Source organism: Polypterus senegalus, chromosome 3 (genome assembly GCF_016835505.1).
Source record: "Polypterus senegalus isolate Bchr_013 chromosome 3, ASM1683550v1, whole genome shotgun sequence".
Lineage (NCBI taxonomy): Eukaryota > Metazoa > Chordata > Cladistia > Polypteriformes > Polypteridae > Polypterus > Polypterus senegalus.
This window is the reverse complement of record NC_053156.1, coordinates 246490550-246752415: the sequence shown is the minus strand read 5'-3', so window position 1 is coordinate 246752415 and position 261866 is coordinate 246490550. Positions and strand designations below refer to the sequence as shown.

At 37.4% G+C, this 261866-nt stretch overlaps 2 protein-coding genes across 7 annotated transcripts in view; one reads left to right on the top strand and one right to left on the bottom strand.

Annotated features, from left to right (window-relative positions):
- The window catches only part of itgb1bp1 (integrin beta 1 binding protein 1), a 22689-nt gene extending 13670 nt beyond the window's left edge, over positions 1 to 9019 (top strand). For both annotated transcript variants that reach the window (XM_039748878.1, XM_039748879.1), the window contains 4 exons: positions 1 to 22; positions 3366 to 3458; positions 5386 to 5535; positions 8458 to 9019. The exon at positions 1 to 22 is cut by the window's left edge and continues 109 nt beyond it. In XM_039748878.1, coding sequence (XP_039604812.1) covers positions 1 to 22; positions 3366 to 3458; positions 5386 to 5535; positions 8458 to 8529 — 337 coding nt within the window. In that variant the 3' untranslated portion in view covers positions 8530 to 9019. The remainder of the gene's footprint in view (positions 23 to 3365; positions 3459 to 5385; positions 5536 to 8457) is intronic.
- A 9586-nt stretch (positions 9020 to 18605) lies between these two features.
- On the bottom strand, positions 18606 to 215749 carry asap2a (ArfGAP with SH3 domain, ankyrin repeat and PH domain 2a). Of its 5 annotated transcripts, XM_039748872.1 has the most exons (30): positions 215163 to 215749; positions 140375 to 140447; positions 107705 to 107850; positions 103076 to 103150; positions 90997 to 91046; positions 82934 to 83063; positions 78846 to 78931; positions 78677 to 78752; positions 74987 to 75073; positions 74437 to 74445; positions 71804 to 71907; positions 70899 to 70968; positions 69694 to 69781; positions 66293 to 66341; positions 66015 to 66181; positions 63509 to 63642; positions 63183 to 63274; positions 61160 to 61349; positions 57169 to 57254; positions 56744 to 56859; positions 54970 to 55037; positions 54763 to 54870; positions 48866 to 48901; positions 47518 to 47770; positions 43043 to 43201; positions 42032 to 42209; positions 40567 to 40622; positions 35377 to 35477; positions 29363 to 29485; positions 18606 to 20867 (listed from the first exon to the last, which is right to left on the bottom strand). In XM_039748872.1, the coding sequence occupies exons 1-30, from the start codon at positions 215286 to 215288 to the stop codon at positions 20793 to 20795; spliced, it is 3111 nt and encodes a 1036-aa protein (XP_039604806.1). In that variant the 5' UTR covers positions 215289 to 215749; the 3' UTR covers positions 18606 to 20792. The 5 variants fall into 5 exon arrangements, with proteins under 5 accessions (XP_039604806.1, XP_039604808.1, XP_039604810.1 ...); XM_039748874.1 differs by lacking the exon at positions 48866 to 48901 and having other exon boundaries at positions 47518 to 47773; positions 215163 to 215748; XM_039748876.1 differs by lacking the exon at positions 48866 to 48901 and having other exon boundaries at positions 215163 to 215748.
- Between the last annotated feature and the right edge of the window lie 46117 nt (positions 215750 to 261866).

Genomic DNA, 261866 nt, shown 5'->3' with positions numbered 1-261866 from the left:
CAACTACATCGATGTAGCACAGGTAAAGCTCTTATTTTTGGTGGATGATTATTATTTGATCAGCTTTTATATTTTGCTTTTGCATGGAGGTATTTTAACAGCGGCTCTGAGGGGGCAGTTGCATGCCTTAGTGACTTCTTTTCCTACTCCTTCATTTTTAAAGGCATATTCTACGGTTTTTAGTCAAACTTAATTGATCAGCTTTTCTTTCTGCTCAAAGCAGCATGTTGAATCTTACAAGAATTATGGATATGATTGGTATTAGTTTAGTTATACGGGTTGTGGAAATTCAGCCCCTGAACACACACAGACGGACAGACACCAAATGTCCAAAAACACATTTATTTCCACCACACAATTCATCAACAGCCACAACTGCTCACAGTCCCTTCTTTCCTTTCAGCTCTTTTGCTGCCTCTACTCCTCTCCTCATAAGTTCCGTCCTCTTCCTCCCGACTCTGGCTCCCTGACTGGAGTGAGGCGGCCCCTTTTATAATACCCTGGATGTGCTCCAGGTGCTCCATAATGATCTTCCGGCAGCACTTCCTGGTGTGGCCGAAGTGCTGCAGTCCAATGCTCTGTAATCATTGTCTGGGTGCCCCCTCCCCGGTGGTATTCACGGCCTGCAACAGTGTTGAGCTTCTAAGCTCTGATCCCGTGGCCCCAATGCAGACCAGGACGGCTGCCCTCTCGTGGCCGTGGGGTGGTATTGTCCCTCTCCCGGTCCTTCCTCTTTCCGACCGTCCACCACAGGGTATATGTGATGTGGCTGTCCTAGAAATGTCCTCTGTCAAACCACCACTCTAAAAATCTTGGTTCACCTGGGTATGCTTGTAATTACACAGAAGATGATATTCAAATCCTGATCACAAATCATGTCTGTTAATTTTTGTGGCATTATTGTTGGGCACTCATAAGAAGAACTGATGAATGTTCAGTAGTAGGGACACTTGAAGTGCATATACTAGATGCAACATAACAATGATGATACTCCAAGAGAGGTCTTTATTGATGAACAGGCATTACTTCTAGAAAGGTGCAGGTGAGCAGCTGACTTAATGATTGTGATCTGTTCTGGGCTGACAAAGTAAAAGGATAATACAAAGAATGTATGGAAGTGAAAAGTTTAATATTTTACAGGATGTAAACTAACTGTATACTTCAAAACTCCACTACAACCTGGACAAAAAGTATTGTATGGGAATCGATTTGGCCATTTACAAATGCTTAGTTTCTGAAACTTTCTCTTCCAGGGTAAATGGATATATTGTACATTCACAGTTGAGTGTTATAATTTTGTTTCAGAATTGAAGTGTAAATTAGTACCACATAAATGGCAAAAATCATTTCTTAGTTAACATTTAAACTAAAGTGTAACCTTAGTCATCATTTTACACTGACCTCAGGGCCACATTATTTGCCACTTTTCATGTTGTGCATCTTGACGTGAAGTTTAGGAAACTGTTAATTCACTAGCTGTGTCTGTTTCCTAACCTGACATGCCTTGTGCCACTTTTTCCTGATTGTATTGTCAGTTTATATACAGTACATGAGACTGGAATGTGAGTTGTGGCCTTTTGTAGTACTATGGACCTATTGGAATATTAATTCTCACTGGAAATACATTTCGAAAAGTGCCTGTTAGCAAGAGACTCTTCAGATTATGGATACAGCTCAGGATTACTTTCAGTGAGTGGTTCATTTAAACTGTGAATGGGTTTGGAGTTTATGAATAGATTAAAAATAAATCATTGTTTGTCTGTGTGCCTCTGTAGCAGAGATAATGCTTTTTGAAGTGATGGAATCAAAAAACCTACACAGTATTTTATAATGAGATGCTGCATAAAACTGTTTGTGGGGAGTCATGAGGAAGGTACAAAATATGAAAAATCTTACAAAAGCCAATGATTTATTTGATTGTGCCTTTTATAAACTGATTAGTGAACAGATATTTCATGAATTTGAATTTGGAGTATTTGTGGCATATAGCCATAATTTTATCTGAACTGAATTGCAAACTGGAATTGTGAGACATCAATGGATATACATTTATTGTCAAACTTCTCCATATTATATAATGTTGATGTTTTACATTTGAATAACCTTTCAGAATTCCTTTTCATCTGCGAAATTACTTCAGTTAGTTACTTAGGGAAATTTTTTTCTTTCCTTCCATGGAAGGGCCAGACAGTGAAATGACATCCAATGCCCATAATGTGTAGGAGAGTAGGTGACTGAAGCATAGAAAGACATTTTCCTCTTGTAGTCTAATTTCCAAGAGTAACCATTTAGTTTTACTCATCAAGATGACCGCGACATGAGACTGCATATGCTTTGAAGAGCCACTTGTGAACATCTAGGATGACTGACCTGTTATTTTATTAGGATTATAATTGACTAGCAAAATACCCGCGCTTCGCAGCGGTGAAGTAGTGTGTTAAAGAAGTAATGAAAAAGAAAAGGAAACATTTTACTAATAACGTAACATGATTGACATTGTCTTTGTCATGAGTGTTGCTGTCATATATATATATACACACATATATACATCCATATATTTGTTTGAAGGTTGTCACAACTGGAATATAGTCTCAAAGTGGCATTTCCTGAAATTAAGTAAAATATTTATTTATTTATTTTTAAATAAGTGTGCTATGCCTTGTTTTTATAGGTGCTAATTTAAATCTGTTTGTCATTTATTAAATAGAGACTAGATACAGAATCACTCAAACATTTTGATTGTATCTTTTATAAGGATTGCTTTGTTATTGAGGTGGGAAGGGGATGACAATTACATATAAAGTGATATGTTAGACACTTACTGCACCAATAGAGCAAATAAGGAAATTCAGGCTGGAAATTGGCAAAGTTCTCATTTAATTGTGTATGTGCACACGTTGGTTTTCAGCTTGACTGTGTAGTGAATGATATTTCCACTGTTTTCAACTATAAGCTTAATGCATCTAATTTTTGGCCAAATAAAAACCAGACTGAATGCATACATTTTGTACATCTAAAACTGATTTTGGGTAGGTCTCTATATAAAAGTGCATTTAAAAACTTGCCATTATCACATCTGGAAAAGATTTTCATATATGGCTTGACATTCTGTTTCAATTAATGATATTCAAATGAATAGGTCTTGCCAGAATTGTGTAATAGTCTTTCCATGAGTTATTCACATTTAACAATCTACAGATGTTATCGTAAGGCATTATTATATAACTGTTATTTTTATAAGACTGTAATGTTAGTGTTTGAAAGAGATTCCACCTGAAGGTTACTGCTGAAAGACTTGTTTGTGCTTTTCTTCCCAAGATAACTGTTTTCTCTCCTCTGTCTGTCCCTTTGTCTGTCCAATCAAGCAAGATGGAAAGCTGCCATTTATCCCGGCAGATGAAGAGATGATCTTGGGAGTATCTAAATATGGAGTTAAAGTTGCCTCTGTAGATCAATGTGTGAGTTTCTAATATTTGTCTTACATATTAGAATTAAAAGTATAAAACAGTAAGCTTAAAGACCAAACCACTGTTGATTTTGATTGTATATTTTGACTTGCAAACTGTTATATCAACAGTGCGTTCTGACTCTTTACTTACACTGTTTTGCTGCTTATACATGCTATTGCTTTGTTCCCTACCCCACCCTAACCTATCGTCTTTGGGGGAGAAGTGAAAGCTTTAGATTCATCCAAAACTTTGTTCTCCAGTTTTCGATGGGTCTTGTTGTTTTAGGGTCTCCTGATACTGAACTGAAAACATCGATATCTCGATGGTGGGTGTGCGTCTCTCTGTGTGTATCAGTTTCTTGAAGATGGTCTAGAGCTAAAATGGCTGGTCAGAAAAACTTGACACTTAAGACTGTTATGAGATGATGATGTACTGATTTAGTTTTTGAGCCAAATTGTGCTAAAGAAAGAGGCACTCTAGAGGAACCCTCAAATACCGTAATTCTGCAATTAATCATGAATTCTTCTCATCAGTCGCTATCATAATGACCTATTTTATGATCTAAAATATCAGCCTCTGAGTGGTAAATAATTACTGAAATGTTATAGAATAGTTTTGGTAACTTCGTTCCAAGGACACAAAGCGTACTGATGCTCATGTCCGAATTTAAAAAATGTGATTTTGGAACAGAGGGCACAATTACTTGCTCTATTTTAAGACCTTAAAACATTAAGAATTTCTGATTGAGGAGTATTGTGCATACCTGTAGATCAAGGATGCGTTTAATTTCCTTGAAGCACTTAAACGTTTACTTGCTTAAGCAGTTTTCATATATTGAAGCAGAAAGATGGAAGCTGCACTCTTTGAAAACTGTCTTGTATTCCTGTGTAGTTCTAATAACAAAGTACCACATCACTTTGGCAATTTGTCTCCACTGGTGTAGAGGTTAATTTTGTGGTAGTTAATACTAATACAGGGAAGTGTCGTTTTAACATCCACGATATGTTCTGTGAAATTGGGTGTTATGTGCTTAGCGAGTCTATATGAGATGCGCTAGTGATGAAATAGCCAAGATACTGTACACATACAGTACTGGATTTTCGGCCATGATGCCCTTCACTGTAATATGTTTAAAAGAATTTAAGGATAGAGACATGCAGTACACGAGATTGCTGTTGCCTTCAATTCAAAGCATACACTATTATAACGTAAACCTTTTTATTTGTAATGGCTTACGATAGAAAGTACAGTGCATAAGCCATTAACATGGGTGTTTTTTAATGACTATCACTATATATTAGAAGTGCTGTACCCTTGTATGGCTGGCAGTGCAGTCACTTTGTACACGAGAGACATGAGATGGACGTGCTGCATTGCTGTTGCGTTCACTACATCTCGTTTTGTGTGCTACGTCCCATTCTCCAATCAGGACTGGAGACATTATAACATTATGGGACCACCGATGTATTTGCTGTTGGTTCCCCAAATGAATTTTATTCTTCATATTAGTGTGTTGAAACCTAGCAAGTTATAAAATAACTTGTTAAAGCTGTATAGGCAGTGCATGTCATGTATGCTGTGGATCGTAAATTGTACAAGTATTGCCCAAACCAGTTTGAAGAAAAAAAAAAAAATGACAGTTTATACTTTTTTGGAATTCTGGAAATTACTTCCTGTGTGAGCAATTCCCCTTTCCAGTTCATCAGGTTTAACTTTCTCCCCCAAGATCATACTGCTGTAAAATGACCCAAAACAATCTGGATTAATGGTTTTTCATCATATACAAAGACCATTCTTGGAACCCTTTTTAAATCGATAAAAGTTTGTTCAAGGGGAAGGGATCATTTTTAAATATTTGTCAAACTAGCTGTGTGGTATCTAAACTTGTTCTTTGTCATACCCTAAAATATACTGCTGCTCTTTTGTTTCCTACTAGGATGTGATACATCGGCACCCTCTCTATCTCATAGTGCGCATGCTGTCCTATGATGATGGACTGGGAGCTGGGAAAAATCTTTTGGCTTTGAAAACGACCGACTCCAAACAGGAAGAATGCAGCATCTGGATTTACCAATGCAACAGTTCAGTAAGTGATCTGTAGTGAATTTAGTGGATGTACGTGTCCATTTATTGGGCTTTTCAATGACTGTGAGTAGCACTCATAAGACTACAGCTGGGAGGCACCCGTTTCATTTAAACTATACAATCGGCAACAGTATTGGAGTAATTCTCTGATAAGATGAAGATAACATTATGTACATTTTAAAACATTATGGTGAATATGTCTCCTCTTAACCAGAACTTGAGCTGGGTCACAAAGCAGCACAACTTGAGGATGCTGAGAATAGTCGAGAATGTGCTTTGTAAGTGTAACTGAATGAGCAAGAGAAAGATCTGAGATGTAAAACAAGATTTTCTTGCATTTAAGTACATTAAGGTGAACTTTATGAGAAAAAGGCAGAATACATTTTTATATACTTAATTAATCCCTGAGGGGAAAATGTGTTTTCGCATACAATGAACAATTTTACATTGCCCCAGGAGCAATTTTTAGGTTAAGGGCCTTGCTAAAGAGCTCAATGGAGTAGGAACCCTTCTGGCAGTAACGGGATTTCAACCGGCAACCTACCAACCTACCAGGTCCCAGCACAGAGCCACGTTATTGAATCTAGCAAATAAACTTCAGGGAAAACTCAAATACAGCAACCTTTTTAATTTTGAAAGTGGCTTCATATAACAAATCTTCAAGAGAAGGAACTTTTAGAAAGACCACATTATCAAAGAAGGTTACTATCCTGATGAGTTAAGCATTATGCATTAGTGTAATGTTATTTGTAGTTGAACGTTCGAGGTATGTACAGTATATCTAATCTGGCAGGTTAATCCAGACTGGTATCTCGTCCTATTAATTGGTAGTACATGTTCTTCTATACCTGAAATTGTGGACTTCTAATCAGTGCTTCTCCAGCAGGGTTGGATTTGGACCTTTTAAAGTGTCGGACTGTCTAGAGACATCACAACATTCTCTGACCTATCTACCACAATCCACAACCTTAAAAGGCAAGAGAATTTCAAGGGCACATTGGTTACAAAACAGGAACTAACCTTGGGTGGGATGCTAGTCCATTGCACGGCCACCCTGATACTCGAATGATTTTTTTTTTTTTTTTAATTAACTCATTTCTAAATTCTCTGGGGATGTGTCAGGAAAAGCAAAGTATCTGGTGAAACATCTACACAAAGACATGGAATATGCAATCTGTACACTAACAATTACTGCTTTAGGACGCTGTGATCTTTTAAGATGGCCATCACGAAAACGGCACCACTGTGCTGGCCTGGTGAGAACAAACTTCTGCAGTATTAATGACAGCAATAAATATAGGACCGTGGTACTGAAGTGTAGTGGTGAACATTTTTCTTTCATGAAGTTCATGTCCTGCATTGTTTTTCTTCCAATGGCCTGAGGGTTGATCAGTTATTGTAATGGATGTGGTATTGGTGAAAGAGGATGATGGTGTGAGCTTGTCTATGTGCACCTTGGATGGACTGATCTCTCATTCAGGGGTTGTTCCTTCTATACACCTCATGCTGCTAAGTCTACTGTATATCAAAAGGTGTGTTTGGATGAGTTTTCAGGTTCAGCACTATGGAGGAATATTTCGGACAAAATTAAATAAATAAATGCGTAAATAAATAAAAGTACTGTGAAATGTGAGCATAAATAAATAAATGTATCATGAAATGAGAACATAAATAAATAAATATATCATGAAATGAGAGCATAAATAAATAAATGTGTCACGAAATATGTTTTTCGTTGCTTATTTATTTATTTCATTTTGTCCGTAACATTCCTGCAAACCGTCATGAAATACGACTTGAAATAAAACTGTCACTTTCACTCGTCAAAGTTGAGAGGGTGGGCTCTAACACGCCCTCTAGTTACTGATTGGTGAATCCATGGCACAAGAATTAATTAGAAAAATGCTTACTACTGCCGATTAAATGGATTCTGCTGAAGATATTACGTATTTCAGAGAGAGAATTGAAGATTTATCGGAAGAAATTACTGAAGAATTTTCAAACAACTTTGCCACTGATCAGAGCTGTGGAGTTGTTTGAAAAAGTAGCTGCAAATATGCACCTGACTTTATACTCGTAAATCAAGGGTCAAATACTCAGTTCAAAATATTATTTGGCGCTGCTTTGGGCATTCCATGTCAAAGTACCTAAACTAATACAGCCGTTGCAGCTTACCGTATATCAAACTGGCTCATTCGCCTTGTGATCGTCTTCTCCGATACATCATATAATCTGTCGTACTTTTAAACCGCATAACAGAAGGTGTTCTATTGACTCAGCTGGAATGTCAAAGGATGGACGTCCAGAGCAGGGAACTGCGTCACCTGAACTGCAGTGTAGTCGAGTCCGTTCCACCTGTTCTCCAATAATTTCAAAATCAGTTTCATCTATATCGGAGTCTTAAAGGGCCAACATTGTAATTTCTTCCGATTAAATCTTCAGTTCTCTCTCTGAAATACGTAATATCTTCGGCAGAATCCATTTCATCGGCAGTAGTAAGCATTTTTCTAATTAATTCTTGTGCTATCGATTCACCAATCAGTAACTAGAGGGCGTGTTAGAGCCCACCCTCTCAACTTTGATGAGTGAAACTGACAGTTTTATTTCAAGCCGTATTTCATGACGGTTTGCAGTAATGTTACGGACAAAATGAAATAAATAAATAAGCAACAAAAACATATTTCGTGACACATTTATTTATTTATGCTCTCATTTCATGACACATTTATTTATTTATGCTCACATTTTACGGTACTTTTATTTATTTACGTATTTATTTATTTATTTAATTTTGTCCGAAATATTCCTCCATACAGCACAGACAGAATATGAATGAAGTAGAGGCCAACCTGTCAGAGGATAGAGAATTCTTGAATTGTGCCTCAGTGACATTTTTGTGTTTTTTTTTTTTTCCCCCTTGCAGGAACAAGCACAGGCAATTTGCAAGGTGTTGTCAGCTGCTTTTGACTCCGTGCTAACATCTGAAAAGTCTTGATCTCGCTGAAAAAAGTATTCTCTGAATCAGTATGTGCATCACTTGTCAGCAATGTGTAATGGCTGGTCTGGAGTGACAGTGGCCAGCTAAGATCTAGCGACCTCATTTGCACTGTGATTAAACTACATGCATTTTTTATAAGAATTTTCAAAGTAAATGTAACTTATTTAATGTAAAATACCAAATCTAAAGTTGTATTTGCTGTCATGAATTCAGGTAGGGCCTATGCAGTATTAATAGGAGGCATGAAAATAATGTTACATATTTATTATTACTTTTTTGAAGGAATGAGATGGTAACCATTGTTATTAGGCCAGTAGTCCATGGCTTCACTGTGATGATCATTCAGTTCATAGGGATGGGAAACGGGATGAAAATCTTTTTATTTTACATATGAATATAGTGTTTAACTGCCCAAGTCAAGATATTAGAAGATGTTTGCTGCTTATTTTTCAAGGTACAATAAAGATTTTTCAGCTAAAGTACTCTACTCTTAGTCTTCTTTTTTAATTCAATCTCTCTTTCCTGTTATCAGATTTGTAATTGTTTATCAACATGTTTGATTAGGTTTGAATGCAATATGCTCAGTTGTATGCTGATCAGACATTGGGAGCCCCCATCATGACAATGGCTCCTCCTAACATTTTGTCCATTGTCACACAGTTGTCTGAATGTTGCATTACTGAAGTTCATACCTGTCAAACATGGCTTTCTGCTCAGTAAGCTGTAATGAAAGGTAAAACAATACCGGCATGAAATTAGCAATATTTAATGCTTTAATACTTTAATGTTCATAGTGTTCAAGAGTCTTAATCTCCAGATTTTCTGTAGCCAGTTTTTCCACAAAGGCTTATGTTGCATGTTGTGCCTTGCAGGGAAAACAAAAAAAAAACAAACATCTTATCTGATGGGCTGTGTTATGGCCGCTTAGGGAGTGCTGCACACACTGGTGTCACAGGCCTTTCTATCTTTCTGTCTCTCTCGTTTGGGTAGTCCTGAGGGTACCGCCAACCACAGCAGCCACGTGCCCTGAGCTGCCCTCTTTATCCTTGTGGCTTTGCTCACTTTGTTACAACTCCATTTATAAATAAATGGCTGCAATCTTGAGTCGAGTCCACCATGCCGGCCTCGGAGGAGAGCGGTAAAGACCTGCCTAGTCTCAGCTATCCCAGTCACCCACCCAGCGATGGCCTTATTAACAGCTTTTAATTAGCTAATTGGTGAATGAACCATTTGATATCAATGGCTGATTATTAGGTGATTACAAGTAGTTGGGGAAATTTGACAAGGGGGTTCTAATAGGCTGGCTGGGAATGCAGTTTTGGTTTTCTCATTCAAAATTAATGGAAAGTCATTTTTGATACTAAACTCCTTTTCAGGAACTGGCTTAAATCTTCTCTCTCTCTCTCTTATATACAGTTTATCTAAATAAAATCCTAATCCTAAAAGTGCAATGATTTTATGTCACGCTTTAAATCAGACTTATTTTAAAACCTCTCTCTCTGTATGTATGTGTGTGTGTGTGTATATAATACGAGGTGTGGCAGAAAAGTAATGAGACTGGCAACACTGCAAGCGATCTGGCAACGCTGCGCTGTTGTCCTTGATAGAGCACGTGTATCAGTACCCTCCCATAGCTCAGTGCGAGTTTCAACTCCTTCCGTTAACTACGTGATTTTTGTGACTGCTATTAGCGAAGTTGTGTTTTTGGTTGTGCGTCACGCGAAATGGAACAGCGGAATTTGGAGCAACGTTGTGCCGTTAAATTTTGTGTTAAGCTTGGAGAATCTGCAAGTGTGACGTTTGAAAAGTTAAAAGAGGCCTATGGGGAACATTCTTTATCCCGAGCTCAAGTTTTTCAGGAAGGCCTTCAACTTCGAAAACCAATGAAAACACCGAACGTGTGAACACTCTTGTGAGATCAGACCGTCGTTTAACATTAAGAATGTTGAGTGAACAATTCAATTTGAACAGATTTACCGTTCATCAAATTGTGACTGAACATTTGCACATGCGAAAGGTCTGTGCCAAAATGGTGCCGAAAAACCTCACAACTGAGCAGAAGGACAATCGAAAAAACGCATTCCTGTGGTTCCCGAGCCCCCTTATTCACCTGACCTCAGTCTGTGTGACTTTTTCCTTTTTCCTAAACTGAAAAATGTCCTCAAAGGACGTCATTTCGGGACTTTAGAAAACATCCAAAAGAGTGTAACGGACATGCTGAAGACCATACCGGTTGAAGACTTCCAGCACTGCTACCAACAGTGGGAACAACGTCTCCATCGTGTGTAGCTGCCCAAGGGAACTACTTTGAAGGGATAACATTGATGTTTGAAAAAAAGAAAAACTTTGGTAAATAAAAAATCAGTCTCATTACTTTTCTGCCACACCTTGTGTGTGTGTATGTATGTGTGTATATATATATATATATATATATATATATATATATATATATATATATATATATATATATATATATATATATATATATATATATATATATATATATATATATATATATTGGTATCATTCTTTTCAGAATTTATCAAAATTTAATGTGATGTTAGATTTTCAGATTCTTATTCCATTTTTAAATTATAAATTAAAAATATCAAGAAAGTTGTGGATTTTATTTTTGATCAAGTAAACTTTCTTTCACAGGATTAAACTATAAAAAAATATTATCTATTCATAACCCCAATGTTTGTATTTAGGTGATTTAGTTCACTGAAAGTCGAGTTACGATTGCTTACCACTTTAGTTTTCACCTGATTTTTCCTGTTATTTAAATTAGTAATTTAAAAAAAAAAAAAAAAAGAATGGATTGTTTATTTAGTCTTTCGAGCTTAGTGGACTTCAGTTTAACAGGAATACTCCATTTAGTAAGAGAGTAAATATTTTATTCTCATTTCATGATTTTTACTCTGTGAAATAATAATTAATTTTTCTTTAACATAGTTATAGAATTTTGTGATTTTTGACTCCAATAAATAATAATTCTTCCTTTGTACATTACAGATTTCTGGCTGCAACTGGTGGTTGGCCCCCCTAGTTGGATAATAAAGAATGACTGTACTGTGTTATATATATATATATATTTTTTTTTTTACACTAGCTGTCTTTTCTACAGTGGTTGCTGCCCATATTGACATGACGTTTCAAGTCAGGTTGGCTGTTGCAAAGTGAGATGGGAGATATCCTTTATAAGAAAGCAGGATCTATCAACCTTGTTAAGTGCCTGTGAAAGTGGCTTTTTAAATAACTTCTTTAGGTCCAAAAGATGGAGTTCATAAGTTGATTTTATTTTGTTTCTATTGGAATAAAAGGCACCCTACCCAACTCAAACCAGCTTGTGGTCCTCCGTTTTGCATAGGACAGGACCCACAGTCCCGTGGGGTTAGTTTAGGATTGCCAGTTGTTACGGTACGCATGGCTTGGGCTTTGGGATGTTGGAGGAAAGCCCATGGAGACAGAGCATGATGCTGGACCTGTAAGGAAGCAGTGCTAACAACCATGCAGCCCCCAGCATGATGCCAGAAAATATCAATATTGACCTTCACATCGCAACTCTTTGCACAAGTTCATTATTTTCAGTTTCAGATAGTGGAGTGTGGCAGCTTATTTCAATCTTTATATTTTTAATATCTTTTTGCCCACACTTGAGCAGTTCACAAAGGTCACAATATGTTACTATAAAACACACCTGCTGCTGGTGCTGGCCAGTTCTTGGTTGTTGTGAGAAGCTGGTGACCCCTTGGGACACTGGGATCTCGACTTGGAAACACTCCATGACAGATGAGCACCGAGCCTTGGAGTAGGCTGATGTTTCTCAACGTGTCTTTTGTGTCTCCTGTAGAACAAAGCAGACGTCTGACCCACCCTGTCATAGGCGCACAGCTGGACTGCTGCCATTCCCAAGTTGAATCGGCACTGTTGGCTTTGCTCGCCCCTCTCTGCGATTGAAAGCAATCACTGCTCAAGGCCTTCCTGCTCTTAATGTTCCAGTCATACCTATTATTTTGTATTTAATAATTTGACGTATCTCCTCCTTCTTATCACAGTTTAAACTAATGTAGATTTATTTAAGATAATTGCTTTATTGTGGCTTGACCGTGGAATGCCCTTTTATTGCTTTAAAATGTCATTGTCCTGTTTCATGCATTTCATCTTATTTGGAATATATTGTATTTTTTTCTGTGTGTCTGGTATTGATGTTGTTTATAAAAAGATCTATAAAATACAGGCGGACTGATTAGAGTACTTAATCTGCCTTGAGGAGCATCAGAATCAACCTGCGATTACTGACACACACACACACCCGCAGCGGTGTCCTCATCTATTTTTTTGGTCCACTAGAGGGCAGTATTGCACTCCAATATGGCAGCTGCCGCTTTTCATCTCTTTTTTGTCAAATCTCCATGGATTTGCTAAAGAAATTCTATTTGAAGACACAGCCTTATGCTAAGTGGCCTTTGGTTTTCTGTAATCAAGTCAGAAATTCAAATTTACACGCACACACTAGGCTCCCATTTCCTGTGTATGTTCTTTTCCACCTATAAAATGTAAATCATTTAAACACTGACTGTGCATTACTTCCATCAGACAGTAATTATGGAGAGACACAACAAGCCCCGTCGCAGTCCAGGGTGCTGTTTTAAATAAAATCCAGCGAGAGAGCTGAAGTGAATCCATGTTGTGGAGCAGAGAAGCCTCACAAAGTTAAAGCCGACCATTGTTCTTGAAGAGTCTGGCCTGCATGGAAAAACATTTCTGTAAGGAAATAACTTTCACAAACCACTCTTACTAAAAGTCTATCAAACAATAAGGCCAGATTTTACAGCAAGGTGACCGCAAAATTCCCAGAAAAACCACTGAGCTGGTGAACAAGGCCAGGTGGCTTGTGCCGCCTATTACTATTTTTCTTCCTTTTTTAATATGTTTACGTACCTGTATTGCAATAAAAAAATAATTCAGAAAACATGGAAATAATTACAATGCTAAAAACTAATAAAGTAATGAAAAACGTCATATAAAATAAAGCCCTTTCACGCTACAGACACGTCGTCTGCACTTTCCTGTCCACTCTGGTAGCGGGTCCAGCTCTTTCTGAAAGAGCCTCAGCATTGATTTGCAGATTTTCATCCATTTTTCCCCAGGGGTGAAGTGCAGCGTGAAAGACCGGCCATGGACTGGACTTCTCAAGGACATTCACTGTTGTTTGCTTAAGGGAACTGTTAAGTTCTAAAGCCCCAGCTACCAAAAGCCCTCCCATGGCGCCCACCATACTTCATTGCAGTAGTGAGCTGGTGTCTTACGTTTCTGTTTGATTAGACCTTCCTGTGAACTCCCACATCTTGGTGTGCATATGTAGCTGGCTTATGAAGCTGCAGCCTCCGCAGAACGTATTTTACCCACAGAAGTTGTTCTCCTCTCTCATCTCCATTGCCGTGTCAGATGCTCATCAGATTTGAGGTCTTTCTTGAGAGGGTGCAAGTGCAGATTGTTTTGTGTTGTTTGTGTCCTCACAGCTCCTTTGTCTTTATAGTGGACGTTATGTGGCAGCAGCCACTATTGATGGCACAGCCTGATGTCGGCTGGTGTATTACTTCTAAAATCAATTCAGGTGAGCACAAGGTGGACTAAACACAAACAGCCACCAGGCAGGAGTGAGAGCGGGGACCTTTAATAACCGTTAACCACCAGGCCGCTGTGTCAGAGTCCAGAAAACACATTTCAACTGAAACTCCATCCTCGGGGAGCTCCTGTGCCTGCTGGTTTTTCTTCCAACCCATTTCACAATCTGAGTCACTTTACCTGGATTTGATCTCATTCAGTTAGCGGGTCTTTGATCTTCTTTTTCTTAATGCTCTGCTACTCAAATGGGTTTGTCAGCAGTTGTTCAGAGCTCAGGCTTGAAGTGACGAAAGTGCAGCTTCCTTCTCACTCACACTACTGCCATGCAAACACAAGACAAGACAAGACAAGGCATGGCTTCTTCCTTTCATATCATCAGCTTTAAACATGCAGATCTCATCAAACCCCCTTAATCCAAAGCCCTGTGGCATTGACTAACCAATCATGGTGAGCTGCACGCCACTCTGGGTAATATTCTTAAAGGAGTGCTGATGCTTCCCATGACATTGGTTTCTCACATTGAACCTCTTAGGCAGTAAATAAGTAACAGCAGCAATAAATGAAGGTAAGGCCCACAAAAATGCATATAAATATTTTTTTGATTGAATCTTAAGTTTCTAACTTGCTTTATAAAAAATGTGTGTGTGCTGGGCCAGCTCACGGTGTCCTTTGCGCTGTAAGTTGAATTATTGAAAGGGTTGATATTTGTGGGAATGCCTTCGCTTTGGGTGTGCGTTGGGGCTCAAGTTCAAATTCCCATCGTAACACAACTCACGCCAAGTGTTAATGTGGAGGACACAGCACATTTGTGGACTGCAGGTGCAAAGATCTCGCTGCTCCTCAGTCACCTTAGATGTCTCCTCCAGGGACTTGCAGTTCGTGACTCGTGATTACAACATTGTCTCCCAGTTTTCACACCGATTCCATATTGTGCTGTTCATGTAGCATAAGGAAAATCATTTTGGCAGCCCGTCACCATAAGAACGGGAGCACCACATGAAAGTAACCAACAAACACTACAGACCTTGTGGTGACAGTGTGCCCCCTGCCAGTATTCATAGCAATTTAATAAATTCATTAAATTTAACAGAACTCTTCAGCACTGTAATAGGGGAGAGGCAGATCTTCAATTTAAAAACACAGTATTATGGGAAAACCTTTCCTGTTTATGAGGTACGCAATTTTCCCAGAGTAACTATTAATGACATTTTAGCAGAAAAAGCAAGCAATCTGCACATTTTGAGCCATTAAACTTAAGACATTAATGGACATGTGAATGTCTTTTTGTAGGGAGTGTTTGCTACCTGGGATTGTGGTCTTTATTGCAATGTAGGACCCACTTGATCCTGTATAAATAAGTCTTCAGTAGCGGAGAGAAATACGGTACAAACGATCCATTTACAGTCATATGAAAAAGTCTGGGAACCCCTCTTAATTCTTTGGATTTTTGTTTATCATTGACTGAGCTTTCAAAGTAGCAACTTCCTTTTAATATATGCCATGCCTTATAGAAACAGTAGTATTTCAGCAGTGGCATTAAGTTTATTGGATTAAAAGAAAATATGCATCATAACAAAATTAGACAGGGGCATAAATGTGGGCACCCCAACACAGATATTACATCAATACTTGGTTGAGCCTCCTTTTGCAAATATAACAGCCTCTAGATGCCTCCTATAGCCTTTGATGAGTGTCTGGATTCTGGATGGAGGTATTTTTGACCATTCTTCCATACAAAATCACTCCAGTTCAGTTAAATTTGATGGCTGCCAAGCATGGACAGCCTGCTTCAAATCATCCCATAGATTTTCGATGATATTCAAGTCAAGGGACTGTGACGGCCATTCCAGAACATTGTAGTTCTCCCTCTGCATGAATGCCTTTGTAGATTTCGAACTGTGTTTTGGGTCATTGTCTTGTTGGAATATCCAGTCCCTGCATAACTTCAACTTTGTGACTGATGCTTGAACATTATCCTGAAGAATTTGTTGATATTGGGTTGAATTCATCCGACCCTCGACTTTAACAAGGGCCCCAGTCCCTGAACTAGCCAAAGCCCCACAACATGATGGAACCTCCACCAAATTTGACAGTAGATAGCAGGAGTTGTTCTTGGAATGCAGTGTTCTTCTTCCGCCATGCAAAGTGCTTTTTTTGTTATGACCAAATAACTCAATTTTTGTCTCATCAGTCCAAAGCACTTTGTTCCAAAATTAATCTGGCTTGTCTAAATGAGCATTTGCATGCAACAAGCGACTTTGTTTGTGGTGTGAGTGCAGAAAGGGCTTCTTTCTCATCACCCTGCCATACAGATGTTCTTTGTACAAATTGCGCTGAATTGTAGAACGATGTACAGATACACCACCTGCAGCAAGATGTTCTTGCAGGTCTTTGGAGGTGATCTGTTGGTTGTCTGTAACCATTCTCACAATTCTGCCGTTGCCGCTCCTGTGTTTTTTTGCCTTCCAGACCTGGGTGGTTTAACAGCAACTGTGCCTGTATCCTTCCATTTCCTGATTCCATTCCTTACAGTTGAAACTGACAGTTTAAACCTCTGAGATAGTTTTTTGTAGCTTTCCCCTAAACCATGAGACTGAACAATCATTGTTTTTAGATCTTTTGAGAGTTGCTTTGAGGATCCCATGCTGTGACTCTTCAGAGGAGAGTCAACAACTTCAGAGGAGAGGGAAGCACAACTTGCAGTTGACCACCTTAAATACCTTTTCTCATGATTGGACACACCTGTCTATGAAGTTCAAGGCTTATTGAGCTAATCCAACCAATTTGGTGTTGCAAGTAATCAGTATTGAGCAGTTACATGCATTCAAATCAGCAAAATTACAAGGGGCCCAAATTTTGCACAGCCAGTTTTTCACATTTGATTTAATTTCATACAACTAAATACTGCTTCTACTACCAACAATCTTTGTTCGGAAAACACCCCAGTACTCAGATGTTCCTAGGAAATGAAAGACATACCACTGTTATCTTTTTGGTTGAAAGTAGAATAAATTAATATTCAGGCTGTGAGGGGTTCCCACACTTTTTCATATGACTGTAAATACTGAATCTTTAACTTGCTTTAAAATGCAGCTTTCACTTCCACCATACAATGGCGTATCATCATTCATACAAACATATCCAGTTCTTCAGTGGGGAATGACGATTAATGTACGCCCCATTTGGCGCAGTGCAAGACGGCACTCGTCTTGCTGACGGTTTCTGGCTTCTCACCACCATAAATACTCACACAGTTTGCATATTCAGTGAGCTTTTTATGAAACCTGCCAGGTATGGATAATAATTTAAGGACGTTTTCCCCTGTCTGTGCACAGTGCACTGGCTCTAATCACCCATGGCCACTGCCTGAAAGTGAGGCGTCAGATCTGTTTTAATCAACCACAATCCCAGCCTACGAGAACTGTCCTTAGATCAACTAAAATATATGCAGCTCACAAATCACAATTATTTTTCATTTCTGGTTACAGTGGGTAGCGCTGCTGCCTCGCAGTAAGGAGACTTGGGTTCACTTCCCGGGTCCTCCTTGTGTGGAGTGTTCATGTTCTTTCCGTGTCTGCGTGGGTTTCCTCCCACAGTCCAAAGACATGCCGGTTAGATGCATTGGCGATCCTAAATTGTCCCTAGTATGTGGGTGAGTGTCCTGTGGTGGGCTGGCACTCTGCCCGGAATTTGTTCCTGCCTTGCGTCGGCTGGGATTGGCTCCAGCAGACCCCCATAACCCTGTAGTTAGGATATAGCAGGTTGGATAATGGATGGATGGTTACAGTGAGCTATATGATAAGTTAACATTGACAGTTTCTCTTTTTTCCGTGGACGTTTTTCACATCATTTACCATTGGACTGAGCAGGTCACCATTGGGTTCTATTATATCAAATTATTTTCATTTATTCTGTATGACATGATTACATTTTTTTCATAGTCACAGTAAGTGGTAAGTAAAATAGGAAAAAAAAAATATCCTTTTTGGGCAGAGTATTATTTTAAGTCACAAATTTTACAAAGCATAGCACAGCTCAATGGGTATGGAAGTTACTAAGCAAGATGCGCAAGTCTCTTAAGGACAAACGAAAACTTGTAGTCATGAATGAAGTCCAGAAATGTGCCAACAGACTCTTTCCCGCATGAGTGAACATTATTGAGCCTGTTACTTGCACCCTTGCTTACAAAACAATGGAACCGTCACCTGCTTCAAGCACAAGAAAGGGACAGAACCTGCTCTTTGAAATTAATTAAGTTTAATTAAAAAAAGTGAGCTCAGTAAGAGACGGGGCTCATGGCAATGCAAACCTGCGCAGCTGGCACCTTCAGCTTCCATTTGTTTTGTAGCCTTTTTGAACATTGTGACCAAAAGAAGAATGGTTTGTGAATTTGATCAAGGCACTCCAGTGAAAGGCAAGCAAATCACAAAGCAGCCCAATTGGACGATTAGGTACAGTTACGGCTTTATTGTTACAATCCCTGGGAATAAACAGATGAAAGAAGGACAATGTGGCACATCCATTTATTATTACACATGCTCTGCTGTCAAGTCTCCGCTAACAGCAGTCAGGAATAAGTCTCTCAAGGATATACAGTATATACAGTTGCTCTGCAACTAAATCAAACTCATTACATTAAATGGATTTAAACTATATATATAATATATATTGTCTGTGTGTTTGTGTGTGTGTGTGTATGTGAGTGAGTGTGCACCTATGTATTTAAAAATACAAATCTGTTGCATTTATTGTACTGAAAATTTGAACTCATAGAAAAACATAACAAAAAATCTGATTAACATTCACCAAAGGACCTCTTCAAAAATATCTCCAAAAAAATACAAAAAACTTCAAGGAATGTAACTAAGCAGCCCTCAGGGATTTGGACGTCATGTTTTCTCACACGCGGTGGGAGACGGCAGAACATGTAATGTGTCTGGGGTGTTGAGTAAACTGGGAACGGTTTCAGCTCCCGGCTCATGTAGGTCTTTTTAGCATCTGATACAACGGTGATATGTTAGAAAAGTTGTTTGCACCGTTTCAGCTGCAGGTCACTTTCTACCTGATTTTAAATTTACTGCCAGCACAGCAGCAGACTGGAAAGTTGAGAATATTGGCCTGCTGAGCTAAAGGAACGTTCCTATAGCCCGGGCAGACGCACTGACATGGACACTCTTCTCGATCGGGTCTCGTGACATCACATCATGTCTCAGTGCAGCAGATTTCCTTCTTAGCTCTGCTACGTTTCTGCCAAAATAAATAAACAACAATTTCTAAAAAGAGCACAGAATTAGCATTTGTTCAACAACATGGAGTCCTTGGCAGCTATTCTAGTGAAGGAGCAGATTTCTCATCATCACCTTCGTGTTTATTTAGACCACCTGAAAGAGTGACAACATGGCAGCAATTTGGAGTCGCTAAACACAGTTCAGGTTATTACTGTGGAGGAGATTTCGTATAAAGCTGTGGACGTGGCATTTCAAGTAAAATGGGCAGTGACAAGACGCCCGCCAGCACCCGCACTTGGTGGCTGCCAAATAAAAAGTTTTGCTTAGGTATACAGTAAGTCATCTTTGCGAGGGAAATCCTCCCGCACTATGAATTCTCTGCATTTCCTTCATGCCTCCTGGTAAATTCAGAATCGGGAAGATGCAGCCATAAAGCAGACGCACATGCACAACATCCCGTGGCGTGCAAGCGTGCAAAAGCAAAGAGACTGGACTGCGAGGCTTTAGTGTACAAACGTCTTTCGAAGTCTAAAAGCGAATTTCAAAGAAGTGTCAAGTCCAGAACACACACGTACGTATGCTTTAGGTCGTGTCACGCAGAACTGCTGTTCATTTTGACGTCTTGATCCTAAAGCTCCAAGGCCAACCAGGCAGCAAGAACTTCCCAGGATGGACCCAACTGAGAGGGGCTTCCCAGTGCCTTGGAGAAACGGGATTCCTGAAACAATGGCTTTACTGGGTGGAGCTGGGCCGTGCGTGCTCTGCCATATTCATACATAAAACCTAAAATGCATAAAGTTCAGCAAAGTAGAGTGGCTTCGGGTGCAGGTAGACTTCTGTATCCTTACTGTTTGACGTATTCCAGTAAAAGTTCCAGTATAGTTGTTTTTTTTTTTTGCTTAAAACATGCAATAAATATAATGCTTATTATGAATAAATCCCATAGGCACCATCCTTTTTAAATTTAGCTTATACAAGTTCATAGATCATAATATACACAATATGCTACTGCATTAAATTAGCATTTTTGCAGCATTTTTAATAACAATGTTTGGTATTCCAGTTCTGATCTCCAGCCTATAAAAAAATTAAAAACCGCTCACCCACTTTGTTTCTTCCTTAATAACCACAGTTGTTCCACCGTTACGAAAAGTGCATTTATTGCAACAGAAGGCTTGTTTAGGCATGTGCTACAGATTGGAAGTGCATCCTGAAAATTCACGATGAAACGCAGGTAGTCATGTTTGGACAGATGCACTGGTGAAAACCTCTCACTGGAGACCTGCATAGATTACTTCTGCTCCGAGAGCAAAGAGCTCGACTCCACTCCACGCCTCCTGCGCTTGGACGCCGGACACTCCAGTGCAAATGAGAGGAGTACAAGCACGGAAGAGGTGGTCCTCAGTCAACGATGAAGTGGACAAAGGTGACAGGAAAGGCGCCTCTTCTGGTAGGATCTCCTTCAATGTGGCCCAGCTGAAAGAAAACGCAAAGAGCAGCAGAAATGGGTGAATAAATCAATAATCGACGCAGACTTGGGCCCGACTTCACTCTGACTGCATCAAGTTTCACAAGCAGCGAGTCGTCTTACCTCAGGCTCATCTCATTTAATGAACTGGGGTCCCGTGCGTAAAATGTTGCTGAGATTCCATACTAAGACTCAGCTTAACACTAGAATTACCAGAGCCTACGAAAAAACTCGTAATTCTGTCCCACCTTAAATCGCTTCTTAAATCCCTTCACACCTCTCCGCCACCGCCCTTTGTCTTCTAAATGTGCTGATAAAGAGAAGCTTGGAGCAGCCGGCTATTCCATCCCCCCACCAATTTAGAACGTGCACGAACTTCTCTCAGCTCATGCCTTGATTGAGTATCTGGGAGTGAAGTGGAGTTTTAGAGTGGAAATAATAGATCGTTGTTTGGAACACACGCATTTCATGTCTGTTCCGTTTCTACAGTAATCTGTGTCAACACATTGTTAAAACAGAAACGTTTTTTATATTCTAGTAGTAGATGACAAAATGTAGGCATAAACTATATAATGTATGAAGCCTGAAGTCCAAATAGCAAAGAAACATTTTCACAAGAATAACACAATTGCACTTTTATTCAAAATATAACTGCAGAAACAAAAGCCGCCTTAACATGCGACATTGACAGTTTATTGTAACTGCCTCTGTGGTTCAATAGACTCAGCCCCGCTTGGGAATCAAGAGGTCACGAGTTCGATCCTGCGCCCCTCCGTTTTGAGAAGTAAACTGCTCTTAGTCTTACTGTTTTAGAATAAAAGCATACATTTGATTTCAGTCTGTAACTGCCGGTGCAATTTATGATCCTTGTAAAGGTTAGCTTTTTTTTTTATTCACTTTTCATTCTCTCAGTCGCGTTCAGAATCAATCCATACAACCCCATCTGACACGGCTGTTTTCACTAAAGACGCGCTATAGCTCTGCAGTGTACCACGATGCATACTAACGCCCCCCCCCGGTTCTGACACACAAACGCTGGCGAAGCTGCCTTCTTCGTATCTCACCGTCACTTGCTTTTCTTTTTATTCAGTTTTATTGAGTGTTCCTGCCAGTCCCGCATGTTGCTGTATGCTGTTTCTTTTGTACTCCAGGACATGCAGAGGAAAGAATGGTAAAGACCAGTAACTTCGGCGCTATATGCAATCATCAGACACTCCCCATCTGCCCGTGTCGTTCAAACACAGGAACATATATTGGTGTAAAAGTATAACAAAAGTGCACTTTTATTCAAGTGCACTTTTTCCATCGCCTTTTCCTGTAAGAAGCAATGTCTCTCTATGCTGTGGTTTCTATTACACACCTGAAAGAAAGAGACAATATATGTGAAAATATAATCGCACTAATGCAATATTATTTGAAAGCGAACAGCGTCAGATCGGGTGTGAATTTATGCAGGAACTGGAAATTCTCTGATGCGGGACCTTCCCCCAGGGAAGAAAGTACAGTGTCAGGTGCTCATTCAGTGTAATAGAAACCATAGCACAGAGAGGTGTGTACACGGCAACAAGTACACGTGTCGTAAATGTAGGAAGGACGGTCCTTGGGTGTGTGGGAACTGTTAATATTTGAATGTGATGATTTTATATAGCACGGAATGAAAATCTGCACTTCTTAGCATTGCACCATGCAAGATGTCGTATCAATCGCCTACTGTAACTTGCTTTCTTTTTCTTCGGTTATACAGGTAGTTTTGAATAAAAGTGCACTTGTTTTGTTTGCGAAATGAAGTGTCTGCGTGCACTTTTCGTGGCATTACGTGTATTTTTGAGCATGCCCGTTTGAGCAGTATAAAAAGTATTGAAAAGTATAACAAAACAACGGGCAGATGGGGAGTGTCTGATGATTGCATATAGCGCCGAACTTACTGCTCTTTACTATTCTCTCCTCTGCGTGCCCTGGAGTACAAAAGAAACAGAATACAGACGCGCTATAGCTCTGTGCTGTACCACGATGCATACTAACGCCCCCACCGGTTCTGACACACAGGCGCTGGCGAAGCTGCCTTCTTCGTATCTCACCGTCACTTGATTTTTTTTTTATTCAGTTTTATTGAGTGTTCCTGCCAGTCCCGCATGTTGCTGTATGCTGGATATTTTCACATATATTGTCTCTTTCTTTCAGGTGTGTAATAGAAACCACAGCATAGAGAGAAGTGTGTACATTGCTTCTTACAGGAAAAGGCGATGGAAAAAGTGCACTTGAATAAAAGTGCACTTTTGTTATACTTTTACACCAATATATGTTCCTGTGTTTGAACGACACGGGCAGATGGGGAGTGTCTGATGATTGCATATAGCGCCGAAGTTACTGGTCTTTACCATTCTTTCCTCTGCATGTCCTGGAGTACAAAAGAAACAGCATACAGCAACATGCGGGGACTGGCAGGAACACTCAATAAAACTGAATAAAAAGAAAAGCAAGTGACGGTGAGATACGAAGAAGGCAGCTTCGCCAGCGTTTGTGTGTCAGAACCGGGATGGGGGGTTTGGTTGGCGTTAGTATGCATCGTGGTACACTGCAGAGCTATAGCGCGTCTTTAGTGAAAACAGCCGTGTCAGATGGGGTTGTATGGATTGATTCTGAACGCGACTGAGAGAATGAAAAGTGAATTAAAAAAAAAAGCTAACCTTTACAAGGATCATAAATTGCACCGGCTGTTACAGACTGAAATCAAATGTATGCTTTTATTCTAAAACAGTAAGACTAAGAGCAGTTTACTTCTCAAAACGGAGGGGCGCAGGATCAAACTCGTGACCTCTTGATTCCCAAGCAGGGGCTGAGTCTATTGAACCACAGAGGCAGTTACAATAAAGTTCTGTCAATGTCGCATGTTTAGGCGGCTTTTTGTTTCTGCAGTTATATTTTTGAATAAAAGCGCAATTGTGTTATTCTTGTGAAAATGTAGAAACGGAACAGACATGAAATGCGTGCGTTCCAAATAACGATCTATTATTTCCACTCTAAAACTCCACTTCACTCCCAGATACTCAATCAAGCTGAAGTTCGTGCACGTTCTAAATTGGTGGGGATGGAATAGCCGGCTGCTCCAAGCTTCTCGTTATCAGCACATTTAGAAGACAAAGGACGCTGGCGGAGAGGTGTGAAGGGATTTAAGAAGCAGTTTATGGTGGGACGGAATTACGAGTTTTTTCGTAGGCTCTGGTAATTCTAGTGTTAAACCTGACAGGCAAAAAGTGTATGCCACGTGTCACGCAAAGTTCCTTTATTAATCACAAGTTAACCTAAAAAACTATATGATTGTGTGCACACTTACTCCTTGTCACCACCCACCAGTAACAGTACAAGGCTTAAAGATCTTTTTTAAATATTCATCCATATAAATTTAGCCAACGTCCATCTTTACTACAAACCATGGAAGAACACAGAAAATGAACTTGAGTGAATGTGAACCTGACATATTACTGACTGAAGTAAAGAACTGTAAAAATACAGTGGGATGCAGAAGTTTGGGCAACCTTGTTAATAGTCATTATTTTCCTGTATAAATCGTTGGTTGTTACGATAAAAAATGTCAGTTAAATATATCATATAGGAGACACACACAGTGATATTTGAGAAGTGAAATGAAGTTTATTGGATTTACAGAAAGTGTGCAATAATTGTTCAAACAAAATCAGGCAGGTGCATAAATTTGGGCACCACAAAAAAGAAATGAAATCAATATTTAGTAGATCCGCCTTTTGCAGAAATTACAGCCTCTGAACTTCCTGTAGGTTCCAATGAGTCTGGATTGTGGTTGAAGGTATTTTGGACCATTCCTCTTTACAAAACATCTCTAATTCATTCAGGTTTGATGGCTTCCGAGCATAGACAGCTCTCTTTAACTCACACCACAGATTTTCAATTATATTCAGGTCTGGGGACTGAGATGGCCATTCCAGAACGTTGTACTTGTTCCTCTGCATGAATGCCTTAGTGGATTTTGAGCAGTGTTTCGGTCGTTGTCTTGTTGAAAGATTCAGCCCCGGCGCAGCTTCAGCTTTGTCACTGATTCCTGGACATTGGTCTCCAGAATCTGCTGATACTGAGTGGAATCCATGCGTCCCTCAACTTTGACAAGATTCCCAGTCCCTGCACTGGCAACACAGCCCCACAGCATGATGGAACCACCACCATATTTTACTGTAGGTAGCAGGTGTTTTTCTTGTGATGCTGTGTTCTTTTTCCTCCATGCATAACGCCCTTGTTATGCCCAAATAACTCAATTTTAGTTTCATCAGTCCACAGCACCTTATTCCAAAATGAAGCTGGCTTGTCCCAATGTGCTTGAGCATACCTCAAGCGGCTCTGTTTGTGCTGTGTGAGAATAGGCTTCCTCTGCATCACTCTCGCATACAGCATCTCCTTGTGAAAAGTGCGCCGAATGGTTGAACGATGCACAGTGACTCCATCTGCTGCAAGATGATGTTGTAGGTCTTTGGTGCTGGTCTGTGGGTTGACTCTGACTGTTCTCACCATTCGTCGCTTCTGTCTATCTGAAATCTTTCTTGGTCTGCCACTTCGAGCCTTAACTTGAACTGAGCCTGTGGTCTTCCATTTCCTCAATATGTTCCTAACTGTGGAAACAGACAGCTTAAATCTCTGGAACAGCTTTCTGTATCCTTCCCCTAAACCATGATGGTGAACAATCTTAGTCTTCAGGTCATTTGAGAGTTGTTTTGTGACCCCCATGTTGCTACTCTTCAGAGAAAATTAAAGGAGGAGGGAAACTTACAATTTGACCCCTTAAATACTCTTTTTCTCATTATTGGATTCACCTGTGTATGTAGGTCAGGGGTCACTGAGTTTACCAAGCCAATTTGAGTTCCAATAATTAGTTCTAAAAGTTTTGGAATCAATAAAATGACAACGGTGCCCAAATGTATGCACCTGCCTGATTTTGTTTGAACAATTATTGCACACTTTCTGTAAATCCAATAAACTTCATTTCACTTCTCAAATATCACTGTGTGTGTCTCCTATATGATATATTTAACTGACATTTTTTATTGTAACAACCAACGATTTATACAGGAAAATAATGACTATTAACAAGGTTGCCCAAACTTTTGCATCCCACTGTATGCTTTGGTCTCTCTGCAGGAGTCACAAACAAAAGGAAGGAAACAAGAGTGGGAGCAGCTGAGTGGAGACAGCATTTGCAATGTGCCATCGTGCAGTGCCCAGACCACTGGCAGTACACGGTGTGAATTGACACAGGCTGTATACACTGAACTATGAGACATTAAGAACATTTTATTTGAACATAAAAAAGTCAATGTTGTAGTACACACAAGTCTCTTTACATTCGAAGTGCCCTTTGAATTTTCTGAGGGACATGGCCTGGGTCATCCATGCGTTCATCTCAGGTTGCAGAGGTAATCCATGTTTTTGAGCTACGATGTGCAGTACTGTACAAGATAGCGCAATGCCTTTGAGGGACTGTACAGCAGTGTGCCAACCGCAAATCTAAACACTGCTATGTACCATTTAATGTGCAGGAGTGCTTTTTTTTATATCTCCTCTCTTGTGGTGTTTGTAGGTTGGTTAGTGATGTTAGGAACAAGGCTATGAGGTGACACCTACTAATACCTAAATGAAAGATTACACAAGTTGTGCTGTGCATTGATGACATAACTGGCAATGGCAACGTTAGCTTATTTGTAGGATTTAGCAAATGGCAGTCTACCTATAGCAAGGTTTCAGGTATTAGGAAGACTTTTTAGTTCATGGTGATGAATGGCCGTAAGTCGGCGCATGACTGCACAAGTTTGCTAGCAGACTGTGGTAAAATGAGGTCCACAGCTAGTTGGCGTATTTGAAATAAATAATTAATTGCCACACTCGCATCACTGGGTGGGGCATGTTAGCGTGGTGGGAGTGGTTCCTATGCACGATGCAGGAGTGGACGGCCATGCACCCATTGGCACCGGGAGCTGCTGATTTCCGCAGCTGAGCCACACCACTTTTTAAAAGGGAAGCACAAGTGCTAAAGGGGGGAGAATGAAAGCAGATTGGAGGAAAGGAGACAATAGGCTGGCCAGCGAGAGAGATGAAGGAGACTGAAAGAAGCAAGAATACTGAAAAGGGAGACAGGAGAGCCAGAGCCCAGGCAGGAAAATGGAGTCAGGTGGTCAGGACTGGGGGACTCGGGGCAAGAAGAAGCCGGGGCTGGAGATGGGGCGCTCTTACTGTGCGATCACCATGGAATTAGGAGTAGCCAGACAGTAAAGTCTCTAGCAAGGGCCGAGCATGAGTGGCGGGAGACGAGTGTGGCTCGGTGAGGTGTGCCAAGGGTTGCCAGAGGAATGGCAATAGGGATCTGAGCCCAGACTTAAAGATTGACTATACCTGTCGGCGGACGTCTCCTTGGGCTGCACGGTCCGGATAGGGTAAGTGGAGGAGACAACAGTTTTTAAAGGGAAGCATTGGGGCATTTGTGTTTGTAAAAGACGGTCTCTACTCTTTTTTGATTTTAACGTTTTAATATCCATACTGTTCAACGTTTTTGTGGATTATTTATTTATTGAGCATTTTTGAAGCACCGCACTATTTATCTTGGACACTGAATGGATTTGTTGTTTTCAATAAAAGCACTTTTGCACCTACCCCTTGTTTTGTGTTGTGTTCTCATCTGCTGGCTCATCCGGTTATGTTACCGACGGTGGCGGGTTCAAGAGGCTCCCAGACAAGAGTGGGAGCATGGAGCCATCCCGCACCATTACACAGACAAGCTACTTGCGGCTTTGTAACTCTTGTTAGACTTTAGAACGAATTGCATGAACAAAGCAAGATGATATACTGGTTAGTAGAGCAGCCACACAGCTGTAGCTCAAACTCTAGCCAGGCTGCCATCTTCTGAGTATGAGGATGGAGAGTTTTAAACTAAATTAACTGGGAACTCTAAAGTGGTCCACTGTACATATGTGTGCTTTGAAGTGGACTTTCATCCAGCATGGACTCCTGTCTAGCGTCCAATGCTGCCTTGAAAGCTGCAAAGTAACAAGTTCACCAATTCTTTTGAAACCATATGCATGGAAGTGGTCTAAAAATGTAATTACTAACACACCACACCAGCGTTTTCAGTCAAAGTTGGTAAGAATTCAAAGGGCAGCACCTGGACAGTGGTCTATATGACTAGTCTTATGAGATCAACTAACAACAAAATCTGAAAAAATTTAACAGTTGAAAAAAAGAGAACAACGTGAATCGAGTCTAGGTCTCCCAGAAATGTTAATTGCTGGTCTTTTTAAATGACATTTACCATTTTTAAATTGTTTATTCCACCTCACTTCACTATTGTCTTGCTTTATTTCTGAAGACGAATTTTGAAATTATACTTTTGGACAAAAAATTAAGTCTACAAGTCTTTAACATGGAAATGACTTAAATGGGTTCATTTTCTGCTTCTTAAATCCGTTGTGTCCCCTAATACAACATATCTGTTCCTATACATAGATTCAGATAAAGTGTTTATTTTCTATAATCCATGCTGCCCAGTCTGATGTCAGTAACCAACAAATGCTTTTCAATGTGCAGGTTTTAGCTGTCTGCTTCCGCATTATATTCTTCAGAAACGATATGTTAATCAAATGCATGCTGGGATCTTGTGCTACCAACATTAACACTTGCATCACGTATTCCTGCTACAAAGTGCCTCAGCCAGACAAATTAAACCAGCGATCCACACTAACCAACAGAACAATCCATTTCATCACTGAACCCACTTAAACCAATGAGGCGCCACAGCTGGCAGTTCCCAGTGGCACACGGTACATAAGGCAGACCTGGATGAGGCTTCAGACTGTGTGGCTAAAAGGCAATGATAAAGTTGATCTGGCAAAATTCTTTCATCTTAATGGTGTGACACGTACTCGAGGACACCAGTGGAAATGAAGGTGAAGAGCATTTAAGGCTGAAGCCAGAAAGCACTTCTTTAGACTAAGAGTTGTGACACTCTGGAGCAAACTATTGACACATGCAGTTGAAGCAGGAACCCTGATAACCTTCAAAAAGAATCTGAGTGGTATTTTTGGGACAGCTTAGCTGTTAGCTAAACAAACAAACTTGATGGACTGAATGGCCTCCTCTCGTTCGTCAAATTTACGTTCTTATGCTCTACAGTACTCAAGAATTGAAGGAGATGGCTGCTGTTTCATCTCCAACCTAAAACTCACCATGTGACATCGATCAACACACTAAACCCCCTGAGCTCCAATTGTCACCCTTAATACAGTACATGATCATGGGGGGCCTGACGCTTATCCCTGCAGCATTGACTATCTCAGGGCCCACTCGCACACATATCCACATTCACCCTCAGGTTTGGCCAATCAAGAACTGCCAATTATCATGTCTTTGGGATATGGGAGGAAAACCAGGGGGTCAAAAAAGGGGGATGAGGATGATGGCAAAAGAGAATGAAGAACTGGCCTGTACTTACCCACCACTCTTGATCTTCCTCCCCATCCACAATGATCACTTCTCCTTCTGTGAAGGTCAGCTCATCAGGGTTATCAGCCATACAGTTATAAATGGCCTTGACACGTTTTGGCTTCTGTTTATGCTGAAAAAAGAGAGAAACAAGCTTATCTTCATCTAGGTCCGTGCAGACTTCCTGAACTGTGCTCAAAGCCGTTTGGCCGAGTGTGTAGACAACATTATCTGTATTTGAACAGAATGCCATACACTTGTACACGGCATGTGCAAAAGACTCAATCAGAATGGGCTTCACTTTATCACTTTTGGCAGACAGCTTGTACTATCAAGCACCTTCTAGAGATTCCCAGTAAAATCCGGTCTCAGTGCCATTTCATGGGGACAAACAGAGGAGAATTAAGTAAATGAGCACACAACAGGAAATGTGAGGAAGCATTCACAGGAGCAGAATGGCCATCAAAGAGTGTGCACAGTGTTCAGAAAGAAACTGGCACGGCAAACAAAAACTCACTCAACACATCAGGTCTTCTACAAATAGCATTTATAGGAGATGGACAATTAATTTAGTTAACACGATTTTCAACCTTTTCTTTTTTAAATATGCAACTGTGTGCTGGCCAACAAATGCACATGCACACCAACGTCATCAGCTCTCTGATGTTTGCAACCACAGTGTCTTATATACACAGTATTGTTTTATTTATTTTTCAGTCATTTTAAAATGTGAGTTTACCTTGGCTTTGACAGATCTAAATTAACAGAAGTAAGCTTGTGCTTCTGTGCGTTTGTGCCCTGAGATGGCACCTGTAGCTGGGGCCCAGTGCTCAATGTCATCAAGATAGGCTTCTGCTCAGGGTGACAATGAACTGGTTAAGCAGGCTCAGAAAAACAAATGAATAAATGAGTGAATGGATTAAGAAACAAAAACCTTGTGGATTTGGCCAGCTCTACTGAACTCGCGTGGGAGTGGGGATCATGGACAGCATATTATGAAAATCATTTTTGTGAACCATAAACTAAAAGAACAGACCAGGAAACAATAATCTAGACAGGCTTCAAATGGGGTACTACAATAGAGGACAAAATGAAAAATAACCCATGCTATCTTATCTTGACTGTTTGTTTCAGTTCAGTTTATTTTATATGGTGCTCTCCACTGAGTCCACACTCAGAATGCTTACACGGGTCTGCAGCTCTAAGGCAATGACAAAAATAGTTCAACCATGCGGTCCATCATTTATATGATTGAACACACAAACTACCTACCAGACATTCTCTAGCCCTTCCCCAGTATAATGTGTAGGTTATGAGGATCTAGCAGGCAAGAGAGGACATTCTATGTTTAGCCATGTTAGTAAAGAAGTAGCAAAGAAACATCAGTGATCAAACCAGCTGGCTTAGTGCATGGCTACTTGCAGCAAGAGTATTTTGTTTTATTTTATTAAAATTAGTGCTGGGCAGTGATTAAAATTTTTAACCACAATTAATCGCATGATTATCTGCGACAATCACAACAATCACATTGTTATTTGGAAAATTCAATCATGAACTCAAAAGTAGTGCATTGCGCGTATTTGGTTTGCAAGCACTCTAAACAAATAAGTAGCTTTGTAACAGAAGTATTCCCTTTACATAGGGTAGCAGTTAAAATATTTCTTGTAAATCTCAACTGAAACATTAATGTATTTAAATTAAATATAAAACCAAAGCTATTTGCCACTGCTAGGGCATTTTTTATCTAGTTTGTTATAGAAAAACAAGTTACCCTCAGAGTCCACAGCCTCGATCATAACATTATAACAGGCACCTTCAGAGTAACAGCAAGTTAACATTTCTAAATCTGTTTTTTTTATCTGAACAGATACCAGCAGAAATATTTTCTTTTATCAATGAGCAGCATAAACAGTCTATGTTCAGCAGCAGACTGGAGGGAGGCGGCCCCTTTAAATAAGCACCCGGATGTGCTCCAGGTGTGTTCCCGGCAATCTCTTACCGACACGCCCCAGTGTGGCGGAAGTGCTGGCTGTCTCTCCAGAAGCACTCCGGGTGTCCCTATTTTCTCTTCCCCCCAGCACTTCCTGGTGTGACGGAAGTGCTAAGGTCTAGGGTCTTCCAGGTATTGGGGTCCCCCTGGCGGTAACCCCGGGTCCCTACAGGGTCGAGCTTTCCAGCTCTTTTACCCGAGGCCTCCAGGGCGGTCGCAACCTCGAGGTCTGGAGGAGGCACCAGCCCTCCTCCTGTCTTCTCAGGCGTCCCAGCTGGGTGCCACCTCCATCCAGCTGTGACACTATATATATATATATATATATATATATATATATATATATATATATATACTGTATATACATACACACATACAGTATTTGTTCTTATGATTCACTATTCAGAAGAGTTATGACTTAGTAAAAACTATTCCTGAATTTACAGGTGCAAGTTCCAAAAATCCTATACCTTCTACTAGAAATGACAAAATTTGATGATATAGAATTTTTTTTAATTATCCTGTTTGTCTTTCTATACAGCGAGGGGTGTATATATCATTATGAGAAGACAGTTGGGCTCCAGTAATATTCTGTGCCGTCTTCACCAGTCACTGTAGTGCTTTATGATCTTGATCTAATCAGGGGCCACACCACGATGTGATGAAGTCAGTGAGCATGGACTCTACTGTGCCCCCTGCAGAAGTTTGTGAGAACATATGGAGAAATGTGAGGAGTCACAACAATCAGCCATCTTTCTTTAAAGACGTCGTACAGAGAATCTCTGATAGAAGTGTTTTCTAGAAGCCGTAGCTAGTCAAAATACATCCTTTCCACTCTGTATATGAAGACGTAAGCTCTTGTCTGATTTATTATTAGCCTGTCGCCTTGTGAAGTGTGTGGCTGCCCCTCCTTCTATACCTATTTATAGTGGGGTATTTCCTCATGAGGGACTTGTTTATTAAAAGTTCAACAATAGTTTTCTTGAGGAACATCCAATGGCACAAATGTGAACCAAATTTTAACCAAAGATGGAAATGTAAGAGACAAAGTATTTCCCTTAGAATGTGGACTACTGCCATGCAACGTTACAGTGCATACACTAAACTGTATATACCATATAATATATAGAGTTAATTTAGAGAGTATTCAGACGCCTTCACTGAGCAAGCTTCCTTGTGTTTTTTACTGTGTAAAGGCTTCAAAAAGCGCAGATCAGTCAAGTGTTGCAATGATGGTTGTAATTTTTGAAGATTTTTCCATCTCTACACGGGTTCTCTGTAGCTTAGCCAGAGTGAACATTGGGTTCTTGGTCACCTCTCCTACCATAGTCCTTTTTCTACAATTTCTCAGTGTGCTCAGGTGGCCAGCTTTAGGAGGAGTTATGGTCATTTCAAACTTCTTCCATTTAAGTATGGCCAGCAGCCATAACACATGTGCTTCAGAAGCGGTCATCCACCTGAAGCTAATCATGTTCCGGTCTGGCCAGTAATTGGATGGGAAAAGCTTAGGTTTTTGCTGGAAGAGGTGTTGGTGAGACCAACCATGTGGTCTGAATGTGAATCCAAATGCCTCAGTGCAGTGACGGGGACACTGTGCTGTAAAAATGGTGCCATCCCTAGGATGAGATGTAAAAATTAGGTCCTCACTCTCTGTGGTCATAAAAGATCTCTGGGCATCCTTAATAAACAGTAGGGTGTATCCCGCTGTTGTGACAGAAGCCCAGACACAGAAAGATACTGACAGCCAGATGTCCGTTTATTTCTCTTTTGCAAGGCACAGACAGCAATCACCAATGCCCAGTGCTTTTTACTTTCCTTTGTCTTTTCTCTTCTTCTCCACCGCCCTGACTCCTCCACTCGCAAGCTCCTCTGCCTCCCGACTCTGGGTCTCCGGATGGAGTGAGGCTGCTCCTTTTATGTTGCACCTGGATGTGCTCCAGGTTTGCCCTGATGGACTTCCTGCAGCACTTCCTGATGTGACAGAAGTGCTGCATGGGCACCCGGAAGCGCTCCAGGTGCATTTGGTTCCTCTTCCGGCAGCACTTCCACCACACCAGGACTCCGGGATCATCCAGGTGCCCCCTGGCGGTGTCCACAGACCCCAACAGGTTTGAGCTTCCAGGCTCCCAATCCATGGTCCTATTGTAATTGAGGGGGGCTGCCCTCTTGCGCCCCAAGGAAGATATTGCCCCTCTCCCGGTCCTTCCCTTCTCCAGGCGTCCCAGTCGTCTGCCACGTTGTCCAGGCTAAATTGCCCACCACGGTCTAGTCATTCTGGCTCTCTAATCAACCCAGTGTCTCTAATTAGCTATCTTTTCTCTCACCACTTCACCACCTAACAGCTAATGTGTGGTGAGCATACTGGCTTAATAATGGCTGCCACTGCATCATCCAGCTGGATGCTACACATTCAAGGTGGCTGAAGTGGCTCCCCACTCACTGTGTAAAGCGCTTTGAGTAGAGAGAAAAGCGCTATATAAATGTAAAGAATTATTATTATAAGTACCTTGAAGACAACTATGCTCTTCGAAACCTTGACCTACACACACCCCTAACCACGTTACATATCGGTTTCAACACTTCTGTCTGATTGTATCCTCTATTAATTTAAACCAACTTAACTCCTTATTTGGTGTATACAGTTACTGCAAATTTAACCCTTACAGCTTGCTGCTGTCACACTAATATGCCTGCTACAATTACTGTAGGTAAAGAAGTCTTGATAAAAACACAAACTGCACATAATGACCATACCTTGAATGCTGTTTTTTAAGCTTTATGAGAGCGTGTATTCTAACGTTTTTTTTAACCACATACAATGGAACCTCGGGTCACGACCTTAATTCGTTCCAAAACTCTGGTCGCAACCCGATTTGGTCATGACCTGAACTAATTTCCCTCATAGGATTGTATGTAAATAGAATTAATCCATTCCAGTCCGTACGAACTGCATGTAAATATATTTTTTTTAAAAGATTTTTAAGCACAAAAATAGTTAATAATATCATAGAATGCACAGCGTAATAGTAAACTAAATGTAAAAACATTGAATAACACTGAGAAAACCTTGAACAGAGAAAACTAACATTGCAAGAGTTCACGCTACAGCCTTACGAACCGCTCACTGTAAACACTTTTTTTAATGAGTTTTAAGCACAGGGAAAAAAATGAAAATTTGAAAAATCCTTAATTTATACAAAAACTAACCATAAACAACCAAGAAAACTAACCTTGCAGCAAATCGCCATGAGTCTTGCTGGCTTTCTCCCATAGCATCGCCTCACTTATGCTATCCCCTGCAAGTTGCTTCTCGTTCAACCACACTAGCAACAGTTTTTCCACCTCTTCCAGCACTTGAGGCCTCTGCTTGGTTAACACTGTAACTCCTTTTGCAACATCTGCTGCTTTAATGGCCTCTTTCTGCTTTAGAATAGTCGAAATCATAGATTTTGACTTCTTGTACTCGGCAGGAAGATCAGTAATGCTAACGCCACACTCATACTTTTCAATAATTTGTTTCTTTAATTTGATTTCAATTTTCTTCAAACCTTTCTTCTCACCAACACTACCACTCGTCACTTGCTTAGAGGCCATGGTTAATTGCAAAACTAATGCAAAAGCAAATGAACCAGAGTACAAAGAGTTCACAGCGAATGCTCACACATCTGACCGAGAACAATGTACAGGGAGAGACTGAACACGTGCGGAAATCATCAGCGCATACGAACTGGAAGGGAAACTGGCTTGCTCGTCACCCGAGTGTGTGGTCGTGAACAGATGCAAAAGTATGGTGAACTTTTTGGCCGTAACCCAATCTGTACGTGTTCCAAGAAGTTCATGATCCGAGGTTCCACTGTACTAGACTCTTTCACTGCTAATTAAAACTGGTAGAGTAATTTAAGCTTTCTGTCAAAATGCTGAAGACTCAGCACAGTGGGGAAGAAAAGTATATTAAACTATTCAGCTGTGGCACAAGGTGGCAACATTTGGAGACCTTTGGTAAGAACTGCAATGGTGCATTCAAAGTACACACTTACAGCAAAGGACTTTCTTGGCATTGGAGCAGGAGGCTGGATCTGTCCAGTGGAGTTCTGAGAGGATCCCAACTGTGACCCTACTGCTGGTTTAAATTCTTTTTCTGTGCAAAAGAGAAAAATGGAAGAATAACTATGCAGATATTACTGTGATACATAAATACAGGATAAGAAGCAAGTCAAAAAAGAACAAAGATATTTTGAAATGATCGCAAAAGTCAACAAATCCAATGCATAGCTTTGCAATTCTAACTTAACTGAAATAGTTTTTGTTGTGATGACACTGGAATACAGACACATGCATGATGTTTAACTCCTTTCTGGACACAAATTTACTTCATTCTTATTTTAGAACTAGAATAACCAGAAATGTATCCTGTTTTATTTAATACAACATGTTACGCAGCACTACTGAGTACAGAAATTCTTTTACATTTCCCTACTTGACATGTCTTCATTTACACATTGTGGTCTAGTGGCTGCCTCATTGGATATTAATCTACAAGATTGCTGGCTCAGGCTTTCCTGGCAGCACATGTGGTTATACCGGACATTTATCAGTAAATTAATGAGTTGTGATCACTTGTGAACAAATGGCACAATCAATGTCCTAGAAAATGCAAACCTGGCAGTCTTCCATGACAAGACCCCATGCCACTCCCAAGAATCTAACACCCAGTTTAATTTGTGAAAAAAGCTGTAAAATTACTGGGTCAAAGATGTAAAATGTCACAGCAGACGTAGGCAAAATGTGCAAACGGTACTGTGGATGAAATAAACATAAGAGAACCAGAGGATGTCATATGGTTTAACATGAGGGTCTTCACAATTAAGCATGAAAATGTGCAGTATTTAGTATTTTAAAGTTGTCTGGAAACTGGATGAACTCTGCAAAAAGGCAGGCAGTCTGCAATGGAACCAGGAAGGACATAGAGTAGGAAGCATAAAAGAATTCAAACACAGTGAAACTGCAAAGGTATGCTTTAAACAATGAGAAAAAGGGGTCCGTTTTCATTCAGCTGTTCACTCTGTTGATCTTTTACATAATCTCCATTGTCTTCTGCTCTATCAGTTTATTCCAGCCTAAGCCTTTCAAGTGTTACATTATCGAGCAATTAAATGAACAGGTCAGTCTTATAAGTCTTAACAAGCAAGTTCTGTTACATTTGTTTAAAATTTTAAAAATCCAAAATTAATATGAGAATATCACAGGTCCACAGTGACCATCGATAGTGTAGCTGTGGAAAGGGTGAGTAGCACCAAGTTCCCGAGGATGTACATCTCCGAAGACCTCTCCTGGTCTCATAACACCACATCACTGGCCAAGAAAGCTCAAACCTGCCTCTACTTCCTACACAAACTGAAGAGAGCACAAGTTCCTCCCCCCATTATGTGCTCTTTCTACCGGCGCACAATCGAGAGCATCCTCACTAGCTGCATCCCTGTATGGTATGGAGGCTGCACTGCCTCCTGGGTGGAAGTCCCTGCAACACATAGTGGATGCGGCCAGTAAGATCATTGCTGCCCCACTGCCCTCCCTCAGGATCATCTTCCACACCCGCCTCACCCGTAGAGCCATTAGCATTGCTGGGGACTCTTCCCACCCCTTACATTCCCTCTTCAGCCTCCTCCCCTCAGGCAAAAGGTACTGGAGCCTCCAGACCTGCTCCACAAGACTGTCAAACAGCTGCATCCACCAAGCTGTCAGGATGTTGAACTCTGTCCACTATCTTCCACCCTTGCCCCCTGCCCCTGGACCGTAACAAGAGTCACTATCTACCAAGTACCCTACTTCAGCTGGCATTATATAAAGACTCAATATTACATCTCCTGCTAACTATCTGTCTTTTTGTACATCTCATAAGCTACTCTATAATGCACCTTCTCACTTTTTAGTGTAAGTGGCTTTTGCACTACTGATTATTGAACATTGTACTTAGGTTTACTTTACAAGTTCTAATTTTATTTATCTTATATGTTATACTTATATTCTTTGTATACTTTATATTTTATTGTACTACGAAGAAGAGAGAGAAACAGTATTTCGATTCTTCTGTATGTTCTGTACATATAATGAATTGACAATAAAAGGCTACTTGATTTGATTTGAATGAACTCTGTACAAATTTTTTAAGCTTTAAAAAACTTTCTTACTGCTCTGCACATCTAAGTGACCAACATAAAGTAAATAAATCACCCCTCAAGGTAAGGTTGTCAAAATGCTACAAAAGACTTGCCACTTGCAAAGTCCTTACTTTTGAAACTTAAAGGATACGTTTGATCAATATTAGACATATTTCTCCATGCCTTATACCCTCCATTGTAATGCACCATAGCAGGCAACATAATTTATTTTTAATTTATGCAACATACTTAACTGTAGAAAAAAAATTTGTGCAGCAAATTTATATGTACCATGTTTATGAAGAACTAACTTTGACTTGAAAAATACCAAACTCATCTTTAACTTCAAAGATTACATTTCTCACATGATTTGCCATAAGGACTCACATGAATCAGACATCACAAAAATGCATCTGTGGTAGACATTTTAATTATAGTTCTGGTATTAGAATTCTCAAACTAGGTGAACAGAAGATGGCTTTTTATGATATCTGTTTGGGTATTTAACAGTGCTCTCTGCAAATGCTTCACAAAAACCTTACTAGGACAAAGGAAAGGTGCTTTTCACCAGGAATGCCACGTCAGACTATATCTGGAATATTCAAAAATTTATCTCAGCAAATGTGTTGGATGATGCTTTGCTTACACTGCACTTGGATGCACAGAGATCTAACATGGTGTAAAGGCTGAATTACACTTCTGCATCGAGCCTAAGGTGTAGGCAGATGTGGACCTCCCCATAAATGTGACTAAGCCTTGCATCAATGTGAACCTTTCACAGAACCCAAGAGTCTGATTGGCCAATTTGCTAACTGTTGATGTTTTGAAATGTGTTTCCATGTGTCCTCCGCTATTCTGAAGTAAATATGGGGCAGTTCGAGGAAAGACTTGTTGAAGTTAGAAAATATCAACATTTATATGACAACTCAACAAATGTATGAAAACATGGAAAAATGGAAGGGACAAATACGTATGTCTACAGAAGAAAATGTGTAGCAAGAGGAGTGGTGATCCTGGATGGCAAACGCTCCCTGTATCTTAGGTTTTTCTCTCCTGACTGGCACCACATGTGAAGCACAGACAGATGGAGCCAATGAGCACCAATTGGTGTTCAGGCATGTGATAAACTGCTTTCGATGGCAAAGGGTCGATGCAGAATTATAAATCAGGCTATAGTTTTAAAATGCAGGTTATATGTTCTGCAAATATGTTACTTTTTATGGTAATTATTTTACAATTCAAGGAAAAATATTTAACTATTTGCCTGCATTCCCAACTTTCTCAGCTACAGTTGCCACAGCTTCTTATGTTCCAGAAGGCTAACTGTTGTTAATTCACATAAGAAAAAAACAATGAGCTATTTAAAATACAGGATTTTTAAAAGCTTTGCTTTAGGTCATAAGTTATTCAAACATCATTCTTGAAGGAGCCACAACAAGTGACTGCAAGCAGCACTTTGACCGTTCCTGTCACTTACTATACTGTTATGAAACACAGAATGGATTTTGGACAGGAAGCAAAAAACTAGGAGATAATATATGTAGGCAAAAGCCAGCAGTTAGGGGAAAGTGAAGGCTCAAAACTGAGCAATCAAGAAATAAACAGGTACCCAGAAACCAAAGGGTAAGAAGTAAATCAGATGTCAAAGTCAAAACGAAAGTCAAAAGTGCCAGAAAACTTGGGCCCACTTAGAAAATAAGCTAACTAAGCATATCATATCATAATCATCCAAAAAAGAGTGAGTGTAGTAACCACCACCTTATTTTTCATGTCACATCCTATGACTTTAGCAATGTGACAGATGCAGTTATGCAATGCTTCACAGGTTGTTGCATAAAAAAGGAGCAAAATGAAAATAAAATTCAACTTTGCCAAAATGAAAAACAAACCACAAAAACGGAAATCCCAAGTTAAAAAACCATAGCGTACAAAAATACACAATTATGAAAAACACTTACACTGCATGTACAACCACTGCGCCATTTTCCAATTGGACTCATCTGAAATGACTACTATCTCCTTGGAATGTCTGTGTGACATCCGCACCTTTTCTAGGTCAGCTGTGTAGATGGATCGGTGTCTGACAGTGCATTTATGAAGCATTCTGGGAATGCCTACTACAGCCCAGTTCACATGCACACATGGTGTTCGCCACATGACTCCATTTGACACTTGTGTGTTTCCATGCAATGACACGTGGCAATGGCATCCCTACCTGACACTAAGCAACGTAAATGTGCAGACGGTTCTGTGTTGATAAATTGTTCCTCTGTTGTGGTTTTGGAACAGGATTTTTTTTGTTTGGAAAGGTGCTATACTGTATAAATAAAATTTACTATTATTATTACTTTAATTGACTCATTTATTTAAGAATGCACATATATTATTCAGAAATAATCTTTTTTTAAAACCTTAAAAATGATGTGGTGTTTTTAACAATTTATTACATGCCACTTACATGCGGGGAATCAATGACTGAATGATTATTTATTAGCTCCAAAAACATAACATTCTTTGACAAAAATCAGTCTGATTCTCATACAAGCAGTGAGGACACAATATACGAAGGCATTTTTATATTGGTGAACAAGAGTGACTAAGCATTTTAATCTATTATGCACAGCAGGAACAGAAACCTGGACTGAGAACAATTAAACACTACATACAGTACATCCTGTGATGGGATATAAGGAAGTGCAACACCACTGAGGTTCTCCCATTGAAGGGAATTTATTATTCTGTGCAACTAGCAAACAACAAAGGAAACGACTCCACGGCTCTCTTTTGCATTCATAAAACTGCCGCAGTGTGACAAGCCGGTGCTTGGCAAAAAGCTGCCTGCAGTAACATCAGCTAAAGCATTTCACAGAAGACCCAGTGTATGGCAAGGAGCTGTACACCATATACTGTAATACCAGCTTTACACCTTTTTTATATAGTCTTTGACTCGCGTAAATCAAGTTTACAAGTGTATACTGTATATACATTTTCTAATGTGATACCTTTCTTTTTTCTCCTCCAGCAATTGTGACCTAGTTAGAAAAGCGGGGGAAAGTCACTTTAAATTACCTGGTTTAGGAACCGATCCCAGCCCAAGAGGTCCTTTGTTGAATGTTTTCTCATTACTGCAAATACAAATACATGCGCACAGCTGTGAATTCAATTTTATTTACCTTTTGAGATTTGAGTTTAAGAACATAAACATCTTCAAACTAAATACATATACAAATATCAGAAATGTAACTATTAAATAATCAAAACTACATTAATCTAAACATTTCATAATAATCAAAAAATACATATGTATTTGATACCTTTATCCATAGCAACTTACAGATTTCGGTGTATTTCAATTGTTTTCATATTTGTACAACTGGAAGCCCAACAAGGTCATTCAGCAACCAAATGGTGGCAACTTTAGGGTTACAGCCCAAAACCTTAGCCACTAGGCCAAACAGGCTGACTGGTTAAGTGGCTCCAGAAAGCTTGATTTTCAAGACAAGCACATCACTCGTATTAAGACTAATGTTAATATATTTAAAAATGTTTTATTGTGCTGCATTGTACTGCAGTTCCCAGCTTGGGTGCTATCTGTGGGAAGCTTGCAATTTCACGCTAAAAAGAGATAAGACTGAACCTTATATTGGAACCCTTGTATTATTAGGAAAAATGTGGATCACAGAATATTCTCAACAGGTAAAGCGATGGATGCATGATATGTCAAGCTGAGAAGCTACAGGATATTTACATTGATAAAAACTGACATAACATGACCTGAGGAATTATAAACTATCTCAGCAGTATAGAGCATATGGCAGGAACTGGCCCAGACTGGGCACCAATCCATTACAGCACAGTAGAGGATATAGTAGATTTTTTTGCCATCTGAACAAGGTACAAGAATAAAAATACTTTGGAAATCTTGAATGCTTCCTTCAGTCAACCAGCCTAAGGCTGTCAAATTAGCCAAAAATTAATTTTTGGAATGTTCCAATTAAAAATAAGTAAATATTCGAATATATTCAAACATAGGTTAAAGACTCGGAGTGTTATACACGTACATTTGTACATGCTTTTTTTATACTTTACTATTATAGTAACAGCCACACAGCAAAAACAAATACCAGCAACTAAAAAAAATCCTAGCGGTACTCTGGAAAGTTTTGAATGCATATCAGTCAATATTTGCTGCACAGTGAAGTGCTACAAGATCCATACAACATTGTTATAAAAATGTCGAACTGACAGCCCAAAGCCAATTGTAAAGCTCATGCACACACAAAAACACACTCATAAAGGGAGATTTGCCAGCTGAATTCATTCACACGTCTTCAGTATGTGGGAGAAATACCAGAATACCTGGAGTAAAATGAAACAATTTGAACTGAGTGTAGGGTTCAAACCAAGGATACTGAATGTATGAGTAGTCAGAACTAAGCACTGCACCAGCATTAAAAAAATGAGGACTATTTTAAAAGGAATATTATTGGGCTGAGTGGTTACGAACAACACTGGCAGAAACATAAAGTTGTACCTGGCTGGAGATTTTGGTTGGGTGGCTCTGCCAGGTGGATGTGGAGGAAGTGGCGGTGGTGTCGGCTTCACAGGAGGAAGAGGAGGTGGTCCTGGCTGTTTTGACTGAAGATTCATTGCTTCCATAACACTAACTGTTTTTGCCACAGGTGGTGGAGGTGCGGCAGGTGGAGGAGGATCTTTATTAAATTAATAAAAAAAAGAAACAATTGAGACATCAAATCAGTAACATGTGATGGCTTTGCACAGTTTCATTTTAAAACAGATTAAAGTAATTGTATTGATTAACCGCTCCGTTAAAATTGAATCACACCTAGCACATGCTTAAAATATAAAACTACTAAACATAAATTTGTAAATGTGAGCCAACATTATGTATGTAAATATTGTTAAATAGTCTTAGCTGATTTTATTCAAAACCTACTGTGAAGTAAGCAATTGAAAAGACAGATTAATGCCAAATAACAAGAACCATAATAAAATACCTTAGTATAATAGTGAGGTCTATGAATGGTCATTTCATGTCATTTTCTAACCCAATTAATCCAGACCAAGCTCGCTTGGGGGAGGCTGGGGCGTATCACAGCTAGCATAGGGGTAACGGAGGAACAAATCCTGGACAGGCGTCAGGCCATCGCAGGGCAAACACACACTAGGGCAAATTTAGCATTGTCAATTCACATAATCTGCATGTCTGTGAACAGTTGGAGGAAACCCCATCAGGAACAGGGAGAACATTCAAACTCCACATAGGGTGGACTTGAGAGACGAATACTGGTCTCCTTAATGCAAGGCATCAGTGCTACTAATGTGCCACCGATTCACCCACTCTATAAATGATGCTACATAAAATTAAAATGTAATGCTTGATTAACAAATAATTAGTTTTACACAACTGAATTATCTTGGTGAAATGTTCTTGCTGCTTGATCTCAGAGTGCAGCTACTTAAAAGCATGCAGATATCAAGTATGAATTTAAAGAGGCTACCTTTTATTTTTGAGTTCACTCACTTGCTGTTGAAGTCACACGAAGAGGAGGAACAGGTGGTTGAATATTGGGGGGGTCAGATGAGGATCTCTGCCTGCTGTTGTTTTCTATTGCCAAGGATCCAGACTTCCACACATTGGAGCTTGTGGTCTGTACTCCTGGACCTAGAACTGGGAACTGAACTGCAAAAGAGATTGCCAAATATCTGAATGATGTGTAGCACTTGATGTATTGAATATACAGTACGCGCACGCACACACAGACAAATCATTTTTTATTTTTCACACTGGAAAATCCGACCTTACCTATACATTATAAAAAAAAAAAATCATAGTACCTGAGGACACAAACTATAGCTCTAAATGTTTTAAGTCATCAAATCGTTTCAGACAATCAATGAAAAACAGCAAATGAAGACGTAACATGTAATGGTGGATTTGAAAAAAGGCCAAAAAAAAAATCAATACATTAACAAATCATTCCCTCATGACCCTGGATTGGATTAAGTGGGTTTACGGATGAGGTGAGTATTGTGAATGGATCATAATTTTAACTTTGACTTTTTAACACAGTTACACACTTAAACATGGTGTGAACATTTAAGGGTGCTGTTTGCATTATGACGTGTGTCTTCTCTGCAGGACAACGGCAACATTGTAAGTGAACTGAGTTAAAATGCTGGCATCCTGCAGTGATGGCAATGAAACTGTACATACTACAAAAAATTTTTCAATATACCCTCTGTTTGTTTTCTCCTCCTCCATCTGTTATTTTTCACAGTTGAGAATAAGCTACAGTATATGCTACAGTATGCTAAGACTTTACTTTTGGCCTTCCTTTACATTTTAGGTTGGAATAGCGAGGATGGCGGGTTGTCACCATAAGGTACTGGAATACACAAAGTATCTTAGACTGCACCGCTTATCTGTTCCAGTTTCCACCATCGTGTAGGATAACTCTAAACAGATGCCTGTTTCTAAGATGACATCACTGTGGCGGAATTTGACTTATCTCCTTAATAAACTGCAGAAAACACAGGCTACCCGGTATTGAGTAGTAACTGTAGAATGGGCTGTCTGTAAAGGATGTGGAAATATACTGAAACTCTGCTTAATCTCTGGCCCTGTATGTCACTGCCACTTAATTTTGATATTCATTTAAAACTTGGATTTTAGTAAGAAAAAAAAGAACACTAACTGAGAAAAAGAGACTTTTCTGTAGACTGGATGTAAGAAAGTGATGTGCCCAATGCTCTGACATTCCGGTACTTTAACCGCAAGATACCATTTCTCACTTGGCTAGTTGAAGCAACACATCATGAAAACAAATTAACACTGTACAGCTTAAATGAAAATATACACATTTGTGAAGGTTCTGGCACACTACTGTACATGTTTCCTGTGGAATTCATGTGCAAATAATCAAGCAGAAACAGAGTCACTGTTGAAGAGGAGATTGCTAAAAATGGAAACTAGACAAAAAAAGCCATTCCATTCAGCAGTGTGCATTTTAAATGAACACCCCATCGTGTGGCATATTTTGTACACCCACTCATTTTCTCTACTTACTTTATCCAGTGCACGGCTGCAGGAAGCTAAAGCCTGCTCTAACACCATTCAGCAAAACGCAAGAACCAACCCTGAACGGGATGTCTGTTATTCGGTTTTTACTCATAATATCACTCATATATTTCTTAACTTGATGGCTCTAGTTAAAGGTTTTAGATCACAGTTCACAGATCACAGTGAAAATTTGTGTTTGATTTACTACACAAAGGCCTTCATTAAAAATGACAACAGCTGAAGTGTACATATCGTGTGTGTCTTCCATTAATAAATATTTGCATACAGTATTTCTGATATTGTATTTACTGCATTGTATCATTTTCTTTTACTCCCCTAATACAGTTGTGCTTGAAAGTTTGTGAACCCTTTAGAATTTTCTATATTTCTGCATAAATAGAACCAAAAACATCAGCAGATTTTCACTCAAGTCCTAAAAGTAAATAAAGAGATACCAGTTAAACAAATGAGACAAAAATGTTATACTTGGTCATTTATTTATTGAGGAAAATTATCGAATATTACATATTTGTGAGTGGCAAAAGTATGTGAACCTTTGCTTTCAGCATCTGGTGTGACCGCCCTTTGCAGCAATAACTGCAACTAAACGTTTCCGGTAACTTTTGATCATTCCTGCACACCGGCTTTGAGGAATTTTAGCCTATTTCTCTGTACAGAACAGCTTCAGCTCTGGGATGTTGGTGGGTTTTCTCACATGAATTGCTCGCTTCAGGTCCTTCCACAACATTTCGATTGGATTAAGGTCAGGACTTTGACTTGGCCATTCCAAAACATTAACTTTATTCTTCTTTAACCATTCTTTGGTACAACGTCTTGTGTGCTTAGGGTCGTTGTCTTGCTGCATGACCCACCTTCTCTTAAGATTCAGGGACAGATGTCCTGACATTTTCTTTTAGAATTCTCTGATATAATTCAGAATTCATTGTTCCATCAATAAAGGCAAGCCGGCCTGGCCCAGATGCAGCAAAACAGACCCAAACCATGATACTACCACCACCATGTTTCACAGATGGGATAAGGTTCTTATGCTGGATTGCAGTGTTTTCCTTTCTCCAAACATAACGCTTTTCATTTAAACCAAAAGGTTCTATTTTGGTCTCATCCGTCCACAAAACATTATTCCAATAGCCTTCTGGTTTGTCTATGTGATCTTTAGCAAACTGCAGACGAGCAGCAATGTTTTTTTGGAGAGCAGTGGCTTTTTCCTTGCAACCCTGCCATGCACACCATTGTTGTTCAGTGTTCTGATGGTGGACTCATGAACATGAACACTAGCCAATGTGAGAGAGGCCTTCAGTTGCTTAGAAGTTATCCTGGGGTCCTTTGTGACCTTGCTGACTATTACACGCCTTTGCTCTTGGAGTGATCTTTGTTGGTTGACCACTCCTGGAGAGGGTAACAATGGTCTTAAATTTCCTCCATTTGTACACAATCTGTCTGACTGAAGTCCAAACACTTCAGAGATGGTTTTGTAACCTTTTCCAGCCTGATGAGCATCAACAACTCTTTTACTGAGGTCCTCAGAAATCTCCTTTGTTTGTGCCATGATACACTTCCACAAACGTGTTGTGAAGAGCAGACTTTGATAGATCCCTGTTCTTCAAATAACACAGGGTGCCCACTCACAACTGATTGTCATCTCATTGATTGAAAACACCTGACTTTAATTTCACCTTCAAACTAACTGCTAATCCTAGAGGTTCACATACTTTTGCCACACACAAATATGTAATATTCGATTATTTTCCTCAATAAATAAATGACCAAGTGTAATATTTTTGTCTTATTTGTTTAACTGGTTTCTCTTTATCTACTTTTAGGACTTGAGTAAAAATCTGATGATGTTTTAGGTGATATTTATGCAGAAACATAGAAGATTCTAAAGGGTTCACAAACTTTTAAGCACAACTGTATCTCATGTTTGTGAATGACATGTAAGTAACCACCTCACTGCATAGAGAAGACAGAACAGTGAACTTGAACCTGTTTGTAGGAGCGGGCTCTGTGTGTGTGTGTGTGTGTGTGTGTGTGACAGATGAGGACCAAAAAGCACTCAGCCAGGAGTACAATGCATTATAATGCAACAATGAGGAATATGTAATATGGGTGTTTTGGATCTCACAAACAGCACACATGCTCATTATCCTGATGTCTCCTGTTTTAGGTACCATGACAAGATGGGGAAACAAAATGAAAAATGAACAAGACTGCAGCCAACCTTGTACAAATGCTTTCCAGTTGTGGCAACACTGGCTATGTAAGGCTGCACGGTATTAACTATCATCCATATTTTCCCATTATGAGAATATGACTAGATGACTTGATCTGTGGATTATGCAGCATGAGAAATGTGAGATTTTTTTTGATGGACATTTTTATATTGTTTGCTGTGATCCAGCAATGGTCTCTTGTTTTTTTCTCCATTAAAACATGAGATTAAAAAAATATCTTGCCCATCACTACAAACAACATTGGGTAACATCTAAAAAAATATAATTTTTGCACAGAGTATTCCTTTAAGATGACAGGCCTCCCATTGTAACACTGTATCGCACAACGAAAATACACTAATAGAGTATTTTGATGATATAAAAAAGAAACATTAGTAGACTTAGACCAAAATATATATTTATCAGTGATCATTTAAAACACTTATTGGTTTAATATTATGAGCTACAAAGGAAACAGTAGCAGATCATGGAGGACTTTATTCTTGGTCATCCTGACAGGGCACAGTTTAATTTTATAAACATACTGTACTTCTTTGCCCTTCTTTAGTGCCATAGTAGCTGTGCACATATAATACATTAAAGTGGATGTCTAAAATCCTTAGCAACACACGGACTGATCTGTGCATGTCACACCATAAAACAAAGATTGGAACATCTCTTCATCAGGTCTACAAAGCTCCTCACCTTTGGCTATATTTCTTGGTGGCAGTGGAGGGCCACTGGTGGTCACTGGGGCTGCTGGCTGGTTTGAAATTGGGCTGGTGTTTAGAACTGTTCCATACGTCTCATTGTTAATCATGCTTGGAACGTAACTTCTCTGCTTGTCCTTAACAAGGTTTGCTGCGTCTCTTGCCAAAGCAGCTGCTGTGGGCTGAAGAGGAGCACTGGGAGGCTGATAACAGCTGATAGGTCTTTCATCTCTGCGCAGAGGGCTGGGCTGCTAAAAGAAATAAAATGGCTCATGTTAGACTTTGTTATGCATTGACTTCCTAAACTATCAATGGAGGTACAGTATAGTGCAAAATAGGGTTAGTTTGTGGTGTTATTATGATAGTCCAAGCTATCTTACAAATCTGCTTTTTTAAAAATGACACCTTTACATGAAAATACCCACTGCTGGTCTTACATAAAAACTGTCCGCAGTGGTCTCACACAAAAGCTGTGCACATATGTGCATTAATTTTCTAAATCCACTATTTTACAAGAAATTGGAGCCTAACATCACAGAATTAAACACATAGCTTTGTTTAATAAAATTTCACAAACACACAAATTCTAACTCTATATTTTGCATAATTTAGCAGAAACAAATAGCCATGCCACTGTTTAACTTTTTTAAATATAAAATGACAGGTAAGGCTTTGGTACCACTCATACAGCAGGCTGTTGTTTTCAGGTCTCGGTAAAATCATGAATGATACAGTTACCAAATAATATTCCATATTTTCTGCTAGAATACAGAAGAGTTTTAATTTTTAAGGTCATTATTACAGCACAATCCTACAAATATGGTTTTCAAAATCACATATTTAAATTTTCAAACTTTTTTCTGAATTCACTTTTGTCTGAGAAATCATTGTCTCATGGCCTCAGAACCCATGCAGATTTTTTTTTTCTCCAGCCCTCTGGATTTTTTTTTCTGTCCTCCCTGGCCATTGAACCTTACTTTATTCTTTGTTAATTAATTTTGTCTAGTTTTTATATTTTCTTTTTTCTTTCTTCATCCTGTAAAGTACTTTGACCTGCAACATTTATATAGTGTGCTATACAAATAAATGTTGTTATTGTTGTTGTTGCCTATCCCCTCAGCATTGTGAATAATGTAAGAACAAGCTCTGGATGGGATGCAACTTCACTGTCAGACACAGTCATGTTCAGATACACACGCATGAATACCACAAAGACACCAGTTCGATGGGACATGGTGGGAAGTCAGGGTTCCAGGAGAGTGCAATGTGCCAACTCCACATTAGTTGTGACTGGGCAACAAACTCAACCAAAGCCCTTATAACTATGAGGCAACAAAGCTTACCCTTGTGCTATCATCCTGTCCATCCTCTTTATCCATCTAAATTGTAGATAGAAGAGAGGGTCTGTTGGTGAACATTTTATTTGCAGTCATCATACAGTCCTCAAAAAGTGAAATTTTACCAGGTACTTTCCAAAAAAATTGTGTAAAGTACATTATAGAGTACAACAAATAAAAAAACAAACTAAGGGCTTCTGAAAACTATTTTATTTTCTCCTTTTGCAGAAATTTCCTACAATTTTTTGCTTAAATATTTTTTTTATTTGTTCAGATTTAGGTAGCTCAGTGGCACAGAGGTGGGCACTGCTGCCTCACATAGCCTGCTTCCTGGCAGCGGAGTGGTGGCTCTGAGGCTAAGGATCTGCGCTGGTATCCCAATGGTTGCCGGTTCGAATCCTCATCACTGCTAAAAGAGATCCTACTCTGCTGGGCCCTTGAACAAGTCCATACAGGTGCGCTGTACAAAGGCTGACACTCTGCTCCGACCCCAAGGGGTATGCGAAAACTAACAAATTGTATAAGGCGAAATAAAGAACAAAAAAAAATCCCCCAGCTGATCGCCATCTATGTGGAGTTTGCCCAGTATGCTGGGTCTGGTTCCCTGCTTTCTCAGAGACATGTATGCTAGGGTAATTGGCTCTGTATCAGTGTGTGCAGTTCTTCACCTTCATGAACCTTAACTGGATTAAATAGGTTTGAGGATGTTATAATAAACTGATTTGGTAGGATCAGCAGGAACACTGCATTCAACTTATACACCATGTGAAAAAACTTTACTGTAGGATGACTTTTCTTTCAAACTTCTTTGATTAGCTTGAATACTGTATGCTCTCGGCTTTTACAGGTAAGGAAGATATATGTTTCAAGGTAAGGTACTTAAACAGTGGATTCAGCAAGTATTCAAACTTTTTTTACTTTTTACACACTTTGTTATGTTACAGTGTTATGCTAAAATCATATAACGTATATACTTGCGTTTAAGTCAAGGCTTGATTTTACCGTATTCCGGTATCTTATAATGTCAGTCGTATGTCGAATGCGGAAAATTCAAACTATTGGTCTAAGAGATTATGATATGTTAATGCCCACCTGAGTACAAAAGCGTATTAGGGCCAAGGAGAAGAAAAAAATAGTGTATGTCGAGAATAAAGTCGACATGTTGACTTTATTCTCTTAGTTTATTTTGTCAACAATATCATAAACGTCATTTTAAAATCAATGTTTAATTTACTAGATTTTCTCAAACCCCGTCATAAGTAATGTTGCACAATAAATGCTTTGTGTTAAGTGTTCACCGACCCATCTTACTTGGTACATGCTTCTTAAATTGACTTCCTCTCTTCCTCTCCTCGACATTAACTTTTTTTTTCTTCACTGTGTCCATGGGCCTAATATGCTTACATACCAGAGAGAGTAACCACAGAGCACACTGCCTTTTTTTCCTATATATCGTGCCTATGTGACCACATGGTAATACCCAAACTATTCCCGAAGTGACATTTGCACTGTTTTGTGTTTTTTTGTATTTCAGACACTCATACAGCTTTATCGTAAGAGCATCCTTTAGCGTTCGATCAGAAGAAAATATGAAGTTGGATTTAAATTAAAAGTTGTTGAAGTTGCACAAGGAATTGGTAACTGCGCTGCTGCAACAAAATTCAATGTGTCTGAGAAACTGGTGCGAGATTGGAGGAAGCAAGATGATGTTAAAAAAAATAAAAATAAAAAATGAAATGTGTTATTTTTGAATGGGCATATAAGTTGGGGTCTGATTTTATGATCAATTTTTCAGGTTTCAAGACCCGACTTATATGCCAGTATATATGGTACCTTCATTTTTCCCAAGATCAATCAAAAGAATGACAAAGCAAAAACAAGATTTTAGAAATTTTTGCAAATTCATTAAAAATAAAAAACTGCAATATATCACATTGATAAGTAGTCAAACCCCTTACAATGATACATGAAATCTGGTTCATTCGATCGATCATCACCGAGATGTTTCTACAACTTGTTTGGACAATTCAATTGACTGGACATGATTAGGAAAGACACACACCTGTCTACAAAAGATCCGGCAGGGGACAATTTGAATCAGAGCAAAAACCAATCTATGATTTTGAAGGAACTGCCAGCAAAGCTTAGATGCAGGATTGTTTTAAAGCTCAGATATGGAAAAGGCTACAAGAAAATTCCTGTAGCATTGAAGGTCCCCAGGGGCACAGTGGCTTCCATTATTCTTAATTGAAATAAGTTTAGAGTAACCACAATACTTTCTAGAGCTGGGTGTTTGGCAAACCTGAGTAATCGTGTAAAAAGGTCCATGGTAAGAAAAGTGACCAGGAACAAGATTCTCTGATGAAACCAAAATTAGAGTCATGTCTGAAGGAATCAGGCACTTTTGATTTCCTGTGCAATAACATTCCAACAGTGAAGCATGGTGGTAGCATTCAGTGGCAGTGACTGAGAGATTAGTCAAGGATGAGGAAAAGATGAACAGAGCAAAGTACAAGAAACCTGCTCCAGAGTGCTCTGTACCTCAGACTTTGCCAAATTTCCACCTTCTAACAGGATAATAACATTTAGCACAAAGCAAAGAACACAGGAGTCACTTAAGGGCTATTCAAAATGGCCTTGAGTTGCCTGACTATAGCCTGGACTTGAACACAATCAAACATTTCTAGGCAGACGTGAAAATAGCTTTTGACCGACAGTCTCCATTCAAACTGACAGAACTTGAGAGGATCGCTAGAGAAGAATGGCAGAAAATCCCAAAATCTAGATGTGCAAGGCTTGTCACATCATAACCAAGAATACTCCAGGCTGGAATCCCTGGGAAAGGTGCTTCAATTAATTGTGGAGTAAAGGGTCATGGTGATATTTCAGTTATTTATTTATTTATTACTAGCAAAATACCTGCGCTTCGCAGTTGAGAAGAAGTGTGTTAAAGAAGTTATGAAAAAGAAAAGGAAACATTTTAAAAATAACAGTCTTGTTTATACCTGGTGTCTTCTCATTAAAATTGTATCTCGCGAATATCGGATTCGGCGTAGGCATGACAAACGCCAGCGGCAGCGTGTCTATAAACTTAATTTAAACTTACGGTTTACACCGTGCTTTGTTTCCGCAGTAGCTGCACTTATGAATATGCTTGTATGCGTCACTCGCTTCATATTCTTTTGCTGCCTTCTCAATTGTGTAATGCGTTTTTTGTTCAGCGCTCTTTGAAGATCTTCCTTGTTCTCTACGTACTGCGTTCACAGTCAGTTCACGTGAGCCACTCTCTTCTGTGATCTTGTGATGTCCACGGCTTTATTTAATGTTAGCTAAGACCCGGCACTTAAAGTTTCTCTCACACTTTCGCTTAGTTTGTGCCAAACACTAGACCATCTCATCTTTGTTTGCATAAGCACAGTCCTTCACCCGCGAATATTTACCTTATATGGGCAGGCACTCAATTACGTGGGAGGCGTGATGATGCGGGACGCAACTCCGCCTCACACAGCGACCGAGCTGCAGGCTATGGGCGTATATATGGTCGAAAGTAGGTTCCAGTTATGACCGTTACGCGTAGAATTTCAAAATGAAACCTGCCTAACTTTTGTAAGTAAGCTGTTAGGAATGAACCTGCCAAATTTCAGCCTTCCACCTACACGGGAAGTTGGAGAATTAGTGATGAGTCAGTGAGTGAGTGAGTGAGTGAGTGAGTGAGGGCTTTGCCTTTTATAAGTATAGATTATTTTTAACAAACTTTCGAAATATTATAAATTCATTATTTTGCTTTGTTATTTTGGGGCACTGAGAGCTGTTTGATGAGGGAAAAATGAATTTAAATGACAGTAACACAAGGCTGCAAGATCACAAAATGTGTAAAAAGTGAAAGGGTACAAATACTTTCTGAATCCACTGTATTCACTAATCATGCTGCCAACTGTAGAGATGATTGGCACATACAAGTAATAATTTTAATGTACTCTGTACATGTGACTGGAATTAAGCGGCAGAGCTAACTTAAAGATGGCATTGGACAAGAGGTGCATTTAATGCTGAGAAAATCAGGTGGTGTTGTAGAATTGGAGCAAGAAAACAGAAGTCGTCAGTTCTGCGTCATGAAATGCAAGAGTTTTTGTGAGATTATTTGCAGTGCAAATAGACAAATGTTCAACCCCCCTGCTTTGAAAAGGGATGTAAATTCTTATTCTACTTTAAATGAAAAGAGAGAAGGCTCTTTGGTAGAAAAGACAATTAAAATGTTGATAAGAAAAAAAAAACGGGAACAATTTTGGGATAAAAACAGCTCAAAGTAACGCACTCTGTACAAATTAATTTCCACCCAGGCAAAAAGTTGCCCAGTTTGGCATTAAACTAACTATGAAGGCAAAGCGGCCTCATGTGGCCATGATAGATTTAGACATTTTATGCATCATCCTTTTCCTCAAACTCTGTAGTTTAGGAAATATAAATAACAATAGCAACTGCTTCAAGGCCAGCCAAATCCATCTGCAACCTCCATTAACAGCTAAAAAGTATGTATGTAATTACAATAGGAAGCCACGTTGAAAAAAAAGGCCTAATCAGAAAACAAAGGCAAGAAATGTCACCTTATGTTTCAAGAAAATCCAGCCTTTTGGAAGTGGTCCAAGATATAAGGAGGCTTATTTTTAGTCCATCAAATTTTTTAAGCAAGGACTCGACTTGAGTAAATGAAGAACACATTAAAACTCCACAGGCAAGGTAGCTATGGCTAATAACTAAACCTGGGTCCCAGCTCTAGGATGCCACAGAGCTGCCTGCTACACAATCATGGTCAAGTCATGCTAGCAGAACATAATTTTCAAAATGTAATTCAGTTTTCTTCATGTTTTTTAAAGCCTAAAGTAAGTATTTTTCTGGACATGGCAATAATTTACATAAACATTTTATATACTACAGTGTATTTTGAAGGTATTAACAATGTAGAAGATGACATTACATTTATATAGCGCATTTCTCGCTACTCAAAGCACTTTACATAGTGAGTGGGGAGCTACTTCAACCATAATCAATGTGCAGCATCCACCTGGATGCTGTAATGACAGCCATTTTACATCAGTATATTCACCACATATTAGTTATTAAGTGGTGAAGTGATAGAAGAAATAGTTAACTAGTTCGAGACAGGGGTTGATTAGGGGTCCAGAATGACCAGTCTGTGGTAAACAAGTTAGCCTGGAAATCAGGAAACAGCCTACTCTTTACAAAAGATGGCCACTTTTATGAGCACAGACAGTCAGGACCTTGGTTTTATATCTTATCCGAAGGACAGCACCATTTTTACAGCAAAGTGTCCCCATCACTGTACTGGGGCATTGGGAGCCACACACAGACCCCTGCGTAGGAATAATCCACTCATTTGTACCTTCTTAATTTAATATTTAAAATTCCCAGGGAGTCAAAGCCTATACAAGCTTCCCTAGGGATGAGGCAGGAAGCAAACCCAGGAGAAAACAAGTCTGCAATAAAACTAACAACTTGCAGAGCATGTTGTTCACTACCCCACACTCTGTCGTCAGACATTTGGGATGAAACCACTTGCACGTGATATTCTATTTACAACCATACATGGTAAATGAAAACTGTACCTGAAAAAAGTCCAGATTCAGCAGAACCAGACTGTCATGATAAACAAGTCAAGTTTTGATATACTGTATTATCTAATGGCATATTGGGAATGGCATCTACATGTAGTCTTCTCATAAGGTATGTGTTCAGATCTTTGCTGTATTTTTTTTATTTTACTTTTACTTCATTTTTTTCACTTTACACTTCACAAGTAAATGTAATCCAGTTTAAAGTAATACAAGAGCAAACAGAGTGTCAAGTCTGTATTTGACAAATAAAAGCAGAAAGCAAGACTGTACCTTCTCATCCATATCTTCATCACTCTCGTCTAGATCCTCATGTTTCAGCCTCCACTCATATTCCACATGGACATGTGCGTTAAACTTCCCAGATAAAGCCTGTGTCAGCTAAAAATGATTTTTAAAAGTTTTGCTGTATCAAGATTGTTTAACATCATTTTTCCAAATTATACAGTATGAAGTACAATCTCAGAAGTGCACACTTACCAGCTCTTCACACTGAGTGTGCTTTAGACGCTTTGCAATGTCCAGCGGTGTTTCGCCAGCATCATTGGCTAGAAATAAAAAAAGGTTATCTTTTACATTTAAGGAGTTAATCATGTCTAGAATAAAAGAATAGTACAGTATTTGATATAAAAACTAATATCCCCATTTCAGCCTGCCAATCCCCAGCTACCATAGGATGTTTACAGGTGGTAAGTCACCTAAGAGCACATAGTTGCTTCCCTTCCCTCATTCCATTTATAGCAAGTGGTTAAAACTAAATTTTATCATATCAAAACACAAATTAAATCACTTAAGTTGTTTCTTTACAATGTACCATTTTTCCACAGATTAAGATACCCTACTGTACATTCTCCTGTTAGTGAGTACAATACACCATTTCATGAAATATCTTGTTATTTTAAAAATTAGCCAAAAGGAATGGTTAGAGTTTGACACTTTTAATAATCTTGGCATAAACTGGCAAAATGACATCATATGACACATCAGTTTACAAAGATAATGTGTGAAACAAGAGTATTTAATCTGTTACTAAATAAATAACACAGTATTTAAAGAAAAATTGAGCAAAGATATTGAATGGTTATAATTTTCAATAAAGGACCATTCAATGCTTTAGTTTGCTATCCCACAGAGTAACAACCTGACCCTGATTAATTCACATCATGCACAGCTAAGTAGACATTTTTAGATATTGGCTACTGGGATTGGTGGTCAAACCCTAAGAGTTCAGGTGACAAAGACACACTCAGAGGCAGCATCTTAACAATCTGAACAAAAGAAAAATCTGTCCTTCAGCCTTTAAATTCTTACAAGTCATGTATAAATTGGTGACATCAGCTAAATCCTCAGTCAGCCATCACCCTGTGCCCAGTACCACCCAATGACTACAGCAAGGCACATACTATGGTTGAATTCCCTTTAAACATATGACATGGTAAATAAAATTCTAATACAGTACTGTAGATGAGGCAAACAATGCAGAGTAGACTTAAAGCAGGTTCCGAAGGCTAGAAGCACAGTTCCAGAGTTCTGAATGGTGGGTTTTATGTTTAACATACACACTTAAGAATTTAAACAGTGTTTTATGGATTATCTTTGAAACATTATTATTATGCTTGCAATGTTTTTTTTGTGTTTTCTTCTTTAAATAAGAAAAAGACAAAAAAATTAAATCCATGAGTTGTTAGCCTAACACATTTTTTAACTGGTAAGGTACAGTGGAGCCCATGGAAAAAACTTATTTCAAAATTAATGAGAACACGTCACCTCTACAGTGACAGCATTTAACCCAAGAGAAGACAACTGGGACACAAACAGTTTAGCAAAATAAATATCATGACTCTATTTCACCCTGAAAACCGACATAAACCACCTTAAGTAGAATAATATACTAGCAAAGAAACTCTCAAAAGAAAGAGCAATTAGTTAAATACATATCAAGATGGCTGATTCAGTACTACAGTACTGCCTGCCCTTACAGTTTTCCTTGTCTGGGACGCAAAATGAAGAAAATAAGAATGCTGTGATAGACGGAGAGTACATGTTTAAATCATATGTCACCTTTGTGTTTATTATAATCCCCTGCAAATTTGAAAATGATTTGTATCTCTTTTTATTGATCCTTTTTTAAAAATCACACCTACTAATTACAGTAAAATAAGAATGCATTTTATAAACAGTTAGAAGTTACTGTTACTTTTAATGTTCTCCTTTATTGTTTTTTAACTTCTTCTCACAAAGTTAAATGTCTCACCTATTTCAATGGAGGCCTTCCCCCTCAGTAACAGTTTGAGGCATTCAATGTTATCTGTCAGGCAGCAGTAGTGCAGAGCGGTGCTACCCTTTGCAGTCTGCTTATCCAGATTGCCACTAGAAGATGCACAAAAAAGAGCAGATAAACACACACTCTCCTACTATTGTTTCAAAACAAGATATCATTAAATCCCAGCACTCATGTATAAACGTGACCACAGTACTTTAAAGACACAAATTTAAAAAAATGGAAATGTTAAGTCAGTTCTCTAACAGCTTTCTTCCATAGCATTACAAAGAAAGGTGGCTTCTGAACTGTCATCTGATACAACTGAGCCACCATGTCACATGTCAGTGCACAATTGTTACTATACTGCATTTGTCATTTATATGACTAAGATACACATTTGTAACCAGACATCTTACCTATTTTGTACTAGAAAGTCCACTATATGGAGTGAAGTACGGTCCACTAGCCTCACTGCAAGGTGAAGTGCAGTTTCTCCTTGCTCCTATACATGAAAGGACATCATTTTAAAATACCTGAAAATATACTTTATTGTCAAAGAGAACTTATTTTACATAACATTTTTATATAACACAAAAATACAATTGATATTACAATATAAAAGAAAAATAAGATGTAGATATAAAAAAGTGATCTTATTGCTGTAGAAGAATCCAATAGAAATGAAAAATGAGATTAACTAAGATGACTTTTAAAGAAGACAAATATGTAGAAATGACAAATTATTTTTTCCAGAACAGCAAAAGGGGAATACTCACTAAGTTATTGATATTCTATGAACAACATGGGCAAACCATGTCTTTTCTAGAGGGATAGAGGAGTATTGGCAAAGTCATCCCTTTGGCTTATGCATTTTTTTTACATAAAATGTAAAATGAAATTTGCTGATCTATGGAGTTTAAGAATGTTATTTATTTCTTGCCTTGTGATTTATTCTATCACTAACTGCCATTCTCAATCAATATTCTAGGTGTATAAATCTTCTGAATTCCATCATTCTTAACACAGATGTTCTTCTTCTTATTTCAAGGTTAAGAAGGGACAACGGTAATACAGTAGTAAACAATGGAGTGCAAGACTGATTATGGACAGCAGCCCATCACAGAACTCATTCACTTACTCAGGGCCAACTTACAGTTACCATTCCACATAAAACCCAAGCAACCAAAGAGAACCTCATTATTCCTTCATTTATGGTGCTTTCACCAAGAACTACGGTTTTCCTCCCACACACTGAAGATGTGTATGTTTGGACTTAATATTAATTCTAAACCAGCCTGGTATGACTAAGTGTGGGTGTGTTTGTAAGTGAGCTCTGTGATAGATTGGTGCTCTCTCCAGGGCCTTTGCTAAAAGTTGTCAGGACAGGCTTTTGGAACTCTGAACTGGTTAGAAAACAGATGGAAGGCGCTGGCTAGTAGAACCACTGCAGGATTTGTGGAGCCACTTCAGGTAAGACTATTTTATTGTACTACTACTTATCATAATTTCTTGGCTGTCTAAAGCTGTTTTCCTGAATTGTACACAGCAAAAGTTCCATTTTAAAGTAACTTCTAAAAGTACATAAGTACAGTAGAAAGGGTAGACTAGTGATTTTACTGCAGATCCAGAGCTTCCTGGATAGGCTCTAGCACCCGCTGACCCTTATTCAGACTAAGCAGATTTGTGAGTATGATATTATTACTTTTTAGCTTAAAAACAGAATGGTGTTTCATAATAATACCAATGTCTGGAGACAGCTTTTTTGCATTAAATATTGAAAACTATTTTTAATTTGTGGTGCTATAAGCAGCTAGCACACATTTGTTTGGCTAATGGCTTATTTGATAGCAGTAGTCTGTTTCTCTGGAGAAAAGCCTCAGTGACAAACTAATATAAAAACAGGTTATTTTCCTTTATGTTATCTTATCATCAGTGTTGCGGTTTTTATTGAATTTCCTCTTTGTGAAGTTTGTGTAAATAAAGATGCACTTTCCATTGACTGCACAAACACTCTTTCTGTTGGCAGTAACCTCTCCTTAGATCATCTTTTGGAGCCTCTGCTCAACATTGTGTCATCCTTTTTTGTCTATAATAATACTTATTCTTTCCATTCTTTTTGATTCCTGCTAGTCTATGTACTAAGATTAATTAGAGTGTATGCTTTCTTTAGTTAAGAATTCATTTTCTAAAAGAACCTTCTTTAAACAGGATAACACATTCTTATTAAACTGTTTTACATGGATCAAGCCACCCCAGTCTAACAGAAGGAGTGCTATGATTGAAAGGATTTTAGTAAAGCAGCAGTACATGTGAGTCTCTTTTAAAGAGTATCAGAATATTTTCTCTTGTTTTGTTTTTATTCTTTATGACATCAGATATTTCACTGTAGTTTTGTACTGAAAGTATGTTCATATGAAGCAGACTTTGACACTTAATGCCATTCAGAGACATCTATACAAAAGCTACGAATAAAGAGCAATATGTGTAGCCTACAATGTGTATGTCTCTCTTTCCAAGGAAAGTCAACGGAAGAGGAAAAACCAAATAAAAAGTAATAAACTCCCTCTTGTTGATATAGTGGTGCTTGAAAATTTGTGAACCCTTTAGAATTTTCTATATTTCTGCATAAATATCACCTAAAATATCATCAGATTTTCAGTCAAGTCCTAAAAGTAGATAAAGAGAAACCAGTTAAACAAATGAGACAAAAATATTATACTTGGTCATTTATTTATTGAGGAAAATGATCGAAAATTAAATATTTGTGAGTGGCAAAAGTATGTGAACCTCTAGGATTAGCAGTTAGTTTGAAGGTGAAATTCGAGTCAGGTGTTTTCAATCAATGGGATGACAATCAGGTGTGAGTGGGCACCTTGTGCTATTTGAAGAATAGGGATCTATCAAAGTCTGCTCTTCACAACATGTTTGGGGATGTGTATCATGGCACGGACAAAGGAGATTTCTGAGGACCTCAGAAAAACAGTTGTTGATGCTCCTCAGGCTGGAAAAGGTTACAAAACCATCTCAAAAGAGTTGGACTCCACCAATTCATAGTCAGACAGAAATTCAAGACCATTGTTACCCTCCCCAGGAGTGGTCGACCAACAAAGATCACTCCAAGAGCAAGGCGTGTAATAGTCGGCGAGGTCACAAAGGACCCCAGGGTAACTTCTAAGCAACATTGGCTAATGTTCATGTTCATGAGTCCACCATCAGGAGAACACTGAACAACAATGTTGTGCATGGCAGGGAGAAAAGCCACTGCTCTCCAAAAAAAACACTGCTGCTCGTCTGCAGTTTGCTAAAGATCATGTGGACAAACCAGAATGCTATTGGAAGAATATTTTGTGGATGGATGAGACCAAAACAGAACTTTTTGGTTTAAATGAAAAGCGTTATGTTTGGAGAAAGGAAAACACTTCATTCCAGCATAAAAACCTTATCCCATCTGTGAAACATGGTGGTGGTAGTATCATGGTTTGGGCCTGTTTTGCTGCATCTGCGCTAGGACGGCTTGCCTTCATTGATGGAACAATGAATTGTGAATTATATCAGAGAATTCTAACAGAAAATGTCAGGACATCTGTCCATGAACTGAATCTTAAGAGAAGATGGGTCATGCAGCAAGACAACGACACTAAGCACACATGTCGTTCTACCAAAGAATGGTTAAAGAAGGATAAAGTTAATGTTTTGGAATGGCCAAGTCAAAGTCCTGACCTTAATCCAATCGAAATGTTGTGGAAGGACCTGAAGCGAGCAGTTAATGTGAAGAAACCCACCAACATCCCAGAGATGAAACTGTTCTGTACGGAGGAATGGGCTAAAATTCCTCCAAGCCGGTGTTACCAGAAATGTTTAGTTGCAGTTATTGTTGCAAAGGGGGTCACACCAGATACTGAAAGCAAAGGTTCACATACTTTTGCCACTCACAAATATGTAATATTCGATAATTTTCCTCAATAAATAAATGACCAAGTATAATATCTTTGTCTCATTTGTTTAACTGGTTTCTCTTTATCTACTTTTAGGACTTGAGTGAAAATCTGATGATGTTTTAGGTCATATTTATGCAGAAATATAGAAAATTCTAAAGGGTTCACAAACTTTCAAGCACCGCTGTATATATTTTCCCAGAACATACAAGGCAGGGAAAGAATTAGTGACTTTTTTGCCTGAAGACATGGACATAATTACAATGCATAGAAAACAGATGACAAGCTAGAAAAAACATATTGAATAAATAAGTACTGTACATCAAACACATTTACTTTTGATTATTTTTGACTATGATTTGATTTTCTTGACTATACTAAAGGAAACACAAATTAAAGAAAAACCTGCTGTGGACCTACATTACAATGAGTTAAAAAAAATATTATGCCAATACATTTTTCAGTTTCTTACATGTCCATTTGCGAGGGGGATTGGCTCAGTCATGTCCACACCTTCGGCATAGACTTGTACCAATGACAATATATCTCTGGCTTTCACCGCTTCACACAAACCGTGCAGTTTAGCTGCATTTTCTGTGCACTTCTTCCTAGCATACTTCTTTTCAGTGTATTTGGCAGTGATATAATCCTTTCGTGCATTCCTAAATAAATAAATTAAATGGATGGGTTCAGGAATTCATGTCATTTTCATCAAATTCTAACTTTACCAACTACATATACATATAGCAGTATAAATCAAGCTTTGTCACAGCAGCAGATATTTTTCCATTGTTCCATTTTTGATGATCGCATGTCTTCTTCAGTCTTACCTTACCCTTTATATTTTGCTGATAGAAGTGGAATGCAGTATGGTCTTTTGCAGTTGTAACTTATCCACATAAGGCCTGTTGGGCATTCTGAGATGTCCTTCTGCACACTACTGTTGTAAACAGTAATTATTTGTAGGTACACTTTTAGCCTGAACAAGTCTTGTTTACATTCATTGAAGCACCATTTGCTGAATGATTTTTTTTAATTACCACATCATTCTCTGTAATTTCTGTAGAGACTGTAGTGCATAAATGTCCCAGTAGGGTAGCTGTTATATCAGAAGCAAAACCTTTCTGGACTAATGCCAAAAAGTAATTTTTCCGGGATTGTCTTGTTACTGATTGCCAGAGATAAGCCTAGGAAGGTTAGATATTAGATACCTGCCGGTGGATGTTGGGTACGGGGGCTTTGCAGGATAGTTGATCTGAGTGGCCTATGCTGCACTCAGTATCACAGGAGAAAGTATGATGTAGAGGAGTGCTATCTATAACAGCAGAGAGGCTGCAATGTGAGCTTTGATGAGGATCAGGATCAAGAGAAGAAGGATCCATTGGAGGCAGCCTCTACTGGGTCACCTGGGTGAGGGTGTATAATGTTGAAAGACTTGAAATACTCAAGCACCCCTGGTACTTTACTTATATACAGTATATTATATATATAAATATATATGCACAAATATCATAGTTTTTAAATGAGTAATACGCAATGAATATGTTTATGGGAACAGGGTTATACATTTAAAAAAAATGTCATAGAAGTTGCATCACAAAATTAATTAATGAACCAATGATTGTGGTAAAAGAAAAGTGCATAATTAGGATCCACTATTGGTTGGCCAAGCTGCCACCTTGTCAGGGTCTTTTTTGCACCCATTCCACAAAACACAAAATTCCTTTAATATAAATTACATACTGTATATGTTAGATAATTGTATGCTGGTTTCAAACTATATGAACCAGGGCATCTTTTCATGATACCTTATGTATTTGTAACAGGAATTAGCTTAATGCTTGTGTCACAGAAACTGATTAGCAAGTTTGACTATTAGAGCATAAATGAATCAGTCAACATCATTTGGAATGACATCTAACGGAAGGATGATATGGTGAAATAAAACAAAAAACTGCCCACAGTAAAGGTTAAAATCTAACAATATACACAACACATAAAAATTTTTCAATCACAATCAAAGAGAGTCAGTTCACAGTTTCTTTTACATCCTAATTTCACTTACTGCATTACTGGTTGACATGATACAGCCAAAGAAGAGAAAGTACTAATGCAAGCTATCTTACCAACTCACCTAAACATGCAAGATCAATATGCATAAATTGTGAAACCTGAAGGAAATAATATAATTTGTACAATGATCACTGTCTCATTTCATAAACTCAAGATGGCTCATGCCTCTTCTAAATATATATTTTACATAACTTGTAACAGTGTTCTCTATATTAATTTCAGTTCATTGACATATAATTCAATATATTTATGCAGTATAGTTTGCTGTCATATATGTCACACATTTAAGGTCTTGTGCTTTAAAAGGGTCCATTCTGATTTAAGTCCCAAGACCTTATCCTGGCAAACAACACTATATCTCTTATGGGGTCCTGTGCATATGCAAGAGTTCAACATTTAAAGAATCCCCTTGTAATACTCACATGTCACTAGCAGGACTGGGTTTAACAACATCTGCTGGAATACACGCCTCCATTATCTCATTGAATGAAGAGTTTCCAATATTCTTGGCCAGCTGACATAAAAAACATCCACAATAAGTAAGATTTTCCATTTTTTACTCTTATAGTTTGACATATCAGCTATTATACAAATGTTTATGAAAATACATGGAAAACACCAAAATACACAAATATTAACCCTTATTCTACAGAAATAATACGAAGGAGGTTTCATCAATGTATTTTGCAGGCATAATGCAATAATTAATTTAAATTTTTATATACAGTAAGTATACTTTTTTGCCTACCAAGAGTTCTGAGGTTCCCAGGACATCAAGTGTGAGAGACTGTATTCTTGAATAGTGAACACCAAGCTCTCTGTGAATTCCGGAGCATTCAATACACGTCAAAATTCCAAGATTTGTTGAGAGCCATGTGGGATCTGTAAGCCAAATGATGAATGTACTTAAACTAAAAGCAAGCTCAAATTTCAGCAATGGATTTCGCTTAGTATTTTCACACTACATTCGTTCAGTTAAAGTGATTATATGAAATATGGACTGAAAGAGTGAAGAGAGCTCCTGAAAAGCAGCTCTTTATTAAAATAACACAGCTGTCTGAAAGAAAATGCAAAATGTTAAATAACGCTGCTCTTGAGGACTGCATGAGTTTCTAGCATTGAATACTTTCATCACTGACAATTCAAGCACATCACATAAGCTAATGACTTGGGTCTGAAAGCACAGATTTTAAAGAGCATCTGATGGGGAAGAGAGAATTGCTGATGTAGCAATCCTCCTGGGGTAATATATATTTTCTTTTTAAATTACAGAGGCAAGCTCTCTGTAAATTCTGGTGCATTCGATACATGTCAGAATTCCAAGATTTGTTGCAAGCCAAGTGGGATTTGTATGACTTCCTATTTTGTGTTACAATTAGTACCATCTAATCAAGGAAATCAATGGAACTGCATAAACCACCTAAAGTGAAAATAAGAAGACATGTTAATCTAATGATAAATCTGTGTTACTGTCAGAGGTAAGGACATCAATGCTGCATTTCTGTTTATTTCAGATGTTTGTTAGAGAACCTGCCTTTTGTGGCACATCTGTGTTTTCTGAAACTAAAAATACATCTACCTATTAAAAGTGTCATAAAGACAAATGCTAAACAGGATAAAATTCTCTGGTGATTCTTGAGTAGGATGCCTTGACAGTGAAGCTGAGCTCCTGTAGCTCCTACTCCATAATTGGTAACTCTTTTAGCTGATGTAGCCTACTGGTTAAGATAGTAGAGAGTAAACCCCAGGAATAGGGTGTCTGCAACTGCCTCGCTTTTAGAAATAAGAAAAAAATTGTCTGTCTGCTTGACATGCACCTGCCCTTAAGCTCAATGGTTCACATGCACATCATGCTCTCTCTCAAGAACAGCAGCTTTTGGGGTTAAATGGGCATCAGGAATTTCTGAGAGTGAGTCATATGGTTTGATGACAAAAAAAAAAACAGCTGGTCAGAAAAGGTCAGTAGTCAGTCACTAAAATGAATGTAGTCAAAAAAGACAAAAAGTTAAAATGTAGAACAGTTTAGAAAGCAAGTAAATGTGAAAAAAAATGCACGGGTCTGAACCACAATAGTAGTTTTCACAAGGAGAACTAGACATCAAAAATGGAGACTGGTGTATGAAAGGTGAAAAGAGCCTTTAAATAAATAAATAATGAGGCCATTGATGAGTGAATTCACTTCATGTCACATGAAACTTGTGTTATACAAGTGTGTACAAAATATCTATCTATACAGACAAGGGTCACGGGAGTGCTGGAGCCTATCCCAGCTAGCATAGGGTGCAAAGCAGGAACAAACCCATGACAGGGCACCAGTCCATAGCAGGGCAAACACACAAACACACAGCTCCATGCACACATTATGGCCAGTGTCTTTGGACAGTGGAATGAAACTGGAGCACCCAGCGGAAACCCACATAGACACATGAAGAACATGGAAACTCCATTCAAGGAGCACCCGGGATGCAAACCCTTGTCTTCTTAATGTGTGGCACCAATGCTACCTCTGCACCAGTGTGCCTCCCCTATATGTAATATGTATTGTCTAATATTATAACATAAGCATTTTGTTCACTATTATATTTTATTTATTTGTACAAAGTTATGTTTGATGGCCAAGTTCTTATGTGCTGTGATTTTTTATTGTAATTTCCTGGTCTCCCTGAAAAAAACTGCAGACAAACCTAATTTCCATCTTGGGACAATAAACTCGAGCTGAATTGAACTGTCAAGCTGCTTTACAAATACAGTACTACATACAGTACTGTATAATTTTTTACGGTATGGTAAATTTTTTAACATTTGAAGCAAAGGATTGAATGTTAAGTGATGCACTCAAGGTAAAAAAATGAATATGTGGCAAGGACTAAAGTACCAGTCTTGAGGTTTACAGTCCATGGCTTTAACTATTAGGCTACACTGCATGCCACCGCAATCTTGCTAACTGTTTTGTGACATCATTCACATAACAAATGTAATGTAAAAAATACTGATTATATTCTGAATTTCTAAGAGATCGGGAAGTCATTTACTTCATTAAATAAAAACTACAAAATATTTGTAGTAAACCCTTTGGAGGTTTCCATCTCCTGAACTGACAACTCTGAATAAAATTATTTTCTGCTTTATTCAAGCAGCAATTCAAAAGATTTACTAACAATTTTGGCACTACAGTGACCTGACAATGACTCAATTAGGAAACCAGAGAAATCTCTGCATCAGTAATGAGAAAGAAAACCTCACAAGCCAATTACCTGATGCCCCACAGTCGCAACAGACGTCGTTGCCTGTCATTCTCTTCACCTCTGCCATAATGGATTTTGTCAATTCCTGAACAATGTTGTTTTCCCCGACATTATGATCACCTTTAAAGGCATTGTTCAAAGCTTCTTCTTTGCTGTTCTGTAACACGGACATCCAGCTAAAAAATAAATGTACATGATTAACCAGCAAATCAGACTTCATATTTTAGTAAGTTAAACATCCCCTATGAACGGGAAGAAGTAGTAGTGCTACATTCATTCTAACTTACATCTGACATTCTTGCTCATCTTCTGATTGAAAATGGTATGTCCGGTCATCTGTTGAAAAACACAAAAAACAGTTTATTGATTATAATATTTCATACCCTGGGCTATCCCATGCTGACTAAACAGAATAACAAAAGCATTATGTTTTTATTTTGTCCTGTATCAGAAAAATCAAAATCTAACCTGAAAATAAAACAAATTCATCCTTAATGGCCATTGAAAGATTCAATCATCAAGTTTTTCTAGCTTTGAAGAGAATTTCAAAATAATATCGCATATATACGCAAACATGCCAATAGTTAAAATGTCTACATATTGATATTGGAACAGTCAACACAGCTAATGACTAAGACCACAAAGATAAAACATCAGAAATGACATGACAGATCAAATACACAGTATATAAAGTGGCAGCATCATTAAGATATTTCAAAACCAGAAAGGTAAACAGGTTTAATTTTTTCTTAAGTTGTAGGCTTGGGCTCTTGTGTATATGAGAACTGACAACCAAATAGCACTCAGCTGGATGTTATTAACAAAATATGGCCATAATGAAAGAAGTAAAAAAAAGTAAACAGAACAGAGGCTTCTCTGACTGCTGTCTTGTGCTTGTTGTAATGCAAGAGAACGGAAAAAAGACTACAAAAGGATAAAAGAATAAAGAGGTTGAAATTGCATGTCAAAGGCTCAAGTTACAATTGCTGGCTGCAATGGTGTTTAATGAGGGATATCAGGTCATTGAGACATTTTGCTATCAGTCGAATATCAATCACAATCTGCACATAACACAGCTATGAGGTTGTTTTTTGCCTAACAAAAATACTGATCACATGTTTACTCACTTCAGGCATAACAGCTTACAGTGTTCAAGTAACTTACCTGGTATGACTTCTGGTAGCAAAAGAAAAAAGTTGGTGTGGCCAAGTTTTGCACAAGCCTCTACTACGAGTGTCTGTTCCCTATAGTGTGTGCAATTCTGCTGGCGTTTCAGTAATTTGTATCAAGGAATTTTATTGCGAGGTCAGGAGTGAGTAAAAGAGGAAATAGTTTAAGTATATATATATATTGAAATAACTTTTTTCAAGGTCACTGTAAAAGTGTAAATCAATCACTAATTGAGGTTGCATAGGATGTTACTGTGTTTTTACTATTTTTTTTAAATTGGAGTTTGTCAGAATTCAAATGTTAATACAATGTGCTCTGTTTGAGATACTGTAGCTCAACAAAAATATACCTTTCCCAACAAATTTCTTTGAACACTTAACAAAATGGGCTAATAGGGATCCGAGCTGTGTCATACAAACAGAGAGACTGATAGACATTATTACAATAGGTGCTTTTTGCAGTTTATGCAAACACCTAAAAACTGTGGCAGGAAGTGCGGTATAGTTGTTAAGGCTTTGGACTTCAAACCCTGAGGATGTGGTTTCAAATCTCATTACTAACATTGTGTGACCATGAGCAAGTCACTTAACCTGCCTGTGCTCCAATTGGAAAAAACAAAAATAACTGTAAACATTTGTATCATAAATGTTGCAAGTTGCCTTGGATAAAAGTTTCAACCAAATAAGAACTGTACATGCAAATGTACAACATAAATAAACAAAATGTGTGATTGGAGCACAGTGGTTAGTGCTTCTACCACTTAGCTCCAGGATACTAGTATTAAATGCCAGGCTGAGTTTGAACATTTTCCACTTTTTTTCTCTACGTACTTCTATTTTTCCCCACATTTCTCATGATGCACAGGTTAACATAAAGTAATTTTAAACATAGCCATTCCAGTCATGGATGTGTCATGTTGGTTCCTGCCTTGCACCTGATGCAGGAGGATAGGCTCCAGGCCTTGCAACATTAAATTGGACTAATCAAATATAGATGACAAATGAATCAACAACCAAGAGTGAGTCCTAAAAAGAAGTCTACAAAAGTTGTTATTTAGCACCTGACAATATAGCCAGTATCATTTCTATAAATTATTTCATTCTTATTTATAAGAATATCAATCTTAAACTACAGAGATCCTCTTTGGTAAACTCTGTGCTTTTTTTTCAGCCTCATTCAGCATGCAGCATCACATGGTTGCTTAGCGCCAAGTTCCCAAACCCCGAGCTTGCCAGATATCCACTGTTTATTAAGGGAAAAAGAACTAACTCAGTTCAGACTCGACTTAAATCAAATGTCACTAAATGGAAAGGGCAATGAAAAAGCAAAGTATAAACACATGATAAAATGCCTAGTACAATATAAAAGTCAGTAATAATAATGGGGTAGATTGAGGTGCCCAAAACTGATTAAAATCAGGAATGCCCCTTTGAAAGCACGCTATAGCACAACAGAATGAAACATGGACGACAGCTCAGTATTGTAAAAAGGTTTGTGCCACTGCTTGCCCTCCTCCAAGACTTGTCAGCATCTTCTTTCTGTAAGCACCTGATTTCCCCACAGATAACAGTATGGTCCAATATTTATATTTAAGGTAAAAAATGAAATATTTGTATTTTAGGTATAAAATACATGTACACCTAAATCCAGGTGACTGCACTCAGGTATTTTTGTTACCAAATGCTAAACATAAAGCATAGAATTTACAAAAAGAAACCAATGAGGTTTCAAGGTTTACCATGATAGCACCTATCAGTTATGCTTAGAATAAAAAATTACTGGCCTTGTCTTGAGCAATGTTTTTTGTGTTATTGTACCTCTTTGCTTGTTTAATGACTGATTTGTCTGGGCCATCACAAAATATGTTCTACTGTATGTAGAAAACTTTCTAAATGTTGTTAGTTTTTTACATCAAAAGCATATTTCTATCAGCTTACATATTTCACTCAAAACAGTTATTCAATACCTGAGTTTCAAACAGCGGTATCAGGTATTACAAAGGGTACAGTCTCTTTGTGCTGGTCTCCTGGGGGCAAGAGCATTACTACATGTGAGGCCAGCAAACGCCATAAACTGATAAGGCTCTCTGGCTCTGTCCTAACAGTCAATGTGAACTCTCTTGACATACTTAAAAGAGAACATTTGATAAACTTTTCACTCATCCTGTGTATGCCATTTGGAATAAAGAGAGGACAACCTATTGCAACAGACTGTTCCGATTACGATGTTGCAAAGAGCACTATAAGAGGTCATTGCTGTCAGCAGCGATTATATTTCATAATGAGTCCACTATTGTCATGACGGTGTTGATCTTCTTACTCTCTTAAAGGTATTGAGTAGCTGGTTGCATTTTGTATTAAACTATACTTGACTTGCTGCATTGTTCAGTGCTGTATGATTGGCTGTAGGTTTAGCAATTCAATTCAGGATCAATAAAGTTTCTATTATTATATCATCATAATCTGGTGGGTGCATTAGGCAAAGCCCATGAGAAAGAGTCTTTACGATATCAACTTACGTGATATGAGATCAAAGCTTTTTTTCTCATCTGGATTAGGCTTCACTTGGCAAGTCAGTAAATTGAGCTTGGCTGGTGGTCTGTTAGCCTGGAAGTGAGAACAGATAAATTATGTTTCTAAAATAAAAAAGTACTTTAAGATTCAAGGGAAGGTTTGGAATGATAATATTAATACTGTATTAATATAGGGTGGCATTAAACAAACATCCAATTCTTGTCTGCACAGTTTTACTTATTATTAAATGTATCAATGAAAGAAAACAAATACATGCCTCAGAACTACAACATCATTCAAGAAAGAACCATCAATTGACAAATTAACATTTTAAATTATTCTCAAAATATGGTCCTCAGGATGATAACGAATCATGTTACAGTGTAAACATCTCACATTAAGGAATATTGCCTTTGGTCTTATTTAAGTTTTCCTTTTAAATTTCAAGAGAATTCTAGCAGGGTACCATGAAAGGAGTCGCGTGACCATGTTAGCAGTTTAGAATAAGAGTGACACATGTCATCATTTCCTTCATATATCATCCAAACCTAATGTAAATTATTAATGTCTTCTCTAATTTAAATGTTAACTCTACAAGCTGAAAATATACTGAATGTGATGCAGGTATAAAACGGATAGGTAAATGTGTCCGATCAATACATCCACATTTGGGGTTGTATAAATACGAAATTTAACACTTCTATTTAATTGTTCCCCCAAAAAAAGCCCAAAGGCTATAATAGCTAAACTATTTTTGGAAAATTAATGAAAAATAAGTATCTGTTATCTTGACTTGGTTTATTTTCTCATTTTTCTGTCAGTTCTTGAGTTGTCTGAATTTCCAAGTCTTACCAAAACTGTAAAGTTATGATCAAATTATAAAATATGCCCCTCTATTGGTATGTGTGAGAAGGTGCCTTACAACGGACTCTGTGCCCTCTGCTGCCAGAAGAGATTCTGACCCCAGTTACCTTATACTGCATTGTTAAACTTGCCCAATTATAACTTATTTTAAAGTACACTGTGGGTTATATATATCTATCATACTACAGTATTCAGCAGCACAAAGACATTATGTAACTATACAGTAAATTAATATTTTTTTACTGGCATTGTCAAAATGCTGCATAATTTGCTAATTATCCACATAAACCAATTAAATGACAGAATTTTATTTTTTAACATACTACAAAAGGTGAAAAAATCTTACCGTCCCATGAGATATTGTCAGATATCCATTTTTAACACTGCATTTTCTTTTTTGCCACACTTTCCTAATACTGAAAGATTTAAAAAAATGGAAATCAAAATATATATAACCATGCATGCTTTACATTACATACTTTAACATATCTATAATAATACAAAACAAACTGCATATTCAGAAAGACAAATTACAGTATACTGAATAATGTATCTTAAAAAATTGTATATAAGGAGATAATTTTTGGTAAAAATTAAAGGTAAGGTTTTTAAGATAGTGGTAAGACAAGCAATGACGTATGGAGCTGAGACATGGGCAGTAAACGGAGTGCAGGAAAAGAAGTTACATGTAGCAGAAATGAGAACGTTGAGATGGATGTGTGAAATTACAAAAAAGGACAGAATAAGAAATGAGACAATCACAGGTACAACAAAAGAGAGAGAGAGATATCTAAGAAAGTACATGAAAGTAGGCTGAAGTGGTATGGATGTGTGATGAGAAGAGACAATGAATATACAGGCAAAAGAGTGATGGAAATGGAAGTACAGGGAAACGGAAGGTGAAGGAGGCAAAAGTGGAGGTGGATAGATGAAGTAAAAGAAGATCTGAAGCAAAAGGGTTTGAATGGTAAGGAGGTGGAGGACCAAACTGTTTGGAGGAGGTTGATCAAACACATTGACACCACATAGAAGTAGAAAAAGATGAAAAGGAATAAGAAGAACATTTCTGGTAAAATTTGAAATCACAAACAACACAATCTTAACCAACTGTGATAAAGAAGTGATTGGATTTCACATGGGAAAAATCAAACAGATGTCTACGTTGACACATATTATGTTCAAACTATCATGAAAGCAAAATTTTATGTATTTTCAAATGTCCAACAGTATATTAATTATTAATATTTTTACCCATCGCTTTTCTTGTACAGGTTTCCACATCTTTCAGTGCCATGTTCCTTGTTTCCCTGAGGCTGATGCAAACTATACATAGTGCTCTGGCGGACCTGTGAATCCTCATTTGAAAAAGAAACACACTTCTCAATCCAACTTTTATCCATATTGTGTCTATCAGTATTTTAAATATTTATTCACTTTACAAACAGTATAATGCTTTCCTTTAAAAAAAACTTCTTACGTTTTGTTGTCATACACTACTCCATATGCAGCATCATATCTACATTATGCATTCAATCACACCACACTGTAAGCTATAAGCCTATATTAGGGATGCCCTCAGATATGAAATCAAAGTTCAGCTGTGTGCAAAAATGTGACCAACAAACTAAACTTGCAGAATCAGTTACTTTAACTGCTAGCAATGCTAATCTCTAGGCGATTAATTAAAGCATTACTGTTTAAATGCATTCAGCAATGTGGAAAACCATCCCATCAACATGTGTTGCAAAACAATGGGTTTCATGTGGATCTTGCCTGACCATTTCCAAATGCAATGGAAGAAGATACATCACAGCTGTTTACAAACATAATTCAAGTGTCTCATCCAGGGTTACCCAGGTAGTTATAAGCAGGGATCAAACTATATTCTCCAGTCATTATACATTTTTGCCTTTAATTTACAGTAAAACCTTCTGGAACAAGATAATATAAATTACAAGCTCAATGGTATGCATTTGCCTACAATATCCAAAGCAAATGCGAAAATAATAACTGTTGATTGAAACTTTTTTAATAACAAAGCATTAACTGTAAATATTTGAGAAAGTGAATGTGTATTTTTACTATGTAGTAAACTACTCTCCTTAATACAGGGAATGTCCCTTTCTGGATCAGTCAATACTTTTTTTTTCTAAGGGGATGGTGTTAATTCTCAAAATTTCTTTAAATATGTGAGAACAGTTCAAGTTTAAAGCATCATAAATAAATTCAATAGATAAAGTTGCTACACTGTTGATGAATTCTTAATAAGTTTTTCTAAAATGATGTTGCAATGTCAGATCCTGGTGGCTTCTTATGATTTTTTTTATAAACAGATGTTTGAGTGATGCTGATGGAAACTGAGCAGCACTGCAGTGAAACAGGACTGGATATCTACAATAAAGGAAAAAAAATCTTACACCTATTTTGCCCTGAAGATATAAAAATCTGTGCTCTTTTTACATTACTGTTGCTGCATCTAGTAGTTTAGCACTTTAAAAATGAAAACAGTCAAATTCGCAAGAAAGGGGATTTTAGGGTAATTCATATTAATGGCATGCAATGTTCTTGTTGATTTGGAAGAAGTTGTAAAGCTTGGTGGTGTAATCCATAAATCTAATCTAATTTAAATTCAATTTATTTTCTAAACTTAACTTCTATAAATCTATACCTTTCTAACCCCACATTCTCTATTACCGGGGTGCTAGTAGTTGTACCCACAGATTTATTATAGTAGAAGAAAACTCTGCTTAGCACATTGAATGCTTGCTCAAGCTGGACAGAGGAGAGGGGCTTGGAAGCATGCGCTGATTACAGCGTGTTGCTGCACCCACCACACCACCAACCACCCAGACTGGGACCCGAGTGTGGCTGTGCAACGGGTGACACCTCAGCACCACACTGGAAGAGTGTGAGGTTTTTATAGTGGCTGGAGTGCACATCCCTCCACCAACCCCCATGTTTTCCCTGCAAGATGGAGGGCCTGTTTGCAGGGCTGGATGTAGATTAATGTCATACACAGGATGAAGCATTTGCAGGTATGGGGGCCTTACTCAAACTGGGTAGATTCAAAATCAGCAATTAGCCTAATGCAGTGAAAAAAAAAACACAATGAGAATTTGTCCCTACTGCACCACCTCTTCTAAATAGTGATGAGTTTTTATGTTAGAAATGAGGCCTTTGGAGATAATATTGGTTTATAGCACTGTTGTAATAGTAAAAGCAAAGTTTTATATTTGATTTTTTCTGCAGTTATTGAAGTGGAGTAATACAGAGTCCCTCAATACAGTCTCAAGTACAGAGATGATAGTTGTACTATTTTCCTGTAATTTTCACAAAGCTTTTCAGTTAATATAAGTTAAATATAGATATTGCAAGAACTAAGTGAAACTTATTCCACTGATGTCATCTTTTTAAAATGTTCAATTTCGTTATTGAAATGCTACAGAGGCTCATTGTAACTAAAATCATTAGTAATATTCTTAAGAAACAAGATTCTTCTGTTCAAATTATTTTTAACACAAATAATAGTTTGTGGCACACAATAAAGGCTACTCAGTCCAGTTGATTCCACTTATTAAATAATAAATGCATAAACAGCCCCACCTAGAACTACTATGCTTACGCTTTCTTTCATGAAACATTTAATTCATCAGATGACATTTACAAGCATATTAAAAACAAGGCTAACATCTGCAAAATGGAAGTGCACTTACAGAACAAAACCTGCTCTCAAAGTGTGCTTAGCAGCTGTGAGGATGCCAGAATTTGTAATGTGAACTGGAATCTGAGGTTCAAGGTAAAAGCCTTGGATGGGGTGCAGTTTATAAGGAGAATAGTTAGGTGATGAGTAAAATAACCATTCACCAAAAATCAAAAGCACTTACTCTCCTAGACTTCGTTCACAAAGAGAGGAAGCAGTGAGGAAGAAGAAAGAAATATTCTTAAGAAACAGCAATATAATACATTTACACAACATTACCACAAAACTAGCTGGGTATGTATGGGCATTAGCTTCCAATGAACAACACCATTACCAAGCAAAACATGATTTATCATAGGATTTCTAATTGTTATTATTATTCTGAACAAATTACTTTTACACAGAAAAATATATTCTATTATAAAATATTAATTACTACTGAATTATGAGAAACACTTTAGTTGATGTACTGTTGCCTGCAGTACTTTAGGTTTACTTTCAGGGTATACACATATGCCATTTAAGCACTCACAGGATTTTATAAATAATCAAAATAAAATGTTGCAGTATAAAAATTAATCACTAATACAACTGCATGCAAGTTATAACTCAGATTTAAAATAAATAAGGAGCAATTTTACAAAGCTTTACATTCTAAATTTGATGATGGTAACAAAAAAGTCCAGTTTAAAATCCAAATATAATAAAAGATAAAAGTGAACATCTGCACTTACCTCTTTCTGTTCGACCTGCAAGGCAGACTTCAGGACATCTCTAAGCTGGGTCAGCTGTTTTCTTTCTTCATCTTGAACTTGCTTTATCTAAAGAAACAGTACAATAGTAACTAAAGGAGATCTGATGGTGAGCCAAGCATTTTAGTTTGGAAACACATTATTATGTTATTGTACAGTACATACTGTACTGTATATGCTTAATTTATCAACACTGGATTCAATTATATGTTTTTAAATAGATTTTTATATTATGGTTCCTCCTGCTAATCATCAACTCCAATATTAAAATGAAACCATAACATGGTATAACCATCTGAATTTCAGCTTGGTCACTGTCTGCGAGGATTACACATGGTCTCCTATTGTACATTTTTCTATTGTCACTTCAGTTTTTCTCAAAAAATGTTGATTGGAGGCTCTGATGTTGCTCAGTAACAATGACTGTGCTTTGCCTTACACTTGATGCTGTCAGTACAGCTTTCAAAAACCTGTGACACTGAATTGAAGAAAAAAAAGTTGATTGACCATCTCTTTGAAAAAGAAACAATATTTTGTGAATACAATTATCAAAAATAATGCACCTAGCACAGTAGACTATGAAGGAGTTACGGTTTGGGAGCAGCAACTGTTTGTTGCAGGTAAATAAATAAAATATTTGAAAAGAAAGTGACTCCAATACAGCTGACTTTTACAACAGGGTCACACATCATGGAGGCTGAAAACTGATGAACTACAATTTGCTTTGCAGTATTGAGAACTGTGGTGGTGATTTAAAAGACCATAGATTATTTTCTTAACTATTATGAACACATTAACGTTGTGATATATAGTAGGTCACCATCTTAATACTTATTAAAACCATTTTAAAGTATTAAAAACAATGTAAACTAAAATATATAAGAATAGGCATGTTTGAAGATATTCCACGTAATGACCTGGTGTCCTATTATCAGCTGATTCCCCATCGTACTCAGTGCTAATGGGATTGAAATTAGCTTGCAGCAACTGAGCTGGATAAAATGTTAGGAAAATTGATAAATCAATGGATGTAATAACTGCCTCTAAACATCTTGCATTTAGTGATCATATCATGCAGTGATGAAGTAAACATGGAGAAAAAGAAGAGTTTCTAAGCTACTAATAGTTGAAAGAAGTCACAATCCTACTGTCACTGAAATGTTGCCAATCCTAATGCTTCTAACTTTGTGATTAATGACAGCTAAGCTAAAATGCTGATGGATGACAGACACCCCCTTATTTCATAGTGCAAGGGTGTGTGCTCTTTTTACTTTCTGCACCCTGGTTAAGGTGACTGTGTCTCTGATATTCATCTTTTTATAATGTTGCTATGGGTACTACTCAAAAATTACTAAATATTAATTCAAGACCACAAGATGGCACAGTGATTCAGCATCATGGGTCTTACACTTAGACACTATGATTGTGGAGACTGCATATTATTCCTGTGGTTTTTTTGTTTTTTCTGTCCCCCCTGGCCATTGAACCTTACTCTTATTCGATGTTAATGTTGATTTATTTTGTTTTATAATTATGTCTTTCATTTTTCTATTCTTTAATATGTAAAGCACTTTGAGCTACTGTTTGTATGAAAATGTGCTATATAAATAAATGTTGTTGTTGTTGTTGTTGTTGTGTGGCATTTTCTGCATTGACCCCTGCCCCTGAGCCCCCAATCTTAACATGAAGGTTAACTGATGTTTTAGAGGGACTGGGAGAGTGCGTGAGTGATCACTACAATGGACTGATAAGCCAGACAGGGTTTGTTGGTGCCTTGTGTTCAATGCTGCCAGGATAGACTACAGTAATTCTGGCTTCACCTGCCCTCACCCTATCACGAGTTTGAGAATGTTATAATAGATACTATATATTAATATCAGCTGAATTAAAAATTATTTATTTAGTTTTGTGTACTTATGACAAATGATTAATCAATATATGTGTGCAGCATGCAAAAATAAATCTTTATTATGTGCAAAACCACACAAGCATTAAGCATACAAACATTTATCAACAACCTTTAATTACACTAGATTTTTAAGAAATTAATTAAAAGCAGTTTTTGATATGGGAAGCAAGCAGTGAAATATAGTAAGCTACAAAAATAAACTGAAGAAAATTTCTAATTCCCACTGACTTGCTAACAAAAACTATGCATTTTCCTTATTTCTGTTTTTGTAAATGGTGATTTACTGTATATGCTTAGCAGTGATAACAAAGAAATGGCATATACCTAGTAATAAATAATCAGAATATCACTGTGATTTAAACTGTTATGGAGACACATAAACTCAATAAAAGTTACGAATAAAAGTAATTAGCTTGTACTAAGGATATTAGATAGGGACAGGGTTGAAAGCCAGGCAAATCTTCTTTCACTTGTTCTGATTATAGCAAACAGCAGGGGAATAAGGCATACTCCAGTAATCTGCATCTTTTATTTGAAACATTTTTTGCAGACAGTATTTAAATAAGAAGAGGATTCATCTGTCTGTCCTGCTGGAATTCATTAAGTTGCCCGTCCATTGGACTTTTTCCCAGAACCAGGTCACCTATGTACAGCTCAACATCTAGGATCTCCTCACTCATCAAGAACTAGATCTTATTGTACCTCTCCTATTGATAATATTTTGTCTTTCTGTACCCAGTTTCAAGAACTCATATCAGTGTTAAAACTTAAGCAAAATTACGTTTTATACTATTTTGTCACTCTGTGACCAGCGTTGAGGTGAATGTGTCTTGAGGAAGGATGAGGTGATAAGTGAAAGCTGCACATACAACAGCTATTCGGTTAAAAAACAAGGTAATCTGAAACATTGAACATGGCAGGGTGAATTAATATATTAGATATGATAAATATACAGTTTGAATTAGGCAAAAAAATGTAATTAAGTTTTATAGACAGTTTTAGTGCTTGCATTCATAGAGTATGGACTTGTACACTGTTACAGGCAGTTCTCTTTTTGTGCTTGAAGCATTAGAATGCTACATAGGTAGCTGTGCAAAGATGTGCTCAGCAAAATCCAAAAATGGGCAACGTGATAGGCACATATAAAACTGGCTCACAGTCCTTAACAAAGCAACTAACACCATACACACCAAATTAAATTTAGAGGGGCAAAAAGACCAAATTGATTGCATTAAAACAAGAAGAAAAAGAAAAAAATAATTTTGATAGGTGATTTTCTTTCTACTTAACAAGAGAAGTTTCACAATTAAAATGGGCAAGAGAAGGAAACTGTCTCAATAACAAGATTGGAAAGCTTAAATATTTCCTAACTAAATTATTTTTTATATTACATTTCACATTCCAATTACAGTATTCCATTTCAGAGTAGCACAGTGCCAATGCTCATGCTAGTAGTGCTGGGTGCTAAGTAAGAATCAGCCTTGGATTAGATGCCAGTCTCATACAGATCACAAGCACACACATGCACCCATGTCCAGTCAAGTCAGAGCCAATTTACAGTCAACCTTTAACCACACACAAGTGCAAACCAGAGTACAACAAGGCATAAGGAAAATGTACAAAGTTCACACAGACAGTGACATGGTTTCAAAGCCAGTCTCTGTTTAAACACATGACCTGCTTTCTGGAATATTAGCAACAACAGACACTTTGCACTAGTGATATTCATTTTATGTTTTATCCAATGACACATGTTCTTTTACCGCATGCAAATCTGTTGCCAGCTTTTCCATTGATGGCTTAAGGCTTTCCACAGCTTTCAATCCATCCTGAAAGAAACTGGAAGCATAAAAGTTATTAGAACATCACTAAAAAATGGAAGCAACTGCATAGGTGGAGAAAACAGTCTAGGTGACAATTTAAAAGGCTTACTTGCATTGGGCATGGAAGTACTTAATGAGATTCTGAAGCAAGTCAACTCCTTTCTTGATCTTGATCTCATTAACTTTCAGAAGATACTGCAAAACAGTTAAAATAAGAAGTGATGAAAAAATGAAATATATTTTCTATATTGCTAACGGGTATGGTGACACAGTGATTTTCCTCTCCTACATTCCCAAAAACATTGGGGGTTAATTACTGGGTCCAGATAAGAGTAGCATGAATAAGTCTGGCCCTGCAAGAGTTGATTTCTTTCTTGTACTTGATGCTGCCAAACATACAATACCAATAAAGAGTATTGGAAGTTTCTACATTTTATTGTTACACAGCACTGAATTACAGTGGATTTAATTTGACTTTTATTAACATTAATCATCAGAAAAAGACTTTTTAATGTCAAAGTGAAAACATATCTCTGTAAAAGTAATTACAACAATGAAATGAGTACTGAGGACAAATGCAAACTTGCCAAAAATTCAATTTGAGTGTACAACTCAGTACCAAGAACTGCCATACTAAGGTGGGAATAGCTACAAAACATATGATTTTAGGCAAATAATCCTTGGAAATCAGGTTTGTGCAGTGGGATTGTAGTTGCAGGCTAGCAAAGCTATTTTCTAAAGAACAATGAAAGAAGAAGAAAAAAAAAAGAAACACAAGATGTGCATGCTAGCTGACACGCCTTCTGGATATCAGCCTAACATTAACATACCAAGCTGTTCTAATAATTGAAAGATGAGTTTGTATTCAAAAAAATGTTTTTGATTTGCTTCCAGAGAAGCATTTTAAGGAAATGACTCTTCTGTTATTCTGTGGTGGTGACGATCTGCTTCACCCTTTCACAATTTCACTACAAAATGAAAAGCATTAAAACCTGTCTTTAGAGAGGATTATTGCACTTCAGTAATCCACATTTTTTTTCTAAATCTCACTAAAACGATTAAGCTTCCTGTAACTCCCAGGAAAATCATGTTTATAGCACAGGTGGCTTCAATATTCATTAGATGCTTTGGTGTTGCAGACAATACCTTCTTAATTCTGTCAACATATCCCATGAGCACCATATGTGTAAAAGAAACATTGGGTACAATACATTACATACTACACAAACATTATGTTTCACAGTGTACTGTTCAAATGCCACTTTACAAATTGGCACATCTGCTCTATTTCAGTTTCTGCTACCAACTCTGTTGTAAAGCAGCAGGGTCTTTTGATCACAAACAAATCCTCAAACATCAATTAATGCGAAAAACAAGGTGAAGTAGTTCAATATTGTAAATGTTGATGTTCTTTTCTTTGTCTTCTATAGCGTATATGCTATACCCTGACTTTGGTGGAACAAGATAAACTACTGAATATTTTTGAAACTTTTCCACATGAGTATTGTGAATGAATTCTAGTTTAATTCGACTTTAACTATTGCTTCCTTTTACGCATTTATCTCTTAATAAAATGATTCATGAAGAGTAAGGGCAGTGGCAGGTCTGAGGCTAGGGATCTGCGCTGCCCTTGAGTAAGGTACTTTGCTAAAATTGCTACAGGGCACTCACTATACAATGGCTGATCCTGAACTCTGACCTCCAAATGGTCACAAAAAGACAATGTCCTCTTCGGGATTGTATAGTATATAAGGTAAAGTATGGGAGTCTGAGTATACAAAATAAAAAAAAACTAATGAATTAAAGCACTGTTCTATTGTATTAGTATCCGAAGATACTACTGAGTTAGATGTCTTGCTTAATTTCTAGAAGTATTCAACCTAGGTCTAATCTGATGACCTAATGCCTGACAAATCCCCTGAAGCAGATAGACTGAATGGTCTCACAAACTTTGGATTGGATTTCTAGGTCTATAAAAGACTTTGAAATTGTAAAGGCATTATCAGGCACAACACAATACAACTCACAGGAATCCATGCAATTGAATTCTTTTCAATATATTTTGAGTTCTGTCTCAGCCAGTGTTTGACAAGATTTGACAAAAAACTGTGGTATGACGTAACAGGAGTCTAAAGCTGCATATACAGTATATGGAATATACAAGTGGTATTCAGGCACACAGAATAATCTCAGCTTGTGAGGAGTTACAGTTTTCACACATGAGCACATGGGAGACAACTTAGAGGGTCAAACACTTGTATTTCCACTTCAGACTGGGGGTTTGAGCTATACTCTAACTTTTTCTCCTTTTCCCCTGTAGACCCACAGAAAACCCAGCATCCTAAGCCCTATTCCGGTCCCCAGTCTCCACCTACCACTTCCATGGCACCAGATCCCACCTCCTCATGACGTCACATTCGATTCTAAGGCTACACTCATCTCTGTCATCATTTCCTGTTTGTCATATATTTATAGCAGCCATTTTGTAAGAAGCAACAGTTCAGTTTGGAACTCATGTCTGTAAAGACCTCTCTACAAACCATTTCCATAGTATATAGTGTGGATCCCCAAACCTCTCTTTGTTTTTGTCCTTATACACAGTATAATAATAGCAAAAAATGCAATTTTCCTCACTTATTGCTCTATAACTTTGAATGCCTGGTATTTTATCTTAGTAATTAACAGAGTCTATGTATAGAAATTGTACAAAGCCCTGCAGATAAATTTATTTTACGAACATTAAAACTGAGCCAGCATTCTTTATAGTGCTTGACAGCTGCCAACACCAAGATTTCATGTTTATAGATGACTAGTTTAAAGGTGTAGGCGAGTTACCATATTGCTTTCACACACTGTTGTTTATTACTGTATTAAAAGAATTTTGCCCATAATAAGCTAAACACCACAAAGAAATCATAAACTAGCAAATGTAGTAATGTCTAGCCAGTTCAGCCAAATGTGTATGTTGACTCAGACATGTCTGCCAACTATTTTTGACATGCAGGCACAAGCTCAGATTGAACCAAGTTAAAGAATAAGTTTATGCACAAAGAAAGCACATATTTGATTGCCATGTATTCATTTTTATTTTTAAAACACTTCACATTATTAACAAAGAAACTGATATGCAAAACCTTTGAAAGCAACATCTAATATAAAATTCAAAGACCATATTCTGAAAGCTTGCTGCTAGCTATTAAAATGTCATTTGAGGCCTTAAGATTATGTAAACTGCTTTGTACCAATTGATTCTAAAATCTTGATGGATAATCCCTTAAAGACACAATAAATGCAAACAAAGGTAACGTATAAATATCTATCCATCTGGTGTGAAAATTAAACATTAGATGCTGACCTGATAGATTGTGATCCTAAAACTTTTTATATTGCAAATATGCTGATATCCATCCATTTTCACAGTTACTTAATTCATTGAGGGTAACAGAGACAAAGACTAGACATCAACCAACTCTGCAAGGGTCTGGGGTCCACTTCAGGACACCCTCAGTAATATTGTGTAAATTTTGAGTTACCGGTTAATTTAACACATACATCTTTAGGATGTAAGGGAAAAACTGGTGTATCCACACAGAGAGAGAAAATTCCAAATTCCCCAGACCTGCACTGCTATACACAGTCGGGAAACATTTAATAGTCTTCATACCACTTTCAGCTGCCTCCAACAAACTTTAGCTTCTTGGATGGGGTACACCAAGAAACAGATGATTTCAGAGAAATTGAGAGAAAATGTAAAATGTACACTGTACACTTCAGATCAATCAGATAGAAGTGCCTACCATTGCATCATCATGCTATCCTTGAGAAGTTATTGTCAGGGTTACAAGCAGTATCATTGATAGACTTCTTCAGTTTCTCTGATTAAAAACATGGAGTGTGGTTGGTGGCGAGGAAAGAAATACTGAGCAGCAAGCAACTCGTATTTCTTTGGTATTTCCGATGCAAAATACAGTTTCAGGTTATATAGAGTCAAACCATACATTTTGTGAAGAAATGTAATGTTTTCTTATAAATTTAAAAACATTTAACATACTGAAGTCCCAGAGATCTGTTTCTCTGCATGAGAAAAATTCTCAATTAATACTAACTTCTTAACAGAATGAAGCAAGCACTAGGAATTGAGCTGAAGCTACCCTAAGGTTTGGTATATGTACTGTGCACACATTAATTATTGCTCACCTCACACATCTGTAGCTGAAAGAATCGCCTTTCCTTTTCCATTTCCTCAGCAAGTTCTGCCCCGCTGATTTCAGTCCGAATCATCCCATGCTGCTTTGCATGTTCTTTCTTCTCTTTCTCTATCTTAGTACTGCAAGGAAGAGGCCATGATTCATTATTAAATAGGATGCATCTCCCACTCATGCACTCAGGGAGAAAAATAAAACCACATCATGCACAGGGAAAGGGGCCATTCCTTTAGAGTGGTATTATAAGGCATCCCAAAAATGCACAAATTACTTATGTTTGTCAGAATTTGTCAGCTCAAAAAATGCATTTCATGTGTTTCATGCGTTACTACAACAGCTATTTTTAAAAGCGCACATTTGATGCTGAAAAACTCTGGTGATAAATGCAGTGATTCTGAAGCCAGCTTTTAAAATTTATTCTGGCAAATAAAAGCAAGCTCATCAAATTGTTGTTATGAATATGTACCATTCCATGTGTAGATTTTCTGGCCTACAAAACAATTAGAAGTCAAAACGTTAATGGTAACGGGGTGGTCAAAGTCCTCTGAACGCTAAATGAATTTGCAACATGCTTCCCAAAGATGGTATTATAGAATATCAGTATGCCATCTTACTAAAATATTTTTTGCTTTTCTTAAGGTTTATTAAGAAATTATTTAGTAATGGTTTAACAAGAACAAAGTTACTACTCTATTAGGGGCAACTGTCAGAATGCAGTCTGCCCAACTTCAAAGCAAACTCCTAACAGCAAGGTACATTATGCCTTGTAAAAGCATTCAGATGTGTCTTTTGACGTTCCTTAGAGTGAAATTACAAAACACACATATTTCTAAATGTAATATTTAATTCAAAACCCAAATGTTCAGACTTAACACTTAGAATGACAAGATATCTCTCTATTATAATAAAAAAATCTTGGGTCGAAACGTGATCTTCTTGGAAGATACTTTGACGTCTCGCGAGAGACACTTTAACGTCCAGTGAAAGACACTTTAAAATTCCGTGAGACAAGGCAGTGAGACAAAAGGACAGCTGCTGTACAGGCTTTTAAATGATCGATGCGCAGCGGGACAAGCAGAACACGCAGCTTGGCAACAAGGAGCAGCAAGCCAGCAGCTGAACCATCCGCATCTCTTTAGCGTGTGTTCAGCCCACTCCCCCCACTTCACAACGTGAGCAGCAGAGATGTGAATTGGCTGGCGTGTATCGCGCCCTCTTTGGGGGGAAGGGGTGGGTGAACGAAGCGAGCAGGGGGCAAAGCCCCCTAATCTTACAATAAATATTTCCAAAAATTAACAGGAAATAAAACTGTTTAATGACTACATAAATGGGTGGCATAATGACCTCCTATCTCCAAGGTCCTTGGTTGAAATCTTGACCAGGCTACTGTTTTTCCTCATGTCTGTTTGTTTTAATCTTTGGGAAGTCCGTTCTTCCTCCACATCCCAAAGATGTGAGTGTTAAGATAACTGGTGGATCAAAACTATTAGGTTAATTGGTGTATCTAAACTTGCCCAAAAAAATGTTACTGAAAAAATAAGTGACTGTGTCCTGTGATGGATTGCAATCACTATCTAAAGATAATACCCGCATTGTACTCATTGTGCTCAGAAAATGTCTCAAATTCCCCAATTTTGCAGTGGAAATATAGGTTTAGGAAGTTAATAGAATCATGATCTGAGAATGAATCAGTCTTAGTGTCTCTTATGACCAATGTTTATATGTTTAGCACAAACTCTACAAATTAGTTACGTTTTTACTGAAATACCTTTACCTTATTTTTATGCCACTCTGATGTAACATAGACCTTATGTTTTGGTTCAGTATTCTGATGAGCTTTTATCTTCTGCGGATGGAAACAATTTTTCCAGTAGTATATGGAATATACAAGTGGTATTCAGGCACACAGAATAATCTCAGCTTGTGAGGAGTTACAGTTTTCACACATGAGCACATGGGAGACAACTTAGAGGGTCAAACACTTGTATTTCCACTTCAGACTGGGGGTTTGAGCTATACTCTAACTTTTTCTCCTTTTCCCCTGTAGACCCACAGAAAACCCAGCATCCTAAGCCCTATTCCGGTCCCCAGTCTCCACCTACCACTTCCATGGCACCAGATCCCACCTCCTCATGACGTCACATTCGATTCTAAGGCTACACTCATCTCTGTCATCATTTCCTGTTTGTCATATATTTATAGCAGCCATTTTGTAAGAAGCAACAGTTCAGTTTGGAACTCATGTCTGTAAAGACCTCTCTACAAACCATTTCCATAGTATATAGTGTGGATCCCCAAACCTCTCTTTGTTTTTGTCCTTATACACAGTATAATAATAGCAAAAAATGCAATTTTCCTCACTTATTGCTCTATAACTTTGAATGCCTGGTATTTTATCTTAGTAATTAACAGAGTCTATGTATAGAAATTGTACAAAGCCCTGCAGATAAATTTATTTTACGAACATTAAAACTGAGCCAGCATTCTTTATAGTGCTTGACAGCTGCCAACACCAAGATTTCATGTTTATAGATGACTAGTTTAAAGGTGTAGGCGAGTTACCATATTGCTTTCACACACTGTTGTTTATTACTGTATTAAAAGAATTTTGCCCATAATAAGCTAAACACCACAAAGAAATCATAAACTAGCAAATGTAGTAATGTCTAGCCAGTTCAGCCAAATGTGTATGTTGACTCAGACATGTCTGCCAACTATTTTTGACATGCAGGCACAAGCTCAGATTGAACCAAGTTAAAGAATAAGTTTATGCACAAAGAAAGCACATATTTGATTGCCATGTATTCATTTTTATTTTTAAAACACTTCACATTATTAACAAAGAAACTGATATGCAAAACCTTTGAAAGCAACATCTAATATAAAATTCAAAGACCATATTCTGAAAGCTTGCTGCTAGCTATTAAAATGTCATTTGAGGCCTTAAGATTATGTAAACTGCTTTGTACCAATTGATTCTAAAATCTTGATGGATAATCCCTTAAAGACACAATAAATGCAAACAAAGGTAACGATAAATATCTATCCATCTGGTGTGAAAATTAAACATTAGATGCTGACCTGATAGATTGTGATCCTAAAACTTTTTATATTGCAAATATGCTGATATCCATCCATTTTCACAGTTACTTAATTCATTGAGGGTAACAGAGACAAAGACTAGACATCAACCAACTCTGCAAGGGTCTGGGGTCCACTTCAGGACACCCTCAGTAATATTGTGTAAATTTTGAGTTACCGGTTAATTTAACACATACATCTTTAGGATGTAAGGGAAAAACTGGTGTATCCACACAGAGAGAGAAAATTCCAAATTCCCCAGACCTGCACTGCTATACACAGTCGGGAAACATTTAATAGTCTTCATACCACTTTCAGCTGCCTCCAACAAACTTTAGCTTCTTGGATGGGGTACACCAAGAAACAGATGATTTCAGAGAAATTGAGAGAAAATGTAAAATGTACACTGTACACTTCAGATCAATCAGATAGAAGTGCCTACCATTGCATCATCATGCTATCCTTGAGAAGTTATTGTCAGGGTTACAAGCAGTATCATTGATAGACTTCTTCAGTTTCTCTGATTAAAACATGGAGTGTGGTTGGTGAGGAAAGAAATACTGAGCAGCAAGCAACTCAGATTTCTTTGGTATTTCCGATGCAAAATACAGTTTCAGGTTATATAGAGTCAAACCATACATTTTGTGAAGAAATGTAATGTTTTCTTATAAATTTAAAAACATTTAACATACTGAAGTCCCAGAGATCTGTTTCTCTGCATGAGAAAAATTCTCAATTAATACTAACTTCTTAACAGAATGAAGCAAGCACTAGGAATTGAGCTGAAGCTACCCTAAGGTTTGGTATATGTACTGTGCACACATTAATTATTGCTCACCTCACACATCTGTAGCTGAAAGAATCGCCTTTCCTTTTCCATTTCCTCAGCAAGTTCTGCCCCGCTGATTTCAGTCCGAATCATCCCATGCTGCTTTGCATGTTCTTTCTTCTCTTCTCTATCTTAGTACTGCAAGGAAGAGGCCATGATTCATTATTAAATAGGATGCATCTCCCACTCATGCACTCAGGGAGAAAAATAAAACCACATCATGCACAGGAAAGGGCCATTCCTTTAGAGTGGTATTATAAGGCATCCCAAAAATGCACAAATTACTTATGTTTGTCAGAATTTGTCAGCTCAAAAAATGCATTTCATGTGTTTCATGCGTTACTACAACAGCTATTTTTAAAAGCACATTTGATGCTGAAAAACTCTGGTGATAAATGCAGTGATTCTGAAGCCAGCTTTTAAAATTTATTCTGGCAAATAAAAGCAAGCTCATCAAATTGTTGTTATGAATATGTACCATTCCATGTGTAGATTTTCTGGCCTACAAAACAATTAGAAGTCAAAACGTTAATGGTAACGGGGTGGTCAAAGTCCTCTGAACGCTAAATGAATTTGCAACATGCTTCCCAAAGATGGTATTATAGAATATCAGTATGCCATCTTACTAAAATATTTTTTGCTTTTCTTAAGGTTTATTAAGAAATTATTTAGTAATGGTTTAACAAGAACAAAGTTACTACTCTATTAGGGGCAACTGTCAGAATGCAGTCTGCCCAACTTCAAAGCAAACTCCTAACAGCAAGGTACATTATGCCTTGTAAAAGCATTCAGATGTGTCTTTTGACGTTCCTTAGAGTGAAATTACAAAACACACATATTTCTAAATGTAATATTTAATTCAAAACCCAAATGTTCAGACTTAACACTTAGAATGACAAGATATCTCTATTATAATAAAAAAATCTTGGGTCGAAACGTGATCTTCTTGGAAGATACTTTGACGTCTCGCGAGAGACACTTTAACGTCCAGTGAAAGACACTTTAAAATTCCGTGAGACAAGGCAGTGAGACAAAAGGACAGCTGCTGTACAGGCTTTTAAATGATCGATGCGCAGCGGGACAAGCAGAACACGCAGCTTGGCAACAAGGAGCAGCAAGCCAGCAGCTGAACCATCCGCATCTCTTTAGCGTGTTCAGCCCACTCCCCACTTCACAACGTGAGCAGCAGAGATGTGAATTGGCTGGCGTATCGCGCCTCTTTGGGGAAGGGGTGGGTGAAGAAGCGAGCAGGGGGCAAAGCCCCCTAATCTTACAATAAATATTTCCAAAAATTAACAGGAAATAAAACTGTTTAATGACTACATAAATGGGTGGCATAATGACCTCCTATCTCCAAGGTCCTTGGTTGAAATCTTGACCAGGCTACTGTTTTTCCTCATGTCTGTTTGTTTTAATCTTTGGGAAGTCCGTTCTTCCTCCACATCCCAAAGATGTGAGTGTTAAGATAACTGGTGGATCAAAACTATTAGGTTAATTGGTGTATCTAAACTTGCCCAAAAAAATGTTACTGAAAAAATAAGTGACTGTGTCCTGTGATGGATTGCAATCACTATCTAAAGATAATACCCGCATTGTACTCATTGTGCTCAGAAAATGTCTCAAATTCCCCAATTTTGCAGTGGAAATATAGGTTTAGGAAGTTAATAGAATCATGATCTGAGAATGAATCAGTCTTAGTGTCTCTTATGACCAATGTTTATATGTTTAGCACAAACTCTACAAATTAGTTACGTTTTTACTGAAATACCTTTACCTTATTTTTATGCCACTCTGATGTAACATAGACCTTATGTTTTGGTTCAGTATTCTGATGAGCTTTTATCTTCTGCGGATGGAAACAATTTTTCCAGTACTTTTCACTTACCCTATATTCTGGATATTTTATTATTATTTTTTTTTCCATCAGTCTTAGTTGCTTTCCATCACCTTCTGAGAAGATCCATCCACATTGTGTGATGTTGCCAACACTATGGGTCTTTTGGATAATGTACTGAGCTTGGTTTAAACTACATACAGTATGTTTAACTTACCACAAATTTCAGAAGTTATATAGGCTGGCCACCAGTGCTGTGCAAGTTCACACCTCACAAGAACTAGCTCAAGTTCAGTTCAAAAGCTGCCTTACATTTATATTATGTCCCAGAGTTTTCTTCGAATTTTTGTTTTTTGCCAAGAAAGTCAAAATTATGAAGTAACTTTGATATTGTTGACTCAGAGACATTTTTCCTGTTATAGCAAATGAACAGTTGCTATATTTAAATAGATGGATTCATAGAGTACAATGCAGATATACCCAAAGGTTATGTGTGATCACACGGATATTTATAGACCAAAGTATTGTTATGTTTTTTAATTACTTAATTCCTAGTATGAGTTAAAGCCTGTTTGGTCTTCATTATTGTGTTTTTTTCTGAAATTGATTTTCTAGCCTAGAAAACCCATAGTTTTTTTTTCATTCGTAAATCATAAGTACTACGCATGTAAATGTCACTCGATTAGTAAAGTGTTTTTTGAAGATAATTTTGTGCAGCTCAGCTGATACACAGCAAAATCTCTGCAAACTTTCACAACAATGCTTCTTTTCAAAGTTTTTACTTATATGTGTCATAATAATTCTTCTGTACACTTAATTTACATGTGCACGGCAGGTACAGAATATTAAAGTGTACTTCAAATGTTTCCAAAAATAGGGGTCGCAACAGCAAAATATGAAAAAGTATAAGGGTCTAAATAGTTTTGCAAGGCATATTGTGAGGTGAAAAATACTGAAAGGCTTTTTAATGAGGCTCTTAAATCACAGAAAAAATATTTAAGGGAATATTCTGGCCATTCTCTGGAACACCTTGGTAATATATATTTGCCAAGCAATATTTACCATATAATATAGTGGAAATGGGATAGTACATTTAACCAAATTTGAGGAAAGTGATTACAAAATACACACATAGCTTAAAACCTAATTGTGCAGTCCTGCTGACGTACATCTAATTTTGACCACAGTCTTCTAATCATTTTGTAGGTCAGAGGGTGTTTAGAAAATAAACCATATAGAGACAAAATATTATTTATTCAAAGTGCATTACAACTACTGCTTAAAACCATTTCACTGGACAAAGCCACAGACGCTGATAAAGTTCATATTAGTAGCATTTGTGCCAATTACAACAATTGAAGACTGCTTGGCTGACATGAGGAGCACCCAAATATAGCATAGGCTTGCAACTTCTAAATGGACTTCAAACCACAACATATACATATATGGTGGAATCAAACCAGTTTAACGCTGTGGGGGCCAAAGTTGCATTTGAATTTAAGGTTTTCATCCCTTTATGTCTGGAAATAAAAAGAGATCTTGGACAATGCATGTTGGTCAGCTTGCAGCACAAAAAGCCAAGAGCAATACTAACTCCTAGAAAAGGGAACCTTAACTGAAATCAGCTGCTCTACTAGAAATGGAACAAAAACTGCACAAATTACTACTATACATTTAAGTAATTACTTCTTTTTGTACATTACTGCATAACTACTATAGGTATTTTTTATTTTATTGGCAGTGAAGCTAATACCACACGTGACTACAATTAAACAATCATTCATGTCCCTAAATATACTGTAGCTGGCCAAGCCTTGCTGAAGAATATTAAGATCAGAACTAATAAGTACAGTAAAATATCCCGAAAGCTCTTTCAAGAAACACTCCCCTTCAAAATCTTTTTTTTTGTTTTGTTTTGGATTTCATTTAATCACAAACTAATAACACTTGTGGCAGAGTCAGTGTTTAAAAGGATTCTTCAAGCAAATCCAGACCATAATGCAATTTCAATTCTTATTATTTTTGGATATATAACATGTCAAATTACCCTTTTAGTAAAGAATGTCCTTTGCAGCTTGTAAAATATAGCACAACACATTTTAACACAAATGCTCTAAAAATCCCACAACCAATACATGGACTCACATTTCAGTGTGTTTGTGTTATTAAAGGAAATGAAAAATAACTTAATAAACTAAATTTATCTGGGAAATAAAGGGTTGTTTGCTGTAATGTACTCCCATTACCATTCATTCCATTCATTTATAAAAATAATACATGGAAATAAGTGAATACTATAAATTAATCTTACACTTTTGTTTCATAATCTTTCCAGGCCTTATCAAAAGGCTTTTTCAGATCCTGTAGTGAAAAAGAATTAAAAAGAAAGATGTTCATTAATTGTTGACACAGTGCAAAGGACAAATTATATATACAGTACATACTGTAAAATGATTTTAAATTTATAGATTGCATTTCATTTTTATTCTACAGGTATTCTAGAAGCCATGACAAGAGAGTAAATATCTATTCAAGCCAATGCATCACTATAATGGCTGCGATGTAGTGCATTAAGTATATTACACTAAAGGATTGCCTCAAAGGTTTGTAATTAAAAAGCTGGGCCACTGAAGGTTACACAACTATCTTACACATGACATGGCAACCTGGGTTAATCCTGGCATCTATTCTTTGCTCCTTGCAACCCTATACTAAAAAGTGGGTTCAGAGACGACAGATATATGGATTCAGATACATATATCAATTTGTCCGCTTTCTGAACTGGCTTACAATGCCAAGCCCTGGATTCTAAACAGCATGGTTCACCCCTTAGCAAATCACTTAACCTACGTGAGCTCCAACTGTAAAATAAAATTAAAAAAAAAAACAAAACATTTTACTTATGTTCTGTACTTATAAAGCATCTTGGGTTGGGCTTAAATATAGAAAAACACTAAATCATGTATTATTTGTTATCGGACATTTGAAAAGTGCCATTTGACATATATTTTGAATAATATTCTTAAATCTAATTAAGGGTCATGTGGGGGCAAAACCAATCCCAACAATATTAGCTGAAAGGTAACAATCAGCCCAGGACTTGGAACCAATGGAAAGCTCACCCAGTCACACAACCCCACTCAGTGCTCACTCCTCTGTAAAATGCCTCATGCACTTAAGGGGGTCAAGCAAAGAGTTCAAGTGTGTCTGAATCTTTATATATATATATATATATATATATATATATATATATATATATATATATATATATATATATATATATAAAAACGCAATGCAATAATTATCAAGATTCGGTTTACTAAGCTAAATAAAACAGCATAACTACATTTTAATTGCACAATATTTTACCATTAGGATGTATCTCACCATGTCTCTAAAGTGGGATAAAGCAATTTTACAAAATTAACATATAAATAAGATGAATTCTCTAACAGTCACCCGGGCACTTATGTGGTCAGGCGATGTCCTGTAAACTTTAGGGGCCACCTCAGTAGGTTCAGAATCTCAGAGTGTATTTCAGTGTATTTCAGAGCCCCCATATTCACAAAATGTCCAGGTACAGCAGAACTGTTCCATGATTTCTTGTCATAGATCATAAAGAGCAACGTAACAATGTTTCCTCACAAAGGCACACTGTGTTCTGCCAGTCTTTCATCAGTCTGTCAGTCTTCTCCAAGAGAACTCAGTTCCAGGGAACTCACTATACATAAAGACTGCTGTCCTTTGACATGTGTTTACTCATTATATTTTGGAGTCAGATCTCCAATAATCAGTATTGTCTTCTTTACTTGTACACTCCATGACAAGTGTGTCCTTTGGGCCAGTTCGACTATGACATGCCTTTGCCAGCTGAGCAACAGTCACAATATATTACACTGTTTATATACAGTATGAACACACATGCATATATACTGAAGGAACAGAAGGTGAAGGTCATGAAAAGAAGTATATTGCTAGGGTCGTACATCCACCTAGGGTTGATAATAAGATTTGGGTATGACACCAATCACACATTAGGAGATGATTACCAAAGTGGCTTATGGAAAATTTTACTAATTTACTAGAAATAATCTTATTTTTCTCAAGTACACCAAAATTTTGTATCTTTACATAATCATAGTTTTCATCCAAGGAGAGGTATCACATACAGATAAATAAAAGAAAAAATTAATTGCATTGTTTTTGTTTCTTCCTTTTCTTGTGTAATTGTTACTTTAATGTTATGCTTAAATTTACAATATGTTCTAGTGCACTTTTACCTTTGAATGCAATGTTCCCCTCTCTGTCTTAACATGATTAAAACAAGAATGTCTTTAGTCAGTTTCCCTTTATCTTAAAAAAGTCCTAAATCTGACTGTTCATTTGGCATATTCATCATTGGTAACTATACTACAAGATAAATGACAAGAATATAACAACAGTGTTAATGATTGATCTTTCAAATATACTTGAACAAAAAAGATATCAATTTCATCAGTGTTTTAATTCAACATCTGAAATGTGGCAATGCTGAAATTCAATCAGCTGTGATGATTATAAGCTAAAAGATGCTGCTTGTGGAAACCCAGCAGGAGTGATAAACAATTGCAGGAAATGATGAGCTATGACACCTTCTTAAAGGTTTATTCTATAACAGGAACTATCTCTAAAGATACTAAGATTCTAACAGAAAAACTTCAGCCAGAAACGCTTTGTGTCAGGTGTCTGCCTCTTCACCCCTCTTGGTCACTCAACACATACTCCTCATCGGTGTGCTAGAGAATATGTGGAAAATTTTACTTGTAGAGTATGAAGATGTAATCACAGATGATGTTACTGGCTAATGATCAGTAACTAACTGGGGTAAAAACAGGAAATACCATAAAAAATGACAGCTTCGTCATATGCAGGAAACAAATGCAACAGACAGAATCAGGCAAGAACTATTACAAAATGGGATGACAGGAATATTTGTTGTAAAAACACTAGGAAATATAGCAAAGTTCAAAGACAAGACATACAGTAAGCATGATGAGTCAGTAACAAGAGTGCTAAATCAGTGTTGTAGGCCAGCATAAATAACAGAAATATTATAGCTGAAGCATGGCTCTAGTGACAGTGAACTAAAGATCATCACCACAAGCTAGAAAGTAGAGGGTGTGCTAAAAAATGCAGATGGACAAAACACAAAGCAGCATGCTCCAGTTAAGATGTGACTCTGGAAAGAAAATAAAGTTTTAACTGCTAACCTATCAAGTTTATTCAGCATTTTGTAGCCTATCTAGCCCTAGCTAGTAGCAGACTGAATTTAATCTAGAAAGTTGTTATTATGGGCGGCATGGTGGCGCAGTGGTAGTGCTACTGCCTCACAGTTAGGAGACCCGGGTTCGCTTCCCGGGTCCTCCCTGCGTGGAGTTTGCATGTTCTCCCTGTGTCTGCGATTCTAAATTGGCCCTGGTGTGTGTTTGTGTGTGTGTCCTGCAGTGGGTTGGCACCCTGCCCGGGATTGGGTCCTGCCTTGTGCCCTGTGTTGGCTGGGATTGGCTCCAGCAGACCCCCGTGACCCTGTGTTTGGATTCAGCGGGTTGGTAAATGGATGGATGAAGGTTGTTATTATCCAGGGGTTATAGGGTCATTATTGTCATATGTACAGAGTACACTGAAATCTTTTACTTACGTGAGCTAATTAACATAGATGATAGACAAACTTTTATTGATTGATTCATAATTTTAAAAGATAAATATCTTACGCCACTGTGATGGTAAACCAAAATGAACAGTTCAATATCTATAGCTGGTTGTCATTTGAAGTGTAATGATTCCTTTAGTTAAAAAAGGTACTCTAAGAGTAGTATATATCTTTAATGCTGAAACTTTTGGTAATTAATTAGTTGGATTATATCTATTATAAAACAGAAAGGATGAATGAATACATTGCATGATAGTTAAACATATTGCTGTTTAGTATTTCCAAATACTGAAAATTGTCTGTCCATTAATTCAATCTGTATTAATTCAGTTTTATGATTGTGGAGGGCTATGCAGATTCTGACAGCAATGGGTCCAAGAAGAGAACCATCTTGGACAAGTGGCAATCATTCCCAGGGCACAGTCATTTACATCAGGGCAATTTAAACTCAACAATTAAATTAACACAAACATTGGTAAGAAATATGAGGAAATTCAGAGTACCTGTGGGAAAAGCCTAAGCAGATGGAAAAAGCGTGCAAGCTGTAGTTTGTATGTTATTGGTCTCTCCACTGAAGCTCACTCTGAGGGACTGGCTAACCCATAAATTGTGGGCTTTCTCTGCAACTTGCATCATCTACGAATAACTCACAAAGACATACATACTATTACTACAGCCAGTTCCGACAGTAATGGGCACAAGGCAGAAGAGCACTGAGAAAAACACAGACATACAAAAACACAGGCCTTTATTTTGATGCATAGGACTGTTTTTCACTTTCTAGGCAATACTACATATCCTCTTCAATGACCCTCTTAATACTGTACATATTTAGATCATATAAGTAGTAACTGTAAATTGTATTTTTTTTTCTACTGAACATTTTAAATTTCCACATTACTGTTGGAGTGTGTTCTTTTCTGATATAAGAGAGATCACACTAAGTCAGAGTCCACATTATGAGATTTTTTTAATAGTTTTGGGGGCTTTTTGGTGAATACACTAGTACATTTTGATGTTTTGCTCTCATTGCTTTGTGGAAAAACAGTTCAGACTAACAGACTAACAGTTTTACAGAATAATGACAAAAATCCAAATGTTTACTAATTATTGCCTAATAAATCCGATTTATTTAAAAAGTATTGCTGAAAAAAGGCCAAAAAAGCAGTGAATACATGGCCTTCCAGAATGGGCTATTGCATTGAACCAGTTTATACTACACAGTTACTTACACCTGCCATTAAAATAAGATGATGCCTGACTCTTTCTGCCTCTTTTTTCAATGGCTCTCCCTGCTTACTCCAATAAATGGAAGAATGAAGACGTATCTTTAGTAACTGGGCTGTTGTAAGCGGTAATTAAAAAGAACATTAGTGTAAATGTGGCCTCCTTGAACAGATAGAAAAGCAGCCAAGAGAAAAACAGCAGATGTTTTTTGACATCTAAATTATGGCTGGTCACAAGTATATAATGTAAACAAGGATATTCATTTAACCATAAATCATTTTCTTTTGCCTTGTTGGTGGGAAGTAGCTTTATTTTTTTATTTTATTAAATTTCCAACAAAAGGGAAAAAAACAATTACTGCCTTTTGGACAAATACAGGATTTTCAAGTTGCAATAATGAAATATCAGCTAATTGACATGAGAGCCAGGCAAAATTGTGACCACTAGACTAATACAAGTCTCCTGTCTCAGAGGTGTACAGGTCCACATCTTTCAATCAAACCATATTTTTTGTTTGTTTTGCAACAGAATGTCTTGTCTGTCTGTGAATACTGAATAATTTATAGTGGTTAATTTATCAAATATGCACTTTACAATTGAGAGTTTATAGCGGAAAAGCATTTCAGCTCTTATTCTGTCCATTTTTTTTCTTTCCAGAAAGGCATTTAAAAGCCACCAATCTGCAACAAACACAAAGGTATGAATGAAAAGGAATGTACTGCTTCTCCGAAGAAGACTACATTGATTTGCTCTTTTTCCATTTGGCAGAATTGATTGTTTGTTTTAAAAAAAAACTGTAAATAAATGGAAAACAGAATGTTTTGTTCACAGACATTTATTTCTGTCTGCTTGCCATGTTTAACAACAAGTCCTGTTTGCTCAATTTTCTGGCAAAGCACACAAAAACAAACTGCAGTTTAAATTTACATTTAACTTGGTCTCCTCACACAAATAAACAGAATGGCTAATTAAGCAAAAAAACTTAATCTGTAGAAATAGGAATCGGAAACTGAGTGGAAGACTCAGTGACTCGGTTAGAAAAAGTGTAGCCACTGCAAATCTCCATGGATTAAGTAAGCTGTGTTCTGCTACATACTGTAGATTCTGAAATAACTTTAATACATCCAAAGTGTGGCATAGTTTAAAAGAGGTTAACTGCTACCACACAATTGTAAAATTGGTCCAGTCACTTTTTCTGTAAAGTCTGCATGTTATGTTATCCTTGTGTTACCACCAACTTGAATTGGCAAATCTTAATTGGCTCTGTGTGGGTTAGTGTGCCCTGCAATAAACTCTCTTTATATCCAGGGTATGTTCCAACTGTTGTTGGGACTGGGACCAGATACAGGAAACCTCTAAGCAGGTTAGAAAATGAATGAATGGATGAATAATATAGAATCCTCAAGCATTTAATTCAGAATGACAAGGTGAAAAAATTCCTATAAATGCTAAAACCAACATAAGCACAGGAAAATGAAATCTGAAATAAATCTAGCAATCATGGCAAAGATATAATTATCAGTAGAACTGGGCTCAAAATGATTCTTTCTCTAAGCATGTAACCTTTAATAAGAAGGGGCTTCACACAACCTGTGCTCTTAAGGAAGCGGAAAAATGATTTTTTTTCTGGGGGAAAATCTAAATTTTACAAGCATGAATAGCAGGAATTAAGTTGAAAATGACTTTGTAGTCTGATGAGACCAAATCTGACCTTTCCCATCTAAGCTCTAAATACGTAATTCTCTTAAGACCATATCATATATGAAGAATGGAGGCAGCAGCATCATAGAGATTACGACAAGTGGAGATCTACAGGAAAATACACTCAGAAAAATAAACCATTAAAACAAGAATGTCTTTAGTCAGTTTCCCTTTATCTTAAAAAAGTCCTAAATCTGACTGTTCATTTGGCATATTCATCATTGGTAACTATACTACAAGATAAATGACAAGAATATAACAACAGTGTTAATGATTGATCTTTCAAATATACTTGAACAAAAAAGATATCAATTTCATCAGTGTTTTAATTCAACATCTGAAATGTGGCAATGCTGAAATTCAATCAGCTGTGATGATTATAAGCTAAAAGATGCTGCTTGTGGAAACCCAGCAGGAGTGATAAACAATTGCAGGAAATGATGAGCTATGACACCTTCTTAAAGGTTTATTCTATAACAGGAACTATCTCTAAAGATACTAAGATTCTAACAGAAAAACTTCAGCCAGAAACGCTTTGTGTCAGGTGTCTGCCTCTTCACCCCTCTTGGTCACTCAACACATACTCCTCATCGGTGTGCTAGAGAATATGTGGAAAATTTTACTTGTAGAGTATGAAGATGTAATCACAGATGATGTTACTGGCTAATGATCAGTAACTAACTGGGGTAAAAACAGGAAATACCATAAAAAATGACAGCTTCGTCATATGCAGGAAACAAATGCAACAGACAGAATCAGGCAAGAACTATTACAAAATGGGATGACAGGAATATTTGTTGTAAAAACACTAGGAAATATAGCAAAGTTCAAAGACAAGACATACAGTAAGCATGATGAGTCAGTAACAAGAGTGCTAAATCAGTGTTGTAGGCCAGCATAAATAACAGAAATATTATAGCTGAAGCATGGCTCTAGTGACAGTGAACTAAAGATCATCACCACAAGCTAGAAAGTAGAGGGTGTGCTAAAAAATGCAGATGGACAAAACACAAAGCAGCATGCTCCAGTTAAGATGTGACTCTGGAAAGAAAATAAAGTTTTAACTGCTAACCTATCAAGTTTATTCAGCATTTTGTAGCCTATCTAGCCCTAGCTAGTAGCAGACTGAATTTAATCTAGAAAGTTGTTATTATGGGCGTGGTGGCGCAGTGGTAGTGCTACTGCCTCACAGTTAGGAGACCCGGGTTCGCTTCCCGGGTCCTCCCTGCGTGGAGTTTGCATGTTCTCCCTGTGTCTGCGATTCTAAATTGGCCCTGGTGTGTGTTTGTGTGTGTGTCCTGCAGTGGGTTGGCACCCTGCCCGGGATTGGGTCCTGCCTTGTGCCCTGTGTTGGCTGGGATTGGCTCCAGCAGACCCCGTGACCCTGTGTTTGGATTCAGCGGGTTGGTAAATGGATGGATGAAGGTTGTTATTATCCAGGGGTTATAGGGTCATTATTGTCATATGTACAGAGTACACTGAAATCTTTTACTTACGTGAGCTAATTAACATAGATGATAGACAAACTTTTATTGATTGATTCATAATTTTAAAAGATAAATATCTTACGCCACTGTGATGGTAAACCAAAATGAACAGTTCAATATCTATAGCTGGTTGTCATTTGAAGTGTAATGATTCCTTTAGTTAAAAAAGGTACTCTAAGAGTAGTATATATCTTTAATGCTGAAACTTTTGGTAATTAATTAGTTGGATTATATCTATTATAAAACAGAAAGGATGAATGAATACATTGCATGATAGTTAAACATATTGCTGTTTAGTATTTCCAAATACTGAAAATTGTCTGTCCATTAATTCAATCTGTATTAATTCAGTTTTATGATTGTGGAGGGCTATGCAGATTCTGACAGCAATGGGTCCAAGAAGAAGACCATCTTGGACAAGTGTCAATCATTCCCAGGGCACAGTCATTTACATCAGGGCAATTTAAACTCAACAATTAAATTAACACAAACATTGGTAAGAAATATGAGGAAATTCAGAGTACCTGTGGGAAAAGCCTAAGCAGATGGAAAAAGCATGCAAGCTGTAGTTTGTATGTTATTGGTCTCTCCACTGAAGCTCACTCTGAGGGACTGGCTAACCCATAAATTGTGGGCTTTCTCTGCAACTTGCATCATCTACACGAATAACTCACAAAGACATACATACTATTACTACAGCCAGTTCCGACAGTAATGGGCACAAGGCAGAAGAGCACTGAGAAAAACACAGACATACAAAAACACAGGCCTTTATTTTGATGCATAGGACTGTTTTTCACTTTCTAGGCAATACTACATATCCTCTTCAATGACCCTCTTAATACTGTACATATTTAGATCATATAAGTAGTAACTGTAAATTGTATTTTTTTTTCTACTGAACATTTTAAATTTCCACATTACTGTTGGAGTGTGTTCTTTTCTGATATAAGAGAGATCACACTAAGTCAGAGTCCACATTATGAGATTTTTTTAATAGTTTTGGGGGCTTTTTGGTGAATACACTAGTACATTTTGATGTTTTGCTCTCATTGCTTTGTGGAAAAACAGTTCAGACTAACAGACTAACAGTTTTACAGAATAATGACAAAAATCCAAATGTTTACTAATTATTGCCTAATAAATCCGATTTATTTAAAAAGTATTGCTGAAAAAAGGCCAAAAAAGCAGTGAATACATGGCCTTCCAGAATGGGCTATTGCATTGAACCAGTTTATACTACACAGTTACTTACACCTGCCATTAAAATAAGATGATGCCTGACTCTTTCTGCCTCTTTTTTCAATGGCTCTCCCTGCTTACTCCAATAAATGGAAGAATGAAGACGTATCTTTAGTAACTGGGCTGTTGTAAGCGGTAATTAAAAAGAACATTAGTGTAAATGTGGCCTCCTTGAACAGATAGAAAAGCAGCCAAGAGAAAAACAGCAGATGTTTTTTGACATCTAAATTATGGCTGGTCACAAGTATATAATGTAAACAAGGATATTCATTTAACCATAAATCATTTTCTTTTGCCTTGTTGGTGGGAAGTAGCTTTATTTTTTTATTTTATTAAATTTCCAACAAAAGGGAAAAAAACAATTACTGCCTTTTGGACAAATACAGGATTTTCAAGTTGCAATAATGAAATATCAGCTAATTGACATGAGAGCCAGGCAAAATTGTGACCACTAGACTAATACAAGTCTCCTGTCTCAGAGGTGTACAGGTCCACATCTTTCAATCAAACCATATTTTTGTTTGTTTTGCAACAGAATGTCTTGTCTGTCTGTGAATACTGAATAATTTATAGTGGTTAATTTATCAAATATGCACTTTACAATTGAGAGTTTATAGCGGAAAAGCATTTCAGCTCTTATTCTGTCCATTTTTTTTCTTTCCAGAAAGGCATTTAAAAGCCACCAATCTGCAACAAACACAAAGGTATGAATGAAAAGGAATGTACTGCTTCTCCAAGAAGACTACATTGATTTGCTCTTTTTCCATTTGGCAGAATTGATTGTTTGTTTTAAAAAAAAACTGTAAATAAATGGAAAACAGAATGTTTTGTTCACAGACATTTATTTCTGTCTGCTTGCCATGTTTAACAACAAGTCCTGTTTGCTCAATTTTCTGGCAAAGCACACAAAAACAAACTGCAGTTTAAATTTACATTTAACTTGGTCTCCTCACACAAATAAACAGAATGGCTAATTAAGCAAAAAAACTTAATCTGTAGAAATAGGAATCGGAAACTGAGTGGAAGACTCAGTGACTCGGTTAGAAAAGTGTAGCCACTGCAAATCTCCATGGATTAAGTAAGCTGTGTTCTGCTACATACTGTAGATTCTGAAATAACTTTAATACATCCAAAGTGTGGCATAGTTTAAAAGAGGTTAACTGCTACCACACAATTGTAAAATTGGTCCAGTCACTTTTTCTGTAAAGTCTGCATGTTATGTTATCCTTGTGTTACCACCAACTTGAATTGGCAAATCTTAATTGGCTCTGTGTGGGTTAGTGTGCCCTGCAATAAACTCTCTTTATATCCAGGGTATGTTCCAACTGTTGTTGGGACTGGGACCAGATACAGGAAACCTCTAAGCAGGTTAGAAAATGAATGAATGGATGAATAATATAGAATCCTCAAGCATTTAATTCAGAATGACAAGGTGAAAAAATTCCTATAAATGCTAAAACCAACATAAGCACAGGAAAATGAAATCTGAAATAAATCTAGCAATCATGGCAAAGATATAATTATCAGTAGAACTGGGCTCAAAATGATTCTTTCTCTAAGCATGTAACCTTTAATAAGAAGGGGCTTCACACAACCTGTGCTCTTAAGGAAGCGGAAAAATGATTTTTTTTCTGGGGGAAAATCTAAATTTTACAAGCATGAATAGCAGGAATTAAGTTGAAAATGACTTTGTAGTCTGATGAGACCAAATCTGACCTTTCCCATCTAAGCTCTAAATACGTAATTCTCTTAAGACCATATCATATATGAAGAATGGAGGCAGCAGCATCATAGAGATTACGACAAGTGGAGATCTACAGGAAAATACACTCAGAAAAATAAACCATCTTCAGAAAACCAATGCAGTCAGAAAGACATCAATGAATTGGAAAAAGATTTATACTCCAGTAGGTCAATGATTCAAAACTTAAAGTGAACACCACACTGGAGTGGCCCAAGCAAAGCAAAAATCTCAGAAAAACTGCAATAAGAATATTTATTAAGAACTGAAAATTGCTGTTTGGTAATAATCTGTATCTTGCTTAAGAAATATTCTTTAAAAAAAGTTCAAGAAAGCGAAGCATTTCAAACAGTAAATCTTATTAAGAATTACTGTTTCTTTATAAAACACATGTCTGTAAGGCACCAGTGCAAAATACAGATGAAGAGGAAAAATATACATTTACTGTATTTGAAAACCAAGATTAACAACAATGAATTTGGAAGGATCTATAGAAAGGGCAGAACACTGGTACTGAGGTTGGTGCTACTGACTCACATCTCTATGTGGAACAGACACATCCTTTCTTGTGTTTGTGGGCTTTTCTTCAGGTACTTCAATTAATTCCATTAGCCCAAAAGTGTGTGTGTTCAACTGTGCACTTTGATGGACTAATGTCCCATTCAGAGTTGATTCTCTGTACCTGCCTTTTACCCAATGCTACAGAGATAAGTTCTGGCTTCTTGTGATGACAAAAATTGGAACAAAGATTTTTTTGTTAATGGTCTAATTAATTTGTAGAATTTTGATGGCATTACAGTCCTCCTCAATGACAAGAAGCAGAGGACTGCACACTAAAATACAGGAGATGAATTGATTCAAATATTTCACACATTAATTAAAACTGTCATCTTCAGCGAGCAAGAAAGATTTTTTCTTTTATAATCAAGCATCACAAAAAGGAAGTAATTATACTTCCTAACTTCATAGCCAAAGAAACTTTTCTTATGTCTTTTAAAAACACACACACAGACAGGAACCATACATTCCAATAGAGTAAACTTCATTTGGTTTTAAAAAATGCTTAGCATCACATACCCTCATCATCTACATAATGAACATATTAAAATCAAATCTGAAATTCAAAAAAGTTAATTCCCTCAAGTGCTGATGTAGGCAAAGGCGCTTGGGAGCTAGTAGCGATTTTACACTTGCACTGTGAAAAGAAAGCAGAGTTTATTCATTGTAGACTAAACTGTAAAAATGTTGAAGTGTAAAAAAGAAAACAGAAAACTCAAATTATGCATAAAGAAAACTTTCTTACCCCTTTAACGCCTTTTAGATCACCTTTCAGAAGACTATCCAGTGGAAATGTAATGATATTGTTCATGTTTTGAAACTGAAAAAAAAAATAAAATATGTAACCACACATCTTGCAGCCTTCAAAAAATCAGTTGAAACCTCCATTTTATACTGTGTTTCCTTAGTGCACAAGGTGGTTTTGCTCACTAAGTATCATTCAAAAACAATTTGAAGTGCTTAAGGAATGCACATAGCTCGTGGTAATTTTGTTGGTGTTCAGTTTTTGCTATGGCAGGCATTTTCCTTATCATTGACTTCAAAAGTCTTCAACTCTCAGTTTTAGTTCACCCTTTATAATTTTATATTGTAGGTATGGTTTCTAACTTGGCCTAAATGAAAAAGTTTCCAGTTTATTATCTGCAATAATAAAATAATTTCTAGTAACTTAAAGACATCAAATTCATTTGGAGACAAAATGTTGTTGCTTATTATAATTTACAATCTATATTATTCTCACATTGTCAAAATAAATCTTCCATTAATCATCAGATCCTTATAATCCAGTTCAGTTCCACATGGCAGGAGCATATTCTGACTGGCATCTCATCTAGGGTTAAGAGCTCCTTATGGCTAATGCTGCCCAAACAGGTTTCAGTCTCCCACAATCCTTCAATGGAGAAATCACTTAGGAAGATGGATGAATGGAAAGATCTATCATCCATATTAGTGGATAATCAAATACCAGTTTCAGCTTTGGGATTGAAATAAACAACATTCCAATTTCAACCTCATCCATCCATCCATCCATTTCTGTTTTAGCAAAACAGACATCTGAATGCTTTGTATTATAGCCAAAGTTAATTTTTGAAATCAGCAGAGAGGTTAAATGTTAAGAAACGTTATTACAAGTTAAGGCTAAATTGCAATTTCAGTCTTCAATTATGCCCAGCTGTGTTATTCTGTATAACTTCTTGTAGAACAGTGTCTTGAGTTAGAGGTATAGTATGGCGGTGGAAGGGGACTCCAAAGCAGAGTTTCTTGTTCCTTATTATAAGTGTTCACTTCATGCTAATACATGCAAGTAATCAATTGTAAATGAAAAAAATAGTAATTTTTCGTTTTCAGATTGATGAGGTAAGTTATCTACTTTTGTAAAGAAATACTCACAAGTCATACAGAACAGGAAGAATTAAGATGAAAGTTAAATATACCTAGCAATTCCTGAACTTCTTTATTTTTAATGGTAGCAAAAGCAACTATTCTTTAGTTAAGCAAATAGGTGTTTTTTGTTCTGTTTGTTTTTATAGCTGCTTTGCAACTCTCATTTGAAATAAACACGCATGCATTGGAGCCAACTGTTACATTAAAGGGCAACTTCATTTTGTTTCTTCTATCTCGCTGACTGTAATCAACGGCCCATATCTAATCTTAAATTTCCAATCTAAAACATTGATAATGTTTTGCTACAGTTACTGTACACTTTGCTAAGTGTTCTCACTTGAGTCCCAAAAAATATTCTCTACGTTATCTTTTATATATATAAATGCCTCCCCACTGGTCTTAATTTGTTTTTTTTTTTTCGGTTTTTTATTCCAATGCTCTTGAATGGCTTTTTTTTAAATGAAAAAATCTGTTCTGAAACCTGTTTTAAAATGGTCACCTGGGCACATAGCCATTCCACAGATCCACTTACTCAATGGGTTTTTGCCATATCTTACTCCTCATGTCATTATGAATAAGCAGGAACCAAGATTCCCCAAAGCTTTTCTATTCCACCAATGTCAGGTGCTGGCACTGGCAGATCCACTGCAAATGTAAGTGAAAGTGTTTATTACTACTAAAAGGCATAAAAGAGGAACTGGTAGGGACTGGAAACACAATATAAATGAGGTGATATAGGAAAAAATTCAGGCTGGTGGTTTTAGATAAGCACCAACAGGTGGTGCTGTGCTTCGACTTTCTGACTGTCTAGAACTTAATTGCTCCCTAGGCACAAAGTAATACTGAGGGAATATTTAGGAAACGTCCAGACACATAGGTAGTAGCATAAAGACCAACCTCCTGTCATTTTAAAGAAATGGACAGGTAAACTGTGGGTGGGCTGGACTTTTAAAATATGGTAGGAAGCTAGACCTTATGAAAAGCATGGGATTGCTAGCCAAACTTCTAGTCAGTTGGTCTTAGGAGTTCCCTGGGGGGTCTTTCTACCCTGGAAGTGATCCAGAAGCGTTCTCCTGAAGGACTTCCCAAGGGTCTTTCAAAAAGCCCTTTCACACTCCAGCAAGAGGTGTATGGACTTGGGAAAATCACTGGAAGTAAAAACTCTCCTTTTGGGAAGAAGGTCAAAAAACAGATGGTGAGTGTGGAAGGTACAAGAAGAAAAATAAAGGTAAGAAAGTGGGCCAATTACCCTCCGAAAGAATCAGGAGACTTATTGTTTAGTCAGGCACAGAGAGTAATGGGTTTATTATTTCACCCTTCTTTTCATTTTGTCATTGTTTGTTAAAGTGTTCCTTATGGGTCAAGTTACTGCATCTTTGTTATAATAAACCCTTTGTTTTATACAATTTCTGGTCTCCCTGGGTTACTCTGGGTTGTTGTCAGCTACAGAAGTTGAAGTTGGTTTGAGAGATTACCTGCCATACCCCATTCTGACATGTTAAGAAAAATTAGTCATTCTGATAGGCTTCTTTCAGGACCATTCAGGTGTGCAAACGAAGGACATGAAGAGAATAGAAGCCCACAGCAGTGCAGGCACATAAAGAGCCTCACTCATAATTAGTAAAATACATCATTCTACCTTCAAGTGGAATGGCCGGAAGCACATCATTGACTGAAGTACATCGCTATTGGACCAAAAAACAAATCTTCTTTACCCACTTCAAAACAATTGACTCATCCCTGTGACCACTGTTGTTCTGTAACTGGCTGACTGTGTTACTTTACAAGTCAGGTCAGCTCCTGTTTGCCACCTCTTTTAATGGCACATTTTTAATAGAGCAGTAACACACCCATTTGTCAAAAACATATTGGGACTGCTATTCCCAATACATCTGGCACTGACTGTCACTTCATTTTTAAAGTCACTTTTATTTAGTCATGTAACCCCGTTTCTCTCTGATTTTTACATTTATGTACACAAACCATTGGCACTAGCCAATCTGCTTAAACAACATTGTCATGATATATGATGGTGAATTATATGTGAATTGTGCCAGAAAGCTACTTTTCATTTACAAGTTGTTACTCTATGTCGATGAAAAAAAATCGTATAAAGGCAACATTCATAAATTCCCTCATATCCATATTTTTTCCTATTTACTATGCATTTTGGTGACTCTCTAAAGCAACTTATTGTTTACATTATATTACGATACATTACAATTATGGACAGGTGTTTTTTTCACTGCTCAAGTAAAGGCAGTTTAAATGATTAGCTGATGCCAGGTATTGAATTGGAAAATATCCAAGTTTTAGTCCAGTGCATTGCCCACTGCACCTTTCTGCCTGCCAGGTAGGTAGTCATATTTTAATCAAGAATTCAAAGTGTTTTTGTTTTACACTGTCTTAAAACTTAAAAAGAACACTGAATGTATACAAAAGGTGTTTTCTTCATTCTGGCAAGGTATCAAAATTAAACATATAGAAGGTGGGTTCTGCCAAGTGCACGTATGCCCAGATTAAACTACTTAGGTGGAAGATGGTATTGAATTAACTTCTTATGGCCTAGCAACAGCTTTCTCTTCTAATTCTAACTAAAGGGTGGAGGGCCATCTCCAAAAATCTCAGACACTTAATTTAGGGAGGGCGTTTGCTTTTACTATATTTATTTAATTTGCACTCTTAAACAAGTCCTACTGCTTTTTTTCTAAAGCCTCTGCCCTTATCATTCCACAGCCTGCAAATGAATAGTCCCCAAGTGTTCATTGTTAAAGAACATCTGTTTCTTATTAAAACTAAACAGTCCACTGTCCAGCTACCCTGCACTTAACGAAGAGTGGCACAGGCCACCCAATCTGTGTCTGAGCATGTATAGCAGGAGACCACTTCTTAAATATTACAGTTAGCAAATATCATCAAGTGAGGAACAATACCATTTTTAAATTCAAATATAAAAATACATATTCAAATATATATTTAACTATTATGAGGCATTTCAGTAAAATAGGTTTATTTGAATATCCACTTCACACAGTTTGCCTTCAAGCTAAAAACAGTGGACTTTACACCATCAATCTTATCAAATTTAAAATGCAGAGACTTTTAGCCAAAACAGAGCAAAATAGCATCTTTTGGTATTAGATTATATTTATTAAATGAACCTTTAAGTTGACAGTCCACTAAATGAGACAATCTATTAAAGTGGAGGCAAAGCTACATTAAAAATATCTGCTAATTTCGCCTTTTTTATTTTTTATTTACTGCATCATTCCAAGCCTAAAGATGGCATTATCCATTCAGATAATGAAATGTTAAAGCATTTTCTGATGATGATCAAAATGAAAAGAGTACCATTGAAAGGAAGAAAAAAAATAGGATTTCTTCATTGAATGCTACAATAGAACAGTTGAACTGACAAGGAGCTGAATTCATCTGTGATGGCTGTGATCTCCGATTAAATCCAGCCTCTACGGGAGTGTCACATTCTTACCAGATTTTTGAAAAGGGCTGTCAGCTCTTTTGTGAACACAGAGAACTTGAGGAAAGCAGAGCCCAAATCGGGGTCATCTCGGTAGACACAGTTTTCTCCAAACTTTTCCAAGGCCTGTGTGTACTGTTCCTCGTTTTCCACATGTGCTGTTAGGAACAAAGAAAACAAAAAAACATCAGCTACACTGCACAGAAGAAATAAATATGACTTACTTTATAAAACTGAAGATAAGTTTTAAATTACTACATGGTGATAAGTTAATTTTGATTCAAAATGTTAAACAATGTGGAACAGAATCAAAAAAATCTCCCCTTTATGAAGTGTAATCACTTTGACCATGGTGGCAGCAAGCCAACCAAATCAGGCCAGACTTCCTGAACCTTAGGAAATTTCTCCAGCCGTAAGCTGCTCCCAGGCCAACATAGAAACAGAAACCCATAGGCTTCCTCGAATGGGCTATGCTTAGTGTACATTTAATGGAATTCTCCATGGGACCATCCTCACTACAAACTAAATTCCTCTTGGTCAGGGAAAGACAAGTTTTTCTCAGGACATCTTTTCCGATTGCCAACTCAAACAGTGGAACAAAGGAAAAACATTTTCTGCATCTTTTTTTTGCTACTGCATACCTACTGGATAATGTAGGTGTCCAAATGTGAGAAAGAGGATGCAGATTAAGGGTTTCACTACCAACATTTTGCCAAGGCAAGAGTGGCAGTCTCCCAAAAAAACTCTCAAATACACTGTAGTTGAGGTGTTGATCCAGTGTTCTTCAGCCAAGATGGAAAGTACTTAGCTAACGCTTAACCGGAGGTATGACCATTCTTTGGCAGTGGCTTTACAAGGCAGGTTGCAGAGTGTGGCATCTTGTAACATACACTATTACTTGTCTTTTCTAAAAACAGATAAAAATATCCCATCTCGAACACTGAAGAGGCACATTAAACTAGACACATTAACAATAACCAGTGCCAGCAGTCTGCCCAGATCTCACTTAGCCTTGGCACTACAAAAATCTAAAATACTGAATAATACATCAGGTACAGACAACTAGTCTGACTCAAGCAGATGTTTTGATATTGCTTGTTCTTTGGAGGGTACTTTTGTCAGATTTAAGAGTTCTTTAAAGTGGTCCACCCTCCTTCTCACAATGGAAATTAATATCTTATCACCCATAATGAGAACAAAGAATATGCTTGGTTAAAAACTGTCCAAGGCCATTTTTTTCTGTGACATTACAAAACACTTCCAGAGTCTATTCTTTTTTGCTACCACTGCATCCAGTGTTTTTTTGGTATAAATCCAGAGACCATCCTGATAATATCATATGGAAAGAAGGTCCTCCTTATTTAGTTTGACTGTTTACCCTCGCCACTGGTGTCCAAAGAGTGTTGCCATGATTAATATTGACTTACATTTAGGCCACAACGCTATGCAAATATCTCTAGTACTGAAGTCCTGAACAATTATTATTTAGTCCCCATGACACAGACCCCCCTCAAGATATAGTGGGAGCTTTTCAGGAGGTTACTATTGAACTAGACTTAAAAAGAGGAGTCTGTTAGACATTTCTTTTCTACTTGCTTTTGTCTTTAAGGCCAGTCCGGCTAACACATGGACCTAGTAAACCAAGCAGCCTGTGATCACCAAAATGTCAAATTTATTTCTTTAATTAGTGGGTCTAAAACACAAACCTCGTAACAGACAATCTAACGACAGAGCTGTTCTTTGAGTAGAACAAAAAATTGGTAATAACAGAGTACATGAAATCAGCTTGGAAAGGGCATTCCTACAAGTCCCTGCTTTATAATGAATTTTAGGTATCCTGACATGCATACCACCAAGTCATTTGACAGGACTGCAGGTGGTATGCATGTCAGTATGTTAATCATTACTAATAATTATTAGGTACAAACACCATCCAAAATTTTTGTTCAACTTGAGGTTGCACTGAAGCAACTCTCTTAAGCCCCTAGCACAATCAATTACCCCACACAAAGCAAGAGGTGTTTGAGTATTTCAATACTTGCTAAAAACCTCTAAAAGATGAAACCTCCAAAGTAGGGGAGAGACAGAGAGATTACACAAAAAAGAGTGGTTTAAGAGATGGCATTCAGTATAAATTGGAGTATGACAAGGCACTATTAGGTATCTACTTTTCAACCTTTAATGTAAGATATTGCTCCTTTCCCACCAGTACAGTGACACATTAAATCCTACAAGACAGAATTCAGTAGCCAACATTTGGTTTATCCAGACTTGTCCCTCTCACATTTGTAACATAAATGGTATTGTACACATCATCTCCGTGTGGTTTCTTCAGGCTGAGCCTGACCATGCTATGGGTGCCACCAGGTTCCTACACAAAGGGGAAAGTCCTAGTATTCCTAACATGGATAAAGTTCACGTTGTGTTTTTATACAACCAGACACAGAAGTCTTTATTCAATCACTCTGTTGTCCTTTTGCTAGAGGACAAGGCTTCTAAACAGCACATCTCTGAGGACAGCAAGATTCTTCATCATGCCGGCATTAAAGGTCCAAGAGCATAACATTCTCACAGCTATTTCTAAATTATTAGGATGATGGAAATGGGAGAGGATTGCATTTTATTGTTTGCACACTGCATATAAGATGGAATTATTTATAAAACAGAATTTAGTGTTAGGATGAACAGGATTTGTAAGAATCATGCTAATACTCTATGTAGAAATATATGCAAAGATTCAGCAAATCCAATTGGGGCAAATACAATTGTATTGCACTTTAAATAGCAAGCACATATTTTCATACTACAAGTTACACTTGTAAGCATTAATAAACAAATAAAGTCTGAAAAGCTATAATACCTTAATTAGCAGACATTTGTAATATTAGCTCTTCTGATCCTTGACTTTGCCAGTGATTGTATGTACGTTTTTAGCAGCAGTGGGCTGACTCGCTGGAAATAAAAGCAGAGTAGGTGTTCTTGTTTTTGTCTGAATCTATTTTTACCCTGGGAAAACAGCTTGAACGTCCCAGGCTATTTAAACAAACCATCTGTGAGTCTGCCTCATTACAGAGTTGGATTTGTTTTTTTGTTGTCTCCTTTTTCATAGCTACATCATATGGCTTTTTACACATCACAACCAGTATGAATAAAGTGAAATGTACAAAATGTCAGCTGAAACATGGAGAAGGCTTTGCATATTGAAAAAATGTCACCTACATTACATAATGTAATAAACGATGAAAAGTTAAAAAGCTCCCACTAACTCCAAGGCAAAGCAGAAAAGCCAGATTCACAAACTCCTGAAACTGTCGGTGACATGACCCTTGAGCTGAACCTACCATGCCACCTAATCTCCAATGACAGGGAATTCCAAGTTATGTCCAGGCCAGCCAAGAGATGTACTTATTTTTCTTACAGTAGAAAGAGTCTGGCATTTTCCAATAAGCTCTTGGTGAACAGGTTACCCACATATTTCATACTGGGCTCTGCCCAAAGAAGAAAAAGAATGCAGCTGCCATATGGGCTCACTATCCAGAAGGTGAAGGAATGCTAATAAAAATGATGCCAGTTAAGAGGCAGATGAGATTTACTTTTATAGCTCAGATCCTCTTAACTATTTTGAAGAAATTTTGGAAGTAGCCTCCAAGGTGATTATCACTACATTACATCATGAAAGCTCATTATATTATAGTCACATTTTTAAAATGCATGCCAATTCACTTAAAATGTATTACCTTATGCTTTTGTTTTCATTTTCTAAATAAGGAGAACAGTAACATAAACTGCCATACAGCATATACAGTATAAACATGTACAGTGCACAGAGTTTTTAATAATCGGATTATTGATGGTGCATACAAATGCCAGATCTATAAATCATCATTTCAGAAATTGCATACAACCAATTGAATGAAAAGTTTCTGTTTTTTCTGCTGTGAGATGACAAAAAAGTGGGTGTGAAGAACACAGGCAGTTCCTTAAAAAATAAGAATAACCTTAAAAACTCTTGCCAACCAAACCCAAAAGCAAAATGAATGGCTCTGTAACTACAAACTTACAACAAGCAGATTAAAAAAAACAAATATAACTTAAAAACAAGAGGGAAAAGGAAAAGTTTCAAAGAATACAATGGCTATCACCAAATTCACTTGCAATCATATTTTGTTATCATATGTCTTTCTATCAAATTTAAGGCTGTTTCATACCAAATTTTTAAACAGTATACCATAAATGTAGTAATCAAAAAAGAAGAAAAAATGTCTAAGTCAAAAAAGAAAAACTCAGTAAGTCAGTGTTATAAACAACATGCTCGATATTGACTACACATAATAGCTATCTATAGGAAAAAGAATGTTTTGGCAAAGGAATTCCTTCACCAGCATGGCACGACTAAAACACACAGGACAAATGCGCACACAAAAAAGCACATGTTGACAAAGGCAAGCTGTAAAAAATGTGCTCAATGGGATTTCACGGGGACTGATAAAGACTGGTACATGACAAGTGCTAAGTTCCTCTGCCTCACTGATCCATGTTCATTGTCTGTGTGGAGTTTGCCGTTTCACCCCATATCTGTGTGGCTCTTCCTCTGGGTACACAGGTTTTCTTCCAACATTCTTAAAAGGCATGCAGATTAGGTTAAGGGCTGATTACAAATTGACCGCACTGTCAGTAAATATTATATGGTGTGAGTGGACTCTGTGATGGAATGGCATCATTCCTTCTGCCTACCTGCTGCTGACATAGGCTTTTACAACCCCATGTGTCTGTATTTGATTAAGCATGTTGGAGAATGTTATACAATAGTATGTGATACAAAACAATAAGATCAACTGAGAGAAATCAGCTGATCAACCTAGTAAAAAATAGAAGACAGACTACAGTGTTTTGCTGTCCTTTTGTCTTAGCTTTTTTCCCCCCAAATAAAATAAAATAAAACAATGAGAACTGGATATACTGTAATCATTTTAATTTTGAATCACTAATCAACTTAACACACATTTCTTTGGGATGTGGGAGAACTCCATATACTGTATGGAACCGGACTGGGATGTACATCAGGACTATGGAGCTTGTGTCGCTGTATTTGTGCCTCAAAATGACAACCATAAGTTAAATATTCCAAAAAAAAAAAAGAAAAGAAAAAAAAAATTTAATAGAAATATCAAAAGTTTTTTGTGACATTTAATACTATGTATTTTTTACATTACATCAACTTATAATTTAATTTTCATTGCATTAAAATAACATTTTCGTACATGAGGCCAATTTAGAGTTACCATGTTGTCATTGGTTTTGCTTTTAACATTTTTTCTTGTTTTACTAGATATGGAAGCAAGGTAAACTGCTAAAGAACGTACAAACCTAGATGCTGATTCATAACTAGGATGCTGGATCCATACTGAAACAAAGAAAGCCCCTTTGTGCAGTGAATGTCATCCCAAGGAATTTTCTTAAGTGATAATTCACAATATAATTGTTTATACTTATTTTTAAAATTTGTAGCACAGAGAGCTTACAGTATGTGAATTGCTCAGGGTTATGCGGTAAGCCTGAAGTAAAGATTTAACCAAAAACTTTTAATTCTCAAACACTGGTCCACAATTTATTGTTCTGCTTTTCACTCTCCAATTATTACATTAACAAGGGTCATGTTACATGATATTTATAAAAGTTTACTTGAAATGAAACCTTTTACTATAGATACAAAAATACTTTACAGATTATGGGCATCTGGCACTAAAATACCAGATTACCAAAATAACTGCTTTTTTAATAGTAATGAAGTGTCCGACTCCCAGTCCCCAACAAGAAGTATGAGGCAATGTTAGTTGAATATTAATCATTAAATAAACTTAAAAATAAAAGCAACAATTTTAAAAAGCAACATTGGCTTCAAAGCTAGAGCCAACCATGAACTGCTTCTTTTCTAACTGATCCTTCAGTACCCAGAGCACATACACTGGATGCTTTTATACTATCCTCTGCTCCAAGCTAGTTCCTATTTTATTCAATTTAGGTGAACTCATCCCACTCTTGATTTCTTTGTACTGCATCTAAATTGTCTTATGTTGCATTTTGTTGATATGAAATGCCTTTTTATGCAGTCTGTCAAGCTCCTTGTTATTGTACATTCCACAAAGTTACTAAATAAAATAAATATTTAAAAAAATTGATGAAAATGTAAATATCAGTATGTAGAATAAAACAATACATATATCTAGTATGGTCATGCAGATTCGTTTGGGGTTCCAAGATAGGTCTGTTGACTTCCACGAAACACAGAATAAAAAGCCAGATCAACTATATATGACACTTTCTTTTTAAGTTTCTGTTAACTCACAGTGTTTTTAAAGTTGATAAAGCCAATTTAAAACTGGCTATAATCCAAAACCTTTGCCTTTGGGATAAAGGAAAATTGCTAAACTTTACAAACTTATTAGTCTGCCGTTTGAACCCAAGCGCCTGGAAATATAAGGTAACAATGCTACATACTGAATCATGAAGTGCTCCGAATAAAATTGTACAAGTATATGATAGGGGCGTATTTTGCTATAGAACCTTAAAATTGACATCACTTTGTCTATTTTTCAAAACCACTTATTCCAATTTCATCAAACAACTTAAAATAAAATTCTCATGTTTGCTCAATCCAATTCAGTGTTGCAGGATGCCAAAGCCTATCATAGTAGCACTGGTTGCAAGGCAGGATCCAGGGCACCCATCCATCACAGGGCCTCTGAAACTGTTTTATTTTGGAATCACTAATCAACCTACCAAATGTCTTAAAGATAGGGAAAGTAATATTTTTTATAAATTATTGATTCCTGAATTAGTCATTGTGGTTGTAACATACTAAATATTGTTGGATTATTAAATAATAATAATACCTAATGCAGTCTGGACACCAAGTGAAGTGAACTTTATTCATTCACACAAAGTGTGACAAAATAGCAAGACTCTGCTGGATCTGCAGAGTCTAAACCATAAGGCAGATTCCTTAACAGAATACGATCACCAACTTCTAGTCAAAACATGTTCAATTCTCCAACTCCCGCCCTGTGTTCCCCCAAGTCAAGTAACAGGTGGACACCAGCTGTTACAAAACTTTAAAAAAGCTGGCTAACTTGTAACAACTGATTTAATTTGTATACACCAGCTGCACTACAAGGCTGAAGTGTGTAAATTTGGAATTACCCTGTAAATCAAAACATATTGGAAAAACAACAAATGACCTCAGAATGGCTCTCACTGGACTTGTCGCATAAGATGTGTAAATTTAGGAATAGATTAGTTATTTGTGAGGTATGTAGTCTATTTTTAAACATGGGGACACAATACGATTTTGTACTAAAACCCAATATAACCTGTTTTTCAAGAGTCCAAGAAGGTGTGAAAATTGAGATGAAAAGTTCTTAATATAGAAATGATGTCATGAACACACCTGGCACACCTTCATAATTGACACCATTAGAGAAGATGAAAATATTAAATACTGACAGAATAGGATTTGATTCCCTGTGTCTCAAGACTGGTGTTAAGAAAGTGGATGGATGAATACTTCTTTAAAGGTCATAAGCACACAAAGGGATTAGCAAAGATGATATCCTTAGAGACTGGAAAAGTTTTTGGATCAATCATGCACCCTACATCAGGTCCACCTAAAGTTAACTTTCACGCAACTTTTCTTCCCATCACTCCTGAAGAGATGAGCCTTTGTCCAATGGACTTTGACTACAGCCATTGCTCATGTGTTCTTTCCTTTAATAGTGAAAAAATCCTCCAATATAATCTAGCATGATCTATCTGGTTGTGATTAGTTCTATTTATTTACTTACAGAAATATACAGTAGATACTACTTTGGGCATGTGCTCATTTTCATCCATGTTATGTAAGCAGATCAAAGCTCAATGGGCATTTGTGTAAATCTCAACATTCTAAATGCCTATGTGGAGCTTGCACTGTCACTCCATGTTTTGGTGACTTCAACATCCCAAAGACATACAGATCAGGTTCACTGCTGATTCTAAATTGACCCGGTGTGAATGAGAATGGTTGTAAGTGTATGTGTGTGTTCTGTACTTGACTGACGTGTCCCACAGAGCTGGCTCCTGTCTAATCACCCACCACAACCATAAAAAGGTTCAGAAAACAGGGGCCTGGATGAGTTTACTTAAACTAAAATTATTTGACGCTACTGTGTAATCTCGAAAAGGTATGTAAGCAGAGAGAATGAATTCAGACATGCATCACTTTTAATCAATGAACATCTACAGTTTGCCAGCTAAAATATTTTTGTTGTCAATTTTCAGTGCTGAAAGTAACTGTTGTTTGAATTAGTTGAAAGAAAGCCATGTGAAAAACTTTAAAGTAGTAGGATGTGTGGTGAAGATAAAATATTCAACAATTCATTTTGCAAGATCAAGTCCACCCATTTTTAAAAAATGAAATCCATTTTAGCTCTCATCCAACCTAAACAGACGGCTTTACAACTGCATTAAGTTTCCACCCTGGTTCTGAAAACATGAGTTACAACTTAAGTTGAAGCATTTATGTAACACTAGTTCAAGACCACTACAAGATTTTTAGGATTAGGATATACAGTGATCCCTCCTCAATCATAGGGGTTGTGTTCCAGAACCCCCAGAGAGAGAGAGAGCGAAAAAAGCAAACAATCGAAAATCAAGCAAGTATGCGAAGCACCGCGCAGGAAGCATACGTGCTCTGATTGGGTAGCTTCTCAGCCATCCGCCAATAGCGCCCTTGTATGAAATCAACTGGGCAAACCAACTGAGGAAGCATGTACCAGAAATTAAAAGACCCATTGTCCTCAGAAATCTGCGAACCAGAGAAAAATCCGTGATATATATTTAGATATGCTTACATATAAAATCCGCGATGAAATGAAGCTGCGAAAGTCGAAGCGCAATATAGCGAGGGATCACTGTAGTACCAAAGAATCAGTCCCATCACAGGTTTTGCTGTTTTTGCCTGGGCTGAAACCAAACAAGTCTTGTTTTCCACACAAATACCAATGAAATCCTAGTGCCACTATTCAAATAATGATTAAAAACTGGGTGGTGTCATGCTAAAGATGGATCTTCTGGCTGTACTTTTTTCTTCAGATTTAGTCTACTTCTTGATAATTTACTTCTTAAATGTAATTGGCAACACAATTCTAAAAAAAATCAGAAGGAATTTAAACTACACTGTAAAGCAAACATGTGCAATTTATGTTGCATGTTTATTTTAATTTTGTATTATGTTGATTTGTTTTCCATTTTAATCTAACATAACTTTTGTAATTGAAATCATCTTGTTTAATTTGTGCCTGGTGTGAGACAAGCAGCAAATAATTTTCAGTGTACATTAAAGTATATTGATGTGAAATTTAATAGAAATGAATGTTTAAATCTATATTTGGCAACTTTATATTGGAATATACTTGCAGACAATAAAAGACATAAAACTGGAAAGTGCAGTCCTCATTTAAGCAGACAAACCCCCACACTAGTCACCAGTGCAATCATACCAAAGGAGGCTTTGCCTGCAGCTACACACCTGGATTGAGGCAGAGGATGTGCAAAGGAAAATGTTGAGGGAATAGCTCAACTCACAATTTGTACCATTTCCATTTAAGTTTGGGATTAAAGGGATGTAAGTCAAGGACTGAATGAACAATGCATGCTCATAATGTAAGTTAGACAGTAAGATAAAACATACTGTATGGTCACTGTGAGACTTGCCTGGACACCACCAGTCGGAGACCACATCTTTATAAAAGTCACACGTTTATTAAACATTAAATAAACACAGTCCCAAACACGACACACAATGCTCACAGCAATAATCACCACAATTCCTTCTTTCTCTCAGTCCTTGGCCGCCAATCTCCTCCTGGGAGGTTTGTCCTGCTCCCTCTCCCGACTCTAGCTCCCAGATTGCTGGGAGGCGGCGCCTTTTATTCCCGCCCAGGTGTGCTCCAGGTGGCTGATGACGATCTTCCAGCAGCACTTCCTGGTGTGGCGGAAGTGCTGCCCTTTGCCCCGGAAGCACTCCGGGCGTCCCTGGCAGGTTCCTCCGCCATCTTGCCAAGTGTGGCGGAAGTAATGTTCTCCCAGGTTCTAGGAGGCTTAAGATGCCCCCTGGCGGTGGCCATGGGTCCAAACAGTCCAGAACCCTTTTTCTCCTTTCCCGTGGTCCTCTCCTGCTCCAGGGCGGTTGCCCCCTTGTGGCCTGGAAGCTATTCTTATGACCTTCCCGTCCATTTAGGCGTCCCTGCCGAGTCAGAACCCCAGTCGTCTGTGACAGTCACGAAAACAGTGTAAAATGGAACAAAGTGTTGTAAAGTGGAGTGTCCACAACCCTGACCCAGGTACAATTTCTGTACCAGCCGTGGAACAGTCTCAAATGGAACCCAGTGAACAGTGAAATTACATCTAGTTTGGGAGAGAAACGGCTGCTGATCTTAAAGAGTGCATGGGGTCACGCATAAAACACAAGGAGAAAGGAAACATTCCTCTGTGATTATGATTATTATTACTAACCAGAGCTTGCATTAAGATGTCACCCTGCTAAAGATTTTAAGTATTAACAAAATAACCAGGGGAAGTCAAAATTTTAGCTAGTGTCCCTAAGCTGTGAAACGATTTGCTGGCAGTGCTCCTCCTGTTCCTCCTTGCAAAAAGGAGTTGATGCCAGTCCTGCTGCTGGGTTGCATTTCTACAGCCCTGTTCAGTTCATCTCTCATTGCATCCTGTCACTTGGTATCCTCTACATGCTCTTGAGACCTTTTTGCGACAGCATGGGTGTGCCATCCTGGAGAAGTTAAACTACCTGTACAAACTGAATCAGCTGCAGGCTACCAGTAGTGACAAGGACACTAGCAAAACACAAAACTAGAGAAGAATCAGTCGGACACTCCTCTAAAAAACGCTGAAAGACTACCTTCACATTGCTCCCTTCCTTGCTGGGCTTACTTGTGGCTGCTTTCTTGAGCGATATGCTTCCTGCACGGTGCTTCGCATACTTAAAAGCCTAAACAGCACCTATTGATTTTTGATTGTTTGCTTTTCTCTCTCTCTCTTGCTTTGACATTCTCTGCTCCTGACTGAGGAAGTGTGAGCAGGGGGGCTGTTCGCACCTCTAGGGGATAGGGACGCTCGTCTAAAAAATGCTGAAAGACTACCTTCACATTGCTCCCTTCCTTGCTGGGCTAACTTGCGGCTGCTTTGTCACACGATATGCTTCCCGCACGGAGCTACACATACTTAAAAGCCCGAACAGCACCTATCGGTTTTTGATTGTTTGCTTTTCTCTCTCTCTGACATTCATACTTAAAAGCCCACACAGCACCTATTGATTTTTGATTGTTTTCTCTTTCTCTCTGACATTCTCTGCTCCTGTCACACACTCCTTTGAAAAGGAAGATATGTTTGCATTATTTTAATTGTGAGACTGAACTGTCATCACTGTCTTGTCATGGAGCACTTTTAAACGTTTGAAAAAGAGACAAAGTTCCTGTCTCTACAACCTCCTGTGTTTCTGTGCAAATCTGTGACCCAAGCGTGACAATATAAAAATAACCATATAAACATATGGTTTTTACTTCGCGGATTTTCACCTTTTGTGGGGGGTTCACAACGCAACCCCCGCGATCGAGGAGGGATCACTGTATGTCCTAACTACAGAGTCACGGGGTCTGCTGGAGCCAGTTCTATCCAACACAGGGTGCAAGGCAGGAAGCAAACCCCGGGCATACATACATACATATATATATATATATATATATATATATATATATATATATATATATATATATATATATATATATATATATATATACTGTGACAGGGGCTTGGCATCCTTACCCAGCTGGGACGCCCCTGCACACTATACTCGGGGGGAGCAGCCATGGACACAACGGAATAGGTGCAACTATATATGTTAAGATTAATTTGAATATGTAAGAAGAGGGATGGGCAGAATAGTTCTTTCCATTTTCAGTTTACAAAATGTAAGGTGTGAAATATTTGTAATGGCAGATGCAACCTTTGAGTTGATCTGTCCAGTCAATGAAACACTTTCATTCACCATTTATTGCCTTTTAAGGTGAATGCTGCAACAAATCACATTACATAACAGACAAGGAAAAACAATCATTACAACGCCAATTGTGTGAGGAACAGAGTCATTTCCTACACTGGGAAAGGAGCCAAAGGAGAAAAATTGTTGGCAACATTCATATTATACAAGCGGCACTTCTTATACCACAAATACACTTCAGAAGAATGATGCACGTGTACAGACAACCTTCATTTTAGTTTCTACTTGAAGACATTGGGTGACAGCAGTAACCACAGTTATAATTCCTAATCATGGCTTCAAGGGCGGTAGCTATGGAATGTTTTATTAACTAAGCAAATTAATTTTAAGTGATAATAGTTAAAAAGCAAACAAGGGGATTAAGACTAAAGGACAAACGTGATAAAAACCAACAAATACTGTACATATCCACCTCTGCAGAAAAAATACAATAGTTGCCTTTGAGGAGTAAAGTAAATATAGCCCCCATTACATTAATATGCATTTTGTAAGCAAAAATAATCTAGTAAGATCACATTTACATTATACAGTATATGTCCAAATCATTTTGAGATAGAGATCTATGCTAAATTCAAATCACTTTTTCATACAGTTGAAGGTAGACACAAAACCCATCTAAATTTACGCATGTGTAAACTGTGGTCTCAGTGATCTGATCACAAGTACATTTCCTGTGATCACTGTGTAACAGTGAAAATGTCGGATATAAAAGACACTGTGGCAGGCGGGCATGCCCAGTCGGGACGCCCCTCCACACTATATTCAGGGGGAGCAGCCCTGGACTCTGTAATACCTCCCCCTGGACACTAGATGGCTGCCCCCCTGGGGTGGAGCGGTGCTTCGGTTTCCCACAGGGCTCCCTGGGAATTGGAGTTGGGTCCCGCAGGAGCCATCAGGAGGTGCTGTGTTTGGGACTCCTGAGCCCCTATGGGCAACATGTTCATCACACCCAGAAGTGCAGCCGGAACTTGGTGATCAAGCACCTAGAACACTTCTGGGTGAACTATAAAAGGAGCCAGCGACCACCACTCAGATTTATTACCATTGGCAAGGTACTTCTTTATTCTTGAAGGAACAAGAAAGTGCAAAGCACTTGCACAGATATATGAGAAACAAAACAGACATTCTGCTGTGTCTGGAACCGTGACTTTAAACAACAGCCAGTCCCAAGTTGCTGCTTCAGGGCGTGGCTAATGTGGGCTCCAACAGTGGCACTCTTTCAGCACAATAATCAATATTGTACTTACTTATTGCTAGTTTGTGGCCATTTTATTTGTGGTATTCATTCCATCTGTGTCTTTTATTGTTTAAGGAATGGTGGGCAGTGGCTTGCACTGCTGCCTCACAGTTCAGATCACATACTTGGTCACGATAATCGGACCAGAATTGTTGGCAGACTTTTCCTAAGCCCTCAGGGACGCCTAAACGATCAATGCACCATTATAATGCACTCAAAACTAGTTCAGTTCCTCCTTCGCCATTGACTTCAATGCATTTTGCAGAGATCACCAAGGTTTGCGAACATTTCCATGATTTCAACCAAACTTGATTGAGGCAAAGAGAATTCAGTGGGTTCACTCATCACTACTCCTCAGTCTGAAAGTCACCAACTCAAAAGATCAGTGACTCACAACTTGACTCCTCCAAACTACTTTCCTACTTGTTGACCCTAATAATAGAATTTCCAACTTATTTCTGCTCTTTACTACTGGACAGAAGTACTTCAATGGGATGCTACATATCATTGCCAAGAACATGCTCATGAACCTTAACCAAAACTATCTCTACAACAAATGATGTTTACCCACCATGGACCACTACCATCTTCAACTGACTTGTTGTTTCTTTAATAAAATTTTCATCAAATTATTGTACAAGACTCTTGGGGTGAAAATGCTAAGTTCAGGCATCTCGCAGATTCTGGAATTATTACGAACTGAGAAGTTGAATCTGCAGTGGGCAGGTGCCAAACAGTAATTTTAGAAGCCATACACACCACTCTCTTTAGCTGATTTCTGGTCTTGGTATAGAAACTGTAGCAAGAGAGAAAGACGACACAACAACTATAACGCATACAATTTTAAAGCTGAAATTCTTCCTTTTATTTATGGACACAAAGCTCTTTGGAGTTATTAGATGTCTGTCCATTGGTTTGTGGAGAAGGCAGTCTACTACTAGAGGCATTATGGAAGGTAAATTAGGGCCAATGTATGTCATTGTTTAGGTCCAAATCTACTTACCGTATAAAGCCTGAAATATAGCAGTATATACAGGTATAGTCCATCTACACATTTATCAAATTAAAGGAAAACTATTTGAAATATATTGAAATCACTTTTTCAAAAACTTGTGTTGATCAACACAGAGGATTAATGTTCTTGAGTTTATGAGTTTAAAATTTTCATTATAATAAGTAAAATATATTTCCATCAATAATATATTTAATACACTGCAAACATTAATGTTTAAAAAATATAATTAAGCCAAATTGAACACTCATACTACCCCTGGCAAAATATTTTTTAATCCAATTTAGAAATCCAAATGCAAAAAGGTGACAGAGTGAAAAGGACCAGGGTGAGAAGACAAAAATTACAGTCAGCAAATACACAGTGGTCAAAAAGCCAGAAAGACAATGAAAATAAAATACATAACCCCAATGCACTAAGCAGAAATTCTAATTTGAAAAAACAGATTTCCGTAAGTGGATTTATTGCTATCTAAATGTCCATCCATCCATCCATTATTCAACCCGCTATATCCCAACTACAGGGTCACGGGGGTCTGCTGGAGCCAATCCCAGCCAACACAGGGCGCAAGGCAGGAAACAAACCCTGGGCAGGGCACCAGCCCACCACAGGGCGCGCGCACACACACACCAAGCACACACTAGGGACAATTTAGAATCACCAATGCACCTAACCTGCATGTCTTTGGAGTGTGGGAGGAAACCGGAGTCCCCGGAGGAAACCCATGTAGACACGGGGAGAACATGCAAACTCCACACAGGGAGGACCCGGGAAGCTACTGCACCACCGTGCCGCCCTATCTAAATGTACCAGGAAGTTTTATAATATACACAAACTTGAACAACATGAGTAAATTGCTGCAATCTTAAAAAACTATGATCACTAACATCATGCAATAGTAATTTCGCATCATTGATAACAGCAGCAAGACTGCTGCCTCTCAAAAATTCACAAAATGTTGGTGAATAAAGTGTCTGATAGGAAGCATCATAAAAGTAATCCTAAAAAATAATAACAAACTTAATAATACAAAATATGTGCAGAAATAGTTTATCTCCGACATTCCTAATCCATTTTATGATAACTACAAATATTCCCTCTCATATCCCAAAGAGGTATACATGGTTAGACATGTGTGAGAGACAGTATCCTATCCAAGGTCATTTCCCTCTTGTAACTGATGCTATCATGTTAGCTTCCAGTCCTGACAATATTTTACAGGAAATAAAAATGAACAGCTAGATAAAAAGGTCTAATTTTTCCTTTGAATTATTTCATGTTAACATCATTTCAAGTTCCCAGTTTTTGTGGTTGCCAATGTACTTATGTTTCAAAGAATAAACAGTTAAGTTGTAATAAAAATACATTTATATTATATTCAAGGGTTTAATACAGCTTAAATGTCAAACAATGAGAGACAATAACCATAATGTAAATGCTTAACCATAAAGTGGCTGAGAATACCTAAGGGACAGCAAATCAACCACCTGTGTGACACAATTAAATGCCATATACTGAAATGTGTTACAGGATTAAGTGACTAAGCAGTTTGTGACGAATGCTGGTAGCTAATGCACTCTGTCACCAAACAATACAAATGCTACAGAGCTGAAGGCCAGAGGTCATATTCCCTGTAAAAAGCAATTCTTGGCTAAAATGCACCCCCAATCTTTGACATGAAAGGATTAGGACAAGAGCCCACACCCAAACACAGTTCATCATCTCTAAATCAATCTCTTTGCACTTCCCCTTCACTTGATTTCATCCCCCTCAATGGACTTGATTAAACACATTATTGAAACTTAGAGGACTCAATTCCCTGCAGAGTCCGCAATCAATAACTTTCCTGCTCAAAGAAAAAATGCACTGCTTCATGGCTGGCAACAGAAAGTAGGACCATTCTCTAGTCTCTGCCATCCTGTAATTTTAAACTGTTTCTTATGAAAAGAGATTCAATAATATAAGCATAAATGCTACTAAAGAAAATATAAGAAAAGGTATAGGTACCATGTCATAGTATATTACACTAAAAATATCTAAAACAAACAGCACTTTTTTTACAAATATATCTCTTTATGACAGAGTTTACAAGATGAATATTCAACTCATTCACATGCCTTCATTTTTAAACATATTTTTGTACACATTCTGTGAATGGTTCGTTCTTGTCAAAACTTGCATGTGTGTGGGGCAATGAAGTGAAAATTTTACACAAGTGCTCACAAATATATCATCAAGGAGGACAAAGACACAGAGCAGTCTTCTGCATAAGATAGCTGAAAAGTAACATCTGGGGAACCTTTAAATGTCATGCATTGTGGTTTAAAGCCCAATGGCGAAGGTCATGGCCTCTTGCCTACACAACCAACTTGGTAGGGGTTTCAAGTCAGTGCTACGTACAACTCCAAAAAATGAATAGATCACAGTGAACAGAAAGATGACAAGACTTAAAATTCACATGAAGCTCAGAATTCAGAATATATGGGACTTGCAATTAAAACTTTATAGGGTGTCAGGGAGTAATAATTTTTTTTTACCCTTTTATTTTACATACAAGTAGCTGAAAATGTGTTAATAATGCTAAATCAGTGACTCTTTAACCTTGTATACTTTGCACAAAAATAGTGCATTAATCCACAAAATCGTGTAATGCAAAAATGTCTACAAATAAACAATAGAAAGGTTCACTGAGCTGGACAATAGCTTTTGAATAAAGTTCATTTTATGGACAAAAATTATGGCAATTTGTCCAATTGTGGTATTTCAGTGTTTCACCTCTTCTGCTGCAAGCTGTCTAAGCTGCTGCCTGAAGCCTGTAGTTAAAATAAATAAATAAAAGTAGACTAAATGTAAACAGTCAGTCATTGTCCAACCCACTATGGGTCTGCTGGAGCCAATCCCAGCCAACACAGGGTGCAAGGCAGGAACAAATTTTTTATTTATTTTATTTACCTTTATTTAACCAGGCAAGACAGATTAAGAACATGTTTCTTATTTACAACTGTGGCCTGGAAAGGGCAAAGCCTTAAGAGGGAAATGGGGGTAAGAAAAAAAATAAAACATATTAAGAAAGATACATATATACAATATAAACGAAATTACAAAAAGAAAAAGAAAGGGAAAAAAATAATAATAAATAAAGAAAGAAATGAAGCAAGAAACAGTGAATAAGTTACATGTTTACAAAAAATGTCATAAAATATTATATATATCCCGGGCAAGGCACCAGCCCACCGCAGGACACACACACACACCAAGCACACACTAGGGACAATTTAGGATTGCCAATGCACCTAACCTGTATGTCTTTGGATGGTGGGAGGAAACCAGAGCACCTGGAGAAAACCCACACAGACACGGGGAGAACATGCAAACTCCATGCAGGGAGGTCCCGGGAAGTGAACCCAGGTCTCCCTAAATGTAAACATTAAAGCCAAAATCATAAAATGATGATAAAGGATATATGTATTTCCACCCATTAATAACTGCACATGTCTAGTTTTGAGGTACAGACAGCCAGAGTCCATTATAATTAGGCAAATACACTTGTATCACGCTGAAGTTGCAGGAAAAACAAAAGATTACTATTGAAATGCAAATTTTTTTCCTTCAAAGCTGTTTTCCTTTTTTTTGGTTTTTAATAGCATTGACTATACAACTAAATCTAGCAAAGGATAAGTAACAGTTATCTCATCTCATAACTCATTTCCACTGAGCCACTGTCCAACATGCAAAATTGCTATTTTGTGCATTGCAACATTACATAAAAAGTGACCAGCTTGCTAAATTAAAAATACATTTTCCTAAGATTGTGAGGCTACTATCGCAATCTTATACCTAATGCTTTTGGGTTAAGCAATTGATGGCAGTATTCATACATGCATACATTGATCACCAAATTGAAAATAAAAAAATTTAATAAGAGCCAAATGTGTATCAAATAAGAGATTTGGGTCATTTGTGTGATTCCATTGTTGACAGTGTTTTTATAAGATGTAGTTCTGGTTAGTTATTTACCATTTACATCAAGCCTGCAACATCAAAACAGGAAATTCTCTTCTATGGGAATTTGAAAGTAGCACTTGAGGACATTCTACTTACAGGACTATATAGCCCAGTCCATCATAAGCAGTTGAACTCTATCATAAGGACTTGGCAAACTGGGCTGGCATTACACAAAAGTCCTTCAGAGGTTTACTGAAACTTGTCCTACAGACATAAACAACATTCCCTCATTTGTAGTTTCATTAGATGGTTTTGCTTTTCCCTCTTTACAGTATAAATTGTGAATCAAGATGCCAGGGTCCAGACTTTTATTTAATTTTAAGGATTGCATTATATTATAATGAGGATGTTACACATTAGCAATATATACACTACTATAACCTTTTCAGATCAGATTAGATAACCCCCTCCTCAACAACCTTGAGAGCAGAGAAAAATGATTTAATATAAAGGAATCACTCAAAGGAACTGAAATCTCCAGTAAGGCAGAAATGGTTCAGTATGTTTAACTGAGAGCAACAATGTTAAATGCCTGGAAGAGTTACAAAAATGTTCATAATTTCTCTACATAAAGGAAATGTATTTTTTCTAATTTAAAGTAAAATAAAATTTCTGTTTCAATGTGATATGGTACATGAGTTGTGTAATTCCACCTCTAAAATAGTATTCAAAGTGCTTCACATTATTGTTGTTAGCTAATTATTGTAACAATATAATAACATGTTAGCATATTCAACAGAAAAGGCAGAATGGAAGGTCAGCTTCACACAGTTAATGTCTTGCACAAAGAGTCTTTTTCACAGCTTGACACTACCTATGTAAACTGATCTGTCAGGTGCTAAAATGTTTCTCTCTATGGTTTTAGCTTTCGTATTACTTCAATTTTAAGTCATAAATTTGTTTACACACAATACATTCAAAGGTGGTGTAGTGGTTAGCACTGTTGCTTTAAAGCTCCAGAGAATGCTTGGAATTCTGGCTCAGACAATGCCTGGGTATAGTTTGCACATTTTCTGTTTCTACACTGTGTGCACAATTATTAGGCAAGTTGTATTTTTGAGGATTAATTTTAATATGGAACAAACACAGTGCTATCAGTCAATCCAAAATGTTAATAAACCTGAAACCTGAATGTTTCACAACGGAAATGTGAGTGTGAACATCATCAGGGGAATACATATGTGCGCACAATTATTAGGCAACTATTAGTGTGAAGATTTATTATGCAACTAAAGGAAAAATGAAAAATTTCCCATCTCACGTTTGATTCTTCTCAAATCTTTGGCAGCTAATTTGCGTCTTTTGTTCTCAACACTTTTCTTGCGACCCTGTTGACTATTTGCAACAAAATGTTTGATGGTTCTGTGATCACACACCAATATCTTAGCAATTCCAAAAGTGCTGCATCCCTCTGAAAGACTTTTTACAATTTTTGACTTTTTAGAGTCAGTTAAATCTCTTTTTTGGCCCATTTTGCCTGAGGAAAACTAGCTGCCTAATAATTCTGCACACCTTGATATAGGGTGTTGATCTCCTTTGGCCACACCCTCCCTCATTACACAAATACACATCACCTGACATGCTTAAATCCAATAAGCATTCAAGTTAATACAGCTTAGAGTTGGAATATACGCATAAAAATGATATGGTCAAAATACTCACTTGCCTAATAATTGTGCACACAGTGTATGCTGAATTTTCTCTAGATGCTCTAGTTTTCCATCTCCTAGTGCATTTGAAAAGATTCTACTACAATGCGTGTTTTTTTCATGTTTCCTAAAATCTTATCATTTTAGTTAAACTATTGTGACAAAGTTTGGCTTCTGTCAGCCTAAACTGAATTGTGCTGTCTTTCACGGACTTTTCCCAGTCCACAGGTGATTCCTGCTTTGTGCTTAGAGCCTCTTAGACAAGTGAGCGGGACATGCTGGTTAGGAAAACTTTGGAAACTGATGGATGGGATTACATTTTTCTAAAAACAATAAATGATATTTAAAAAAAGAACATAACACAACAGTACACCATTACATACATGGCAGAAATATATTATAAATTGTTTACGATATTCAAAGCCCAGGCTGTTTTCATACATTTGTCTAGAGGGTACGATGTTTAGTACTGCCAGTCACGATGGTGGTTGTCACAAGCTTTTAGAAAAACACAGATTGTATCAAAACACTAAATTAAAGTAGTTTAGAGCAGGAAGAAGTATTCAAAGGAATCGTTTCTAAGCGTGAAGAACATTTCCCAAGAGGCAGTTGATATAATTACCAATCTCCGTTCTTTGCACACATATTCACAATCCACTGAGTCTCTGGGGCAAAACTGCCCACATCATGCCACATAATATAACCATGATGATGTATCGCTACTCTGCCAAATTTACTTCTATGCTACATAAGCATCACATGCCTTTCATCTGTCTTGAATCAGCTGAGTGTATATTAAAGTAATAAGAAAGCATGCCAATTGATGTTGGTATTAAAATTATTTCTGATCTGATAAGACGTGCACATGATACACAAGTTACAGCATGCCAGCGGATGCAGGAAAACAGCCATATGATGTGATGATATGCTGGCCTTTTGAAGGAGATCAGAGAGATGTTTCAATTGGGAACGAATTCACAACACTTTGGAGCAGCCCCACAGCCCCCCTTCTTTTGTGGTTCCCGAGACTATCTAGACTTTTTTTTGTTTAAGCATAAGGACGATATTTACTAACTTGCCATTATCAGCTATGATCTGCCATTTACCTCAACTATTCATGACAGTCTTGTTCTCCTAATTTGCAGCGGAAGTATTATTTTGTAGTTTGTATAGTATGATAACTTTCACATTACCATTGCTAAAAAGGAAAAGTAATCAACAAAACCTAGTGGATCATTTTTAAAATAAAAACACATGTTTATTAATGTAACAGAAAAGCAACATTACTTGAATAAAATCTCTAAGAGGATGTTTCATATTTCAAGCTATGTGTCTCTTTAAGGAGTTCCATCACTTTAGTAACGGAATAAATGTAAATGTGCATAAGTGTCAGAATAAATAGTGTGCATTAATAAAGGATCACCCAGAAGGCACAATGAAGGTTAACTGGCCAACAGAGTTCAAAAGGGATTTCTTACATATGGAATAAGCCGACATCAGTAATAAAGTATTATCTCTGGTTTTCTGACTATAAGATCCTGTTAATGGATGGTACTTATAGTGATGTCATTAATATTATTAACATTTGAATGAGAAATGATGACACAGTGCTTAGCTCCAGAATTTTAGATTAGACACTACCTGTGTGGAGTTTTCCCTGTGCTTATATGAATTTTCCTCTTGCATCCATAAGATGTGCATATTACATTAACTGAAGACTCTAAATTTTCCTAATATAAGAAAGTGTAGGTGGATGCCGGAGTATCTGGTGATGAAGTGGTTCTCCATCCAAAGGTTGTTCTGGCCTTGCGACTAGAGCACTGGCTCCCTGTGATCCTAAAGACATTCAGTGGATTAGAAAACATGAGTTTTTAATATGCCGGGCCCTTGATACAGTGAGTGTTTTTGGCTGTCATCCTGAACCATCACAGTCTGGGCTCTTTGTGAGTTGTGGCTGGAGACACAGCTCCTTTCTCCATTTACAGCACAAAAGTAAGATAAGATAAGAGTGTGTTAGGCCTGCAGACCATCCAACCAATTTTTTCTCGCTGCTTCTGGTGAGGGTCTGAATATTAAAACAGAGATTAAAGAGATTTTTCCTTTCTAACAATAATCAATTCATTTCTTTCTAGGGATTGTCAGAGATTTCTCAAAAATTCCATCATGTTCTGGACCTGTGCTGGGTTCCTTTTCCAGAGAACAATGTCTGAGTTATTTTCAGGCAATGGTATATATAAAGGATTCAAACCAAATACACAGGATATCTTAACTGGTTCCTTATAGACAAGTGACTAGCAAAACAGGAAAGCCTTAATTTGCATATAGTTTCACTGGCAGTCTTGCAATTGTGAAATGGGAAAAATCACCAAGCGTTTTTGTGGTTTAATTTGGGTTGGAAAACAAGGAATATTCTCCCTACAACATCTTTTACACTTTCACATTTATCTGCATTGTTTTCTTCATTTGCATAAAGCATGTAATCCAGTACCACAACAGTAAAATCAATAGTTTTCATTCCTCTGGTTTACATCACAATGTAAGAGAGGGCAGTACATTTTTTAAAAAAGTGACATGCTGCATATTTTTCTAACGAAGACGCACTAAAACATATCATTGTGTACATTATTGTGTTTTCTCCACAGAAAAACTCAGTATATGGAAACTTACTGCTGTCAAATCCATTACCCACCAACCAATTTATCTTAGTTTTACCCTGTTATAAAACCTCTTCTACTAGACCCACCATTTCCCACTTCAGCTGAGGATAATAGCTCATAATTATTTAGGCGGCAATCATAAACTTTGATTTGGAGAATATTGGTCTTCAATGTAATTGACTCAATGAAAAATGCACAGATTCAGACACAGGATCTACAAATAAAATTTGTCCTATAAAATCACAAATAGAAATCACTGTGACTGGGTTTTACAGATTTCACACCAGGATGCATAATGACACTAGGAAGCATATGACTGCTCATATGCTCAGCAGAGAAAGAAAAATGAAAGGAGCCAGGCCTTCATGTCAGCCAAGATAAGAAAATAAGGTGGCACCTCAATAAGAGCATTCTTCCAGGACACTCAGTTCAATAAATGAGAAGGGGAAAGTATTTTTGGAGGCAAAGCAGGCGAGCTAGCCTTCCTAAGAGTACAAAATAGTATAGTCGTATGTATTATGGCATTTTCTTTGTTCCATTTTTCACCTATGATTGTCTCCTGAAATGTGTGCCTATGTCAGTCATCTAATTGACAAGAATATAGCAGTTCATTTTATATGTGCGCTTGAATGAGATGTTCTTCAGAATAATGTAAGATTTCACATGCAATAGTTAACTGTAGTTACTAAACAAAAATACACTATAATGGCACTGGTTCTCAACTCTGTGTTTTACATATTGTTCATTCATTCATTCTCTGCAAAACCAGCTTATTTCAGTACAGGGATAAAGGAGGGTTACAGAATGTTGTGATAGCTTCATATACAAAGCAGGAACCAGTCCTGGATGGGGCAGTAGTGAATCCCAGGGCTCAGTCATTACACTGCTGGGACCAACTGCAACACACTGAACACAGCTTTCTCCTGCTGTTACTCTACTATTCAAAACTCAATATTAGCTAAGCTTATTTTTGTGGAACATAGACTTTTGTAAATTAGCATGTTATCTAGACATAGATTATGCATCCTAGATTAGAATCAAACATACAGATGTTGTCCCACGTATGTGTGGACTTTTTTATGGGCACCGCAGTTTTCCTTTATGTATGTTCTACAATGAACTGGTGTCTCATTTAAAACTGACTCCAGATTTGCACCTGATACGTCAATCACTTTGTGCATTTTGTGTTCTCGTATAGCCCACAGGTAAGCCCAGTTAAATTCAATTTATTTTTGAACAATGCTTTTAAGTGGGTACAGTCTTTGTGTATTTACTCCTGCTATTGAACAATGCTATAAACTGCACATTATTACATACATGAATACATGCAAATTAGGTGTGTTACACAGTAAAACAGAGCAACACATCACGGTGAGTAAATATGACTCCATATATATTTACTGTGCTACAGATTCCACAACTTTGGAAACTGAGGAGAGCTAGCTCTTTCGGTCCACAAATACTTTCACTAGACACCTGCTGAAGGCTTTCTGTGTCTGAATAAATCGGTTCAGTTCAACTATGAGCTTAATAACACCGTTGTACTATCTGTCCTAAAGGCGTTACAGGCACCACGTACAACATATCACTTTAACAAGGTTGATGATTAAACACGTTTACCTTACTATATTCGATAAGATTTAAATATAAATATAACTTTAATCTTGATCCTGGTGCACAAAAAATGTTGCCAGTCTAACAAATGATTAATTTAGAAGCTAGTCTCCATATTTCTGGTGTTATAGTGTTTATTTTTCTTTTTTAGGCAAATTTTCACTTTGGTCAAATTATGAGCCTTAAATTATTTTCAGTATGTCTTCATGATCTGCCAGTTAACATAAGGCTCAAATAAGAAGGTAGCCAATGATTGAGTAGCTAACATGGTTCTATTTGTACATTTGTCAGATCAGTATATAAAAAGCTGATAAAATGAAACATTTTAAAAGAAATAAGGGAAAATTGTTACAAAACAATTTTCATATTATAAATCATACTGATGCACATAAACACAATGCCTATAAAACATTTTCATCCTTGGACATTTTTACATTATTACACAACATTGAATCATAATAGATTTAATTTGCCCTTTTGACATTAATCAAAAGACTCTTTATTGTCAAAGTGAACTAAATTAATTACAAATATTAAATATAAAATAATTGAGTGCATCAGTATTCAGTCATTTAAAGTCAGTATTTACTTAGAGGCATCTTTGGTAGTCGTTACAGTCTAGAGTATAAGTGGACAGGTCTCTATAAGCTTTGCATATCTGGTCTCAATTTTCCTACAATCATCTTTCTATTCTTCTCTGCATAAAAGTCCAGCTACAAATTCTCAAATGGACTGAGATCTGGACTGGACTCAGACTCACTCACTCCAGGACATTAATGTTGTTTTTAAGCCATTCCTGTGTACATTTAGATTTAGGCTGGAGGTTATTTTCCTGCTAGAAAACAAACCTTTGCCCATGACACAGGTTTCATGCAATCTGCATTAAGTTTGCAATTATTTTACCCTTTACCCTCATTAGCCTTTCATGGCCTAATGAAGGGAAGCATCCCCACAACATGATGCTTATACCAAACATGGTGTTTAGTCTAACAGCAAAAAAGGTCAGTTTTGGTCTCATCAGACTATAGATTTCAGAGTCTCCCATATGTCTTTTACTGTGATGTGCATTTTATTTGCCATTTTCTCATAAACCTGTAACCGGGGAAGAACCTGGGCAACAATAGGTGAAATGAGTGGGCCTCTAAATAACTGTACTGCCCTGGATTCAAAAAAGACTAGAAATGGCCCTGGCCAGCATGACTATACTATGTACTATCCATCAGCCTATGAATAATAGAAGTTAGGTGTAAATGAACTGAATGCCATCTCCACTTTAAACTATGGTGTTTTCTTTTTCTTTTTTCAGATACTTGTAGAATAAACTAGAATTTTTACAGTTTTTAACTCCATCCATCCATCCATTTTCTAACCCGCTGAGTCCGAATAGGGTCACGGGGGTCTGCTGGAGCCAATCCCAGCCAACACAGGGCACAAGGCAGGAGCCAATCCTGGGCAGCGTGCCAACCTACCGCAGGACACACACAAACACACCCACACACCAATCACACACTAGGGCCAATTCAGAATCGCCAATCCACCTAACCTGCATGTCTTTGGATTGTGGGAGGAAACCCACGCAGACACGGGGAGAACATGCAAACTCCACGCAGGGAGGACCCGGGAAGCGAACCCGGGTCCCCTAACTGCGAGTCAGCAGCGCTACCACTGCGCCACCGTGCTGCCCAGTTTTTAACTATTTTACATAAATATTTTGTTTATTTTATGTTAGCCATGCTAGTTCACGTTTTATGCCTTTAACAGTTGCTATGTGTTGCTGCATTTGTTTCAGATTAAGTAATGGTGGTAATAGTGTGATTGTGACAAAAGTCACAAAACAGGAAGGGCACTTCAAATAGATGATGTTCTTGGGTTTTTATACAACTGTAAACCAGCTAACTTAAGATAGGAACAAGTGCTGTGTAAGAAGAATGAGAAGAACAATTCTATTCCACATTCAAATGTTTGTTTAAAATCTAACTGTGCCCAACACCAGCCAACTGCACCAAAAGCAAATAACAGTAAACATGAAAACCAGAAGGCACCGCAGAAACAATAAACCAAAGTCTTATTGGCCCAGTATGAGTGAGTGAGGGTATGATAGTAATCTGCACTGTACAAGTGCCCTGTCTATGGTTGGTACTGATCTTGACCCTAAACTGGATAAGTTTATTTGTAAATAGATGCCATAAAACAAGAACCTCATCATCATTAAGAATGGACTGGATGAGATCTCGAGGGAAGTGGGCACTAGTTTTAAGAACTACAGACCAAGAAAAGAACTAGTTAGACTGAATGACTGCACTTTTACTGTACAAGCTTTTGATGCTGAGGTCATGGATAAAGAGTATACTGTAGATGATGCATCATGGAAAACAAGCCAGCACATAGGAACAGAGGTTGCTGTTAATACTATAAAAAACATTAAGCAGAGATTTTTGTTAAAATTGTTATTTTCTCCTTCATTTACCTCCAAGGGGTGGAGTCTGCAGTTCAGCTGCCAGTGACAGTGTTGGCCTCCACCTGCTGTCTGCAAGATAAGAGCTGCACTATTAAACAGAGGCACTGCCTATCAATAGAAGACATAAATCTGACAGCTGCTGCTTGTAGAGATGTTAAGTTCAACTTTGGGTGGGGTGGAATATCCTCACAGTCAGCGAAGCCTCACTATTGTGAACATCCAAATCCCACTCTGCTTTTTTGTCTGATACAATTAGCATACCAAATGCAAAGAGCTGCTCTTTGAAATCAAGCATAACCAAAGTATCGTGCATAAATATAAAGCCATTATTCATCTATTTGGAATCTGCACCAGTCACCCTGGCATGATGCTAGAGATGCTTAGTAAACTAAAATAATACAATTTATTTATCCAGAAAACACATTCATTTCAAATGTTGACTACAGAGCATAAGGTGTAAGTGAATGTGACTACAATGCACACAACAATAGCCCACACAGATGAAATGCATATCCTAAGCATCTGATGTACAGTAAATGTGTTGCAAGTGTCAGGGCAGGCCTTCATACATTAAAAGTTAAGCAAAAAGTTCAAACCTATCAACAGGTTAAGAAAAAAAAAAACAGGAAATCTTACACAAAAAAGTAACCACTTATGGGGAAAGGAAACAGAGCAACATGATTAAACACCACTCTAAGCTGCAGTAACACATTTAGTTTTGTCTATAAATGTTCTAATTTGTCAGCTGATAAGACATTTGAAGGCTTTTATATCCTTAAAGGTTTACCACATTGATCGCCTGTAGAATTTCTTTTTAAAACCTCGCTCCGACAATATTGTCGTAACCATTCGTTTTGTCCTTAAAGAAGAAAAGATCAAAATGATTGATTATTTCCTGAGAGTGAGTCATAGAATTCTTTGAAAAGGTAGATAGAGAGAGAAATTGAGAGTAATCATGATAAGGAAGGTTCATTCACCAACAGGTGCTACTGAATCAAAAAGGCAAAATGGGCTCTTAGCCTGGAACAAAACAGGAGTCAAAAGCAAAAGCCTTGAAAAGAAATTGCATGAGAACGCGCTTACTCACTCCAGAAAAGAAAACAGTCTCTCCTTTGTAAGAAAACACTGCCATCAAAATGAGGTTCGCCATTAAATAAGATTACTATCAAACCTACATGACTAGTCCCCCTTTAACATTATATGCATGCATTCATAACAAAATCCACTAGTGACCAGTTCTGAACTAGTGATACTTGGAAATGTCAAAAACACTGAAGTACATATTGACAAAAAATAGAATATAAAAAATAAAGACAAAAGCAACAGTTAAGAAATGATTGTAACAAATACTATGTGCATTGTCTGCATAGGCAGAAGCAGTACATTATTTGTTGGAATGAGGAGATGAAAAGTAAACCAAAATATGGGGTCAAGAACAAGTGAAAGGTCAAAGCCAGGAAATCAATACAATAAAGCAAACAAAACCAAAGAAGCCAATACTAAGAGACAGAGCGGAGATCAAAGCCAAAGAAACCCAATGCTAGGGCCTACTGACATTTTTACACTTTGAATTAAATTGTTTAAAATATCCACTAGAGATGTCAAATTATACCAAACTTAGTGTCTGAATACTAACATTAAAGAGAAGTAAATATTCTAATATATTCGAAGATAGGTAAAAAGCTCTAAGTGCTACTACAATAACATGCAGCAAATTTCTAAAAGAAATCACAAGTAATGTGGATTATAGTTTTTAAAAAATGCATCTTATGGAAGGAAGCCAGCTTTTGTTTGCTATGAAGAATGCTTAACGGTTGGTTGTATAATGCAACAGAAAATCATTAATATGAGGTTCAACAATGAAACTAATCAGGATCAGAATCAAAAATTATACTTTTACAGAGCTTTAGGGAGACATTTGTAAATTCTGTTGTTAGTATACCTGTTAACCAAAATGCAGAGCAGTGCTGTAGAAAAATCAATTTTCCTTTGTCCATTGTTTAAATGACAACACAAATCAACAACTAAAAATTATAAAAATGCAGAAGTATGGCAATATAGTGTACCTGGAATAACACAAAGCTGAAATTGTTGTGGAGTAAAATAAAGGACCATTCTTTTACAAATAAATGTCAACATGTATCTAAAAAATAATTTTTTCATATAGACTTGATATTTTACTCGAATAGTTAGGTTTCATGTGACAGTCCCATCATCCACTCACTTGGACAAAATAGGAAGTCCAAGTGACTGATGTTTATACCCCTTGACCTGTGATGTCATTCTGTCTGTGACCCCCAACATGTCACCCATGCCAACCATACAGCAACCATCAAAACTAAAGTCCCAAAATGGCAGAGCCCATACGAAGAACAAGGCAGTGCCAGAGAAGAACACAGGAAATAACTAAAACACGCAAAGATGAATAACCATTGGATTCCCCCCACCCCCAAATAATAAATCAATTATTTTTACAGTTCCAGGAATTATTTAAAAAATTAGAAACAAGTCAAATCATGACATACTGAAGTACAGACATCACAAATTGGACCATTTAGGCCATAATGCAAGTTTTAATGGGGCCTTTTAAGTAAAACTTACAATAAAGATTAGTGGTTGATTAAAGTTTTGATGCAAGACAATTACACTGCTATGCAAATTGTTGTATGTACGGCATTACACTTCCAGCAGCTCTCTAAGAATTTTAAAATGACCCAAAAAATGTCTCCCAAAGGCTCAGCTGTTTCTTGCGATTATGCATCAAAGAAAAGTGCACTTTGAGAATTAAAAGCAGCCTTAGCTGCAATGAGAGAAAACTCAACAGCCCACAGAAAAACAGATCCACTACTGAATTAATGTTTACATGATAAGGAAATCATTCTCTTCATTTTTAAAACTAGTCTTACTTGGACTTTGTACAGACCTGATATAGTCATTCAAAATGCTGGGAAGAACTGGCAAAGCTTAAATGCTCACTCATGCAGAAGCTAATGTTGATGTGCATTACAACAAAAAAAATAAAGAAGACATTAACTCACAGAGACAGTGAATGGGGCAAAGCACACAATGCACTTTTGTTTAATGAAGTTGAAGCAACATTTTTATGTTTAGTTTAGAATTAACTGGATAAGAAACACAGATGAATTTCTTACCATTCAATCATCATTCTAGTCAAACATATTTTCTTTTGCACTGCACTTATTTTTTAATTAATATATGGGCATTACTTATTGAGGGGAAATCAGAACCTAATTAAGATAAGGAAAAAAACACGTCAAGATTTAGTTTGTAAAAATATTTTTTTGCCAAATACAATGATTTGCAAAAGTATTCAAACCCTTGACCAATTCTCTTATTTTACTGTCGTACAAATCCTACACTGAAACGCTGATATCAAGACAAAAAATGAGTTGTGCAAAAAACCACAAGATGCTATGCTTTGTCTCCTTTACACTAATCATTCATTCTTCGGTTTTTAAGTTATAAATGCCCATGTGAAGTTTTTTTACTCTTTGTTGTCATTTTTGATGTCTGCATATTGATTTGAAGCATTTCCTATAATCAGTCATAATCTAGTTTGGTTCCGTCTGTGATATGGTAGAGTAGCAAGCTGCACATGGGGGGATGCACAAACCAGTGTGTTTCTTCATGCTGGTTCCAAGCCCGGATAAATAGGGAGGGTTAAGTCAGGAAACATGTCTGGTGTAAAACTCATTATGCAGACAACAATACAGATTGTGATGCTGCATGTGATTGTTTAATCTTTGTTTCTGAATTTAATTCATTCTTTCAGAAGATACAAGCAAAATAGTTCAATAATTTGTTACTTAGAAATATTGCCATTATAAAACAACAAATAGAAGGTGATGACCCCATAATTTTTCTAAGTCATGTGCATTACCAACATGAAAAATGTTCCTCCTTCAAGTCAGAGATCTGTTATTTTTCAGGTTCCAAAATGAAGTGCTTCAATCTACAATTTTAATTGGATCTCTATTTTGAATCTTATTGATGTATTTTATTAGAAATATGTTCTTCTGTGTTTGGTTAACTATTATTTCTTACTTTTTTTACATGGAAGTAATGGCAACTTTCCAATACCATTTATTGCCCCTACTGAGATCTGAAGATTCATTCTTGTTTCATAAGATGAAATATGGTCATAAATGCTTGCAGACAAAATTGAAATTCCACTGAGAAACTAACAGATTAGAAAGTAATAGTCACATAAAAGATTTACTAAATAACTTCAATCTATTTATCTTTTTACTGAATCTGTTTCATCCAGTTTCATGGCAGTGGAGGAACCAGTGTAATGCTGACAGAATTGGAGGCAAAGCCATGACCAACTCTGGAAAGAGGGCATTCAAACCTGACCAGTTTAAATAGCTGCCAACTAATCACACCTGCATACCTTGAGATTTGGAAGAAAAATGAACAGAGATCCAGCACAGACTGTGGAACATTTTAAGAAACTCCTAAAATCCCACTTTTTAAATTTTGCTTCAGTTTAGATCTACTCTTGATAACCTAGATACAGTATGCATAGAATGATCATTCTCTTCAGTTAATCTTCAATCATTATTATTTACTTTTCTCTGTTTTATTTTCTGCTTCTTCTGTGATGGCGATCTACATTATCAGCACCACCACCTGATCGAAGTTCTCTGCAGCCTCCTGTGATATCTTAATAAAAAGTGGATACCTCAACTGGTCCCAAGACCCACTGCATTAAATCCTCTAAGTTGTAGCCTAAAAAAAAAGCAACTGCAAACTACTCAAGAACATTCATTTTAGGTAGAATACCCAGTGGGGGCTGGGCAATCTATTGGCGTAGAATCCCAGGAGATTTTGTTTTTTTAACTCCAGTTTAACTGGAGTTTTTTTCTGTCCACCTAACCTTATCATCGGACTCTTTCTCTCTTAATCGTATATCTTTCTTATGTAAGTGTGCATTGTTTACAGATCTTTTGTATACTATTTATTCATTGTTATTCTTATCAAATTTTATGCCTTTTCTTTTGCATGTGACTACATTTGTGACATGCTGTACCATTAACCAAGCTACATCCTTTGTATATAAGTGTGCTATAGAAATAAATTTTGTTGTTCTTGTTGTTGAAGACAGTAAGCGCACTGCAGTCCAGATCCCTCTTATTAGGAAGCTTTGGCACTAACCACTGTGCCTCCTAGGCATGAAAAGGACACTGTAAGAGAAAATCTTCATTGGGACCCTAAAGGACCCGAAAGACAATTAAAGTCCAAACTGCTCCATCAGAGCTAAGGTATAAGTCATTGTCCTTTTATGCCCATTAGGACACTTCAAAAACTTTACTTGCCCACATGATCTAAACATTATGTGCTTTATTCTTTCTACACTTTCACTTTTCAGTCCTCTTTCTGCTCCTCATGCCAGTGAATAACATTTTTACTGAAATTTACCTCATACAGTGATAATGTGTGGCTTGCATTGGGAGTCGCATGATCTGTCACGTGCATCTTAAACGGCCTAAAGTAAGGGGTTAGATGCCTGAGGCTATCAGGCAGTACTGCCTTGTGACAGCTTCATTCATTACTTCATGTCCAGCAGCCAACCAGCATCAGTTTAATGCTGAGAGCTCACAAGCTGCTGCTTTCCCAGATTCTCTCATGCACAAAAGTAGCTGATAGAAACCGAGAAAACATTTTAAGAATTTGATAAATACAGATAAAAACATGGATGACTTTGGTTTCATTACTTTGCTTATGCTTGCTACTGCAGAATTTCAGTCTTATCACATGCTACCATTGGCACCATAGTCCGTTAAGAAAATTCTTAAAAATGGTACATTAGGCAAACTAAAAAAGTGAACTTACTTTCACACCACCATTAATAATGACAGTGGGCTAACTGCCAAATAAATTCTTTAATTGCAATTATTAAAAGTTTGGTACCACTTACCAAGACCAGAGGTGTATATCGCTTTCACAGATTTCTTCATTTTGTACAAAACACTTCGGTCAACATCTAGTGCCTAAAAAAGGAAGAGAAATATAAGTAACAAGGCCTAGTCGTTTTGCTTATGTACTGCAGACATCTAAACACCTCTTATTTTGAACCTGATAATCTATTTCAGGGTTACAGAGAGAAAGGGTATGGCAACAGCAAACCAGGAACCAAAGCTCTTCATTGCAGGGCACACTCACAAACAGGTCAACTTAACCTAACCTGCATTTGTTTGGGATGTGGGATGAAAACTAGAGTAGCTGGTGAAAAACCTACACAGAAATGGGGAGTATATGCAAACTTAACAAAGTTAGTGGTTAATATTAACTTTCAGATTCTGGACTTTTGGCTCTCTGTCACACTAAGCTTGTAATCCTGATGCATGCATTACACAAATAGTTTAATATGCAAAACCACCTGGTTATACTGATGCCTGATCACATGCAGTAAATAAAAGCCAATACAAGTACAAACAAAGTCAGCAAATTTAGACAAATTGTGTTTGCCAAGCTGAAACCATCACTTGCAAACATGCTGCACTCAACATTCTATTGAATACATGGGAAATATAAGATTACCAGTGGAAAATTTTACATGAACAGTCAGTGGAGCAATTCAGATACAACTTTTGATAACCAAATTACCCAATATACTGTAATACTGTCCTCTCATCTCATGCAAATATATAAAATAAATTAAAAACCAGGTCAACCAAAAATGGCATTTTTGTGGCTGCAATGTATATAGAGTGATGTGATGCACATGAAACAAATGCTCTTGGTTTCCTTTTTATTTTTAAAACAATATTAGAGCTAATCATTATTTGATTTTCTTCCTGATCAATAGGGACCATGAATTTCTCTGAAAACAGACTAGAAATTCATGTTAACAAAAAAAAGAGGAAAGGTAAGAAAATTGTGATAGTATGTGGATGAAACAACAGACACAATGTAATGAGCAAAAAAAAAAAGAAAGATAGATATTCCATGTTTAATTACCCGCAACCGTTATTGTGATGACTTTTCCAGCTTCAAAGTTAGGTTTATTAAACTACAAAAATCTGGACATTGTTTTAACATCAGGATAGTTCAGGGTCAAGGACCAGAGAAGCTCACTAATGTTTCATTTCTTTATATCAGCTTGCAGTAAATTAGAGGCCTTTAAAGGATTCATCCATTTTCTAGGCCTGTATATCCAAAGTGCATTAATCCTGTTGTTTTACATGCTGAACATTTATATTGTTGGCTCATGCACCACTTTAAAATCAATACAACATGAAGTTATACTGTTAAACGTGCTTAGTTTCACTGGGCACCAAAGCCTATCTGGCAGGAGTATCAGTCACAGGGCTCACTCACACACACCCACACTTCAGAATTGCCAATAATCCTATACATTGAGAACATCAAAAATTAACACTAACCATCCTATTTACAATGAGCAAACATGTTATTACTGACCATATCAAAATTCTTTTGTGTTTTCTTTCAACACAAATATTATCTAATTTAGTATACTGACAAAACTGTAACCTGAATATTATAGTAATGATAGAATTAGTGTGTGTGTGTGTAGATAAGTGACTGTGCCATATAATGGACAGACAGTCTTGAGCTCAGTGGAATTGACTCTGACTCCCCATGATCCTAAACTGTATTAAGCACCTAAAATATGGCTGTTTGTACACAACCACCCATATAGTTATACTTGGCTGCATCAGAATAAACTAATACACTAATATATTACATTTACATGCGCACTGTAGAATCCACAACCCTGTGTGCGATAAAAGGCTATGAAAACTGATAATGGTATAAAGAGCATTTGCAGAAGTACACTAAGTCTGTCCATCATTTAATCCATGTATCCATTATCAACAGCAGTATTTTGTTTAGGCTTGTAGGGACCTAAAGCATATGTACGTAATATAACTAGCTATTATTAAAATTCCTGAGTAATTCAGTAATATCATGTCTTTGAAACGTGTAAGGAAATCCTCCAAATATTCCACAAATATTTAACACTAAAATCCACATATGGCACTCCAGCCAAAATTAAGCACTGCCTAAGGTCAAAGAAGAAGAATGAAAACAAATTCACCATGACAGCTTAAAAGCTACACATTTGTGATACTGGCGGAAAGTAGAATTTCTTGTGACTTAGCTCCTTGCACAACTGATCGAGGTCAACTGAATTTTTTTTTTTTAAAAGAACAATTGCACATTTGTGGAATCCCCTATGAACCCCTGTAAATTTCCCCAAGAAAGAACCTTAAGAAACTTTGAAAAATCAGATGTTTATTAGTTAAACGTAAATATACAATATCCTTCTTATGTTCACTATAACATTTCATAGTAAAAGTCATTTTTGCTCATTATACTTTCAACTGGATGGCACTGTACAGTTAATGAACTAAATGTAAGCTTTAATTCAAATCACACAGGATGCTTCAATCTGTTTCTGCATGAAATAAGTAGTTGCTTTTTTCCACTTCTGGTTTTCTACTTTTCTTTTAATATGTGTACACAGCAAAACTGACAGTTTTAAGTTATCTCTTAAAGTATTAAAGTAAGCCTTCTAAGTGTTTATATTGGAAGGAGCTGATGCATAGACAGTATACACTTAATGCTTAATGTGTTAATTTAGTAGGTATAACAAAGATGGCCAGTATGAAGAAACTAAAAGGTACATCTGCTGAAGAGAGAAGCCCCATTCAAACTTGCAAATGATACTAAATGAATGCTATAGTGTACAGCAATAATTAGTATGTTACTGTGAAGTAAGTCTTAATTGGTTATGCATTTTGGTAAGCCATAGCATTCACAACAGAACATTTTGGGAGGCATTCAGCTGTGTTAATCTCGAACATCATTCCAGGTTACAATGGAAATCAGCCAGAGCAGGAAAAAAGCTTCACAATTTCTTCTTGTGGTTAATCTGTTTGAAGTACTTGAAATCTATATATGTAACTTAAATATTTGTGCACAAACTGATATGAAATATGACTCCTGAATATGAATTCTAAACTATAAAGTAGGAAAAATATGTCTTTGATACTAAACATTGATGATGAGGGTACACAATGCAGATATAAAACAATTGCTTGGCCTTAGGCAACATTACTGAGCCACTAAATGTGATTGAAGTACCCTGGGGTCTCCTCAAATCACCTTCTTTAACTCTGTGTTTTCTCTTTTTCACTATTACGCATTCCTCTTTGTGTTTACCATAACAAACGGTTAACTTAAAGACAAAATTCAGCTGTTTTGGATGAAGATGAAAACCACAACCAAAGATCCAATGTCAAACTTCATACAGTTTTTTTCTTACGGGTGCACATGAGATCACTCCATTTACAAATACCAGATGTTTAAAGGAAAGACAGTGCCAAACTAAAAAGTTAATCATTTAGAGTAAAGATGACACCTATCAAAAAATCAAGTGCTTGGTGGTGAGTGGAATGACAAAGAAAATAAACTAGACACATTGGGGAAGGCAGGGAAAAGAACTGGATTTCCTGTTCAAAAAAAAAAAAAAAGAGGAGAGTGGTGTCATTCTAAATGGCACCTGACAAGTAAAAAGACATTGGTTGATTGGTTGGTTGGTTGGTTGATAGGTAAGTAGGTAGATAGGTATAAAACTAGAAGTTTATTGTCTCCAGAGAGAAATTTGGCTTTTTACAGAACCTCTTTAAATAGATAAATACATAAGTAAATAAATAAGAAATAACCAAACACACTTTGGTCTGAAAACACACCGGAATGACTAAAAAGCATGAAAACTATAAAGAAAAGAAACCTATGACAGTCATAGCGAGGCATCATGCAGATTTGCCATCTGAACTCATAGTTTCACCTATTCAGTGTCACATCTAAAAAGCTATGGAGAGTTCACCCACTTGAAATATACAAGAGAAACTGCATAAAGTTTGTTTATTTTTGCCCTTTTCTTAACATCTCTTTTATATAAAAGTAGCCGCCCCTGTAGAAGTGAAACATAACAGCATGGAGAGCAACACTTGGCTCCCTACTCCTGACATCATGCTTCCCCCTCCCCTCAGCCCACTGCGTCTGACTCGGATTCGCGCAAAGAAATCAGTACCGTAAGCACCAAACTATGATTCTTAGCGCAATGAAAGGGGTCACAAAATTAACCAGAATGTTCAAGCAAATTATAGAAAAAACCTGATCTAAATCCGTTATGTATTTCTTTTGCTGGATTTTATATATATATATATATATATATATATATATATATATATATATATATATATATATATATATATATATATATATATATATATATATATATATATATATATATATATAGAGAGAGAGAGAGAGAGAGAGAGAGAGAGAGAGAGAGAGAGAGAGAGAGAGAGAGAGAGAGAGAGAGAGAGAGCCAAAGGTTCATACTACCCATTAAAGGATAAGTTTGCTATTGTTCAAGTCTGCACAACAACATCAGCAATTGTACAACAGGGAGTCCCGCCAGGACATTAATATGCAGAAATTCTCCAAGTGACAACCACAACCACACCAGGACATCAATCAACAACAGCTTGGCAATGGGGTTGGATCTCTGGGATGACGCTCTATGGTGATTGTGGGTCATGAAGGTACACAAAAGGCGAAATAAGGTCATGAAAAAAAGTTTAAGTACCACTGCTTTAAATGATGTGGATACTTATAATGAGATGAAGGAGTTGCATATGGTTCAAAGCTGGAGTTACCTCCAATGACTCTGTAAAACCACAGTTGGCAACAGACAAAAATGTCTTCCAGGAGTCCTATTCCTTTTTCTGAATCAGCTTATACTATTACAGGGGCATGGGAAACACAGTTTATCTGAGCAGGAATCAATGCTAGGTTGGTCCTCATGTCATCACAGTCACACTTACCCATATTCCCAAAAATGATTTACACTGGGACAATTTTTTAGTGCCCAATTAACCTATCTTGCATGTTTAGGAGACTTGGAAAGAAAGCAGCATATTCAGAAAAAGCATGTGGGCAGGGATAAAATATGTGAACTGCATACAGACTGTGGCCAGACTATTTAGGTTAGAGAGAGAGTAAAGAAGGGTCGCCACTTAAAAGAACCCATTTTGGAAATATTTCAACAGAATGATTTAAGGAAAAAAAAACAGCAGCTACTACATCTGGCACATTAGCTGGCTATCTGTTCTGCACAAGGGTTTAACATCCAAGCACTGTACAGTTGGGATTCCACCAGCCAACCTGGCTTTGGAACTTTTCTCTGCAAAAGCCAACTAGACACAAATGAAGGTCAAAGACAAGAAACACTCCCATTATCCTTTAGTACCAGAGATTTGTGTTCTGATGATGTGCTACATTGGTGATTCTTTCAAGAAGTTAAATCAGCATTACAAATAGAGCTGAGTGATATTTTCTCTAATGTACTAGTGTTTTATCTTTGACTGCCAGTGATGAGACATGTTAGGTCCATGTGTGGTTTTAAATAAAAATAGTGCAGCTCAGGCATTGACTCTCTACGGATGGTAATTAAGAAGCTGCACCCATGGTGGTATAAAGGTGAGCCTGTGTAGGAAGGAGGGGAGGGAAAAAAAGAAGGGAATAGATAAAAAGGCAGAATTGAGGAGCTTCAGCCAGCGTAAATGTTGAGAGACGGCAGGCAGTTGGGTGACCTACAGAGGAGCGAACAGTGCGCGTACCATTGGCAGAATGTCCCCTGATGAGCACATATGAAGGAGCAAAGGATAATAGAGCAGCCCTATCAATGATCAGGTGGATGCCAGAAGGGTATTGTGTGTGTGTTTGTCTGTGTGTGTGTGTGTGGGAGAGTAAGGGTGGGGCATGCAGTTCCAAGCATCACGGCAGACTCTGACAGAGGCAATCGTGGCGATAGCCTGAGGATGAGCATCCCTGCCGGTTGCAAGACTCAAGCAGGGTAACCTCTGGAGACAGAAAGTAGAAGAAGAGCTGTACTAGGAGAGTGATACAGATAAAAAGAAGCTTGATGTCTTCACAGTTTTATGGGATTTATATATTGTATTGTGGATTTTAAACTATCGAGGAAGAGCACTGTTTTTATGGTTTATTTAATTAATGGAGGGATTCTGCACTGCACTTTATCTTCAACACTGAATAATAAAAGTATGATGAACTTTGCACCTTACTCTTGGCTGTTAAGTGTCTTCATTGCAAGGCTCATCTTGGTTGTGTCATTGACGGTTAAGGATTCAAGGATGTTAAGGTAGGTAGCTGCAACCAACTCAGATAATCATACTGCCTGTGAGTGTTTGTGAGTTTCTGGGCTAGCAATAGGTTATAAGATTAAGGGACCCAATTTTCAAAGATTTGTGTGTTCTACAAAAATACACAGTAATGTCATAGCACTTAACAATGCAACATTGTGCCATTCACCCTGATTAACATATACTTGAAAAACTGGGGGCAACTATGTTATTAAATTCTGCACCCCACCTTAATATAGTGAAGCTACCACCGCCTACCTGCTCAGTCCACTTACCAAAGATCATATTTCCTTTACCCAATCAAGTCTTTATGTCCCTAGGTCAACTACTGTGGCATTAAACATTTTCATTTACCTCTTGAATTGTAAAATGTCCCAAACAAATTCAAATGTAATGCCTCACCTCTACTTAATACATGGACAACAATATGATAACTTCATAGCCAGAGGACTGTTACATGCGTTAATCCAATTTTAATTAGAACACAAACACTGTATCGGTTTTTATGAACTGGAGCCAAATTCAGCGAAACACAAAATGCTAGTAGGACAACATATTAATGCCAGCCACGCCACTCATTTATAAGTAGTGTAACTTAAATATTTAAACACTTTTGAAAACATACTGGAATGAACAGAACAACAACAGCGCATCATACAATATTAATGTTCTTTTCTTTACAGAAGGACTTTATTGCAAATGGAAACAACATTGATTCATTACTTGTAAACCTGTTTGTTTATTCATTTGCCTATTTACTTATTTACTTATTTTTAAAGGCTAACCACCGCTTCCATTTAACAATCCATTATGCAATTCTGTGTGCTAATTAGGAACTCGCAGAGCTAAAATGTTGAAACAAATATCAGTAGTCTACAGAGTATAAATAGGCAATCTTTTGAAATGCAAATGATATTTTGAGCTTCTTTATATCAGCACTAGCCAACCCGCAGCGTACCATACGCCGCATAATCAGGCCGGGTTTTTAATAATTTTTAAGCACAGGGAGAAAATTTAACATTCGCAAAATCGGTAATCTAATAAATCAGCAAGAAAAGCAACATTGTAACAATGCACGGAACGAACCAACACACAATCGTCCGTGCGGCGTAGCGAGGTGGGAGGGGGGTGTGTACAAAGTGCAGGAGCATCTAAGAAGACGCATGTTTGTCGCGGATGCGAATTGCTGTATGTAGCGTGTACAACACTTTGCTATGTTGCACGCGGTCATGCGTCGTAACCAAAAACTCGTTTTTTAAAGCCTGCTCACTTCATTGTGTTTTAACCTCAGTTGTAAAAGAATGTTTTAATGATCCCATGGGATACCCCTCGCAAACAGTTTTACACGCTGCATATGGCGATTCACCTCCGCGAGAAACATGCCTCTATTAACAGTCAACGTGTGGGAGGGGGATGTGTACAAAGGGTAGGGACGAAAACAGTGGGAGCGTATGAGTCGCACATAGTGGCAATTCCACGGTTTGCAGCCCGAATGGGGTTCAACGGCTTACCCACGCCTAGACACACGCTCAATCTCATGCATAATTATTTATTGAATGGTAAACACTTCTGGAAAGACACAGTTGTCTAAAACAGGTAAGTGTGAGAATACAACAGTAAGTGAATGAAAAGATGGAACTCTGGATAAAGCAAAATACAACACAACAGTGAACCCGCGGCATAACAAACGCCACATAATTATTTATTGATGGTTGAACATTTCTGGAAAGACACAGGGACACCCCTCGCAAACTGTTCTACACGCCGCATACAACGATTCACATCTGCGACAAACTGTTTTACACACTGCATACAGCGAATCACATCCGCGACATGATTTTTCCTAGATGGTCCTGTCGCGTCCACCCTCGCACTCGAAGCATACACACTGCCTGCTCATGTGCCCGGTCACAAGCGCGTCCAGCCTCGTTCTCGAAGCATACACACCGCCTGGTCATGTGTCCGCTCGCAAGAGAAACTCACGGAGAGCCGCCCACCAGCTGCCTGTGTGTGTGCCTCTGTCTGTCTCTTGCGCTGCCTCTGTGTGAACCGGTCAGGTACAGAGAAGGTCAGCTTCTGACAGAGCGTCTCGACTGTTGCAGGGCCTGCATTGGTGAAGCAGGTGAGACGGTAATGAAACAGAGGCACAGGGCTTATTGGTTTTTAAAGACTGATTCCTTCATTGTGCTTTAACCTCAGTTTTAAAGGATTGTTTTAAGGATACCCCTCGCAAACCGTTTCACACGCTGCATATGGCGATTCACCTCCAAGAGAAACATGCCTCTAGCTCGGAGGTACATGACATTAACCTGACCTGCACTGCATGTGGCCTCTACGACAGACGAACATAAATGACGCCATTTTTTCTGTGTCGTCACGTCCGAGTTGGTGGGCGTGGCCCTGTGAGTTGTCGTCGTATCCAATGGTCTTGGAGTTGGTGGGCGTGGCTCCTTCCTGTGTGCGCCATAGGTGTCTCACTTGGCGGCTTAGTGAATCCACGCCCCTTCCGGCGTGCTTTTCATGGTTGTCTTGCCTTAGTGAATTATATATATAGATATTTATTTTATAGTCCTTTAATTGGCTTAACTGTCACAGGTCCTACAGAAAATTCAAGTCTATAAAGCCACAGATTACAATCGCAGTACAAGAAAGACAGTCATCAATCTCAAACTCCAAAAAACAGCTTTGCAGGATCACTAAAGATGCTAGTCTTCAAAAAGGGTGACAGAACCAGCTCCCAAAATCTGATATCTGCCCAATAAGAAAATAACCAAAGAACATCTCCTGACTAAAAATTACCTAGAGGACAGAGGCAAAAGAATTTTACATTTCCGTGATGTGTTATCCTGGATGGCACATGAAATCAAAGCTTATGATATCATCTCCCATTTGCAGAAGGTGTTAAGATTCAATACTGACAAGTGGCTCTTAACTAAAATTGAATCAGTAGAGATTGAGGTGACATTGAGAGACATTCAAAAAATACAAGATTAGGAGGGAAGAGCAAGTTATGGTGCAGATGCTGTAAGTCAGTAAGTAATATATAGCAGTGCACCACAGCAGGTTTAAATCTGTTTCTGATTTCTATTATCCATACTGTAATTTGAATAAAAAAATACTGCATAAAATATTTCAATTTTACATGAAGACTTGGTAAATAATTCTGAGCCGTACAATAAAGAAATACATACATAAAACAGTGCCGAATAAATGACAGGGGTGTGATAAGGTAAAAAAAGACGGGAAAGAGTATTATCATCTGCCAAGGTAGTATGGCGGAGCCTTAACTAAGCTTAGCACCTCTTGACAAGAGCCAGATCTTTACGGTCAAAAGGAGATTGTGGAAAGCAGCCAAGAAAAGCAGCAATGGCAGTGAAGTAGAAAAAAGAAATTACTTTATTTGTAACCAAACAATGTGCTAGAAGATCTCATCTGGAATATATACAGTGTTTTGGTAAATACACTGAAAGTCAGTCTACCCTTGAAGAAATGAAGACTTGAGAAGCTAGACTGGTTCAAAAGTAGCAGAACTTTCAAAGTTGGAGTCTGATGTGAGGCCTGACTGAAATTCATCTTATGGAAGCAGCTGAAATTTTTTCTCGGCCGTTTGCAATTTTAGACAGTTATGCCACAGGCAGTAGCTGACGGAAAATAGAAAGAAAAACAAAGCAACGTCTAGTAAATTTTTAATTAGTAAAATGAAAAGAGAGAATTAATTTAAGTGTGACAGACTAGTGTGTACGGCTAGGTCAGGGGTAAACAAAGGTCACAAGGTTACACAAGCAGAACAAGCAGCAGCCTGATTTACCTTCCAATCCTGTTTAGCTAAGTGTCTTAAACAATTAGGTTGAAATATTGACAGTGCTGGCTTCTGATAATGGCAAGTATACCTCTGAAATAATTACATACGACACAGGTTAAGCTAAAATCTTCTTAGTGGAAGGAAGCAAAGTGGACCTCAAAACGGTCACACAACTTTCAACGGACATTATTCTCATCCAACAGGTATGATTAATACTTTACATATGCACATCTCCTGAACATACTTATTCTAGTTCAGAATCATGAATACTGGAGCCAAGCACAGTTACATTTTTATAAAGCAGACACTAACCCTGGACACACTTAACTTATGGCTACTTTGAAGTACTGTTTAGCCTAACCTTCTCACATTAGGGATGTCAGAGTAAGCTGGAGCACATTGTGAAAACAAATCAATACATGGCAACAGCTTGCAAATACCACACAGACAGTGGTCAGGTCAGATTTTGAAGTTGGAACTTTATAAAGTTGTGATGCAGTAGTCCTAAACTATATGCTGCCATCATAATAGACATGGGTTTAATAAAATCAAGATCAGTAAAAAAAAAATGTTAGAAGAACAAGCCCTCCAATGTGTTTTGCCTAATTTAAGGAGACTAAGAATTTACACTGGGTATTCAGGGTGTGCAGGGGTCACAATCCTATCTGGTTACAGTCTGTGTGTACAATCTGTATTTTTGCATAGATTTCCTGCTGTATCCTAAAGAAATACATGATAGGATAATGGAATAATTGAGCCAAAAAAATGGAAGAGTGGAGAATATTTCTAAAATATAAAATCATAGGATCACTGTGCAACTCTTACTGTACACTTATAACAGGTATGCACCACACCACCCTCCTTTCCTTGGATGTGAACCTATGATATTGTGCTACCTAGTTCAGGCACAGAGCATAGACACACACAGAGTTTGAGTTATTAATCCAAAGAATTTTTCTTTAGCTTGAGACTCTAATATCATATCGTTTTCTTCAGATGTTGGGGTGCTCATGTGACAGCACTGTTCAAAGCAGAAGGGTCACTCCTTAACTCTGCTGTAGTATTTCGACACTTTAGCTTTGCTGCTTAACGTCTGAAGGTGAGAAGGCCTGTCTGTGCAAAGCCTTTTGGCTTCCTTAACCACATGGCTTAGCGCTCAACCACATTGAAATGTTTAAGCTTACATTATCAAAGTGCCTCCACCTTAACCACTAGGCTCTTGCTTGGGACTAGAAAGTGCAATTTTTAAACTTACATTTTTGGTTATTTCTGCTCTGTTATACTATTTAGTTAAAAATCTAGTATTTTTCTTTGTATTTATTAAAGTGACAATGACTATAAATGTCACCACCCCAGTTGCAGGACAGCGTGCAGTTCAGATAAGATAACGCATAAAGTTATCTACTCACATGCATGCACACGTATAGCAAATTAAGCCCAGATTATTCACATATTAAATCTGAGGTGTTACTGTACAGCCCTTCTTTCATCAAATTTAAAGCCTGCACAGCAGCACCCCATCTGTCCCTATAGAGTTTAACACTTAGAATTTTGCAAATTACTAACATGAGAATGACTCAAACATGTAGACCAGTGCTCTGATGGCATGGGTAACTATAGCAACAAGCGAACACCTGCGTCATCGATGTGGCTCATTGCTGCTCACTTTCACTCTCCTTGAAAACATTTTACAGAAGCAATGAGCACCAGGCATGTTTCGTCTAACAACCGCTTAGCCTTAACCACTGTTCATCTCAGTGCCTTCTTTGCCGCACCTAAAGATAATGGCGAAGCACTCATAACCTGATGGTAGTAGTGCAAAACATAGTAATTGGTGAAGGGTGTAATATCTTATCAATACAAGAAAAGAGGTCAACCCTTATTTCGGAATAAGTCATATTTAGACAAGATTAGATTAGATAAATTTTATTAATCCCATAGGGAAATTTTAATGCATTCAGCAGCAGAAACATAAAAAACAAGGATACAGTCTCACAGGACAAATAATACAGCCAATCAATCAATCTATCAATAAATAAATAAATAATAAACTTAATGAGTACATTAGGTGGAAGCACAGAATTGGTTGATAGCAGTGGACAGAAAAGACGGTGGCTAAAACTGCTCTAAGGGATAGTGGGAACTTCTCATGATGGCATCCAATTTTACCATCATCCTCTTTTCCACAACAGCTTCCAGTGTGTCATGGGTTTGCGCTGTGATGAAGCAGGGTTTCTATGAAAAATATGTGAGTCTAAATTTTTAATAAGATTCTTATCATCAATAAGCATCTTTCCATTTCAATTCTAAATACACAGATGTCACTCAAACATCGCTTTTATGAACAGATTTATTTTCTAATGTATCTGTGACCCTTCCGTAGTATTAACCTCTTATATAAAATACTGTTATTTTTGAACCTCAAAAACTGTTTCAGTCTCACTGTACCAACAGATAGTTTGACCATCAAATCCACCCACTGTTCAAATGCATGTCCGGCAAGGATAACGCCAAGATGGGTAGACTCTTAAAGCAGAGAGAGGGAGAGTACTTAACTGTTTATGACAGAGTAAACATAGAAGGACAGGGGTCATTAGGTGGAAGTTTACCTTTCTATCAAAATGAACATCATGGAAGGGAAAACCTAAATGGTAGAAGAGTGAAAAAAAATGGAAACAGCAGCACCAAGGGAGATGTACCAACATCTCTCACAGGTAGCTACAGGGTGTAGGACACATCAGATACCAAGGATAGCTAACATTCTACTTATTGGGAGACAATAACCAAGAAGAACTGAAAATCAACCATAAGATGTCCTTAGTAATAGATTGAAACATGTGGACTCTAAGCAGGTAAGCTAGGACCACTGAGATAAAAAAGGATTGAAAGATCAATTTCTTCCTCCAGCAGATTGGGACAGGACTCACTCTCCAATGCAACTGTGCCATCCCTTTAAAGGAAACAATTTAGGAGCTGAAACACCAAGCTATTGAGGGCTTTGCATACTCAGGGGTACAGAGATTTATCTGTGTCCTTAATTCCAGAAGTGACACTGTGATGTATTTTAAAGCTACTATAAATCAGTGGCTTAACAGCTCTAGTGGTGAAAGGTGAATATCATGATAATAAAGATAATGAAAATACTTTATTGTCAAAAGGATCTGAAATTTGTTTTGTATAACAGCACCTCCATCTGCAGTACCACCCAAATAATTCAAATTGAAACAAAAAATACATATAAATATGACATATAAGGAAAACACCAGGGCTGTGAGAGAGAGGGTAAGAGCAGCAGTGCTTCCTCAGAGATGGCTGAACCCTTCCAGAAGCAGGCAGGAGTTCAAGCCTGTGTAAGGAAATCTCAGACAGTGAGCAGTTAACTTGCGCTGACATTTCATTTTATACATTGACTTATCTCTTATTTGCTTTATTAAAAAATAGATTTTGGCACAGAGGGACTCAGATCCATTATTCTAGATGTGAAAGATACGACAAACATACTCTTCTTTTCCAATTTTCCTAATATCTAAATGTGGCTTAATGAGTGAGCTTCTGAACAATAAAAATCAGGAATGATAACACTGTTAATGACTGAAGATACAGAAGTTACTTTCTTTGGATGTTGTATTAATTTAACTAAAGCATACCTGTCATGAACATACTGAACATTTTTGATTCACTACCACATTTTGTGACGTACTTCAGGGAACATAAACTTATCAGTGTGACAACATTCAAGGCAACAGTGGATTTGCTTGATATGCTATGACTGGTCTTAGCTACACAGGAAAATACCCCAGAAATAAAATGTAGAGAATGAGTGCCTGCATAAGTCAAGTAATTCAGATCTTTGTCTTTTTTAATTTTAGTTTCTTGCTCCAACACATGTTGGAGTATATCTACCAGGAGTAAAACAGGGTAGGAGAATGGATTTACCAGGCACTGTGATATCTGTCAGGTTAAAACATTGTAAATTAAACTCACTGTGAAGAAAAAAAAAATAACAAGCAAAGGGATCATTTTCAAATTCAGTTTATTTTGAATGAGGTTTTTTGTACTGGAATTTTTAAAAACAACTTAATGTACAACAAACAGCTGTACTGTATTAAAACAATCTTCTACTTCCAACATGATATGAATTAGTAATAAACACCATTTCAAAATGACCAAGAAGCCAGTGGTCCAATATTCTTTATTTTTATCTATTTAGTATTGCAACAGAACCCTGAGTTGGTTCATTGAATTTTAAATATACTGAGTTAATTGACATACACAGACAGGTGAAAGTTGCTAAGAGTGTCCATAACCTTCTTTGGGCAATGCTATATAGGACTGATATACATGACTCATATGACTCATCAAGGAGGAAAAAATCATGCACAGCACCATCTAATAAAATCATCTTCCAGCAAACTTGTATGCATTAACCATCTGTTTTTAAATTTTTAAACCAATTAGGTTTCAGGTAGCGCAGGAGAGGGTGTTTTAAAGATTACTGCAAGCCATTAACACTGTCCTATATTACGAAGTACATCAGCCCAACAGCTTCAGAAATTGAGGAAAACAAAATCAAAAATACATAAAGGTCTAAGGTCAGAGAGGATCACTTCTCATACAGTAAAAGTGCATCTCCTTACAGGTTTACTGTGTATAAAAAATTATTTTGTGTAAGGTAACCCCTTGAGACATTTTGTAAAGATACTAGGCAAAAGTAAATAGAAAGAGTACCTAATGTCTGATATTTCAGTTTCTTAATACTGCATAGCACTCTCCTCTTTACCCTGAACAGAATTTCGTGAGTCTGAAAATGGATGGTTAAGTGCAATGTATCCAGAATAGAATGTGCTATCCCTAGTATGACTTGGGAAGAGTTCTAAATATCAAGAGACCACTACTAGAACCCCAAATAAAATAAATCTTCTCAAATGCCATCTGAAAGTGGATACTTTTTATAGAGGATTGATTTCTTGATGAGATCAGCTGAATGAAAAAGTGAAAAAAAGAGACCTCATATTAATTGCCACCAAAGAAAGTAGAACCAGAGAATGGCACAGACCTTCACAACCTCCTTCATAATTGGGAGCAAATCAACATTCAACCACTTTAGGTGGAAAAGAGAAGAGTAATAAAGGGGCTGAATCTACAACTGTGAAATGCCACAAAATGTGGCAATCTCAAACCTGCCTAATCTAATTTAGGGTCATTCAGAGGCTATCCTGACAAAACTAAGTGCAAGGTGGAAACCAACATATAGAAGATAACAGTTGACTGCAGCACACACCCACACTCATACTGGTTGCATGGAAATTTTAATTACCCCAAATCTCATGTCTTTGGGATGTGAGAGAAAAGTCCATAGAGACAAGGGGATAATACTGTAAAACCTAGATTAGTGAGGCAGTAGTACTCAGTTTGTAAAAAACAGAAAATATTTAATCTATACTGGTATGTTTATAATCAACAAATGTATTTAGTCAACAAGTTTATCGAAACTGACAAACAGATCATAGCTGCACAGTACGACTAGGGCTGTCAAAGGTATCAAAATATCAGTACGTATCAATTTTAACATTTTAAAATTACTTCAGAATAAATTTTTCAGGGCATCGATTCTACAGCCTTTATTAATGAAAGCACTTCCAGGTTGCCATGGCTCAAGTTGCAGTGCCCTGCTTCCATCCACTCACAACTGTTAATAATACAGTATATCAAATCCAGCAGCATTGAAGCCTTCACCAGAACACTTAACTGAAAAATAAGGCAGCCGGAACCTGGAAATACTTAGGCTTTATACGAAATGGGGGCAAAAATAAAAAAAACATAAGATACATGCAAGCCTATAGACAAGAACTGTACAGGAGTCAATACAAAAAAGTTTAAAAGGTATTTAAAAATTATGGAAACATTAATAAACTAAAAACCTGTAAATTGTTATATTTGAAGTAGGGATGTGATTTTTACTTTTTTCTACAGGTTAAAACGTGTTTTGTAGCCAGTTTCATGTTTATCGCCTCAAGAAAGAGGTCTTCAATCATTTTTACCTGCTCTAATTCTCCGTCGATTTTTAAACCCCCACCATGAAGTCTGCTGCCACACCACATTACTTTTTTATTTTATTACAAGTAATTTAAAACAAAATTTGATCACACTTACTATATAATGTAAGGTGCTAAATCATTTCAACACTAAACTGCATAAACAGTAGCACTACTTCTCCATGTCCTCATATACTTAAGCTGTTTTTCAAATCTTTAATTTAGTACGCCAGGGCTCATTTGCAGAAGTTTGCATTTTAAACTTCTTCACTTCTTTATTGCTTACAGAACTTTATTCTTACCTTACAAAAGACTGCAGTGCATTAATGACTACAATTCATATAATTTGTTTTCACTAATGTTAATATTTTAATGCATACCAAACTGCAATTTATTTAAACAAATTTTTATTGAGCTACATTTAATACTGCTTTGGGTCTGAGTTGCATCGAAGTACGACATTTTGGTATCATGACAACCCTAAGGAGGAGACCCTAAGGAGGAGTATTTACTACTGCAGCTCTATAGGATAAGATGAAGTGTGTGACTGTATGAACTCAATTGTTAGACTTGTGGATTGTAGTTCTACACCTTAACTGCCATTCACTCTTAAAAATATTAGTTCTACAATCGCACTTTACTGGGTGGTGTGGTTCCTCGATGAACCGTTACTTGACAAAGAATCATTTTTGTTCTGGGAAGAGTCCTTTGCATGTGAAATTGTTTTCAGAGCTTTGAAAATGTTTGTAAAGTGTGGACAAAACAAAAATCTTTCATTTACAGTAGGTTACCTAGAGGGATACTAACAGATCAAGAAAATCTGAGCATAGCCTATCTTAATGTATCCAGCAAGAGTTCTTTTAAATTGATGAAACCACTGGTATTTCACAAACTGATTTTCATCTATTCATGGGTATTGATGTACACTGTTAAGCATGTAAACAAATAATGGTTCTTTCTGTAACATTCATATGGATTGCTCTATTAGGAAACAAAAAATTTTTAAGAGTATATGAGAAGGGAGTGTTACGAAATCAGCTTGAAAAATTAAAGAAAACTAAACTTCATTTTGGAGTGTATTCATGAAAAAATCTGTAGGCAGAAGTTATTAAGTGAGTATGTAAAAATGGTGGATCTCAAGTCAATTTATTGGAGAGCGTAATAAGTCAAATTTGCAGGCCCAATTTCTTTCAGCATTCTTCTGTTACAAAAGAGCACATTTTTCTATTTGCTTACATCATTTTACCTTGTGAACAGCGTACCTTAATCAAGACAGCCAAATAAAATGATGCCTAGAACTGAAAATATTCATAGTAGGAGACCAACAACACACACCATGCCTATAATTAGTGATACACCCAACGGGAATCACATAGTAGTCAAAGAATACTAAGCAAGGCATCCGGTCTGAAGAGAATTATAGGAGTCAGCCCCTATCGATCTCCTTCTTTACATTTCAGCATTAATACAATAAATGTTTAAATAAATAAATAACCTGAAGCAGGCATTTCCTGAATGCACTGTTGATAACGAGCTTCCCTTACTATTTGCTGCTTCTAAGAGACCTTTAAAAGGGCTTTAAGCAATGGAAATCCAAATTGATTTTAGATCCTATTCCTTTGTTCAAGGGCTTTATTCCCATGCTTTTAAAAGGCTGTGTTACGGAAATCTAGAAACAAGCCAAGCAGCCAAGTAAGCAAATTTGCGCCCATGTGTCATATTGTATTATCTAAAGCACTCACTGCCAGTACAGAACTGCAGCGGACATATCATTGAAGTGTGAAAATCAAAACACAGCTTGTGTGTTTTAATTGGAGTAGTCCAGTTTAACATAACAGCAATTTTTAATACGATTACACTAATGCAATGTATAAAAATATAAACAGAATGAACCACATAAAAAAATCAGTTGCGGCATTTGCTGATTCCACTTAATTCAACTCAGAGTCTCATTAAGCCAGAATTTATCTTGGCAGGACTGGATGTAAATCTGGAAATAAACCTGTTCAGGGCCTAGAACACAAACCTGCATATTCATACACCCATTTGCTTGTGGTGGCTACTGAGTGCAGCAGCAGCGAATTTACTTAAACCACAATTCCATGACAAGATACATTATCAAAAGTACTGTCAAGAATGTGAGTATCCAAATGGGCTCAATGGGCTCAACCAAACACAACCACTGTAAGAGTTTTGAAAATTTCAGAGGGGTTTGCTTATCTTTTAGCACAGAAGGTACTGAACTTGATGAAAACCAATTAACAACCACTACCTCTGCCTTCTTGACTGTCAACAACATGAAAGAGAATCTGTGCTACAGTCATGAGGCAAATATTATGGCCCTAAGGACAAGACAGCTTCAACTTGCCTTAAAAGTACACCAAGAAAACACCAGTGGTATCCATGCTTTTTTCAACTGGAGTTCATCCTGTATTAAAAGGAGCGTTCCAATATAGGGACCAAAACATTTTTCAGGTTTTCTTAAAAATTCCAATTCAGGTTTGAAGGAAATTATGGAACAAAATGGGATGGGGTATGCTCATAAGTAAACCCTCATTCATTCATACAGGGCTAATTTAGAATTGCCAATTAATGTCACATGCAAGCCTTTGGGGTTCTGGGAAGAAGACCCACACATACACAGGACAAATGTACCCAATCTTTGCAGATACAGTAACAACTAATTACTGGATTCTAACCAGGACACAGGTTGCATGAGGCAGACATGGTAATCTCTAATAACTAAACCACCACCTTACCCCAGCAATCACATGACCTCTATAGCTTGAAAAAAAGGGCCAAAAACCACTGAAAATATTAAAATGAAAAAAACTCTGCATATCCATAAAAATAATAAAAAATATGAAATGAGAATCCAGATAATATGAAATGCCACATAGCACATGTTATCAATCACTAATACTGGGCTAATTTAGCATTGCCACCTTAGACATGTGATAAGCTCAAGCATATCAGACCACCAATAGAAATGTCAACCACACAAAATCAACAATGATTGGAAGTTGGGTGGAAAATGGCCCAAGGTCCCTGATTCTGTACGGCAATGGTATACACATCTTTACCATATTAGCATACTGAGTTTATCAATTTTTCCAAATGGAGACACACAAGAACAACTCAAGAGTATACTGTAATGTAATAATGTTAACTTACAGTAAGCTCAAATTATGTAAGTGACTCACTGTTTTGACATTCTGGTAACTACACCTTCTCTTACAGTGGAAGTGTACAATTACCTATTACAATGGTATGTCCTGATGTTCATTTTAAAATGTCAATGTAGTCATTGTAATATATTAATTCTGAGCAAGGCATGCTGGTGTACAGTATAATTCAATTTACAGGAACATAGTAAGTTAGATGACCAAAAATGATTGTACTACATACAGTCACATATATTAATTTTGATCCATTTTTGATTGTACATAGTATTATATACAACAGATTTGGAGACATTCCGTTGAGACTGCAATGGCTAATACAAGGCAATAATACAATTGAATCTCTGTTTGGTGTCCGGCCATTCTTGCTTTTCCACTGCTTTTCTAATTTATTCCAATGTACTAAAAGCCCATTAATCTCCACTCATTCTAACTGGCAAACATCATTAGGTCAGTATAAAATGAGCACTAGCATAACATGCATAGTTAAATGTGACTGCAATCATTCCTCACTGACAACAGAGTGCTTCAGCCCAAGTATGATCCATATGAAGTGATAGCATTATGTTCAAAGTTTCAAGCAGCAGTTTAACATTTTTCTGCTTATGTTGTATATGTTGTTTACAATGTATCAACAGGTAACATTTCCACATGATGTGACCACAAATTAGATTAAGCAGGGTTTGATAATGAATCATTGCTTTGCTAATGCACAATACTGTACATGTATTTCAAAAGAACAGAAGTTTGTGGGTGCACTAGTTCTATATTTCATCTATGACCCCTAATTACAACTTAAGAGTAGATATTCAGTAAATTATGTTCTCTTACTTCTTTGATTCCTGTATTAGCAGCTGATTTATACTGAAGGATAAAAATAACATATTTTATCATCTAGACCCATCAGTAAAATGTTCACATCAGTAGTTCACACTCTCACTTTTAGCTACAGTACATGCTGAAGTGCTAACACACTGAAAATCAAAAATTAGCAGCAACAGAAAGACTAGACAGAAATACCAGGACTGTATAATAAGGAAGGATACGGTAAAATCTCAGAAAATACTCTCGGAAAGTGTGAAAACAACTAAAAAGAAATCCTAGTTTAGTATTAAATTGTAATTACTTACATGAGGTACAAAGACAAAGCAAAAGCTTTTTTGGATTATGCATTCTAAATCAACACTCATGTAGAAGATTTAGTAATGCTTTAGAACATGGGCTTTAAAGGATTGCTATAGTCCATCTATTAGTCACTAATTGCTATGCAACTCGAACAAAACCTCTGATGTGGTTTTGTGATGTAGAAGCAGGTGAATAACAGATGCAGTATAAGTAGTCCCTATTCTAAAATCTTGTCTTTGGCGATTTGCATGTCTTGTTAAGATCAAACAAAGTGGTGAGGTCTTGTTAAATAGCAGTGTCTGACCAATATCCTCTATTCCAAAGTGTTAACTGAATTTTCTTTGGTTTGTAGGATGAAAGTTGCAATTTTTTGTTTGTACACAGTCAAGGAATAAGCATGATTGTTTCAATAAGAAGTATGGCATTCTGATTATTTAAAATGTTCTACAGTTTTCCAAGATAGATACTGCTTTCAGGATAGGCTCTTGCCCCCTGCAACTACTGTATGAAATGGACCAGGCAGCCTTCATAGAAACAGGTAAAAAGGAGACACTGATTGTTTTTTTCTATTATTTAAAATGCAGATCTGCATATTAGTATATTCATTTTTATCATGGTGCCATAGAGTGGCGATTGTTGCATGTTGGTCATAAAAAAAACATTTATGGTTGGTTCTTCTCATCCAATAGAAAACATTCCAAAGAGACATGAAGGTAAATAAAAAAACTTCACACTGGAGACTGCAGGCTGTACCCTTAGGTATGGGGCCAAGCAGTGTTCTAAACAGTAAACCACACATAACTAGTGACAATGTGTAAAACAACTACATACAATCTGTTAATGTTAAAATGGCTATATGTTTAGGAAGAGAGAACACTGATGACATGTACATAACTATCAAGTGATATTGACACACTTGGCATCGTCTTTGTGAGACAAAGTTAATTTGGGATACAGAAATGTTAAGAAGATTTATGCCAAGCTTCTTTGGGGGGAAAAAGGAAGAGTAGATTAAGCAGCTTTCACTGTCTATTAGACAGCATTACACGTTGACTGCTATAGAGCAATCACATGTAATCAGATTGAAAATGGAGAGCTTTTAAATTGAATGTATTCTAGAAAGATACCTCTCATGAAAAATTAAGGAGTCAGGTGAGAGATGAAGGCCCGGCTAGATGTGTTTTAAAGATCCCCTGCACTGTAAAGTTTGTTACATGGGACTCTGAATTTTATTCTATCAATACTGTATAGTTACATTTTCTCAAAGTGTTGTGCTAGCACATTAGTTTCACACTTCCCAGCAGTTTTTTTTTTTAATTAAAAACCTCTTGAACAAAAATAAGTGTAACTTCTAATTAAGAAATGACATCTGGTACAGCTTGAACATAGAGAAGAGCAGAAACACTCATGAACCACCCCTGAATCCAAACACTGATCAAGAAGGGCAAAGAACAAGGTAAGATGGGATTTGTATTGTAAGGAAAGGGTAATACGACAGGGAGAAGACAAAGCACAAAAAATTCAAAACCAACAATTACATAATGCCCCAATGGGCCTATCTATTAATTGTGGATGACCTTAACACTCAGTGGAGTGGTTGGTCCATTTACCCACAAGTACTCAACACACTCTTGCCTCACATTCTTACTACAGATCTCACCAGCACTCCCCCTCCACACCCTAGCTTATCTTCGTCCTGAGAAACTAACCTTCCAACTCTGAAAAGCTAGAATACGTTTTTTAGGTTTGACCAATGCATACTTCAGTGTATTGTCTGGGAATCACTTCCAGGTTACTGGAAATCATGTAGATTGCCAGAAGCCATACACCTAGAGCTCCTCTATTGCAGCTGATGTCAAATCTATTCCTGTGAATGGAATACAGGTTTTTATTCCACATGTTTCAAAATCAGGGATTCATTTTTTCTCTAATTCATTTCATTGCTCAATTACCTCTTCTTTTTTTTATCTTATTCTGCATTCAAAAATGTGCACTAGTTTGAGATTTACTTTTGTAAGTATCTTTATTAATAAATAATTGCTTAAATAACTAGAACACGCAGTAAAGTGGAATGAAGAAAAAGCACAATGATGACAAAAACCTTAAATACCAAGATAAATCACCCCATCTAATGTACATAAACACCTGCTTAGCTAACCGAACTTTGTAATACCTGAAAAGAGACCAAAACACAGAAACATGAATCAAGACACTTGCTTAGTAATGTAGGATGTCAAATACAAGTGGAAGATTGCTTAGAAGAATACCTGCAGGACCATGGGCCTAAAAACTTAGCTTGAGGACCACTTCCCCAGTGTACCCAGGTTCTCCTATACATTTGTGCCTTGACCACCATCAACTGTAAATTAAATGAGACCTTGAATCTATACATTATCAATACATGCATAGGTTCATGGAGAAGCAAAGTTTGTATTAGCAGTAAAGGACACAAGAAAGTGCCCACTCATAGCTTTTCTTTTTAAAAAAGCACAGCAGCTGTAACCAAATAGCTGTCAGTTTCAATTTCAGTTATCTGCCATGTTTCTACGGCCCTGTCCAAACTAGTACATTTTTGTTTAAAAACACAGACATTTGTTTCAGTTTTCTCCTTTTGTCGACACTACTCCAACATTTTCAACTCATGGGAATGAAACTTCAGAAAATGCTCTCCAAAACCAGAGACATTACAAATCATCAGAGCTGCGTTTTTTGTGATGGACAAAAATGTAGATTTCTGAAATAGCTAACTCCATTTTACAATGGCTGGTTCGTGCTTACTACATGGCTCTTTCCTGATTGGATTTTGCTTATTACAACATCTCATTCCCTGACTGGCCATCCTTAGTGGAAGTAAAGCATATTCCAACATAGTCGGCATAGAATAGTTATTTTCCATGGTGCTTGCTGTGTTGTTTATCTGTATGCATCTAAATTGCATTTTAGAGCCACCACTATCTACAATATGTGCTCAAATGGTATGAGCACATTTGGTCCAATGGACATGACAGAAATTCTGATCAAATCACAACTCAATCTCTCACTGAGTCAGAAAGTCAGACAGCAACTGCATAAAGGGCTTAAAACTGTGCCAAAACTACATAGTTGAGGCCCAATTTAACATGTCTGTGCTGCATGCATGCCCACTGTAGGCAGATGATTTGCAACTGATGTGAAAATGCTAGTGTGGGCAAAGATCGTTTTCATTTGAAAACAAAGTTTTTATGTTTTTAAATGTAATTGTAGTAGTGTGGATGTAGCCTAACAGTCTCCTAAATACTTAAAAGGCTGTTGAAGATGTTAAAGCAATTGCTTGCTACTTTGCAGTTCACCAACCTCTTAAGTACTACATGAAATCTGGTGATCTAGATATAAAATTTGGCATTGTATTCCTTTTTGCAAGATCCTTTATTAGAGATTTACAAAGTTTCTCGTTAATGATTACGCACTGTAATTTTTTGTTAAAAGCTTTTGCCATTTCTATAATTAGACAAAGGACTAACCCCAGCTTCTGGTCTTGATAGCAACTGTTGATTTGCATGGATTTATTGAACAAACCCCTGTAATAGGGACAAAAACAGAAGACTAAAGAGGAAAACAACACCTTTTATTTCTGAAATTTACATGTAATAACGGACAGGAAGTGTTACACAGTTTTTGATGAAAGAAAATAAATGAGGAATATTGAGAAAAATAAAATGAACTAGAAGTGGTGTGCTTGAAAAGTGAATACTCATTGACCTGTCCACATGTCTTCAGTTTGTTTATAATTTGCAGTAAGAACTAACTGCAATTTGACAGATGTAAGGAATCTGTAAGTGAAGTTTTGCCTCCACAGAACCTCTAGAAAATTCTTTTTATTTATTTTATAAATTGTCCTTTCACCGTATTTAGTACTTCGTCTAAGTTAAACAGCAAAACTGGAAATAGTGTTTTCCTTGATGAGTGAGTGTTTTATCTGGTCAACTTCATTTGTATATGCAGTACATCAATCTCTACATTTCAGACCGCAACACATTCACAAAAAAGTTGGGACAGCAAAGCAATTACCACTTTATAATATCGCCATTCCTTCTCACAACACTTCAAAGACATTTTGCCACTGAGGATACCAAGCAATGAAGTGTTTCAGGTGTTATTTTTTCCCAAGGTGTACAATAATACAGAGCCGTTCACCTGTTGACATTACCAGTTTGAAATCACATCATTATTTAATTAGTTTACCTCATTACCGGACCTAGTTTAACCCTGTCCCAACTTTTTTTAGAATGTGTTGCAGCCTGGAATATGGGAATGGATTTATATTAGCAAATGAAATGAAGCAGTGGAGACAAGAAATGATATATCTTGGGTTCATACTGTTTCCAATGAAATTAAAAATTCACTTTAAGAATAACTGTGGTTTTTTTTATTTGCATTTTCCATGCTGTCACAACTTTTTCTAATTTGAGTTTTTATATATTTTATATATATATATATATATATATATATATATATATATATATATATATATATCGTGAAAGCCAGCCCTGACACAGACGCAACAGGTACAAGGTCGAAGCACACGTGCGTTTTTATTTTCTTCCCCCTTGTGTGAAACGCCTTCCCCATTTCCCACAGGCACAACACAGTCCAAATAGCACAAGTATACAATACACAAATCCTTTTTCTTTTCCTTCTCCTTCTCTTTTCTCCTCCACTCCTCCCGGTAAGCTTCTTCTCCCTCCTCTCTAGAGTAGTGGCTGCTGGTTCCTTTTATAACGCACCCGGAAGTGCTCTAAGTGCTTGATGACCTATTTCCAACAGTGTGTGGCGGAGCTGGTCTGTAGGGCTCAGCAGCAGCTACAGCACCCCCGGCGGCATCCACGGATCCCAAAAGGGCAGCACTAAACTCCATCTTCCATTAAGCCCTTAAGGAGTCCAAGACACTGCTGGAACCCAGATGGGATGCCATCTAGCACTTTGGGGGGATGCAATGCTCTGGATAGCATTAAAGCTATGTGAAAAGCAACATTTGATATATTTATATACACTTACTGTACATACACATACTGGCTTAAAAATACATATATATTATAAATGGCTTATTTTTCATAGAAATATCCTTCATCCAGAAACACACTAAATAAATATAATTCAATAGAAAAGTGTGAAAATATTTAGCTAAGACCAGTATGTAACAGAAAAATTCCTAGAAGTCCTAGATGCTTTAAATTTAATTAGCCCCAGGGCAACAAGTAGGTACACCTACAATTCACTACAGTGTAGACAAAAATCTGGCACAGGTGCAAAAGTGTTTCTATCATTTATCATTCACTGGTGACCACGCACCCATTCTGAGGTCCAATATATGCAAACAAAGGTATATGCAGTATACCTATGCATACATAATTGAGGATTGGCTCCAGCAGCAGTTAAAATATTGCTGACATGCTGACCGAGCACTACACATTATTGAGTAGGCTGTTTTTGGTCTAGCGCCCACAAGGCTTTCTGTTATAACATCAGTCCTGACACAACTTCATTGTTCTTTTTGTGGAACAATGTGATGACAGCATGTCTAGCAGTGCACTCTGGATAAACAAACAGCTTGTGATCCAATATATTATGAGCAGACATACATCTACAGAATCCTTTCTCTGTTACAAGCACAGCATATAGCCAACAAAGAGGTATTTTCATAACATATCACTGACAATAAAACCCAGTTTGTCCCAAAATTCATAAAAAAATGCCACATTAACCAAACATTTCAGTAAGAAACAGCTATTCATGAAATTTAATCTTGTCTACTTTCTGTGGTATAGGCCAGTCCAAACTAAACATCAGCAGTCTATCTATATCTGCATGTGCCCTCCAATGCATGGATGTAGGTTATTCAGGTCTGCAGTGAAACAAAGACTTGGCATGTTTAACAGAGAGAGTGTATTTTCAAACACTGTTTTAAAGGCATCAAAAAGACTAACCTCATTTTACTAGAGATTATACATTTACTGCAGTCACTTTCTTACACAAAAAACTAATATAAAAACCTACTTAATTAGAGAGGTTAACAATTACCTGTGTTTAATTAACTATTATTAAGTTAATCCAAACAATCAAATCAATTCAGCGATTCATTTAAATGAACACTGGTAAATATACGTCCTGTTTTCTTTACAATGCCTGTTATTGCTTACTTGGAGACAACCAGTTCAATTAAACAGACGTGAGCATTGTTTTTAAACTATCAGTCAGATTGTTTTACATCCAAAAGCAGAATAGATGCCCTCAGCAAAAATTAAGTATATGGCCACTAACTCACCCAACCTCCATCAACCCAGGCATTAGTAGCTTATTTCAGTTGTATGCTTCAAATTGTAGTCAATGACAGACAGAACAGATGTCTAAGTCATGACAAGAGACTACTTATGCATGTTTGGAACATCAGTTGTTTTACAGAGACTGATCTCAGCTACCACATTGATAATTAATACGTTGTAAATTAAGCTACAGCCTGATTACAATGATATGCTACTATCCCTAAACAAAAAATACACGTCTTTTCAGCATTGCAAGCAGACAGTTTCAATTAACATTAAAACAATTTCTTACAAGTATATGTAAAGCATAAATTTATGGAAAAAGATAATCCGCTGTGGCAACCCCCAACGGGAGCAGCCAAAAAAAGAAGAAGATGATATGTAAAGAATAAACAAAACCTTATTTTTTAAGTAGGGTACACCTTTTAAGTGTTAAATATACTTCACTAATCAAAAAGGCCCACCTATTAATTATGAAATGTGATCAAAATTTGCATCCCCTTCTTCTATCCATTAAAGTTTATTGATTAATTTAAATTAACACAGAGAGCTTTTTTAATATTTTACACAGCAAGCAGCAAACCTGCAACGTTGCAATATATCCATTTTCAGAACCTTCTTACTTCATATTTTATTGTCGTGTGTCATAGGAAGTAAAGTATTGTTCCTTCACAGAGCACACTCACTCATATCAGACCAATTTATAGTTAACATAACGACAATAATATAGAATATAGTAATGAAGAGAATGTTCATTAATGACTGAGTGAGACCTTCAGCGTGGTGTTTATTATGTGAGTCCTCCAAATAATGGAACACCTGGAGTCAAAGGAAATTTAAAAGAGCTAACATTCCCCATGTGTCTGAGTACATCCTTCTCCAGAGGTCAACAATGAGTTTTTCCACCCATGTTTATCAGTGGTTTCCAAGTTCAGTCTGAGTGCTTTCTTTAGTAGAGCAGACCATGCAGAATAACAAGACTTGACACCAGAACTTTCAAAACTGGGTTTGCTAAGTTTATTGGGAGGTAGCCAGCAATTATGTGTTTTACATGGATATATGTATTTTATCTTCGTTTTTGAGATTTTCGTTCCACTATTTCATTCATCTTAGTTATTTAAGCCATTATTTACTAACTAAAAGGGGTACTTGCCACTGCCCAGGGTGGAATAAACTGTAGTTGTGGTCACTAAATAAATTCCCTCAAGACAAAACATTCTGGCCTCAAACAATAATTTCAATTACTAAATATTCCGTTTGGAGTTACCTGTATCAAGTCCCAAAAATGACTCCTATGGGAACTTTCCTAATAAAGTACAGGGGCAGTCACTAAATAAATTTTCTCAATGGAAAAAAAACACTTTTTTGATCAGTGACTAATTTTCCCTGCATTTTAATTGTCTTGATTTTAATACTCAGTCCTCTAAAGTGGTTGTTTTATCCTTAAATGGCAGCCAAACAAAATATGATATTGAGTCAGTCAACATATGACCAGCTAAGTCTAGACTCAAACTCCAGCCGATTTCAGTCTAATCAGTTTCTCAATTAGGAGCCAATTATTGTTGTTAATTAAACCCATTATTTAACTCCTTAGCTTGTTGGTTTTCTCATTTTGCCAAAGCAGATATTTCCATAACTGTTGAAGGGAGAGGTGGCGAAGGCTAAAGAAAAGGCGTTTGATGAGTTCTATGAGAGGTTGGACACTAAGGAGGGAGAAAAGGATCTGTACCGATTAGCTAGACAGAGGGACCGAGGAAAGATGTGCAGCAGGTTAGGGCGATAAAGGATAAAGATGTAAACATACTCACAAGCGAGGAGAGTGTGTTGAGCAGATGGAAAGAGTACTTTGAGAGGCTGATGAATGAAGAGAGCGAGAGAGAGAAGAGCTTGGATGATTTGGAGATAGTGAATCAGGAAGTGCAACAGATTAGCAAGGATGAAGTAAGGACAGCTTTGAAGAGGATAAAAAATGGAAAGGCCGTTGCCCCAGATGACATACCTATGGAAGCATGGAGGTGTTTAGAAGAGATGGCATTGGAGTTTTTAAGCAGATTGTTTAATGGAATCTTGGAAAGTGAGAGAATGCCTGAGGAGTGGAGAAGAAGTGAACTGGTGCCAACATTTAAGAATAAGGGGGATGTGCAGGACTGCAGTAAATACAAGGGAATTAAATTGATGAGCCACAGCATGAAGTTATGGGAAAGAGTAGTGGAAGGTAGGTTAAGAAGTGAGGTGATGATTAGTGAGCAGCAGTATAGTTTCATGCCAAGAAAGAGCACCACAGATGCAATGTTTGCTCTGAGGATGTTGATGGAGAAGTTTAGAGAAGGCCAGAAGGAGTTGCATTGCATCTCTGTGGACCAGGAGAAAGCATATGACAGGCTGCCTCGAGAGGAGCAGTGATATTGTATGAGGAAGTTGGGAGTGGCAGAGAAGTACAGAGTTGCACAGGATATGTATGAAGGAAATGTGACAGTGGTGAGGTCTGCGGTAGAAGTGACGGGTGCATTCAAGTTGGAGGTGGGATTACATCAGGGACCGGCTCTGAGCCCTTTCTTATTTGCATTGGTGATGGACTGGCTGACAGATGAGATTAGACAGGAGTTCCCGTGGACTACGATGTTTGCTGATGACATTGTGATCTGTAACGATAGTAGGGAGAGGTAGAGATATGCTCTAGAGAGGAGAGGAATAAAGGTCAGTAGGAACAAGACAGAATACATGTGTGTAAATGAGAGAGAGGTCAGTGGAATGGTGAGGATGCAGGGAGTAGATTTGGAAAAGGTGGATGAGTTTAAATACTTGGGATTAACAGTAAAGAGTAATGGGGATTGTGGAAGAGAGGTGAAAAAGAGAATGCAGGCAGGGTGGAATGGGAGGAGAAGAGTGTCGGGAGTAATTTGTGACAGATGGGTATCAGCAAGAGTCAAAGGGAAGGTCTACAGAATGGTAGTGAGACCAGCTATGTTATATCAGTTGGAGGCAGTGGCACTGACCAGAAATCAGGAGACAGAGCTGGAGGTGGCAGAGTTAAAGATGCTAAGATTTGCACTGGGTGTGGAGAGGATGGATAGGATTAGAAATAAGTACATTAGAGGGTCAACTCAAGTTGGACAGTTGGGAGACAAAGTCAGAGAGGCGAGATTGTGTTGGTTTGGACATGTGCAGAGGAGAAATACTGAGTATACTGGGAGAAGGATGATAAGGATAGAGCTGCCAAGGAAGAAGAAAAAAGGAAGGCCTAAGCGAAGTTTTATGGATGTGGTGAGAGAGGACATGCAGGTGATGGGTGTAACAGAACAAGATGCAGAGGACAGAAAGATATGGAAAAAGATAATCCACTGTGGCAACCCCTAACGGAAGCAGCCGAAAGAAGAAGAAGAAGATATTTCCATAACTGTTGATTTTCATTTTCTAGGTGCACCGTCAAAATGTTTTGAGGAGATGAGCAGATCACCATTCTTGAGATCTTCAACTTTCCTTTTTTTCAGATATTGTATGATGGACACAAGTTAGCAGGTCATGCATTGGCTCATTTTGTATTGTTTGGCTGCTAATTAAGAAACAAAAATCAATTAAGGGATCTGAGTCCTAAATAGCAAGTCAATTAAAATGAAGGCAAAAGAAAATTAATTAGCAGTAGAAACTGATTACTAATTAGGAAAACGGTTAGAATGAATACTTGTAGCCACTGTGACCCTCTAGAATTAGATTTGGACACCACTGTCTTATGCTGTGTAAAAAATCTGTATAAAATTTGGGCAAAATGTGGCGGTGATACAGTAGGTTCAATGAGATGGATTTGCATACCAGACAAACATACATTCAGCTTTGCCAATTAGGTGAACATGCTAGGAGGTATGACACTCAAGTAACTCGAGTCTTTTAGCATTCAGGGTGTTTAAGAGGTATACTACACTATTGTATTATAGGAAAATGACAAAAGAGAGTTAAGAATTTAAAATGAGTTATAGGCCCCTTGGTTCTGAAGGAACCCATAACAACAACTGCTGAGATACCTTATTTAAAAGTGTTCAGTTATGTTCATGAAACTATACCAACCAGCGCATACAGTTTCAGTGGCTGAACAAGCTTTAACTTAATTCATTCTACAAAAAGATTCGACATGTAGCTCTATTTAGGCCTTGCATTGTGGTCATCCCCAAAACCGTTGTCCTCTTTTAGAAAGAGGTTCCTTAGCCCTGTCTAATGTAATTAAAAACAGTCAACACTGTACCCCTTACATTTTTTGTTTACTAGATAAATCTGCACTTTCGTTCAGCCCCTTACAGAAATATTTTTTTTGTTGTACAGTACTGTAGGGTTGCAGCAAAACTGTTTGTAGTCCGGAAATCTGCCACATAATATCCTTAAACACTGGTACAGCTGATTTTAAAATCTAGTTCATTTGGAGTTAACCTCCGCCAGGATTAATAATGCCTTTATGACATATTTAATCGAGTGGCAAACAGCCATAACAATCTTGAAAGAGAAGCTAAATACCCATTAAGGCTTTTGTAACTCACCGTATTTTGTTATTTAAATAGTTCAGTACTCCAGGACAATAGGGATCTTACCATCCTGATCAGTGTGTTTTAAATTATTCACTAAGATTTCCTATTTACTTTTATAAAAGTATTTTGCTTTTCTGTGTTGCTGTTAATGATACATTAAAACCTGATCATACATTTATCAAAAACAGGAAGAACATGACATGCTCTGCTCACTTTTCTGCACATCTGTATTGTGAAAAACTGGGGTGGCAAAGATGTTTTGCAATCTTAAAGTGCAATCAATACAGCCTGAATGAAAATGATGGCACCACAAATTCTCCTCCTCTCTTGTCGATTTCCTCAATTGCTAATCTCACAAGGACTGTGATATGGAGGCTTGTTTACCTAAAACCCGCATACACTCATTACCATACTTCCTCAGGCACAGAAGCACAGAAGCATAGTGACAGGTTATCATGTCCTGATAAGACAAAGTGTAATGCAATGGAATGCTGCTACCCACAGCACCACAATCATCCTGAAAGCTGAATCAAACAGTGATTGCCAGCTTAGTGGAGTCATTGGCTTGATTTGAATTGAACCAAGTTATCCAATGGGAGCATTTGTTTAATTACACCATATGCTTAGTGTTTCTTTATAAACATCCTAACAAAGACAGACTCTCACTAGCAGTTGCAAGCTTGGCTCCCAATTCTTGGTAAAACTTGCCACTGCATGATTTGTAATTGGACACATCATAATACTGAACAAGGTGTTAACAACTTACAAACAGTCAAAGGGGGAAAGCTTAGATGTCGGTCTGTCTATAAGCATAAATGAATTGCATGCACATACACATGCATGTGTGTAATAAAAAATAAAAAATAAATAAATAGTGCCACCAGAAGGTGCTCCCGGAAGAAGACATCCATGTTCTGTGGGACTTCTGCCTGACTTGGAAGCGCTTCCATTGTCCAATACTATTGCACAAAAGTACTCCTGGGTCCTCCATAAAAAGAACAGGCGAAAAGAGGTGGACAAGGCTGCATGTGAGAAGTGAAGAATGCAAGGAGAAAAAAATTCAATTATATTGTGTTCACTGAAAAGAAGCCTATAAAAGTTATTTCATGAATAAAACTACATCCTTTGAACCCGGGACTGTCTTGATACACTTGTGTTCAGGGTTTGGAAGTCAGTTATAACCCCTACTGGCCAAAGCAGATAAATTCCATTAATGGATATGTCATCTATAACGGCAAGAAGAGACTGACAAATGTCAGGACTGCTCTGGCTTAATGCCACATAAAAAGGCATCTCAGATTACAGATGCCATTTGTGTATTGAAATCAAAGAGCATAGATGTTTTTTTCCCTCCTCCTGCTTCACTCACACTCTACTGGCGACTAGTGATCCACTTCTTCACCTGAGATAGGACGCCTTTTTTAAATTTCAGATATGTTGCCATTCAAAATAGTTTTGCTTATTGGTGACACTCACTCTTAGGCCACTAAATAAACATTCTCTGTGTGCCTCTACTTTACAGAATAAGACGTCATATATCACACTTTTCAAAGTATTTGCTTTCTGTCTTTTTCTATAGTTGCAATTGACTCATCTTACAGATAAGTCTGTTCACTATATACAGTATGTATGAGGTTGATTAGCATGGCTGTTTCAGGGTGAAAACCAGTTAGGGTTTGAGGTGCATTCACGTGAGTACACATACAAGATGGCTACTATTTATAAAGGGTAAACTGTGTACAAATGTGAGTATGGCAGTATTTTATAAATCTGATTTTAATTTGGTATATGCTTTTTTGTTTTTGGTGTACTATATTTTTACATTTGAATCCACGCAAAGTTTTATAAAAGAGAACCCTGGAAATTTTCATGCCCTAGCCTCTAAAGTCGAGAGTAGCAAGTTGTCACAGTTGTTAGGGTTGCTGTCTCTCATATCAAGAAGACAGGGTTTAAGCTCTATCCTAATCATTCATTACCTGTGCAGAATTTGTAAGTTCCTCTTATGTCTATGTAAGTTTTACTCACATATTCCACAGAACTCTGTTTTAGTTTAATTAGGCTGCAAGCAAATGTCTACATGAGCAAACCCTGGATTTACAGACAAGCTGTATAACTCAAACTACGTACAGTATGATGCAGTCACTTTTTCTGTTACAAAGATAGACAACTGGGTAATGTAATTACTGCACGTGTGTGGCATGGTGGGGCAGTGGTCAGTGCTGATACAGTATCCTGTACTTAAACCTCATAACCTGTAGTTGACTGTGTTAGGTCCTGTTTTTTTCTCCTATATCCCGAAGATAGTCCCCTAAACTGGTCACAGTATGAATGAGTGTTGGTTCATTTGTGCCCTGTGCTGAATTGATGCCCTGCGCAGTTCTGTTTACTTTCTTATGCCTAGTGCCACTGGAAGTATAATAGGTGCCTCAAATAAAAAGTGAAATAAGCATGATTGAGAAAATACACATTATGTAAGTACTGTACTGTACTGAACATACATTATACAAGTAAGCAAGGTGGCAAAAGGTGGGTAGGATAGATGACGAGATGTGTGGCATACACGAAGGGTGGCAAAGCACTTTAGGCAGAAAGCAACATGCAGTTGTAGATAACACAAATGTTTTTCGCGTGGTCATAAAGGACATCCTTTTAATTCTGTGAACATGCTTCCTGATGTCACTCAGTCATAAACAGCCTATGGAATACAAAATGGAGAAAAGAAAAAACAATGGTCTCCTCCAGGAAGGCAAAGCGATGAACAAAGGGTGGGTGGTGAGGTGGGGGGGGCTGATTAAGCAGAGGCAGCAGCTGCATTGCCTGAGGGGCTGCATCACATAAATGGCTTTCACAACAAAAATATTTCTTTGCACAGCCAATTCTTGATTTAGGTAATACTTTTTTTGTAAGGCAAAAAGTTTTGTTAATTTTTTGCCCTACACAAATAAACCAATTGAATTTACAACCAGAGAAAATAAAAATAATGAAGTTCTAGAGAACTAATAATCACATATGTCCACTGTGAATCTTAAAAATTAAAAAAACAATCATTTCAGGACATTGGAAATTCAGAATTGAATTTCATTATAAATAACAAACAATGAAACACAAGAAAGATGTTTAACAGTTTTTAAAATTCCTCTCTTTGATTCTGTGAAGTTTCACATATCTGGCCCCAAGCTAAATACTGGTCCAGCCTGAAATGAATCATGTCTACACAAGTCTCTTCATTGAGAGTTATTTTCTTCTCCTTGCAGAGGTATTTAAGCTCCTAGTTCTTTGCTTAAGAACAGAAATATTTTCACAAAACTCTTTTGTCACTCAAAGTCACTTTGTATCACAGAGCACCTTACCATCAGAGACTGCAGTTCAGTCAATGCAGACTGTCTTTCTGGAATGTAAAACCGGCTGTAGAAACTTAATAACTTGGAAAAATAACATACTTTTTTATCTGTTTTGTTAACCCTAATCCTAACCCTAAGCCTAATTTTTGCCATTATAGGGCTAAAACAAGACGTTCTCTTACACCTTTACAAGATATTATAAGGGGCAGGTGCCTTTTCCAACATCAACAATGCAAGCCGAGAAACAACCCTGGTCAAGGTACCAATCCACAGCAGAATCTACTGATACCCACATTTAAACTCAAACTCAAAGGCAGCCACATTTGAATCACCAATCCACCTAACTTTCATGTCTTTGGGATATAAGAAGGAAGAAGTGGGCAACCTGAAAAAAAATGTGCACACACAGGGAGAATATTCAAGCTCCATACCAGGCAATGGATTCCAGCTTAGGCCGTGGGATATGTGAGGCAACAGCAGGCATGTTGAATTATGGTGAAAGTAATGTTAAATATTCTAATACACCCAAAGCACAGCTCAAAACACAAACTGCTCAACATAACAAGTTCTGTCCTTGATTCCCAATAATTATATAAATAAATATTGTATGGGGTCAGTCTTAACACTCTAAAGCACTTAAAATCCAACAGCAACTAAATGTACAACATTTGTATTCAATTTATTTCAAATAAGAACTCCACATACATACAAATATAAACTTTCATATTTAAGAAAAATATTAGGAAGTCACTATGGGCCTGCATTGTAAGGATGACAACACATTGATGGATGGATGTTAGCAAGCTGTGATACCACGTAACACTTTTACTTGCCACTTGCCAACATGACTTTCTACAGAAATTCCCTCAGACAAAAGAAATGCTCAGAACTGGCTTTCCCCAACTGCTTAGATCCCAGTGGGGATTCCTGTTTACTGAGACAGAAAGAGTAGGAGGAAACAAAAACAAGCTTGTCTGTGACGCTGCTGTAATTTTCATTTCAGAATAGGGTTTCCATAGCAATCAGAATTCATTTCCAGTGCTGTCATTGTGGACAAGCTGGAACAAAAAACTATAGGAAGTACACTGAAGTAGGAGGGTGAATACCGATTCACAGTACCATGACAAGCTTCCCTTATGTCATCCTGTGTTGAAACAGGCAGACAGACACAGAGTCTTTAGCGTCCTTCACATACAAGGTGCTATTAACTGTCACATGAAAAATTCAAATCAATATGCTAATGCTAGTAATTAAAACAGTAAAATCTTTACTCAGTCCAAAAATCACCAATTGTTACCTTCTTTTCTTGTTCAAGTTTATGGTCATGGGGCAACAAAACTAACCCCAGCAGAAGTATCAGGCACAGATATCAAGTTGGTGTCTAATGCATTGTTCATTTCAATGACGTTCACTGTATATACATAAAAAATATCTATTTATAGTCCATTACATTGTTGAGCTGTTCACTTTCCTTAATTTTATCTATAGACATGGCCGGAAGCTCATTTTGTCTTTTCAGACAGCATTGCTGAACCAGCCATAATGGATCACCTTTCTCTGCCTGTTTGGAGACTGTCTCTCCCATTAGATTGCTTAGTTTTGAATACTTCAACATTTGTAATTTGAGCTTTATTTTTGGTTTCTCAAATCATTTTCATAGCAAATTTTCTTGCAATATCTAAACAACAACAGAACTCACCATGCCACGAGCTTTGCTATTAGTATGACTCATAAAACAAAATAATTAAAGCTTGTTTTACTGTTGAATTCTGTGTAGCAAATGATATTGCATACAATGCAGTAGTCTATGTACACACTTGAATATTTGAACTGCTCCTGTGTGTTTTCACATATGCATTTATGACAGTCTGTTACTAGTCCTTTAACTGCTTAAAGAGAAAGCAAGAGAGACAGAGACACTGCAGCATATTACGTCATCTGGAAAAACACAAAGCAGTGTTCTCAATTATTATGGGCAGATAATGACTAAATTTGTATATATGTGAGGCTCTCATGACCCTGACAGCAGCCTTTAGGGCTGACATATACTACCAGTCAAAGGTTTTACAACACCTCTGTTTTTTCAGTCATTATAGAAATGTAAACAGTTTAATGTCTTAAACTTTCATGAAATCAAGGCATACAGCAAATAAACAATGACAAATAAAAAAGCAACTCAAAGAATCATTAAGCATACAAAATGTTATTCAAATTTTTTGATTCATCAAACTGTCCACGTTTTGCTGATATAACAGCCAAACACACGTGACATTCTTTCTATAAGGGAAATCACATATTGGTCAGAAAGATTTTCCCAACACTGTTGCAGAAGTTCCAAGCAGGCTGCTTTACTTTCACCCTTCTGTCCAGTTGACCCCAAACTAACTCAATGGGGTTTAAGTCTAGAAACTGGGCTGGCCAGTCCATGTTTTGAAGTGTATCTTCCTATCTTTTCTTTTAACGTAGTTCTGACATAGCCTGGAGGTATGTTTTGGGTCATTGTCTTGCTGTCGGATGAAACCCTGACCTACTAGACGCAGACCAGAAAGTACTGTGTGGTGCTGCAAAATGCTTTGGCAACCCCTTTTGATTCAGAATGCCAGTTACTGTGCAAGTCACCAACTTTGCCTACAGCAAAAGAACCCCAGTTCATTACACTTCCTCATCCATGTTTGACAGTTCGTGTCACACACTGAGAAACCATCCTTTCACCAACTTGATCAAATACAAACTCCCAGTATGGTGAACTGAAGATTTAAAATTTTGATTCATCGGTCCATAAGACTTTCTTTCAACCAAGACAGACAGAGGGTTTTTAAGTAATCAACATAAATTGGGACATCTTTGCAAATTGTTTGCTTCAACTTGCAATGCTTAATTAACTTTAATTGCTGCAGGGCATCTATAATAGCTTGTAACCTACTACTTGTTTCCAGAAGAAGGCCCACTTGATTTATTCTGAAATGTCAATTTTTTGGTTTTTGCTATCCTAAACTTTAAATTTAAAACTCATTGCATTTCAACTGATTAAATTTGAAGAAAAAAATGGAAAAACTGAGATGCTGTAAAACGTTTGACCAGTACTCTGTGTGTGTGTGTGTGTGTACACAAAATACACAAAATCAAGCTTTTTAAAAAGTTAAAATTAAACATACGTTTAGTATTATTAAAACTTTGTTATACAAAATGATAAAAAAAAAAACTATTCTCTTTACTTCATGTCTGTCACTGGGTCATTTGTCTGGCACACTGTCTCAGATGCAAGCTGAGTCACTGTGAAACTGCAGTCTTTCTGAGAATGAACGGCAGCTTTTCAACTAAGATTGTCAAAATGAACAAAAAGTGAAAGTCTGATTCTGGGATATTTTTTTCTAACATACAACACATGAAAACCCAGTAAATAAAACACACTTCCTTTGCATATAAATGTGCTACTGCTGCAAAGAAATAGGGAAAACATGAAATCAAATGAAAAGAAACTGCCTAATTTAACTTGGATAAAAGTTCTAATTCCACAACTTAAATTTCCAGAGCAATTTACAGAATCCCAAGGAGCAGTCTGTTTAACTAAAACTACCAAGCATTTAAAAAAAAAAAACTGAAGCCGTTCAGCTCTCAGTGAAAGCTGTGTTACTAAATGCTGCTTTCACTTAATAAGAACAGAACAGTAGGAAAGCAGGCTGCTTGCTTTGATGTGCTTTAAGATGCAGTCATCCTTAGCAGTAGTTGTAGTAGTACTAATATGATGTCCATCCATCCATCCATTTTCTAACCCGCTGAATCCGAACACAGGGTCACGGGGGTCTGCTGGAGCCAATCCCAGCCAACACAGGGCACAAGGCAGGAACCAATCCCGGGCAGGGTGCCAACTCACCGCAGGATACACACAAACACACCACACACCCACACACTAGGGCCAATTTAGAATCGCCAATCCACCTAACCTGCAAGTCTTTGGATTGTGGGAGGAAACCAGAGCGCCCGGAGGAAACCCATGCAGACACGGGGAGAACATGCAAACTCCACGCAGGGAGACTAATATGATGTGTTTTGTAAAATTCTTACTTGAATGTCTAAATAAAATGCACCATATCACCATTTTCTGGACCCACTATAAACAAGAATGTATTAAAACACATAATTTAATTTTAATGACAAATCAGCTTACCTGATGTACAAAATATAAAATATATGAAATATAAGCCAGTGTTTTGTAGAAAAGGGAGCTTTAAAGCCTACTAACTTAATTATACTTTCAATGAAGTGTGGAAGCTAACACAGGTCAGCTATTAAAACTAAAACTCAAGCCCTTCCTATACTTTTTTACTCTCTTACATTCACAGGTTTCCAAATGCATAGACTATGTGCCTGGGCACACAGAGGGGATGTTTCTGTCCCATACAGTCTGCAAAATATATGCTACTGATCACTGATGGTGTTTAAACAGCAAAAAAAAACCATCTGATTCCAATTTCTGACAAGTTAGTCAATGCATCACTAGCAAATACCACTGAGTCTCCTGACTTAGGAAATGTCAGTTTTGTGTTTCCAAGAGTAATGACATGCCCTCAACACCTGGGATAACAGAGGATATAGACAGAGAAATAAAGAAAGAGAATATGTGTAAGGGTCCCATATTTTCAAAATGTCCACCAACCGAGTGATGCTCTGTTGACAAGTGATATGTAGCAGAGGTACTCATGGCTAGTGCGGTCACCAGTGTGACAACAGTATAGGAAATTTTAATTTTATGTCTAAAGTATGACAGTGTTTCTGGTGCTGTATTGCACACAGTACTCTTTTTGTGCCTTACAGAGATTTATGTTTATTCATTACAGAGAAATACAGCATGTCCACCAAATGCACCAAAACACAAAATGTTTCATTTAAAGCATATCTAACAAAACTTTAGCAAAAAAACTGTGGTGGCTAAGTCATCATTACATACAGTAAGTCAAACATGGATATCCAATGTGTCTAAATCTATTGTTCTTAATTAGTCAGAATGATCAGAAACTGTACAAAGCAGAGTTGTTTAAGATGAACAATTAACTTATTACCTTTAGTTGGTACAACATTAACCCATATAAAATCCATATAAATTCACATAAAACATAGAAAATGATTCATAATAATTTCTGGCACAGGCTTCCTATCAGGAGTTAGGTCTCAGCCATACAACAGCAAAAACTAACAAGGAAATCATTACTTGAAATATTGTTTGGCCTGTTTCCTTTCCTCCAATTTTTTACAAAGCTTGGGTAAGTGCAAGCAGAAGTATTAACAGAACACATAATTGCTCACCAGTCATTGTATGAAACTTCTAAAGTGGACCCTGTCACCGCCTATGATGTATTCTGTGTTACACAGTTGCTATCACATCCTGCTTTCGGACTCCAAGCTATGAAATTGAATAAAATTACCAATGCAATGAACAGTATCTATTATCAAGCAAACAGCTATTGGGTAGTAAAAGTAACACTCAAGTATAGCAATAATCGGATGAGAAAGAAAGCAAAAAACTAAGAAAACTTCACAGGAGAAGTTTACTACTGCGTTACTACACAAATCATTCTCCTCGCCTCTGGGTTTTTCCTTTCACATCCCAAAAACGTGGAAGTTAGATTAAATGAAGACTGTAATCTGGGAGACTGCGATATATTCCCTATATGTTATAGAACCCTATCCTGCCCAGATAAGCCACAGCTCTGTAAGGATAAATTTAATATTTTTCAAATCAATTTTGTTTCTTCACAATCATGTTATGCAGTACATTAATTTGCCACATTAAATTTTGTTCAAAAGTGAAGCAATTTTTTTTAAATAATAAAAAAATACCTAGCTTGCTTGTACACTTTAAGATGATGGTGAAATGTACAGGGTTCCGGTGTGAAAACAAATCCCTATGCTTGTAAAGCCTTCATACAGACACCAGTGTTGTCAGGCAGCTTGTTAATTAGTTGTTACAATGCAGTAAACTGAAATACTTCAGAAATTTAAAAGTGTGCTGAAAAGTCATGAAGTAGTCATGTAATCTGTCATCTTGTTCCATGTAATTCTCCAGCAACTGCAGTCCTTAAGTGTGACATGATTTCCAACTTGAAGCTAGGTAATGTGCTGCCAGGCTTAGAAATGTTCAGTTAATAATGTTACATTGAGAGATTCTGCCACTGTACAAGCTACAGAGCCATGTGGATTGATGTGTGATTTATTCCACATGGCTTTTAGAAAAGCAACATATGATGTCATTGTACTGATCGTATAAAGATGGTGTTGCTCACTTCTCTGCACCAAGGTTTCCAGATACAGTTTAAAAACTTTGAATGCATTAGCTATTTCAAATCTTTGAGCAAAATTAGTACTTTGTGTTTTACTTCACTTCAACTTTGATTTTCCTTTTGAGTATTGAACTCTGGTTACTTGATTTTCTGACTTTTAGGCCCGTTTCAGACCAGGTCTCTCCCTCTCATCTCCTGGACTTGTTGCTTTTGTGGTCTTCCATTTTTCAATCAAGCAGAACAATGAAAAGTCACAATATATAGTCCGTTTTATGCTATCAAATAAGTAACACCTGCATTCCCACAGCTCCAGTAGATGGTGCTGCACAGCTCCCTGTACTTATGAATGCATGCGCAGACACTGCTTTATTTCAGGCATTTTCATCTGATGATGGCATGATAAGGAGTATTAAAGTTCACCATCTGGAAAAAAAGATGAATGCTCTTTTGTGTATTATGTTACAGCCAGGGTTTATTCCCCTCACTTTTGTTTATTTTCCATTCTTGTTTTTGAATTAAATAATTTTTCATGTTTTTTGTTACTATGTAAATATTTTCAACATTATTATGTTTATTTGTTATTCAGTATTTATGTATTGTGTATCTTATGTTCCTTGTGTACCAACTTGTAGGTGACATAAGAGATGGGGCTACTCTGACATTACTGTTGCTGGGACTATCTCCTCCACCTGAATGTAAAGTCTAGGCCCTGCCACTCTATATTGATTGTGGATTGTAAATTTTCTGGTTAAGATGGATTTTGTTTCTTTCCCTTCGTTTTCTGAGTATTGTATAACAAATTAGACTTGATGACCTTGGGTTGCCTTTTTGTCTTTTTTCTGTTTGCCTTATTTTGTTTAGTAGATTCTCTGCTTATAAAGATTAATCATTCACCTTGTTTCTGAAGTCAGAGTCCTAAGGCAGCGTGTTGAATTTGGGGTTATGCTGCCTAGGGTGCGGCATATCTCTAGGCAGGAAAGTGAAGGTTCTGCTCTGGTCTGAGAGTCTTTCTGGAGGCCTTTCACCCTTTTATGCAATTTTGTATGCTGCAGTTCACAACATTCTGTAACAGTGTCTCAACATTTTGTTTTGTGTTTGTTGCATATCATATTTGTATTATATTTGCAATTATTTTATAGTTCACAAGGCTGAATTGGTGATGAGTTTCATAGCAGTTCTTCAGAAGCAAGTCAAATGTAAATTTGCAAGACTACATTCAAAATCAGAAGCAGATATTTAGAAAACAAAACTTTAAGACAAGCTGCAATTAACACAAGGTCAGTTAAGTAAGTTCAGGGAAACTGTCTTCCTGCAATCTAAAAACTGAAGAAAGGACAGACACACTTGCAATTAATTAATATCTTAACTAGTACTGTATATCCCCTTCAAGCACTGCTGTGCAAAAACATTTGCATCTGTGGACTTTAAAGGGGGACCACATACAGCTGATGAAAAACATGAAAAGAAATAAGGTGCTCAAACCTCAGAATAATGATAATAATTGAAACTCAAATTTCATATTATTTCTACTGATTACCCATTTCAATTTAAAATAATACACTTTCATGTAAAATTGTGTCTCGCAATGACCACCAACAAAAGCCAAGTCACTAAGAAAAGTAGGAATTGGTCTATGGCAGAAATGTTTTACTCATCGACAAATGTAAAAAAAAAATGTTCAAGAGTGGTCCAATGACATTATTACATATTTTACTAATGCCTTTATCCAATCCAACTTAAAACATTTGAAATACAATTAGTTACATTTATTTTGTTTTTCCAGTTGGAGCACAGGCAAGTGACTTGTTTATGGTCACACAGTGTCAGCATCGGGATATAAACCCACAACCTCAGGGTTTGAAGTCTTAGGTCCAAGGTCCAAATCCTTATCCCCAGGTAAAAAAAAAAAAAAAAACTACAAAAAAAGTACTTAATTACATAGTACTTCTGATATACCCGATTAACCAAGAGCACTATAACTGAGGACCATTTTCTTACAAAATTTCCCCAGCAAAGACAGGTAGCAGAGCTAGTAAAGGTATATATTTTACAGAAATAACAGGTTACATGCAAAGTAATTATACATGAATGTGAGGATTGGGATTGAGGTCCCAATTACTGATTTCTAAATGTGATATGTACAGGAATTATTATCTGTCCATATGGAAAAAGAATTAATACACATAAATATCACTTTGAAAATGTTTTGAATAATTCAGTACAAAAACACTTTTATATATTGTATTTTTGGTGTACTGTTTCCCTTCCACTGTTTTATATATTACACATATTTTATATTCTGTACATTAATGGCAACAATTAATGCAGTCGTCCTGGGTTCCAGTCAGATTTACTTGTACCATTCTTACCATACCTTACCATACTTTCTATCAGCTATCTCTAAGAAAGATGCTACATTATATTAATGATTTCTTGCAGTACATTAAATATCCTTTTCCCCAGCACATAGTGAGTGAAGGGAATAAAAGCAAAGCACTATGGGTGCCACTGCTGCTTCTCCATGACATAGGGGACTACATATCCAATTGCAGTGGAAGATAATTAAAAGATGCAGGAAAATGGTGACTATATTGGGACATGGAAACAGGTTTTTTTAATAAATTAAACTTTGTGGTTTATGGGGGAAATAATGTGGCGATAGAAACTGGCAAGAAAAAAGGTAACAATGGAGAGCTGGTTTAATACACAGCCAGCAGATCATTTTGCACTGGTATTATTTTCTCAACAAATGAAACATATCATAGTCTTTAGGCACAATGCATAAACACAAATCATTTTCAGTTTCAACTATTGATCCTGACATAGCCCAGCATTTAATCTTCTAGCTTTGTTTTTCTAAAAGTTGAATTTGCCATAATAGAGTTTTGGATCGAATTTCTTGTATAATTTGCAGCTCTACTAGAACATATGGCCAGTGCAATAATAGCAGCTCACTGATGCAGCAGCCGTGTGATAGATATTAAAGACATCTGAGCTATTAAAGAAAATTGCTAACAGGTTGTTAGTGGTGGTCTAAAAGACTCCCCATCTCTCAATATAAATGCATGGTTGTGTAGGAATACAAAAGTCATTTCTATGGCCCCATTCAGTTTTTGAGTATATATTTGACTGCTGCTTACACTGTATTTTTAGAATGGCCAAATGCATAATAAAATGTATGATGTTTACAAAACCACTTCAGTACTTAACACATCAGTAATTACTTGGCTGCTGGACTTGACTCACTCCCACCCTCTTCAAACAAACAATACCAAAATAAAGAAGCCACAGAGATGTTCAGAAAGAGCCACATTCAGACCATGAAAAGAGCAGGGGGTCCATTTCATGCACAGCAGGACACCACGTGTCTAATGGTTCAAGGATGTTTAATGCTAGAGAACTAAACACTGCTGAACAAGCTAAAAAATTCTCTTTAAAGTGAGTATTTGAATATAAATGGCGGCTAGGTTTGGGTAAATGTTTTTGGGGGAGGATGTTTAATGCCTGCAGTCACAGAAATAAGTTAGATATTACCAAAATTTCTTTAATGATTACAACAAATTAGACCAATCAGGTTTATAATTAACAAATATTAACACTTTTAAATTCTGAGAGAATTCTATGAAAGTAGTTTAAAGGAACAGGCACCCTGTCCAGAGATCATACCTGCCTTGCACCCTATACTTCCTTGGATAGGCAACAGCTTGCTAGCAACCCTGGTCAGGATGAAGCAGATGTAGAAGATGGATGAATGGACTGTGTAAAGCAGGAAGCAATATTTTATGTATACAATATATCCAATAGAAAACATGACAGAGCTCTTCCCTTATACAGAGTGAATTCTATAACATTTTTCCATTTCATACTTCATACAAGTATGGAAGTTACACTAGATTAGCAGTTGTGGAGATCTGGAGACACCAATGGCGCAAGCTGGACTGTACTGGAAAACAAAAGTACACAATGCAGCAAAAGAACAGTTGAAAACAATTGGAGCAATCTGGCCAAGAGACAACTTAAGATGTACAAAATGGGTTATGGTATACAGGCTGAGATGCATCTAAGAAACAAATGTCGATGATATAAATCAACACGACAACTGCAAACAGTCTGACAAAGCTGCATGAGAAGACAAGACAGGTGATCAACTGTGAAGAATTAGAGAAAACAGAAACATGGGCCTGTTGCAGTTAATGGGCAATAAATAGTTTAGTTTATTTAAAACCCAGTACGGTAGGGAGGTGACTAGACATGGGGAGGTTCCTGCTCTGTTGTGAGAGTTATGATTCATATGTGTAATTACATGTTTTTTCTTGCCACATTTTTACATTTCCTGCTGTATTTCTGGTATTAGAATGTACACTCATATATTACGACCACATTAATACTGCTTGCATATACAACACCTTCACAGAGCTAGGGGCACTAAAAAGGCATAAAAATATTATTTGTGCATTGTAAACATCATGTTAAACCAACACGGACATCATTATAGAATGCAAATCACTATCTACAAACTTTAATTAAAATCATACAGCAATGTTACAGGCTGCTATGTTATACTTTGTATTCTTTGGTGGGATAAGCTATATAAAGAGTTTTTAAAATAAACTGAAAAACCTAAATTGGGGTCAAATCCTTGGAATGGTTGGCCATCCAGACTATAAAATCCAGAAACAACAATAACATTGTAAACTGTTCTTTGTACTATCTGTTCAATGAGAAGCCAACATAACAGAATAAATCTGTTCCATATCATAATGTGGCAAAAGAGGCTGAATTAAAATTAACCAGTCTGAAAATGTATGCATGCCATAATATTCAGATGTGTTCAGGAACTTAGTTAACTTATTTGGAGGGTTTTAAAATTTTTCAGCTGCTTTATCAAACAATCAGTTGTAACATTTTTTTAATATTTTTTTTTCATAGCAATAAGTCATCTTAAAAAATAACAGTGATAATAGAATGCAGTTGTATTTGTTTACAGACTATACTAAATACATGCTTTTCAGTAGCACTTTGTAGTGTCATGTAGTTAAAAATATAGCCTGGATGGTGCAGACTTGTGGTGACTCAATGGCTTTCACAGACAGCAGATCTGCATCAATTGATTGTCTATTGTTAGTACAGGTTCTGTGACTAATAGTTCAAAGTTCCTATGCTTAACATTTGTTAAAACAATACCTGATGGGTAAAATTGCTGATTGCTTTGAAACATGATGCAGAACGGTTGTAGAGCTCTGCTGATAATATTTACTTTTATGGTTAACTTACTTCAAACAGCAGCAGAAGTGAGCTGGTGTAACAGCAGGTTGCATGTGCATCTCTCTCGGCATTTGATTAACTTGTATTCAAGATCTGTTTTAATGTCAGAAAGGGCTGTCAGATGAGTAAAAGAATTAAAGCATAAAAAGCATACAGGTTGAGGTGACATATTCCTAGGTGAATTTGAAACATTAAACTAATTTGTATTTGAAGTCACACAGAATATTTCTCTGTTTTAAAACAGACACGTTTCTAAATTTGCCTATTGCTTTTTAAAAGAAGATTTTGAAATTTAAAAAAATTGTACAGCACACTCTATACAAGACATCTCAAACTGAACTTTCCCAAAACATTTTCTTGAAGACTTTCCTGTACCAAATTTCAACCTAATCATTTCACTGGAAGTCCAGTTGTTTCAGGCTGACAGACAGAAACGCCAACCACTTGCAAATCCCTGTCACACATGTGCACTTGGGAGACAACTTCAGGGCTCATCAAACGGTAATTTCACTTATATTTAACAAAATCCTCATAGTAGGAAAAACATTTCCAAATTTCCAAATCACATTTCATGGTTTATGGTTAAGAATAATAACACATCAGTTTTGTTTTTATAAGGGAGTTTTATTATAATAAGAGGTTTGGATTTACACTAATGAAGCCTGAGTAAGCAGCATTGCCAAAAACCCAGTGCGGCTCATTATGGAGTCAAAAGGCTGACAAAATGCTGCCAGTTGACAATAAGTGTCTTTCATATTAAGAGTCAGAAACCAATTCAGGTGCAGCTTGGCAAAAATCCCAGAACTTAAATATGCATAATAATTAGAGTAACTTCCCTTTTAAAGCAAACATAGCTTGTGGTGGCCAAGAGTGAGGGGATACGGTGGGCCTGGAATTAAAAATATACAAAGAGAAAGAAACTGAAATACAAATGCATCCATCCATCCATCTATTTTCTAACATGTTTATCTAGGTCTGGTCCTCAGGTATCTACTACATATCCTTGCCAAAACAGATACAATAGGGTGTCATTAATAAAGTTCATGGTGGGAAAAAAAGGCAATGAAACACATAAACAGAAGGTGACTACTGTTTTCTATAAACCAAAAGCCATGACAAAGTAGGAAACAAAACACTTATTATAGAGTTCATGATTGTTTGGCTGTGAGGTTTAGTGGACATGTTTACTTTTAACAATATTTGCCACCACCTGTCAACAAATAACAGTATGCAATAAGTTGTAAAGAAAACAAAAATCAGTGAACAGTTACTAAAAAAGAGGTTTTTAAAATAAAAAAAGGTTCATTCATAACTACCTTTATTTTCTGCAGTATCAAAATATATTATTTCAGCTATTTTCTGGATGTACTTAGTCAAATTCAGCATCACAGAGAGCTAAGGCATCTCCTTCCTTCCAGGAACTGCACCAGGATGGGATATTGTAGGGCACATCCATTCACATTCACTTACTTTCACATTAAGAATCACATGCATTCACAAATTAATTTTTAGTTTCTGATAGAGCTTCTTTTAATTTTTATTTTAATTTCAAATTGCAGATTATTAAAATATATGAATGCTTTGTCTTCTGCTTGGAACTTATATGAACCTTAGTCTTATGAGAAGATTTGTTGTCTGTGACTAAGATATATTAATATCCTAAGTGATTTATAACAATTTAGAAATAGAATATCAACAGTATTGAGCAGATAGATATGTCTGTCCTTAGAGGAGAGACTTGTTCTTTATCCACTCTGAATCATTCCATTTCTACAAAGTATTTGTCAGTAGCTAACTCTTCCTTGTAAAGACAGCTATGAAGAGGATGAAGAATGAAAAGGCCGTTGGTTCAGGTTACATACCTGTAGAAGCATGGAGGTGTTTAGGAGAGATCGCAGTGCAGTTTTTAACTAGATTGTTTAACGGAATCTTAGAAAGTTAGAGGATGCCTGAGGAGTGGAGAAGAAGTGTACTGGTACCGATTTGTAAGAATAAGAGGGGTGTGCAGAGCTGTAGTAACTACAGGGAGATAAAATTGATGAGCCACAGCATGAAGTTATGGGAAAGAGTAGTGGAAGCTAGGTTAAGAAGGGAGGTGATGATTAGTGAACAGCAGTATGGTTTCATGCCAAGAAACAGCACAACAGATGCAATGTTTGCTCTGAGGGTGTTGATGAAGAAGTATAGGGTGGTCCAGATCTAATTATGCAATTTTCATTACGCTATAACTTATTAAGTTTATTACATAGAAAATCACCTGAAAAATCCCGGACCATTGCGAAGTGTGCGAACTGACAACATGAAAAATCGTTTTCGGGCCAAACTGGAATCATCCCAGCATAAACCAAAGTCATCCAGACGATCTGGATCTGCATAATTAGATCTGGACCACCCTGTACAGAGTAGGCCAGAAGAAGTTGCACTGTGTCTTTGTGGACTTGGAGAAAGCATACAATAGGGTGCCCCTTGAGGAGTTATGGTAATGTATGAGGAAGTTGGGAGTGGCAGAGAAGTATGTAAGTGTTGTACAGAATATGTACGAGGGAAGTGTAACAGTGATGAGGTCCGCGGTAGGAGTGATGGATGCATTCAACGTGGAGGTGGGATTACATCAGGGATTGACTCTGAGCCCTTTCTTATTTGCAATGGTGATGGACAGGTTGATAGATGAGATTAGACAGGAGTCCCCTTGGACTATGATGTTTGCTGATGACATTGCAATCTGTAGAGAGAGTAGGGAGCAGGTTGAGGAGAACCTGGAGAGATGGAATATGCTCTAGAGAGGAGAGGAATGAAGGTCAGTAGGAACAAGATAGAATACATGAGTGTGAATGAGAGGAAGGTCAGTGGAATGGTGAGGATGCACGAAGTAGAGTTGGCGAAGGTGGATAAGTTTAAATACTTGGGATCAATAGTACAGAGTAACAGGGATTGTGGAAGAGAGGTGAAAAAGAGAGTGCAGGAAGGGTGGAATGGGTTTGGTAGATTGTCAGGAGTTGCCATTGACCTTGATTAATAAAGTTAATCTTATATCTGTGTTTTGAACTCTCTAGTGTACCAATGTGTGTTCTAGCGAGTTTCAGAAAAAGCACTTTATATTTTATCATTTCTGTTCAAATGATATGTATAAAGGCAGCAGTTAATCATAGAGCATAAGAAAAGTGTTTATAAAAAACTGCCGCTCATGTTAAGAAAATTAGCAAGGGTGACTATGTACAAATTATTGGCCAAACAAATTATTTTATTTAATGCTGTAACAATATAACAAGTATTGATTTACACCTGTCATGCTTTTTTCATTTATTATAGATTTCTCCCTTATATCTATATGATTTAAAAGGCTACACCAGGATCTGAGCTGTAATTATGATCAACTTGTTGGTCCTAAATGATAGAGAGACACTTAAAGATTTCCCTTAATCTTTTAATTTTTTTATTAACATTGTGGCACATTTTTATATGTTATGGGTAATATTTTCTAATCAGAAGCTAATCACAATCTGTGAAGGAGGCAGGCATTACAAATTAACAGGGCAGTATTTTGAATGTATTTCAGATGCATTGCCTTTCTTCATGCTTTGAAACTCAGGGCATCTGAATTAATTCCGACATAACCGTGACCTTTCAGGTCCCCTCTATGACTCACATCAGACAAGAATGCACAAGTGAGTTACTGATTTTTCAATAGAAATTTGATTGTTTGAAAGGTCTGAGATTAAGGGAAAACCTCAAAATAGTTTAAAAGAGATAGAGAGAGAGAGAGGGAGAAACAAGTGAGGAATACAGGAAAGATACAATTATTTTCCCCTAAAAAACTTAAATAAAACTAATTATCTAATTCTTTTTGAATAAGTCATTTGAAGCAATCAAGACAGATTTTTTTTTTTTTTTTTGACAAAGGCAACTGCCACATTTATTCAACCAGTCTAATAATTAGACTAATTAAGCAGCCAGGAGTTGCTGAGCATTGAAAACCCGAAAGACCAGGATTGCATACTACCAGATTACAGAGGAAGATCTGTTCCAGAGGGATCTATTCTGGAAACAGGTGGGCATTTTGCATTGCTTCCTGAAATATAATTTAATTGATAGAATCAAAACCTAAATAGAACACCTTTTAGTGGGTCCTGAATAGTGATTTGCACAGGACAGGACAGACGCAACTAGATTATAATATATCCTAGGCAAACATCAGATTATAAAATAGGATCTTATAGTGGAGAACAGGTCTTTCAGAGGCTACTTCAGTGGTGTTATAGAAGCACTGCAAACACCAACATTAAACACAACTCAAACACGTCCACATTAAACCATTGGCCAAAAAGGTGGAATGTAGGGAGCACTTACACAGCAGACTGACCAGAAATAATACTCTGTGGCTACAGAAATGGTGCAGTATACAGATGGACCTCGCAGTATATGGAGAGGCAGCACGTATGCTGACTTTACCTTCTGTAGCACAATGTTGATATTTCTCATTATACATAACTTAGTTTGTTTGTATACTTATAATTGATTGCGTATATCTTCAGCATCAGATGTCAACATTTGGTTTCCGCCTGACAGAAAATACAGCTGTGAGCTTTTATTTTTTTTTTTTAATTTACACATATATGTACTAGGGATGATACCAAATTAATAATTAATCAAAAATGATAGCATTCTCTTGAAATTCTTAATAGTCAGTTAAAAAAATAATCAGCTGCATGTACTGTCTTGTGATATTAATTGCTTAGAATCTCAGAAATGAGTGTCATATAAAACAAACTTGCTGCCTACCGCATCCTTTATCTGTTTGCTATGAGGAAGTGACCACCCCACCCATTCTCCTGATTGGACACTTAAAATTTACAGAAAGATCTAACATTTGACTCATCACTTCCTAGTGAAATGATTTGGACCATTCACACAATTTTTCTCTTTTCACTACACAAAACTCTTCATGTTTTGTCAAGTTGAATAGGAACCAACAATGGACAGAAACATTCTTTTACAGATATTCTTAAATTGAATAATATGCAGATTTTTAATGGCCACTTTACGGTACTCACTCTGTTTTGTCTGAATGTCTTTGGCAACTGTTCTAGAGGACGATACAACTTGGGTGTGTTTTATTGAATTTGCTGCATTCCTTTACCTGAATGCATTTTCTTGGTTCTAATGCATCAAATTCAGAAAAAGCCAATTAGTATAACAATCAGGAAAACTATGAACTGATAAAAATAAATAAAAAAAGAAATAAAAAAAAGTTATCCCAGAATTAGAGTTAAAGTTAAAGCCCTCGACACACTAATGTACTTCAGTTAATTTCCCAGCAGTCAAACTACAGTATCTGACAAACAATAACATTGTGGCTGCATGCTTGTTTAGTAATATCTAATGTTTTACACTTTCCTATGTTGCCAACAGTTGTTAAGCATTCAAAAAATTATTTATGTACCGAGAGTTTCTACAGGTTTCACATAGATACATTTTTTTTAAAACATTACAAAAGACTCTTTGGACTAATGCATTTTTCGCCTGAAATTGAATGATGCCACATCAAACAGAGACTCACAGATGTTCCATATTTTCACAGATTCTGTTATAATAAACTTGTGTTCTATGAGATTTTTCAATACTAGAACATTTCAGTATGGATGTTTCCTGGTAACTGGTTTCATAATATCATTCCTATTAAGTGCTACACCCAATTGTGCGAAACTTAAGAGTTTGGTATGTTTAGTGAAATGTATGCCAAATGTCTGAACTGCGGAATTATTCAACTAATTATGTAAGATTAATGAAAACTGGTTGAACCAGAGTCAAAACAAAAGGGTAAATACTTATGAAATTAGTCAGTTACTGTTTTCTAAATATTTACGAAAGTAGTCATTATTTGAATTTAATTTACAATTTACAGTATTTGTAAGAATCGGGAAAATTTTGTTTTCACCTACCAACAAAAAACTGTTAGCAAATAAAATCTCTGATCTTAACTTAATAAACTTATAAATCTGATCTTTACTAAATTTATAATTACTCCTTAGAATCTAATGAACTTACACTGAATCTACTTGCCCTGACCAGGGTCAGGCTTGGAGGAGTAGAGGGAAATGGAACCCTGGCAATCCTAAAAGCTTTGTCGCTGGATGTTTTGCTCTCCTGGTTGGGTTGCAATTGCCAGTATCCAAAATGTAATCTCTTTCAAAAAAACACATAAATTTAAGGGTGGATGTCACTTATATTGTCAAACTAGTGACACGCTTTAAAAATCTAATTTTTTAAAAGTCTCATTATGTTTATTTATATGAAGATGCTGCATGGGGTTTTGCGCTTTTATCATATTTTATTTTTGTTAAAATATTTGTAAATGTGTTCAGAGCACAGAGAACATTGGATGCATTAACATTTTCTATTGTAACATATACACAAGTTGACTAATGTACTTTAGTCCACTGCTGTAATCACTTCTTACTGTGTATTGGTATACAATCCAGTTTTTTTTGTTAATTACAGTTTTGCATTGTAAATCTCTTTCTATCCATCCATCCATCCATCTTAAACCTGCTCAACATACTTCAAAGGCATTGGGCAAGAGCTTAATTTGTAACAGTATTCTTTGCAAAACCTCAACTTGAAAGGCTTGACTAATTGTTTAAAAAAATATTTAAATGACCAACAGATTTCTTCAAAATTAAAAGCATCCACCTAAAGACAAATCTGCTGCCAGCTTTTGTTTTCTGGTACAACAATACAGTCAGCGAAGATTAAAAGAAGATCTGTCACAAATGACAAACACTGCACTGTTTCTGCAAAAAAAGTCTCTTAAACACACACAACTGGATATACTTGCTGGACTAAGAATAATATAAATACTGTAGATCTTGTTTCTGGATGCCTTAGAGAAGGCTTCTTGAATGTGTTCAGAAATGCTGAAGGTAATCAGTTTTATAGCAGTCATATTTTCTCTAAAAATTATCATAGTAAATAATATAACTGAATGATTAGAAAATCTGGATTAAAAGGGTGCTAGGAAAATGATAAATAGTACGTACTCATGCAGTTCAAACAAAATGTCCAACTTTACAGAAAAAAAAATATTTTTCTGTGCTGCCTACAAAGGAAATTACAAATCAATATGGTAAACCAAAAGAAAATAGTACTTCTAACCACCATAATAAAAAGTAAAATGTACATAAAGCAAAAATTTGGCAAAAGTAGCTGTTGAATTTTGAATTTGCGATGGAAGTGTTAAGAATTTATTCCAAATAGTTGTTTCCTGTCAAGTGAATTCTTTTGACACTTGAATATTACATAAACAGTTGTCTTAAAGAGCAGACATTTTTTGTGGGTGTGATGTGAACTCCATTAATGGAACTACACCACTTTCTTAAATGTCACAACCTCAACTAAGAGGCACACAAGATGTGTAGCAATTTGTCTTATATAATCTATCCATGAGTGAATTTGGGCTGCTTTTTGTTTCATCTTCTGATCAATGTTATGTTTAAATAATAAAATTCACAACTAGATTTGCATTTGTTAAACCAATCACAGCATTTGCAAAGTCGGGGTGAAACAGTGCAAGCTGGTATATTGCCCACAATAATGTTACAAGTAGAAATCAAATGAAATGTTCATTTTTTACCAATATGTTTGTATAGTAAACAGTATGCAGTGTTTACTTGGAATAATTTGCTAACTTATTAAAGAGCTATTGCCAAAATAATGCTATTTTTTTTAAATGGTGTGCTTTAAAAATATTTCAAGATGGCCAATATTATTGGAAGAATTTAACAGCCTAAATTAGACATAAAAAAGGGAGATTTAATCTTAGCTGATGCTTAAATCAATTAGTTGCATCTGACGTGTTCCATGCCATTTTTCTTAACAGGAACACTCTTCCTTGTTTATGCTTATTAAAAGCAGGTTTTGTTTCATTATTTGTTTCAAATGGTATGGTATTTAAAAGTAGGGTTCAACATTCTACTCATATAAAGTACTGTTTTAATTAATGAAGGATTTAGTTGGTGGAGGGGTATCCAGCACCTCATGACCCTGAGTTGCAATGACTGGATTCAGAAAACAGATGAATGGATAAACACTAAAAGTACTGCCCATATTATGCATAAACAATATTATTTGGTTTTATACATTTACAATGGAACTAACTGTACTGTGCATAAGGTAAAGATTGACACAGAGACTGATTACTTTACACAAGGTTAAAATGTGCAAAAGCTGCAATAATTTTCAGCACTACCAAACAAATTGTTACTTCTGGGGTTTTTGTTGAAGTGGAACACAAGACTCAAGACTGATCAAGTAAAAGTTCAGGAGTGGTTAATTTCCGGTGAAGCAAATGAAGCTTTGAAACTGTTCCAGAACCGCCGTCTGTACTGATGAATTTCAATTACCAATTGCTTTTTTGAACATTTTGTTTGGATGATGCCCAAGAACAACAAGGTCCTTAAGTCTTTTGAGAAGCATCTAAAAGTATCGCCATGGAGACTGATTAGCAGATTGTTTCTCAATTCAGAAGCTCTTTGAAAAACAACTCGGCAGCTTCTGCGACACCTTCCGCACCTGTTTTCTCAACAGATGGCAGACAAATGGCTAATGGTCTATGCAATCAAAAGATGAGAGGCACCAAAAATACTTTCTCCAAGCTTGTTCATAAAGTTTAATTAGATCTGTGAAATTAAGAATAGATTACTTTCTCTTGCTTCCTTCAGTTTTCGCCTTAAAGTTTTAATGTAGGTTACACACCTGGAGTCAAATGGTGGAAACAGCCAAGTCAATATAAAGACTTCTTTGTAGTCTTACAATGCTACAAATAACTAGCTGAAAAACTGCAAATGAACATATGACACTTTCCTCTTGCCTGTATCTATAAAACACATACCTTACATCAACTTTAGTCTCACAAGTCTCACAGCATTCACATCCAATTTTATTCTAAACATGTTTCATTAAAATGTGTATAAAATATCTGAATATTCAGTTTAACACAATGCACCTTTTAATGTGTTCTCCAGAGTGTAATCATTTCTGTTTTACAGCAGTTTTCTACCCTTTGGGGTTCAGATAACAGTAGCACAAACCCCCTATACAGTCTATAACAGTTCTTGATGGTGAGCCCAAAAAACCTGTGCTGAGAAAAAACAAAGAATCACTTCATCCAATATAGAGATTGCTTTCATCAAAATAAACAAAAGTACAAAAGTCTTGATACCATCTGTTTAAAAAGAATCAAAATTTGAGCTACCTCACATAATAATCTTCAAGCCCCCTTTATCATGTCACCATCAGCTATAGGGTTAAGTCACACCACACTTTAGCTCTGGCGGCATATTTATTCACTCCTTCATTCATTTCTGGATTTTACTTTCCACTACAGGATTTTAGAGAACCAAAGGCCATTACATATTATCTGGACCAACTCTCTTGGGGTGCCGGTCTTTTGCCGGTTATACTAACTCCTCCTACAGACCAGTTTACAGCGCTCAAGCAAGCTAACCTGCTTATTTTTTGGTATTTAGAAAGAAAAACCCACACTGACACCTGGAGCCTAGAACCTTCACACAAACAATGTTCAGCCGGGATTTAAACCCATGACTCTGCAGTTACAAGTTAGTTAACCACTATGCATTCCAAAGCATATTCAGTTCAAATTAATGTATTTTAAAATAGTACCTTTCACCACAGTTTGAGTCATTTTTGCTTAAGTGATAGAAGCATAGTAAGCATAAAGAAATTACGTAAAAAACATATCGAATGTGTTCCGCACAGACTTAGACTTTTAATCAAAAAATTAAGCCAAAGTTATTTCTTCACAAACATGGTATATATTTGCATTTGCCATGCAAAATTATGTTCAAAGGTTAAGCACTTTCTATACATTTAAAAAAATATCCTGCCAGCGCTGGCGCTTTACAATAAAGGAAATGGAACACAGATTAAAAGCTTAAAAACGTACCAAATACATCTATTGTTACCAAGCCAAAACACTTGTCAAGTATTGATCCGCACCTGACATGCATCCTACACATGTTTGTGACAACAAAAGGGATCTGAAAATAATTGTTTTATCACATATTCCTGATGCTATTTTTCTCCTGTTAAGGGTATCTTTTCTATTCACTTGTGTGAGTTCTCACATAAATACAGAAGTAAATCAAAACAAAACCAACACTGTGTCATGAAAAGTTCACCGTGATTGGGTGTTTTATAAGGTGAAAGGTGGTTATGCCAGAATGACTAAGTGTTGAGTTATCACAAATGGCTGGTCTTCTTTCAAAATGATGGAATCTTATAATATTGGCGCTTTTTTGTTTAAAAATAGCATTATGAACTATTTTGAAATGTGTGTGTAATCACATGATGCAGATCAATACTCAACAATGTCTTGGCTTGAAAATTTGAAACATTTTGGTAACTTTTTATGCCTTTCCTCTGTGCCCCCTAGCCTACAATTTAAAGCACCAGTATAGGTAAAACATTTTTTTTAAAGAAAGCACTTTTATATTTTGTATAATTTTGTATAGCAAATTTATATTTACCATCTTTGTGAAGAAATAATATAGACCTGAAAAATATTGTATTTACCCTTTAATTGTCCATATTTAAAGAGAGCCCCTTCCCAGTGCCAAGTGTTTCGTTGTTTAATAAACATATTACTTCAGCACAAAAAAAAATCACTCATTTCTATCATAAGGCATCTAACAATGGTAATAATACTACTTATCACAGTAGAAGTGTTTTAAGTGTCTATAGAGAAAGAGAAAAAAAGGGCAGTGCAGGTCTTCAAGCAAAATTCTGGCAGTCTTGCTTTTCTTTCAGAAAGTAAGCAGAAATAAGAAATATGCACCATGGCTGTCCAAGCAACCCACCGGGAGACATTTCACCCTACTTAATAAATGAGGACCAAAACAGTTTTGTTTTTCTTCTGTGTGTCTTGGAAAATAGGGATGGGTAAAAAGGGTGTCCATACAAGTACAATGTTTTACAAAAGTAAGCAAAATTGTTCTGCTGTCCTTCAGACTTCTGAACAGGTCTTTGTTCACTTTTTTGCCTAGTAAGATACGTTTATCCTGGAAACCTCTGAAAACAAGCTAATTTTCTTTTTATCTTATCTCTGTGTGTTTTTAATTCTCTTGATTCAGTCATCCTTCCGGACACTTTTCCACTGCCTCAGTTCCCCTCCCACACCTGGACTCATAGAACAGCTATCAAGCAATTTTTTTTATACATATCTCACATAAAACATTATGCAAGAGATGCATTGCCAAAGTTAGAAATCCCAGAATGAACAGAAAAGCTTCTTAAAAGCCACAGACTTCATTACACCCCTAGTCAGCAAATGCAACTGAAAAGTCCAAGATGATTAGAGCATATTCTGGGTATGTCAGCCATTCGTTTCTAAAGTGGCCATTACCGATTTACAGCTTTCCATGAAATGAAGTTTTAAGGGATCCCATGACTTTACCAGTGTGAACAATTTGCTGATACAATTCGAACAAAGTCAAAATGGGAGACACATTTTAGTCAGCAGGGAGACACATGTTAAAAAAGTGTCCCAGATTTACACTAAAGTAACCTGCAGGACTTTAAACACAATACTTTGGCAATGACAATATCCCCAGTGTTCTTCACAGCTTATGTTGCATTTACGATCACTGCCAGGTTTCCCACACATTAGTTACCAATTTAGCCTCAGACATTGGATCACAATTTGACCATGTAACCCTGAATAAATCACTTTACAGGCATGCAGAGTAGTCTAATAGCTAAGACTTTGGACTTTAAACCCATGTTTCAAGCATTGTATGTGACTGAATGTATGACTCCAAGCAAGTGTTTGAGCTCCAGCTGTAAAATATATGTAAACAACAGTACCATATCTCTGCACCTGTAAAGTGACTTGGGTTTGTGAAAAGCTTAATCTGATCTTTCAGTTGCTTTTGGTAAAGATGTCTGCCAAATTTGAAATCATAATTCTCATAGCATCAAAAATGAATGTGAATAATTGGTTGCACCTCAATGTACCATCCAAACAAATCAATGAATGCTCTCTTTATGTGATAATTTAATGCTGTACAAAATTCTGGTTTCATGTGCTTTGTAAAGTTCCATCTGAGCGTCTTCTCTGTGAAAGGTGCTATAAAAAATGTAAGTGCATAGGTGGACTTGCCATTTTTTAGAAATCTAGAAATAAGTATATGGTGTGTATTGGCTATATATGGAACAATCTGAGAAGAAAAGACTGGTCACAGCCATAGTCACAAGTACAAGTGTGACAAGTCAGGCTGCTTCTCAAGCAGTCAGCCATAAAAATGCATTAAAAGCATTTCACCGCTGCTTCATTCTAAATGTACGGTTTCATCCTTATAAAATGGCTCCAGCAAAAATATAAAAATAGCAAATTGTTCTATTTCTTTAAGCTTAAGACAGTGCTTTAAAAAAATCTGTATTTTGTGTATTGTCTAAAGTGAACAGTTATTACTGTTGCTGATTTTGCATACACATTTTACTAAAGTAAGCAAACAATTATCTAAGTGTATTTTTTACAATAAAAGCCGAGGCAATTTAACCTCTTCCTCAGGGTCACACAGTGAATGTGAGGCAGAGATTAAAATAACACTTCTAAGATTTAACGTCTAAAACCCCAGCCACTAGTATGATAAATATACACTGATGAGCAAAACATTATAGCCACCTTAAAACACCTTAAAGGTCTGAAGATCAGTACCACATAAACATTTTATACATAGAGTCCAAATCCCGGTATATTTTCACACAATAATGTTACAAAATATTACAGAAGGAAACAGGCTTATTTTTTCAAAAGAAACAAAAATTTCTATCCCTTTGTGTATGATATCTTTTATGTGTATTTTCAGTTTGCATTGTTATGAATTGCACCCTGGCTGCTTTACCTGCACCTCTGTCTGCCAGTCACTAAACACTGGACCCTCTCTCTGATATTTGTATATAAGACACAACAGTTCCTGGTTCAGTACTAAATCACAGATACTATATTTACATAAATTATATTTTATGACTTACATCTTTTGTAACGTTTCAAGTACTTTGCATATATGATCTTTTTCATGTCTGCATGAAGTGTGTGGGTATTCTTTCGATAACATTCACCAGCATATTTGTGGCTGGGATTTTAATTTAACTTTAATAGCTGAATTCTTCTTTCTCTGCAGTATAGAAAGGTACAGAAATTTATAGGATTGGGACCAAGGAAAAATCTATCAGTGGGCCATTAAACTTCTGATGAAGAAGGTAATTTTTCAGTGGAAACTGAATTGTTATAACTACGTAGTGAAACTTTAAGTTCAGTGACAATCAGAAAAAACAGTGAAGTAATTGCAAATACTCAGCAACACTTCAGGTATTGCAAAAAAGCATCTATTACTTATTTATTCTTATATAACATCATCTTAACAAAGACTTTTTTGTTTAAATAACACAAAGCATCAGCCATCTGTACAATGCGGCATATTAAAATAACTTTATTTTGAGGCAGTTAGAAGTAGCTTAAGTGATAGATATTTCTCTTGATATTGTATACTTCAGAAAAAGACCTGTGAATCTTTCATATTTATACAGTATATACACAGAGCAAGATGTAGAGGACAGGAGGATATGGAAAAAGATGATCCTCTGTGTCGACCCCAAATGTGAGCAGCCGAAAGAAGGAGAAGAAGAGGAAGATATACTGCCTGGACAAAAAAAACTTACCACCTGGATTTAACAAAGCAAATAGGTAAGAGTATTCCATTGGATGAGTACTGCAGTGAATAATTTGTTTCGGTTGGTAGCAAGTTATTTATCTCTAACTATGCTGTGAGTAGCTTCTCATTTCTTAAACAACTATGTCAGAAGACATATTCTGTGGTTGAGGAAAAGAAGTTACGCTGTTTCAGAAGGGTCAAATTATTGGCCTACATCAAGCAAAGAAAACAACTAAGGGGCTGCTGAAACTACTAAACTTGGGTTAAGAACTGTCCAATGCATTTCTAAAATCCGGAAGCACAGTGGTGAGCCATCATCTTAGAGGAAAAAATGTGGTCAGAATAAAATCCTGAATGATCATGATTGGAGATCACTTAAACGTTAGGTGAAATCAAATCATAAAAAATCAACGGTAGAACTCACAGCTATGTTTAACAGTGAAAGTAAGAGCAGTTCCACATGCACAATGTGAAGAGAACCCAAAGTACTGGGACTAAGCAGCTATGTAGCCTTAAGAAAACTGCTTATCAATAAGGCTAATTGGGGAAAAAAGGGAGCATAAAGATTAGATTATGGAGCAATGGTAAAAGGTGATGTGATCTGATAAATCCAGATTTAACCCTGAGCGAGAGGGATAGGAGCATCAGGGTAAGAAGAGAGGTGGATGAAATGATGCATCCATCATGCCTGATGCCTACCGTACAAGCTTGTGGGGGCAGTGTTATGATCTGGGATTGCTTCAGTTGGTCAGGTCTGGGTTCAGCAATGTTATGTCCCCAAAAAATGAGGTCAGCTGACTACCTATATACTGAATGGCCACCTTTTTCCATCAGTGGAGTTTTTCATTTCTGAGGGAACAGGCATATTCCTAGATGACATTGCCAGGATTCATCAGCCTCGGATTCTGACAGAGTGGTTCAGGAAGCATAAGACATCATTTTCACACATGGATTGGCCACCATAGAGTCCAGACCTTACCCCCATTGAGAATCTTTGGTACATGCTGGAGAAGGCTTTACATATCAGTTCAACTCTCTCATCCAGAAAGATTAATCCAGCTCTGTCCAGAAAAAATGTTGTCATTTGCATAAGCTTATCGAAACAATACCAGTATGAATGCATGCAGTAATCAAGGTTAAAGGCGGTCCAACAAAATATTAAGAGTGTGTGGCTTTTTTTGGCCAGGCAGTGTATTTTATTATCCTATCAATAACCTTTACTCAAAAAAATAATATGGTTTTATTTTTTACTTCCACCAACACACACTCTTCATATTAATATACAAGAATTAATATTAATATGTTCAACATAACATGTTTATAATTTATTGCAAAATGTGCAGTATATGCTATTGCAATTATGAAAGCTTAATTCACTTGTTAAAGAAACAATACAGCTTCAAAAAGAAAATAAAATGGCAAGTAATGCGCTTTATCCCATAACTGATACACAAACGTTGAGAAATTCACCCCAAAGATTGTTTGACAACTATGAGTGAGAATTTGTAAGTTAGCCCTCCTGTTCAATAAGGGAAAAATCTCTGAACTTAGGTTCAAGGTTATATTCAAACATGTGGTGTCAAATCTGGCATCACATATGAGCATAACAAATTAACCAACTAGCTAATGTTCCACTCTAGCTTGTAAAGGTTAATAAGCCTATTCAGAGTTTCGATCAGCATGTATACATTAGATTATTAAACCTGCCTGGTATGTTTCGTCTTTCTTTACGTTGTTCAGAGAAGTGCCACTATAGACTAAAGAATTTGCAATTCACCCAGGGCAAGTTCCAGAGTTTCATCTATCTTTTCATTATAAACTTTGCATTCCAAGAATGCTGAAATGGATTAATCAGGCAAATGGACAACCCAGCCCTTATGCCTAAGATGTCAGCACTATCTGCAAGGAAATGGGTTTGACTTCCAGTCTGGTTGTTCCCTGCATGTATTTATTTTCCCCAACTCTGCAGTGGATATGAAAGTAAGCCATAGTACCTAATCCCTAGAGCTGGTAAGCAATGCTTTACCAGTCCAGGATGACAAAGTGTGGGTGTCCATGAGAATAACCTATAATGGACAGACATCTCACGCATGACTGGCTCCTGCATGTACTCAGTGTTTCATGATTTAGTTACTGTGACTTTGTTATGCAAAAAGTGGCATCAGAAATGTGATGGAAGCTACTTGTGTGGAATAAACAAATTATGTAGTCATTACGCAGATTATCATATACATTGAGAGAGAGAGAGAGGAGGAATATTTGCAATTAACTGCAAGCAGGAACATTAAACACAAGCTGATGCTGGACTGATGCTAGTGACTTGGTATATGGGATCTGTATAAATGTGTGTCAATTAAAAGAAAGATTGCCTGCACAAAATCCATGAGACACAAGTAGATTAATAACTAGTTTACTTGTGAATGTGTCCTTTGCTCCACCCTACTGTCAATATCTATTCAAATACTTTCTGTTACCAAAAAGCAGTACTCCAATTTGCATGAAAAGCAGCATGGTATATTAGCATGGCCAGTTATGCAAATGGTTTGGTTTGCATGTTGATTACGGTTGCAGCTGCTGTCAGAAGGCAATATATCAAAGTTTCTATTAAAAAACAGAGATAAGTGTGAGTTACAGACATTACAGTGATATTTCATACTCTGTGGAGCTCTGGGATACACATAAGAACAGGCTCTACCATGAGGCTAAAAAACACTGTTTTTGCATATGGAGACAAAAAAAACACTGGGGAAATCCACACAACATTCTTGAACAATACATTTTTGGTTTAATGGAATTACCTACAGCAGCCGTTTACTACTGTTTCTTGTTAGTTTCAATGCACAATTATATGATGAAGAGATCCCATCACTCATCACATAAGCTTCACTGTCAGTCCTTCCTGGTGCCATTTTCCAGTTAGGCAGTGCCCAACCCCACACAGCAGTCATATTCCTGGAATGCCAATATGAACCCTGAAACTGATCACCACACAAACCACTGATTATCTAAAGGAATACTTGCTAAATGTTTTTTTTTTTTTTAACAATGAAGAGTTGCTTATATCACCAAGCATGTGTAGGTTAGCTCAGTAACCACAATATAGTTCCTTTGATTTGATGTTAGAATAATTTCATACTTGTGTGTCAAAAATTCTTTAAGTCAATTTTCATACAAACTGAACCTCTACTTCAGGATGTATGTCTTTTCCCCTGCAATGTTTAAAAATGATATGCAAGAGGTGTTTATTGATGTTACTTTCATCTCTTTCCTACTGGCAAACGCAGGCATGACTCAGCTAGATGGACATATTGCTTTGTTTTTTACATTCACTTTTCACAAATTTAAGGTCATTTTTCAAAGAAATCGGAAGGATAGTATTAAACAGTGATAGGAATAAAGCTGAATCAGCCCCTGTAAAAAGATACAAATCACAATGAAAATATCTTGGTTTACTTGCAAATAAATACTATGAAATGATTTTTCAAATGATAAAAGAATATAAAGCTGCAATCTAGTGTGCCCAAAGCTATACTGTGTGGAAATGGTTATCTAAGGAGAATGGTGTTTACAGAATGGGGTAGAAAAATGTGCCCAAATGAGACACTATATATATATTAACAAGAAAACAAGATCTTCCAAGCTTGCCTTTGAAGCCTACCCAAATGCAATTATGTTTTCATTTACAAGCCCACTCACACTGTGATAACAGTATGCTGTGAGCTATTAGACAGCCCCTGGCCACTTCCTCCATTTGCCCAGTTTACAGACCCTGTGAAGGTATTAAACAAAAAACAAATATGGAATACAAGATTAAGGGAACATTAGGAATTTGCATCACTAATATAAGATAAGCCTTAATAATCCACCATTATTTTGATGAACAAAAGAAGAAAAAAAGCAAGAATCAGACATTTGTGACATCAGAGCTGTGAGATAAGACTTATTAACATCCATGCGAGACATTAGACAGCTGTCAGGCAACAGTCAGTGAAAACAAACTAGAAGATGTCAGCTGTTGCTGCCCACCTCCCACCCCCACTAGACATATGTGGGGGAGCAAAAAAAGCAGCTTGCATCACTTGTTCTTTGGTTCAAAATACATTTGCTTACAGAATCTTATACTTTAAGTACAAGTATATTTGGACAGACCCATTATGTCTCCCTGACTCAGGCCTGTGACTGAAGCAAGACTGAAACAGGGAAACCTCTCATCAGTGGGGAGATGAGAGGTGGGGAAACGCAGAGCTACTGAAAAGATGAGGCCATTTCTCTATATCAAGTTTTTCAAGAAGACCTTCAGATGAATATTCTGTTGCACAAAGGCCATGTCTTAAATGGGAAGCATCTTCTCAAGGAGCTGTACAGAGCATTTAATAAGATTAAAAGAAAAAACAGGAGATATACAACTGTACATAACCATCAACTCAGAGTATATCAAAACTAAGTAAAATTGAATTGGTGTAAGAATTGTAGCTTTATCTGCCATCAATGGCACCTTTTCAGCCTTTTAATAATAATAATAATAATAATACATTTTATTTATATAGCGCCTTTCCCATGCTCAAGGCACTTACAGAATATAAGAAAGAATGGCAGGGTATACAGTATATATCATTGTACAAACCAGATAAATAAAGAAGATTAAGACAGTAAATTCAGAGAAAAGCCTAACAGACAACATAATTGATGGTCTAGCACACACATACAGGTTACATGAGCATCTTGACAGAGAGGTAAACTGAGAGAAGGGTAATAAAGTCAAGTAGAGCTAAAAGCCTTCCTGAACATGGAGTCAGCTGATCTAATTCATTTCGGTAGGTCATTCCAGAGTCTGGCGCTACACAGCTGAAGGCCCTGTCACCGATGGAGTGTAGATTAGTGTGGGGCACAACAAGATTGCCAGAATCAGAGGACCTTAGTGGACGGGCAGGCACATAGTGATGGAGAAGGTCACTGATGTAGTTTGGTGCAAGGTCGTTTAAGGCTTTGTAGGTTATTAGTAGGATTTTATATTCAATTCTGTAAGACACAGGGAGCCAGTGAAGGGGGAGCAGAATGGGTGTGATGTGCTCGCTGCTGCTGGTTCGAGCAAGGACTCTTGCAGCTGAGTTTTGAATAAGCTGGAGCTGTGATATAAGATTAGAAGGGGCACCTGCCAGCAGCGAGTTACAATAATCGATGTGAGATGTGATAAAAGCATGGACAAGTTTCTCAGCATTAGAAAAGTAGAGGAAGGAGCGAACGTGGAATGTCACAGAGGTGAAATTAAGAAAGCTTCTTAATGTGATTTATGTGGGCAGAATAAGAGGGGGAGGAATCAATAATGACACCAAGATTCTTTGCAGTAGAGGCAGGTCTGATGAGGTCACTGCCAAGATTGACTGGGAAGGAGCTAATTTTATTAAGTTGCATTTTAGTCCCAATTTACAGGAGTTCAGTTTTGTTGCAATTTAATTTTAAAGAGTTCTGTTTCATCCAGGTTTTAATTTCACTAACGCAGGTTGTGAGCTGAGAATGCTCTGCTGAAGTTCCACTTTTAACACTGAAGTACAGTTGAGGATCATCTGCATAAAAATGATAGCCCAGTGCATAGCTACGAATATTATGGCCAAGGGGAAGCACATAAATACAGAAGAGAAGAGGGCCGAGGACAGAGCCCTGAGGAACTCCTTGTGTGACTGCCGCCGAGTTGGATCTGCTGTTGCCAAGACTAACAAACTCTTGCCTATCAGTCAGATAGGACTTGAATCACTGGAGGGCAGTGCCAGAGATACCCAGCATGTTCTCCATTCTGGACAGTAGAATGTCATGTCTGACAGTGTCAAATGCTGCACTGAGGTCTAATAGAATTAATATGCTGCCAAAAGCAAATCATTGGTTACCCGTAGCAGATCAGTTTCACAGCTGTGCCGCACCCTGAAACCAGACTGCAAGGGTTCCATCAAGTTATTAGTGGTTAAGTAATTGGTGAGCTGGGAGGCTACAACACGCTGAAGAGCTTTTGACAGGAAAGGTAAGTGTGAAATAGGATGGAAATTGTTAAGATTGTCAGCATCAAGACCAGACTTTTTTAACACTGGGGTTACAGACGCGATTTTAAAAGTGAGTGGCACAGAGCCAGTGACAAGGGATGAGTTAATTATTGTTGTAACAGTCGGGATTATGGCATGAAGGCAGGATTTAAGTAGTGTGCTGGGGATGGGGTCCGGTACACAAGTAGTCGGCCTCATCTTACAAAGCAGGTTATTAACAAATGCAGATGTGACCTCTCTACTTTGGACTGTAAAAGGTGACTGGACATGACAAATTGAATCTCTATAAGCACAATTAGAATGTGCAAACACCACGTTTAAGGCAAACCTGCCAGCAGTGAAAATATAAACTGGCACAAAATTCATGATAGAGTTCATGGCACTTGGGAGGTGATGGAGAAAAATAGTTCAGTGGCAAGAACAGATGATAGCCTGATATAATGATGTTTATAGATTGGCGGCAACAGGGAGAGTATTCAGAGAGCTTGAGGTAATTAGTATGACCAAAGAGACAGAACTTTGTGTTCTATTAGGTTCACATGGGCCTATTAGATATTTCTGTCAAATTCATCTCTGTATTTTTGATTTGTCTCCAGCTTGTGTTGAAAAGATGCAAAGCATATATACTATAGAGGAAGCTCTGTGACAATACGTTATTCATGTTAAAGTACCTTTTTCATTTTTGTAACATAATTTCCATTCTTGTCAAACTACATTATACACTGTTGTACACAAGGAAATTCTGTTTGCTTGAAAAACTTGTAAAACAATGTATTTTGTGCCAATATGTTAAGAAACTGTGGTTCAGGCTTGGTTTGATTCCCTGTCATCATTTGCTACCAGTCAAAACCAGATCTGAAAACACAGCCCCAGCTAAACACTAAACCATTAAATAATTGTTATTTCATCTGCCAATAGACAAGAGACGTCTTCCATTAATTTGCCTCAAACCATTCAATTAAATTCATACTTTTGGACACCATTTAATTAACTGATCAAAAACAATGGAAAAATCAGGCTGTTACCAGCCATTATGTACAATACTGCACATCCTCTCTATGACACGCTATTATTAAGTACTTTCAATCAACAAAATATTCAGAAGAAGTGTATCAAGAAACACTACTGGGGCTCCTTTATACCAGCAGCAATATGTCTACATAATGCCTCACTGTGACTGTGACAACCAAGTCCGACCTTTCTGCTGTGTGTTCAGACTACAGCAATATTCCTGGATAATACCTCACTGTGACTGTGACTGCTCATTTTATCTATAGACACGTCTAGCTTTTCTTTCTTTTTTAGTAATTCTGGTGTGTATGACAGGGTGGCCATTGTTGTTGTTAGTTATAATATTTATTTATTTATCAAACTTCTGTAAAAATCTAAATTTCCTCCTTGGGTCTGATAAAGTACTATCTTACCACTAAAATAGATTGAGACTTTGTGAAGTATTGAACATATAGTGAAGAACTCTACAAAAGGAACATGCCAACCTGGATATAAGGACATTAAATGCAACGAGAATAAAAATGAACCATCACGTTAAATTCTTTGTTCTGGCACAAGATCAGAAAAAAAGGATCTGCAGAATTTCTAAAAAAATAATGTAAAAACAAAGGTTAGGCATTTTTGTAATACGCATAGACAATCTTCAAATGTGTTAATTACTAAGCTTTGATGCGAGCAACAGTTACAGGAGTGACTTCCATCTGTTTAAAAGTTGGCTGGTGCTGGGGTTGCAAACTCTACTTTGTTCAAATGGATTTTAACATAGTACTGTGGTTTTCATTGCACCTTCCAAAGGCATATTTGTTCGGTGAACTGCCTATTCTAATCTAGCCTTGACTGAATGTAGATGTGTGTACAAGAACAGACTCTGAGATGGACTGGCTTCCCATTCAGGGTTTGGTTCTTGCTTGTGCACAATATTGCCAGGATAGTGGATTTGAGAATATACAGTATCTACATATATTTACTATATTGGACAATATGAAGACTTAGAAAAGGAAGAACCGTGTCCTCAAAACATGTGGACCTTCATTTAATTTCAAGTCTGCCCTGTACATTTGTCTTCTTGGACCAAAAAAATACATTGGTGATAAAAAAAAACACAGCAGCACTAGCCAATATACTATACAGCATGACATTGTTTGAAAATAAAACTTTACTGCTCAGTAAGTGACACTGTCATCTGGTTGATAAAATCTAGGCAAAAAGACTAATCGATAAAATGGTGCACGTGGTAACAGCACAGTCTAGAACTTAACATATAACAGACACTACAATATTAAATGCCAACGCTTGCTGTACTCAATTCTTTTACTTATTCTACTAAATTTCTAAGTAGGCTGCAGGGTCACAGAGATGTTCTAACAGAATTAAAGTTCACCAAATAAACAAATAAAAATGGTATACATATTGTTATGACAAGGACAGCTTCCCCCCAATGTGTCAGAATTACTGTATTGATATTAGCTAGGCAAGTAAGCTTCCATGTGATGGGCTTGTTTACCCACACACATACATTCTGTTGTGTATTCACACCTTAAAGAAAAGCATCTGCTCCCTGCGGTGCTAAAACTGGACTATATCTGAGTATACAAATTGATGAGTGAATCCTTAGTTTTACCAATGGCAGAGTGACTACACATTTTGGCCATTACAGATCAGTACTAGGAGGCACTAGTATTACATGCTTTAAAAAGTTGTCTTGTTAAATAACAATGAAGAACCCCAGAAAAGAACCTGTCAATTAAAAAGTTGCATGTACAATGAATGAAAGGCAGAGAATAAGTGCATTTCAGGTTTGGACAAATCCTGCTTAAACGCTTGTTGTCTCTTACATTAATTGTTAATGTTGTTTTTCAAATAATGGCATCTCCTGAGAATTTTCTTTTTCTTCCTGCTAGTGATACATTTCTCGTGGATTCATTACTGAGTACAAAGGGTACTTCCCTGTTTTTGGTTATGGCCTCTTTGTGCCAGCCACTCAGACCTAATATGCCATCCCCCCAAAAACACCCCAGTCAGACTCTAAAGCAGCCCTTACAGGACACTAAGCTCAAACTGCAAAGTTGGTTTTGGCACATTTATTTGTACTATGGGCAATAAAGAAGAAACTCAGATTAAGTGTAACACTCTGGCGAAGCAGCATTTATTCCTCCGCACCCAACATGCACAGTGTCAGTTTTGATAGCGCAATTCATATGGTAAATTAAAGAAGAGCACTACCTTAATGCTAATGGCTTGTTTTAATTATGAGCTATGCTAAAACCTAGTGAAAAATGTATCTCAATAAGTAAAACAACAACCAGTCTGATCCTTTAATGCTGTCCTGTAAATGTTTCAGTGCACCACTTACTGAAAGTTAATTAATGACTTTACTGCCTTTTTATGTATATTTTATTTTAATTACATTGCAAATGAATACAGCCCAAAGAGAAAAATATACAGTGCAGCTTAAATCAGCATAATTACACTGCCCAGGCTGCACAAGCTACATTTTTCTGAAAGATGTACCAGACTGGAAAGCTTTTTAAAAGAAGCTTAATGAAATAATAGCAAGGAATTGAGCACAACAGATTACACAGTATGTGCAGAATGGAGAGGAATGGTGAGGGGCGGTGTAGCGAGACCATCAGATAGGACTGGCTTAGGCAAAACAGTCCAATAAATCTGCACACTGCCATTTCTCTAAGAGGGGCAAAATAATCTTGCATTGACCATTTCATTAAAAGAGAATATGTTTTACATAAATCCTTTATTCGTGGTCAGCAATGCAAAACGGATTATTACCTGTGGCCTTATGACTTTGTCGAGTTAATCGGTAATGTCAAGGGACAAGGATTTACTCCAAATATCAATTAACAATGGCTTTGCCTTTCCATGAGCATCATATGTTCGCATCAGTAAAGCCCAAACTCTGTGCTTAAACAGGCTGATTATAAAATGCGGCCCAGCGGGTGACAGCCTAATTTCCCAGCAGAAAGGCAGCTTGTCTGGATGATGGGGTGAGGGTGGTATTTCTTCAGCTGCTTCACTATTTCAGCTGCTGAAGTAACAAGCATTGATCGCAGCTGTAATAAACTGGCATCAAGTATTAAAAAAAAAAAAATTCAATGTACTGGGTTGAACCAAAGGGAGAAGCTTAGTCAGGCTCCTTGTGATTCATTGTCACTAATGATCCAGGAGAAGCTTCATAAAGGCACCTTGCTCTCCAATTGAAAGAAAAAAAAATCACATCACAATCACAGATACTGTGAAGTACATAGTAAGACAGCACATAAAAATTGAGAATAACAAGAAAAACTGAATAAAAGACAGAAAAAAACAAATCATTTGTAAATAGAGTTTAAAATACAAATGGAAAATTAAAGCAAATCAGTAACTAAGAATGAAATATATATGGCCTTATCATTAACAGTATTATCCATTCAAAATCCCATCCATTAAGTGTGGCCTAAACTACAAAGTTACCAGTGTACTTCTGCCTCTAAACCTGTCAGTAGAAAATTAAACTAATTATTATGCTATACCTCTGGTCTATAACATACTTATTGGTGTTATTGATGACATAAAATATAGATTGTTCATTAATCTTAATTCTTCCATTTTTTTTATTCTTGCCAAAAACAGATTTTTATTGTCATTATTGTGGAACACACAAAATGAAAAAGAAAAACCACAGACTGTGAAGAAGGGCATAATCTACTCAAGCAACGTAAAAGTACAAAAGCGCTTGAGTAGGGTTGGTTATTTGGGGACCTAATCCAAGTCTGCAGTATTCTCTAAGGAGGAGGAGGAGGAGGAAGTTGGGAGCATTCATTGATACAGTGTGTTGTCGCATCCACCACATGACAAACCACCTCAGGATCCCAGAGTGCAGTTGGTGACACCTCAGCACCACATTAGTTCGAATGGAGTTGAACAGTATGAGGTTTTTTTTTTACAGTGGCTAGAGTGCCAATCCTGCCACCAACCCCCAAGTTTTCCTTGCAAATTGGAGGACTTGCTGGCAGGACTGGATGCAGGTTAACATCATACCCAGAATGGAGCAATTGCAGGTTAAGGGCCTTGCTCAAAGGGCCCACGGAGTGGAATCACTCCTGGCACTTAAGAGATTCAAACCGGCAACCTTCAGATTGCTGGAGCAGAGCCCTAACCACGGACAACCACCACTTGGCCCATTCTCTAAAATAATAATAAAATCTGGTTCACCAGGATTTTTTATTTAACTGTGAGTTGTCTACTTGAGGTTGACAATGGAAAATAGAGAGACAACATGAGGAAGCATGTTGATGCAGAAAGGATCATGATAATCTGATAATATCTATCCAGTGATACAGATGGAGTAAATAATGGGATAATGTTATATATCATAAAATGTATTTATATTATATATATGGTATGTATATGCTGCTAGAACAGCCAATGGTCCTTTATGGTCTTAGGTGGGTCCGAGAAGAATGATATGCAATACACAGTATATATATATATATATATATATATATATATACAATGAATTCAGAAAGTATTCAGACCCCTTTACTTTCTGCATCTTGGCATCTTCTGCATCTCATTTTTGCCCATCAATCTACACGTAATCACCCATAATGACAAAACAAAAACATGTTTTTAAAAAGGTTTTTAAATTTATTTAAAAAACTGAAATCTCTCATTTATATACTGTAAGTATTCAGAATTTTAAGCTTTCTCAACTAGTGGTGTCATTAGAGGGCGTCTGTAGCTTTAGCCCCTGAAAGTCCAGTCCTCCTTCCTGCATTGTGTAAGGACACTCCACATGTGAAGCCCCCCACACTCTTTGACAGCATAAAACCCATCTTCAACGGTCTGGAGTTTGGCTGGGCCACTCAAGGACAGTTAGAGACTTACCCCAAAGCCATGCCAGCATTGTCTTCACCATTTGCTTCGGGTCACCATCATACCGAAAGATAAAAAGTTGACCCAATCTGAGACAGCCTGGACTCTGGAGCAGGTTTTCTTCAAGGACTTCTCTGCATTTGGCTGCATTCGTCTTTCCCTCAGTTCTAACCAGTCTCCCTGTCCCTGCACTGACGGGCACCCTCATAGCATGATGCTGCCACCACCATGCTTCACTGTAGGAATGATATTAGGCAGGTGATAAGCAGTGCTTCATCTTTGCCAGACATAGTGCTTGAAGATCTGCCCAAAGAGCTCAGTTTTTGTCTCAGCAGACCAGAGAAGCTTTTTCGTCATGCTATCAGAGTCCTTTAAATGCTGTTTAGCAAATTCCAAGTGGGAAAGTGCCTGATAGATAGAGTGCTGCTGACATGGCAATTCTACCAACAGATGCTCAGTTACTTAGTATGGCCCAATATCAAGCTATAGAAAGAGTTCTGGTGGTTCCGCACTTCTTTCATTTCACATTAATTGAGGCCACTGTACTCCTGAAAACACTCAAAGCTTTAGAAATTGCTTTATACCATTGCTCTGATCGATATCTCACCATAAACTTACTGCAGAGGTCTACAGAAAGTTCCTTGGATTTTGAGGCTTGTTTTTTGTCCTAACATGCAGTGTGACTTGTGAGACCTTGTACAGGTGTACGCCTTCCTAAATTATGTTAAATCAATTCAGTTTGCCACAGGTAGACTCCAATCAAGTTCAAGACACATTTCCAGGATAGATAAAGAAAACAGGGTGTACCTGACCACAATTTGGAGTGCCAGAGTAAAGGGTCTGAATACTCATATATGGGTCTAAAAACTTTCTGAAATTCACTGTACACACATAAATCCATACACGCATGCAGTAAGATTGTGTTTGTTTTTTTTTTTTTTTGGTTTCCCTGCCTTCACCACCTTTTGCAGAAACTACTGCCACCTTTTAATGAGTTACAAGATCACAAGGAAGTAGACAGACCCCTCTACATGAGGACAGTGTAAAAGAGAGATATTTGTTCACAGGCTTTGCAAAGGTGTGTTATCCTCCACTATTATTCCACTGTGTTTTTGCCTTTAGGAAATATTTTTCTATCTTCACTTAAGCATCCACTGCAAAACGTTCCTTCAAGTGTTAGCTGGCAGACTGTGTTGCCCATTTCTCCGAACAGAAAAAACACAGGGGTCAGATCATGGTTGAGGTTACATGAAGATGATGCCTAACCACCCAGGCTGATACTGGGTAAATGGCAGTACAAAGGGCTGGGATCCCATAGAATAAAGGCAATAAAATGTTAAAGTATATTGAGTTAGAAGTTAGAAATAAAGAAAAATGAATGAACAATGGTATAAAAGCATTGAAACAGAAAACCTAATGGATTATTTAGCTGTTCATCTCATTGCGCAACTAATCATTTGTTGCGGACTTTAAACCATTTGCTCTTAGGGATATGTGTATCCTTCATGGTGGACTTGATTCCCATCGATAGCTGGCATGGGTCTTGGGTCTGTTGCCCGTAATTCCAACTATAACTGCACAGGTATGATAAAATAGAAAGATGAAAGACCTGTCTTTTAGGAATATGAACAGAGGCTGTGAGAAGCATCGTTTCCAAAAGGAATATTTGCAATAAAATATAACTTACTATAAATATGCTCTCTTTCTTGTTGCAAAGATAACTTGAAATTAATTCCTAAAAGTATTATTATTAGTTTCACTGCCCATTTGGCATACATCTTTACCCAAGACATCTTAAATGTATAACTAACTGGTATATCATGTGCAGATAATTACATGAACGTTTAATTCAGTGTGTCTACACCTAGGAAAAACTGGTTAAAAGTAGCCTGACAATTTCATAACTTGGAGCTTTTTCAACAAATATTTAAATGGGAAAAAATTAATTACTTATAGTATTAATGTAATAAGCTGTAAATGACAACCAATATTTTCCCTTTATCTGAGCACTGAATGGTAAGTAATATTAGATGTGACATGATAACTAAATTATTTGATTTCTTTTTGGAATAAAATACTAATAATTGGAACTAAACTGGTGATTGGCACACTGACACTTAAATCTTGTTTCAACGTTACGGTGTATAGTATGATTGGCAATTTCATTTCATTTGCAAATTCTTAAAATGTAAGAACTGGCATAACACAATGAATGAATGGTAAAATGTTTACAGATGACGGGGTATTGTGGTCCGATTTCAGCAACACTTATTAAAACATGTCAGATTCGACGAACTACTTCATAATGTGGGGCATCTCCTTGCGCACAACAGCTTCCGTGAACGGCACACTTTTTCTCCTCGTCCCGGACCAGCCTAGACCATTTCACAGCTATGGGAATTCTTGGAGCTGGAGGCGGAAGTGTTTGTTTTTCGCAGCAGTCAGTACACGCCCTCGGCAAGAAATGTATGGTAATTCCCTTTTAGAATTTACACTCACCTTTAGTCACCTAAAATAAACACCTCGCAGGTCATAGAGAGAGTATTTTTTATAACTAACTTTTTTTCAGATTACAGTGCCAAGTGATAATCAATTTATTATCTGATCTGAAATTTTGACAGAAACCTTCCGAAAACTAAAAAAAAAAAACCAGAAAAATTGTAACTGCTGTATGAATTGTAAGAGGCTTGCCTTTACAGGAGCGGGGCGGTGGCGCTAGCCTGGTAGTCAAATAAGGCTGAAAACTTAAATATTTGACGTACACCCCATCATAATTCTCCTTTCCATTTGACAAATCGTTTTTATTTTCTACCTGTAGGGCACCTGCTGAATAATGACTACCCAAGTGTACTGTCAACCATTATCGTACTCCTTCCCACATCATGCGCATATACACACATACTCTTTCCATCTCTTAATCAAATGTTACCATTCAAACACTCCTGGCACACTTGCGGTGCCCACTGCAGCGGAACCTGCACTCTTTTCCCTTTTCCATGCACCCCGCCGATTCTTTTACCTCTTCCAGCGCAGCTACTGTGTTCCTGCACTGTGCCATCCGGGTGGTGAAGTTTGAAGCTGTAGGAGATTTATAATCTTCGTTGGTCTCGGATACAAATTCCGAAATTGATATTAGATCCGGCATTGTTAAATAATGGTTTTCAGTTCTCCCTCAAAGATCACAAAAAAACGTTGGCTGTTAAATAAAAAATATAATCCTAAAACAAAACGTCCTTAAACAATAGCCCCAAACCGATCATTGTTGGCCAGCAGGTAACCCCAGGGGGAATAAGATATCCCATCCGAAAAGTGCAAAATTACGTCCTCTTCTTCAGGCGCTTTGCCCTGTGCGCCGTCGCAGCTGCTCACCCAGGGATTTCGTTCCTTTTTTGAATGGAAGATTATGGAATACTCTGAGTGTGAGAAAAAAAAACTCACACGAAAAACGATTTGTTGTATTTAATGTTTGTAATCCTTCAGAACTTTAAAAGAAACTCAAAGCACTGAGAAGGCGATACCATGAAAAATTACGCGCCTGTTGTATTTCAAAGCCTCTGTCGCTGTAAAGTTGCCACCGCAGACAAACAAGGCTTTTCTATGTAGGCGCTGAACTGACAAAGTAAAGGTGGTGGTCTAGAAGGAGGCGGGAATATAGGGGTGGGACCTTTGTGGTACTCTGGCCAATAAAATTAGGGGATCGTACTCCAGATAACCAATCATATGTTTTAGGGTGTGGTTTCAGTGGCACTCTCTTGGTCGTGTGCGTGTGCGTGTGTGTGTCTCCGTGCCCGTGTCTTTTTTTTAAGGTGGAGTGCCGAGGTTATGAAAGTTCAGTCAATTCAGGTGTCTACCGAGGGTGTGCGAGCAAAAGTCGAGGCTCGTGCACGCCGGCTGTAGGCGTGGAGACGCGCGTCACTGGGCTCGTCTACTCGCTGATGCACGGGAGGCATTCGCTTTTTAGCGTCTCTGCAGAATACTAGTAACAATTTTTTTTTAATCTTCTTGAACACTGGATCTTTACAAACGAGTTTTCGTTATATAAAGTAGTCAGTCTAAGATTTTCAGTTTTTTGTGACTTGTCTATTTTCTTTTCAACGTGTATTGCGGTGAGTTCAAATATATGGGTGTTGTGCAGTAGTTTTGCAGTTAGTAATTTGTTTAGAAATAAGACTTTTATTTTTGGAATGGTGGAGTACTTTTTTTTTGTTTATTGTTGAATATTTCAGTATGTCTTAGTAGTGTTTGAAATGCTAATTGTAATGTTACCGTGACTGGTATCATGTTAGTACAGCACCTGGATTGAAATGAATGTCCAAACCAACCATGTTTAATGTGGGAAGTCTGATTTCCTCAGAATTGAAGAATTTGTTTTGATAACTGGTGACACTAATATGACAGTGTGTGCACGTGACATGTCATATATTGATGTAGCGTCCCAAGATGGCATTGGCTTTGTTCTCAATGGCTTACCTACAAGTATAACACTATACTGTAAAAGAACATTCAGAAGATGGAATATTGGGTGCATTCTTGTCAAATTAGAGTGCAACAAAGACTAGCCTCTGCTCATTTGTATCATTAATAAGCAATTCACTATCAAATGCCATAAAAACATAAGATTATTAAATGTATTGCCTATTCTCTCTGTTCTCTAAATCCCTCTTCCGAATACTCTTTCTGAAGCTCTTTGTGGTTATGTATTCAAGTCATGTCTTCTGTTATGTATAGTGCATGATATACAGTAAGATTAGTTTTGTTACATAAATTGATTAGTAAAGCACTTTGTAAATATTGTTCATTATGAAAGGAACTATCCAGCAGCAACATTAATTGATTCAATTTGATCACTATTGATGCATTTTGCATTTAAAAATCAATAAAGTGCTTTAGAAGAACGAAACAGTAAGTAGGCTTCAAAATTCTCAAGGACAGCCCAAGCGATTTTGACAACACATTCATATGGAGTTGATATGTATTGGCTCCTTTTTAAAATATTTCGACATGCATGATTCTAGTTGTAGTTTGTAGCCAAACATAAGAAGCAATGTTTACTATTTCCAGAGTTCATGGTGCTGCAAAGACCATGGATATCAAGGTGACAAAGCAGATATTATCTCCACCAAACTATAGTTAGTCATAGGTTTTGTTCCCATCTATTATGCCTTCTGTGTTTCTTCTTTTATTGTTTCATTGTCTTCTAACACAATAGTTTTGTCTCAGTATCTCTGGATTCCTTCCATAGTTCATACACACATAACTGGAATGTGACTTTACCCTGCTTAAAACTTGTTCTTGTCTTGTTCTCTTTGTTGTTTGCTCCTTATAATTGTATAACAGATAATATAATTTTGAACATAGATGAAACAAGTGTGACACATTTTCAGACACATAGATTTGATTCCCGATTCTTCCTGGCTGTCTGTCTGTTTGGAGTTTTTATGTTCTGTTATGATTTGGCCAGTTTTATGCACAGTCAATTTTTTTACTCACTACACACATCTTGTGAATATAGTTGAGGGGTGAAATGTAGATTTCCTGATAAAATTAGAGTATGTTCTAGGTCCACGACCTAGATGACTTTTCACTGAAATTGTCACATGCAGTTTTTTATTGCAGTCATTGCTCCTCACAGTCTACTCTATCTTCACTCATAAACAAAGTACCGAGAAAGTTATGCTCATCTGGGAAAGAGAAAAGTTTGGGTATTTTTTCTTTTTATTTAATCCTTGTGTTATTTTCTAAAAATTATTTTTTAAATAATGGTATTGATCATGTTTCTGTTTTTACTTTTTATTTATATTTCTTGATTAATATTTTATATAGCTTATTGGTTACTGTTAATATTATTTGTTTTTTGAGGTACAGTATGTTGAAAGAAAAAGTAAGGGGGTGGGCTGACACTACAACTGGGGGACCTCCCACACCACCATCTAAGAACGTAGTAAACCATCTAATGGCTGCTATGTCGTTAGTTAATATTTATGTTTTTGAATACTCTTCTGCTTTTTGGTTTTGTAATTTTCAGTTCTTCATAGAATGTGTGCCTGATTACTGATTTTTGGACATTAGCTTTGTTCAAGGATAAGATGTTGAAAATGTAGATTGGATTTGTTTGTCTTAAAGAATGTTTTTAGGCATAACGTCTTTTTGGTACTCTCTTCCCTTTTAATTGAAAGATATGTTTGTAAATAAACAAAACTGGGGGTTTTGCAAGGTAACTAAATTAAGTAATCTTCAGTCCCTGGCTGTGCCTTGATCTCCTGTCCCCACATATGTTTATGATTTTAATGGCAGTGACATATCCTTGGCAGAGCATTACAGGCACCTTAAGCAGAATTGACATAATGCAGAGAATGCAACGGCAACCTTCATTCTGCAAAATAAAGTGATTTCGCTCAACTGCAGTTTTGAATTCTGTGTACCCAGTCATATATCCATTATATGTGTATACATGTGTAAATATGATTGGCAAATTGTCACAATCCCTTATAAGACCACAGTTCAGCTGTAGTTTTTGATGGCCCTTGTAGAATACAAAATATTAGGTTCACCTAGTGCACTGATTTTCAGGGTGACTTACGTTTTCCCAGGTGTTCTTGTAATTGGAAACATACCCTTTGATCTTATTTCTGAAAATGCACACCACTACCACAGTCTGCCAGTTCAGGGCTTCTCTCTCTCACTTTTATAAACACAGGTGTGTTCTGTCAGGTAATCAGTTTTTACTTTATGTTTCACACTTCTTGGAGAAGGCTGTGATAGTGTTTCTACCAGTGAATGAGTTCAATTGATCCTAACAAACTATAGTATGATCATTCAATAAATGATAAATCACAAGGAAAATAACTTTGAAGACTCCACCAAAGTAAACCTGAACCCAAATAAGTACAATAAGTGCAGCATGGCAGCCAAATAAATGGTTACAAACAAACTGATTGAAATACAAGAAAGAAGGGGTGCCTTTTTCAAACATTATTTAATGCTGAAAAAGCTTCTTAGATAGACCAAAAGAGAGAGTTCCAAAAAATAAGATAAATGAGCAGTTGTTGAAAATAGCATATTATGTCTTTGAAATGATAACAGAACTGAGGACAGACTATGTCCAGTACCTAGGTAATAAATATTAAGCTAGCATTAAAGACACATAATTTGGGGTGTCAAGAATGTATTACTTTGTAAATCAGTAGCAAATATCTGAAGATAATCCAATAGCATACAAAAAGTCAGCATTGCTGAAACATTTAAGAGGTGACATGTTTATTGTGTCAGGTCTGTAACAGAATATTTGTAAAGCTTTTGTCATCTGTTAATATTTTGTACAAAGCCATTTGAAATATGAAGATTCAGTAATTTCAGAGGTAATAAATACATAAACTACAGTCACACTCCAAAACTGTATTACTGTATAAGTAAAGAAATGTATTAAACAGTTACGAATTTCCCAAAAAATTACAAAATGTTTAAAAATTACAAAGGAAACAGAAATGCAACAGTCAAAGTTCAAAAATTTTAAAAATGTAAAAGGTCAAAGTAAAAAAAAAGAAAAAATAAACTAAAGGAAGTGGAACTAAATATCAAAAATGCAAAATTAGAACAAAAAGCTCCAAGTTCAAGAACCTCAAGTCCTAAAACAAAGTCAAATTTGTAAAAACCAGAAAATCCAAACTAAAGGTCAAAGACCACCAAAATGTACCATAGATATAAACATAAAGGGAATACAGTGCACAGCTAGAGATTAACTAATTGGCATAAAGGGCCTTATATAGTCCCCAGTCATTACTTCAAGGTTCATATAGCATCTTGGGTTTGTAGTCCAATTAAGTGTCTTGCCACTCTTTCATCAAGCAAACTAGCATACTTAATGACATAATTAACAGGATAACATTTACAAAAGTAAAAAAAGAAATTTAAAGACGATGATTAGCATTTAGAAAATAATGAACTGAGTTAAAGCTAAAACAATATTTTATTGAAGGCAGAAAAAAACCCTCCTCGAACCACCACCTTATCGCGGTGGAAGGGTTTGTGTGTCCCAATGATCCTAAGATCTCTGTTGTCCGGAGCTTTATGCCCCTGGTAGGGTCACCCAAGGCAAACTGGTCCTAGGTGAAGGATGAGACAAAGAGCGGATGTTGTAGGACTGTCTTGGTTGACACGCCTGTGCAACATCGCAAGGACATTGGGGACAGTGCCTCTGGATTGGCAGACCGGGGTGGTGGTCCCCCTCTTTAAGAAGGGGGACCGGAGGGTGTGTTCCAATATAGAGGGATCACACTCCTCAGCCTCCCTGGAAAAGTCTATTTGGGGGTCCTGGAGAGGAGGGTCCGTCGGATAGTTGAACCTTGGATTCAGGAGGAACAGTGTGGTTTTCGTCCTGGTCATGGAACAGAGGACCAGCTCTACACCATTAGCACGGTCCTGGAGGGTGCATGGGAGTTTTTCCAACCAGTCTACATGTGTTTTGTTGACTTGGAATAGGCATTCGACTGTGTCCCTCTGGGAATCCTGTGGGGGGGTGCTCCGGGAGTATGGGGTACTTGACCCCCTGATAAGGGCTGTTCGGTCCCTGTACAACCGGTGTCAGAGCTTGGTCCACATTGCCGACAGTAAGTCGAACCTGTTTCCAGTGAGAGTTGGACTCTGCCAGGGCTGTCCTTTGTTACTGATTCTGTTCATAACTTTTATGGACAGAATTTCTAGGCGCAGCCAGAGCATTGAGGGGGTCCGGTTTGGTGGACTCAGGATTGGGTCGCTGCTTTTTGCCGATGATGTTGTCCTGTTTGGCTGTGATCTTCAGCTCTCTCTGGATCGGTTCACAGCTGAGTGTGAAGCAGCTGGGATGGGAATCAGCACCTCCAAATCCAAGACCTGGGGCCTCACGTATAAAACGCCGTGCGTAGAACTCGCACTATAACATGGCGTAAGCACAAAAGCCGAAATGTGTTTACGCACAGAAAAATCCAGATGCAGGAATCTGTGCGTACTCCAACTTCCACGTTCTTCCGGTACATAAATCCCGATCAGCGTGAAAACTAACGCTCGTGCACGCACATTATGTAACACCCCAAATCCTCCCAGAATTACGCCTATTTGAATATGCAAATCAATATAAATCGCCCTTAAGCGCAGCCTTCTGTGAAAAGACAATGGGAAAAGCACGGGGAAAATATAAGAATTTCAGCGAATACCAAGTGGAGGCAAAGGAAAAGCATACTATTTGTTCAAATAAACCGTGGTATAATCAACAAAAGGAAGTTGATCGAGTGACATAGCGTGTTGGAGAAACTTGAAAGCTCACATTCACAAATCACACAGTGCCGGAAATAAAAAAGAAGTCACATATCAAAGTCGCCGTGAAAAGCCGAGTTGTAAGCCCACTGTCTGAGTGTCATATGAAAGCTTATTAGGGTACAGAGAAAAAGGCACACAGTGAGGAAAAAGCACGAAATGTCAACTTCAATCTCGACATTTCCACTTTAATCATGTTTATTCTGTCATTAAAGTAGAACATCATAAACTTCATCTTAAAATCGTTTAATTAACCAGTTTCTCAAATCACATCATAATTAAAGTAGCACGTTAAATGCTTTGTTTTGTATTTGATCTTCTATGTGCTCTATGTGTGTGAATCACTATTTGCTTTTTAAACCGCTCTCTTCCTCCAACTGGACACAGAATCAATTACATTCGTAATATTACAGTTCTCTGAATAATTAAAATACTGAGATGTATACGTGATATCATTTTCATGATGATAGGAGTTAAAGCACGTTATTAAACATGTGTTTCACTTGATGAAATAATTTATTGCAGCAGTACAATCAGGGGCAGCTCTAGGCTTGTGGTGGCACTGGGCAGAGGAAGAATCGGTGGCTCCTTTGCCCGCCTGTCAGTAAGGTAGCTTATGCACAGTGGATGGGTACGTCCGTTGCGACACTGCATAGCCGCCTCGTGCTCATGACACAAGCATTTAACTTTTGCCGAAATTTGTCGCTGTGTTTTTAGCTGTGTTGTTATTTTCTCTTTCTGTTTTATATTCAATATATACTGTATTGGCGTAGCCGTCACTGCAGTCAGTGCTTTTCTTTCCCCAAGTAACCGATCGCCATACAATCAGCTCTGTAATAGACGTTAAGCCATCTGTAAGCTTAGCGCGATTCTTCAAAACGCTTAAAGAACATTGAAATATCTTCGTAGTACATGTTTAATTATTCTATCCTTAACGACACTCCCAGTGAAGAATATAGATTATTTAAATGAAGTTAAAGTTTTATCTGTATAATTTAATAAACATATTTTGCTGAATTTCACCTTATAAATGATATCGTTTCTGTTTCTGAACCGCGAGGTCCGTACAGGAAAGGCTTTAAAACATTTTGCAGTGGCTGAGACAGCGTGTCCTTGAAGCTGTATACCGATAATTCCCTTTCCGATCAGCTGCTGCTGTGATTCACACTCAGATACAGTGATATAAATACTCTGAGTGGTGCAGTGAGAGAAATATTGAAAAAGATGATCCGCTGTGGCAACTCCTAACAAGAGGAGCTGAAAGAAGAAGAAGAAGAAGAAGTGAGAGTAACAACGCTAAAGCAGTTATGGTATTTGGAATACTATGGCTGTTCCCTCTACCATTATATTGTTACAAGTTAATTACAATCAGATGCATTACACTAATAAACAATATGCGGTTAGTTTCGGTGTATTTATAAAGCCGTCAGGAAAATAAGGTGTAACCACACAGGAACAGTAGCACTGCTTTGACGCTGGGTGCCGCCAGTCTGCAAAACCGAGCGGAGAACTTGCGTACAACAAGGTATGAAGTACCGTGGAAAAGTGCGTGGATTTACGCCAAGTGTAGGTTTTATACATCGTGATTTTCAACGTGGAAAAGTTCTTGCGCAACGTTTCTGTGCGTACGCACCGTTTATATATGAGGCCCCAGGGTCCTCAGCTGGAAAAGGGTGGAGTGCCCTCTCAGGGTTGGGAGCGAGATCCTGCCCCAAGTGGAGGAGTTCAAGTATCTCGGGGTCTTGTTCACGAGTGAGGGAAGAATGGAGCGTGAGATCAACAGGTGGATCGGTATGGCGTCCGCAGTGATGCGGGCTCTGCATCGGTCTGTCATGGTGTAAAAGGAACTGAGCCGTAAGGCAAAGCTCTCAATTTACAAGTCGATCTATGTTCCTACCCTCACCTATGGTCATGAGCTATGGCTGGTGACCGAAAGAACGAGATTGCGAATACAAGCGGCTGAAATGAGTTTCCTGCACAGAGTGTCTGGGCTTTCCGTTAAAGATAAGGTGAGAAGCTCTGTCATTCGGGAGGGGCTCAGAGTAGAGCCGCTGCTCCTCCGCATCAAGAGGAGTCAGATGAGGTGGCTCGGGCATCTGATCAGGATGCCTCCCTGGTGAGGTGTTCCGGGCACGTACAACTGGGAGGAGACCCCTGAGAAGACTTAGGACACGCTGGAGGGACTATGTCTGCCGGTTGGCCTGGGAACACCTCGGGATTCCCCCGGAAGAACTAGAAGAAGTGGCTGAGGAGAGGGAAGTCTGGGCATCTCTGCTCAAGCTGCTGCCCTTGCGACCCAATCTCGGATAAACGGAAGAGGATGGATGGATGGCATAAAAAAATAAAAGACACAGTATTAACATACAACTTAATATGAAAGCTATAAACAGTATGATGCAGTATTTACTATTATTTCACAGCTCCAGATCTCTGGATTCATATAGTGACTTGGTCATTTCTGTGTGTAGTTTCAACATTCTGTTTCAACACTCTCTCTTATTTCTCTGTGGGTTTTCTCATGGTACTCTGATTTTTTTCTCAAATGTGTTAAATGTGTGTGTTAGGATTATTTGTGTTTACAAAGTGGTCCAGTGTAAGTGAGCATGCAATGGTTGGCTCCCATCTTGTGCCAGAACATGCTGTACCATCCCATCCCAACACCCATTACTGTGTTTTTTGGAAAACGGATAGATGTTTGAACAGAAAAATAATACATATTAATTCCACCTACCCCCAGTGCTATATAAAAAGATATTGTGTTATGCCTACTTTTACACTAGTGAAATGGTGAGCACTGCAAATGTATTTTTGCCCTTAACTTGCTGAATGATATCAAATATAGGGATTCACAAAATAACATTCAGCAGCAGCAAGTTATTATCATTGTTACTGTTATAAAAAATTAATCTGAAAGATATTAACATCTCTTTTGTAACAAAGTGTGAAAATCGAAACAGCATGTTTTATGTGGCTTTCTAATGAGTATTTGTATTGGACAATGAGCAGAGGCATGGTTAACCTACAAGAAATGCTTGAGATAGAACTCTTGAAAGTGTATACCAATCCATCTTTTGTTGCATTTAGAGCTGTTAAGTTAAGCCTAATTAAGTTAAAGCTTTGCACTTGTGATTAATTTCAAAGGCAAAGCACATTATTTTTCCTTAGTTGAATTTAGTACATGTATTATTAAACACTCCTTTTTTCAATTTCAAAGGTTGTCTTTAACATGCCCCTTTTTTAACTAAATATATAAGTTACTGAAAACGTTTTTTAATTGTTTCATAAAAGTAGTCCTGTATCAAGGTAGTTATACACAAGAGCAGCAGTCCTCTCCCCTGTGTGGTACACAAACAACTGTCATATGTTATGAGAGAAAAAAAAAACGGGTAGAAAGTGGGAATTATAAGGACTATTGCACACTGTCTAACTATGCTCCTGTTGTGCAATTCTTCACTTGTCTCTTCCATCCTTGTCCTCCTTTGTCAATCACCTACTACAAATTGATGTTTTTCATTGCTCAAATTGGCACTGAAGTAATAGCTCCCTCTCGCTTCCATATCTCTTTGAGCCGATCCATGCCAGAATGGAGACTGCCCGGTAACTACACATATTTTGACATTTTGCACTTGATCACAATTAAAAATTTTAAGCATTTGACAGCCCAAGTTGCAATATAGTTGCAATATATAAATATAAAGCAGAAGCATGCAGCCCCAGTGTTGTACTACATGTATGATTACTATTTTGTAGTTTATTTCAAAAGAAGAATGGACACTACTGGATTCAAGATCACAGTCATAGCTGGCTGATTTTAAGAGCGAAATCACTTATAAGGAGGGTGTGGATTGAGGGTGCTCATGATGACACTTTGCTGCCAGACAGAAACAAAGATGAACTGCTGTGTGAGCCTTAAAATGTTTTCCATTAAATTCTAGATTTGATTTAAACACCTTTCTGGAAAAGCATTTATTTATTGCGCCTGAGATGCTACATATTTCAGCACTGTATGGCATTGAGACACAGGCGACTGGATTCTACTTATGAGCTGTTTGTGAAGAGTTTGCACTTTCTTTTCATTGCTATATGATCCTTCATAATGTACTCTGGTTTTGCTCTCCTTTCTCAAAGTTGTACAGACCATATTTACTGGCAACATTTAACAAGAGTGGTTGTGAGAATAATTTGCAGTAAGCTACTAACAAATTATACATTACTGTAGTATTAATTGCACACAAACTTTTTAACTTTTTAATAGTCAATATATTATTGAAAACAATATGCGATTTACAGTGACCAAATGCAGATGAATCAATTATTCATATGCAAGACATTTATTAATTTACAAATGTGTTCAATCTGCAGAACCAAATTATTGTTTCTAAACTAAAAATTATTTTTATACACCCCATTGAGAAGACAAAATACTTTTTCATTAATTAAACACTACATTTTTTATCACTTACATTTTTAAGACACAAAGCAGAGACTCCAAGTAGCCTCTAATATTTATCTGAAGAGGACAGAAATTAACAAATCAGAAATGAATTCAAGAAAGAAATCAATATCTTATTAAGAGACTGAGCGCATTTAAAAACTTGTAGTGATTGTGGCCTTTCAGGACCAGGACAAGGCACAAATGGTCAACAAGCAGCTAACTCCAATAACAGCGTGTGCAGACCACAACATTATTTGTTCCAGCAGTTTAATGGAGGGATAAGTACACTGAATAACAGACAAAAGTGCAAATGCTTATTGACAGTTCTCAGAAAGAATGACATAACTGTAATAAAAAGAAGAAACTAAAACATACAGCTATTGTGTGGAGTGTCAAGAATTTGAAAATCTGATTTGGTCAGTACATTATCTACTGTATTGTTCTAACAGTACAGAATACATTGTTAATTTACCAGAATGTTGCAAAATGTGTGAACTTTAATATCAGTGTTCAAGCTTTGGATTCAGTTCAGATTTCAAAAAAGTCTTTCTAGATTCCACTGTTCCAAAGAGAATGGTTTGTAAAGAGAAGCAAATTTGAAAGCTTGGATAGTTTGTACAGTATGCACCCCTCTTACATATTCAGGACCTGATGACACAATATGCCTTATGGTCTCTATCCTGAAGGTTGACCAGCAATGGGCATGACAACCATGCAAAGATAGACACAAAATGGGATGAGCAGAATAAAAGTAAAGTTATAAGTAGATAACAAGAAAAACAGGTCAGAAAATGAAACAGACAAGTTAAAATGGTTATTTTTTTAAATATATTTATGAATAACGTATTTGAGTATTTATAGTAAGCATTTATATTTTCTCATACTGCTTTTACTATAGCACAAAAACTCTTCAGAGTTAGTTACAGAGCCGGGTTTCTCTTTGACAAAAAATAGAAATACTGTATCAAAAAACCATCTCCATGAAATTTGGGTGATCACTTTATAGACACACCCCAGTAACTTTATATAGCAGATGCAGATAATAAGATTGCTGTTTTATGAAGTAAAAAACGTTTGAAAATAACTAATACAACATGTGCAATACGCTGCAAGCATCCTACCAAATGACCAACAAACATGAATCTGACAGTTATGACCGCTGGCCATTAGATGACTCAAAGAAAAAACTTACAACAATACAAATTATTCATGTTCATCAGGTGTGTAAAGCGGCTGCAAAAAAATGATTCGATCCAATTAAACCAGAGAACAAAAACAGAGTTGTCAGTTGTACTGCTTCTGGTTAAAGTGAAATACAAAAAAAGATCACGCTTCCGGAGTTAGATTAATTTCAATTTATTGTTATTAAGAATACTATACAATAATTGGATACAAACATTAAGCTTGCAGTAAATACTCTATATACTCATACACTGCGTACAGGGTGGTTTTACGTACAAATTCTAATTGTCTTTGTTCAGGTTAATTTAATAAAGGATTTCATACACAAATTAGTAATATTAAAAAAAAACTGTATGCACACGCATACAATGCCACAAAGTCTTAGTAAGTAGGCTTATACATGGTTTTATATTGACTAAAAAGAAATAAACAATTGTTAGAGATATTGCTAAGATCAGTTAATATCACTGTCTAGTATTGATTTGTAATTGAATTATTTTTGTTTTGTTATTACTAAATCTTTTTTGTTTTCTTTCATTTCTCGGAGTCTGTGATGGCACATTGTCTGCCTTAGAGTGGCTGTGTGGTCAGACCTTTTTAATCCAAATGAAATTGTCATTATTTGCCTAAAAACATTTTCAAAATGTAACTGACCTAGTACTGACCTAGTAACTGAGATTGGACTTATATACAGTATATATATATATATGTTTCTCAGTTTATCCTTCAACAATGTTTGTATTTGTAGCATATTTCACTTCTTTTTTCATACCATATTTAAAATTATTGTATAGCATGCTCAGCTGTTTTATATTCTAAGTAAATGATGGGTCTCCTAAACTCAGAACCACTTATAAATATTTTCACTAGGAAATGGAAACCTATGTTTTAACAGCTGTGGTGAGCAGGAACCATTAATGTTTTATCTGTATGGTTTTTTATTAAAAAAAAAAAACAACTCTGGAAGATCCCGAGTCACACTTCTGTGCATTACAAATACAACTGCAGTAGATGGCCATTTACAATATATTGGTTGGTTTACATTATAAATATTACATGGCTTCACATGGTTACCAAAGTTGGGGGTGTTGCAAGCTATTGCACGTCAACAGCCCTTCTATCCAATGAGTGTTCACTGTACAAAAATGCATGGATATGTGTACCTTGCAAGGCTGGTGAATGAAATAAATAAGATCAAATAGTGCAAAAGAAAAAAAAAGTAAAAGTAATTATAAAACAAAAGATACTTTTATTTTCTTCACCAGGTGGGAAACGCCTTCCCCGTTTCCCACAAGCACCACTCAGTCCCACAACCACAAAAGCACACAATTCTTCTTCTCTTTTACTCCTCCACTCCTCCTTGGCAAGCTTTGTCCACCTTCCACCCGACTCTGGCTCACCGAGTACTGTCCACTGGTCCTTCAGTGCTTCAGGTGTTCGTTGCCCTACTTCTGGCAGCACTTATGGGTGTGGTGGAAGAACTACCCACACAGGCTCAGGAACAGCTGCAGCACCCCCTGGCGGTGCCCCTGGATTCCAACAGGGCTGTGCAGGACTCCATCTCCCATTAAGCCCTGCGGGAGTCCGAGGTACAGCTGCCACCAGCGAGGGCTGCTATGTAGTGTTTCGGGGGAGGTAGTGTTCTGTCCACACTGGCTTCCCCGGTCCCTCCATACCAGAGGGCCCTGGCCATTTATAACTATATTTATATTTATAACTATATATATATATATATATATATATATAGTGCATCTGGAAAGTATTCACAGCGCATCACTTTTTCCACATTTTGTTATGTTACGGCCTTATTCCAAACTGGATTAAATTAATTTTTTTCCTCAGAATTCTACACACAACACCCCAAAATGACAACGTCAAAAAAGTTTACTTGAGGTTTTTGCAAATTTATTAAAAATAAAAAAACTGAAAAATCACATGTACATAATTATTCATAGCCTTTGCTCAATACTTTGGCGATGCACCTTTGGCAGCAATTACAGCCTTAAGTCTTTTTGAATATGATGCCCCAAGCTTGGCACACCAATTCTTGGGCAGTTTCACCCATTCCTCTTTGCAGCACCTCTCGTGCTCCGTCAGGTTGGATGGGAAGCGTCGGTGCACAGCCATTTTATGATCTCTCCAGAGATGCTCAATCGGATTCAAGTCTGGGCTCTGGCTGGGCCACTCAAGGACATTCACAGAGTTGTCCTGAAGCCACTCCTTTGATATCTTGGCTGTGTGCTTAGGGTCGTTGTCCTGCTGAAAAATGAACCGTCGCCCCAGTCTGAGGTCAAGAGCGCTCTGGAGGAGGTTTTCATCCAGGATTTCGCTGTACATTGCTGCAGTCATCTTTCCCTTTATCCTGACTAGTCTCCCAGTTCCGGCCACTGAAAAACATCCCCACAGCATGATGCTGCCACCACCATGCTTCACTGTAGGGATAGTATTAGCCTGGTGATGAGCGGTGCCTGGTTTCCTCCAAACGTGATGCCTGGCATTCCCACCAAAGAGTTCAATCTTTGTGTCATCAGACCAGAGACATTTGTTTCTCATGGTCTGAGAGTCCTTCAGGTGCCTTTTGGCAAACTCCAGATGGCCTGCCATGTGCCTTTTACTAAGGAGTGGCTTCCGTCTGGCCACTCTACCATACAGGCCTGATTAGTGGATTACTGCAGAGATGGTTGTCCTTCTGGAAGGTTCTCCTCTCTCCACAGAGGACCTCTGGAGCTCTGACAGAGTGACCATCGGGTTCTTGGTCACCTCCCTGACTAAGGCCCTTCTCCCCTGATTGCTCAGTTTAGATGGCCGGCCAGCTCTAGGAAGAGTCCTGGTGGTTTCGAACTTCTTCCACTTGCGAATGATGGAGGCCACTGTGCTCACTGGGACCTTCAAAGCAACAGAAATGTTTCTGTAACCTTCCCCAGATTTGTGCCTCAAGACAATCAAGGTCTACGAACAATTCCTTTGACTTCATGCTTGGTTTGTGCACTGACATGAACTATCAACTGTGGGACCTTATATAGACATGTGTGTGCCTTTCCAAATCATGTCCAATCAACTGAATTTACCTCATATATTTATATATATATATATACTAGGGGGCTTTGCCCATTGCTCACTTCGCTCATCACACCCCCCTTCTTGCGGATTCCACTTTCACCAAACAACAAATCATTTAAATTTTTGTGGATACGCCTCTTCAATGGGAAGAAACACTACTTTTCCCTGATGGCAAAATGAATTAGACGATCTACAAGTCTCCGACTTAAAGTTTAAATTCAAACAACATATTTGATCTCTTTTTGCTGTTCCGTTGCTTCATCGAGTAATAATTTGCGCTAATGTGATATTTGCTATCATTTTTTTGAAACTTTCGACTTTTAGTACTTTCATTATATCTAACCTGCTCTGCATGTGTATTGCGCCAGCGTTTTTGAATTCTTTACGACGTTCTACTTTGTCATCTACTCTTTTTCTTTTATTTACAGCCCCTTGCCCAGCCAGGAGGCCATGATACCAGAAGGACCTGGGGAGCAGATTTTCACTGGATGCTGCCACCCCTGAAGTGCTAGAGGGCAGCTCCCCTGAGTTGCTGTGGCTCAAAGGTTTCCCACAATGCTTCATGGGAGTTGGATTCTGTGGGGTCTGCCAGTGAGAGCTGGAATCACACCTGGGAGTGATTCCATCACATGAAATAGCTAGTCCCATATGCTGTTTTTTAGTCAAAGTTTAACCACACAGCCAAAGACTGTGGTGATCCATATGCCTAACAAGACAATGCCCAATCACACATAACTTATTTTCTTGGAGTACCTCCATGAGTGTGCTTTTTTGTTAAACAATGTCTCCAGACCTGTCTCTGATAGGGATTGCTTAGGATATTCTTTGACTTCAGCTATAGTCTGCTCCACACCCTCAGATGTTTATTACCTATCTTGAAGAGTGGTTTCACAGTGTTTGGCATCTGTATAGCTTCATACCATAATCCATAGCTGCTTTTATTGATGATCCCTAGGTTTTTACATTATAGTAATGACCCCAACGTAAGGTCCCATTCTGGATCAGCCATTTTTTTGTTATTTTTTATTTTGCTCTCATTTTGGACTAATGTTTTATTCACACATCATCCTTACTTTATAGCTATTTTAATACAGACTGGACAAGTGCTTCTCATTGCAATATTATGTGTATCCATTGGTCTAATAGCTGAGAACACCATTTTCCTTTACTGACCTGCAAAAGCTGTAGCCTATTCAATGACCTCTGGATGATTGTCAAGAACCAAAACTGGACAGAAACAGTCTGTCTTAGTGTATTCTTAATTTCACATCCCCATGCACACATTGACCTCAACCTAGTTTAGAGCTGACAGTTAACCATGCCTGAAGCTCTTTAGGTTGTGGGATGAAGCCACAGTTTCAAGACAATTTTATCCCTTGCACTGAAAGCATATACAGTACTACCTGTTAATATGCACATTCTTTGAACATGAATTTAACTCTTACAGTACCTGAACACACATTATGTCATTTCTTTAAGCTGACAGGTATAACTTGTATGTCTAGGAAATATTTTCCAGTAAATTAGAAATTGGAGAAGCAACTCATAATTCATTTCCAAGAGACTCTAAAATTTTGTTTTAATTGATGACTCAGAGATGTAGAGACAAGTCTTACAAAATACCCCAACCTATCCTGTACTTTACATCACATAAAAGTGTATTAGCACAATGTCTTGCCTGTGCCGAAAACAGAATGTTGTCCCACTGGTCTTTTTTTAGCTGTGAGCAGGAAATGATTAACCACAGAACTGTCGCTGCAGAAAAGCAAGTCTAAACCACTTCAAAGTTAGTAAAATCCAGTTAAAATGTGCAACATGTTCCAATGCCAGTTTAGGTGCAATGCGGGCTGAAAAGGCAACCACATCACAAAACAGACAAAAACACTAAAAAAAAACAGATGGAAAATATCACCATAACACAGGTGGGGGAACTCGGAAAAGTAAATTATACAACTTAAATGGAGTTGTAATTGAGCCAGTTACAACAACTGATAGGGAAATAAATAACTAATTTGCCATCCCAAGTGATATACTTCCAACAGCCATAAATGTCCAAAAGATGAAAATATTAAAAATGATAATTATTGTTAGACTGGTACCTGTCCAGGACTTATTTCTTCTTAGTGTTGTTACTATTGGAATACAGTTTGACTGCCATGACTCTGAACTGGATTAAGCAGTTTTAATAAATATAAAAATCAATAAAATCATTTTTGCTTTAGGTGACTTTACAAAAACAGGATATACAGTATTACAATCATTAGTGAGGTTTTTCTTTACAGATCAAAACTTTACCATATTCTGGTTGAAAAGAGCTGTCATAATTGACTTTGGTGGACTTGCTAACAGATTACAGACTAATTGTATGCACTTTTTAAATAAGATGAATATAATGTTTTATTTCCCTGCTTTAATCATGTTAACAAAGTGTCTCCTTTACTACTGCCTGTATCTTTCTTTATTTTTGTAAATGATGAATGAAGGATTTTTAAAGGAGTCAATGGGAATAAGGCCCCTGCTGCAGATTAATTTTCAGGACACATTTAAAAATATCCATTCATGATTGAAATGTTTAAAATTATGAAGGAAATTAGTACAGTAAATCCCAGCCATTACTGTATTTTAAAATAACATTTTCAACAAGAACCACAGAAACACAGTTGGAAACTTATTAAGGGTAAATTTCACGCAGATGTTAGAAAGTTTTTCTTTACACAAGGGGCCATAGGCATAAGGAATAAGTCCCATAGTATTGTAGTGGATAGTTGGACTTTAGGGAACTTTAAATCTCAACGAAATGTTTTCCTGGAAAATCTAGGTGAATAGGATAGGCAAACTTGTTGGCCTGAATGACTTGCTCTCATCACAATTGTTCAATTGTTATAACTCTTAAAAAATTTGAAATAGCCAATTAGCTGGCATTTTTACAAATATCTTTAATATTTCTTTTAGAATTGTATTCTTTGTTTTATTATGTTTCATTTTAGTATATTTTGTAATGTTCCCCATTATTCCCTATTAACGTACTTTGTAATACATGTAATTTTACCCAGATCCCTGAAATCTTAGAAAACACAGAATCCTTAAAAAAGACCTACGCCTAAACTAAAAAAAAGGCCCGACATCAACACTTTAGAGATAGGGGTATTATAAACAAAATACCCTAAGAAACAAAACAAATAATTCCTTCCTGAATTTTATTAAATAAAGAAAAAGTTTGGAGCCAGGATAATTTTGTTTCTAGGCCTCATAAAAGAATTGGAGCCTAGTTTTGAAGGCGAAGCCTTCTTTTGAGTTTCATGTGATGCTAATCCTTTATCTACAGAAATAATCAGGCTATTTGCAACCTAATGTTAATGTTATTTATGACAAGATAGTCATGTTAGTCAAGATATGTAATTTGAATGAAGAATAAGGAAAGGGTGATCTAATTCCTCAACCCCGAGCAGGATACCTCTTAAAGCTATTGCCCATTCTCCTGCCGTTGACCTACAATAGTCATCAGGTTCCCCAGAGTCATCTTCAAAACAGGATATTTTTTAATCTAAAACCATGCTCCAAAGTGAAGAAGCCTTTTTTGAACATTTTATAAAAGATGGGGTGTCTGAGGTGTTAGAGGTGGGTTTTGGCATGGTTTGAGCTTCATATTTTGCACCTTTTCTACTTAATCATGTCTTTATGGTTTAGTTTGAGTTTTGCTAATTTGATTTATTTATTGGCTACTTGTTTGTAAATGGGGGTGGGGTGAGGCTTTTAATTAGACAACAGGCTCCAGTACCTAGCATACTATAAATAGTTTTCTCAATCACTCCAGGAGTGGATTGCCATTAGATTTTGTCAGTGTTCTTACTCCCCTTTCCTTTTTCACTAAAGTTCCTTTAATAATTACAGTATTATGCAATAGTAGACAGATTTTTGATGTTTTTTCTATCCCACTCTGACAAATAATCACAACAGTCCCAAACACAGCTCGAAATCCATCATTAAATTGTCCTGACAGCAAATTGGCAGGAAAAAGATTTTAGACCAACCAGGGGATGCGTATACAGACAAAAAAAAGAGTCAAAGCTGGATGATATAGCAACCAAAATCAGAGGGTGTTACAAAAATCAAGATCAAAAAGGTAGAAGCAAGACCACTGAAACTGTGCCCCTAGAAACGTGGGACATGGACCTAGTGACGAGTACCAAAAATGGTGATGATCATGGAATTTAAAATGGCATTTAATGCTTCGTGGTGTCTTTTGCAAGTGATGATCTTTCCTTTTGGCTTCTGTAGAAGATAGTCACTTGTTTAAATGATATATTAGGAAACTTCAAGTCTTAAGTTCTGCCTTACACCTTTAACAAATTCCTGCAAATCTATATGCTGACTCTTTAAGGCTAAGCTTTCAGCTTTTGTTACCAAATTCAGTTTGTCCAAAGTCTTAATTGCCTTTTGTTTTCCATATCATTCATTTACCCTTGTAATATGCAAACATAGTACATATTTATCCTCTTTAATAAAACCCCTGTGTGCGTCCAGGTGTCCGTGTGTGTGTCTTCTGGTGAAGTGCGCATGCGCGGGGCCACACAGCACGTATTCAGTCTGTTCCTGTGCATTCCCTGTGTGTGCAGAGAGAGAGACACACACAGGTGCGTGCGCGAGAGAGACACACACACACACACAGGCACACGAGAGACAGACATACACACAGGCGCGCGAGAGATGGACACACACACAAGCGCACGCGAGACAGACACACACACAGGCGTGCGCGAAACAGAAAGACACACACACAGGCACGCGCGAGACAGACATACACACACACAGGCGTGCGCAAGACACATATGCAGGCGCGTGAGAGAGACAGGCACACACACACAAGCGCGCGCCAGACAGACAGACACACACACACAGGCGCGCGAGACAGACACACACACAGGCGCACGCGACACAGACACACACACACAGGCACGCGCGAGAGAGACACACACACACACACGAGAGACAGAGACAGACAGACAGACAGACACACACACACACACACACACACACACACACACACACACACACACGCAGGCCCGCGAGAGAGACACACACACACACAGGCATGCGCGTGCATTGTTGCAATGTTACTTTTCTTGGTGGTTTATTAAATTATGGATTTTTCAAATGTTAATTTTTTTCCCTGTGCTTAAAACTCATTAAAAAAAGTGTTTTTAGCGAGCGGGTTGTAAGGCTATAGCGCAAACTCTTGCAGTGTTAGTTTTCTCTGTTGTTCAAGGTTTTCTTAGTGTTATTCAATGTTTTTACATTTAGTTTACTATTACGCTGTGCATTCAATGGTTTAATTAACTATATTTGTGCTTAAAAACTTAAAAAAATATATATTTACATACAGTTTATACGGTCTGGAACAGATTAATTGTATTTACATACAATCCTATGTGGGAAATTACTTCGGTTCACGACCAAATCGGGTTACAACCAGAGTTTTGGAACGAATTATGGTCGTGAATCGTGGTTCCACTGTATTACTGTCAGACAAAATTACAGGCATTTTACGGAACTACAAACCAGTATTACTGAGAGAGAAAATTAAAGGCACACAATACAGTGATGCATATTACAGCCACATACAAGGACCCTTGCTATTTAATATAGACTGTCCCTACTAATGTTTATGCACTAGGGGCCTACTATTCTAGTGCCCGTTATTGTAACGGGCTTAATGTCTAGTATAAATATAATTATCACGAGAAGTTAAAGTTGACAGTGCTGTTCCATGTGCTCATCCCAGTCATTTCAAGATTCTCTTCAAAGTTGTCAGTTTAACAAACTGAGAATGAAGGTACAGTATATTTGATCAGTGCAGTACATGACTGTTATTGCTTGAAGGGCATCACTTTGCTCTTTAGCCAAATGTATTGTGTATTATGTAATGAGTAAACGACTCTAGGTAACTGGACCAGTGAGTACTCAAAAAAGTAAAATAAAATAAATGAATGAATGAATGCAAACAAACACAAATAATCTGCTAAAAGCTGTCACTTTTTGCCAACTTACATGCTTAAGGTGAGCAATTTTTAAATGCAAGATTTATTATTTGTCAGCTCTCTTCTTATGAGAAACCTCTAGGTTCTTAAAGTGGCTACAAGGTTAAAGTTAAAAAAAATGCACAGCAACTGATAAGTTAACTTTAATTGGCTTACAGAATCAGTATCCTACCCTGAAGATAAAGCCCTCAAACACCAATCTTATACTGGTGAAACTGTCCTTGAGGAGTGTACATTTTAGGTCACAGCAAATAACCTGGTGAAACTAACCTATTGAAATTAACTTGCTGATTAAACTCTTCAAAGACTGAGTGTTCTATCCTTGGTGACTATGCACTATAACCAGAAAGTGGTGCCATTGAGTCCCAAACCCCAGACACCAACACCCAACACAGTCCTGGGTTCAAATAAAGCTTTTTGTTTATTAAAGACAATATCTTTACAAATAAACAAGATCCACTTTTACAGCCACAGATGATATATTATTCCTTTCTCTCCTTCCACTCCTCCAAGTCGGTGTCGATTTCTGCCTCCCGACGATTATTCACCTGGATGAGGTCAAGTGGCTTCTCTTATGTTGGACCCAGGAGTACTTCTGGTGCCATAGCACTGAATGGTGGAAGCCCCACAAAACAGAGAGTTCTCCCTGTAAGCACCCTTTGGTAGCACATATGAACTAAGACAGGGTTGTCCCTCAGGACTACAAATCCCACTGATCCATCTGTTGTATTGGGGAGAAATTGTTCTGGATAGACAATCACCCCCTGGCCATCAACTATGGCCTCCGGGCCAGGGCAGGCACCATCAGCCAACCTAGTCTGTCCGTTCAACTTGGCACCTACAGCACCTATGTTTTATGATAGGGGTGCCATCAATCAGAAGAAGACTTGAAACATCCATCAGCGTTTGAGATTATGTACCTATTACAACTGACTGGCCAATGTTATTGCACTTATTAAAATGCCACTATCTGCAGCAGCTAGTAGCTGACTAGAGAAATATTCACATCCACAAATTAACAGACCATTTAGAACAAGGAAGGTAGGGTAGGGTAGGGTAGAGTGTGTTGGCTTAAAACTCAACATATTCACATACTCACATAAGTTTATCAGTAGCAAGTTTTGTGTGAAATGGTTCTCAGGCTTGTCTTTATCGGTATCCCTCAGGAATATTCCTCCAGCATTCTAGGTTGTTATTTTGGAGTCTCTTGAACTTCTATAATTGTTCAAGAGTCCTAACTGGTGCTGACCACTCATATATCTACCCAGATGATAGTTATTCAACTTAAAAGTGTTATTGTAAGCACTCATAAGTGCTTGAGGCGAGATACTGTTCTATTTAAACCTTTCCAGTTAGTTTGGGAATTTTAAACCATACCACAGGGTTGGCATCTTTCATGTGCTCCTTCAGATTTAGTCAGGTGGTAGTAATAGGAGTAGTAGAATTTCAAGGAACCCACTTACTCTCAATGCTTTGTTAGTTGCACTTGACCCATCAGTTCCTCGGTGGTCATGGTCATTGTCTCTGAACCATCAGTCAAATTGTTCTGAATGGTTTGTTTGCTTTGGTTAATGATGCCATAACTAAGAGAAAGTTTGCTTAGTTTGTGGAAGACGCTGTCGCATTCATTTTGAATTAAAGACTTTTCTTGAGTGTGCCAAAAGAATGAGTTTCATTATACAAACAGGTTACAAATAGTTACAGGCAACATTTCGAATAACATTTGCAAGTACAACCAAGTGCATGATCTTTACCAGATTTATGCAGAAGTACATTTGTTTGCAGTGGTAATTTGCCATGTTGTGTCTAAACCCTTGTCACACATCTATAAGTAGTTGGTGAACAGTGCACTGAATAAGGTCTTGGAAGGATATTTGAGAACATGTCTGGTCAGGTTTTTAGCCTGATGTGATGCTCCAGGCCACAAAAGGAATTTTGCCAGAAGACAGGTTGGTACTTGATTAGACCTTCTTTGACCTGATGTTCACATTCAAGCTCTTTAGAGAGAGCAAAGAATGCTGAATGGCCAGGAGGCAAGTCACAAGTTGCAAGCTTTGTCAGTGTTATTTGACCGAGTGAGAGACTTCTCAGTAACAAACAGAATTTCCTTTCGAGAGAACATTAATGCTCACTCCCACGTTGACCCAGAGTCTCCATTTAAGCTAATGGACCTGTCTTTAGGAAGTTGAAATAAAAGCAGTCTATGCACATGGATACAGACAGTAAACAGGCCAGGATTTGAACCCAGGACTCAAGAGCTAAGAGGCAGCAGTGCTAACCGCTAAATCCTGGAGTCACCCAGGTTCAAATTAGTTTAAAACAGCTATGGAAAACAAATGTTGAAGGGACATTCAATGAAGATGAACTTTTACAAAGATACTTACTTGACATAAAAGGAGCTCCTCATGTGAAAGATCTCATAAGGGACATAAATATAAAAACTATGCTGAGCAGTTTAACAGTTCCTGCTGAAATACAGGTTGTTAAAACCCTTTGTTTTCTAGGCTTCAGGTGAAATGTGACAGTGTTTTTGATAAATTTTGGCAATCCTAGTCAGAAGTGTGTGTTTATTTTTGTGGATTTAGTAAATAGGAATGGCCGTAGTAGCTTAGTGGTTATTTCAGAGCTCCACAGAACTTGGTTTGAATCTTGGCCCCAGTATTCCTTCCATAGTCCAAGAGTGCTGTTTCCATAGCATATGTAAAAATTAAAAGTGTCAATGGGTGGTAACATACAGTATATGTAACAATTAAGCTTTTGAACACCATAGTGCAAAAAATGGCCTTGGATGTATCCAGAATGTCAAAAAGCACCTTACCTATGCAATGGCACTTAGACCTTTACATTTTGAACATCCATGAGTTTTTAAGAGCATATGCAGTTCGTCCTGATTTCAGACAAACACACAGTCCAGTGGGCCCCAGTAGCTGTAGGTTTTTGTTCCAACCAGTTTCACAATCAGTGAGTCATTTTTACCATTATGGGTATCATTGTTAAATTAGCTCTCCATTTTAATTTCATCTATTATTTTCAATTCAGAATAGTGTATTTGTGTTAGATTTATGTTTATAAGAAATTAAGACATCTTTGTTTTATTTGTCATATTAATGCTTAACACTGCCTTTTTCCTTTTGTAATTCACTTTTTCTATGGAGTTCACTTTTTTAATTGTGTCCGAATTCTGATAATGAGTGACAAATATACTAGACACTAGGACAATGACTCTGACTGTTAAAAGAAAGCTATTTTAGTATTATCATTTTGTGTAATTATTAGTAAATAATGACATAAATTAATCTGAAATCAAAAAGATGAAAATACTAAAAATCAAAAAAAAATTGTATGCAACTAAATTCCTACTTCAGGAAGTACTTTGTAAAAAAAAATAACATTACCAGTTTTTTTTTGTTTTGTTTTTTGTAGTTTCTTAACTGATCCAAAAGCACATTGGGAAGTAACAGTTTCCTTAATTAACATAGAAGTTCATGGAAGTTCAATTAAAAACACAAAATGGTTGGGATGAAAACCTGCAGTGATGGGTGGCCTGAACATAAGAATCACTGCACAAATATTGCAAATGTATAAAGTATACAGTCTTATGAAAAAGTTTGGGACCCCCCTCTTAATTCTTTGGATTTTTGTTTATCATTGGCTGAGCTTTCAAAGTAGCAACTTCCTTTAAATATATGACATACCTTATAGAAACAGTAGTATTTCAGCAGTGACATTAAGTTTATCGGATTAACAGAAAATATGCAATATGCATCATAACAAAATTATACAGATGCATAAATTTGGGCACCCCAACAGAGATATTACATCAATACTTAGCTCAGCCTCCTTTTGCAAATATAACAGCCTCTAGACAGCTCCTATAGCCTTTGATGAGTGTCTGGATTCTGGATGGAGGTATTTTTGACCATTCTCCCATACAAAATCTCTCCAGTTCAGTTACATTTGATGGCTGCCAAGCAAGGACAGCCTGCTTCAAATCATCCCGTAGATTTTCAATGATATTCAAGTCAGGGGACTGTGACGGCCATTCCAAAACATTGTACTTCTCCCTCTGCATGAATACCTTTGTAGATTTCGAACTGTGTTTTGGGTCATTGTCTTGTTGGAATATCCAGTCCCTGCATAACTTCAACTTTGTGACTGATGCTTGAACATTATCCTGAAGAATTTGTTGATATTGGGTTGAATTCATCTGACCCTCGACTTTAACAAGGGCCCCAGTCCCTGAACTAGCCACACAGCCACACAGCATGATGGAACCTCCACCAAATTTGACAGTAGGTAGCAGGAGTTTTTCTTCTGCCATGCAAAGCACTTTTTGTTATGACCAAATAACTGAATTTTTGTCTCATCAGTCCAAAGCACTTTATTCCGAAATGAATCTGGTTTGTCTAAATGAGAATTTGCATACAACAAGCGATTCTGTTTGTGGTGTGAGTGCAGAAAGGGCTTCTTTCTCATCACCCTGCCATACAGATGTTCTTTGTGCAAATTGCACTGAATTGTAGAACAATGTACAGATACACCACCTGCAGCAAGATGTTCTTGCAGGTCTTTGGAGGTGATCTGTGGGTTGTCTGTAACCATTCTCACAATCCTGCGCATATGCCGCTCCTGTATTTTTGTTGGCCTTCCAGACCTGGGTTTAACAGCAATTGTGCCTGTGGCATTTCCTGATTACATTCCTTACAGTTGAAACTGACAGTTTAAACCTCTGAGATAGCTTTTTGTAGCATTCCCCTAAACCATGATACTGAACAATCTTTGTTTTCAGATCTTTTGAGAGTTGCTTTGAGGATCCCATTCTGTCACTCTTCAGAGGAGAGTCAAAGGGAAGCACAACTTGCAACTGACCACCTTAAATACCTTTTCTCATGATTGGACACACCTGTCTATGAACTTCAAGGCTTAACGAGCTAATCCACCCAATTTGGTGTTGCAGTTAATCAGTATTGAGCAGTTACATGCATTCAAATCAGCAAAATTACAAGTTGACCCACATTTTTGCACAGCCAGTTTTTCTCATTTGATTTAACTTCATACAACTAAATACTGCTTCACTAAAAATCTTTGTTCGGAAAACACTCCAGTACTCAGATGTTCCTAGGAAATGAAAGACATACCACTGTTATCTTTTTTGTTGAAAGTGGAGTAAATTAATATGCAGGCTGAGAGGGGTTCCCAAACTTTTTCATATGACTGTATAGTAGACATATTTTGCTAGGTCTGTCTACCTTTTTGTGTCACTTTGTTAAAGCAGACATTAATCACTTTTCGATAAAACAACATATGTCTTTGCTATACTGAACCCAAAAAGTTTCATTCAATAAACTTGTTTTGGTCAGGTTGCATGTTTTTACATTTTATAAGAATACATTTAATAATGGAAATTCTTTGTATCTTGACAGCAGCATTTGTTTAATCTGGACCATCAGTCTGAAACTTTATTGCAATATTTTCTGCATTTTTTAGTAAAAATTGTTTTGAGTATCCCTAATTTTTAATGTAACACAGCATTCTCAGTCCCGTTTAACCTACTTCATGCTTATATAAGGTCCAGGGTCCATGTTACCATAAATTTACAGTGTCCATGCACTTAGGACTCAGTCAGCATCTACAGCCAACCTAACGTGTACTGTGTGTCTTTCTTTCTGAGGGGAAAGCCTACACAGACACAGGATAACATGTAAACTCCACAGAAACAGGCGTGGGATTTGAACCCAGAGTGCTAAATACTGGGCAGCGGTACTTACTCCTGGGATTATCATTACTGATGAAAATAATAGACAAAAATAAGGAAGTACTGTAGTGTGTTTTTTTATTGTTGTCATTAAAAATCCCTGAACAGTTAGTCTTATTTATTTTCAGCTGTTGAATTGACCACCTTTATTGAGTTCTCCTATGTAAAATATCTATTAGTCCAATATGTAGATGTGTTTCTGAAAACCGTTGTACATGGGGTATTGTTGTAGTTATTTTTGCATATTTTGCTGCCACCTTACCTAAGATGACTTATGAGATCATTTCAGTAGTTAACGTTCTTTTTTAACATTTGGAGCTCAGATAAGTTACAGTAAGTGAATTATTCAGACAAAAACTGAACTGGCAGTCTGGTGAATTACAAGCCAAAGCCTTAGCTACTATACTAAATTGCCTGCCTGTTTAGTGGAGATCTTCATCTGCTGAGCTGACCGAGCCTTTACATTTAGTGTTTAATTGACAGAGGCTAATGAAGTAAGTGACGTGCCATGGTTTCACCAGTCAGATGTCCCAGGGCCAAAATGCAATTAGAAGTTTCACATAACTGGCCTGACAGACAAATTCAGACATGCTTTGGAGGCCGGCTCTGCTGTATTTCTACAGTTTATTGTTGCAGAACTCTCACAAGTGTTTAACGCTGGCTAATTATGTGTTTTCTGTTAGTTAACCTTTGATCCCTGAGTACTACAAAGATGCGCCCTCCAGGAAATCTCCTGACTTGCATATTAAGGTGGACCAAATGCAATGTGAGTCTTGAGCCAATTCACTGGCCTCAGGAAAATTACCTGGACAACAGAAAGAACATTTTTTTTTTACTTGAAAATAAAACAGCAAACATCTTGGTGTGCTGTAGATTTGTTGGAATTTTAATTGCCCAAACATCAAAAGCTATTTAGTTAATCGCTACTTTTAAATATTAGAATTCAGGTTTCACAGGCAAAAGTGCTCATTTTATCCAGCAGACTAACACTAATGGTCACCCTTTAGCATATGAGGATGAAGTGTGTTTTTCAATTCATTTTCACATTAGCTCTTTGAAAGTGCTTTGTTTTACTGTTGATTATAATAAACATTCTAGTATTGAGTGGTAGCTAAACAACTAATGACGTGCTTTAACCCAGCTGGAATGAGGTTTGCAATGTAGCTCTAGAAAAAGATAAAATATAATAATGTAATATATTGTCACGCTTGGGTCACAGATTTTGCACAGAGACACAAGAGGTTGTAGAAAACAGGAATTTTATTCAAACGCTGCAAACAAACATTTGTTTCTTTTTCAAGAGCTTAAACGTGCTCCATGACAAGTCAGAGATGACAGTTCCGCTAGGAGCAGAGAATGTCAGAGAGAGACAGAGAGAGATAAAAGCAAAACAATCAATTCCAAAACTGACAGGCGCTGCACAAGGCTTTTCAGTTAGCGGAGTAACGTACGAGAGGTTTATCACGTGTTATAGCACAAGTGAGAAGGGTAAGGAGCAATGTGAAGGTAGACTGTATTCCCAAGGGCGTCTGTGTCCTCTTGGGGTGCGATCACCCTTCCAGCTTACTATATATTCTTAGTAAAAAATGCAAATATTTAATTCTAATTTAAACTGACAATATCATATTCATCAGTTTTGTGCAGAAGGAAGGTGGTAGTTGAAAAATAAATGACATTAATTTATACACAATATTTGGGGTTCACTAACAAAATTGATGCATGTGAATCTTGGGTGTATGACGAAAGACATTTCTTGGGATTGTGGGTAGCATGGCTGCCTCACAGATCCAAAATCCCAAATACGGCAGGCCAAGTTATGGTTTAGTTTAGTCTCAAATTGAATTTCAGACATACTGAAATGCAGTTGAATTAGATATCTCAAAATAAGGTCCATTACATTTTAAGATATTCAAAATGAAGGGCCTATAAAAAGTATTCTTCCCTTTGGAGCTTTCCACAATTTATTATTAAACAAAATTGAACACAGTAGAGTTTATTTGACATTTTTGACACCAATCAGCAGTAAAACACTGTGTAATATCGAAGTAAAAACAGATCATTGCCAAGTGGTCTAAAAAAAGGTATCTCAAGGGCATTTTAGGATAACTCCAATACATTTACAGATATCACAAACTGACTTTGAATACATTTTAGGTTATCTGAAATGAACTCGATGTCATTTTCTGTAAAATTTCCCATATTTTTAAATGAGACTTCCTGTCTATTGTAAAATTTCTTGAAATGCATGTGAGATATATGAAAATGGACAGGAAGCTGTTCTGAGATATCTGCAAACACTTTTAAGATATCTTGAAATGCATTTTAGGATATCTCAGGTGGAGCAACGATCCCCTTTAAGACAGGTGAATTTGAGATATTTAATAATATGTTTTAGATATCTCAAACATCATACACTATCTTGATTACATTTTCAGATATCCAAATAATATGTAGACCATTTTGAGATACCTGAAATGCAATAGATATCTTATAATCAATTTCTGTATAGTTCATGATCTCAGAAATTCATTCATTTAAAATGAGAGGAAGAACATTTAAAACATAGTTATGGAAAATGCCAAAGGTAGATAAATTAAAAGTCACAGGAACTTATGACAATACATCTCAAAATACTTTTTTGATGTTGTAAAATTCATTTCAGATATTTAATATTTTGAGATTCAAAGTCAGGTAAAACATGGTTAACTGAAAACATGTTAAGTGTTTTTTTTTTTTAATTGCTCTCTCTGTCACTAGTCCTACACCTGACTGAAAACCTGTGGTGTTAATGGAAAAGAACCATTCATAAGCAAGCACTGGAGTATATTTAGAGTCTGGACATTTCTGCATAGAGCAGTAGTTCAAGACCCTGGACCTTCAATGTGATTAAACATTTTGGGGGAAGAAATTTTTGTTTTTCCCTTGATGGTAGAGGATGTTGCATTAAATGCAAGAGACAGGGACTGGTATGTTTTGAAAAATACAAATAGTGTTAATTCAATTAAACATATCTTTTGAAATTATCCCATTAAAATAAAGGTTAGTAATTTTGAAATTAAAGTATAGCTTACTACCCATACTGTTTTTATTTTCATTTTTATGAAGCATGTCAATACATATATGCAAATGCAACATTGGATGGAGCTTTGATGCATACTGTACTTGTGTGCAGTCTATTGCATCAGTGACCCTTGTTAGGCTGGCCAGCTTGTAAGACCCTTGACTAACTTTCACTTGCCTTTCCCCACCATATAAGAACTGGATGTAATCCCACATTAGTGGTAATATACTGTTAAATACAGGGGGTCCTTGGGTTACAATGTCTCGACATATGACGTTTCAAGTTTACAACGCTCACTCCCATAAATACTTAAAAAAATTGAGGTGTGAGTGTTTTGGCTTACGCCGTTAACATCATGCTTACAGACTACACAGCAGATGAATACGCGGTGTATGAGTGAGGGAGTTGGCAAACTAGTTTGACTGCATGTGGCACAAGTGTTCCATTTGTATTGCGACTTTTTGGCCCTTATCATGGCTCCTAGACAAAAGTCAGAGTCTTCAGATGGTAGTGCTTCGAAGAAGAGGAAAGCCATCACGATGGAAGTGAAATTAGACATTGTAAAGAGATCAGAAGAAATAAAGGTAAGGAATTTTTTTTTTATACTCATTTTTTCTGTTACTACAATACAGTGTACAGTACAATATATTTATGTCATTTTCCTTTTTCTGTGGCTTAGTTGTGTTTTTATTTTCTAGATTATGATTTTGCAAATGTGTTGGGATAGATAAATGACTTAGGCTAGGGTGTGTTTCGACCAAAATTCGGGTTACATCACTGTTGTCGGAACGGAACTGTGTCGTAACCTGAGGACCCCCCAGAAATTCCAGGCCTGTCTACAATCTCCCACTGAAATGTCCTTGTAGCCAAAAAGACAAGTGTCGACAGAACTTGCAGATGTTCAGGTACAGTACGGCTTCTTGTTGTTTGTTGCTCTTATCAGAACAGGATCCATAAACTATCTATCTATCTATCTATCTAATAGTGCATAAATGCACCAGAATGGGTCTGGGTAGTCTAAAACAAGTAATTAATCATTCATCACTCTCTGCCAATACATGAGCACAATCCTGTAATCTGTGCCCTCTCCGCAGTGCGCCCTGGGCCAAATCATACAGTAGTGGGAGATCACACATTATTACGTTCAGTTAAATCAGGTTCAAATTGACGCCCTTTTATAGGAAATGCACTCAATTAAGTACAGACCTGTGTGATGTGTTTACTAGGAAACAAAATATGACACCTGTGTTGTTGAATAATCATCAGAGTAGTAGCTAATTTGAAGGATGTGTTATCTGGTAATTTATATTTCACATATTTGCACAGTATTTATTTTATTTCTTTAAAATGTGTTTTGTGCAAATAACATTCATATATCATGCTTTTTATTATTTACACATGCACCACACATGTATAAGATCCGTTCATTTCTACAAGCAGACAGTCCTTACTAAAACATTGATAAACACCAGATTTTCCCCCTAAGCATGCTTTACGAACAAATTTCTTCTCCTCTCTGTGATATCCTCCAGAAAACCACACGATGAAGAGACACCAGCAGGTTTCCATCAAACAACTTTAATTTGCCATAATTCAACTTCACATCACAAAGTCCCTCAGCCTACCCAAAAAACAATAACTGACAACTCCCCCCAAATAATAAAGATCAAATACAGATAATGATCTGTTATTACCCTCCACATGATTGCCCCCTAGTGACAACCCTTTACTGTCCTCCTTAATAATGCTACACTCATGTTTCATGAATGTGACCCCTCTTTTCTAAAGTGGTCTCAAACTTGGCCTGCAATGTCTTCTAAAACTTGTACTTTTCTCGCTAGCCCTTGAAGGACTTGTCTTCATTCATTTTTTCCCTCTGCATCTGATCCCCCTTCCCGCAGCAGTCCTTGGGAACATGATGTCAATACCTGCCTGTCTACAGTCTTGGTCACACAAGTCTTTCACTTTAAAGATACATGTTATCTAAATAAAACATTCAAATTAAATATTACGAAGTCTTATTTTATAAACTAAAAAACTCTAATTTTTAAACCCCATTACATATATTTAGTTAGTATTAGTGAATCTTTTAACATACAAATTAACAATTAGGACCTACTAAATAAATTATGACAGAGGTGAATGCTACAGTTAACTATGGACCTCCTGATATTCTGGCTGTTGCCTTCTCCAGATGCGTGTAGAGCATGAAAACATTTGGAGGGTGGAGGGTTACGAAGGGTCACAGTTTTCAAGTCCCTTGTTCAAACAGGTCAGCAGCTTTGGTGCTCCAGTGTGCCTTTATTTCAACAATAGTGAGGTCTCAGGTGTAAGGGTGTGTAGAAATATTTTATCACAGCATAATAACGAAAACAAAAGCAAGAAAGTATAATAAAAATGAAAAGCAAGCAATGTACCATAATAATAAAAAGTAGAAATAGTGAATAATATTTCATGTGGGTTAAATGAGAGCAAAGGGTATTAAAATACATAGGCCATAGTGACATATTAAATGTTAATTAAAGTAATTAGCCTGAAACAAGTCTTTGGGAGACAATGAAGTAGAAATGGCATGATATTGTGTACATATGATAAAAATGTGAAATTGTGTTTCTCTTATTTTATTGATACTGCGTGAAGCAAGCCGCTACTGCAGGCAACCAGGAAACCTCTGCTGCAGGGCTGTTTATGTTCATTTCAACAGGGCACTTGAATTCATCTCCAGCTATTGCAAATGTATATTTTAGGTCTGTGGGGAATCCTGTTATTTTCCACTAACATCATACAACAGAAGAATCGGTTTAAATATAGTCTCACATACTTACAATGGGTATAATGTCCCTCCACTCTCGCATTGTTTTGGTTCCTAGGAAATGAAGTGGTATTACAACTAAGCAGTACTCCTGGAGGCACTGAATTAAGTCACGTCCTCTACAGATCATTAGACCAATGATTGCTCTGGAGGGGCATCTTCTCTATGCTGAATTATTTAAAAAAAGAAAAATTTAAATCATTGTACTGCAGTGACCAGAAAAGTCCAGGGTTGTTTTAACTACTCTAAGGTTCAGGGTGACTTTTTCTCATGGCTGAAACAACTGACTATGAAGAATGCCTACCCACTTCCAAAGATAAAGCAATGCCTTGACACGGCCTTCTGCGGCTCGTCGCTTTCCTCTAGGCACTCCCGCTACCTGGTCACTCAGCGGGAGCAACCTCAACTCAAACGCCTGGGTGTCGGCCTAACACCCAGCTTTCTCGCAGCTGCCCACGAGCGCTCGATCGCGCGCTCACCACACTCACGCACCGCCTGCTTCCTCGCTCCCTGTAACCTCCGTCCTCATCTCCTTTTTTTTTTTTTTTTTTTTTTTTTTACGAACGTTTCTTTCTCCCCCTTTAAAACCGACTCGCGCTTCTTTTTAAAATGACGAGGGCCACAGCAGCTGCAGCATTAGCCGCGGGACAATCATGAATGTGGGCAGTTCCTCACCTGTGCACGCGGTGAGAAACGCCCACACCCTACGGATCGCCCCACGGCTCGCTATGGCCCAACGTCCCCTCACTAAGCCGCGAGCACATCGTTTATTTATTTAAAATGAATGGCCTTTTGCTCAACGAGCTGTGGACCCATAACACCACAGAGACACCATGTTCTTCACCCTCAACATGTAAAGTGGGTTTTGGCAAACAGAAGTACAAGCAGAAAACAATAGAAAGACTGCCTTTATAACCAAATATGGACTTTGTGAATATACTCATATTCCTTTTGGATTATGTAACGCACCTAGCACCTTTCAAAGGGCCATGGAGCTGGTGTTGCAAGGACTGTAATGGCAGACTCTATTAGTATATCTGGATGATGTCATTGTTTTAGGCAACAGTATTGAACAGGGACTTCAGAATCTTGCAGAGCTCTGCCAGCATCTAGAAGATGTCGATTTAAACTGAAGCTTTCAAAATGTCATCTTGTAAAGAATGAGGTTTAGTTTCTGGGACACATGGTGAATGGTCAGGGCATTGCCACTAACCCAGCTCTTATACACTTCTTCTTCTTCCTTTTCTTTCAGCTGCTCTCGTTAGGGGTTGCCACAGCGGATCATCTTGTTCCATATCTTTCTGTCCTCTACATCTTGCTCTGTCACACCCATCACCTGCACGTCATCTCTCACCACATCCATAAATCTTCTCTTAGGCCTTTCTCTTTTCCTCTTGCCTGGCAGCTCTATCATTAACATCCTTTTCCCAATATATCCAGCATCTCTCCTCTGCACATGTCCAAACCAATGCAATCTCACCTCTCTGACTTTGTCTCCCAACAATCCCACCTGAGATGACCCTGTAATGTACTAATTTCTAATCCTGTCCATCCTCGCCACACCCAATGCAAATCTTAGCATTTTTAACTCTACCACCTCCAGCTCTCCTGCTTTCTGGTCAGTGCCACCATTTCCAATCCATATAACATAGTTGGTCTCACTACCGTCCTGTAGATCTTCCCTTTCACTTTTGCTGATAACTGTTTGTCACAAATTATTCCTGACACTCTTCTCTATCCATTCCACCCTTCCTGCACTCTCTTTTTCACATCTCTTCCACAATCCCCATTACTCTGTACTGTTGATCCGAAGTATTTAAACTCATCCACCTTCACCAACTCTACTCTTACATCCTCACCATTCCTCTGACCTCCCTTTCATTTACACACATGTCTTTTTTCTACTGACCTTTATTCCTCTCCTCTCCAGAGCATATCTCTGGAATACTGTATGCTTACTATTCTCGCTACAGATCACAATGACATCAGCAAACATCATAGTGCAAGGGGGCTTCTGTCTAATCTCGTCTGTCAACCTGTCCATCACCATTACAAATAAGAAAGGGCTCAGAGCCGATCCCTGATGTAATCCCACCTCCACATTGAATGAACGTTGATAACCCAGCTCTCATACACAATGTACACAATTTGAATACTGTTAAGCCCAGGGGCGCTCCAGCCTGCCCAACCCCAACAAAAACAGGCAAAAACACATAGCACATGTTTATTCACTTGGGGAAGCACTTTTCTACTGCTCCCCACAGTACCACAGTATAGAAAGCACCAAGTGCACAGTCTAGCACAAAACTGTTTTCTTCCTCTTTCACCGCCTCCTCTCTCACTGACAAGCTTCATCCACCTCCTCCTGACTGTGGCTCCTCGAGTAGTGGCGGCTGGCTTTTTTTATAGGACACCCATAAACACTCTAGATGTCCAGTAAGCTTCTTCCAGTAGCACTTCTGGATTGAGCCTCTATGCTCCAATCCCGTGACCCTGCTGCAAGCCAGGAAGGTTTTCCTCTAGTGTTCTGGGGTGATAGTGTCCAAAATAAGCTCTCTCTCCTGGTCCTTCTATTTTCAAGGCATCCTTGCCGGGAAAGGGCCCTGGCAGTCCACCACAACACACACACAAGTATCAAGGAGCTACAGATATTCCTTGGAATTTGCAATTAGATTCAAGATTCTTTATTTGTCACATACACAGTAATATGAATGAATGAATGAATGATCCTTTATTGTCATTGTCACAAGTACAACGAAATTAAAAAGATGTCTCCGGTCAGTGCCTTATCACATATATAACAATAAAGAAAACAGGAAGAACTAAACAAACAATATAAACAACATACAGTAGTGCGATTTACATAAATTAGTGCATACATAAGTACGTAACTCATATAGCTATTTGTGACCATTTCTACTTTTAGTGGCATTAAGACGTGCTATTGCAATTGGGTAAAAGCTATTTTGAGCTAATTGAGTCTGTTTGTCCTTGCGTGTATTGCTCTGTACCATTTTCCTGATGGCAGCAGTTCAAAAAGGGAGTGACCAGGGTGTGAGATGTCCTTTATGATGTCATTGGCTTTCTTGAGGCAGCGGGAGCCGTGTAGATCTTCTAGTGTAAGGAGAGGGCAGCCGATAATCCTTTGGGCAACGTTGATGACTCCCTGAAGTGCTCTCCTCTGAGCCACTGTGCAGCTAGCATACCATATGCATATGCAGTATGTTAGGATGCTTTCTATGGAAGCTCTATAAAAGCACACCAGCAGTCTCTGTGTGATGTTATTCCTCCTGAGTACCCTCAGGAAGAACAGTCTCTGTTGGGTCTTTCTCAGCAACTCAGAGGTGTTCACGCTCCAGGATAGGCTTTCCTCTATGTTGACTCCCAAGAACCGAAAGTCTGCCACCCTCTCCACACAGTCACTGCTGATGCTTAGTGGTTGGACTTCTGTCTTGTTTCTTCTAAAATCTATTATGAGTTCTTTTGTCTTTTTAGTATTTAAGAGGAGGTTGTTATCCTTGCACCAAGAAGACAAGTACAGCATGTAGTAAAATAACCGTCAATTTGTGCCAGTGTTTGCAGAAATTGCCAATCCAGTAACCCAGCTCTTGCAGAAGGGAGTAGAAGTCAAATGGAGTCAGACTTAGAAGCTAACATTGAATGAATTAAATGAAAAGTTAACAACAGCTCCAATATTGGCTCACCCACTGCCTGAAGGGACCTTTATACTAGCTACAGATGCTTCCAACTTTAGCATCGGTGCAGTCCTCTCCCAGCTGTGAGTGGAAGTTGAAAGGGTCATTGCATATGCCACCTCATGCTTACAAAGCACCCAGCAGCATTACCGAGTAACAAGAAGGGAGCTCCTTGATGTGGTTTACATGGCATTTCAGACATTATCTTCTTGGCCGTCGTTTTCTCACTTGTACTGATCATAACAGTCTTACTTGGCTCTTCTGATACAGACATCCAGAAGGACGGTTAGCCCACTGGTTAGAGAAACTCAGCCAGTATGACTTCCAAATTGAACATCTTGAGGGTATGCAACATGCCAATGGAAGGAAGTGAAGGCCACATGTGAGTACTACCAATATGGAAAATTTCTTGACAGCATGCCATACAGTGGCTACACACATTGCACCTGGGGGTGGGCACACTAAAAATGAATTCTCAACTAAGACAAATTCAATAGGAAAGCACAATGAAGTCCAGAAATCATTTCAACCACTGGCTATGCTGGAAACTTGCAAGCAAGCAGCAGTTGGATGAGGAACAAAGGAAGGATCATACTCTATCCATTCTTCACTGATGGAAGGATTAAGGTGAGTTTCCTGCCCAAGAAGAAGTCTCAGAGCCCAGTCATTCACAAATATTGGTTGTGCTGACCACAGGTTAAGTGCTACCAAGGGATTCTCTACCACCGCTGGGAAGGCACACTGGAAATGCCTTCTTCCCTCCGACTGTTAGTGCCTCAATCTTTACAAGCAGAAGTCATCCACTTCTGCCACAGCCCACCAAAGTCCGGCCATCTTGGAGAAGGGAAGACACTTTATAGGTTTCGACAACATTACTACTGGTAGAGTATGAAACATGATATGTCTTTTTGTTAGAAACTGTAAGCAGTGCCAAACTTGTAAATCTGTTGGGGGTAACAGGAAGAGCCCCCCCTACAAGCATATCAGGCAGGGGCACCCATGGATTGCTTACGCATTGATGTACTGGGGTCCTTTCCAGAGTCCAGTTTTGGCAACAAATACATCCTGGTAATGATGGATCAGTTCACACAATGGGAGGACACCTTCCATGGTCCCTGATCAAAGCGCTGAAACTACTGTAAAGACATTAGTGTGTGAATTCATTGCACATATTGGAACCCCACTGGAAATTCATACTGATCAAGGCCATAATTTCAACAGGGACCTATTTACAGAAGTGTGCCGTCTGTTGCAAATAACTTAAACAAGAACTAACCTATAGAATGAAGTGGAACATTTTAACAGAACCCTCTTGCAGATGGTTAGGTGCTATGTTGATGAAAGCCAAAAGAACTGTGACCAGCACTTGCAGCTACTCACTGCTGTATGCTGAAGTTCACTACATTCTATTACTGGGTTCACTCCAAAAAGGCTATTGCGGGGCAGAGAAGTCCACCATTCCCATGTAGTCTCCCAGTGCATTGATCAAGGTAATGTACATAAATCTGAAATTCCTGAATATGTGAAAAATCATGATAAAGGGATGGATCAGGTATATGAGATGGCCCGGAAGCACCTAAAGGTGGCACAGATTCATCAGAAGAAGACAGATGACTTGCGGGCCAAGGAGCATCCTTATAAAGTTGATGATTTAGTTATGTATGGGACAGGTAGGTCACATTCTGAAGTTCCAGGCACCATGGTGTGGACCTCAGGTTATTACTCAATACCTTGGCCCAGTTTTGTATCAGGTCCGGAATCAGCGCAATTCAAAGATTCCACATCATGATTGCCTACTTCCGTGCACTACTAACAGTGTTCCAGGGTGGATGAGGAGGCCATGCCATTCTGTGCTGGAGGAGGGAGAACCCTTACAACCTAATACATCCAACCAAAGGAGATTTCAGGCCACATGCAGCTTCTCTTCACTGAAGACACTTCCAGCACACTATGACCCAAAAAAAAAAAACAGCGGTCTATTGTAGGCATCATAAAAAAATATGTGAATTGACTTATTCTGGGCTTATAGTTAAGCTGTTACAGTGCTGAAGTGACTCAGCACAGCAGAATGAAGGGGTAGTGTAATGACCAGAAAAGTTCAGGGTTGTTGTTTTAACAATTCTAAGGTTCAAGGTGACTTTAACTTGAGATGCAGTTATCTTGGTTGTCATACGTAGTATAAGTGCATGTTAGCTGATTGCTCACAGGCCTGGTGTATGGACACATGCTAAAAGCACTCTGTACTCTGAGCTAGAGCAACAACCTGTTAAGCAGCATCTGTTTAATTAAAATCAATGTAAATGTACAGTTTAATACTCCTGGATACTGTGCAGCTAATTATTAAAGGGTTCCTGACGGATATCTTTGTCGTGGACCTGTTTTTACCCACACCACATGGAAAAAAAAAGTACAATAGTACCATTTAACTCTCTACCCATTATGCCAGTTAAAAACTGAAGTCTTTCTAGGTAGCCCATTTAGAAAACCAACTGAACAGTGGTGCAGTTAATATTGGCGCATTCATTCAAGATTATATATTTTTACATTTAAAACCTCAATTAAAAATCAGATACAGTTCTGTACCTTAACAAAATCAGTAAGCTGTAGAAAAAGATGTCAAAAGAAATTAAACACCTGATAACAGTGAGTAGTTTAGATCATTCACAAAGCAATAAAAACACCATTCCCTAAGCAAGTATTAATTCATAGAAAAAATGAAAATGACAATCTATTAAAAATAGCAAATTTAAACCACATGCTTTGACTATTTAAAAGCTGAAGGAGGTCAATATCCCTTTTTCCTTCAAATTTACTTTATGCGATTTTAGATACCCGGATTTTGGTCCAGGAATATTAGCCGCTCAACTAATCATGCACTGGTCGTCAGTCTTCACTGAGCACTTTTGTACACAGCCCCATAGAGTCCTCATTAACCTAACACACATTTAGAAAAAAGGAGCAGGGTGGACAAGCAGAAAAAAAAACCCATGTGGACATGGATGGATCAAGAAACAACCACATGGTCAAAGAACGATGCGAGAGTTGAAATCAGTTCTAACATGCACCAAAGCCAAATCACAAAATCAAAGTGAGAAAACAGGGTGTGATATTTGGAAATAAAAGTTTATGTAGAAAGCAGGAACGCAGTTAAAGGGTTTCAGATCTATCCACAATAATGGACAAAGAGACTAGTGTGGCAAAGGCCTAAATAGTATCCTGCTACTGTTGTCACATCATGCAACTCCGAGAGGACTGGCCTATCAAATGAGATCCATTTTTTTGCAGCCACTATTCAAAATGATGGGGCCCTTAGGTAAAACAGAATGGCGTCAGTGGAATGCCATAGTATAACACTAAAATTAAAGAATAACTCCAAAAATATCTCTCATTCATAGAAAATAAATATGTCATAAGATTCCTCATACTTCAAAACCAAAAAAAAAAAAAATCAACATTAGAACAGAATAAAGAAAAATACTGTATGTTCAGCTCAAAATAAATGCTGGAAACAAAAGCTGACTTAACACACAAGAGGAAAATGTTCAAACTGAATGTAAATTGTAACCATTCCATCATTTGGACCCACATTGGCAGATCTGTGAAACGGCAATACTAATGACTGAACTACTGTGTGGCCCTGAGAACTAACATACATTTTATCTTATTTTCACCATGAAAGTAGGAGTTTCGAATTTCTTTTTGCAACTGCATGCTTCATTTTCACAAGACATTAATAGATAAGATTTAAGAGTCCACTGAATCCATTTTATTTACAGTTACAAGCAGCCGGTCCATTTTCCTGCTAGTCTGGCTTCAGTCTGTTTTGGTGTTTCACTTACTCTGAGCCACCAGATGGCACATACTTTGTAATTCAAACTGTGGTAAAAAGAAAAAAAACAACCCAAAGGTATTCTCTGGGTCAAAGTTTTAGGTTGGGACATAGTATATGGTCTTCCCTTGATCAAATGACGATCGTGTGCAAATTTTGGCAGAGATTGGTCCAATGGTGGAGATTTGTTTAAAGGAACACACAGTACATATACAAGTGTGTATACTGTATATGTAGACATGTCTCATTTAATGATGGCATATGGTTTGGACAAGTGCATTGTTAGTTAATTTCATTGTTGAGCTTATTGATGTACATTAACAGAGGCAGGGGCAGCCTCTGTGTCTGATGTCATTTTCGATATACTGACCTTGGAAACTAGGAATCACATTGTAGTGTTAAAGCTTGGATGCCTGGTTAATGGAAGCAGCTATCCACCACATGATGTCAGGGGTCAAATGACAAGTGCATTACATGCCCAGCAACTCTCCAGCACACAAGTGAGTAGACAAACAAAATGGCAGAGACCATACAAAAAATTTAAAAAAAAACACAGAGTTCTGGCACCCATGGAAGACAGTGATATTACGAAGATGATGACAGAAAAATTAAAATAGAAGCATCCTAAAAATCAATCATGTCCTCCGGTATGTGTGTGTGTATCTCTCTCTCGCTCTCTCAATGGGTTCATCACTATAAACTACCAGAGCTGGCAATTAGTTTCTGGGTCAGCATCATGTATTGCCTTGACATAGAACTTCCAGCTGGAAGTTTATATAAATGGACCAACAGGTGAAATGAGTTCTTCAGTAATGTATTCAGTGGTTAGCAAAAAAGGAGAAATGTATACTGGCTTGATAACAATCACTATAAAGCTGTATCCCATTACATGTTGGAATACAGTATATCGTGGCGGACGGCTGGGGCCCTCGCCTGGCCGGGACACCTTTATTAGAAGGAACGGGAGAGAAGCAATACCTCCCTCAGAACATGAGAGGGCAGCCCCCCTGAATTCCATCGGGGTCACCACTAGGTGATGCCTGGACAGTATCGGAAACCTGGAATGCAGCAGTTCCGCCACCCTCGGAAGTGCTGCCAGAAGAAGATCCGGGTTCACCTGGAGTGCTTCCGGGTGTCCATGCAGCCCTTTCCGCCACACCAGGAAGTGCTACCGGATGATTGTCAGGAAGCACCTGGAGTGCTTTCGAGTTCAATATAAAAGGGGCCGCCTCACTCCATTCGAGGAGCCGGAGTTGGGAGGCGGAGGAAAAATCTTGTGTGGAGGAGTGTAGGCGGCCGAAAAAAGGAAGAAAAACAGAGAAAGAGGAAGATAAGAAGAAGAGACTGAGCAATTTTGTGGGTGATTTGTGCACTGTGTGCTGTACAACAGAAAAAAAGAATTAAAAGTGTGTGTGTTTGCACTTGTGACTCTGTGTCTGTCTGTGATCGGGTTAATATTCCTCAATATTTATACCCTACTTTACTGCAAAAACTGGGAAAAGGAAATTTCCATATATAAGCTGCACTTACTGAGTAAACAAGGGAAAATGGAGAATATGAAAAGGTGTTATAGTCTATTTCAAAGACATTAAAGTGACATAAGTCATGGCGGGTCACACCCCCCTTGTGACTAAAACCTCTAAGGTACAGAGTCTCCTACCCCAGGATACTTGAAAACGTGAATACTATTTTTTCACTCATCGACAACAGGAACTCATTTTCCAGAATTATGGGTATCCAGTCAAACCTGTGTTTGTTTTTTAAAACAAACAAATAATGTGCAAAGATGGCCCGAGTTTATTTGGAAGGTAACATGGTGGAATGACAAATCAAGGTCAGGTTTATCACGATTTTGTTTTGCTCAATTTTAGTAATCCTGTCATTTTTGTCTTTCTAGCTTACAGTATCCAATAATCTAAAGATTATTTTTGCTAATCTAGACAGACATGAGCCATAAGGCTACATGATCCAGCAGTCTTCCTAACCCACTTATCCAGGGCAGGGTCCCAGGGCAGCTGAAGCCTATCCCAGCAAACAAGGCAGGAAGAACACCTGGAGAGGACACTGGTCCATGACAGGTCAAACACAGAGGGGCTAATTTAGCAAAGCCAATTCACCTAAGATTTATGTCTTTGGACAGTGGGGGGAAGCCCATACAGGTACGGGGAGAACATGCAAACTCCACACAAGACAGCAAGAACAAGAAACTCCTGCTGCAAGAGAGCAGCCTTACCACAGTGCCACCCAAGTTACACGATGCCTACAGTAATTCATCTGTGGTAAATGATCTCTCCACTTATCTGTCTTACTCAGGCAATCAGGACTGCAGCACCTGAGAACACCATTGTAGAACATAATATATAATCATTACTTTAACTCTGGAAGCCAATGTTCTCAGTATCAATCAAAGTATTATTTTTCTATAGTATCTCCAAAGAGATTTTACAGAAACCGTTATAAAAGCTGCAATTAAGCAATCAGAGAAACAACACAGAAAACACTAAAGTAAAATGTGCAAAAAGTACCAGAAATACAGTCTAGTGAACAAAAAACATTTCACAATAAAATCAAGCTCCATCCCATTTCTGAGTAGAATCTTGTAAAAAAGAAGCTGTCTAAGTCAATTATCTTTGGCTACCTTAAAGAAGATAATAATAACAGTAAAAAGAATCCACTGAGAGGCAGAGTTCCCAGTGGGACTGACCTCTCAGTCTTCATTCATCAGGCTTACAAGCATGCAATTATTGTAATGGATTTAATGGCAGGGCGACTTGAGTCTCTCTAGTGGTCTTCAGCAATAACTCAATGAAGGGGAGATATGTTGATGACAGATATGTTTAAAGCAGATAATCCTGCGGCTCAGCCGAGACATATGGCTGCAGGGTATTGTGAATAGAATTTGAATATGCCCAGCAGCTCTTATTTATGAATTTACAAAAACAAGCAAAAATTCAAACCATTAATCTCCTTTACTCATACTAAACTGGAAATGTATTAATCTCATCTATAATCATTCAGCTTCTGTATTGTGTTAAAATACTGTATACATTACAGATGTTGTAGATGTTGGTTTTTTATATAAAATTGTGGATTAGATTATATTTAACTAAAGGCTATGTGTGTGTAAGGTACCTGATTAGGCACACTGAATTATACACAACACGTTTGACTCTTTACATCACCAGTTTTAATGCTTCTAGTAGTACCTTTATCAAAAAAATGCTATTTACTCATTATTGCCTATTTTCCTTTAAGTGACACATAGTTAATAATTGCTATGTCCCTCATGTGTTGCATCTAAACCCATTTTCTTTGCTCTTTTTCATGCTGTTTTCAGGATTTTTCAGATGTTCGTGAGCTAACAACCATTTCCCCTCATAGTTGTATTCAGAGTCATTTGGAATTTGAGCTCCTGTGACATCATCCTGTGTCTTTTCAAGATGACTAAACTACTATCCTTATAAGAACTTTAAAGAATTGACAAACAAGAGGAGACCATTCAGTCCATCAAGCTTCTCTGTTTAGCCACCAGCTAAGTTGTCCCAGTGTCTCATCCGGATACTTCTTAAGTTTCTGCTTCAACTGCATGTCTCGGCAGTTTGTTCCACATTCCCACAACTTTTTGCATAAAGACATGCTTCCTGGCTTCAGTCCTAAATGGACTTCAACTTAATTCCCATTGGTGTTCTTGAGCATGTGATTTACCAAGTTGAAAGGATTCAGCTGTGGATGCCTCGGAGAATTTGAAATACCTGGATTAAGTACCGACACTGTCTCCTCTGCTTGAGACTAACAAGGTTTAATTCTCTGAGACAATCAGAGTATGACATGTCTTTAATGTCACATCTCAGCCAGGGGTCCTCCTCTGGCTGGCATTCAACTTCATGATAATGTCTCTTTTGTTCATTTTTGATTCATTCATTTACTACTTATGTTCATTCTTTATTTTTGGTTTTCATTGTTTATATGTAGCCTGTGCTATGTACCTTGTGTTTTAGGGGTTGTTCCCCAAGAGGTGGGGCCACCTGCCTATCACCGCCAAACACTGCCCTCCACCCTATAAATTGGAGGATATTCCATAGTTCCTGGTGGCTCATTTAGAAATCCCTGGAGTATTTAGTTGTGTTTGACTTCACACGTATTGTCATTTCATGGATTTTTGAACCTGTGCTCTATTTTGAAGTTTGACTTAGGATTCTGTATTGGGACTGTGTTTGCTGTGAATTGCCTTGCCTTCTCAGGCAATCCACGTTGTGCTCTAGGAGCTTTTTGTATTACAGAGCATTTTTTTTAAATAAAGCATTTATTTTATAAAGGTTTTTCAAAGCCCCTTTTGTTTCTAGTCTTGGTTTTGATGGCAATCCCCCTAGAGGGCAATTTTTGAAAGCATTTATGGAATTTATGTGCTTTTGGGACTCTCAATTTACAACGCTTAAGTTCAAGAATGCACTTAGATGCTCTCCTCTGTACAGATTCAAGTGCTACTATGTCTTTCTTGTAGCATGAACTGCACACACTATACCAGAAGCAGTCTCACGATTGCATTATATAGCTGATCATTCTCTATTTTTATGATTTACCCTAAAATTTTTATTTGCCCTTTTGATTGCACATGTGTAGACAGTGTGGTGCAGTGGTTAAGGTTATGGACTTCATGTCCAGATGTTGTGGGTTCAAATCCCATGACTGACATTGTGTGACTTCATCTGGCAGTGTTCCAAATGGAAAATGAAAAGAAATATAACCAAATGTATTTCAAATGTAAGTCGATTTGGATAAAGGCATTGGCAAAATAAATAAATGCAAATGCTTAGATTTTGAAAATGAGGTGTCAACATAAACCCCTAAATCTTTTTCAGAGGTTGTTTCCTGTATGACACTATCTCCCATACTGTATTTATAATTGACATTCCTTTTACCCATGTGTAGCACTTTGCACTTTTCTTCTTTAAAATCTATTTTACGAGTGTTCGCCCAGTTCTGAAGCTTGTCCAAGTCTTTCTGAATTGTGTTTGCTGCCTCCTCATTGTCTGCCATTTTTACAATTTTAGCATCATCTGCAAATTTCACAAGTTTACTAACCATACTGGGATCTGTCATTTAGGTAAATTATTAAAAGTAACAGTCCAAAGACAGACCCCTGAGGGACCGCACTGGTGACCTTACTCCACGCTGTCCCCTGCCAGTGAGATCCAGATTTATGGAAATAAATCCATGGAGCCTCATTTCACAAAAACAACTGCTTCTCTCTCAAGTGTTTCCAATACAGGCCATGGTAAATTATTTTTTTGTCTTTTTCTACTGATTTTATCTCTATATATATAAAAACCAGCGTCCGACTGTCTGTCTCTCTGCTTTTCACGAGAGAACTACTTAACAGATTTTGATTGGGTTTTTTTCTAGAATTTACTTGAACATTCCAGTTGATTTTGCAACTTCTTTCATCACGCTAAGTGTCATAGTTTGCTTGTGGTACCGATTTATTTGCACGAATCCAAGAGAGACACAGTGGGCTGAGGAGAGGGGGGATAGGGCCCTCCTCACTCACGTGTCAGCCTCGTGGCGTATCTTACATCCGCTTAGCTAGCGAATGAAGAACTACTGAATGAATTTAGATCAGGCTTTTTTCTAGAATTTGCTTGAACATTCTGGTTGATTTTGCGACTTCTGTCATCATGCTAAGAATTATAGTTTGCTTACAGGAGCGATATATTTGGGCTAATCCAAGACAGAGGCTGCAGGCTGAGGGCGTGACATCAGGAGTGGGGAGCCAGACGGGGCCCTCCTCACTGTCCTGTTTCACTTCTACGCGGGTGAACCCGCAGGGGGCGGCTACTAAATAAAAACGTACTATTTTTAAGTAAATGCTAGAAAATATCTATGTAGAAGAAACAGAAAATATTCTGTAAACCTGTAAAGTTTAGTACTGGAGACCCCCTTGGCTGTGGGTTTTTGTCCCAGACAATTTCTGTTTTTAATTAGACTCTTACCAAAATGAAGCAAACTGTTAATTCTAGTTTCTAGGATTCAGAAGTAACAAAACAAGGTTTGTTAAATTTCTATTTGAATGAAGCAAGCAGTAATGTATGTTAAATGGAGATAGCTTAGTGTTTGTTTACATTGGTTTTAAGATTTTTATCCCTATTGTAATTTTTATTCTGCTTTTTCAGGTGTTCTAGTAGTTTATAGTATTGTTTTCTATACTCTGACACCTTTCAGCATTCTGTGCTGTTTGACCTGGTGTCTACTCATCTTGTCATTATTTGTCAATATTAGTTAAGCATTTAAAGCTATGGCAAAAATGCCAATATATTTCTTATCAATGTAAATCTCACAATAGTGTGTTTCTGGAAGTAAAGAGCTCAGTCTGAGTAATTGTGAAGCTAAAACCTGCAGCAACAGTAGGCCCTCAGGAATGAACCTGAAAAGTACTGTTGTAAAGTATTTGTGCCAACTGCCTGTTACATGCTTTGACCTGTGTCACAGATGCTCTTTTAAAATTTATAATTTAAAAGAATCGTTCTAGTTAAGACATAATGGCATATTTTATTTATTATCCATTCAGGAA

Coding starts and splice junctions, on each gene's coding strand:
- asap2a (XM_039748872.1), bottom strand. CDS start 215,288: ATGCCGGATCTAATATCAATTTCGGAATTTGTATCCGAGACCAACGAA. Junction 83,064..90,996: donor AAAGATTATGAAACAAAAGT/GTAAGATTAATT, acceptor TCTTCCTTGCAG/TACTAAGATAGAGAAAGAGA. Junction 48,902..54,762: donor ATGAAGATATGGATGAGAAG/GTACAGTCTTGC, acceptor TCTACAATTTAG/ATGGATAAAGAGGATGGACA.